This window comes from Eucalyptus grandis, chromosome 2, assembly GCF_016545825.1.
Source record: "Eucalyptus grandis isolate ANBG69807.140 chromosome 2, ASM1654582v1, whole genome shotgun sequence".
In the NCBI taxonomy this organism is placed as follows: Eukaryota; Viridiplantae; Streptophyta; class Magnoliopsida; order Myrtales; family Myrtaceae; genus Eucalyptus; species Eucalyptus grandis.
In genome coordinates, this window is record NC_052613.1 from 54,450,176 (window position 1) to 54,716,675 (window position 266,500).

The 266,500-nt window shown below is 39.7% G+C and overlaps 26 protein-coding genes, 1 long non-coding RNA gene, 1 other non-coding gene and 1 pseudogene across 36 annotated transcripts in view; 23 read left to right on the plus strand and 6 right to left on the minus strand.

Moving 5' to 3' along the window:
• The window catches only part of LOC104435680 (protein NRT1/ PTR FAMILY 7.1), a 4,907-nt gene extending 1,387 nt beyond the window's left edge, over positions 1-3,520 (minus strand). The window contains exons 1-5 of the mRNA XM_018869182.2: positions 3,468-3,520; positions 1,571-1,638; positions 951-1,032; positions 540-757; positions 1-444 (exon numbers count right to left, since the gene is read on the minus strand). The exon at positions 1-444 is cut by the window's left edge and continues 116 nt beyond it. Of these exons, the coding sequence (XP_018724727.1) occupies positions 1-444; positions 540-757; positions 951-1,032; positions 1,571-1,606 (780 nt within the window). The 5' untranslated portion in view covers positions 1,607-1,638; positions 3,468-3,520. The remainder of the gene's footprint in view (positions 445-539; positions 758-950; positions 1,033-1,570; positions 1,639-3,467) is intronic.
• A 2,119-nt stretch (positions 3,521-5,639) lies between these two features.
• Positions 5,640-6,680, plus strand: LOC104435681 (AP2/ERF and B3 domain-containing transcription factor At1g51120-like). Its single transcript, XM_010048391.1, has one exon. It carries the CDS (start codon positions 5,640-5,642, stop codon positions 6,678-6,680), a length of 1,041 nt encoding a protein of 346 aa, XP_010046693.1.
• A 3,928-nt stretch (positions 6,681-10,608) lies between these two features.
• Positions 10,609-15,017, plus strand: LOC104435682 (toll/interleukin-1 receptor-like protein). The gene is made up of 2 exons (XM_039307224.1): positions 10,609-11,132; positions 14,885-15,017. The coding sequence occupies exons 1-2, from the start codon at positions 10,609-10,611 to the stop codon at positions 15,015-15,017; spliced, it is 657 nt and encodes a 218-aa protein (XP_039163158.1).
• Positions 15,018-22,670: 7,653 nt separating this feature from the next.
• On the plus strand, positions 22,671-23,234 carry LOC120290799 (AP2/ERF and B3 domain-containing transcription factor At1g51120-like). The gene has a single exon (XM_039307225.1). The coding sequence runs from the start codon at positions 22,671-22,673 to the stop codon at positions 23,232-23,234; it is 564 nt and encodes a 187-aa protein (XP_039163159.1).
• A 16,438-nt stretch (positions 23,235-39,672) lies between these two features.
• On the plus strand, positions 39,673-42,380 carry LOC104433807. The gene is made up of 2 exons (XM_010046677.3): positions 39,673-40,160; positions 41,884-42,380. The coding sequence occupies exons 1-2, from the start codon at positions 39,797-39,799 to the stop codon at positions 42,204-42,206; spliced, it is 687 nt and encodes a 228-aa protein (XP_010044979.1). The 5' UTR covers positions 39,673-39,796; the 3' UTR covers positions 42,207-42,380.
• Positions 42,381-42,503: 123 nt separating this feature from the next.
• LOC104433808 lies at positions 42,504-47,518 on the minus strand. The gene is made up of 11 exons (XR_005548529.1): positions 47,077-47,518; positions 46,810-47,002; positions 45,315-45,517; positions 45,122-45,231; positions 44,784-45,018; positions 44,512-44,676; positions 44,370-44,438; positions 43,485-43,729; positions 43,334-43,402; positions 43,184-43,247; positions 42,504-42,792 (listed from the first exon to the last, which is right to left on the minus strand). It is a non-coding gene; the product is annotated as a protein EMSY-LIKE 3 (transcript).
• A 12,333-nt stretch (positions 47,519-59,851) lies between these two features.
• Positions 59,852-62,882, plus strand: LOC104433809 (G-type lectin S-receptor-like serine/threonine-protein kinase LECRK2). The gene has a single exon (XM_010046680.3). The coding sequence runs from the start codon at positions 59,875-59,877 to the stop codon at positions 62,464-62,466; it is 2,592 nt and encodes an 863-aa protein (XP_010044982.3). The 5' UTR covers positions 59,852-59,874; the 3' UTR covers positions 62,467-62,882.
• Positions 62,883-64,272: 1,390 nt separating this feature from the next.
• Positions 64,273-66,889, plus strand: LOC104435683 (G-type lectin S-receptor-like serine/threonine-protein kinase LECRK3). The gene has a single exon (XM_039306482.1). It carries the CDS (start codon positions 64,370-64,372, stop codon positions 66,752-66,754), a length of 2,385 nt encoding a protein of 794 aa, XP_039162416.1. The 5' UTR covers positions 64,273-64,369; the 3' UTR covers positions 66,755-66,889.
• Positions 66,890-70,954: 4,065 nt separating this feature from the next.
• LOC104433812 (pentatricopeptide repeat-containing protein At5g59600) lies at positions 70,955-76,318 on the plus strand. The gene is made up of 3 exons (XM_018869187.2): positions 70,955-74,500; positions 74,630-74,682; positions 75,522-76,318. Exon 1 carries the CDS (start codon positions 71,203-71,205, stop codon positions 72,817-72,819), a length of 1,617 nt encoding a protein of 538 aa, XP_018724732.2. The 5' UTR covers positions 70,955-71,202; the 3' UTR covers positions 72,820-74,500; positions 74,630-74,682; positions 75,522-76,318.
• Positions 75,568-75,981, plus strand: LOC120285901. The gene has a single exon (XM_039307227.1). The coding sequence runs from the start codon at positions 75,568-75,570 to the stop codon at positions 75,979-75,981; it is 414 nt and encodes a 137-aa protein (XP_039163161.1).
• Positions 76,319-81,723: 5,405 nt separating the features above from the next.
• Positions 81,724-86,500, plus strand: LOC104433813 (beta-glucosidase 12). The gene is made up of 13 exons (XM_010046682.3): positions 81,724-81,948; positions 82,070-82,139; positions 83,846-83,904; positions 84,059-84,134; positions 84,255-84,332; positions 84,468-84,555; positions 84,663-84,918; positions 85,025-85,140; positions 85,254-85,468; positions 85,557-85,588; positions 85,718-85,820; positions 85,912-86,020; positions 86,161-86,500. Exons 1-13 carry the CDS (start codon positions 81,766-81,768, stop codon positions 86,330-86,332), a joined length of 1,557 nt encoding a protein of 518 aa, XP_010044984.2. The 5' UTR covers positions 81,724-81,765; the 3' UTR covers positions 86,333-86,500.
• A 2,080-nt stretch (positions 86,501-88,580) lies between these two features.
• On the plus strand, positions 88,581-92,542 carry LOC104433814 (beta-glucosidase 13). Its single transcript, XM_010046684.3, has 13 exons — positions 88,581-88,764; positions 88,941-89,010; positions 89,789-89,847; positions 89,960-90,035; positions 90,148-90,225; positions 90,326-90,413; positions 90,495-90,750; positions 90,991-91,106; positions 91,241-91,458; positions 91,545-91,576; positions 91,775-91,877; positions 91,981-92,089; positions 92,208-92,542. Exons 1-13 carry the CDS (start codon positions 88,588-88,590, stop codon positions 92,377-92,379), a joined length of 1,554 nt encoding a protein of 517 aa, XP_010044986.2. The 5' UTR covers positions 88,581-88,587; the 3' UTR covers positions 92,380-92,542.
• Positions 92,543-97,699: 5,157 nt separating this feature from the next.
• Positions 97,700-102,157, plus strand: LOC108955976 (annotated as a pseudogene).
• Positions 102,158-105,074: 2,917 nt separating this feature from the next.
• On the plus strand, positions 105,075-108,481 carry LOC104435685 (beta-glucosidase 12). The gene is made up of 11 exons (XM_018869186.2): positions 105,075-105,110; positions 105,239-105,314; positions 105,419-105,496; positions 105,639-105,726; positions 105,829-106,084; positions 106,183-106,298; positions 106,394-106,614; positions 106,739-106,770; positions 106,875-106,977; positions 107,638-107,746; positions 107,852-108,481. The coding sequence occupies exons 2-11, from the start codon at positions 105,254-105,256 to the stop codon at positions 108,021-108,023; spliced, it is 1,236 nt and encodes a 411-aa protein (XP_018724731.2). The 5' UTR covers positions 105,075-105,110; positions 105,239-105,253; the 3' UTR covers positions 108,024-108,481.
• A 26,009-nt stretch (positions 108,482-134,490) lies between these two features.
• On the plus strand, positions 134,491-141,412 carry LOC104433816 (beta-glucosidase 12). Its single transcript, XM_010046686.3, has 13 exons — positions 134,491-134,695; positions 134,795-134,864; positions 137,731-137,789; positions 137,919-137,994; positions 138,098-138,175; positions 138,316-138,403; positions 138,512-138,767; positions 138,882-138,997; positions 139,085-139,305; positions 139,433-139,464; positions 139,567-139,669; positions 140,954-141,062; positions 141,169-141,412. The coding sequence occupies exons 1-13, from the start codon at positions 134,531-134,533 to the stop codon at positions 141,338-141,340; spliced, it is 1,545 nt and encodes a 514-aa protein (XP_010044988.2). The 5' UTR covers positions 134,491-134,530; the 3' UTR covers positions 141,341-141,412.
• Positions 141,413-143,427: 2,015 nt separating this feature from the next.
• Positions 143,428-149,281, plus strand: LOC104433815 (beta-glucosidase 12). Its single transcript, XM_010046685.2, has 13 exons — positions 143,428-143,637; positions 143,761-143,830; positions 146,048-146,106; positions 146,236-146,311; positions 146,416-146,493; positions 146,634-146,721; positions 146,824-147,079; positions 147,195-147,310; positions 147,406-147,626; positions 147,749-147,780; positions 147,883-147,985; positions 148,670-148,778; positions 148,885-149,281. Exons 1-13 carry the CDS (start codon positions 143,473-143,475, stop codon positions 149,054-149,056), a joined length of 1,545 nt encoding a protein of 514 aa, XP_010044987.1. The 5' UTR covers positions 143,428-143,472; the 3' UTR covers positions 149,057-149,281.
• A 3,623-nt stretch (positions 149,282-152,904) lies between these two features.
• Positions 152,905-154,521, plus strand: LOC104433817 (DNA topoisomerase 6 subunit B). The gene is made up of 4 exons (XM_018864840.2): positions 152,905-153,037; positions 153,112-153,206; positions 153,284-153,458; positions 154,157-154,521. Exons 1-4 carry the CDS (start codon positions 152,924-152,926, stop codon positions 154,301-154,303), a joined length of 531 nt encoding a protein of 176 aa, XP_018720385.2. The 5' UTR covers positions 152,905-152,923; the 3' UTR covers positions 154,304-154,521.
• Positions 154,522-162,074: 7,553 nt separating this feature from the next.
• LOC104435686 (beta-glucosidase 12) lies at positions 162,075-164,782 on the plus strand. Its single transcript, XM_010048395.3, has 10 exons — positions 162,075-162,150; positions 162,662-162,739; positions 162,827-162,914; positions 162,996-163,251; positions 163,373-163,488; positions 163,622-163,839; positions 163,925-163,956; positions 164,158-164,260; positions 164,372-164,480; positions 164,603-164,782. The coding sequence occupies exons 1-10, from the start codon at positions 162,090-162,092 to the stop codon at positions 164,772-164,774; spliced, it is 1,233 nt and encodes a 410-aa protein (XP_010046697.2). The 5' UTR covers positions 162,075-162,089; the 3' UTR covers positions 164,775-164,782.
• A 2,796-nt stretch (positions 164,783-167,578) lies between these two features.
• On the plus strand, positions 167,579-182,253 carry LOC104433818 (DNA topoisomerase 6 subunit B). 4 transcript variants are annotated; one of them, XM_039307713.1, is made up of 21 exons: positions 167,579-168,040; positions 168,166-168,218; positions 168,332-168,429; positions 168,613-168,718; positions 168,969-169,106; positions 169,243-169,294; positions 169,433-169,497; positions 169,920-170,026; positions 175,791-175,893; positions 176,050-176,135; positions 176,262-176,458; positions 176,663-176,778; positions 177,054-177,139; positions 177,318-177,390; positions 177,949-178,040; positions 178,162-178,300; positions 178,375-178,469; positions 178,548-178,722; positions 179,424-179,566; positions 180,707-180,742; positions 181,323-182,253. In XM_039307713.1, the coding sequence occupies exons 1-21, from the start codon at positions 167,800-167,802 to the stop codon at positions 181,606-181,608; spliced, it is 2,487 nt and encodes an 828-aa protein (XP_039163647.1). In that variant the 5' UTR covers positions 167,579-167,799; the 3' UTR covers positions 181,609-182,253. The 4 variants fall into 4 exon arrangements, with proteins under 4 accessions (XP_039163647.1, XP_039163648.1, XP_039163650.1 ...); XM_039307714.1 differs by having other exon boundaries at positions 167,580-168,040; positions 168,319-168,429; XM_039307716.1 differs by having other exon boundaries at positions 167,580-168,040; positions 168,319-168,429; positions 168,618-168,718.
• An 843-nt stretch (positions 182,254-183,096) lies between these two features.
• LOC104433820 (FT-interacting protein 3) lies at positions 183,097-186,900 on the plus strand. Of its 2 annotated transcripts, none has more exons than XM_018869190.2 (3): positions 183,097-183,287; positions 183,903-183,974; positions 184,082-186,900. In XM_018869190.2, exon 3 carries the CDS (start codon positions 184,341-184,343, stop codon positions 186,666-186,668), a length of 2,328 nt encoding a protein of 775 aa, XP_018724735.1. In that variant the 5' UTR covers positions 183,097-183,287; positions 183,903-183,974; positions 184,082-184,340; the 3' UTR covers positions 186,669-186,900. The 2 variants fall into 2 exon arrangements, with proteins under 2 accessions (XP_018724735.1, XP_018724734.1); XM_018869189.2 differs by lacking the exon at positions 183,097-183,287 and adding an exon at positions 183,299-183,739.
• A 2,876-nt stretch (positions 186,901-189,776) lies between these two features.
• Positions 189,777-193,076, plus strand: LOC104433821 (ETHYLENE INSENSITIVE 3-like 3 protein). The gene is made up of 3 exons (XM_010046694.3): positions 189,777-190,108; positions 190,615-192,554; positions 192,655-193,076. Exon 2 carries the CDS (start codon positions 190,708-190,710, stop codon positions 192,520-192,522), a length of 1,815 nt encoding a protein of 604 aa, XP_010044996.2. The 5' UTR covers positions 189,777-190,108; positions 190,615-190,707; the 3' UTR covers positions 192,523-192,554; positions 192,655-193,076.
• Positions 193,077-197,179: 4,103 nt separating this feature from the next.
• On the plus strand, positions 197,180-198,055 carry LOC104433822 (histone H3.2). Its single transcript, XM_010046695.3, has one exon. It carries the CDS (start codon positions 197,274-197,276, stop codon positions 197,682-197,684), a length of 411 nt encoding a protein of 136 aa, XP_010044997.1. The 5' UTR covers positions 197,180-197,273; the 3' UTR covers positions 197,685-198,055.
• Positions 198,056-198,392: 337 nt separating this feature from the next.
• LOC104435688 lies at positions 198,393-209,131 on the minus strand. The gene is made up of 18 exons (XM_018869195.2): positions 209,019-209,131; positions 208,803-208,899; positions 208,646-208,702; positions 208,496-208,533; positions 207,400-207,433; positions 206,843-206,927; positions 206,174-206,265; positions 205,522-205,596; positions 205,068-205,159; positions 204,113-204,242; positions 202,806-202,895; positions 201,419-201,484; positions 201,042-201,133; positions 200,422-200,487; positions 200,264-200,330; positions 199,590-199,678; positions 199,387-199,513; positions 198,393-198,801 (listed from the first exon to the last, which is right to left on the minus strand). Exons 1-18 carry the CDS (start codon positions 209,078-209,080, stop codon positions 198,748-198,750), a joined length of 1,413 nt encoding a protein of 470 aa, XP_018724740.2. The 5' UTR covers positions 209,081-209,131; the 3' UTR covers positions 198,393-198,747.
• A 7,093-nt stretch (positions 209,132-216,224) lies between these two features.
• LOC104433823 lies at positions 216,225-219,670 on the minus strand. Of its 2 annotated transcripts, XM_039306188.1 has the most exons (7): positions 219,526-219,670; positions 219,102-219,494; positions 218,616-218,828; positions 218,078-218,221; positions 217,542-217,661; positions 217,371-217,457; positions 216,225-216,983 (listed from the first exon to the last, which is right to left on the minus strand). In XM_039306188.1, exons 2-7 carry the CDS (start codon positions 219,483-219,485, stop codon positions 216,528-216,530), a joined length of 1,404 nt encoding a protein of 467 aa, XP_039162122.1. In that variant the 5' UTR covers positions 219,486-219,494; positions 219,526-219,670; the 3' UTR covers positions 216,225-216,527. The 2 variants fall into 2 exon arrangements, with proteins under 2 accessions (XP_039162122.1, XP_010044999.2); XM_010046697.3 differs by having other exon boundaries at positions 219,102-219,663.
• On the plus strand, positions 216,940-217,381 carry LOC120290299. The gene is made up of 2 exons (XR_005548163.1): positions 216,940-217,028; positions 217,166-217,381. It is a non-coding gene; the product is annotated as an uncharacterized LOC120290299 (long non-coding RNA).
• A 5,136-nt stretch (positions 219,671-224,806) lies between the features above and the next one.
• LOC104433824 (transcription factor bHLH130) lies at positions 224,807-228,734 on the minus strand. Of its 2 annotated transcripts, XM_010046698.3 has the most exons (7): positions 228,299-228,729; positions 227,206-228,194; positions 226,368-226,708; positions 226,115-226,288; positions 225,881-225,946; positions 225,733-225,801; positions 224,807-225,580 (listed from the first exon to the last, which is right to left on the minus strand). In XM_010046698.3, the coding sequence occupies exons 2-7, from the start codon at positions 227,795-227,797 to the stop codon at positions 225,527-225,529; spliced, it is 1,296 nt and encodes a 431-aa protein (XP_010045000.2). In that variant the 5' UTR covers positions 227,798-228,194; positions 228,299-228,729; the 3' UTR covers positions 224,807-225,526. The 2 variants fall into 2 exon arrangements, with proteins under 2 accessions (XP_010045000.2, XP_018724742.2); XM_018869197.2 differs by lacking the exons at positions 224,807-225,580; positions 225,733-225,801 and having other exon boundaries at positions 225,890-226,032; positions 228,299-228,734.
• An 11,588-nt stretch (positions 228,735-240,322) lies between these two features.
• LOC104433825 (protein FAR1-RELATED SEQUENCE 4) lies at positions 240,323-245,909 on the plus strand. 3 transcript variants are annotated; one of them, XM_010046700.3, is made up of 5 exons: positions 240,323-240,477; positions 241,717-242,004; positions 242,786-244,987; positions 245,162-245,215; positions 245,634-245,909. In XM_010046700.3, exons 3-5 carry the CDS (start codon positions 242,981-242,983, stop codon positions 245,778-245,780), a joined length of 2,208 nt encoding a protein of 735 aa, XP_010045002.2. In that variant the 5' UTR covers positions 240,323-240,477; positions 241,717-242,004; positions 242,786-242,980; the 3' UTR covers positions 245,781-245,909. The 3 variants fall into 3 exon arrangements, with proteins under 3 accessions (XP_010045002.2, XP_010045003.2, XP_010045001.2); XM_010046701.3 differs by having other exon boundaries at positions 241,777-242,004; XM_010046699.3 differs by lacking the exon at positions 241,717-242,004.
• Positions 245,910-248,583: 2,674 nt separating this feature from the next.
• Positions 248,584-250,054, plus strand: LOC104433826 (DNA damage-repair/toleration protein DRT100). The gene has a single exon (XM_010046702.3). The coding sequence runs from the start codon at positions 248,694-248,696 to the stop codon at positions 249,777-249,779; it is 1,086 nt and encodes a 361-aa protein (XP_010045004.1). The 5' UTR covers positions 248,584-248,693; the 3' UTR covers positions 249,780-250,054.
• A 299-nt stretch (positions 250,055-250,353) lies between these two features.
• LOC104433827 lies at positions 250,354-257,319 on the minus strand. Its single transcript, XM_010046703.3, is given in 13 exon segments — positions 250,354-251,229; positions 251,342-251,431; positions 251,673-251,778; positions 252,187-252,260; positions 252,263-252,379; positions 252,570-252,780; positions 252,911-252,986; positions 253,119-253,198; positions 253,462-253,557; positions 253,847-253,918; positions 254,379-254,576; positions 254,677-254,879; positions 255,524-257,319. Coding segments are annotated over 13 exon segments (2,580 nt in total). The 5' UTR covers positions 256,035-257,319; the 3' UTR covers positions 250,354-250,483.
• Positions 257,320-266,500: the final 9,181 nt, after the last annotated feature.

Below are 266,500 nucleotides of genomic sequence, written 5' to 3' on the forward strand. Positions count from 1 at the left end.
AAGAAAGACCTGAGCGACGCGTGGTAAAGGATTTCCACATGGTTTGACCTGCCGATATCCACGAGTGCCGATAAAAAAAAGTACTAGAGCTATAACAGCAGAGGCGGTAGAGACAAGGAATCCAAGTGTCCATTGGCCAGAATCCTCGTAGCAGACTAAAATGGTATTGGATAGCAGAGATCCTGCATTTAAGGCAAAGTAAAAATAGGAGAAAAAGGCCAGTTTGGATTTGATCTCTTTTGGGTTTTTCTCGTCGAATTGGTCGGCTCCAAAGGTGGCAATAGTGGGTTGGTAGCCGCCATATCCAAAGGCTATCAGGTATATCGACAAGTAGAATAAGGCCACACCAGCTGAAGAAGGGGCCATGCACATCATATCTTCATTGCCACAACCCTCAGGTTTGATCAAGTAGACACTAGATGTCATGGACAAAAGCGTCAATCCCTAATATTTGTAGCAATTAATCAAATAGTTATGATCATGCTAACATGTAACCTCAAGAAATCCAAAAAAATTCACAGATCATAGTTCATGATTACCAGCACAAATATTAGCTGAAAGACTGCGCATGTTAAGTAGCGGCCCCAGTAGGAATCACTGAGGAAGGCGCCGATGAGCGAGCACAAGTAGACAGTTCCAGTCCACTTACTCACACTATTGGCAGCGGTGGCATTGTCGTGACCAAGAACTCTGGTTAAAAATAAAACCAAGTTCACACCAACACCAAAGAAAGCTAGAGTTGCTAGGCCCTGATTCACTGCACCATATTGATGAAGAAGAGGAGGTAAAAAACTCATGAACAATCCCGCAATCTGTATTCAACAATTTATTTGAAGTAAACAGAAAAAAATGTTATCCATTGATCATCTTAGTGGTTGATTCCTCCTGGACAGAGAAGTATGGATAAAGCAAAATGTTTGTTGGACTTGAGTCACTTGACTACTCATTACCTAGCAGAAAGCTTGCCCATTTCCATCCTCCTGTACTCTTAGGAGCTTTTGCTTGTTCAGTGCTTGCATTTTCATCTCTTCCCTGAACATCAGAAAGTAAAGTGGTGACTTAGGATAAAATCTTCTGTGGAATTACTACGATTACTATTCAATAGCCTGATCAAGCCAAGTTACTTTAATTGGTGTAATCCGACATTATCATCATCACCACATACTTCATTTGCTGGTCTTTCCTTATAAAGAAAGAGTAATGATTCTTGTGGATATTATTACAAATCTTACGCCATTAAGTTAACCACCTAGTTAACTTCTAGGGTCAAACTTGAATTTGAAAGTGAGGCAGAGAGTATCCATTTCGTGCTTCCTCATTTTGAACTGCGTTCCTCATAATCTAGTAGTGTAGGTCGGTAACAACACAACATCATCACCATTAGGCAAATTCAAGAAGAGGGTGGTCAAAGATGGGCAAACGCACTTCAAGAAACCCAAGAAGTTTCTATCTTTTTTCAGCTATGGAGCCGAATCACCATCAATCTTGCACCTTAACATTCTAACTCACCCGCATTCCTTAATCACAAAACACTACGACTATTTTTATTTGTATTAAAGTTTTGCCTGACCTTCACAGCCCCGTTGCGGAAGTTGAGCAAGTCCATGGCGGCAGCAGCGACAGAAGAAGCTCTTCCTCCTGCAAGAAAGAAAGAGCGAAACAAAGACAACAGAGTCACAATAAATTACTCAAATGCTCACGAAGTCAAGCACGTAAAGATATGTGTAGTGGGCCGACGTGACGAAGAGGACGAAGCAAAAAAGAAGAAGGGAAAAGGGAAGAGTTTCATGCATGATTTCCACCTCCTGGAGTGGTGGGGGAAAGCCCCAAAACAGGCATCGCGCTACGTGGCCATCGATTCATAGTTTCCGAGGACAAGTGCTTCTTTGGGTACGTCAGCCACGAAACTAATCCAGAAGGAAAAAGGGGAAACGCACCGACATGACGGACAGGGTTTCGGTTCTAATCTCGCAATATCCGAACGGTGACAGTGTTCTTGAATTTCGGAGCGCTGCGTGCCTACCGTCTCCATGTTTCTTTCAGCTGACGCGAAGTCCTGACCGGCTCTTGGATCACGTGACTCATCTGTTACTCGTCTTGAACGGGTTATGTGCGGCCCCGTCTCGGCTCGCGATTCTCTTACATCTTAGATTCCTAATTTCTTTACATCGCATTCTTCTTTTCGCGATGAAGGAATGAGTATTCGAACACTCGTCATCATCTTCTCAATAGGAAATTCCACCGAACGCGACTGCGAAAGCGTTTCCAGTGCATGCGAGAGCGTCGATGTACACGTATTACCGGCTTGAAGTGTTTTAGACTAGCGCTTTTGCCTCATTTGGTTTGCACCGCAAGCCTACTCTTTGAAATTTCTAAACTTGAATAGTAGCGTGGAGACAGAGATGAGACAACTCCAGCTATGGCGTGACGGAGCTGGAGATGAAACCCCAACACATCTGCCCTACCTGGCCCCGTCGCGTTGCCATCTCTACGTGGGCCTTTGAATTATCTCTTCTTGATTTGATCAATGATCGTGCATGTTTGGGAGGACATTAGTAGCCAGACATATATATAGAATTACCCATCTATGCGGAAATTCCATTTTCATATACTCATCCAATGAAGGTGAGGTAAGTGAGGAGGAATCCTTGTCATTCTATCGAATTGATTAGAAGCAATCACAAACGTTTAGATAGCAATTATAGTATACTCCAAGGAGGACATAACATACGTGGAATTCGACAAAACAAGATGCTTGAAGAAATTTGAACTCCTGGCGATTGCTATAAATATGAAATCTTGCACCATGGACTATCAACTTTTGGCATAAAACATAGACGCTGACCATTTGATCAGCTTCGTTCTTCCGAGTTATATCCCCACAATATTGTAAACATTCTTGACGTCTTATCTATATTCCTGATGTTATATTCCAAAACATTTTGCGGTTTTCAATTATTTGTGACTAAAACCACTCTTGTAAAGAGCCCATTTCGGTTTCTTCAAGAGTTCTTTACGTGCTTCCCTGTGCATCTTTGAGACCCTAGAAAATGGACAAGTTCTTTTTCTTTTTCAAGAAAAATGCATAATATTGGTCGCTAAACAACAATGATAAGCCCTAGACTACCCAGATGATTTCCTGATCTGGGACTTGCTTAATAAAGCAGTAGATGTCATAGACACTCTTACGCGGTTCCAGGGATTAGTTGAGGGTTGATGGATGTCTTAAGAAGGAAAGAAGTAACTTCTCTGACCCTAGAATATGGGGATGTCGCGAACATCGCCAGCTTCATCGGCATGGAACCAGAGCCAGTGTTCTAAATTGACCATTTTTCACTTTCAAAAGAGCTTGAGAATGGTTTTCCGGAGTTCCAAAACTCATGCATATGTCCATGAAAATGTGGTAAGATTGCTTATAAAGAAGAATCAATTGCCACGCAACAATGGAGAGGAATGAGTGTACTCACAGACTTGGCCTTGCCGAGGTGAAGTCGCGATGGAGATCAAGACGAGAAGCCACAACTGAGATGGCAAGCGAGGCTTGTATATATAGCCAAACCGGTGTTTTTGCAGCGCGTGGGAGCGTCGCTTTCCAATGCCAACTTGTGCATGCATAGTGCAATGGATCGAGACCTTCCTATGTCGATGACATTGGGTGCGGGATGGTTTTTAGTGGGATAGGAGGAGAGGTTGTGTTAGGGTTTTTCTGCGCCACAAATTTCTTCACCATAGGTTTCCTTCATCATGTTTTAGGTCTTTTTCAGTGGCATAGTGCGATGGCCTCGGACCTTAGGAAAACGATAAAAAAAATGTGCCATCTGTTTCAGGTTCTTTGGCTGCCAGTTGAGGACCGATCCACTGTCACTCCAACATGCGTAGGTTAATACACGCTCACAAGTTAAATTCCAAGAAAGTTTCGTCACAAAGCACAAGGAGCAGGAACCGCGGATGGCGCATTTCTAGAACACTTATAGCGTCACTCGCTCTCGAAGCGTCACATAGATATGGAGCATTCAATCAAGTGAGGATCAACACTTGCACGACTGGAAGGTTGGTTGTAGGTGCAGAAGTAAAAAGATTTGAGGGAATTAGTAGATTGATCGAGATGTCGTTACCTAGATTAAGTCCACACATTGTTTCTTAAAAGATATAATATATCAAATACAAACTAAGTTGGATACTTTGATTGGCCAATGGAGCCCTCATCGGCCATTGGGCGAGAGTAGCAAGCCCTCGCCAACCATTGGGCAAGGGCCTGTAGGTCCTCCTCTCTCGGGATTGGCAAGGACTTGTAGGCTTTCTCCTAGTGGCTGGCGGGGGTCGTTGGACCTTGGTTGGTGACTGGCAACTCCTGGCATTCTTTAAAAAAAAGAAAAAAGAAAAATAAAGTAAATAAGGAAAAATAAAGGAAAAAAATAAATAATTCGAAAAAAGATATTAAGATATTATTTAGAATTTTTCACGTTAACGCTGATTGTGCCATGTAGGATGTTTGGAGTTCATATCCGTGATTTTTGACTAATTATAGTCTGATGGACTTAATTAACAAAATGTGAAAATATTTAGGACTCAATTGATATAAATTGAAATAATTAGGATTGAATTGGGAAAAGTATAATAGGTTATTTAGGACTTTTTGGATAATTTTGCTCAATTTTAAACAAATCTAAGATCTAGAATATTAGTACCGTTGACAAGTGTCCTTTTAACGAGCGAGTGTACGGCAATAAAAAACAATTTCTCTTTTGCATCTGCCCAAAACATGGCTTCAGTGCCCTATCTACATGGTTAAGATATTCGATAAATCGAGGCAAGACTTGGAAAACATTACCAGATGCTGGTGTTTCTCAAAACTCAAATTACGCTCCAGACGTTGCCCAAAATTAGGAGACGATCGGTTGACATATCTTCTGTACTCTAACAAGAAAAGCCTAACGAAGCACCCTTACATTGGTTGAACTGCCTTCAGTTTGCAATATCATCACCTCTCGAAGGAGCCATGAATATCTTGGTTTTCCCATCGCAACCGAAAGTTGAAATGTCTGAAACCACCTGAATCGAAGAAATGAAATATCCAACTCGATTAGAAAATTCCTATATAACCTATGTGAAAGAGATGGAGCCTTCTAATTAGACCACTGTTTTAGTGGTTATTTGAATTCTAGAACTTCGAGGAGTCGTAGGAACAATAGCTATATTAAGGAAAGAGGCCTATTTCGTACGATTTCGAACGCCAGTTTCCGGCCTTCCGTTCAGCAAGTTGGTTCCAACCGACTCGTTAGGATTTAGTTTGAGATTTAAATTTGACGATCCTCCCTCTCGAAATAAAACCTAACCCTCGTCGTAGCATCAGATAATCATGATCATTACCTGATTGATACGCAGGGCGGCCTGTTCCCACGTAAGGTTTTTTGTCCTTTGGCTTTAATGGCGTTTTTAGCTGACGATACTCTCTCTCCCTGTTCCAAATCTCCTATGGGAAGTGACGAGTCCTAGTTACAAGTTGTACGAGTTCTCTTACTGAAGAAAGTGACGTCCATGTTACAGGGAAATCCATCTAGTTTTTACTCGCTGATTTAGTCCATTCTTGAAAATGTATTTGTTGTAAGCACGTCAGACATTTCGCGGAGTCTAGGATGATGGCGATGACAGCAGCCACCCTCGTCTTGCGTGATGATTGCGAAGCGTCCGACGTGCGGAAGAGGCCAAGGTCCTCTGAGAGGAGCGGTGGCGAAGATGACGCCGCCGCTCCATCCGCAAAGCTCGTAGGGGTGGTGCCGCTGCCAAATGGGAATTGGGGCGCGCAGATATATGCCGACCAACAGAGGATATGGCTCGGTACATTCCAGACCGAGAGGGAAGCAGCCATGGCTTATGACAGTGCTTCGATCAAGCTCAGAAGAGGGGACTCGCAGAGGAATCTCCCGTGGATCGACCTTTCGAAGCACGAACAGAAGTTCCAAGATAGTTTCGCCACAGAAGTAGTGCTGGACATGATTAGGGCCGGGACGTACCGGTCGAGATTGATGGAATTTCTCAGGAACCAGTCGGGAGATGAGGAAACGGTGGAAGTTGGCATCAATCCGAAGTTAAGATCGATGCCTACGGGTGGACAATACTTGTGTACGCAAATTTTTCAGAAGGAGCTAACGCCGAGCGACGTAGGGAAGCTCAATAGGCTCGTCATCCCCAAGAAGTACGCCATCAAATATTTCCCTTGCATCAACAGAAACGCCGAGGGAAATGCACTGCTTCATGGAGGGACCAACGATGTTCAGCTAGTTTTCTACGACAAGCTCATGAAGTCGTGGAAATTCCGGTATTGCTATTGGAAGAGTAGCCAAAGTTTCGTATTTACGAGGGGTTGGAACTGGTTCGTGAAGGAAAAAGAGCTGAAGGCGAAGGACATTGTCGTGTTTTATTCATATGAGTGCGATGAAACGCATGAAAACGGCGATACTTTTGGTCTAATTGATGTACAGTATCATGGTCGTCATGGTCGTCACAATAACACGGGGATCCACGATCTGAATGAAATTGGTCTGGAGGTAGAATTGCCATCGAACTTGGGAATAAGTTGCGGATTCACGAAAGCGGAGCATGAGGAAGAACTCGAGAAGGAGACAACAAAGAAGTTGAAGGGTAGTAGTTTTAAGTTATTCGGTGTACAAATGAACTGATTCACGGCGTGGAAAACCAACAATAACAAAGCAAATTGTACTTAAGGACTGACATCCAAAAGTCGGATTTGGAGGATTCAATAGCCGACAACTCTTTATCTATGTTTCGATGTGTATAAGAACGATAATAATTCGATATCGGAAAGTTCAACAGATCGCTCTTCTCCTATTCACAAACTGAATTCCCGAATCTTTATCTGCCATTTGCTGTATTCACTAATCTTCTGGACAAGCCGTCAAATTATGAGCGATCATATTGAGTGGACCTACAAGAGGAGAGCGACCGTGATAGGCACTTGGCAGTACGTTGCGCCCTACGACTGACTCATCCGACTTATCAAACTGAAAAAAGGGAAAGAAAGATGATCGCAAATGGCCTTATTCAAAAGATATCTTATCGGGGGTTGATGGACCTCTCTATGGCAAAACTGCGTCCACATCCGATATTCCGAAGCCTTTCCAATTTCCTGTGACCTCAGACTGTTGGACAGCTTATCGGTCTGGTCCGACAGCGGGGATAATCCGATGCACAAGCAAACAGAAATTCCACTTCTAATGATGCTGCGGCCAACAGGGAAAGGGAAAAAGGGATCGTGAGCGATGTTCATTTGATGGTGAATGCGTACGTGAATACAGGGATCGATCTTGTTTGATTAGACCAGTGAATAGGGCGATGACCATGGTCGATGAACGTGTGGCTCAAGCTCTTTCAGATGGAGAAATGGATGAGCCTCCTTTCGATAGTTAATGTCCACCAACTCTGATACAGTCTCCTCCTACATAACCGGCTTCATGCTTCTTTTTGTCTTTGCTCGTACAGAACAAAGGAATTGCGAAGATAAATAATGCATCAAGTTGTTTGTAAGGGCCAACTTGGTCTTCTTCCCCATAGAGCCGTTGGCTTCAACTATCATCCATATATGATTCATACTAGATCCGACCGACTGTCAATCCTATCTCTTCTATGTTCTTGACAGTCCATCTTTATCTCAATAGAGTCTTTCAGTGGTGTGTTTCAGTCCTCTTTCTCATTTCAAAAAGTGAACCATTGGTTTAAGTACAAGATGCTATCATTATTGCCTAGACAATTAGACATAACAAATTTACCCTAAACTGATATGGATTTTCTTGTAAACTTGCTATGTCAATTGAGTTATTATGGTTTAGAAATTTTATAATAAAATTTGACAGAAGTTAACGGAGAGTAAATATGTCATGAGTGTATCGGTTTGGAATTTTTGTCAACCAAAAATTAGGTTGTGGTAGATTTGTCACTTATGTATCTGTTTTAGATTTTTCGTTATACTAATCCTAAAAACAAAGAAAATATTGAATAAATTAAGGAAGGATCGGACAAATAGAGCGAAGAAAACATATCCATTATCAATAGCAATGAATTCGGGATGGATGATTTCTCCAAATTTTGTAACATCATCATTCGCTTCGAGACTAACCGCTTAAATATTGCAATTTGCCATTGGCAAGAGTAGTCTAAGAATTTTGATGCGTCACAAAGAATGTCTGTATGAAATGAGAAAAGCGTTGTTTCAAGTCAATCTCGTCCATTTAAGTGAAAAATGAGCTATCATGTTCACCTCATAAATACTAACATTATTACATCGCAAATTTATTACTATCTTCATCTTCATTTTCCTTTTTTGGGTTCCCTAACAAAAAAGGCAATTGATTGCTAAACTTATTTGCGTGAGGGAGCATGTCCGAGGGGGTCCGATGTTTATGGATCTAAAGTCATGGGCCTCATGGCCCATGGGCTTTTCAGATAACATGTCCAAGCGGTCCAAGAGAAAGTTATATCTTACGAGTCCTCCCGATTCTAACGACCGATCAAATACACCAATTAATTATAATTATTATAGGTTTTATCATGGGAATATCGTTTAAGAAAACTTTGTCATGGGAAGCGTAGACAGTATAACGTCAAATGATATAAGCGCGCCTTGGATATAAATGTCGGGTCGAATCGACGGATCCAATCGTTTTTTGATGGATGAGGTTAAAAACCATCTGACCTTTTTTTGATCCGATTGATCTTCATGTCATTACCCATTTGCATGCGATGCTAACTTATGGTAAATCAGACATTGACTTCCAAAGTCCCGTCATCTAAGCACTTTTTTTTACGGACTATCACTGCTTAATCATTGTAACAAATATTATCAGAGCATTATGTAAAGCGATGAATGCGTCAATTGAGTAAGCATTACGGACTATAAGCAGGCATGCAAAATGCTCCTCCACAGAAATCTTTCTCGAATTTTCTTGAGATGGGATTTTGCGTGCTGTAATTTTCGATTTCAAGTTGGATCCGTTCTAAAAATTATAATCCTTTTGTACACTTAATCATGTGAAATTCGAGACCTCGCTATGATAAATGACCGAAGCAAAGTTAGCTTAAATGGACAACTAAGAAAGTCTCGGTGTTCTTTTGGTGATTAAAGTGGTTTAGCTTTTATTTTTACAATTAGTCCTTAACGGGGCTAAACAAAGAAAAGTCAAGAAAGAAAAATTTTGGAAGTATTTTTTCAAGGTGTGTTTATTTCGTTAAAAATCAATGACTTAAAAAATATACTTCTTTCAAATGATTGTTCATAACATTTACAAAATTAGCCGATGGAAGGAATTTAAATCATCAATACTAATCCACACCTAAACAATTCTGATGTTGATAAAAATAATTTTTATTAATTCATTTTGAATAATGAGTTTTGATATATAAAGATATATATCCATTTATGATATGGAAATGACTTGTGATAAGTGGTATTGTATGCTAACTTAAGTGCGATTTTGATGTACAGCGTAACTATTGTCAAATTGCATCATGCATTGATCGGTCCATAGAAGTGGTGACTGTCACTTATTGAACCATGGTTTTGTACCCTCCCTTTACATTACTATTTGCGTTTCAAGAATGGAGGAGGGCGACAAATTTATGAAGAGGTTGTGATGATGGGGGTGGTTTCTTTATTTTGGCCTTTGAATGAAGCTTACCTGAGTTTAATGAATTTCTAGTTTGGTGCATTTATGGTATTTTGGACCTTAGGTTATTTCCATTTATGTAAGGAGAATCCAGTCCATACCTTTTCATGTCGACAGGTTGGATTATGTTCTATGGATATTGGATTAGTGTTTCACGGTTGACCAGACGTTTTGGGATATGAGTATATGTTCACAAGTCACAACCGATGTCATTTCTAGGATTTAATCGCAGCCTATGCGATTTTTAAGGCTTAACTACAGTTGTTGTAGTTTCTAGGCCTTATCACTTGGTGAAGCATAACCATCGTATTTTGACATGAGCAATGAGTTTAGTATCTATATCAAGAAATGAGATGTGATAAATGGTATTATATATTAGCTCAATCGTGATTTAATTATTGTAAAATTGCATCATTCATGCTCATTCCACAGAAATGGTGATTCTCACTTAGAGAGCCGTAATTTTGCTTGCTCAACTTTATATTTCAAGAGCGAAGGAGAGTAATGAATTCATGAAGAGCGCGTGATGGGGGTGGTTTCTTGATTTTGCTATTTGAACAGATTGAGTTCAAAGAATTTACAATTTAGTACATTTATGGTATTTTGGAGTTCATAGTTATCTCCATTAATGCAAAGTTTTGTCCATTTAATACCTTTTTGTACAGTGATTTATTTTGTTTAGATTGATACGCATGATGACTGTGGACTGCGCGGCTTTGGAGGATTTTTCATTGGCTTGACCGGTTAAAGTCGTCGCTTATCATTTTTACTCTCCGTGCCGAGAAAATACAGCGCAGGCGCATCGCACTTTCCTGTCTCCGGCGCTTCGCTAATTCCTAACGAGGAATCCCAGGATCAGATCCGGCAAGAAGGACTTCATATCTCCCTTCGATCAAATTCGATGATGATTTTGAGCCCCTGAAGGAGGATGAAGAGAAAGTGGGACTCATTTGACACAGCGACGACGTCCGCTTGTGTTGAAGAGGGCCGTTTGTCGTCGGGGGATGAATTCGATGTGTTCTTGAATTTCAGAGGCTGTGACACCCGCCTCAACTTCACCGATTGTCTCTATTACTTCCTGACTGGAGCTGGGATTCGTGTTTTTAGAGACGAAGAAGAGATCTCAAAGGGCGAAAAGATCAAAGGCGAGCTTCTCCATGCCATCGAATCCTCCAAAGTATATTTGCTGATCTTTTCTAGGAACTATGCATCCAGCACATGGTGTCTTCGCGAGCTTACCCACATAGTGCAGTGCTCAAACAAAGCGAATGACAAAGTGATCCTACCTGTTTTCTTTGACGTAAATTCTGATGACGTGAAGCTAAAAACTCGATTGTACCTCGACGATATAGAGAAGCACGAGGAGACGTTTGGCCGGGATGAAGTTCGGCAATGGATGGAGGCTCTGACCGAGGTCGCGAGAATCAAGGGATGGAGCTTGAAGGACAAAGGGTAAGAGTATAGGTTCGGAATCTGCTTTCTCTCTCCTTTTTGTTTTTTCGGGCAATTATAAGTGAGATGGATATAAGGATTAGAATTTTCTGCCATATTTCTCTTTTTAAGCGTGCTACCTTAGTTAATCGGCGGTTCTTTTTTTCTTGTAATTTATTGTCTTCCTTTCCCAAACCACTCATCCAAACATAGTGCTGATCCAATTATTTCATAAGTCGAGATTTCCTTTTACTTAATAAAGCGATATTCCATTTGACAAAATCTCATCCATTTAGAAATCTGACTAGATTCGTGTCTACGATATTTATGAATTCTGAAAATTTATCTGCTATCTGTTTCATGCTAAGATGCTTGTGTCATCATGCCAGCCATGGTGGAATCATCACCATTATTGTTGACGAGGTTTTGACCAAGCTGAAGAAAAGAAGGAGAAATCTGCCTAATCATTTAGTCCGGATTGCTAATCATATGGAGGGCATCATGAATTTTTAAATGAAGGATTTAGTGACATCCGTTGCTTGGTCATCGAAGGATTGGGCAGTATTGGTAAGATCACTCTTGCAAGTGTTGCCTTTAATTAAATCTCCAATCAATTTGGAGGCTGTAACTCTCTCTTGGACATTTGTGAATCTGTGAAGTGTTGTAGAACTATTGACCTACAAAAATAGTTGTCGTCATAACTTTGCCACTGCAAATCTCAAGAGATCTATGTTTTAGATGATGCAGGGATTAACATGGTACAAAAAAGTTCGGGTGATACTAAGTAGATTTTGACAAGATATGACTATTAATAGGTTGATAGAATAGGTGTAAAAAACACAGAGGCAACATGTTTATATGTGCATATTTATCAAATGGTGACTGGAAGATCACACTAGAAAAGAAAGTTGGTTGGTTAAACTTATATGTCAAAAATTGAGATATACACTGTTCAATTTGTGAAGGGAAAGGGCCCTTTGTCAATTGAAGCACTTAAAATAACAAAGGCCAGTGACAAGAAAAATTAAAAAGATGTGCGGGATAAGGAAAGAAAAAAGAAATAAGAGCACTTTCCCTGACATCAGAATAGTAAAGTCTCATAATTATCCATTCCAAAATTTATATAAGATCATAGATCTGTGCTTATGTCGGTCTATGTCTACTAATCCCATTGATGTTCCGGTTCTTTCTTTAGGATATAATGGTGTACCTGCTTTGGGATTGCCAGGACAGCTGCAAAATACCAACTTTGGAGATGCCATGGATGTCGATCTCGCTGCACATCAGCCCAAATCTGCAGACCCTTGAATGTTCTCAATTCTTCGGGAGATAATGGTATTACTACTATCAGATTGCCAAAACCGTCCCATTATATCAATCTACAAAAAGCTATGCCTAGCCAACCGATCGATTTTTTGAGCCAAATTGTTAACATAATATTTGGTGGAAATTGGACTTCTCTTCCTCAAAAGGCTGGTAACAATTATAGTATTTCAATTAAGAACGAGACGGAATTAGCAAGTATTAACCAAATTCTCATGCCAATCAAACAGATATCTCCTTGATATTGTCTCACTGAACATACTTATTTCTTTCAAGTAGTATTAGAACTAGATGCAAAAACAGTTTAGTCCTAGCTTTCTATGCACAGAACTTTCTTACTAGTTTGCTTCTCTTCATCGCGTGTGTTTTCTTTGATCTTCTGATTGAGTTTTCTACTTGTGGATCAGATCTCGAGAGATGTGGAAAGAGCTATGGGCTTAGATGGCCTAATCAATTCAAGCCCGACGTTAAGCTTGGTGAATTTTCCCATGAGGAAGACACAATTATTTGCACCCTCTATGTTACCATTGGGAGCAGGTATTCCGTTCTCGTCTTTTTCATCGATCGAGGACAAAATCCCCACACTGGGAAAAATCAGCTACTTACTAATCTGATGCTCATATGATGGAATTGTTAGCACATAAAATTTCGAAACGATCCAAGAGAAGAACAGCATAGGGTTAAACAAAAATGGGTGATGAGTGTATTAATCTTGGCATCTTTTCTTTCCAGAATTTGCATGTATCAGGAATGAATCTGCAACTGTGGACTCTATATCTGATCATCTCTTTTAGCATACATCTCTTAATGACAGTAGCCTCACAGTTTTGGCGCACCAAATTTTCGGTGGGCTCTAATAGCTTCTCAGCTACCGGGTAGAACCAACAAGGACGTCAGGAAGTACTGGAACACCAAGCTCAAAAAGAAAGAAGCTTCTCGGTACGACTCCTCAATTCAACCAGAGAAAAGTCCCTCCGCCATTCCCAGATTCGTACTCGAACTCCCCACTATCTTTATCTTGTCAGATGCTTCCACCATTGTCCCTGGACAGCAGCTCGCAGTATTCCACTTGCAGTCTAAACAAGCAATTCACAAGTCATGAATTGGCCTTATTGCCACAGTAACTTTAGACATATGACAACAATTTCCTCGGGAAACCCAAACAATTGTACCTCTTTTCAAGCCCAGAAGGTTATTATAGTCCACTTTCAAGAGAAGAACAACTTCATGTCTGGGGCCGAAGGACGTTGCCAAAACCGTCCCATAATTATTGATGGGTTCAGTTAGAGCCCACCACATGATGACACCCTCCTATCAACTCTTTTAGAAGATTTTTGGGGGGCTGATAGGTTCGGTCAGAGCCTACCACATGATGACACCCTGGGGGCTGATTGGTTCAGTCAACTTTTTTAGGGGATCTTTTGGATTTATAGGGGCCGACAGGTTCAGTCAAATCAGAGCCCACCACAATATGGCACGTTCTTTCACTGACCCCGCCATAAGATGACGGTTTTTTGTTAGAGGTACCAGCAAAGGTGTTAACGGCTGGCTCAAGATGAAGGCAGTGGTACTGATGGGGTTTCTTCACCAGGAAGAGAGGCTTCAGAAAGAAATCAGAATTGAGCAGTTAGATGAGCCATCGATTGAAGTCCTGGTCCAATTTGATAGTTCTTAATGTTGCATTGCGTATGACAATTCTCCGTTTTCCATTTGATAGAAGTGATGGTACTCTTTCCTTGAGAGGTTGTATTAGTAACTTACCTATATTCCACCATGGAATGATTGTAGTCATATTGGTACACAACAGCTTTGTTGAAGGCCTTCGTAAAAGTGACTAAGTTTTCATTTAAAAGTGTCCCTCTACTTCAATTTCAACATCTTTGTTTGATAATTCTCAAGTTTTTACCTAAGTATGTTATATAAAGAGTGTACCCTAATTATGTGCTTATTACACATTAGAATGACAATCTTGTCCATCAAGTCCTAAGCATCAAGTCTTCCTTATTGTTGCTATCCACGGGCAATAGAGCTAATGTTTGGAACACATGTATTATTAAATTATGATGTTATTTAGATTATTATAACGAATTTGTTTTGTGAAAAATGAATAATTGAAGTATATTTTTTAAAATGACCATTTGAATCATCTACAAAAGTAAATGAACGAAAAATATCATTGTTCAAGAAATTATTTGGACATGAAACGTTATGGATAATTTGGATTGATCTGCAGGGCCTCTTTCCACATAAGGATTTTTGTCCTTTGGTTTTAATGGTGTTATTGGCTGGTGGTACTCTCTCTCCCTGTTCCAAATCTCCTGTCGGAGGTGACGAGTCCTAGTTTCAAGGTGTCTTGAGTTCTCTTTCTGGAGAGTTACGTCCATGTTACAGGGAATTCCATCTAGTTTTACTCGCTGCTTTAGTCCACTCTTGAAATCTGTTTGTTGCAGGCATGTCGGACATTTCGCGGAGTCTGGGATGACGGCGACGACAGAAGCCGCCCTCGTCTTGCACGATGATCGTGAAGCGTCTGACGCGCGGAAGTGGACAAGATCCTCCGAAAGGAGCGACGACGACTGTTAGGAATAACGGATTCCCAAAAACAGGATTCGACACTAAATCGAACCCCTAAATCAATGCGGAAGACGAAGTCCGGGATAAACACATATCACCGATCGTAAAGCACACCACGGATTCGAGCGTACCTTGTTAGCCACAGATTAGACACCGACGCCGATAAGAGGAAGATATTTGGCCCTGTTCGATCCAATTAAGCCTTGATGGGAAGAAAAACGTGCCGTATGCTTTTTGTTTTTCTTTGGAGAGGGAGAGCGCGCGGGAGAGGAGAAGACGTACGTGAATTCTGATTTCCAACAGTTGTCTTCTCTCTCTCTCTCTCCACCCTTTTATACCTTCCCCCATCCACGGGCCATATTCCCGTGGGCCGGGCCTTTTGGGCCCAGCATGGGTGGACGGGCCTTAAGCCCATCTCATATAAAACCATCATCTCCCACTCGCACATGGTGGGCCGAACAGGATTCTCTTTACCTCTCTTCAACATTCATACCGTGAATAATCCGTGCGACCAGATACTTTGAGAGCTTGTTGCTATACATCTCGTTAGGAATATATAGCAGCTCATAATGGGTGTCACACTCCGAGTAGATTTAGTATGCGTACCTAGATCGATCGATCACATTTATATATCTCTTAATCTCTTTTAAACAATGATATATATATATATATATTGTATTCACAATTATGATTATCCCAAAGACAGTCATAATTGGTTAACTAGTGAATACAAAACCACAATGTGATTCTCCAAATTCGATATTCCTCTTCCCTTCAAACTCTCAATTTCAGTTTAGCTTGCTTTTCTAGAAATGCCCCATTAGATCGAATCAAACTCATGACCATTGGCAACATCCTAAGATAGCAAACACTAAATAGAAATCTTGAGAATAAGTAAAAGTCATGAGGGGACTAAAAAATTGAGGAACTCTTTTCCTCAAGAGTCTCACACGACATAAAAAGTTGAGATCAAACTTTTGTCACTCTTATTGGTCGTCTCATGCATACGTAGTATGAAATACGTATTACGGTAATAACTCCTTTCCCATGGAGCGTATGTCTACACCTTTCAATACCGTACAGATAATAGTTCAGACATACCCAATGTCTAACTTGAGTTCACGTATCTACTCATTCACAAAATTCATGAGAACTCACATCTGGCATCATAGACAGATAAAGTGAAATATGTGGGGTATTTTACTTTCGGATATAGTAAGTATTATGTCCTCATCTTAACACCCAGTTAAGGCGACATACGTATTTTAAGCTTGAGCTCTCGATTATCACCTAGATAATAAGCTTAAAAACAGTCTCATCTCTATTTATCACACAGTAAATAGAGGCGATTACTCGTGTGAGTGGGCTAATCTTATATCTGTCCGACATACTTCCTCAACTTAAAATAATGCACTGAGCATTAAGATGCATAAAGATCAAACTAAGATTCGTAGGCATTAATGATGAAAACACAAATTCATCAAATGTGAACTCTTAGGGAAATTACAATACTCAATACATCATCCTCTACGCAATCCTAGAGATTTCATATGGCCACAAAACACATCTCTAGGTATTGGCTTTGTCATAGGATCTGCTACCATTCTATGCGTAGTATGTACTCTAAGTTCACATATTTTCGTGCAATCATATCCTTGACAAAAGTATACTTGGTATCTATATGTTTGGTCTTGCCATGATATTTTGGATCTTTGGTGTACGTTTTTGCTGCTTGGTTATTACAATTAACCAACAATGAATCTGCAGCACTTCAAATAACACCTAAATGATCCAATAATCTCTTAAGCCAAACATCTTCTTATACTGCTGCTGATAATGCCACGAACTCAGTTTCCATCGTGGACAAGGCTATACACTTTTGTTTCTTACTGCCCCAACATATGGTGCCATTATTCGGTAAGAAAACAAACCCAGAGGTAGATTTTCTTTCATCTAAATCTCCTCCCCAATCAGCATCAGAATAGCCTTTGAGTTGCAGATCATTTCCTTAATAACTCAACGTATAATCAGCAGTTCCCTTTAGATACCTCAGTATTCTTTTAACGGCTTTCCAACGTGCTTGACCTGGATTGGATTGGTATATGCTCACCATTCCAACTGCATAACATATGTCAGGTCTTGTACACATCATAGCGTACATCAAGCTCCCAACAGCACTAGCATAAGGAACATGTTTCATTTGTTCCTTCTCTTGTGGAGTCCTTGGACACAGTCTATGGCTCAATCCTTCACATTTTGCAATAGGAGTGTCTATGGGTTTACAATCCCATATCCTTCAATTCAAAATTGGAAGACAACCAACTTTTGACAGTATTGACAAGCTCCATATTGCTTCCGGCAATTAGTATATCATCAACATATAATGATATGATCACAAATTGATCCTTGGATCTTTTGATATATATACAATGATCCTCATCTATCATTGTAAAGTCATATGCCATTATGGTATTATGAAAACGTATATACCATTGTCTTGACGACTGCTTAAGGCTATATATCGACCTCAAAAGTCGACATACCTTTTTTTCTTGGCCTTTCACTATGAAACCAGCAGGTTGTTCCATATATGTTCCTTCCTCTAATTCTCCATTAAGGAAAGCAGTCTTTACATCCATTTGATATAACTCAAGATCTAGACTAGCCACTATTGCCAGAATAATGCGAATCGAGGTAAATCTCATTACAGGAGAAAATGTATCTTCATAATCAATTCATTCCTGTTGATTATACCCCTTCACCACAAGGCGAACCTTATGCATTTCTATCGAGCCATCAGCCTTTCGCTTTATTTTGAGAACCCACTTGTTCCCAATAGCTCTGCGTCCCTTTTGGAAGATCAACCAGTTCCCAGACTTGGTTGATTTCATTGACTCCATTCCCTCTTTCATTGCATAAATCTATTTTTCCTTACTAGGGCAATTCAGAGCCTCATTAATATTTCTTGGCTCATCCTCATCTTGTGGAGCAACCATAAAAGTTTCCCCTTCAATGTCGAAACGTCGATGGGGAATACTTTGGCAACTTGTTCGCAATATGGGAGAATGTACACTTAGCACATCATTCCCCATTATGCTCCCACTCGGATTAGATAATGACGATATCATTTCATCATGTGGTTGTAATTGAGAATGAGTTGAATTCAATTCATCACTTCTCATATTACTCCCACTTGGACGAACTCCTCTAATATCATTATCTTGATCCAAGGTTTCAAATATGGAGTAATCTTCTCCTATTTTGCCCTTCTTAGGAAATTCATCCACTAAGAATGTGACATCATGTGATTCAAATTCAGTTATACTCCCACTTTCCTGCTCACCTATGAACACATACCCTTTCGAGTGTTCGGAGTATCTCATTAAAATACTCTTCTTTCCTTTGTGACCCAATTTCCCAAACTTGTGAGAGGACTCATGAGTATAGGCAGTGCAACCCCATGGCTTAAGAAAACTTAAGTCCGGTTTTCTACCTGTCCATAACTCATATGGAGTGGAACTAACTGATTAGGAAGGCACCCGGTTAAGTATATAGGCAGCAGTTAACAACGCATCACTCCAAAAAGTGATATGTAAGTTAGCATACGTCATCATGGACCTAACCATTTTCAGTAGGGTTCTGTTTCTTATCTCTGCAACACCATTTTGTTGAGGAGTATATGGAATAGACAACTGTATTTCTATTCCATTTCATCACATTATTTTCTAAACTCATCAGATAAATATTTTCGACCTCGATCGGATCTCAATACTTTTATTTTCTTGTCTAATTTATTTTCTTCCAAGTTCATAAACCTTTTGAAACAACATAATGCTTCAGATTTATGAGAAATCAAATAGATATATCCGAATCGAGTATAATCATCTATAAAAGTGATGAAGTAAACAGCCCCATGCCTTCCTCTCACATTCATTGAACCACAGACGTCAGAATGGATTAAATGCAGAGGAAATTCAGCTCTTTTACCTTTTCCAAATGGTTTCCTTGTCGTTTTCCTACTAGGCAATGCTCACATCTGGACAAATCGACTTTTCAATGTTGCCCAATAAGCCCTTTTTGGCTAGTCTATTTATAAGATGTTGGCCAATATGGCCAAGTCTAGCATGCCACATAATCACATCATTATCATATGAAATAGGAGACGTGAAACAAAGGGAATAACATATATTGACATCACCACAGTCAACATTTAGTACAATAAAACCATCTAGAAAGTGACCACAATCATAGTAGTTTGTATCCAAATACAAATCTACACCGCTATTACGGAAGTTCACACTAAAACCAAGCTTAACCAACATCAAAATAGACACTTAAATTTCGATGAATCTCCAGAGCATTTAGAACATCATGTAGGAACAAGGTGCGCCCACCACACATGTTCAGTTGGCAGGTACCAATCCCTTTAACTTCAACTCTGGAGTTGTTTCCCACATAGATCCACTTAGTTCCAGTTGGTATTCGTCAAAATTCCACGAAGGATCCTCTATCCTTTGCTACATCGTCTGTTGCTCATGAATCTACAGTCCACAAAGGATTGGATTCAATCTATAAAGCAGAACTTGACACAAAAGCAAAGTTCTCAAATGTACATGAGGTGTATACCTGCTTTGGCTCACGACAGTCGCGAGCATAGTGACCTTTATTGTCACAATTGTAACACCTCACCCTTGACATTTTCTTCATTTGAGGACGTTTTCCTCTCTTGTGTTGGTTAACTCTTGATCTCTTGCAATAAGACTTGATCCTTTGCTTTCCCACATATTGAACGAATCAATACGTTTGCGCTTAGAGCTCAAAGCCCTTTCTGAACTAGAACTAGCATTGCAAATATATATTTTTGGCTCACATGCCGTCAAGCGGTCCTCTACCAGCTCAAGGTGGCGCACAGCATCCTCAAGATCTTCCATAACATGGTCAAGAGCTTCTAGTGCTTCTTGCTTTTCCAGCACATATTGAATCTTCATATTCAATATTTCACAATTGTTCTTTGTTCACATCAGCAATTACGTTCTTAGTTGCTGAATCCATCAATCTGAACACATCGCATATATGCACGAATAATTAATGCCTATCATTTATGCATCCACTTTGCACAGACCCATCATATTAATGAACAATTTCAAGTAAGGTTTTAGAATCAAAAGGTCACTACGATTCCAATCATCCTCCAAAAATCTTAACTTAAAACTATCATTAATATGATTGTCATATGCAAAATCAATTCTATGAAGCTACAAAAACTTCTAAACTACCTACAGCTAATTACCTACAGTAATCAGCAATTAACAGAAAGCAACAGATAATTGACATCCAATGAAATAATAATGCTTTCAACTAATACAACAATTCATTACACTAAGTAATATATCCAAAAAGAAATATCAACATAGAAAGAGATATTCAACACTAAAAACATCTCAAACTAATCTAAGAAATAAATAGGAAAAGTCCTTATAATCTATCGACAAAGTATCTCGAGAAAACCGAAGGCACATTTGCCAACCATGGAAAAACTTTTGGAGAGCTCTCATGTCGCCACCAAGGCGCATTCACTTTACGCCATGTGGTGCTCAATCTAAGGGTTGAAGTTTTGGCCAACTCAATCCTATAGTACTCTCTTACAAAAAGCTTCCACTAGCCCCCCGTAATCCGGGACCACGTTGACCTCCCCATAGCCGATCTAACACCGCTTGCCATTCAGGTGGAAGAGTGTTCATCAAAGCCGGCACCTTCTCAAAGTCCGGCATAAGATAACCATTCCAGATGATTTCTCGTATCATCTGATTGACCTTGACCATGTGTGATACTAAATCACCATCAAGCTATTGATAATCAGCTAACTCTTTCATCAGTTTTTTCAGTCTAGCTCTTCCTTCGTCCGTTCTCGGGACTGTAGGTATCCGTGCATAACGCATCATAGTTCCTGCAACAAATGCGTAACTAAAATGGATCACTTTTAATTCACAATAAACAAAATGGAAAATACATAATTTTCCATGATTCATGCAACAAATGCAGAATAAAATGGATTACCTCTAACCCAAAAAACATTTTTGAAAAAAAGAAACAATTTTTTTTTTTTTTTTTTTTATTTTTTTTTTTTTTCGGGTCAACGGTCAAAGTCAACGGTCAACGGGTCAACGGTCAGGTCGTCGGACCGGTCGGACCGGTTGGCCGGTTCGGGCGAACGGACGGCACGTGCCGCGCGTGCGTGGGCCGACGCCACGCGACGCGTCATCCGCACGTGCCGCGCGCGTGCCGGCGTCCGCGGCCGGCCGGGTCGGGTCGCCGGGTGACCGCCGCCACTGGCGTCATTGCGACGTCATCGATGACATCACCCCCGGCGGTTCTTGACCATTGGGTGACGTCATGCGCGTCGACAAGCACGCACGGGTCCGCCGACCGGCGCGTGCCGGTTCGCCGGCCGCCGGCGCCCACGTGCTTTAGTTCGCCACCGGCGCGTAGAGAGGCGCACGCGCCGGCGAGCCAGCGCTGGACGCGTCGCGCCCATGCGCAGCGCCTTCTGGCCGCGCGTGTGGGTGCGTGCGGCGTCGCCCGGCGGCGCACGACATGTCGCCGGACTCGCCTCGACGACCTCTTTCACCCAGTGCATTCAGAATTCGATTTTGACTTACGAAAACTCAGAAAAATGGCCGAACAGCGCTCGGGTGTTGGGATTTCTCGCCCCGATCCGTACGGCCGAAATTTTTCGCGAAAAATCAATCAAAAAAGCATAAAACAGGTCGGGAAAACGTGAACTAGGGCTCTGATACCAATGTTGGGAATAACGGATCCCCGAAAACAGGATTCGACACTAAATCGAACCCCTAAATCAATGCGGAAGACGAAGCCCGGGATAAACACGTATCACCGATCGTAAAGCACACCACGGATTCGAGCGTACCTTGTTAGCCACAGATTAGACACCGACGCCGATAAGAGGAAGATATTTGGCCCTGTTCGATCCAATTAAGCCTTGATGGGAAGAAAAACGTGCCGTATGCTTTTTGTTTTTCTTTGGAGAGGGAGAGCGCGCGGGAGAGGAGAAGATGTACGTGAATTTTGATTTCCAACAGTTGTCTTCTCTCTCTCTCTCCTCCCTTTTATACCTTCCCCCATCCACGGGCCATATTCCCGTGGGCCGGGCTTTTTGGGCCTAGCATGGGCGGACGTGCCTTAAGCCCATCACCAATTAAAACCATCAACGACAACGACGACGCTGCTGCTCCGACTGCAAAGCTTGTAGGGGTGGTGCTGCTGCCGAATGGGAATTGGGCGCGCGGATTTATGCCGACCAACAGAGGATATGGCTCGGGACATTTCGGACTGAGAGGGAGCGGCCATGGCTTACGACAGCGCTTCGATCAAGCTCAGAAAAGGGAACTCGCAAAGGAATCTCGCATGGACCGACCTTCGAAGCACGAACACGAGTTCCAAAATACTCTCACCGCGGAAGTGGTGTTGGACATGATTAGGGCCGGGACGTCCCAGTCGAGATTGATGGAATTTCTTAGGAACCGGTCGGGTGATGAGGAAGCGGCGGAAGTAGGCATCAACCCGAAGTTAAGGTCGATGCCTACCGGCGGACAGTACTTAGTGTAGGCGACTTAGTGAAGGCGACTTTTTTAGAAGGAACTAATGCCAAGCGACGTAGGGAAGCTCAATAGGCTCGTCATCCCCAAGAAGTACGCCATTAGATATTTCCCCTGCATCAACGAAAACGCCGAAGGAAATGCACTGCTTCATGGAGGGACCAACGATGTTCAGCTAGTTTTCTACGACAAGTTCATGAAGTCGTGGAAATTCCGGTATTGCTATTGGAAGAGTAGCCAAAGTTTCGTGTTTACGAGGGGTTGGAACTGGTTTGTGAAGGAAAAAGCGCTGAAGGTGAGGGACATCGTCGTGTTTTATTCGTATGACTGTGATGAAACGCATGAAAACATCGATACTTTTGGTCTAATTGATGTAAAATATCATCGTCGTCATGGTTGCCGCAATAACATGGGGATCCACAGTCTGAATGAAGTTGGTCTGGAGGTAGAATTGCCATTGAACTTGGGAAGAAGTTGCGGATTCACAAAAGCCGAGCATGAGGAAGAACTTGAGAAGGAGACAGCAAAGAAGTTGGAGGGAAATAGTAGTTTTAATTTTTATTTTTTTGGTCAGAAAATAATAGTTTTAAATTATTCGGTGTACAAATGAACTGATTCGGGGCGTGGAAAACCAACGGTAACCAAGCAAATTGTACTCAAAGACTAACATCCAAAAGTCCAATTTTGGGGATTCAATAGTCGATGACTCTTTATCTATGTTTCAATGTCTATAACTATAAGAATGATAAAAATTAGATATTAGAAAGTTTTACAAATCGCTTGTCTCCTATTTGTGAACTGAATTTCCGAATCTTCATCTGCCATTTGCTGTATCCACTAATCTTCTGGACATGTTGTCAAATTATGGAGTTGTAAAAATACCCTTCAAAATGTTGGAAATTATATCCAGAGAAAACACACTATTTGTTGTAGTCAGAACATCAATGTAAAGAATACGATAACAGCTATATAATATTTTTATTTTTATGTAAACTTACAACTCTCGGAGAAGAATAAAAAAAGATATCATTGAAAAATAACATAAAATTGGAGGTGAGGTATGGATAACCGAATCTCCTTAAGGCGATTAGTTCCTGCCAATGGTGCTCTGCAGATTCATGAACTATGCCTCCCAAGATACAACACCTCGAACCTGTTTGGATTAACACTATGCAAACAGGACTCTGTCGAACCGTTCAATTGAACCAGCACACCCAAATAAAACAGAAGAGTAGAAAAGTATATCAAAGCCTTTTTGGAATCGAGTTGGAAAAACCAAAAAAAAAAAAAAAAAAAACCCCTTATGAAGCTCTATGCTCATATATATTTATAGAGCTTTTTAGTTCATGTACTAAAGAGATATATGAATTAAATAGACGCGTGTATCCACGAGATTCATGAATAGAGAAATACGTGAATCCAAGAGATTCATGTATCCAAAGATACGTGAATTCAAGAGATTCATGAACTCAATAAATACATGAACTAAACGATACATGAATCTAGGAAATTCATGAATTCAATAAATACGTGAACATAAAAGTATAGGAAATTCATGAATCCAAAAAGAGATACGTGAACAGAAAAAACGTATCTTAATTTATTGGCTTCCGTTGATCCATTAACCATAATTATAACCATAATTACAACAATCCCCACATTAATGGATCAACAAAACATTTTTGACTCGAAGGAATCTGAGCATGCCTGTTGAAATAAACCGCATCAAGATAGGTAGCTTTCGCTTTGAACCTTCTTTAGTGAAAGCTTATCTAGCGAAAGCTTATCGGACTTACTTAACTAGTTGATGGACTAAGCTTTGAATCGCCAGTTGTTTGTGTAAACCTAGACAATAAACCTCACACGGAGTATTTCCAATTCAAGATTGGTTCTCAGTTGTGTTCGTTCTTTCGGCCCTGAACCTCTCGGGATTCATGCGTGCTTTAGAAAATCTAGCATTTAAAGATTTTCATAGAGTCGGCCAGCTCCACGCATATAGGTGCATTCCTATTAAAGATATCCTACTATATCTCACTTGGCTGTTATATTCCAAGTTATAGGAATCATTAAACACATAGCGTACCCTTAATAACGCTGTAGGAGAGCATTGTTGTATCATAGGAATGGTAGACAGTGCTTACACTAGAGTTTCCAAAATTTGCGTTGTCCTATTGAACCTAGACCATGGGATCTCCAATCACATAGGTTAGGTTTCCACCCTGGAATCTCTTTATTGGGTTAAGGCTCTTAAACCCATTCCCCTCGATGCGCAGTTTATCTGCTCTTTTGACAAACCTTTTGTCAGCGGATCCGCAATATTTTCCTTTAACTTTACAAAGTCTAAAGAAATTATTCCATTTGAGAGCACCTGCCTTACGATGTTATGTCTACGACGAATATGTCTAGACTTACCGTTATAAATCACATTATGTGCCCTTGCAATTGCCGCTTGATTGTCACAGTGTATGCAAATTGCAGGCATAAGTTTTGGCCACATTGGAACATCTTCTAAAAAATGTCGAGGCCATTCTGCTTCTTCAGCAGCTTTATCCAAAGCAACAAACTCTGATTCCATTGTAGAGCGTGTTATTATAGTTTGTTTAGAGGATTTCCATGACACTGCAGCACCTCCTAGCGTGAACACATATCCACTAGTCGATTTCGATTCATCAGAATCTGAAATCCAGTTTGCATCACAATAACCTTCCAAAACAGCTGGATATTTGTCATATTGTAGAACATAGTCTTTTGTCCTTTTCAAATATCATAATACTCTCATCAAAGCATTCCAATGCTCGTGACCTGGGTTACTAGTATATCTACTCAGTTTGCTTACTGAGTACGCAATATCAGGTCTAGTGCAATTCATGATATACATGATGCTGCCGATTACTTGAGAGTATTCTAGCTGTCTAACACTATTTCCAGTGTTCTTTCTTAAAGTTAGGTGTGGAAGAAAAGGATTGTTTGTATCTTTAATGCCGAATCCTTTAAATCTCTCAAATACCTTTTCAATGTAATGAGATTGTGTTAAACCTAAGCCATCAGAATTCCTTAGAATTTTGATGCCGAGTATAACATCTGCAACACCTAAATCTTTCATCTCAAAGTTCTTCTTGAGAATGTTCTTGGTGATTTTGATGACCTCAACGTTATCTCCAAAATTAATAAGTCATCAACATATAGACAAATAAGTACATATCCAACTGTAGTGGATTTAGTGTACACATATTTGTCACACTCATTGATTCTATACCCATTTTAAATCATTACCCGGTCAAATTTCTCATGCCATTGCTTAGAGCTTGTTTAAGTCCATACAATGATTTGACAAGTCTACACACTTTGTGTTCTTGTCCTTTGACCTTGGACCCTTCAGGTTGTTCCATATAAATCTCCTCGTCGAGATCACCATTTAAGAATGCAATTTTCACATCCATTTGATGTATTTGCAAATTGTATAGCGAAGCTATAGCAATCAACATCCTTACTGATGTTATTCTTGTGACAGGTGAATAAGTATCAAAGTAGTCAAGACCCTCTTTTGTCTAAACCCTTTGGCTACAAGCCGAGCTTTGTACTTATCAATGGAATCATCAGCTTTTACTTTTTTCTTGAAAATCCATTTACATCCAATTGGTTTATTTCCAGGTGGAAGATCAACCAATTCTCAAGTATGGTTACTTAGGATAGAATGGATTTCATTGTCAACAACTTCTTTCCAGAAAGGAGCATCTGGAGATGACATTGCCTCTTTATATGTTTGGGGCTCACTTTCTAACACGTATGTTAGAAAATCAGGTCCGAAAGATTTTTCGATTCGAGACCTTTTACTCCTTCGAAGTTCGGTTTCTTTGGCCACAACTTCATCATTCTCAGATTCTGATTCTCTAAGCCTTTTCTGAGAAAGTTCTCCTTGATTTCTTTTTGCAGGATATATATCCTCAAAAAGTTCAGCATCCCTTGATTCTAGGATTGTATTGACATGAATTTCCGTATTTTCAGATTTATGAACCAAAAATCTATATGCACTACTATTTTGAGCATAACCGATGAATATGCAATCCACCGTTTTAGGTCCCAACCGAGTTTGTTTCGGAGGAGGAATCGCCACCTTGGCCAAGCACCCCCACACTTTTAGAAAATTGTAGGATGACAACTTTCCATTCCATAACTCGTATGGAGTTTTGCCTGTCTTTTTGTGGGGTATTTTATTAAGAATATAATTTGTAGTTAAAACTGCCTCCCCCCACAAGTTCTGAGGTAAACCTGAACTCAAAAGCATGGCATTAGCCATCTCCTTAAGTGTCATGTTCAATCGTTCAGCAACTCCATTTTGTTATGGAGTATAGGGTGCAGTCGTTTGGAGAATTATTCCAAAACTAGCACAAAACTCTTTCAAATTGATTGAACTGTATTCTCCTCCTCTATCGACCTAAGCACTTTGATTCGTTTATCAAGTTGATTTTCAACTTCAGTTTTATACTTGACAAACATGCTCATAGTCTCATCTTTGCTAGTTAGTAAATAAACATAGCAAAATCTAGTACATTCATCCACAAATGTGATGAAGTACTTCTTTCCACCTCTACTTTCTACAAACTTTAAATCACATAGATCACTATGAATTAATTGTAGAGGTTCACTTGTTCTTTCAATGGATTTGAAAGGTTTCTTGGCAAACTTGGCCTCAACACAAGTCTCACACTTGTAACGGGCATCCAACTCAAATCTTGGAATTAACCCCAAGTTTGCTATTATCTTCATTGTACCATAGTTTACATGTCCTAATCTACCATGCCATAGATAAGGATACATAACAGTGTAAATTGAAGACTTTTCTTTATTAATAGTCTTTGGGTACACATACTTTGAGTTTACATCAATGACAGCCACATTGGCCTTCAACAGGTCATTACACAAGTACCCTTTCCCCACATACATCCCTTCTTTTGAAAGTACAAACTTGTCAGATTCAAACACAACTTTGAAACCCTTCTTGACAAGTATAGGGCCAGAAATTAGATTTTTCCGAATCTTCGGTACATGCAGCATATTCAGCAGGGCGACCTCTTTGCCAGATGTAAACTTCAGGATCACCTTTCCTCTTCCGGCAATCTTTCTGATGCGAGTTAGCCATATAAAGCTTCTCATCTTCTTGAGCCTTCTCATAAGATGAGAACATGTGTTTATCTGCACGATGTGATTTGTGGCACCCGTGTCTAACCACCAGCCATTAGTGTTCGACACCGAGATGCTTAAGACATTACCACAGGCATAGTCTCTCAATATTGTCATGATCTCGTCAAATTCAGTTGCTGGGCTGCACCTTCGTTCTTGCCTTTTTTTCGGGCGCTTCTTGCAATCCTTAGCACGATGGCCGGGCTTGTTGCATATAAAACACGTCCCTTGGAATTTCTGAACTGCTCCTTTTGCTTGCCTTTTCCTTGAAAAGACATCTTCCTTTTTCTATCTTGCTTGGATTTGGAAGATTCCACAACGTTGGCTTTTGGCTCAGAAGAAGGATTCACACTCCTTCTATTGTCTTCCTCAATTCTGAGGCGCAGAATGAGATCTTCAAGGCTCATCTCCTTCCGTTTGTGTTTCAAATAATTTTTTAAGTCTGACTAGCCCGGAGGTAGTTTCTCAATCATGGCTGCCACTTGGAATGATTCACTAAGTATCATTCCCTCAGCCGAGATGTCACTCAGAATTAATTGCAATTCTTGAACCTGACTTATGATAGATTTAGAATCCACCATCTTGTAGTCCAAGAATTTGGCAACCACAAATTTCTTGGTGCCAGCATCCTCAGTTTTGTATTTTTTCTCTAAGGACTCCCATAATTGTTTAGCAGATTCAATATTACAATAAACATTATAAAGAGAATTCACTAAACAGTTAAGGATATAATTTCGGCATAAGAAGTCCCATGCTTCCAAGCCTCCAACGCACCGAGCGTCGTGACATCTTGCTCATTTGGACTAATTATCGGGCACACCTCCAATAAATATTTCGTCAGATTGAGCATGGTCAGATAGAAGTACATCTTCTGCTGCCATTGTTTAAAGCCCACTCCGGTGAATTTCTCCGGTTTCTCATTAGTTGTAACTGGAGGTGTTACCATCACGGTAGGCAAGGTTCGTTGAACCATCCTTCCAGAAACAGAGCCAAAAGCCATTTGGCCTACACTGTTCTGAAAAACAGTCCCGGGCATACCAGTCATATGACTTGTACCCGCACCACCAAAATTGGTGTTAGCCCAAGGGGCCATAGCATTGGCTGCTACAAATTCAGACCCTGAGGGTTGAACATCTTCCATAACATCGGTCGAATCGACCATAGGAACGTCTCCAGAAACATTCAGGACATTGAAGAGCACTTGGTTGTTTCCAGCCATCTCAATAATCTGACAAGAACAACAAACAGTGAGTGAATAATCGCCTTAAGATTGTTGGAAATTATATCCAGAGAAAACACACTATTTGTTGTAGTCAGAACATCAATGTAAAGAATACAATAACATCTATATAATATTCTTATTTTTATGTAAACTTACAACTCTTGGAGAAGAATAAAATAAGATATCATCGAAAAATAACATAAAATTGGAGGTGAGGTACGGATAACCGAATCTCCTTAAGGCGATTAGTTCCTGTCAATGGTGCTCCGCAAATTCATGAACTATGCTTCCCAAGATACAACACCTCGAACCTGTTTGGATTAGCACTATGCAAACAGGACTTTGTCGAACCGTTCAATTGAACCAGCACACCCAGATAAAACAGAAGAGTAGAAAAGTATATCAAAACCTTTTTGGAATGGAGTCGGAAAAACCAAAAAAAAAAAAAAAAAACCCTTATGAAGCTCTATGCTCATATCTATTTATAGAGCTTTTTAGTTCATGTACTAAAGAGATACATGAATTAAATAGACGCGTGTATCCACGAGATTCATGAATAAAGAAATACGTGAATCCAAGAGATTCATGTATCCAAAGATACGTGAATTCAAGAGATTCATGAACTCAATAAATACTCAACTAAACGATACATGAATCTAAAATTTATGAATTCAATAAATACGTGAACATAAAAGTATAGGAAATTCATGAATTCAATAAATACGTGAACATAAAAGTATAGGAAATTCATGAATCCAAAAAGAGATACGTGAACAGAAAAAACGTATCTTAATTTATTGGCTTCCATTGATCCATTAACCATAATTATAACCATAATTACAACACAAAACCCTATTGAAACTGGCTTTGATGTACATAGCTAGCATGAACGATCAAAGGAGCAATAAGACGAGAGCGATGGTGATAAGAACTTGGCAATACATTGCACCCTGCGACTCATCTGACTTATCAAATCGAAAAAGGGAATGAAAGAAAAGCACGAATGGCCATATACAAAAGATATCTATCTATGGCAAAACTGCGTCCTTGTCAAGAAGCCTTTCCAGTTTCCTGCAGCCTCGAATGGTTGGACGGCTTATCGGTCTGGTCTGATGCCCATTCAATGTGCAAGCAAACAGAAATTCCACTTCTAATGATGTTGCGGCCAACAGAGGAAACGAAAAAGGGATCACGATGTTCCTTTGATGGTGAATATACACGTGAATTCAGGGATAGATCTTGTTGGATTAGACCACTGAATAGTGCGTTGGCCATGGTCGATGAACGTGTGGCTCAAGCTCTTTTAGATGGAGAAATGGATGAGCCTCCTCTCGATAGTGAATGTCCACCAACTCTGATTAAGTCTCCTCCTGCAGAGCCGGCTTCTTGCTTCTTTTTGTCAGTGCTCGTTCAAACAAAAGAATTGACCGATATTGACAACCAAAATTGATACATGCGTAATTGATTTGCCATCAAATTAATTTTTTGATCATAAACTATTCCAAACTAATACACTTTTTTTTTCTTACCATATTTTGCTCAAAGGGTTAAAAGGAAATAGTGCATCAAGTTGTTCTTAAGGATTAATGTGATCCTCTTTCCTAGAGAGCCACTGGTTTCAACTACTGTTTATCTAGAATCCATACTAAATCTAACCAATTGTCTATCCTATCTCTTCTACACTGAGTTGAATCTTTCAGTAGCATGTTTTGGTCCTCTTTCTCATTTCTTAGAAGAAGTGAGCCATCGGTATAAGAACAAGATGCTATTATTATTGCCTAAATAATATATATATATATATTTTTTTTGTGATAGGAGGAACAGAACTGCAGACCGATAGTGCGTCGTAAACCCCCTGGTGACGCTAGCAGGGAAACCACCACCCCGACGCTATGTTTAAATCGCCTAATGATCTACCAGCCTCCCTGCAACTTGCGATGTAGGGGCTTGAACTCGACCTCCCCGTGGAGGTCTGGAGACTAGCGAGCCCACCGAGCCGGTGGTTTGCCTGAATAATTAGACGTCACAAATTTACCCCAAATTGATAAGGATTTTCATGTAGACTTGTTATGTCAATTGAGTTATTGCCACTCAACAATTTCACGGTAAAATTTGACGGAAGCTAACAAAGAGTAAATATGTCATAAGTGTATTGATTTTGAATTTTTGCTGACCCAAAAATTAATTTGGGATAAATTTATTACAGATGTATCTGTTTTAGATTTTTGTGATATTAAGCCTAAAAACAATGATAATATTGAATAAATTAGGGAGATATCAAATGAATGGAGCGAATAAAACATAACAATTATCAATAGTGATGAATTCGAAAATGATGATTTTATGCTTTCTTTCTCCAAATTTTGTAACATTGTCACTCGCTTCGAGATTAATTGTTTAAATATTGCAATTTGCCATGGCAAAAGCGTTTTAAATTTTGATGCGTCACGTAGAACATACATATGAGATGAGAAACGTGTTGCTTTAGGTCAATCTTGTCTAGTTAAGTGAAAAATGAGCTATCAAATTTGCCTCATACATACTAACATTTTTTTTTTTTTGGTCGAACTCATACATACTAACATTATTACATCACAATTTTTTTTTTTTAATTACCATCTTCATTTTCTTTTTCCTTTTTAGGGTTCCCGAACGAAAAGGCCGTTGATTGCTAAACTCATTTGCGTGAGGGACCACGTCCGAAAGGGATGTTGATGGATCTGAAATCATGGCCCATGGGCTTTTCAGATTAGGCGTCCAAGCGGCCCAAGATAAAGTTGCACCTTGCATCGATGTGATCGAGCTACGAGTCCACCCAATTCTATCGACCAATCGATGCAACAATTGATTATAATTGTTTTAGGTTTTATCATGGGATATGGTCTAAGAAAACCGTGTCATGGGAAGATAAATGTCAGGTTGAATCGAGGGATCTGATCCTTTCTTGATGGACGAGGTTAAAAGCGATCTAACCTTTTTATCAATTTGATTGATCTTCATGTTGTTATGCAATTGCACGTGATACTAACTTATGGTAAATCAGGCATCGACTTCCCAAAGTTCTGTCGTCTAAGCACCTCTTTTTTACGGACTATTACCACTTAATCATCGTTATGAATATTATCAGAGCATTATGTAAAACAATTAATGCGTGAATTGAGTAACCAGGCAACGCAAAAATGCTCCACCGCAGAAATCTTTTCTCGAATTCGCTTGAGACGGGATCTTGTGTTCTGTAGTTTTCGATTTTAAGATGTATCCATTTTAAAAATTGTAGTCCTTTTGTACACTTAATCTAAATCACTTGAAATTGGACTGTGGTCACCTCACTATAAGAAAAATTTGCTTAAGTGAACATTAAAGAAAGTGTCGGTGTCCTTTTGGTGACTAAAGTAACTTAGCTTTTATTTGTACAATTAATCCTTAACGGGGCTAAACAAAGAAAAATCAAGAAAGACAAATTTTCCGAAGTAATTTTTAAAGATGTGTTTGATTCATGAAAAATCAATGACTTGGAAAATATATTTCTTTCAAATGATTGTTTATACCATTTATAAAAATTAATCGGTGAAAGAATTTGAATCATTGATACTAATCCATGACTAAACATTTCCGATGTTGATAATAATATTTTTTATTACTTCATTTTTGAAAATGAGTTTGATATCTATATTCCTTTATGAAATGATGACTTGTGATAAGTGGTATTGCATGCTAACTTAAGTGCGATCTTGATGTACGGCATCACTGTTGTCAAATTGCATCTTGCATTTGATCGATCCCGTAGAAGCGGTGATTGTCACTAATTGAGCCACGGTTTTACTCACTTCCTTTATGGTGACAAATTTATGAAGAGGTTGTGATGGGGGTGGTTTCTTTATTTTGGTCCTTGAATAATGCTTATCTGAGTTTAATGAATTTCTAGTTCGGTAGATTTATGGTATTTCGACCTTAGGTTATTTCCATCATGTAAGGTATTATCCAGTTAATACCTTTTCCTATCAACATGTTAGATTATGTTATATGAATATTGGATTAATTCTAACTCTTCCTTGGAGGGCGTATGAGTCGAAACCTACAGCTAAAACTATATCGTCCCCACCTCCAACCTCTTTGAGAATGTGAGAATTCGAACCCCCTACCCTTCCCTTTCATGTTGAAAGGGTGGCTACAACCGTTATAGTTTTCAGGTCTTGTCACTTGGTAAAGCGTAACTATTGTATTTTGACATGAGCAATGAGTTTGATATCTATAGCAAGAAATGACTTGTGATAAATGGTATTACATATTAGCTGAAGTGTGATTTTGATAGACTACATAATTATTGTAAAATCACATCATTCATGCTTAATCCACACAAACGGTGATTGTCACTTATAGTTATAGAGCCATAGTTTTGCTCGCCCCCTTGTGTCACCAATCACCATTAAGTTTTCAAGAATGGAGGAGAGTAATGAATTAATGAGGGGGCGTGATGGGGGTGGTTTTATTTTGCTATTTGAATAAAGCTTATCAAACTGAGTTAAGAGAATTTACAGTTTGGTACGTTTATGGTATTTTGGACTTCATAGTTATCTCCATTAATGCAAAGATTTGTCCATTTATTTTGGGTTAAAGGCTTCATCCTTTATTTTAGGGATAATTTTAAATAAGGACAAAAAATGTTATCATTTTTTTTTTAAATAAGAGACTAAAGTACATATTGTTTCAAATAAGAATATGAAGTGTCCTTAATTCTACAAAGAAGGGTTTGGGGTTGACATTATTTCAAATAAAGGCTCGAAGAGGCCATATCGGGTTTAAAGAAGGGTTTGATCTCACGAGCTCGCTAAGGTCATTTTTTTTCTTTAATTTTTAATTTGTGTTATTTTTTCTTTTTTTTTTTTCTAAAAATAAAAATTGAAGAAAGGAAAAAAAGCAAATTTTTTTCAAATTCGGGCGAAGGGATGGCATCCTCACCCGCTTGTGGCCACTGCCTTGTTACTGGTGGGGCGGTGGCCACAGGTGAGAGGGCTAAGGCCAACCCTCCCACCTTTTATTTTTTATTTGTGTTTTTATTTGTTTTTATTTTTATTTTTATTTTTCGAATTCATTTTTATGGAAAAAATATAAAAAAGGAAAAAAATAAAGAAAATACAAATTAAATGACCGAAATGTCCTTGATTATCTAGTAAAGTAAGATTATTTTTTTAGATTGATATGCCACTTCATGTTCTTATTTGCAACAAGATTTACTTCATGCTGTTTTTAAAGAAAATAAGAACATTTCATACTCTTATTTAAAATAATATTCACTTTAAATTTTTATTTGAAAAAAATGAGGAGATTTCAAGTTTTTATTTGAAACTTTTTTCTTAGTTTGTGAAGGATGGCCAGTAAGCACATACACTACGCTAAAACGTATGTGCACTTAACGCGCGTGATGACGGTGGACCCCGCCACTTTGGAGGATTTTCATTGGCTTGACTTGTTGAAGTCGTCGCTTATCATTTTTACTCTCTCTCTGCCGAGAAAATACAGCGAAAGCGCGTTGCACCGTCTCCTGGATCCGGCGCTTCGCTAATTCCTCATGAGGAATCCCAAAGATCAGATCCAGCAAGAAGGACTCACATGCCCCGTCGATCAAATTCGATGGGGATTCAGAGATCCTGAAGGAGGATGAAGAGAGACTGGAACTCACCCGACGCAGCGACGACGTCCACTTGCGTCTATGAGGACCGTTCGTCGTCGGGGGTGGATTTCGAGGTGTTCTTGAATTTCAGATGCTCCGATACCCGCCTCAACTTCACCGATTGTCTATATCACTTCTGATTGAAGCAGGGATTTGTGTTTTCAAAGACGAGGAGATCTCAAAGGGTGAAAATATTGGAGGCGAGCTTCTCCGTGCCCTTAGATCCTCTAAAAGATACTTGTCGATCTTTTCTAGGAAGTAGGCATCCAGCGTGTAGTGTCTTTGCGAGCTCATCCACATAGTGGAATGCTCAAGCAAAGTGAAGATAAATTGATCTTACCCATTTTTTATGATGTGAATCATGATGATGTGAAGTTAAAAACTTGATTATACCTTGATGCTCTAGAGAAGCATGAGGGAAAGGTCGGCCAGGATGAAGTTTGGCAATGGAAGAAGGCTCTGATCGAGGTCACAACAATTAAGGGGTGGTCCTTAAAGGACAAAGGGTAAGATTGGAGTTCGGAATCTGCTTTCTCTCCTTTTTGTCTTTCGGGCAATTATTGGGGAGATGGTTTTAAATTATAAGGAATAGAATTTTGTTAATTTGTGGTTCATTATGTTTTCATTGTAATTTCCCTTGTAAATTAATATCCTTTTTTCCCGAACCACTCATCCTAACATAGCATTGATCTAATTCTTAGGACTGATCGGTTCCCGATCCGATCTGGTTTCGAGGTGGAACCGGGAACTGGACTGAGAGGACCAAATTATGGGATCAGGAATCGGACCCATTGGTCCTAGAATCGGGAATCGGACCGATCAACCGGTCTGATGGAACCAATAAATTTGTTGTTTTGGGCCAAAAATAAAATGAAAAATGAGAGACATTGGGAGGAATTATGGTTTGTTTATTAAGAAATTTTAAAAAATATTATATATATAAAATTAATTGATTTGGTCTAGTTGGTCCAGTTGGTCCGTTCGCCTTGGAATCGGGAACTGAACAAACCAGCCATCGGTTCCAAAAGCAGGAACTAGGAATCAGACTGCCCTCTTTGGGAACCGCCCAAAACTAGCTAGTCCAGTTTGGTCCGAGTGTTAGGGGTGTTAAAAACCGAATCGAACGGAAAAATTCAATTTTTTCGGTTCGATTTTCATTTGGTTCGGTTCTCATAAAAAATCAAAATTTTTTTTTTTTATTGGTTAACCAAACTGAACCGAACCAACAAATAGATGAGAGTTTATTTCTTAGTGCCATCCCATGGGGTAAGAGTTTATTTCTTGGTGCTGCTATTCGCTTGGGAAATTTTTTTGCCTACTTCCATTATGTAAGCACCAAAAATCGAAAAACTTAACTGAACTGCTGATACCCCTATGGGCGGTTCCCGGTTCATGTGGTTCCTGGTGCACATCCCGACTAATTCTTTCACGAGTCGATATTTCCTTTTACTGAAGATAGTGATTTTTCATTTGGTAAAACCTTACCCATTCAGAAATCCAACTAGTTTCGTGTCTAAAATATTCCTGAACTCAAGAATTTATATACCATATGTTTCACGCTAAGATACTTGTTTCATTATGCCACACAAGGTGAAATCATCAACGATATTGTGGATGAGATTTTGACCAAGCTAAAGAAAAGAAGGGGAAGTCTGCCTAATTTTTTAGTCGATTGCTGGTCATATAGAAGCCATCATGAAGTTTTTAACGAAGGATCTAGCAACATTAGTTACTTGGTCATTCATGGATTGGGCGGTATCGATAAGATCATTCTTACAAGTATCGCCTTTAATTGAATCTCCAACCAATTTGATTGTTGTAGCTTTCTCCTGACAAAGGTGAATCTGCGAAGCATGGTAGAACTATTGGCTTGCAACAACATTTGTTGTCCGAACTTCGTCTATGCAAATCCATAGAGATCTATGTTTCTATTGATATGGGGATTAAAATAATTGAAAAAAAAAAGGTTTCGTGATGCTAAGGGCATCTTGACGAGATATTGTGCTATCAACAAGTAGCTAGAATATAAATGATAAGCACATGGGCAATGTGTTTATGTGTGCATTTTTAACAAATAGAGACTAGAAAGATTATGCTAAAAAAGAAGGTTGGTTGATTAAATTTATATGTCGGAAATTAAGATTTAAAAATGTTCAATTTGTAAAGTGAAAGGGCCCCTTCAATTGAACCACTTAAAAGAAAACAAAGACCGGTGACAAGAAAAATTAAAGAGATGTCCAGGATAAGGAAAAAATAAATTATTAGCACTTCCACTGACATCAGAATAGCAAAAGGCTCATAACTACTCATTCCAAATTTTTTATAAGCTTGTAGATATGCGCTCCCGTCAGCCTATGTTACTAATCACATTGATGTTCCAGCTCTTTCTCCAGGAGATAATGGTGCACCTGATTTGGCATTGCCAGTACAGTTGCAAAATACCGATTTCCGAAATGCCATGGATGTCGGCCTCATCGCACATCGGCCCATATCTGCAGACCTTTTGAATGTTCCCATTTCTTCAGGAGATGGTGGTGTCACTACAATCGGATTGCCAATACCGTCCTGTGACGTCGATCTACAAAATGCCATGCGCGGCTAAACGATGGATTCATTGAGCCAATTGGGCTGTACAGTACATGAGAATGTTCTCCCCTCAGAACCACCCCGTGGCTTAATACCAAGCATCCTATCTGGTGCTACTCTTCCTCTTCCCGAAGGCAATCGCGTGATGGAAGATCACTCGTTGGACGACTGAATAATCAGGAAGAACTGGTAACAGCAAAGGCGTCACCAAGATAAAGGCGGTGAATTCACCAGGAAGAGAAGTGCCGGAACTGTGCAGTTAGATGACCCGCTGATTGAAGTCATGGTTTGATTTGATTAGTTCTTAATGTTACATTGCGTAAGATGATTCTCCGTTCACCATTTGATAGGAGTGATGGTGTCTTAGACGAGGTCACATCGGTTACCCGTATTCGACCGTGGTCATCATGGATGATGTTATTCTTTCCGGTATATAGAACAGTTCCTTTGAAAGCCCGCTCAAGCGACGAATTTCTCATCCAAAGGTGTCTCATCTCTCTGTTTCAGTTCTATTTAACATCTTTCTTTGAAAGTTATCTCGAGTTTTTAAATGCGATGAACGCAAGGCATGTTGTTCAAAGAGTCGCACAAGGATCACGTGCTTATTATACATCAAAATTGCGATCCATCGAGTCCTATGCATTGAGTCTTCCCCAGACAATAGAGCTATCATTCGGAACGTATACACCGTTAAATCACGATGTCATTCAAACTGTGAGTCGAATAATGATGTCGGGTTACAAATGATAGCTAGTGGATTTTACAAGACTCCACAACGGCCATAAATAGAGGGTTTAGCCGAAGGTGTTCTGTCAGACAGACACGAATAAACTTCTACCGTTTCCCGGGCCTCCTCTCCTTGTTTTCTCAATCTTGAAATTTGTTTTCTGTAATTTCTTGGAAACGAGCTTTGCGAATAGGTTTTTTTTTTTTTGGGTAAAGTAGCAATGCCCCTTTCTAAATGGACACCTATCCACTTCTTTTTGGGCCTTTTCTTTCTCTTTTTGGAGTTTGTTCGACTCCTATAGAAATTATAAATAATGATTTGAAGTGTTATTATTTTTTTAAATAATAGTCTAAAGTAAATTTTATTTTAAATAAAAATATGGAGTGACTATATTAGTTTTAAAGAATGGCCTAAAATGATTATGATTATTTCAAATAAGGCCTAACTTCGTGTAAATTATTCTAACCAATTAAGGATATTTTCTTCAAAACACAAATTAAAATTAAATTAAATTATATTAAATTTTTTATAAAATAAAACTTAGAAAAAATGAGAACACATGTGGCTGTTGCCCCATCGTTGGTGGGGTCGGCGAAGGTTGGCCGGGTTGCCAACGCTTGGGTGAGGGCTAGTGAATCTCACCAATTAGAGGGGAGGGCCACGTGGAAGAGGGCGGCAATGCTCGCCCATGATTCTGTATGCTTTTTGTTGACATTAACATATTATGGATAAGGGTTAAATGTCCAATTGAATTGAAGAATCGTATGGGCTCCAAATGGATGACCTAAAAAACAATCCAAACACTTTTAATCGATTGATGTTCACGATCTTATGCATTTACACGTGACATTTACATATGGTAATTCAACATCGACTTCTAAAGGTCTATCCCCTAGACCATCATCAGAGCATTTTATGTAAGCAATGAATGCGTCGATTAAGCATTGGATGACAACGCAAATACTACGCTATAGAAATCGGGTGCTGTAATTTTCGATCATAATATGGATCGATCCATTCTTGAAAGTTTTGCTCGTTTTGTACACTTAACTTTAGATCACATAAAATTCAAGTGGGGTCACGTCACTACACGATAATTGACCGAAGCAGAGTTTAGCTTAAACGAACATTAAAGAAAAGTCTCAATGTTCTTTTGGTGATTAAAGTGGTTTAGCTTTTAATTTTGCAATTAATCCGTGATGGGGCTAAATCAAGGAAAATCAAGAAAGACAATATTCGAAGGCTTGTTCGTTCCATGGAAACTCAATAATTTGATTTTTTTTCTTTTATTAAAATGGAAGGTTATCTCACTCAAAAAAATTAGTCAATGTACAGAATTTAAATCCTCGACAATAATTCACGCCTAAACATCTTCGACGATTATGACCATATCTTTCTCATTATTTATTTACAAGCACTACGAGCAATCATCAACATCAGTTATTATCGTTCCTGGATACAAAACGCATTATAAGTTATATTTATGTTGAGTTTCCATAGGTGGCCGCAATAATTTTGCGCGTAATATATATAGTGGGCAGATTCATCTAAAAGGAATTAATTGTACGTAGCTTTCTGGCCCAAAAAAAAAAAGAAAAGAAGAGAGAGAGAAAAAAAGACAGTAACATATTTTAATTCGGACCACCATCGTCGTCGAGCCTTTCACTTCTCTCTCCATCGTGGGTGGGGAAACTGGGGGAAACTGAGTACAGAGGTTGGTTTACTCCAACCATCGCCAACCCACCAACATTCTCTCTCTTTCTCTCTCTCTCTATACCCTCGGAAATGTCGAATTACACGGTCGAGTCTTGCAAGGTCGAGTCCGCCGACCGGGTCGTCCTCCACACGCGGCTGTTCAAGCCGAGGGAGGACGCCGGGAGGGCCGACGACGGCGGCGGCGGCCTGGGGGTCGTCCTGGTGCATCCCTACACGGTGCTCGGCGGGTGCCAGGCCCTGCTGAGGGGCATCGCCTCCGAGCTCGCCGGGAGGGGCCTGCCGGCGGTGACGTTCGACATGCGCGGGGCCGGGAAGTCCACCGGGCGGCCCTCGCTCACCGGGTTCGCCGAGGTCAAGGACGTGATCGCCGTCTGCAAGTGGGCCTGCGACAACCTCTCGCTCCGCAGGATCCTGCTCGTGGGTTCTTCTGCTGGTGAGGTTTCTTTGAAGGATTTGTGGTTTGATTTGGGTGATGTTATGAGGTTCTCGGGAAGTGTTTGATGGTGGCGCGGCTTGGTTTTCTTGAGTTAGATTAGGGTGAGCTAGGATTGGTCGTCTTCTTTTTAGATGGTCTGGTTGAGCATTTCGTTTTGCAGATCTACCGAATGGGGCTTTGTGTTTCACTGCTCTGCTTGTTAGATAGATATGTGAATCGTCTTTAGCCATGCCTTTTGATGTGGAAGGTGATGAATTTGTCGTCGAAACGGTAGAAATAGGGGGTTTGGACTACTGTTTTTGCGGATGTTACCTTGCTGATTGAGTCGTCTCTAGTCTGTCCACTGTGATCCTTTGCATTCTTGAGCTGTCTGCTTGTTTCCGATCCTTTGGCTATGATGCAAATCTTGGTTGACGAAGGTCTTCTATCACTCTATAATCTGAAAGTTGCTTTCTGGTGGTGTTGCCGGTAGCTGCTTTAATTGTGGCAAGTCTTGGCCGACAGAGTCTATCTGATTTTCAGTCCGAGAGTGCTCGCAATTTATTATTTTGAACTCGAGCTTTAGAATGATGGTTTGTGCACGGCTGTCTCAGAATCTAATAGATTGCATGTGGGTACTAGCTTGTGAGTGTGAACCGGAAAGTTTACTCAATCCCTCAACTGTCCATCTTACAGCAGCTACTGCGTTGGATGACAATACCAGCATAGTGTCCTCCCATATTAGTTTCAAGTCTTTGGACTTTGTTTTTAGTCGTTATAACAATCACATTAAGCTTCCTGCCAAACTGGCACTGCAACAGAGTTTTCTATTTCTGTGCATATACAATAGCAATGAAGGGGCAATGTTTGCACCTATGTAGATGTAAGTGTAATAATAATAACTGGCATAATATATTCTCAATGTGGTTAAAAACTCGATGAAGTTGTCATAAAAGGACTGGGATCGTTTCCATTTGTTTACTCAATTTGGGTGCCCAAACATTGTGCTACATCACCTTGAAGGAAACATTAGTGGTTGAGAATGAGATGTCATTATAAGTCATATGTCATGATCTTCAAAAAATAAATCCTTTACCAGAGAAAGGATTGCAATGCTCTTCAAAATTAAGCATCTAATGTGCATTGCTCATTTGCTTGTGTCAAGACTACTGTCGCCCCCCGCCCCTGGGGGTGGGGAAGAGTTGTTTCATGTACTGTGCAAAGGCAGCATTGAGTCTCTTTAAATGTAGATATTAGGTTTGCAAACTGTGTGCATCTGTCTTCTACCTCATTAACTAAGATTAGGTTCTTTAAACCTGACACGAACGGTTGCTTGTGACGAAGGAGAAGGCTGTGATGGTTATTCTTATGAATCATCATCTTAGCATGAGAGGTGGGACAGAAGAAGGCGGGAGAGTGCTCTATTTGCAACTCTTATTTTTTCCAGCATCTAGAGAATACAGACATTGGAGGTGCAAAGTAATAATTACAGACTTTAGTATGAAGAAGATGGGGATAGGAGTTAAAATTGTGAAATCTAGTACATCTGGAGGCTGATTGATCTGATTTGTCCGCTTGCAGTTCCTTTTTCCATATTGAATGACCAAGTATGGAAGTTACTGAAACTGCCACCTTATCTAAACGTTGGAAATTTCACTAAGTTGCTTGTGATTATGCAACACTTTGTACCCTGATTTCACTAACATATGGAGGTTTATTTCTTTTTCTAATTCTCTTACAGGGGCGCCAATTGCTGGCTCAGCTGTGGATCAGATAGAACAAGTCGTGGGTTATGTTAGCATAGGCTATCCTTTTGGAATGATTTCTTCAATTCTCTTTGGGCGGCACCATAAATCTATCTTGCAATCCCCAAAACCGAAGTTCTTCATCATGGGAACTCGCGATGGCTTTACGAGTGTGAAGCAGTTAGAGAACAAGCTGAGCGGAGCAGCAGGTCGAGTAGAAAAGCATCTGATTGAAGGAGCAGGGCACTTTCAAATGGAAGGCCCTGCTTTTGATGCGCAGATGGTGAGTATTATTCTTGAGTTCATTGCGTCTTTGTAATATTATTGGCTTGTTACTATGCAACAGCTGTTTATAAGGAGTAGAGGCTTGAGTGCATGCCTTCAGTTCTGGGGCCTTGTGCCCGTATGCTCGCTTGCCTTCTTGGTGGATGATGTTGAATCCTAGTATTGGCAATTTGGCAGTAGGAACTGTACCTAAGGTTCCATTTTCTAATCCTGTCTCATGAAAGCAATCTGCAACAGCATGCATCCCACACACACAAGTGCGCACATGTGTGCACAGACAGAGATCACTTAGAACTTGGAGAATCATTGTGTAGAAATGATATACAGTTCATTTGATTATCAAAGAAGCTGTACATAGTAACTGAGTTAGGAATCGGTTTGAGATTCAATTACAATGACAGGTCAGTAGTCAATCCTAACTCTAGTAAAGGTTACAGGCTCAGACATAGTTAGAACTGGCCGGGACTTGAAATGCAATTGCACTCTCATCGAAATATGTGATGTTGAGAAAACCACCGTCTCTCCGGTTCTCTCCATCAGATCCAGAACTTGGTCTGCTCAAAGTCTCAAACTGCCCCTCCCCTCGATTGCCTTTTTGGAAGGCTACAATCCCTTTTCATCTGTTGTAAAGATAAAAGGAAAGCACAAAGAATTGAAAATTGCACTTTGGACAATGGTGAACCGACGCATTATACCCATATAAGTTTGCTCCTCATGGGCATCATTGAACTATGATATTTTTATTGGTCATTCAATCCGAAGAGCCACTCTATGGATTGATGAATGAAATACAATGTACAAGGCGGGAAGAAAGTGAAAAATTTAAAAAAGAAGGAAAAAGAGAGAAATGAAGAACTTAAGGACCTCCGAACCTGACTGTGTATACTTTGATTCTGACAAGTTTTACAGAGCTAGCGATGTCTACAATGGCAACGCGCGATCTGTGTCTGAGTCGTCTCGGTCTAACTTCATATGCTAGGTTATTGGGTAAAAGTAATCAGTAATAATTACCACTTTCACCATCGGATGCATCTTGAAGCATGGAGATCGCACCAAGCAGGGCCTGCTCCTGCTCCTGCATTTGGACACGCATATTAGGGTAAAGGCCATGCGAGACGGAATATGATTCGACCGTAGACGGAATATGTTTCGTATCATTACCTTAAGAGCCCTCTTCGCTTCTGCAATCTCTGCCACGTCGGGCGGGCTCGCACTTAACACTTTCTCCACCTGTATAGAAGTCAACCTTAGATTAGTCAGATTAAATGGCATGACTCTTAACCAGTTAGTCTATACGAAGACAACAGCCCACCTCCTTGACTAGAGAATCTGTGTTGAGCAATTCAATGTCGCCCAAATCCTTCCGGCCTACGCCACTCTGCATTGAAGGGAGATTCTTTGAGTCTGTCCCTTCGTCGTCCCTTTACCTTTTCCAGGTCCAGTAATAGCACCACCTTTCGGAGTGGACTTCTTGACTCCCCGGCTGACACCAGGATGGCCCCCTCTATTAGAAATTCCATGGTCATGGCCTTCCCACCGGATGTCTGAGGGAGGTATCTACCATTAAGACAAAAAGGAAATTGTGAGAATTTTATTTGAGACAAAAGGGAAGAGTATCAATTTTTGTAATGCAGTATGTCACTATCATGATGATCTTACGGCTGGAATATGCTATGGTCTCATGACTGGTAATAACTAGGACCACGAGACTCCTCTACCAGTCTATTCCCCAACATGAGTCCTCAGTATTTGAGCAGCCTATCCGTGTGCTTGCATTTTGAAGACATATTATTGAGGGTCCAAAAATGTTAGAGAACTCGCCCTATTGACCAGGTTACAGCAGGATGAGGATGAGATTTCCCACGTTAAATTCGAAAGCCACGCTCCTTTTTCTGACCATTCTGACTACTAAGTATATGAAACATGTAAGTCTTGACTAAAATCAACCATTCACCTTTGCTGGCTACTTTCATGAAGCTAATAAGTTAGCAAGCTTTGACTATGTCTGGCTAAAAGGTTGAGACAACTTAAAGTGGCTTACCCTTCTCTAACCAACTGCTAAAACCAGCCAGTCTGGGCCCAATTTGAGTACAAGTGGCTTCGGTTAAGTCACGGTAGTCATGATTCATTGCGACACTTGGCAAGATTTTTTCTACTAAAGTTCAATTATGTAATGAGGTTGAGTAGACATTCTTACCTCTCTGAGGTCAACCCATTCCCATGTTTCATTTGCTGTCTCAATATCGTAGACCAATGCATGGTGCCCCTATTAAAACACAAAAAGGAAGCTCAATGGAGGTGCATTTGCAGTGTGGTCTCATTAGCAATAAGTTACTTACCTCAGCTGAATTATAATCTGTTATGACAGCCTCATAGAAGTTGTTATCATCAGGCCATCTAGTCCAAACTTTCTTGCCTATCAGTGAATCAGAGTTTGCTCGAAAGGCCCCAGAGAAACCACGAATGGCACCTTGAGGCCTTCCACCAGCACCTGCCGTAGAGTTCTGCATGGAATTTATAGATGATCCAGTGAGTAGAACATAATAAATCAAGCAAAGAGGAAAGATCCATCTGAATTCGCCATTACTTCTATATCAAATATAGAACTCACTGATTTTGGCTTCTTACTCCTGCCTCCAGGATGAGGCCCTTGTCTAAATGTTGATGGAGATGGTTGTAATGACGGTATTGCTGGAGATGGTGTAAATGCAGACAAAGAAGCAACAGACTGTGGGGTCTTCATTTTCTTTTCAGATGCCAAAAGATTGCGACTAGGTGCAGGGTCTTGGATGTGCCTAGAAGTTCCAGGCCTGCCTGGTTGAAAACCATTTGCCTTTCTCCACTCTCTGCTCCATGATTGATTGCAGTAGTCAAAACACAGGGCTTACAGGCAACTATATAACATAGAATCAGCAATTAGAAAATGTACATGATGTCGAGCTATCGCACCTTATCCGCTGAAGAATGTCTTCCGAATTGACCTTGGAAAGAAGCTCTCTATGTTGCTCATCTGACACTCTCAGCTCTTTCCTAAGTTCGGTAATCAAACTCTCCTTATCCTGCAAAAACACCATATGTGGAAGCTGCTTAAGATAAAGCATGGAAGACGGATCGACTGAAATGACAAGTCGAGTAAAGATACCCAAGTAATGGCGTCAGATTGAGCCTTAAAGGCTCGAAGTATTGAACAATAAGCTTCTTGCTCAATATGGTAGATCTGATTTTCCACGTTGTTGTGTATCTTGAGTAACGGTGCAGTTCCTAAAACTGCAGATCTTCCATTTCCAGCAGCCTGTCCTCTCTGATATCTGCTCCGTTGCGGAGGAGGGAGGCCGTCATCTGTACCTGCAGTAGTTTAGTTGGCAAAAATTTGTCTTGAGATTTACCACATGTGACTGCACTGGTTATAATTCTTTCATTCTTCATCAGTACCCAAAAAATTAAAATATAAAACGCTTGCAAGTGTATGTAAAGCTAGGTACTTAAGTGATCATGGTTAAGTTCCAACAAACTCCTAACCACTGCATGTTGCAGTTTTCATAAACAAAGAGAGCTACCAATCTTTAACACTATAACTTGGCCAACGATCTAGAGGAAATCAGATCATTGGTCAAGCATGCAAGTAGGGGCAGCAATTTCTGACATGACAAAGGAATGCACCTTGAAGACAACGTGACACAGGAAAAAATCATAAACAAAATCCGAATATGTCATAAAATGAACACGGTAAACAATTATTTAATCCAGTTCAAAAACCAGATCATACTAGAGAAAATTTAAACTATTTAGCAATAACATGGTTTGATACAACTGATTGACAGAACCACAATGATTGGACACAATTGACAGCCCTGTGTACAACTAGATCAAACCCATAGCGAGTAAAACTCCCACAAATTCAATATGTATGACAAAGAAACACGTATGTCCTGATGAGAACTTACTCCCATAAGCTTCCCCACACATTCCAACAGCATAGTTTGAAGAGCACCAAGAGAAGTCAGAATTCTCACAACCTATCTCAATGTCTAAAGGTTTTACCACCACCTTGGCAGTTTATATACCAAGGGGTGAAACCACAAAAGGATGAAACCCGATCCTTATTAACATGGTACATCTAATCACAGTTATCACCAACATTAGAATCGGAAGCGCTACTAAATCTTTTCAAGCCAATTCTCAGATGAAACAACAGCAGCAGCCCCAAACACTTTCTCAGCACCCTCAGTATCTTGAACTATCTCTCTCCACTCCCCTCAAAACTTTAGCAGGAAACAACCATCAAAACCACACAATTCTACAAGAGCTTTCATAACCAAACCAAAATTGTAGTTCTTAAACCCTTTCAAAGCCAAGTCCATAAACCCTTCCAAAACTTAATCCATCCAGTTCCACGTACAACTCTGCACTAAAAGCACAAAAAAATTCGTACTTTCCTGCCGAGCAAGAACCATAAAACACAACGGATTGCTTTAATTGCCATGGAAACAAACTGCTATGACTTCACTCTCATCTCAAAATTTAACTAATTGGTTAACATAATAAATTCCACTAATAAATTCCAAAAACGACATTAGACACCAACACAACCTCGAAAACAACAGAATCAGTCAAAAAAAAGAAAGTGAAAATCTCACCGCTGCTGCTATCAGGCATATCATGATCCATCCCCGTTGCTTCAAACCAAGAAATTTCGCCAATGAAAAACCCCGAATTCGCTTCAGCCACACTCCTAAGCCCCACGAACCCGGAAGAACACCTCAAGGAAAGAATCGACGAGTCTCGATACCGAACCCGAACCAGTCATTTCTAAGTACTCATCGAATCCGCCTGAAAGAACTCAATTTGATGCATAAATACACGAAGAAACCGAGAGCAATCAACAAAATCACAACAGGGCGTACCTACAGTCGTTCGCCATGGAACATTCCCAAGAAGAGCCGATTTACGTGCGATTATCGCAAAATTTGTGGAGAAACACCGGCAATCCGAACAATCGAACTTCGGGATCACGAAATAAGGAAAATCGAACTCAGATGCGAAGGGAATTGGAGTTGAGAAGAAGAATTTTGAGCGAGATTACAATGAAAATTAGGGTTTGAGCAGGAGCGAGGGCGAGAAGGAGAGTCGCGAGGGGGGAACTGGGAATTTTTCGGTCCCCGGACCGGCGAGAGGAGAGAACCGGTCAGAACTGGAAACCGCTCCCGACTCGGCCGGTCGAACGTCCGGTCCGACCCCGGTCTAGAAAAACCAACCAGATAGACTTGCAAAAGAGCACTTCCGAGGCCGGAGAGATTTATGATATGGATCAATGGCGTCTAGAGAGGAAAAGACAGTCCCCTCGAGACACACTGAAAGAAGGGCCGTATTAGGGGTGTTATATACACGGCACAGATTTAGTTGCCGGTTTAACTTTGCCTTCTTGCAGAAATAATCTATGCCCTGATGCATCCAATGTCAATCCACAACATTAAAACTTTCGGCCTATCTTGGTAGACTATCTAGTGATGAAGAGGCTCAGATTATTTAGCTTGTATGAAACATGCTAAACGCGGGTTAGGTTACGATATATGTCAATGCCATCGTTGGATTTCCGTTAACGGAAATGTCTCCGGCTTCGTTTAAGGTATTTTTACATTTTTCGGCATGTTAGGTTTCGATGTAATCATCAATTACTTACTTAACAATCCGAAACATAATATTATCCTAGCTAATCTTGGCCTATCTTAGTTGGGTAGGTTATCCAATGACGAAGAGGCTAAGGTGGATATGTTTCTGAAAAATGAATGATTTGAAATATATTTTTTAAAAAATGATTACTCTTATCGTTTGAAATAATTAGTTAATGAAAAATATTTTATTAATCCATCACAATTCATGTCTAAACTTTTTTGTGAATTAGAAAAATATTTTTTGTTTATTCATTTTTGTAAGCGATATAAACAATTATTTTTAGTAAGATTTTTTTACATCATTTGTTTTCCCCAAAACAAACACACCATGATATTACCTTGATAATAATGTTTTCACATTTTCAAAGTAAACTTTTAATTTGATAAATAAACTAATTAGCCATGGTATATTGTTGCCTAGTGCTTCTTCAATGCACTTTTTAAGACATGCCCCTGTGGCTCTGACCAATTGTATGATGGTCAAGAATGAGTTTGGTTTAGAGGTTTTGAGGTTCACGTTGTCATGTCCGATCTCTCTGATCTGTTGTGTTGAGTCTCTCACTGAATCCTTTTGCTGGGCTTCATATTCACATGGACTAAATTTGACATAATCCTTTCACTTTGGCAATACATCATGCCCCATGCATAAATTTGTCTAGAACTTAACTGACTATAGTGTAATTTTTTCACGAGAAGAAACCTATTATTTACTAACTTGGACCGTTTGTGGTTGCATAGTGAGGAAGATGAGAAGGCCACAAGATCTTGTATCTGATTGATTTAGGGATTGTTTGGTAATCATCCAAACAGTACCCGATTTTAATTTTTTGTTCACGAGAATAGTTTTGGAACAAAGTCGTGTTTAGTAAAGTTTTTGTTCCCGGGAATAAATTTATATTTTTTTTTTTGTTTTTGTTTCCGGAAGTAGATTTGGAATAGAATCAAGAATACAAAAAAAGTTGATTTTTGTTATCAAAACCAACTCTTCTTCTTCTTCTTCATCGACTGCCATCTTGTGGTTGCCGTCCACTGTCGGTTGCCTGCAATTGGTTTGGTGAGCTCGCTAGGCTAGGGGGAGGTCCAATGAGCTTGTCGGAGGCAAGCCCAGCCATCGGCAAGGCTCAGCCTTGCTGGGGTTGGGTGAGGCCCGCCTAGCCCTGGTGAGGCCTATTTGGCCACCGGCAAGGCTGGGCAAGCCTCGTAATATGGCTTGATCGAGCCTCACCGGTGGCCAAGCGGGCCTCGCCCGGCCTCGCCGGTATCCTTGCCCAACCGCCGGCGAGGCTCGGGCGACGAGGGCCGGCCTCGTCGAGGGCCGGCTACTTCGGTGAGGTCGTTGATCCTACGCGGCGACCGGCCACAAGAAGAAGAAGAAGAATAGGAGAAAAAGAAAAAAAAAGAAAAGAAAAAAAGGAAAAAAAGTAAAAAAAATTATTTAAAAATTAAAAGAAATTGATTTGAAACAAAATTAATGAGTACAAGTACCAAATGCAATTCTATTCCAGAATCAGAATTTTTAGATAGTTACCAAATGGCTTAGTGCCTGTTTGGTAACTATTTTAACAGTGACTGATTCTGATATTTTGTTCTTGAGAGTAGTTTGGGAATAGAATTGCGTTTGGTAAAATTTTTGTTCTCGGAACAAATTTCTATTTTTATGTTCCTGGAAGTAGATTTGGAACAGAATCAAGAATAAAAAAAAAAAATTTGATTCTTGTTCCGGAACAAATCTAAGAATCAAAATCAACTATTCTTCTTTCATTTTTCTTATTTTTTTCTTTTCTTCTTCTTCATCAACCACCATCCTGCGATTGCCGTATGCCGTCGTCGCTGCCACCGACGGCGGTTGCCGGCAACCGGTCCGATGATGGTTCGGTGAGCTCGCTGGAGGCAAGCCTAACCATTGGCGAGGCTCAGCCTGGCCGGTGGCTAGGTGGGCCTCACCGGGGTTGGGCGAGGCCGAGCCTCGGTGGGGCTGGGAAAGCCTCACCGGTGGCTAGGCGGACCTCGTCCCAGCCACGGCGAGGCCCACCTCGCCACCGGCGAGGCTCGGTGGATAAGGGCCGACGACGCTTTGGTGAGGTTGCCGACTCTCGTCTGGCCAGTTGCTAGTCTTGCGACTGGCCTGAAGAAGAAGAAGAATAGGAGAAAAAAGAAAAAAAAAAAGAAAAGAAAAAAAGGAAAAAAATATAAAAAATATTTAAAAATTAAAAGAAATTGATTTGGAACAGAATCAATGAGTATGGTACCAAACACAATTTTATTTCAAAATCAGAAATTTTGAATAGTTACTAAACGGTTTAAAATGCTTAGAATTTGTTCCCTGCTCTTATTCTATTTCTATATTCTTTCGAAATTCAAGGACTAACTACTGAATCACATATAAAAAACAGGGAATAGATTAATAGGTCCGTTGAAATGAAAAATAAAGGATTTCAAATCCATCTTCTTATCCTATAACTAATATAAACTAATTCGATTGAAAAAGAGAGGATAGAGAGTCCGTTGATGAGTCTACCTATCTCCGAGGTATCTATTCTTTTCTTACTAGAATACCTTGTTTTGACTATATTAGTGGTGGTATACAATTGTTTTACGTACTAATGAAGATCTTATACGAGAGCCATTTTTCTATTATTTCTTTCTGCCATATCCTTAATAGCAGGTTGGTTACACCTACAACCGAAAAAATCTGCTCCCGGGAATAGAAACGTTATCAAATGCGCCTTTAAAATGCTTAGAAATTGTTTTTGAGAACAAAATAAAAAAGAATAATTTATAATCAGAATCTGTTCCCGAAAACAGAATTGTTACCAAATGCGAACTTAAAGACTATTGTTAGTGGGGTATTTTGAATCTTGTGTTTCGAATTTGCATAGTGGTTGGTAGAGTTTTGGTCTTCCGAGTTCCAACTGGTATGTATGAACGTTGTGAGGAGATTTAAGCTTTTACTTCGATCTACCCTGTTATACTCCAAAACCATTAAGAATGGGGATGACACAGCCGTCCTTTCAACCGAAAGACACAGTCTCAAACCAAATCCAAAGTCCACTTCCAAAAATCCACATTGACAACGCTCTTGCTTTATTAGTTGCTAAGCAAATATCTTGAAAAAGTTGGGAAATAGAGAGATGATCAACCACAACTTAGTGAGTGGTGCCATCTCTTTTATAGGTTTATAAATTCATGTCTTGAAAGAGATTAAAAATTTCAATATTATACGAGTAATTAAAACATGTTTGTTGGATAGAGGTCTGGATTGGGCAATTACTACTTTTTAATATTTGAGAATGATTTGAGAATGGTTTCATGAAAGGTATCGTGAAATGATATATCGCTTTGTGAATTGGTTTATGGAATGAGTTCTAAGATGATTTGAGAAACCTTTTATGAAAAATGCTACAAAAGATTATATATATATATTGATTTGTGAATCTATTGGATGAATTGAGTTATAAAAGGTTATATAGTTGGTTTATGAAATGTATTATGGATTATGTTATTGCTTATAAATTGAATTTTTGGTATTGGAGAATGGTTATTTATGCTCAATAGGATTGCGAATCTAATGAGGTATGTATACCGGGTTTAGGATATCTTTTTGGGTTGAGCCATCGGTTTTGCAGATGGAGACCCTACCAAGGAGGAATTTTGGTTGCCTTGTCACCATGCGTTGTGTCGTGACCATGATTAGGTATTGAGCAAAAGATTGATTGATGGATGGACCATCGACATGCGTTTTGATATAAGATAGATCAATGGATGGACCATTGATATGATAGAGATTAATTAGCAGACTTGACCATTGATATTTGAATCGTGATGGTGAATTTAAATGTGTATTTCTGACTTATAATGAATGACTTGTGATATGTATATTTAAAGAATTGGATTATGAGTTTTTAGTAGTACAAAGCTCTATACTTATAGATATGCATAGTGGTGTTCAATGTGCTTATAAGAGATATGTACTACTCACTAAATTTGTGACTGCTCACCTCTCTATTTCCCAATTCTTTTAGGTTCTTTAGTTAACAGCTAATAGAGTGAGAGCGTTGTCAATGTGGATTTTTGGAAGTGGGAAAAAGTGGGTTGTAAAATTTAAAAAGTAGAAGGAAGGGGGGCTTGGTTAAATAGAAGTCGAGAGCTCCCTTGAGCAAAAAGAAAGGAAAGAAAGAGAAAAGAAGAAGACGAAGGTGGAGGAGGAGGAGGAGGAGAAGAAGAAAGGGGAAGAAAGGAAAGGGGATTTGGCATGTGCACGCTGTGGATGCCTCGCCAAGCTGACTTGACTCCGTAACACAATGCTCCGTAAGAGATTAAGCCACTCTCTTTTGTCCAATCTAAGTATTTTCTAGGTTTATGGCTCAAATTCGGAATTTTGGGAAAATTGAGCGGCGAAGTCCGATTTTTGAGTTGTTGAGCTATGTACTTTTATAGGAAGAATATTTTATGGTGTTGTGAAGCTATAACATTTTACGAATCACAATTTGAGTTTACAGTTTGCCCAAAATAAATTTCAAAATTTCCCACCCATGATGAATAGTGCGCATCCAATAGCTTCGGGCTAGCATATTGTCATTTTTCAGCTTGATTTTGGGACGGTCAAGTTAGAATTTTTGTAGTATGTTTGAAGGGTTTTCCATTGACTATAAGTATGTTTGGAACGGAGTTCGGAGGAAAAAGTTTTGGCCTAATCAATTGTGTGCCAAAAGGCCAAAACTCCACATTGCAAACAACATGAATAATCGCTTTGGGTATGCAATTTATGAGTGCATAGGAGTCGTTTTGTTAGCGTTAAGATGTAATTTAGTTGTTTTGTAGTTGAGGTGGAGTTTTATTTGGGTAAAAGAGCGCTTCAAGTGCCAAAACTTGGCACAAATAGACACTTAAGTGTCAAAATTTACGAAAGTGACACTTAAGTGTTATTTTTTTTTTTTAATGAAAAATGGCACACTTGAATGCCACATCCGGCAAACCTCGCCGGAAATCTTACGTGGCGTTTTTTTAAATTAATTTTCTCGCTTATATAGCTTGCCGGAAGACTGACTTAGCAAAACACACACAAAAATGACGTAGTTTTGGTATAATTTGAATTTTAATATAAAAATTAATTAAATTAAATTTAAAACAAAATATTAATAATTTATAATTAAAAAAAAAGTTGGAGGAGGAGGAGGAAGGCAGCTGATAGCTGAGGGCTCAACCCTTGCTGCCCCTAGCTCGGCTCAACGGCCCCGGCCGACCCTCCCCACCTTCTAGCGGCGGCGGTGAGGGCTGAGCCCTTAGCCGCCGGCGGCGTTCTTCCTCCTCCTCCTCCAACTTTTTTTTTAATTATAAATTATTATTATTTTGTTTTAAATTTACTTTAATTAATTTTTATCTTAATTATTTACCACGTCGGTACTAAAAATGACATTGTTTTACACTAAGCTTGCCGAAAAATTGGCATGTCGACGTTTAGGTCGGATTTTCACCGTTGGCACTTAATTAATCCATTTTGGTCCGATTTTGGCACTTAAGTGTCACTTTTGTAAGTTTTGGCATTTAAATGTCATTTTGTGCCAAGTTTTGGCACTCCCGATGTTTGCGTGTCGTTTTCTTTGATTTTAACATTTTTTTCTCGGTTGTTTGATAGGACCGTGAGTTTGACGATATGAGTATCGTTTGTTATTTGGTCGTAAGTAACGAGGTGATTGGTACTATATCTTTTTTGGTTTTGTAAAACCATACCTTGAAGTATATGTGCATATATAATGGATTGAGAAGATCGTTTTTATTGTATAAAAGTTGGATCGAGCATTTACTACTCTTTGATTGATTATGAATGTTTCAAAAACGTGTTATACAAAGTTTGTGGAGTAACATATATGAAAATTGCTTTGTGACTAGTTTATGGAAAAATTTATAATGATTGGAGAAATGAATAGGGAATGGCGGATGGCCTTGTTGTGAAAATTTATTTGCTTGGTTTGTGATATGAATTTCTAGATTGGATTTTTGGTATTGAATGATGGTTGTTTATGCTCAATAGGACTATGAACCCAATGAAGGATTATGAGGTATGCATACCAAGTTTATAATATTCTTTTGGGCCAAGCCATCGGCTTTGTAAGTGGAGACCTTTTCAAGGGGAAATCTTGATTGCCTTGTCATCAGGCATTGTATCGTGATCATGGTAGAGTATTGAACAATAAATTAGTCAATGGATGGACCATTTGATATGTGATATTTGATGGATATTATTCAATGGACTTGACCATTGATACTTGAGTTGTGATGGTGATTTAAATGTGTTTTTCATATTAGTATAAAGCTTTGATAATAAGGAATAACTCTTATGTGATTCAATATATATTTTATATATTGAGTTTGAGATATGAAATTTAGTATTGCTTTGTATACATGCATAATGCTTGATTGATATGCTTAGAAGATATATATTACTCATTGAGCTGTGGTTGCTCATTCCACTCATCCTTTAATTTTTTAGGTTTCTTAGTGAGCGATGAATAAAGCGAGAGCGCCGTTGCTGGGAAACTTTTGAGAGTACTGTTTTTGGGTATGGCTTAAGGAAGTGGCGTACATAGTTGTTGCTGATTGTTGAGTTGAGTTGGTTGAGTTCTAGTTGTATATGTTCTTTTTGGTGGATTATAGAAACTCTGATATTGTAACCAACTTATTAATTTATCCGATATGTATATATGGTTTGAGTTATATATGTTGATATCAGGTTATTTATGTCTGAGGCTGCATTCTTCGTGTGGAAGGATGGCTGTGTCATTTCCATTTTTGTAGTTTTGGGGTGTGACATACCCAAGGTCGATATGGGGGAAATGTGTCGGCTGCTTTGCTAGAGCCTTTGGACGTGAACTGCTGCAGAGTAATTCTGCAGCATCCTTGTATGTGGATTGAGTGTCTTTTAACTCTTTTCTCTACTCCTGCAATGCCATGTTGGCGAAGCTATGAGCTTGTCCTTCCCATTATACAGACTCACCTCAACGGTCGTTCAATTTGATTTGGAGGTGATTTGACTTTTATAGAAGTCTTTGGTGCAGACAGTTGCTCCTCCGAGAGGTTGCTCAGTTCTGCTTTGCTTGATGACACCTGGTCCCACGTTTGAATCTGATTCCAGTGCTTAGAAACTTCCTCGATGCAATTGACCCCGCACTGCTCAAATCTTGGCTAAAGGTATCGGTTACTGTTGCTTCCTGATCGAACGAGTTGTCCTTCAGTTTTGTCTTCGCTGGAGCTGCGTTCTGACTGCTGATTCACCATTTCCTACCAGGCCCTTTATGGCCACCAGCACAGCCAAACAAGTCATACAGTTTCTTCTGAATCCATGTTATATTCAGTTGAACTGCTTCTTCAAAGCAACGATAAAGTCGAGCTTCACATTACCGGTTTGACTTTGAGAGGGCATTCTGTTAGGTACTGGAGGCTTTATTCCTACTCAAGTCACTATTAGGACGACGCTACTGGGACAGGAACCTTTTGATTGTGATGTTCAAGGCTAGAGAATTTCGGATTTCTCGTGGGTTGTACTAGTGTTCTTGCATACTCATATGGACAGGAAATGTTTGGCGAAAGAACATTGGATGAACCATAAAAGGTGGAGCCCAAGAAATGAATTGTTCGGTCGCTGAAGACAGGATGATCCTGAGTGAACAATGGGAAGTTCTAGTTTTTACTGCAACATGCTCTGTCAATCAGAGCGGCAGTTGCGGCACCTGATTTAAGTTTTCGACGTCTCATGAGTTCATGCTTCATAAGAACATGCTTGTTCATTCAAAGAAAGGTGGTTGAAAGTCAGACCTCAGATCCAACCATCTCGAATACTAGTAGGGGTAGCGGCAGAGGCTGCATGTTGTCGATGCAGAGGGAATCTTCCAATCCACATGCGCGATTGCATTAAATCATTTTCCATTTGCATGAGGAGATGATCTTTGGGTACATAAACTCAAACAAGTGAACGGCTGACGCAAACAATATGAACGAGTAGATCTAGTCCCGCTGCTGCTTAGGATATTGATTTGTTTTATCCTTGAAGACTGATTGAAGTTTGTGAAGGAGAGAAGCCCGTTTCAAAATGTTGACCGCCGCGAGATCTATTAGGAAAACAAGAAAGTATAGAACTAAGATAAAAACTTTTCTTTATGCGAATCCCAAGGGGCTCCGTCGTGACAGACGAGCCAGCGACGTTGCACAGAACATTCTTATATGCACACTTACGCATGAATAATATCTTAATAAGAGTGCCTATCTAAAGAAGATCAAATAGCAATAACATATTCAAAGAGGAGAATAAGAAAACAGCCGAAAGGTAATTATGATTTGATATGATACGAAATTGGGAACAATTTACATTAACCATTGCAAATATTAAGTCTACGCTCTGATCCGAGACTGGAACATTTAATTAATCATTAGAGACCTTGAATGTGTGTCTCTGCAACTGTAATGCGTGCATTCAAGAAGCTTTTGAATGTGGCTACGACTATGCTTAAAGGCCGAATCTTAAAATACCGAAAAAATCATGAAGCATAGAAAAATGAAGTCCTAAACAGGGAAACAGTCTCACGTATGAGGTTGAGCCGAACCCATACTGTGCATTACAGACGACCTAATCTTTTAATAGTTAATGGGCGATCAGTACCTCAAACCCTGTAATTACATGATGGGCGAGAAACTAATGGCGCGTTTCCAGGAAGCTGACGCAGCAGTATTATCAAGTAAATCAGGCAAAAAACTAAAACCCAGCTAAGTTAAGCTGTGTTTTGTCAAGCTTATTAGAGGGTACACCCTTTATTTAATTGGTTTAGAAGGACAGAAATGAGGCCACTGACATGTGATAAGTCACATGAGACATGTTGCTTAAATATCCAAAGATTTCAGAGATTTCAGAGACGTTCAGGAAGATACAATACTCAATTCATAATCACATGATCAGCTGCTTCCAAGCTCCAACCAGCTAAAAGAAACACAGAGGAAGCATTAGTAAAATGAAGCATCTTTCAAGGAAAATATATCGGTAATGCTTGTATTTGGTTTTGGCCTTCATAGGTGAATGCTCATTGTGAAGAAGAAATTCTGAGAAGCATTCTGATTCCTGACATTATTATATGCCTCCATGACCAAACTACCATGTCCTTTTTATAGCCCAAAATGCGTTTCTTTTCACCTGCTCATCTTCTGTTGCCATTTTTTAAGCTTAAAGATGGGATTGAGCCAAAGACCATAGCAGTGGGCTACAGTGAGGACATTTGACTAGCATCCAAAGTGTGCCAAAATGAAAATCGGTCTCTTTTAGCTGTCTAAATTCCTCATAAACATGGCGTATCATTTCAATTTTTTTTTCCCATCTATCTCCACAGATCCTTTTTTTTTTTTTCTTTTTTTTCTTTTTTCACGTAAATCTGAAAATCAAGCATCTTGGCGAGAATTTACTTACATGGTATGGAATTGGACTTATACTTAATTGTTTCGATTCCTAATCATCCAACTGACCGTACATGCTTGAGAATCGTTGATCTCAAATCTCCTACAATCACGTTCCTTCATCAAATAGTCATCCTGGGCTTTTTCCTCCTTTTCTAGTTGGTGAAACGGAAGTTAAGTCATTGTATTTTACAAATCACCCGGGACCAAAAATTGGATCCTGCAAAAGAATACGTCGACTTCACATGATTTCAAAACAACTATAATTTTTTTTACCATGTCAACAGTTCAATCTTATATCTGTATATCATCAGTTAAGTGATAAAATGCAATTTGTCAAGTACTATATTGGGTTATTAAAAAGGAAAGAGAAAGAGAAACGGAGCATTTGACTGTTGTTATTGTGGGTCAGATCTATATAACACCCTTTGTCAAGCTTTAAGCACAAGATCAATATAGCAACCTCAGCCTCCCATCATCATTCCAAAGAAATCCTCAACCTCCATCCTTCTTCAGATCAACACCCCACCATGAGATACAGCTGCAGAGCCTTTGTTGCTGTGTTCTCATTGATTCTGTTGCATTGTATCGTGCTGTCACTGCTCACTCTCCATCAAGAGACACAAGCCCAATACTCAAGAGATAGAAGCTATCCCAGAAGAATGCTGGTTCCCTCAAACTCGTTCTCGGCTCACTTGAACAAGCTGAGTGAAGCTGCTAAAGATCTTCAGGAATCTGTTGAAGCCAGCCTGAAGAGAGCGCCTGGGAGCAAGTCGAATCCGACCCAGAACAGATAGCTCTGGAAGATTCTGTTTTAGGCTATAGAGATCTCAACTCAGACTAAGAAAGAGAGAAATCAACTTTTTCTCTCTTTCTACATTTTTGCAATTTCTTTATTTTTCTTTTCCTTTTTCTGGTTTTCTGATTAGGTAGGAGAACTGGATGTATTAGCAGTTGCTTGACCGTATATGTGGAACATTATTTCCCTGGAATTTGCTCTGTATGTATCAAATGGTGTCTCAATAATACATCTGTAGCATTCTTGAGGCCTCTACCTTTCTGACTATCAGCGTGAAGAATTTGTAACAGATTAGAGATGATTCCCACTTTCTTGTCTTGGCCATTCGATTCAGCAGCATGTGAACGAGCTATGTAATGAGGAATCATCCGAGATAATCCGTGCAGAATCAAAGGCGAGATGGTGAGATTATCATACAAATGCACATAATTCCAGATCTAACTGAAACTTCACATCTGACATCCCTTATTCTATTTTGGCTAAAATTCACAAGTGCCCAAACACCATATTCCCGGTTAACAATATCACAAAAGTAAATGAAAGATCTTTTTCCTTCTAAGGCCCCGTTTGGTTTCTGGACATTTCTCAAAATTTCTGTTTGCTTCGACTTCATTTCAAAAACAGGGAGTTTGAGAATTCAAGTCAGAAACTTTAATTGGAATCTTGATTATCTTCGTGAAAATGAGGAGGGTTTGGAAATTTTCATTAGAAAAATACGACCCTTTTTTTCTTTTGATAATATATGATCATACTTTGGTACCCAGATCTCTAAACAGGTTCCTCCTAGTTCGACTGACGTCCAAGGAAGACGAGCAAGCCGGACCATATCGCGAACCTCGTTTCCAAGTCTTGGTTTTTTCCAGGCCTAAATGGCCTGTGGGCTCTTACCGGACAAAGTGATTTTGCCAATGATCATGGCTCTTTCTTTCTTTCCCAAAACAATGTCACCCTCTTGTGGAATTATCTCACATCTTAAAATTTGTCACAAGCAAAAGTACAATCAGGCCTTTCTATTAACTTCATTTAATTCAGCTTACGAAAAATACTATTTTTTTTTTTTTCTCTTTTCTTTTCTTCTTTTCTTCTTATTCCTAGTCAGTCATCGACCATTATCGGTTGCCGTTGCCACCGGTGATCGACCGGGCGAGGTTTGGCAAGCTTGCCGGAGGCTCACTTGGCAATCGTGAGGCTCGATCTCACCCAGCCTCACCTTGGCTTGGTGAGGCTCCAGTAAGCTCGTTAGACCTCGCCTAGCCGGTCGCCAACCATCACTTGTGGCCTGTGACTAGCCATAAAGAAGAAGGAAGAAGAAGAGAAAAGGAAAAAGGAAAAAAAAGAGAAAAAGAAGAAACATATGATTAAGGTATTAAAAATTAAAAGAAACAAAAAAAATTAAAGAGTCCTGAAAATTTTGGGTAATTACCAAATGCGTTCAAATACTCAAATATTATTTTGTTAAAATATTATTTTTGAATGAAAATTATTTTCGAAAATAGAATGGTTATGTTGACTTATCCCTCAACCTGGCTTCAACGTTAAGGAAGTGAATTGAAAATGGCACAAAAATCTTAAAGCGATAACAGAACTTGAATTGACATTTTTTTTGAGAAAAGCCAATACTACGCATGAAGGCGTTTCAACTACGCATCCTGTGCTGCAAAAAAAAAAAAAAAAAAAAAAAACTACGCATCCTGAGCTGAGTGGACAACGTCTCTGGCGAAAGACAAAAGTAAGTTTGAAACGTTCAAAATAATGTACGGATGCATGAAACTCTCGGCTTCGTTTCATTTTCAAGGATGCAGAGTATTTTCCAAGCTCTTGCTGGTCGAAGAAGGTGGAAGGAAACGACGGAAAGAACGCGTTTTTGCATATTTCAGTTGGACTTTTACCCATTCTTTTGTCCCGGTTCACTCCCTTCCTCATGTATAAACCTGCCAATTCATCGTTTCGTTATTCAACCTGAAAGCAACAGAGCAACAATGGCTTCTCCTGCTTCTATTAGCCATCTGCTCCTGCTGTTCCTTCTTCTTCTTCTTCTTCTGCCATATCTTGCCATTTCACAGTCCAATATAACCCCGGGCAAGTCTCTGGTTGCGGGGGATAAGGAGTCTCTTCCGTGGCTCTCTCCTTCCGGAGATTTCGCCTTGGGGTTCAGCCAACCCGACGATAAGAGCGACAGCTTCGTAGTCTCCATATGGTATGCCAAGATTCCTGAGAAAACCATAGTCTGGTGTGCCAGTGATACTAGCAAACGACCTGTCATCGCACCCCGAGGATCAAAACTGGTGGTAACTGCTGATCGCGGGCTCCTTCTGAATGATCCAGGAGGCGGAATTCCATGGAAGTCCGATCCCATAGTTAGTGCGGTCGCTTATGGATACATGAACGATACTGGAAATTTTGTTCTCAAGAACAGAGACTCTGAGACTCTTTGGGAGAGCTTCGACTACCCCACCGACACCATCCTGCCCGAACAGATCTTACCGAATAATGGGATTCTGTCTTCAAGACAATCGGCAACCAACTTCTCTCAGGGAAGGTTTCAGCTCCGTTTGCAGAATGGGAACCTCCTGTTTACGACAATAAACTTGCCTTCCAGTCACGTCAATGAACCGTACTTCACGTTCACTCTGCCTTCTGTTTCTGTTACGGGGATTAGTTTTGATGACTCCGGCTTCTTGAATTCCCTTCATGACAACGGCCAAACGTCGCCTCTCAAGACAGTTTCGCGGGGATCGCCCAGGGACAACTATTTGAGAGCCACTTTGGAGTCAGATGGGGTCTTCATCCAGTACTCTCGCCCCAAGACTGGGGGAAATTGGATGGTTGACTGGCTGATGCCGGAAAATATATGCAAAACTGGTCAGAATATAGGGAGTGGCATTTGTGGTTTCAACAGGATATGCAGGCTCGACGTGAATGACCGGCCAGTCTGCGAGTGCCCTCTGGGATTTTCTGTGCTTGACGAGAAAGATGAGTATAGAGGTTGTGTGCAAAATTATTCACAAAGTTGTGGAGAAGCGCAGAGTTCAGGACCGGATGCGTTTGTACTTGAAGAAATTACTAGTATCGATTGGCCAACTTCTGATTACAATCTCTTGCAACCTTTCACAGAGGCCGAGTGTAAAGATTCCTGCCTCCGGGACTGCATGTGTGCTGTCGCCATCTTTAGAGATAATGACATGTGTTGGAAGAAGAAGCTGCCTCTCTCCAATGGCAGGATCGACACAAGCCTCAATGCAAAGGCCTTCATCAAGAGAAGAAAGGATGGCTTTCCTCCTCAGACCCCTAATCCTCCAGGACCAAATGATGATAAGAAGGATCTTTTGATTCTTGCCGGGTCAGTTCTTTTAGGCAGCTCAGTGTTTGTCAACTTCATACTGATTGCTGCATCATGCCTCGGCGTTTTCATGATATACCAAAACAAATTAAAGAAGTTCTTCGAAGATGAAAGTGGCATGGACATAAATATACGCAGCTTCACATACAAAGAGCTTGAAGACGCCACCGGTGGCTTCAAGGAGGAACTTGGGAGGGGGTCGTTTGGCATAGTTTACAAAGGGGTCATTGCAATTGGAGACTCCAGAAATGTTGTAGCAGTTAAGAAGTTGGATAGGTCTTTTCAAGAGAGTGAGAAGGAATTCAAAACTGAAGTTATAGTGATTGGACAAACCCATCACAAGAATCTGGTTAGGTTGATCGGGTACTGCAAAGAAGGGCCAAATCGCTTGCTGGTTTACGAGTTCTTGAGCAATGGATCGTTAGCGAGCCTCCTGTTTGAGGATCTGAAACCCAGTTGGGAACAGAGGGCCCAAATTGCCTTGGGAATCGGAAGAGGACTCCTCTACTTGCATGAAGAATGCAAAACCCAGATCATCCATTGCGACATAAAGCCTCAAAACATCCTTCTCGACGAATATTACAATGCCAGGATTTCAGATTTCGGACTAGCCAAGCTCTTGATCAGCCAAACCCACACTCACACTGCAATAAGGGGAACGAGAGGATATGTTGCCCCCGAATGGTTCCGGAACATGCCGATCACTGTGAAGGTCGATGTGTACAGTTTCGGTGTCCTGCTGCTAGAGACCATTTGCTGTAGGAGAAGCATTGACATAGAAGCCGGCAATGAAGAGAGAGTGATCTTAGCTGATTGGGCTTATGACTGTTATCGAGAAGGTGCGCTAGAAGCACTTGTTGAAAAAGACGAGGCAGCCCTGAATGACATGAAAAAGCTCGAGCGATTTGTGAGGGTTGCCATCTGGTGCATCCAGGAAGATCCAGCCTTAAGACCAACCATGAAGAAGGTAATGCTAATGCTTGAAGGGATAATTCAGGTGTCTGCACCACCGTCCCCCTTCGCATTTAGTACCATAAGTACAGTGTAAACTCAGAGACGTTCTAGCATTTCCGTAGAGCCATCTCAGCCCTTGTGTTTGTGGTACATAGGTTATCATATTTAGTAGATAATTTCTTGCGAACAAAGTCCTGCATCGTGAACCAATCTAGGATGATTCTAAGGAAGAAAAATATGCAGCGAAGAGAAGCCATCAAGCAAAGGTAGTAGTCTTGTTGATTGAAGGAAACCACCTTACTCCCGTTGAAGGGAAGAACTTCATCAGCTCTGTTCTTCTGTTTCTTTTTTGGTACTGATGAGCTCTGTTTTACTATCCGGTCTTCTTTGTGCTTACCTTAGCCACATGATTTGCTCTTAATATCGTCTTTTGTGATGTCTTCTGACTTCAATGAGAAGACATCTGATGTACTCTTTCCAAATAAAAGCAGCACGGTTGCAAATTACATTTCCTAAGGAGCATCGGTTCGTATTCTAGTTTTCACCTTTTCTTCTTACTTCTTGGAAGAAGCATAAGATGATTTTTGCACAAAGCCCATTTTCTTGATAATTGAATGCCTGATCCTGATGCTGTCGGATGGATGGATAAGCAAAATGGGATGTAGAAGTGCATAAATCAATCTGCGCCATCTAAGTAATGTTTCAACCTTGAGAAGGGTTTTCTCAGAATGATAATCTCTGCCTTGTCCAATATTAACATCTCAAACCCGTAGAGCTGACTCTCAATTTATAACCACAAAACATCGATCCAATATTGGTCTCACTAGGCCAAGCCTTTGCAGGGTTAGCTTCATCTTAGATAACTCATTTTCTGGTCAGAACCTTAGGTAGAAGGACAAAGTTACGCGATTGGTGAGTCTTTAGAACTATTTAGGTCGATAAGTTTAGACTTCAGAACAGTGAAATAACAGCGAGCTTATCCTAATCATAAAAGATGTAACAATATCCGCATTTTCTGCTGGACAGTTCTTTTGAAGTTCAGATACTGAGAGACCCCTGCTACGAAAACAATATAAATATATCATCTTTGTCAGTGAACAAGAACAATCAGAGGACATACTCTTCGCACAGCTGCTTGTAGACCGTGGTTCTATTTGCCATCTTTTCCTGTCATGACCTGACAACTCTGTTATCTGATCATATAACCGTCTCATGGAATCAAGACTTGCATCCTGTTGTGCTCATCATGGGGACTTTCAGAGTAGAAGAGACTACAAACAGCTGCATCGGTGATGCATTCACAAAGTGCGTACATACTTAATAAACGATGTAGGCATGGACATCCAAAGCCTCATAGACTGGCAAAGTTCATCAGTGGATTTGGTTCAACTAGCTTGGTAAGCTCTAGAAAAAGGAGCGATCACTACAACAGAGAACGTAAAGTCACCTTCCCTGAATGGCGGGAGACTGAAAATAAACTAGAAGATTCAGTCTAGAACAGAGCTTATTGACATTACGATAGTGAAAAACTCTAGTCTTGCATCTTACGTTTATACTGTACCATGGGATGGATGTCTTCGTTATCAATGAGGGGAAAATTCAATAATTTTCTGTTGCCATAAAAATATTCTGAAGTTGGCTGCCGTTAGGTTATAGTAAACTCAAGTAGAAGTTTCAAACTTGGGTGGCGAATAAACGAGTAGAAGTTTAAAACTCGGGTGGCGAATAAACGAGTCTTTTGCAAGCCTTCTCTTTGACGAAGCTTGCTAAACCTTTTACGAGGACTAGACAAAGTCCTTGAGAAAAATACTAATCTATATAGCGTGCGGATGGGAGCTCCATCTAAGGTGAGAGAGACTTTCCATCGAAGGCAAAAGGAAAAGGACAAAAGAATAGTCGCCTCCCCTACAATTATATGTTTTAATGACTCACCCCCGAAAATCTTGTTTCATCCTTAAGTAGCTTAACTCAAGAACCAGAAGAGAAGTTCATCTATCATGGCTTATTCCGTAGTGCTTGCGATCCTTCTACTTCTTCCATTTCCACTTTCCACAAAAGCTCAGACATACGGCAACCAAACCTCGGGTTCCTCATTAACAACAAATGATCAAAACTCCTGGTTATCACCGTCAGGTGAATTCGCTTTCGGATTTCAGAAAATTGGAACCACAGAGTATTTGTTAGCTGTATGGTTCGACAAAATAGACGAGAAAACTATAATCTGGTCTGCAAATGGCGACAATTTAGCAGCCGAAGGCTCCAAAGTTCAGCTGAGTGCTGACGGCCGCCTGGTGCTCACTGATCCGAAAGGAGAAGAGTTATGGGCTCCTAGCCCAACTGTTAGCGGCGTCACATACGCAGCCATGCTTGACACAGGGAACTTCATCCTAGCGAACCAGGATCACGCCAACTTGTGGGAGACATTCAGCCAACCAACTGATACAATACTGCCCACGCAAATGTTAAATCAAGGTATTGTGGTTAATGCTCGCTATTCGGCAACAAATTACTCCACTGGGAGGTTCCACTTCATATTACAAGCCGATGGAGATCTTGTGTTCTATCCCACTCCAACTCCACTGGCCTCCTCAGATGCATACTGGTCCTCCAATACCAAAGGTAGCGGCTTTCAATTGGTATTCAATCAAAGTGGCCAGGTCTGCGTCACAGCAAAGAATGGAAAGGTACTTAATCTCCTCACCTCAGGCACAGTCCCAACCAGCGGATTTTACCAAAGAGCAATCCTTGAATATGACGGTGTCTTCAGGCAATATGTCCACCCAAAGCCGGCAAATTCAAGCTCTGGCTGGCCATTGGGCTGGTCAATGGTCTCTTCCCCTGTCCCTCCAAACATATGCACGAGCATCCGGCGAGATACTGGGATTGGAGCTTGTGGCTTCAACAGCTACTGTACTCTTGGAGACGACCAGAGACCGCGGTGTCAGTGCCCACCAGGATATACTTTGTTAGATCCAACAAATGATATGAACGGATGCAAACAGGACTTTGTTCCACCGAGTTGTGAAGGAGGTAATCCTGAAACAGACCTATTCACAATACGTGACATGCTCAATACAGACTGGCCACTGTCTGATTATGAATATAATCAGCCACAAACTGAGGATTGGTGCAGACAGGATTGCTTGGCTGATTGCTTCTGCGCAGTAGCTATTTTCAGAAACGGGAATTGCTGGAAAAAGAGGATTCCACTCTCAAATGGTCAGATGGATCTCAGCGTGGGTGGGAAAGCTCTGATCAAGGTCAGGATAGATAATTCAACTTCGAAATTCCCAGGTGATGGCCAGAAGAAGCACAAGAACTCGACTTTGATAATCATTGGATCAGTGCTGTTGAGTAGCTCGGTATGCGTGAACTTGCTTTTACTTCTCATTACCTATCTACTTTGTGGAAGCTTCCGACATAGGGATGTCAAGTGGATACGACCGTTCCAGATTAACCAAGTCAAAGGTATGCAAAGTTTCACTTATCAGGAGCTTAAAGAAGCAACAGATGGATTCAAAGAAGAACTGGGTAGGGGTGCTTTTGGAGCAGTATACAAAGGTGTTCTTGGATCAAACGACACAAACTTTTTCGCAGTAAAAGTGTTGGAAAAAAAGACCGGAGATGCCGAAAATGAGTTTGAACGAGAAGTGAGTGCAATTGGCCAGACTAACCACAAGAACTTAGTGCAGCTGCTTGGATTCTGCAACGAGGGTCAACACCGACTGCTGGTGTATGAATTCATGAGCAATGGAACTTTGGCGGATTTCCTTTTCAGCGCTTCAAGGCCCAGCTGGTACAAAAGAATAGAAATTGCCTGTGGTGTTGCAAGGGGGCTCGCTTACCTGCATGATGATTGCACCAGGCAAATAATCCATTGCGACATCAAGCCACAAAACATTCTTCTGGATGACTTTCTTAGTCCGAAAATATCGGACTTTGGATTAGCTAAGCTCTTGATGGCAGACCAGACACGAACAACCACCGGAGTCAGAGGAACCAGAGGTTATTTAGCACCAGAATGGTTTAGGAATATGCCTATTTCTGGCAAGGTAGACATTTACAGCTTTGGCATTGTGTTGCTGGAGCTCATCTGCTGCAGAAAGCACTATGAGCTGGAAGTGGAAAATGAAGCTCAAAGAGTACTGGTTGACTGGGTGTACGATTGCTATGCTGAAGGGAAGGTCCATCTACTTGTGGAGAGTGACGAGGAGGCAATGAGTGACAGAAAGAGGGTGGAAAGATTCGTGATGACAGCAATGTGGTGCATCCAGGAAGATCCGGCTTTCAGGCCTTCCATGAAGAAAATCACTCAGATGTTAGAAGGAGCAGTTGAAGTCTCAGTCCCTCCAGATCCAGACTCTTTCATTAGTTCAATATGATTTTGCTTAGTTAGACAGCTAGTGTGTGCAAAGCCTTCTGTGTGGTCTGTAAGTTCTGCTAAGCTGGAATAAACATTTTGTCATATCTTCGCATGGATGCAGCTTAAATGAGTTAAGTTTTATTAAGATTTAACATTCTTTACACGTATTCAAGAGAGGGTCGACTATTGTTGGCAAAAAGGGTTTTGTGTGCGAACCTGCATGCTGTTGATTGATCAAGTAACTATCCCGAGACCAGAACGTTTTAGTTAATACTGATATGGTATCAGAACATGAAAATATACATTTAGAGGCAGTCTCGTTTTGAATTTTTCCAAGAACTCTGGATAATCGTTTCCCCATACACCGCGGAAAGACTAACGAGGCTCCACCGAAGCATTTTAATCACCAAGTTTGCTTCAGCAAAATACCCCCTGACCCCGTCACATTGTATCTTGGCCCGATCTAACCAATACACATTCTGCAACTCATTCCTTCCGGTCAACTGAAAAGTCTGAATGGCCGCCTAATGAGACACCTGTATTTTTTCTGTTTCTTGAGTGAATATCTCCTAATGCTCTCTTCCTATCGGTCATTGGCTAAACTAGACAATGAGAACCATACAAAACTTTCCAGTCCTTAAGTTGTTGGACGGCGCCTGAAAACCCCAATTTCAACATTCGAATAAAATTATTCATGCAGAAGCGGACTTTCACTTCCTCCAGCTGGCCAACTCCCCAATATTCCAATGAAATCACACAGTCTGCAAATCGCATTTTCTATAGCATAATGAAACAACTTTCTTCGTAACAAATCACGGACAGCAACACAAGGCAGATGATATTCTAATCATATGCATACTTTTCCTGCGATGATTGAAAAGCTTGACTAAAAACACTCAGCCAGCCCCGGTCAATGCCATTCGACGATAACCGGGCTCAAAACAGGACGAAACTGCATACCGAGGCACGGCAATAGAAGGATCCATGGAGCATTGACAAGCGATCTCATAAGTTGCACTTGGACAGCTAACTTTGGAGTCATCTTCGATAGATTAATGAACGCGCACATCCAATTAAAGCGAGCTGGTCTCTCATCATTGATTTCGTCAACGTCTAGAAACCAACCGCCTCAGATGGAATGAAAACCACGTACTGCTTCACCGCATCTAAATCACAGAAACCCAAAAAGAATCATCATTTCACCAAAAACAGCGGACTTCAATGTGTCAGAAGAATAGTCGAAGTCCTCCAACGCTTTCGCAATAGACAGGAAGTTTCGCGCCATTACAAGCAATGAAAAAGGAGATACCCTCCTTTCTAAATTAACTCCACGCAGGTGCAGACGTCACTACGGAGAGAGATGGCTGGAAAAAATTAACTCTTTTCATTTGTGACAAAGGAATCAAAAGAGTATTTTCTTTATTTAGTCTCTTTCTTGTTTGATCTCTGAATGCCGGCAAAGTCTCTATCGCTCTGAGAAATCAGAATCCAACCCGGACCTTCGTGTAATTTAAGGTGGAAGACCAGTTCTTTGGACAGCTTCAACGGAGGAAGTGAACAGATGGGAAAATGCTTCGAATCTCGTTTGCGCGTTGCGTACGGTAATCGACGAGCTGCTGCCCATCACTGATGGCGAGATAATCTTTGCATGACGAACTTAGAAAAGAGACGAATCACGATTTAAGAGTGCCCAAAAATTTCTTCTATTATACAGGTGAAAGCAAGAGAAATTATCTACATGACAGAACTGATTTCTTGACTGTCTACCTGAGTTCTCTTTCATCTAGGCGACATACTAAGAACAAGTACCAGAAAATCAGTTAAATTAGCTCGCATATTGAATGGAGATGATATCGTAAAGTAAAAACATGGAGTTCGTAAATTAAGTTAATGTCACACCCTCAAAACCATCAAGAATAAGGGATAACATGGCCATCCTTTCACCCGGAGGATGCGGTCTCAAACCATCAAAATTCAACTCCCAAAAGTCTCCCTATTAATAGCTAAGCTCATAGTGATATTAAGCGTCAACACCAATCCACAACAACCTCTAAAATTCACAGAATCAAACCAAAATATATATATCATAAATTGATTTCACAAATCAAAACGCGTCATCTTTCTGCAACCTGACTCATTTACTTGAAATACATTTCGTAAATCATTTCTCAAATTATTTAAGACTCATTCCTTAAATTAGAATAAACTTCACATACCATTTCACAACACATTCCATAAACCACGTTCACAAATATGTATGTATGTGTTCACAATATGTGTATACACACACACACACACACACACAAAACATAATGTTTGTACGATCTAGATTTTTTTATGTAACAAACATACTTTTCTTGGTTCAACATATATATCGAATCATTATCACTTTAAGATATGAGTTTACAAATTCTTAGAAGGGATAATACTGCTCACTTGGAAGAGCTGAAAATCAATACACGGTAGTTACTTGAGGCAACGTATTCGAATTTCTAACAACTAATTGAAAATGATATCAAAATCTGAGTAAAACCATTGTCCCAATGAACGATCGATTGAACCACGTTTAATTGTCAGTAAAACAACATTTATGTGCAACTGAGAAACCCCGTTTAAAATAGGTGTTCAAATTTTCTCCTTATCTGTACTACCAATTACATGTAACTCAAAATTTCATTCCAATTAAGCTGTACTTCAGATCTGATTTTCATCAAACTCCATAGCTCTACAACATCTTAAACTATCATTTCCACAAAATCACAACCTAATAACTCCTTAATTAAACCTTGTACTTCATAATCGACATAAGTTTGAATTTGTGCCCTAAATTAGAACAGTACTCTAGTTAGACAAACGATGAGGTTGAATCTCACAAAGCATTACAATTAGTAATTGATTTGGCTAATCGGGGCATCCGGATTGTGTACGACGTACGTGCCAAAATTTCTCTCTTTCCTTCCTTTCCTCCTTCCCTTCTTCACGATCGCTTCTTTTCTTTTTTTCTTTCTTTTTTTCCCCCTTGCTTTTGGCGTCGCTGCCTTCTTCTTTCCATTTCTGCTTACGCTCAATTGCCCTAATTGAGGGGGGAAAGGAAATGAGATGGTTGGGCTTTGGCTATTAAAAATAATGGGCTGGATTTTATGGCCCATATATTACAGTTAAACCGATCGGGAACGAGATTATCGAACTCTTTGGGTCAGCAAAACAGACCATTTTAACTTGATGCGCTGAATCTTGACTTGGTGCGTTTGTTTTGACTTTTTAGGATCACCTTTTTTTTTAACCGTAAAACGTAAAATTTGAAAAATGTTTTTTAAGAAGTCATTCTTTAGATAATATTTTCTAGTATTTAATTGAAATATGAAAATGAACTAGAATTGATATGGAAAATTTGATTTGATTTTTCTAAATAGACATACACTATTCGGATGTTAATAATTTATATATAATTAGCTAGGGAACTGGATATGGGCACCATTATTTCAGATTTGGCCTTGATGGACCTTGATCAGAGCATGGATTGGGCCACAAGCCCTTGGTTTTGGGACCATTGTTGATGGATAGGGGAGCAAGTGTCGGGTTTGGCCTTGATAGACTCAAGGGTAGGCACTCAAGTCCTAGACTTGGCCTCAACCGACTCGGGGATCGACACTGAGGTTCCAAGCCTCAGCTTTGATAGACCCTTGCTCGGGCACGAAGGACTCAAGCTTGAGCATCATGGACCCGACCTTGAGTGTCATTGATTAAAGTTCAAGCATGTTAGGTACCGAAATCCCATGCTTGGCCTTTACTTGAGCCTAAGTGCTAGGGCATTCGAGATGTGCACCGAAGCTTTGGGTTTGACCTTGATGGACCTTGGCATGGGCATTAGGGTCCCAGGCTCGACCTCAATGGACTTAGGCATAGGTGTCAAGGACGTAGGCCTAAGTGTGGGAAACCTAGTCTTTGACATAAGGGAATTGGAAATGAGCTTGGGGGATTCCATGCCCGAGTTTAAAGTTTTGGATTCAATGCTAAAATCTAGTTATATTTTGAAAAATTATTTTTAATTTTTTGAAGAAAAATTATTTTCATAAATTTGAGCATGTGTTTTCAATTGATTAGAAAAAATATTTTCCATTCACTCATTATCTCAAGCGAATCAAGTGTAATATTTTCTGGGAACAAATGGGGCCTTATTTTAGGAAAAAGTTCAAGCCCTTTGTTAATCACGATTTCAATAAAAATTATTTGCTTTTCTTCCACGGGCATGCGAAAGTATCTCTACCATCGGAAGCAAAATTGCTTCAGATGTTGTAAGAGATAGGTCGCTACCGTTGCTCCCAGAATCGAATCCCATCTCCCCTTCAAATGCTCCGGAGCGGGAGCGCAACGCGTGCGCAATTCTCGACTCGTTCGTGCTGAAGCAAGCCGCTCTAGATTCGTGCTCCTCGATCATCCGGGCGCTTTCATGACGGACTTCACGCGATGAGCTCCTCTAGACTCGCTTCGAAAACCTCGTCTTTGGACGACCTCAATTTGCTGCTGCAAAGATGCATGAAAGCCAAGTCCCTGTCGCTGTCCAGGCAAGCCCATGCCGTGTTGGTCACCACCGGGGCCGGCCGCTCTTCCCCGTCCTTGAGTTCGACCCTCGTCGGCTCGTACGGGGGGTGCGGCGACTCGAGCTCCGCGAAGCTCGTGTTCGACGCGATTCGGCACCCCAGCGTCTTCGCGCTGAATTGGATGGTCTCGATCTCGGCGTTCAATGGGGATCACGAGGGGGCATTTGGGTACTTCGCTTCGATGCAGAAACTGGGCAGGACGTGCAATAAGTTCACGTTCTCCATCCTGCTCAAAGCTTGCATTGCCGTGATGGATGTGTTTAAGGGGAGAGAAATTCACGGGGCTGTGTACAGAATGTATTTACAGGATGACGTGTCTGTAGCGAATTCTTTGATAGATATGTATGGTAAATGTGGGCGGTTGGATCTTGCACATAAGGTGTTTGGCAAGATGCTTACAAGAGATGTAGTTTCTTGGACGTCGATGATTTGTGGGTATTGCCATGCGGGTAAGATGGAAGAAGCTGTCCAGCTGTTCGAGCAAATGAGAAGGGAAGGGCTAAAACCAAATGACTTTACATGGAACGCCATGATAGCTGGTTACGCTAGGACCGGAGATAGAAATGGGACGATGGCACTCTTGAATGGGATGAAAAATGAGGGGCTGATTCCCGATCTGGTCACTTGGAATGCGTTAATTTCTGGTTTTGTTCAGGGCAACCAAGTCCAAGAAGCTTTGAAACTTTTTCAGGAAATGTTGGTGTCAGGGGTTAAACCAAATCAAGTCACGGTCACGGGTCTTCTCCCAGGATGTGGATCTACGGTTACAATAAACAGAGGGAGAGAAATTCATGGTTTGATTTACAGAATGGGACTTGATATGAATGTATACGTGGCTAGTGCTCTTATTGACATGTATTCAAAATGTGGGTGTGTCAAGGATGCCTCCAATGTTTTTGACATGGTAACTGTCAAGAATGTGGCTTCTTGGAATGCAATGATCGGGTGTTATGGCAAGCATGGCATGGTTGATCGGGCTCTTCTGCTGTTTGAGGAAATGAACGACAGAAATATCCAGCCAAATGAAGTGACTCTGGTTTCTGTTCTTTCTGCTTGCAGCCATGGTGGCTTACTGGAGAAAGGTTTACAAATTTTTAGATCCATTAAAGAGGATTATGGTGTTAGTCCTCGAAAAGAACACTTCGCATGTGTGGTTGATCTTTTGTGCCGTTGTGGTAGGATGGCAGAAGCTTACAATTTGTTGAAGGAGATGCCAGTAGATGTCACCGATTCAATGCTTGGAGCCTTTTTTAACGGGTGCTCAATTCATAGAAGAAATGATTTGGCTCAACTAGTCGCTGATGATATTGCGAACAAGAGGTTGAAAAGACCTGGGGGTCTTGTGACACTGTCGAATATTCTTGCAGCCGGTGGAGGATGGGAGGGGGTTGAGAATGTTCGAGATGTGATGAGGGAGGAAAGGATCCATAAGGAACCTGGCTACAGTTGGATTTGGAAGGGGGACTCTGTGCTGGAGCTGTGATAGAACACAGTATACTGGAGCAGGAACGAGATGTTACAAGATGGCGGTCTGCTCTTGTCAACTCCTACCACGAAGAACCTTGAGTAATGGATGGAATGTGCACAACTCATCCTAAAGCATCAGAACGGCAGAAAATTGAAGATACATATCCCCTGTTCTGGATTGCGGCCGTCGCCGCTCCTTTTAATTTGTTGTTCCTCACAACTTGTTTGTCAGGAGGTGAAGTATGTGACCCATTGCAGGAACAAACTGCAAGCAAAAGAACTTGCAAAAACTCTTCTGTGATGGGTAATACTCATGGCATCTACAGACTACAAAATTCCGGTGGAGCTGTTTGTGGTTCAAGTGCCGAAGAGAGGTTTTGTCAGGTAACCATTGTCTCGATTGGGACCGCATCAGAACAAGAAATATATTGGTCGTATATATTTCTGGATCACAATCACAATGGTCCTCCCTTAAATCAATTGCTATTCTCAATCGCTTTATTACATTAATATTCAAAACTCCAAATCTTAAATTTTTAAGATTAATAAAAGAATATGGTTGTCTGTTATCTCTAAACTGGTTATTTTATTTACTTTGAGTGGCTTTCTGTTGTCGATGAAAAGTAGATTTATTAAACAAGACTAGCGCAGTGGTCCCCATATCACTCGTTTTTTATACACGAAAGAGATTTAGAATCTTATTAGTCATAATATTTGGGTAATATAATTTTGCTTTCTTTAACTTAGATGTTATTCAAATTTATCTATATTACGGCCTAAAGGACAAGTGTCCAGATCCAACTTCAAATTCAAATTGTTATAAGGAAAGACATGAATACACGTAAAATCACTTTAAATATATTTAACTTGTTTGATCAAATTCAAATATTTTTATACTGACCCGAAACAATCAAAAGCGAAAGCAAAATTGAAACTGACCTCTATCAAACTTGTTTGATATCCAAGAGGACTCAAGGTCACCAGTGACCGAACCGATCTTCATTTGCATTTATAAAGTAAATAATTCGAAACGGACCAAATTGGGATGATTCAAGCCGGCCATCTTGAACTTAAAATTTTATAAAACGAAATGACCCATATGTTCAAGTATAATCCATAATTGAAGTCATCCTAATCGAAACGATCCAATTATACTCTTTTCATATAACAATTTCGTATTGTTAGTCATAATGGCTATAGAATTTGTCAAATCTTATCTTTTTACATCCAATCAAGAAGAGATCGGCTTACATAATAAAAATAAAAAAAAAGGAATAGCTTATCGCATTATTTTAGTAGTAAATTTCATGAAAAGGTCTTGGTACCTCATTATTCAGAACTTGGATGATTTCTCGGGGAAAAAAATTCAAACGAAGCAATAAGCAAGGAAAAGGACACGAGGGAGCCATTCACATTTCACAAATGATAGCAGCATGTTACTCCAAAGTCTTCGTCAGCCTACATATCCAATCAGTGAATATCCTGTCACCCTCTCTCTTCTCTCTCTCTCTCGTTGGCTTCGAGTGTCGAGTCCTTTGTATTCCGTTTCTCTCACTTCGGTCACTTCTCTTTGGAGGATTCACCAGTTTTGCGGATACTGAAGTACTTGACCTGCCGATCCTCGGCATCTTCGAGGCCTGAAGTTTCTTCATCTGGGCATGCAATCTTTCCTCCTGTGACCCGCTCCCTCTTGCCAAGTACAAATAAAAATCTCTCCTTTTTCCATTCGTTTCCCCTGCTTTCGTTTCGCTTCAATAATTTAAAAAATAAAATAAGATGCATCTCTGACTTTGCTCTTGTTCTTCTTCTTCTCCCTGCTCTGCCAGAATCAAGCCGATGGATGTGTCATGATGCGATGCGATTGAAGCTCGTGTGTGGGGTTGGTTCTTTCTCTCTCTCTCTCTCTCTCTCTCTCTCTCTCTCTGCATGTTCTGTTTGAAAAGAGTTGTTTGGTTTGTAGCAAAGCTTGGTTTTGTCGTCTAGATGTTGAAGTTTATAGCTGCTGGTGCTTTCTTTTAGTTTCATTGAACTCATTGGAGGGCTATTTTTAGTTTTATGCACCGGAATAAATCTTGGTTGTTTGATTTTCTGTGGGTATTTCCTGTTGTTTGTGAAGGTTTCATTTTTTTAGAATTGGACTTTGAATCGCTATCCGGGAAATAGCATCAGAGTACTCTACTGATTGGTGCTTTTAGGAAATTGCAGAGTGTACGAGTATAATCTCATTTCTTAGGATCGGATGATTGGAACTTTTCTTTTCAATGCATATTCAGCGCTGTCTTGTGTCGTATTATCTGTCCATGTGCTTCTCTGTGTTGTTTCTCTGACTAATACACGGAGGAAGTCAGTCACTGCCTTCTGTAGTATTTAACCTCTGTAGCAGACTATCCAGCTATTAATCTGTTGAATTTTATAGGATGAACACTGGCAATGTTTTCGCCTTCTCGTGTCTAGTCTTTCCTTTATTCCTTTTCCCAATTTATGGGGTTGGAACGGCTAAAATGATGGTGGTTTGTCCAATTTGTAGTTCGCTTATTATCTGTCTGCATTATAAAGGAAAAAAGTTTGAAACTTTTTCTTACCCACGGACAGAGAATGAATGAACTTGCTTAACTTTGTTACACTGCGATTCATCAAACGATTAAGTCTTTATCTGATTGCTGTTAGGTGTTTGCATTTGCTTTGATGTTTGACTTGCTTTGCCTTTTGGTATTGCAGGTGTATCAGATGCCTGTTTAGACATCGGTGTTGTCACTCTTGAATGATGCGTAAGGGAAGAGGAAAGGCGAAGAAGGTAACTTCCAGCAACCATGAAGATCCAGGAAGTGGCAAGGAAGAAAAACCACCGGCTCAGAAGAGGAGAGGGAGACCACAGAAGGTCTTGAGGGATGAATTGGACAAGGGAGAAGTAGAAAAGATAGAAGAGGAAGATGGTGGTGATGCAAAGCTGAGTATCTCTAGCAAAGAAAAGGAAGACCGAACTTCATCGGAGAATGGGAAGAAGAGGAAACGTAACTCACAGGTAAGAGGGAAACTGGATTTGGTGAAAGAGGAGAAAGGCATTAGTACAAGATCAAGTGGCGATGATATGACCAAGTTGAATGGATTCCGGCATAATGGAAGCAGGCGTAAAAGCAAACCTCGCCGAGCTGCTGAAGTAGGGGTGGAATGCAAGTGAGATACTGGGGGCTAGATTGAAGTTGTTCAGGATGTCTTCTGTTTGCCTTTGGCGGATAAAGCTTTTCGCTTTTGCCTGGTGAATACTGATGAAGCTCTCTATTTCCATGTTTTCGGGGTTATTATTATCCTTTTTTAGGCTAATTCCCTTACTTGATCTCTCCTTGGTCTGGTAGAGCTTTCATAGCATTTACAGCTCTGTAGTTAGTGATAGCTTTTTCCGGTTGAGTACTTCATCAGCTTTGTTAATATGTCATTTGCAAGCATGTTTATCCAGTCACTGTTACATTTGCCCAAGTAATATTCTGGTGATCCTTTTCATCATATTTTCTTGTTTCCATTGGTATTTCTTCTGGTTTCTTATGAAATTATCCCTTTCTGGTGGAAACTGGATGCTCGGCTTGATAAAGGACCTAAATAGATTGCATCATGGCTACTTCAGCGACAATCAGACAGCTTCATTTGTTCCAATATTAGATGGTTTGGATGGTCAAGATTGTCGTTCTAATGCTTTACTCTGATGATGTCTCATTGTGTTTGTGAGTTTTAGATTTGTCTTGCCAAAGTGCAGGTTATCCACAAGCCTTTAAGTCACTGTAAAGGTTTACTGTGTTTAACTCATTTCTTGGATTGCAAGAGCAGAGCTTATTGTGGAGTTCACATCTCATTCTTTCTTGTCCTGTTGGATCTCATTTCTACTCAAAGATTGAGAGAAACATAAACTTGTGCTGCAACCAGATAATGCAATTTATATGTGTGGCCGCTTGAATATCACAGCATCGACGCGTGCAGATTTCAAACCTTGAATCTCTCACGATGCATCTACTTATTTATCTCCAACTCTGGTGGCTGAAGCAAGTTGGGTAATGCAAATTCTGTTTGCACTTCAGCTAGATGTTATTGACGCGTCTTCTGCAAGTGCCCTCCATCTTCTTTGGCAGAGGTGGCAATAGCCTCTGTGTTCTTTGGCAGAGGTCGTCGATCACCGTAGCTGGATTCAAAGAATTGTGCAATGTATGTCTATTACTCGTTTTGTTCTTTGATTTCATAATCTGATGGTTTGTATGATCCATTATGCATTTACACTCTGTAACATAGTACAATGGGCATCAGTAGTTCATGGCATCATGCATGGATAGAATGAGCTGTGGGTCCATGCAGAGTCTTATCGATTGGAGGTGAATCATAGCCTTCGCGTGCAGGTTTGCCTCTAGAGCTAATATATGGTGAAGACCTGAAAGTGCAGTTGAAATAAAAAGGCTGGGAGTTTGCCAGTTTTGAGTGTCATGATTAACCCACGAGCCGATACAAAGAGTTGACAGACGTTTTGACTCCAATCCCAAAGGAATCCTTAGATTATCTGTACTCATTTAGCTTCAAAACTTCTGGTGATCTCTTCCTGCAATTTTGTCATCTTGATATCCTTGATAAGTCAGGATGAATCACAAGACTGGGAACTGCCCTACAATTGATGGTCAAATGTGATTCTTAGATGTACCAGGAGCACGACATTTTCGTTCATCTAAACAAATCATCTCCAATATATTCCGCATGTGACGATGAATAGTTTGGGAGGATGAGATCTCGTACTTTGGGAGTACGTAAAAGTCTCTCTCTCTCTGCCGGACTCTTCTGATGCTTTTCTTCTCTTTGTTTTAGATCATCTATTTTTATCTTTGCTGTAGCACCACATCCGCTGTCAAATTTTCGACTTAGTCGGAGAAATGATATAATTTAAGGGGTTGGATTGCATGAAAAAAAGTTTGAAAGACAAAATCACACAAAATTTGTAAGTCAGAGGACAGAAGTTGCATTTTACTCAATTGGCTGACGTGAATCCAAAAGGGTGCTCTCCCTCCTGCCATACCATCATCTTGAAGTCCTGAAAAAGAAGTAGCAACCGATGTTTGATTCGTTCTTCGGGCCAGATTCGGTCTTCGGCCTGATTAGCTGCTCAAGGGTCGTGCATCATTCGTGATATTCGGGGTCAAACTGCGTGATCATCTGAAGTGAAACAGAGTTGTCTTCTTGCGATCTCAGTCTCTGCTGGGCTCCAAGCATCAATGCTTTGCCTGCACTTTCCCATTTGTATTTGGTTGCCGCAAGGACAGGAGGTTGGATTGCCAACTTAGGTGAGCGTCACGTGGTCGACTTTTATTCCCTCGTAGATAAGGATTGAAGTTGAGATCACTTGATAATAAGCGTCGACTAGAGCACGCGAGGAAAGCAAGAGATCTAATATTTTTATAGTCGTGGCCCGAGAAAATCTCCGAAACTCCCAATCGAGCGACATATGTCCGCACAACAAGCGGGAATCCTCCAATCAGTGCCATGTGCATACATTGAATAGTTGTATAAGTAAGACGGTAAGCACGGAGACACCTAGAAGATGGGCAATATTTCCCTCCATTCTTAGAGTAGAGGGGAAAAAATATACAGAAAAGAGTCATTGTGTGTATTTCAATACATCATTACGAAAATTATATTAGCCTATTTATAGATTTTATGAAATGACTAAATAAGGTAACATATTAATCAAGATACACACAATCATAAATAATATTCACACAATCTTGAGAGATACAGAAAACTATTAGAATTATCCTAAATATCTTCAATACTTAACTTGAAGGAAGCAATTCCTCTTATTTGCAAGTTACTAGTCATGGACGGTTGCAACGAAAGCTTAATGGAAGAGGAAATTTAGGCGATATTTGTATTTACAAACCATTAATTAGAAGACAAATTGTAACACAATATCTCCGATCAGGAATGGAGGAAGCGCAATTCTTGTATGAACAGTTGGCAGCGGATGCACTCGTAACATTATGATTGCTAGCCTTCTCCAAAATCATGAGCAACTACCAATGAATGAGCGTGTGCAATAGAAGTCCAATACTTTCAATTAAAAGATTGCCTACATTGAGCCTACTTGGACCCACATTCACTCATTTGGATGAACATTGGCCACCACGACTTCAAGGACATGTTGAGGATTGATTGCACAAAGAGGCCAGCAAGGCAAGGCCAATGGATGTAGGGCCAAATACTGTGCGAGTTATTGAATGTAATTGGGGGCTGGGAAATACTAAAATGTTTGAGTGACTCGAGTGCAATTATAATTATTATTCTATCAATTGATCTATAATAGAATTCTTTACTCTCGTCGATGTCAATCCTAAATTCAAGCTCAATTGGACAAGGACATGCCAAGGATCACAATCACATGAAGAGGTCCACAGGGCAAGCCTGATAGATGTAGAGCTAAACACATTGTGAATTATTGAGCATAATTGGGGTTGTGAAATACTAAAAGTGCTTCACAATCGCAAGAAGAGGCTAGGAGGCAAGACCGACGGATATAGGGCTGAACATTGCATGAGTTATTGAGTGTAAAAGGAGGGTGGGAAATACTTTGAGTGACTCTAGTGTGGTTATAATTTTTGTTGTATTACTTGATTTATAGTATAATTTTCTAGTGCTCTCCCCATAAATGTAGATTTTAAATTTGATCTCAATTGGACCCATCTTTACTCAAATGATTAAGCCAATAAATTTGGGTCAATTATGATATATTAATTATTTCAAATTTACATTGGTGACCAACTTCCTTTCTCGAGATATTCATGAACTTGGAAGTAGTCCACCCATCAATTATCGGCTTGATTATCTTTCACCTGGGAGATTGTTAAAAGGGAGCATGTAAGACCCAATCAAACCCCTCGAAAAAATAGGGTTTTGCACATTAGACACTTGCTCACGTTCGCCGAAGAAATTGTACGATAATGAGACCTCGGGAGATGGACATACACGAGTTGTGGAACGCCAAGATGGAATTTTGTTTAGGCCTGACTTGCAGATGGCAAACTCAGTCTTCCTGTAGCGCCACGTGAGCTGAAGAAGCCCGAAACTTTCTGATTTTTCAAGATGAAGAAGGACACGGTGATTAATCAGTTTCGAGGTTTAGATGAGACTGCAACCTTTGATTTTTTATGCTGGTCGGTGCGGGTACTTTTCTTTGATGGGCAAGATTTTACCTTCCGTAGGGTACGATGATTCGTCCATTTTAAAATTGAGTCAAGACGAGCTTTCGTTTCCATCTTGAAGTGATTTTACATTTCCATTGCTTGCTACGTACACGCAAAAAGTAGTCGATCTGGCCCTAGCAAGACCTCAATTCTTGGATGCACCGAGCGTATTTGAGTCAAGTGCATCCCTAATTCGTAAATCATGTGGATATTATAAAGGACTTGACAATGTCAAAAACTTAGATATGTGAAGTTCACATGCACCGAGATCATCTAAGGATAATTATTTCAACAGCTAGAGCATCATTTTTTCAAGAACTAAAGAGCCTAGTCGTCATCATCATATCACTGTCATTATTTTCATTCTTAGTACGGTCATTATCACAATTATCATAATTCTTCGCCAGCTCTAAAAGATAAGACGCATGGTTCCATAAGATAGCTAATTGCATTCCCATGCTCACAAGTTAAAGATATGCAACTTGAAATTCGATGACATATTTATCTACGTGGAGCCTCCAACTGGGTAGCCTCCAGGTTAAGCTTTTGATCAACTGCAATTTCACTTCCGTGCGGCGATCAACGTGTCTTTCGCACTTTGATTGGTGAATCATTTCGATAAACTGTTCTTTATAATTGAATCAGCAAAGTAATGTACCGATCCAATAAAGAAGATCGACTTGTTTGTATATGTATTGTTTCATGCTGCGATTGATTTTTCGTGGGTACTACGTCAAGTACAGCACCGATCCGTCCATTTCTTCTCTAACCGTGGCTTAAAAAGTCAATGAGAGGCATTGCCTTCTCTTGCCACCGAAGAAAGATGGACCAGCTTCATACTTCATTTGGCATGGGCGATTAGAAAGTCCATTAACAGAGCAAAAGATGCGTCATTGTCTTAAACTAATCTTGGTTTGTGAATTGAATTTTCCAAGCTAGCTATCTGTGCAAGAAATAGAAAGTCCAGATGGGAGGCTCCTAACTAGTCCACCAAGATAAACCAAACGATTTAAATACTCAAGACGTTTGCCCCTCTTTTGGTTTATTCACCTACCCGATTTTTGTTGCCGCACGTGAACTGCACGTCAGATCTCACTGATGGCTTGCTTACCGTAAACAATCTGCAAAGACCGTAGACCTAAACTTAAACGTTGTGGGGGTAATAATATGTGTATTTAGATAACCAGATCTCTGAGTGTAGATCTCTCAAACGGACTTTAATTACTTGGCGGCGCTCGGTCGCAAGTTTTACTAAGTAGGAGGTACGAAACTTTTAACATGTGGAGGGCCTCGTGAATGGTGGAAGCAAAAAATAGTAATTTAGCACAACTAAATCAGATTTCACCGGACTAATATTTGATGAGAAAGTGAAATCATCGAATTAGTCGTGTACCTCAACGTGACTTCCATATCTATATAGCTAGACGAAATTTGAATTTGAAAATGCATTGTTAACTTGATGATACCGTAGCAGCAATGTATATATATTTTCATCGATTTATAAGATATACTTTTTTGAGAGGGCGGGAGGAGATGTAGGAAACTTCTCTTTTCTAGAGGCTAGGACGGTGAGTTTATGAATTGACGCATCAATGCAGCGCACCACATAATCATCTGTCCTTGTCGAGTCTCGTTTTCTTTCATGAATGAAAGTGCGCTGAAGATTATCCTTGAGGGCATCTGCCTGTTTGGTGAGACCTTTATAAATATAGCAAAGAAGAAAGCTAGCCTCTGGAAGTGAATATGTGATATTAGTCATGGCGTTTCCTGTTCATCGTGATCTGCTTTTAGGGTTTCTTGTTATTGTGGGTTCACTGAGTCACTGTTTAGCTGCCGGTGATAATAATACGCATAATCCGAGCAGCTACGACACTGTTTCACTCAACCGGAGCAGTTTCCCACCCGGTTTTCTTTTTGGAGCCTCGTCGGCTGCTTATCAGGTGGTTACTCTCAACCTGGCCCTCATCTTTTCTTCAATTTATTCTTTGAGAGAATATCAAGTATTTTGTAGTTTTCCTTTATCGGTTGATATCAGTCACTCGACGTCCGAAACTTTTTCAGTATGAAGGTGCAGCAAATGCAGGTGGTAAAGGGCCAAGTATCTGGGATTATTTCACTCACAAATATCCAGGTCTCTCTCTCTCTCTCTCTCTCTCTCTCTCTAGAAAAGCTTCACTTGAAACATTAGTTAGTGTTCGTATGATAGTCATATCAATCAACCTTCTAATGATAAAGAGATCAAATTTCTCTAAATTGAAGACAGATGAATGCAGTATTCGAATTTGTGACAAACAAAAAAGTGCAATGAAAGAGTAGAATATGCCGTTGCTTAATACAAAGAGAAACAAAAGAGATGCTGCCGTCGTGGTGTTGCATGATGTAGGTGTCGAATAGGTTGGAAACTGCATCTGCACCTGTAAAAATTGGATAGGGAAAGAGAACTTAGTTCAAATATGTACAGAAAGATGGTAAGTAACCTTGTGCAAAAGCCGGCAGCGGTGATGAAGACATCCAAACTTTCTAATTTGAAATAGATAAATTTTATACTAATTCCATTTAGCCCATATTCAGGCAACTTACAAGCTATATATGAGAAAGTTATTGTGTACAGCCGATATAGTTTGTCATATAGTTTGTCCCGCACAAAGTGAACTATTAGGTTTTGTGGGATCCATGAGGCCCATGAGATCCAATAGATTAGATGTACCGATACTTATGATTCAGATCACCTTGTAAGCTTCTCTCTATATATACACACCATAGTGAGGCTCGCAATGATATTCCTTGTTGCGGGCCGTTGTGAGACTACCTACCGATGGTACTAAAATGGAAAGTAGAAGCTAGGCTAAGATAAGCAAATGTCCTTATTTAAATTTATTGACAAGGCAGTATTGACAAGAAGATGCTTGAAGCCACTTTTCAGAATTTCACAGTAAAAAAGTGACTGTTGTGTTTGTCTAAGATTTGTGCCATTTCGGATTATTAGATGATTGATCAAGTAGATAATAGTTAAATATAAGTAAAAGCAAAAGAAAATAATGCCTTAGTAGAAAGGCGAGATATCAATTTGCTTGGGAAGTTCATCTTCCACATTTTTAGGGAAAAAGATATTCTAAGCATGTCAATGGGGATGGAGAAATACTTTTCAGACGGTATTAACTTGATGTGGAAAATCTAAATAACATAATTTGAGGCAGACACAACTAAATCACAATTTTGTGTAGACCCTTTTGAAGTCACCTTTTTATTCATTATTTATTAATAAATTCACCATCGTTAATCTTATGACATGCTCGAACTTTTTAATTTAATTTTTCTAAGTAAAAGGTTGAGAATGACTTTAAAAGGGTTGAGAATGACTTTCAGCTTTACTTTATATCAAAGATGGATATCCTAAGCATCTTTGCCAAGTAGAGTTTCTGCGCTGTAATCATCAGCACGGCTAATCAAAAGGTTGAGCAGGATAAGATAAAAAAAGAGGGCTTTTGTCGGGGCTTGAAATGGTCAAGACGCGGAACCACGTGACTGAAAATTCATGGTCGCAAGTAATAAGATTAAATAATCAAATGTTTCTGAATAAAACAATGTTTCAATTGCGTCGGGGCTCGTTAAAAAGAAAATAAGCAAGCGACGTCTGACGACCGCTGTTGTATCCGAAAGGGCTGAAAGGAAGAAAAGATCCTCTCCTTTTTTAACTTCCCGCCATCTAAGGCTTTGAGTTTAGACCGTGATTCCACTCATTTAAACCATTATTTAAAGAATACATATTTAATTAAGGCATTGATTAGTTCAATTGCACCGTTACCTTTTTTGAAAAATTTGTTTGGTAAATGACAGAAAAAATATCTGATGGGAGTAATGGAGACGTGGCCATTGATCAGTACCACCGATACAAGGTAATCATATTTGTAAAAATAAGACAATAAATATATTGGAGCTTTCTCGAGCCCTTAGTCTTTAGAATTTTGGGGTTAATTACTATGGACATCATCGTTATTATAATTGGTATTAGTATATATTTTTTTTTATTTATCAATTGGCTGTTTACAGGAAGATGTGGGGATAATGAAGGAAATGGGGTTAGATGCCTACAGATTCTCAATCTCATGGCCTCGAATTCTACCTAGTAAGTTCGTGTCGTTCTCATGGCCGAAAAAGAAAATCCTGTGCAGTCTTTGTTTTATCCTAAGTAGCAACATCGTTAATCTTTTTGCTCCGAATTTTCTTGACCTGGGAAATGTTCAAGAGGGAAAGCTAAAAGGAGGTATCAACGAGGAAGGAGTGCGATATTACAACAACCTCATCAACGAGCTCCTAGCCCACGGTCTCGCTCACTGCACTTCAATTCAAATTTTCCCGAGTGTCTGGTTTTCTTAGCGTATGTTTAGTCACAAAGTTGATCTAAGTATGTCAATTTGAATATTTTTGATATGTTGTTGTGGGCCTATGTGAGATGCAGGTATTCAACCTTTCGTGACATTATTCCACTTCGATCTTCCTCAAACTTTAGAGGAGGAGTATGGCGGTTTCTTGAGTCCCCATGTCGTGTGAGTCACCATAGGATTTAATCCAGTCACGAAGTAGTGCCTAAGATTTCATAGTAATTTTTTACTTGGATAACCCGGATGATTGTTTAATTAATGTTGTCTCGTAGGGATGATTTCCGCGATTACGTAGGCGTTTGTTTCGAGGAGTTTGGGGATCGGGTGAAGCACTGGGTAACCTTGAACGAGCCGTGGAGTTTCTGCTATTTTGGCTATACGACTGGGGTAGAGGCACCCGGGCGGTGTTCGGAATGGCAAATGCTGAACTGCACGGGCGGTGATTCCGGCACGGAACCGTATATAGTCGCGCACCATCAGATTCTTGCTCATGCTGCCGCCGTGAAATTGTACAGAAAGAAGTACCAGGTGGTCCAATAATTGATCAAGCACTCAATTTAATTACTACTTCGGCTTAAAAGCAATTATACAAGACGTCGATGTGATTATTAGCATTTCAAGATGAATTTTGCAGGCTTCTCAAAAGGGGATAATAGGAATAACGTTGGTGTCTGGTTGGTTTGTGCCTTACTCCAATGCAAAGCATAACAGAGATGCAGCATTAAGAGCTTTGGATTTCTATCTCGGATGGTAATTAGTTGTTCCTTGAACTATAACTGAATCTCATTGATCCCACACCCCATCATGTGATTATCATGTGATTAGTCATACATAATCATTCTCGTGATTTTCATGTGTCGTAGGTTTATGGAACCGATCACACACGGTGACTACCCACGTAGCATGCGTGCTCTCGTTGGAAGCAGACTCCCCAATTTCACGAAGGAGGAGTCTTTGGTCGTAAAAGGGTCGTTCGACTTTCTCGGATTGAACTATTACACCTCTTCCTACGCGAAAAATGCACGTCGTTCTAATTCGCCTCCAAGCTACGTGACCGACGCACTCGTAAATCAAACGGGTAAGAGATACGGTCTTGATTTGCAATAATCAATGATGATAACGGGTGATTAAGTTCATTCTAATTGAATCTTATGTTTCTTGTGTAGCCAAGCGCCATGGAGTCCTAATTGGTCCGCAGGTTTGTTCACCTATGCATTTTAATCGTCCTAGAATTTGTCATTGTACTAATTGTTTTCTAGTGTTGAGTTTAACTGAACATGAATAGCATAATTGGTATCGTTAATCAATTTAAATATTGTTGCTACAGGCTGCTTCCAGTTGGCTATATGTGTATCCCAGCGGAATTCGCAGTCTTTTGCTCTATATAAAGCAAAAGTACAATAATCCACTCATTTACATTACCGAGAATGGTAAGCAATCAAGTTCGTGTAATAATCACTATTATGATGAGAAGTTAAAACACTTTTCGGGTTGTTAATGCCACTCTTGGTCAACATTTAGGGATCGATGAATTCAACAACTCGACACTACCGCTAGAGAAACAGCTGTCCGACTACACAAGAATCGATTATCACTATCGCCATCTCTTATATCTCCGAGATGCGATTAAGTAAGTTTGTCATTTAATGATACTCCTTTCGCTAAAATCATGGAAAGAAGTATTGAGAGTGCTTCGAAATGCTAGTTTCGCTATTTCAAAAGCTGGCTTTAACTTTTGGCTGATGCGGGGGTCGTCGCATTTTGTCGTAGGGATGGCGTGAAGGTGAAGGGCTACTTCGCGTGGTCACTGTTGGACAACTTCGAGTGGGCTAGCGGCTTCACTGTTCGATTTGGCATCAACTATGTCGATTACCAGAATGGGTTGAGGAGAATCCCCAAAGGCTCAGCATATTGGTTCAAGAACTTTCTCAAGAAGTATTGAAGATGAGGATATACATTGCATACATTGGAAACTGTACTAATGTACTTATCAATTCAACCGAAGAAATCCATTAATATAGAATTGTAATTTCCTCGAATAAAACAATGTACAGATTTGATTCAGAAAGCGATTCAAATTTGACCATATCAATGAACAAGCGTCGGAAAACCGGAGAAACATAAAGTTCCTAAAACATCCTCTTTATTAATATATATCATCTAAAGGTGATTTGTATTTTTCTGCAGTTACAGTGAGCTTCACTGTTGCATTTTCTTTAAAACCTCACAGCATAAAATAACAGTTTTCGCACGACGGGACAAACCGTCCCGAGAAGTACAAAACCCTCATGAACACCGGCCGATCGTTCCCCTCGTCCGGTTTGGCCCATATGCTTTGCCCCTAAAGAGAGCTGGGGATGGCTTTTCGAGGCCCCATGGCTGCCGTTTCCACGGACGGCGACAGCTCTCTGTACCGTCGTTGAAGGTAGGCCGCCCACAAGGGACGGCTTATTTGACCCTAAAAGCCCTTGACAGACGGCTTCCATTGTCGAGGACGGACTGGCCGTCCCTCAAGTATGACCGCAGAGCGTGATGGTCCCTCATTGCGGCGCTCACGTAATGATTCTGATCCTTCTTATTAGACCTTCCTTATTGTTTCATGGCCGACAGATTATCTTCATAGATAAGTGCGATCGACTCTGTTGACCGATACAAGAAAGACGGACCGTAGGAAAATTCTTACTGACATTAAAGTCCAAAGCACGAGGTGGGACTCTCCGGATATGTATTTGCGACGTCGTGATCCATGCTCGTGGATGACTAAGAAACCGTCGTTAGAAAAGTATAAGGCTGACTGGCTCTAAACTGGCGGTGACTCCAGCCTTTATTTATATTCTATCCTGTATTAATCATTGAACAAAACCAGAATCGAAAAAGAAAACGTTTCGAGGGATACGCAGATTTGTCAGATTGCGACGTTCTTTATTGGAGCAACTGAAGCCGCATCACGACAGGAACTGGCTTGATAGCTCTTCTCGAATTTTTAACTTTCTTGTCTTCTATCTCTCTCGTTATATCAAACGGTGGATTATTCAACTGGTGTTTCCTTAAAACGTTTAGCGGACTTGATCAACCCGAAGACTAATCCGATGCAGACACCTTATCCATCAAGCTTTATTTTCTTCGTAAGATAAGAACGACGCGTTCAGCATGTAATTAATGCTCTCCCGTCTCTATCATTTTCCAACTTTCGAAGTCTCTGGGCAGACGAGATTTCGATGTCATAAGCAGTTCCGCTATTCGACATTGGCACTTGTAAGTTCCTGGAGATTTGCCTTAAAAATTCCGCGTAAAGTACGTCGCTGGTTCAATTGAGTATTCTTGTAAAGTTCTCCTCCTCGTTTCAAACAGAAAAGACGACATATAATTAAGCCTTCCATTCAGAGTTGGAATGGAAGACATCAGCCTCCTTTTTATTAACCTTTGGAGTGCCTGTACTCAATATCACAAAAAATTAACGGTTTTGGAAGTCACCGACCTCATTTTGACATATGTATAGAGGGTCCTACTAATATATAGATAGTCGTCTCATAACAGCCCAAATTTTCGTTATGTGCCATTCGGGCGTAAGGACGGGTCACTGTGGGGTTTACATCAAACGGAAGATCACATTGTAGAATGATTGGCATTTCCATTGTACCATGACTACACCAGCGAGAATAGAAATGATGCCACAATGAGACCGAGTGATATTGTAGCAAAAATCCAGACAGTAGTTGCTGGAAACTAGCCCATTAAGATTAGTCTTTGGACATTTTGATTTTTTAGAAGCTTAGAGGAGAAGTTAATGGAGATTGGCTATTTAGTCTTTGAGCAATACTGGTGATATTAATCTTTTTCTTTTTTTCGAAAAGGAGAACTTCTTTGGAAACGATATGACATGACATATGTTGAAGATTTTCTACTTGAGCTCCAATGTCGTTTTCTTTACTACATTATTTTCACTCCATTGAAATTAAGTAAAGAAAAATTCTTAAAAAAGAAAAAGAAAAAGGTCACTAAGAGATTATTCATAATAGTATCTTTATATCTCCGCACGATCTAAAACACGGCCACCCCATTTGTCTTAATCCCAGCTCGTTTTCCACGTGAAAATGTGAACAGGCTGTCATTGCATTTGTCATCTTTTCAGTCTCTCCCTCTATAAATACAGCCAAAACCAAAGCCACGGTATGTCCTAAATAAAGTGCGTCAGTCATGACTTTTCGTGTTCATGAACTGGTGCTCGTATGCATTCTAGTCCTCGTGAGCTCAGCGAGTCTTTGCAAGGCTGAGTATGGTTCCTTTAAGCCATCCGATTATGACACCATCTTGCTCAACCGAAGCAGCTTCCCAGCTGGCTTCCTCTTCGGAACCGCGTCTGCCGCATATCAGGTAGATTAGATTCCATTGTCGCCACTCTCTTTTCATCCCCATCGTTTTAACTCGGCGAAACTGAGTCCATATATGCATGCCGCGTGATTATTTGTTCAATTGAACATGACAAGAATGCTCATGTTGTTAGTTTGTTTGTTTATTTGTTTGGTTTTTTTGTTCTTTTTGTGGTTCAGTATGAAGGAGCAGCTAATGAAGATGGCAGAGGGCCAAGCATCTGGGATTATTTCACTCACAAGTATCCAGGTCTCTCTCTCTCTTTAATATTTCCCTAATTAGACTTGTCCATCCTTTCATTACTTGTGTGAATTGTCTTGTTGCTACTGAGTCTCAATTGATCTGACCAATAGGTCGTGATTATGTGTAATCAAAGACTTGCAAGGACTTAAGGATTTTGGTTAATTGAGTGTCCTGAGATAAGGGTACCACAAGTGTTATATTTTTCATACGGCTCTTACTTGAGTGCCATGGCTTTTTCTTTTTAATTACTTGACCGCCATAACTTTTATACAACGTCGGTTTGAGTGCCATAACTTTTTTTTTTCATTCACTTGAGCACCATATAACTTTTTAATCAATTATTAGAGTGCCACAACTTTTAAAAAACAATTTTAATAAGTGCTATGTGAATTTTTTTTTAAAAAATTTGGCATTTAATTGATCGATTGAAAGTTATGAATTTAAGTGAATGTTTTTAGAAGTTATGGCATTTTAATTGTTGAAAAAAAAGTTATGATACTCAAATGAACGCTCTATGGAAATTATAGTATTTGTGGTATCCTTATCGCAAGTGTCCCTAGAACACTTGCTATATGAGTAATTATGAAAAGTTGTTTTCTTTCAATATACTTGTTTCTTGTGTCACGCACGTTTACTATCTTGAGACTTGAAATATTCTGGATGAAATACGCTCAATAAATATTATAGATATACTCTCTTTTTTTTTTTTTTGGGAGCAAAATAGATATACTCTTTAACAAAACCTATTTTTAACGATGATCGGTTTTTGTGCCGTAAATGACAGGCAAAATAGCCGATGGTAGCAACGGGGATGTGGCTATTGATTCGTACCACCGGTACAAGGTATGTGATCAGCATCTAGTACCACTAATTAAATTTGATGTTGGCAAAAGAAATTAGAACAGAAAATGTTCGACTCCTAATGATTAATTTGTTTTCTTCTTTCTCTTTCCAGGAAGATGTGGGGATAATGAAAGAAATGGGCTTAGATGCCTACAGATTCTCAATCTCGTGGTCTCGAATTTTACCAAGTAAGACCAATAAACATTATTAATTAAGTCTAATTGCATGAGGTTAGAAAAGCCTGTGCTTAATCATGGAAAAAAAAAAGTTGACTTTCCATTATGTGGTGGAAATTTTCAGAGGGAAAGCTAGAGGGAGGCATCAACAAGGAAGGAGTGCAGTACTACAACAACCTCATCAATGAGCTCCTTGCCCACGGTCTTGGCTTCATTTCATTTCATTTCTTTTACTTGTTATTTTTTGTTTTTTCAAATCATTTATATATTATCACTCCCTAATAAGCAGAGGATTTTTATAGGCATTCAACCTTTTGTGACACTATTTCACTGGGACCTTCCCCAAGCCCTAGATGAGGAGTACGGTGGTTTCTTGAGTTCCCATGTTGTGTAAGTCAAAAGAGATTTGTTCTTTAACCTTAGTTATGGATACTTTTGCTGAGATTTATATTCTGTTGTTACCTTAATTAGGGATGATTTTCGGGACTATGTGGAGGTGTGCTTCAAGGAATTTGGGGATAGAGTCAAACATTGGATAACTCTAAACGAGCCATGGTCATATGCTGTTAGTGGGTATGCCAACGGACAGTTGGCACCGGGTCGATGCTCCGACTGGCAGATGCTCAACTGCACAGGCGGCGATTCAGGCACCGAGCCGTACATCGTCACACACAACCAGCTTCTTGCTCATGCCACTGCTGTTAAATTATACAGAGACAAGTACAAGGTCTTTAATCTCCTAAAACTTGACGAGGACTCATGTTTAAGTGCAATAGAATTAATCTTTCACTTCTCAATCAATTGTTGTTGAGATGGACCAAAATAAGCCAAAAAAAAAAAAAAATGGACTCAATCTACCAACAAGAAAAAAATGCTTATGAATTTCAAATTGATGCAGAAATAGAACATCTAATGGGAGTTTAAACTGACTCGTGCAATTTCACCTAGAAAAAAGTGATTTTTGCAGGCATCTCAGAAAGGAGTAATAGGAATAACATTGGTTTCTCATTGGATGGTGCCTTACTCGGATGCAGAGCATAATCAAAATTCAGCGATAAGAGCCCTTGACTGGATGTTGGGATGGTGAGTGTGCTTCTCCAACTACCAAACTCACACATAATGTGCACCCAAAATACGTAGTTTGAATTTCAAAAAGGAAGTACATGGCAACATGATTAAATGGTGAATCATTAGGAAAACGTGCGGTTCCTTTTCAGGTTCTTGGACCCGATAACGTATGGTACCTATCCCCGTAGCATGCGCTCACTCGTTGGGAAAAGGCTTCCCAAGTTCACGAAGGAGCAATCACTGTTGGTGAAAGGATCGTTTGATTTTCTCGGGTTGAACTACTACACTGCGAACTACGCAAGATACATGCATTACTCGAATGCTTTAAATTCAAGCTACCTAACCGACGCTCGCACCAACCTCTCAAGTAAGAAAAGCGATCACTCTTTGGATGACATTAATCACGGTCTCTATGAAATTCTTTTCTAATAATTTCCTGATGGCATCTTGCAGCTGAACGCAACGGGATTCCAATTGGTCCAGAGGTACGTTTGAATTTTCGTGCAACCCTGTTTTGTTACTTTGTAGATTTGCTACTTTTGTGTGATCTTCTTAGAGTTCATTCCTTAATCGAGTATGCATACACCAAATAGTAGTAACTAAAACTAGAAAGAATTAGGTAAATTTTTCGAGTTATTATCTTCCCTGTCATGTGCATGATCCTATTATAAATGTTATTGCAGGCTGCTTCAAGTTGGCTATTTGTTTATCCCAGTGGAATACAAAGTCTTTTGTTGTACGTAAAGACTAAGTACCAAAATCCACTTATTTACATAACTGAGAATGGTGAGAAATATTATTTCCAATGATTAATTAACTAACTAAAATTGCGAGTTAATTGTTTCTTATGATTCATTACTCTTCCCATGTCTTGGTTTTGGGTCACCAGGAATCGATGAGTTCAATAACTCTACATTACCACTGGAGCAACAATTGGCTGACTATATGAGGATCGATTATTATTATCGCCATTTATCGTACCTTCATAAAGCGATCAAGTAAGAAATTCTATTTTCCTAATTTTTATACAATTTTCACTTGTGCAATCACCTTTTCTTTTCTAGTTTTTCTCATCATGCATGACATGAAATGTGATGTGTGGAAAATTTGTCATAGGGACGGTGTCAACGTGAAGGGCTATTTTGCATGGTCGTTGCTAGACAATTTTGAATGGTCCTCGGGATACACTGTCCGATTTGGGATCAACTATGTCGACTACAAGAACGGCTTGAAGAGATACCCGAAGCAGTCGGCGCTTTGGTTCAAGAGCTTTCTGGACAAGTTCTAATTCGATAATACATCGTACACATATGACATATGTTGCGATGATCTCAATAAATAAGGATGTGATCGCTTCTTGTGTAGTAAATAATTCTGAACAAGCCATTACTTATGTTGGTGAGTTTCGTCAGAATAAATTATGCCAATGTATTCGCTATTTCAGAGGATTTCGCTAACAAATTGTCGAATGCCGCGATTTATTTCTTAAGCATCTCAAAGGGAAAGCCATAGGAGTAATTGGAATTTTTTTTTTTTTTTTAATACAGCTATTCAAAACTGAAATGTCTACCCGCCGAAAATTTAATGAAGATAATCTCAGGAGTTAGATGTGGAATGGTTGGTATCGTATTTATAATTTAGAAGGAAGTAGGGAATTATATTAGATAAATGAGAAAATATGGACATATTCTAATTAACAGTACAGAATGGAGGATTCTATGAATTTTCAACAGAGACACCAAATCTACCAAAGCTTTCAAATAAGAACCACACGTTGAGCATGTAATTATCCTGCCCCCCTTCTCGCGTCCTTATGACTTTGAAACGTTCAAATTCTTGGACAGTATGGATTTTGATATTCTAAGTAGTTCCGGTATTCAACACTTGCATTTGTAAGTATTGACACCTAAATTTTGATGATTTATTTAATCATTTATTGACTGCATAAAAAATGAGGGATTAAATTTTGAACCTTAGCAAAAATAATTTCCATTGAATTGCATGGCATATAGATATTAGGAGCATTTGCATTAGTAGAAATAGAGCCTTTTCGTTAAAAAAAAAAAAAGAAAATTAATTAAAAGAATTATTGTTGAAAAAAGAAAAGAAGAAAAAAAAAGCAAGTGAGACCGGGCTGGGGCCAAGCTGGCCCAGCTTTCTTTCCCTTTTTCTTTCTTCTTCTTTTCTTCCTTGGCCCTCTTCTTTTCTAGGCCCAGTCTGCACGCGTCTTCTTCTTCTTCCCTTCATGCCGCTCCCGCCTTCTGCAAAAGGAAGAGCAACAGAGGTGCAAAGATAGGGGAGCAACAGATCGCAGCGTGATCCCAGGGTCGGGGATCAGGCCGGTCGCGACAGGCTAGCGGTGGCAGAAGCCATGCGCACTTGTCGCTGGCCAAGCTCAAAAGGAAGAAAGCAAAGGGTTTTCGGGGGGCCGAGGGAGAAAAGACAGAGAGGGCGAGTTCGAGAGGGATCGGAGGGCGAGCCTCGGCCGAAAGAGAGAGAGGACAGAGATGGTGAGCTCGAGAGAGATCGGAGGGCGAGCTAGGAGGAGGGAGAGGGACGCTAGAGAGCTTGTGTGAGTGAGAGGGAATGACCTAGAGAGAGAGATCCACCATTGGTTGAGGTCCACTCGTTGCTCGCCGTTTGGAACCAAGTAGGCCTCCCCTTCTCCTGTTGGTTCTCCGTTTTTGGGGCGCGTCGGGCTGGAGCTCGTGGCTGACCAAATCGCACGAGCTCCGATCCCTCCGACCCCCGTAAGTCTTTAGCCAAGTCTCTGTGTGTTTTCTGGTCGTTTTTTGAGGACCCTAGTCCCATTTTGAGGCTAGGTTGAGTCGGAAATCTTAAGATTTGGTAATGCACGCGAACTGTTTGTATAAATGCCTCGATAAACCTTGAAATATATTTTATCTGATCGACGTTTGAAGCTCAGTTTAATGTTCGATTCTTCATATATTGTTGAACTTTGTCTAATTCCTTCATGTTTTGATGTGCTTTCACGTGACTTTGCACCGTCCAAGCCGGTCTTGCATACGCCCCGTCGCCAGAGCTAGCCTTCCCACGCTACGGTTCAAGGCCGTTCGAGTCAGCGTCTATACTCATTGTTTAGTGCCTTTGTTTGTCTGATTTCTGGAATTTCTATGTTCAGACCTTAGCTTAGATGAGGGTTTTTTGTGAAATTTCGCGGTCGCTGGAGTGGGCGGCCGGCGTCGGTCGTCGCCGGTCGGGACGACGGGTGGGTGCAGCGGTGTAAGTGCCGATGTCCACAGAGGATGGTTCGGTGTTTAGTCATATGGGTTTGAAAAATAAAAGAGAAGAAAATTAAGTTGCTAAGAAGGAAAGCTTCGGGCGCTGAGGGTGGCTGAAGGAAGAAGAAGGCGTAAGGAATAGGACAAAATAGCGAAAAGACAAAAAGAGGAAAAGAAAGAAAAAATTTAAAATTTAAAAAAAATTGGAAAGATTCCCTTTTTTTTTTTTTTTTTTAATTTGATTGGGTCGGATCCGTGTTTGGGTCGGGTAAGCGAGTTGGATTGGGTAAATCTAATCCGAACCCATTCCCTGAGTATAATAACAATAAATCAATTCAAAAAATTCAAAATTTATTTTTAAAAATTCAGAAAATGATAAAAATCTGAGGAAATAATAAAAATTAGAAAATTCGAAAATGAATGAAAAATTATAAATTTGAGAAAATCATTAAAAAATAATAAAATTCGGAAAAGCATTAAAATTTTGAAAAAACCAGAAAATCCATAAAAATCTTCTTTTAGAAAATTCATAAAATATTAAAAATATTTATAAATTCCTAAAAATTCAAGAAAATTTTCAATTTTTTAATTTCTTAGAAATAGCTTAAAAAGTCTTTTTAGGGGAGTCTTCTCATTAAATGTGTGAAAATCCTTGGTGAAAATCATGCTCAAAATTAAACAAGCCTCTAGCACTCTACCTAAGGTTTTAATTATCCTTAAAAATGAATGTCTTTGATTGTGCACTTTCATTATATTGACTGTGGCGTCCTGTAGCTTAGTTAAAGATTTGCTCTCCCATGTAATTCATTTAATGCTTTCCTTGGTTGCTGATTGTTACGTTAATAAATGGTGCACTTGTATAATGGCTTTACTTGTTAGTGGATAGGTACAAATTCAATCTAGACTGCCTAACAATTTTTTTCTTTTAAAAAAACAAGATTAGATCAACAGTGACCTTTACCACCCGTCACGGTAGCTCAGCTGGGTAGGCGCTAGACTTCCATCAAAGAGGTCTAGTGTTTGAAGTTCCTGCAATGCAAGTTACACGAAGGCTAGCTTTGAGTCTCTTGGCGACTTACCCGGTGGCACGTGTGTGGTAGTTAGCACGTGTCGCCCTCAGTAGTTTACCTCCGGCTGCCGTCTGTGCATGATTCCCTAGGTCACCAAAAAAAAAAAAAAAGATTAGGTACCGAAATGGTATTAATTGGTTAAGTAATATAATCAAGTCTACGGCCTTAGATTAAATTATGTACGACGTGAGGTATACTCTTATGTCTCACTTGATTTCTAGCTGACTTAAATAGATTAGTGGCAACTCCTTAGTTCATAATTCTTATGAACTCCCAATGTCGCGAGAGGCATGAGCTTGAGAAAGCTTGTGCCTAATCATGGGCTGTAGGCCCACTATTTAGACAATACCCCTAAACCTACTCACTCCTCCGAGGGATATGGGATAGGTTGCTATAATAAGTACCTGGAGACTTATCAAGAAGCACATGAAAACCATTCTATTTCCGACTAAATCTTCACAAGAACATATTTGAAGCAAAATAATTTTGGTAATGCAAAATTATTTTTCTATTTCTGGACAAATTTTTAATACATAAATAGGTTTAAAATAAAATGAGAAATAAAAAAATTGTACTTCTTTATTTTTGGAATAGAAATAATAAATAAAAACTCTTCCTATTACTTACTCTCGTTACTAGCTGGTCACCCACCTACCAACCGGCTCCCACCATTTTTTTTTTTTTTTTTTTTTTAGAGGAACCGCCACTGGCCGAACCGAACCGCCTCACCATTGTTTTTTTTTTTTTTTTTTTTTTTTTTTTTTTTTTTTTCTTTTTTGGACTAACAGCCGAGAAATGCCCGCTAAAACCCCTACAACGTAAACCCTGGCTTTGAACCACCATCCCACCATTGTTCGCTGCCATTTAGGAGGGAAAAAGTTTGTATCATTATCAAATGCATATTTTTGTTCATAAACTCGCTAAGGGAATAAAAACAGAAAAATCTGTTTCTATTAAAATAATTGTGTTCGTCTGACATACGTCTTAAGGTTAGTTAATCAACTATTTCTATATATCGTCCCTCTCATTTCGATCGGAGAAGGCGATGTACCATGAAGTCTTTCCGTCCCAAACTTGAATTTCGGAAGACGCCAACCCTCCTTTGTGTTAATCTTCGACGTACATATACTAAATATTACAATTCCAGAAAAGCTACCAACCTCAATTTCTATCTATGAAGACACGTGTCAGAGTTTTGTGTGGATGGTCCTAACTGATAAATGGATGGTCCCAATATCATTCGACTATCTTTCACATCGAATCAGATTCCGTGACTCCACCTGCGAGGATGAAAATGATATCGCAATGTGACTCGAGTGATATGGGAGCAAGAAAACAGACAATGGTTTCTAAAAGTTTAGCCCATTAAGATCAGTCTTTAGATCACTTTAATTATTGGATACCTAGAGGAGAAGGGAATGGACATTGGCTATTTTGTCTTTGAGCGATACTACTGGTATCAATTTTTTTTTCCTTACCAAATTGTATCGCAATACGTATGTACGACGTGTATTCGATTAATTTTTCCTTTGAGACCTTCTATTGAAGCTCATTTCATTTTCTAATCTTTACTCGTCTCTTCATTTTGTGAATATATAATTTTTATGAGTACATGGATGTTTTCTCTGTCTTTGGGCAATTAATATTCACTTACTTTGTTTTTTTTTTTTTTTTGTACCCAAGAAACCTCCGTGCGTTACTTCACGCGGCGGAGTAAACCTTAGGAGGAGCAGTAGAGTTACCACCACCCTTTCTACCCCGGGCAAGTCGCGGGTTCCTCTCCAACGAGGCAGATGTCGCTGCGAGTCGAACACAAACCTCTCCCGGAAGGAACCGGTGCTCAACCAACGACACCGCCACCACAAGTGGTTCACTGACTTTGTTTGTTTGGCACAAAATGAATAATTTAGAAGGTATTTTCTTGAAAATGATGACATGTATCGTTTGCAATAACTAATCAATAAAAAATATTTTCTTTATTGATAACAATTTATGCCTAAATATTTTCGTGGACGATAAAACTATTTTTCGTTCATTCATTCTATAAGCGATATCAATGATTGTATATAAAAAGATATTTTTTAGATCATTCATTTTTTCACGAAACAAATGCAATTTAAATCATCAAAAAATGTTATGCTTGTAAGATGCAGCTAGGGGAAAAGACCTTTCTTGAAAGCCTTGAAATTAGCTAATAAATGAGAAAACTCATTAGGAAAAAGCCAGCTAACTTTCTTGTTCTCCGAAAGCAAAAAGAAAAAAAAATCCTTATAAAAGGAAGAAAATTTGATACATCATGAGGTACGTTAGTTTATATATTACGAGCCTGATATTAATCTACTTAAACTTTAGCTTCCAATTTTTTGTTAACTTTAGTTTCATCGCATTGAAAATGAGTGCAGAAGAATTCATTCCACAAATATTAAAAACAAAGATGAGATCACAAAGAGATGCGTATAGTAGTATCTTCATATCTCTACACGATCTAAAACACGCCCACCACTCGTATTATTCACGGCTCGTTTTCTGCATGAAAATGCGAATGGGGGATATCCCAAGGATTTATCATCCTTTTGAAAGTGATCTTTCAATTCATTTTATAAAACTTCCATAGTCCCTTCCTGAACCAAACATCCTTTCTCATCCCCTTTCCTGCGCCAGAAAGGCTATTTGTCCTCGTCAACAAAATAGGACACTATAAATACGGCCAAAACAAAAGCCACGGTCTGTGCTAAAGGAAGCGTGTCAATAATGGCAGTTCGTGCTCATGAACCAATGCTTTTATGCGTTCTAATCCTGGTGAGCTCAGAGAGTCATTGCAAAGCCGATTATGGTGCCTTTGAGCCCTGCGATTACAACACTGCCGCTTTCAACCGAGCAGCTTCCCGGCCGGCTTCCTGTTCGGAATGGCTACTTCTGCATACCAGGTAAGATTAGATTTCCTTTTTGCATCTCCCTTTTCATCACCGTTGTTAGACCTCAGGGAAACAGAGCCTACATATGCATTTCGCATGGTCATTTTCCCATTAACCGCTTACATAAATGCTCGTGTTGGAAATTTGTTTGTTTATTCATTTGGTTTTTTCTTCTTGGCTTTCAGTGTGAAGGTGCGGCTAATGAAGAAGGTAGAGGGCCAAGTTTCTGGGATTTTTTCACTCATAAGTATCCAGGTCTCTCTCTCTCTCTCTCTCTCTCTCTCTCTCTCTCTCTCTCTCACACACACACACACACACACACACACACACACACCCACCTACACACTCTCCCAGAACTAATGACAGTTGCAAACCGTGAGCTTCCCTCTCCTTGCATGTAGCAAAAGGTAGATGATGTGTTCCCGTCTGACGTGATTAACAGAGATAACCACGTTGTTCATGTAGATGCAAGTGTAAGCGGGCTTGAAATAGTTAGCCATGTTAGTAATATCGTCATCTATAGAAGATGACCATGTCGTCAGCAGTAATATTCGAACAACGATGATCGTTTTTTGAAGTCCGTGATTAAGCGGATCAGCTGGGAAAGTGTGTAAAGGCGCCGGATTCTGTCCTTGCCTCGTATGGTGCACTCAGCTTTTGCCGAGTAAAACGTGTTTTTGTCTTTTGTTTTCTCTTGAAGTCTAGACATGGTAAGACTTCTACTAAAATTGATTCATAACGTGATGCAGCAGATTGTTAGTAGATTGGAATTCGCTTTTAAGACTCCATTTATTTTGTAAAAACTAAACGATTGATTTTTTTTAATATATCACTTATATGGCTTGATATAATTAATTAATTGAAAATAATTTATTATTGATAATATTTTATGTCTAAATATTTTTATGAATCATGAATATAGCTTTTCATTATTTATTTTTGTAAATGATATAAGCGATAATTTTTAGGAAGTTTTATTCAAATTATTCATTTTTTGCAAAAAAAAAAAAAAGAAAAGAAAAAAGAATCTAAATCAGTTACAGCATACTAGAATTGCCCTTTCATGTACAGCAACCTGGTTTTCTATGTCTCGCTAAGCATGAGATTTTATTTGATTCCAAGATGAACAAAAAGAAAGTCATTGCAATAATCTATAGAATTTGAGAGTCCCAAATTCTGATTCAGCAAATTTTGCAATTATATCATTCTCCTTTAGATTGTCGTGGTATAAAGAATTGATAAAATTGGTTTGGCTACAACCGATGCTTTTCCACATTGTTAAGAAATACATTCTATGTTAATGCACTTGGTAATAATTTCGTGATTAAAAAACAGGTTTATTTAACATAATCAACTTTGAAAATAGTAAAACAAAAATTTAGTTGTCGACCTGAAAATTTTGGATTACAAGTCTGGTGTAATAGACACCCCCTCAATCGAGCCTTGAAAATGAGAGGAGACTTGCCTATCGTTGTTTGTGTTTTGTCTTCTTTTTTATTTATCATGAATTATGAAAACTTTAGAACTTTCAATGGATTATATGTATTAATGAAAAGCTTCGACAATAATATAAAGGTCTTGTTAATGAGTGTCTCCGACATGCAAATTAAGTTAACCCAAAATAGAAATAAGATTTTTGAAAATATTTTGAAAAAAAAATGATTACACATTTTAATAAAGTTACGTGTTTCTAAGTTTTAAAAAGCATATATAATGCGGATTAGCAAGTCAAGGGGGGCAATCTTTAATCTTTTCCCAATTAAAATTGTCCATTCTATATTTAATTAGGCGGTTATCTTATTGCTGTCAAGTCCAATAGCTGATTTGACCAATAGACCACAATTCTTTGTCATCAATGACATAATGACTCAAGGATTTTGCCGGGTGAATGGCAAGTCAAGGGGGGCAATCTTTAATCTTTACCACCGGTACAAGGTACATAATCAGCATTGAGTACTACTAATTGATTTTGATGTTGGCAGAAAAAAAATTGAAATAGAAAATGTCTCCTAATGATTGATTATTTTCTTTTTCTTGCAGGAAGATGTGGGGATGATGAAGAAATGGAGTTACATGCCTACAGGTTCTCAATTTCATGGTCTCGAATGTTACCTAGTCAGACCATCACTTTCCTATCTCATTGCATAAACAAATCTTTTTGTCTAAAAAATTTCTTAACTTATTATATAATGATCAATTCAATCCTTTTTTTTTATCAATTTAGTCATTTCCGACTTATTTTTTTTGGAAATCACAGATGTTCGGTCAAAATTGGTGGTAATGACTAAATTGACAAAATGAAAAGCTTTATGATTAAATTGATCATCATACAAAAAGTCTAGGATTTTTTTTTGACAATATTTTCGATAAAAATACAAATGCTTAATCGTGCCATTTTTTTATTTTATTTTTATGGTAGTTAATCACGAGCGTGTTAACTTTCCATTGTGTCTTTGTGTGGAAATTATTAGAGGGAAAGCTACGGGAGGCATCAACAAGTAAGGAGGGCAACACTACAACGACCTCATCAATGAGCTCCTTGCCTACGGTCTTGGCTTCATTCCATTTCTATTACTTGTTCCTTTTTTCTTTTTCTTTTTCTTTTTCTTTTTTTGCTTTTCCAAATCATTTATATATTATCACTCCCTAGTAAGTGGATTTTTACAGGTATTCAGCCTTTTGTGACACTATTTCATTGGGACCTTCCCCAAGCCCTAGAGGAGGAATATGATGGTTTTTAAGTGCCCATGTCATGTAAGTCAAAAGAGATTTATTCCTTAACCTTAGTTGTGAATAGTCAGGTTGAGATTTATTTTTTGCTAATGCCTGAATTAGGGATGATTTTCGAGACTATGTGGAGGTATGCTTCAAGGAATTTGAGAATAGAGTCAAAGGTTGGATAACTTTGAACAAACCGGTGACGTACTGTAGAAATGGGTATGCCAATGGACAGATAGCATCGAGTCGATGCTCTAATCGGCAGATTCTTAACTGCATGAGTGGCGATTCGGACATTGAGTCATACATCGTCAGACACAACTAGTTTCTTGCTCATGCCGTCGCTGTTAAATTGTACAAAGACAAGTATCGAGTCTTTGATCTCTTAAAACTTTTCAATAACTCACAATTAAGGGCAATCAAATTAATTTTCCTCCTCTTAATCAATTGACCCATTGAGATGGATCAAAATGAAAAAAAAAAAAAACAATTCGGACTCGGTTAACAACATTATGGACTCAATCTACCAACAAGAAAAACTGCTTATAAAGTTCGAATTGATGCAAGAAATAGAACATCTAATGGGAGTGTAAATTCACTTGTGCAATGTGACTGAAAAAAAAAAAAGTGACTTTTGCAGGCATCTCAAAATGGAGTTATAGGAATAACATTGGTTTCCCATTGGATAGTGCCTTACTCAGATGCAAAGCCTAATCAAATTGCAGCGCCAAGAGCCCTCGACTGGATGTTGGGATGCTGAGTGTGCTTCCCCAACGACCAAACTCACACGTTATATATATATATATATATATATATATATCCAAAATACAAATTTTGAATTTCATGAATTAAATACTTAGCAGTTTGATTAAATGGTGAATCATTAGATGAACGTATGATTCATTTTCAGGTTCTTGGACCCTATAACATACTGCGACTATCCGCACAGCATGCGCTCGTTCGTTGGGAAAAGGCTTCCCAAGTTCACGAAGGAGCAATTGCTGTTGGTGAAAGGTTCGTTTGATTTTCTACTACACTGCAAACTACGCAAAGGACACCTTTATTCGAATGCTTTGAATTCAAGCTACCTAACTGACGCTAGCACAAACGTCTTTAGATGATACTAGTCACGATCTCGATGAAGTTCTTTTCTAATAAGTTTGTGATGATTTCTTGCAGCTGAACGCCACAGCATTCCAATTGGTCATTGGGCACGTTTGATTCTTTTTGCAACCCCATTTTGTTATATGTATATATATATATATATATATATTGTGTTGTCTTCTTATGGTTCATACCTTAATTCAATATCCACAAACACCAAATAGTATTATGAATAAAAATATAGCAAACGGCCATTTCGTAATTCATCTCTCTACTCTAAATATATGTACAGAATGGTGGATTTTTAGGCAGCTGAGTAGAAGCATAAATCAGCCATGGCGTTTCTTGTTTACGATAAGCTTGTGCTCTTCGCCTTCGTGCTTCTTCTCGGTAACATGGCTTACACTTCTAATGCTCGGGCCAACTACGACACCGGATTGTTCAACCGGAGTAGCTTCCCCTCCGGTTTCCTCTTCGGGACGGCCTCTGCGGCGTATCAGGTATCCTCATATCGTCCTTTTTCTTTTTTGGCTTCCTTCAATTTGATTTTTCATGGCCTGTGAGATGGTGAGTTTGAGTTTGATGCATGTGTTCTTGTCTTATTGTTGTCACCTTTTTTCAAGTACGAAGGTGCGGCCAAAGTAGATGGCAGAGGTCCAAGCATTTGGGATACTTTCACCCATAAATATCCAGGTACACATCCAGCAATGTAAGCTAGTTTAGCTATTCTTCTTTTTTTAAATGAAGTCAGCACATCTTGAGATTTGAAACTCTCTAGACTCTACAATGCAACTGTTGTTGGGTGCTTGGGGCTTTCAAAAACTAGCTCAAAGGGTAATATTTTTTCTCTTCTTAAAAGCTAGCTCAAAGGTTAATATTTTTCCTCTCATGAATCGACCACCAGCCCTTATATAACCAACTTGAGACAACTTCAACAATCAACAATCTCACGTTCACATATCTAGCTTTAACATTAGTGTTGGGTGATCTTTCACCTCTCTCAACCCAAAAGCCAGTTCAAAATAAGATTCTTTCACTCACACTTGTAAACCGATCACCAACCTCATTCACAACTGATGCAAGACAATCTCAACACATAAAGCGTAAAATGAAGTGTGGCTGCTTTTATTGGAAAAGAGTATCAATTCATAAGAACTTGTCATGTGAACACTTGACATTTTGAAGATCTGTGTTAATTTTTTACCTACAAAAAGCCCATCTTAAGTAGATAAGTTCCTTTGACCAAAAAAAAAAAAAAAAAGTAGATAAGTTCCGAGCATTTCAAATATTTTTGATTTCGAGTAACCTTATGGACTATATTATAAGGCAAAACGTGAGGTCGAGTATGCGTGTGTGGACCATATACGAGCTATGATATAGTAGGAAATCAAACATATATCATTTAATTAAACCATGCATATGCGTCTCTTTGCTCACTAGGTAAACCCTAGTTGTTCTTCAATACAAATTATCATTGCTATCCATTAGTCCTTAAAATACAACCTACGGAAAAAAAAGAAAAAGAAGGGATTTATTCGCTTGGACAGGGGTATCTCAAAAGTATGGACAATGTCGATAATTTTTTAAGGTAAATTTCACTTCTTTATAATCCCATTTAATAAATCGAATGGTCTTAGAGCACTTTATATTAAGTATGATCGCGATGAAAATAAAAGATCAATTTAAACCTACATTTACAACAGCTTGTGCGAAAGTTTTACACTCTTCTGTTAGTAAAAGTATGTTAGTAATTCGAATATTAGTAGAGATAAAAATAAAATAAAATAAAGCTGAGTGCACAAATCAAGAAGGGGAAGGTAAGGATGAAGTGGAACTTCGAGAAGTCGTGGAAAATGATAAAATGGTCAATTAAAAGAGAGACCACTCCCCAAGTCTCTGCCTTGGTCCAGCTTGGCACGCTTCATGTGGTGTTAAATGCCGCAATCTCCAAGGTCTTTTGCAATTATTAAGTCAAAGATATAATTATGAAGAATACATCATGAGGACTTGAAAAGGCTTATCGGATCCATGGTCGACAATTATATATAAGGTGATCGTGGACTCCAATCTGTGGCAGTATCATTTAGATATCAAATGATGATTTTTCACGATAATTTCAAATGAATTCGGTTCGATCATTTATTTTATTTTTTAAAAGATTTTAGTTTGATCTTGTCGTCTATGCTTAAGGTCAAAGCACCCCAGCTGGATTCCGTTGAAATTCAAGTTTCCTGTTCTAAGGAATATAATAGTACTCAAAATAAAAGGACAAATAAATTGATTATTTTCGAGTTGTCTCTTCCTCATTTTATATTAAACAGTTTTCAGATTGATAATGCCAAAGAGGTAAAATTCGTTATATAAAATTGATTTCTAACCACTTGTTTCAATATATAAAAAAAACTTGGAAATTGATTTCTTAAATAATTTCAGCTTATGCAAAATCAGTCAGTACTTTTAGAAGTTGTTGCCTCAAGGCATTTTCGATTTCTTAAAGCTAACAAAAGAATGCCATTGTTTAATTTGTTTTGTCTCGCGATTGGTTGTTAGAATTGATATATAGGCCTCCGGATTCTATATCAAAATGGGAAAAAGCAATGAGCGGATTGAAAATAAAAAAAAAAAAAGGCGTGTGTTTATCGATTAAAACAATTATCCGCGATCGTTGTGGTATCATTGAGGGTACTGGTTTTAAAATTTTTGAACAGCATTTGAGTGGCATCCAAGTCAACTTTCACGCACCCCGATTATCAATCTACCTTTCTGGCCATGATCCTAAAGGTCGTGGATTGAAGTACAATCTCTTTAATAAGTGCACGCTAGCTTGTTATTTCATTTTCTCTTTCAATCTTCTCTGCATGTGTATCTTTATGATGGGCCTTGTGTGTTTTTGTACGGCGAACTATACTAGAAAAAATAGTGGATGGTAGCAACGGAGATGTGGCTACAGATCAATACCACAAATACAAGGTATGTCATTCATTGGTCATGAGCACGTAATCTTTTTTCATTTCGTCACTCCATCTATACAAAATTATTTGTAAATAATCTACTTTATGCTATCCAAATCTTATCTTTCCGAACATTACGTGGTACAGGAAGATGTTGGGATAATGAAGGAGATGGGTTTGGATGCTTACAGATTGTCAATCTCGTGGCCTAGGATATTACCCAGTAAGTTGTTCTTCTCGTCCAGTCTTGTCTTCTTGGACCCCCAAAATTTTGTCTATTTTGCATTAGATCATACTTAAAATTCTTTGCTATATTGATGATTTCAGAAGGAACGGTTGAGGGAGGAATCAACAGAGCAGGCATTGCATACTACAACCACCTCATTGATGACCTCCTAGCTCATGGTATCAACGTCATTTCACTCTCTCTTCAAGTGCCAAATCCAGCAAATATGTGTCAAATAATTTCTTGTTCTTGCTTAATAATTATGACTATGCTTTCTTCTTCTTCTTCCTCTTCTTTTACATTCGTCTTCATTCGATGTAGGAATCAAGCCATTTGTAACAATTTTCCACTGGGATCTTCCCCAAGCATTAGAAGACGAGTATGGTGGTTTCTTGAGCTCCAAGATTGTGTAAGTGATTGTCACCTCAGCGTCCCATAGACTCCACTGAAGTTGGACTTTTTTTTCCTCCTTCGACATTACGAAGATCGATCTTTGTTTTTGCTCGCACAGGGGCCATTTTCGGGACTTCGCCAATGTATGTTTCAAGGAGTTCGGCGACCGGGTCAAGCATTGGATAACCCTAAATGAGCCATGGACTTTCTGTGATGGGGGCTATGTGTACGGGGCTATGGCTCCCGGCCGATGTTCAGCTTGGCAGCAGCGGAACTGCAACGGTGGCGATTCTGCCATGGAACCGTACATAGTCGGCCCCAATCTACTTTTGGCTCACGCAGCTGCTGTGAAATTGTACAGGGATAAGTATAAGGTGATCCAAAGTCTTTTGAATCGTGGAATTTATATATTAACAATCTCGCTTCCCTCTAGTTTTGGTCAATCCTAATGGCGATATATGCATGCATGCAGGCATCTCAAAAGGGGGTGATCGGAATTACATTGGTATCTCATTGGTTCGTGCCCTACTCAGACGCTAAGCACAACCTCAATGCAGCCCAAAGAGCCTTGGACTTCACGCTTGGATGGTGATTGAATCGTTTTCTTCTCTCTATTCTCGGTTAATTGGCTATCGACATATTCTGGCCGCGCTTAATACTCGCTCGATCGATTGCCTTTCCAGGTACTTGGACCCGATAACCTATGGCGACTACCCCCACAGCATGCGATCTCTGATTAGAAACAGGTTGCCGAATTTTACAGAGGAGCAGTCGCTCTCGTTGAAAGGGTCATACGATTTCCTCGGGTTGAACTACTACACTGCCTTCTACACGGCGTATGCGCCTTACTCCGTGAACACTCAAAACATGAGCTACGTAACAGATGCTCTCACCAATCTCATGAGTGAGGAATCGAATCGTTGTAGTTGATATTCGGTGATGATAATGATAGCACGATCTTGACTTAAGTAAATTTTAATGATAACGCTTCTTTTCCTTCTTCTTTTTTTCCCCTTTTTTTCTTGTAGGTGACCGTAACGGGATACCAATTGGCCCAGTGGTATATATATATACTCTTTTGTCCAATCTATTCTTCTTTAATTTGCTTATAATCTTTCATTTTTTGTCGCACTCGTCAAATAAAAGGTAAATTAAATTTTGCAGGCTGCTTCAAGTTGGCTATCAGTTTATCCAAGTGGGATACGAAGTCTGCTACTGTATGTTAAGAATAAGTATAAAAACCCGGTCATCTACATCACTGAGAACGGTACGTACGACTTTCTCATGATAACTCGTTTATGAAAAATAAGTAAAGATAGTTCATTCTAGAACATTATTTTTTCCATGCTGATAAATTTCTAAAAGAGTTGGTAAGTGTCAAAAAAGTGTGAGTAAAGAAAGTTGCCGTTTACTTAATTTTTCAGTAATTTATTAGTAACTTATCCTAGCTCCTCTTTAAAGTTTGTGGACGAGCAGCTTTTATCATCCTTTACTAACTTTTATTTATTTTCCTTTTTACCAAGGCTTCAAATATATCAACTCCTGTATGAATTTATCAATCTTTAATTATCACTAGTTATTATTATTTTTATTTTTTTAACTTTGTTTTAATACTTATCGACACTTATCGAATTCTATTTAGCTAAAGAAATCGAAGAAAATCCTACAAACTCTAGAAAATCTTCATTGGTTTAACTAGGTGGGCCATAACATAGTTTTGAAAGCCACAATGTGAAGGAATACATGATAAAACCGGTATTTCGTAGCTTAAGATTATTAAAGAAGATATCTAACCAAGTTTTCACTGCTTCATGCATATCGGTTAACTACATCTTGGAATTTGAGATCCTAAATCAAATGAATCCTAGCCAATATCATTTTGCAAGTAATAACAATCTCTCTCAACCACTCTCAATCAACTGTATAGGAATCGACGAATTCAACAACTCTACACTACCGTTGGAGCAGCAACTAGTTGATCCTATGAGGATAGATTATCACTATCGCCATCTCCGGTACCTTCTGAAGGCAATCAAGTAAGCAATTTTCAAGCAAGATTTTTCTCATAATTGGGCACAAAGTCTCAAATTTCATAAGTTTGTACTACATGCAAATAACGGTTGGGCTTGAGGTGTGCTTAGGGATGGAGTGAACGTGAAGGGTTACTTCGCATGGTCATTGTTGGACAATTTCGAGTGGGCCTCGGGCTACACCGTTCGTTTCGGCTTCAACTATGTGGATTACAAAAACAGATCAAAGAGACATCCTAAGCACTCATCGATTTGGTTTAAGAGCTTTCTTAGCAAACATTGAAGACCCATGTTTAATTCTCATCGTGGAGTCTTGTGAGATTTGCATCGACCGAATAAGCATACTTAAGTGTCCCATTGTGCAAAGTTTTGGCACATAGAGTGCTCTTTTGCCAACTTTCTTGTGATGCAATCGTGATATTATGGGCCCAACTTAACAGTTGGGCTCAATCTTGACATCGTGGGCCCAATTAGGCTGTTGGTGATGCCATGCTAAGAGGCCCAGTCTAGGTCAGCCCTTTTTGCGCGCTTAATGGTGGGAACATGTCATCTCGACCTTGACCTGCTCCACTCGTGAGCACCGCAGAGCCCCGAGCTCCCTCAAACCGTCGCTTCTTGTGATGACTTGACATCATCGCCTTCATTATGATCTTCATACTCCTCCTTAACTCGGTTATTACAGCGAATGCCAAACCGCCGTTGCCATGGCAAGCGCTAGATACTAGCCCTAGCTTAGCTTTGTACGCCTCGCTCCTCTTGAACTCTGTTTTCTCCCGCTCAAATCTCGAAAGAACCTCGTGGTTCACTAGTTTCGTTCGCACTAGTTGAAGAATCACACCCCTTCGGATTAGCTTAGAAGGTCTCGATTTTGATGCAAGTGGGGAGGCAGCAATGAAAGGCTTGCCGACCAACCGAAGAGAGGCAAATCGAAGACCTTGAGGAAGGCCAAGGACAGCGTTCTCAAGCAGGGTTCGATCTCTTGTTTCTTCTTTTCCTCGCTAATATGGTGGTTTCATGACCAACGAATGACTCATAATGACTCAAACAATTTTGTCATCTGGGTGTAGTTTCAATGCACTTTCTTGTCATATCATGAAAATTTCCTATCTTGAAAATTGAAAGAGAAATGCTTGTGTGATTGTAATTGTCTTTAATCTACTATGAAAATAATAGCATGTTTTTTACCATAAAAAAATAAATAACAAATAATTATAAATCGTTGTGGGATCCACTATTTTCAAAAATTGTGGCTTACAACATACTGTGAGAATAACAACCCGTTTTGGATCACAAAAAAAAAAAAACAAACTGATGGTTTTATATGAGATGGGCTTAAGGCCCGTCCGCCCATGTTGGGCCTAAAAGCCCGGCCCACAAGAGTAGGGCCCATGGATGAAGAGGCACGATTATTTGTTTTTGGAGGGACATATATAAGGGAGGAGAGAGAGGGAGAACGTACCTCTTGGCATAATAATGCACGTATGTTTTCCTCTCCCTCTCTTTTCTTCCAAACGCTTAAGGCGATGCCGTTTTCCCTTCAAGGCGAATTGACATCATCGGATCAGAATTTCTTCCTCGATCTTCAGCATTGGTGTCTAATCTGTGGCTAACAAGGTACGCTCGAATCCATGGTGTGCTTTACGATCGGTGATACGTGTTTTTCCCGGGCTTCGTCTTCCGCATTGCTTTAGGGGTTCGATTTAGTGTCGAATCTGGTTTTCGGGGATCCGTTATTCCCAACATTAGTATCAGAGCCCTATTTCACGTTTTCCCGACCTGTTTGATGTTTTTTGATTGATTTTTCGTGAAAGTAATTCGGCCGTACGGATCGGGGCGAGAAATCCCGACACCCGAGCGCTGTTCGCCCATTTTTCCGAGTTTTCGTAAGTCAAAATCAAATTCTGATGGCATAGGGAGAAAGGGGTCGTCGAGACGAGTCTGGCGATATGTCGCATGCCGCCGGGAGACGCCGCACGCGCCCACACGCGCGGCCAGAAGCCGCTGCGCGTGGGCGCGACGCGCCCGGAAGCGTTGGCTCGCCCAGCGCGTGCAACACACGCGCCGATCGGCGAACCAGCACGTGCTCGCCGCCGGCCGGCGAACACGTGCCCGGCATTGCTTTAGGGGTTCGATTTAGTGTCGAATCTGGTTTTCGGGGATCCGTTATTCCCAACATTGGTATCGAGCCCTAGTTCACGTTTTCCCGACCTGTTTGATGTTTTTTTATTGATATTTCGTGAAAGTAATTCGGCCGTACGGATCGGGGCGAGAAATCCCGACACCCGAGCGCTGTTCGCCCATTTTTCCGAGTTTTCGTAAGTCAAAATCAAATTCTGATGGCATAGGGAGAAAGGGATCGTCGAGACGAGTCTGGCGGTATGTCGCATGCCGTCGGGAGACGCCGCACGCGCCCACACGCGGCCGGAAGCCGCGCGCATGGGCGCGATGCGCCGGAAGCGCCGGCTCGCCCAGCGCGTGCAACACACGCACCGATCGGCGAACCGGCACGTGCTCGCCGCCGGCCAGCGAACCGGCACGCGCCAATCGGGCGAGCGACGCGTCTTGCGACGCGCATGACGTCACCCAATGGTCGGTAACCGCCGGGTGACGTCATTGATGACGCCGGCACGACAACGGATGGCCGGGCGGTCACCGGCCGGCGACCCGACCGGCGACTCGACCCAACCCGAACTGCAGACGCCCGACACGTGCCGGCTGACGTCTGCGTGACGTTAGCCTGCGCACGCGCGCGGCACGTGCCGTCGGTTCGCCCGAACCGGCCCGACCGGTCCGACGAGTCCGACGACCTGACCGTTGACCGTTGACCGTTGAACGACGACCGTTGACCGTTAACCAAAAAAAAAAAGGGAAAAGAATGTGTTTCTTTTTCAATTAAGTCTATGTGGATTATTTGTGATCCCTTATTTGTTCTGCATTTGTTGCAGGAACAGTTCTGCATTTGTTGCACGAACAATGCCTCCCCTGAGGTTGCGCACACCTATTCACGCGATTCTGGATGAACAATAGGATAGGTGTCTAAGTTGATAGCCGAGGCTGATCGATCATCGATGGGAGAGTGGTGACTTAATTGATCACGTCCTTGAAGTCAACGGGAAAATTCAACAAATCATATGGAATGGTCGTCCTATGCCATAGTCAGAGATGGTGCGATTTTTCATAAACACTCTTCCACCTAAATAGCAAGATGTGTTGAATCGCATATGGGATGTCAACGGAGCTGCTTCATACAAGAAAATTGTGATGGATTTTGTAAATGAATATTACTGCATTGTTACAAGGGAAAAGATCAAGAAATTGAACAAAATAGGATCTTTCCCGGTTAAATGTCTTTGGCTTGGTATTAGATGTATTGGCTATTTTCTTAGTTAAGTGTGCTTTGTGGACATCTTATGTAATGCTTACTACCTGATTGTTGTTGATGTAGCAACCTATATGTTAGTTGTATTATATGAAAGCATTATTATATTGTATGTCAATTATCTTTGCTTTCTATTATTGCTGGTTCTTTGTGGGTAGTTAGTCAGGGTAGTTATAGAAGTTTTTGTAACTTCATAGAATTTATTTTGTATAAGACAATTATATTAATGATAGTTTTAAGTTAGGATTTTGGAGGATGATTGGAAACATAGTGACCTTTTGATTCTGAAGCCTTACCTAAAATTATTCATTAATATGATGGGTCTATGCAAATAGGGATGCATAAATGATAGGCATTAATAATTCGTGCATATATGTCTGATGTGTTCAGATTGATGGATTCAGCAACTAAGAACGTAATTACTGATGTGAACGGCAACAATTGTGAAATATTGAATATGAAGATTCAATATGTGCTAGAAAAGCAAGAAGCACTAGAAGCTCTTGACCATGTTATGGAAGATCTTGAGGATGTTGTGCGCCACCTTGAGCTAGTAGAGGACCGCTTGACGGCATGTGAGCCGAAAATAGATATTTGCAATGCTGGTTCTAGCTCAGAAATGACTTTGAGCTCTAAGCGCAAACGTATTGATTCGTTCAATATGTGGGAATGCAAATGATCAAGTCCTTATTGCAAGAGATCAAGAGTTAACCAACACAAGAGAGGAAAACGTCCTCAAGTAAAGAAAATGTCAAGGGTGAGGTGTTACAATTGTGACAAGAAGGGTCACTATGCTCGCGACTGTTGTGAGCCAAAGAAGGTAAATACCTCTTGTACATTTGAGAACTTTGCTTATGTGTCAAGTTCTGTATTATTTGCTGAATCCAATCCTTTGTGGACTGTAGATTCAGGAGCGACAGATCATATAGCGAAGGATAGAGGATCCTTCGTGGAATTCCGACGAGTACCAACTGGAACTAAGTGGATCTATGTAGGAAATAACTCCAGAGATGAAGTTAAAGGGATTGGCACTTGCCAATTGAACATGCGTGGTGGACGCACCTTGTTCCTACATGATGTTCTATATGCTCTGGAAATTCGTCGAAATTTAAGTGTCTGTTTTGATGTTGGTTAAGCTTGGTTTTAGTGTGAACTTCCGTAATAACGGTGTAGATTTGTATTTGGATACAAACTATTATGATTGTGGTCACTTTCTGGATGGTTTTATTGTACTAAATGTTGACTGTGGTGATGTCAATATTTGTTATTCCCTTGTTTCACGTCTTCTACTTTATATGATAATGATGTGATTATGTGGCATGCTAAACTTGGCCATATTGGCCAACATCGTATGAATAGACTAGCCAAAGAGGGCTTGTTGGGCAACATTGAAAATGTCGATTTGCCCATATATGAGCATTGCCCAGTAGGGAAAACGACAAGGAAATCATTTGGAAAATGTAAAAGAGCTGAATTTCATCTGCATTTAATCCATTCTGACATCTGTGGTGCAATGAATGTGAAAGGAAGGCATGGGACTGTTTATTTCATCACTTTTATAGATGATTATACTCGATTCGGATATGTCTATTTGATTTCTCATAAATCTGAAGCATTAAGTTATTTCAAAAGGTTTATGAACTTGGAAGAAAATCAATTAGACAAGAAAATAAAAGTATTGAGATCCGATCGAGGTCGAAAATATTTATCTGATGAGTTCAGAAAATAATGTGATGAAAAGGAATAGAAATACAGTTGTCTATTCCATATACTCCTCAACAAAATGGTGTTGCAGAGAAAAGAAACAGAACCCTACTGGAAATGGTTGGGTCCATGATGGTGCATGCTAACTTACATATCACTTTTTGGAGTGATGCGTTGTTAATTGCTACATATATACTTAACCGGGTGCCTTCCAAATCAGTTAGTTCCACTCCATATGAGTTATGGACAGGTAGAAAATCGGACTTAAGTTTTCTTAAGCCATGGGGTTGTGCTGCCTATACTCATGAGTTCTCTCACAAGTTTGGGAAATTGGGTCCCAAAGGAAATAAGAATATTTTAATGAGATACTCCGAACACTCGAAAGGGTATGTGTTCATAGGTGAGCAGGAAAGTGGGAATATAACTGAATTTAAATCACGGGATGTCACATCCTTTGTGGATGAATTTCCTAAGAGGGGCGAAATAGGAGAAGATTACTTCCTATTTGAAACCTTGGATCAAGATAATGATATTAGTGGAGTTCGTCCAAGTGGGAGTAATATGAGAAGTGATGAATTGAATTCAACTCATTCTCAATTACAACCACATGATGAAATGATATCGTCATTATCTAATCCGAGTGGGAGCATTATGGGGAATGATGTGCTAAGTGTACAATCTCCCATATGGCGAACAAGTCGCCAGAGTATTCCCTATCTAAGTTTTGACATTGAAGGGGAAACTTTTATGATTGCTCCACAAGATGAGGATGAGCCAAGAAATATTAATGAGACTCTGAATTGCCCTAGTAAGAAAATGGATTCATGCAATGGAAGAGGAAATGGAGTCAATGAAATCAAACTAAGTCTGGGAACTGGTTGATCTTCCAAAAGGACGCAGAGCTATTGGGAACAAGTGGGTTCTCAAAATAAAGCGAAAGGTTGATGGCTCGATAGAAAGGCATAAGGCTCGCCTTGTGGCGAAAGGGTATAATCAACAGGAATATATTGATTATGAAGATACATTTTCTCCTGTAGTGAGATTTAACTTGATTCGCATAATTCTGGCAATAGTGTTTAGTATGGATCTTGAGTTACATTAAATGGATGTAAAGACTGCTTTCCTCAATAGAGAATTAGAGGAAGAAATATATATGGAACAACCTGCTGGTTTCATAGTGAAAGGCCAAGAAGAAAAGGTATGTCGACTTTTGAGGTCGATATATGGTCTTAAGCAGTCATCAAGACAATGGTATATACGATTTCATAATACCATAATGGCATATGATTTTACAATGATAGATGAGGATCATTGTATATATATCAAAAGATCCAAGGATCAATTTGTGATCATATCATTATATGTTGATGATATACTAATTGCCAGAAATAATATAGAGTTTGTTAATAATGTCAAGAGTTGGTTGTCTTCCAACTTTGAATTGAAGGATATGGGATTGTAAACCCATAGACACTCCTATTGCAAAAGGTGAAGGATTGAGCCATAGATTGTGTCCAAGGACTCCACAAGAGAAGGAACAAACGAAATATGTTCCTTATGCTAATACTGTTGGGAGCTTGATGTACGCTATGATGTGTACAAGACTTGACATATGTTATGCAGTTGGAATGGTGAGTAGATACAAATCCAACCCAGGTCAAGCACGTTGGAAAGCCGTTAAGAGAATACTAAGGTATCTAAAAGGGAACTGCTGATTATACGTTGAGTTATTATGGAAATGATCTGCAACTCAAAGGCTATTCTGATGCTGATTGGAGATGAGTTTTAGATGAAAGAAAATCTACCTCTGGGTTTGTTTTCTTACCGAATAATGGCACTATATGTTGGAACAGTAAGAAACAAAAGTGTATAGCCTTGTCCACGATGGAAACTGAGTTCGTGGCATTATCAGCAGCAATATAAGAAGATGTTTGGCTTAAGAGATTATTGGATCATTTAGGTGTTATTGGAAGTGCTGCAGATTCATTGCTGGTTAACTGTGATAGCCAAGCAGCAAAAGTGTACACCAAATATCCAAAATATCATGGCAAGACCAAACCTATAGATATCAAGTATAACTTTTGTCAAGGATATGATTGCACGAAAAGATGTGAACTTAGAGTACATACTACGCATAGAATGGTAGCAGATCCTATGACAAAGCCAATACCTAGAGATGTGTTTTGTGGCCATGTGAAATCTCTAGGATTGCATAAAGTCTGATGTACTGGATTGTAATTTCCTTGAAGCGTTCACATTTGATGAATTTGTGTTTTTCATCATTAATGCCTATGAATCTTTGTTTGATCTTTATGCATCTTAATACTCAGTGCATTATTTTAAGTTGAGAAAGTATGTCGGACAGATATAAGATTAGCCCACTCACACGGGTAATCGCCTCTATTTACTGTGTGATAAATAGAGATGAGACTGTTTTTAAGCTTATTATCTAGGTGATAATCGAGAGCTCAAGCTTAAAATACGTATGTCGCTTAACTGGGTGTTAAGATGAGGACATAATACTTACTATGTCCGAAAGTAAAATACCCCACATATTTTACTTTATCTGTCTATGATGCCAGATGTGAGTTCTGATGAATTTTGTGAATTAGTAGATACGTGAACTCAAGTTAGACATTGGGTATGTCTGAATTATCATATGTACGGTATTGAAAGGTGTAGACATACGCTCCATGGGAAAGGAGTTAATACTGTAATACGTATTTCATACTACGTATGCATGAAACAACCAATAAGAGTGGCAAAAGTTTGATCTCAACTTTTATGTCGTGTGAGACTCTTGAGGAAAAGAGTCCCTCAATTTTTTAGTCCCCTCATGACTCTTACTTATTCTCAAGATTTCTATTTAGTGTTTGCTATCTTAGGATGTTGCCAATGGTCATGAGTTGATTCGATCTAATTGGACATTTCTAGAAAAGTAAGCTGAACTGAAATTGAGAGTTTGAAGGGAAGAGGAAGATGAATTTGGAGAATCACATTGTAGTTTTTGTATTCACCGGTTAACCAATTATGACTGTCTTTGTGATAATCATAATTGTGAATACAATATATACATCATTGTTTAAAAGAGATCAAAAGATATATAAATATAATCGATCGATCTAGGGTACTGCATACTAATCTACTCAGGATGTGATGCCCATTATGAGCTGCTATATATTCCTAACATATGTATGGCAACGAGCTCTCAAAGTATACTGGTCGCACGGATTATTCACCGGTATGAATGTTGAAGAGAGGTAAAGAGAATCCTGTTTCGGCCCACCATGTGCGAGTGGGAGATGATGGTTTTATATGAGATGGGCTTAAGACTCGTCCGCCCATGTTGGGCCTAAAAGCCCGACCCACAAGAGTAGGGCCCATGGATGAAGATGCACGATTATTTGTTTTTGGAGGGACATATATAAGGGAGGAGAGAGAGGGAGAACGTACCTCTTGGCATAATAACGCACGTACGTTTTCCTCTCCCTCTCTTTTCTTCCAAACGCTTAAGGCGACGCCGTTTTCCCTTCAAGGCGAATTGACATCATCGGATCAGAATTTCTTCCTCGATCTTCAGCATTTGTGTCTAATCTGTGGCTAACAAGGTACGCTCGAATCCGTGGTGTGCTTTACAATCGGTGATACGTGTTTTTTCCGGGCTTCGTCTTCCGCATTGCTTTAGGGATTCGATTTAGTGTCGAATCCGGTTTTTGGGGATCCGTTACTCCCAACACAAACAAACAAACAAACAAACAAACAAACAAAACAAATAACTAAAAATCGTTATGGGGTCCACTCTTCAAGAATTTGTGACTTACAACATGCAGTTAATTTAATAGTAGCCAAAAGATTGTTATCCTAGCAAAACCCATTTTCCTACATTATAAATCTAATTATTCATACCCAACACATACACGATCCGACTCATTACTAAAACACTTTTATATTTAACTCAATTTAGACACTTGTGTTAGCTAGGTTCACTCCCATGTGAAAGAAGTCAAATGAATAGCTAGCCCAAAAAGGCTCAAGTCCATATGATAAATCATATGGAAAAATAGGATTTCTCATTATCTTTTAAGTAATGATCACAAAGAAATTAGTAGAGATGCAGTAATAAGAGAAAAAGAGAAAGCATAAAATCTGATGTTTGATGATTAGTCTAATTTATATCAAGCTGGCATTAGAGGTTAAAATTCGTGGTCCAATTAAGCTAAAACTTTGTCAACATGTTCATGTCGCACTCTTCTCGAATTTGGATGGTTTGATTCTCGTTTGAAGCTCCCTATACCAGGTTTTTCATGGGTTGATCAAAACTTGCATTTTTTGTCAAATTTATTCGAGATCTCTTAGGAAATTTATGCGTATTGCCAACAATGATATTCTTAAAGTTTTTGCTACTATGTACCTCCAGTATTTATAAAGAAGGACTTTGATCACCCGATTTTGTTAATAGTGAAGATTTTTGGGTGGATTCTGGTCTCGTGATTTTTTTATCTTCTCACACCGAGAAGGTTTTCCATGTCAAAAATCATCTTCTATTTTCGTGTTTGATATTTATTTTGCTATGCTATATCGATTTCTATTAGGTTTACACAAGAATGGAGATTATTCTATTTCGTTGCGTTAATTCGATATTGCCCGAGTTAAAATTGTTGTCCCATCAAAGTCATATTAGAGCTTTGGTTATTGCTTGAGTTTTTTTTTCTTGTGTTTAAATAATGGGCATGAATACAAGTAGAATGTTTACATTAAATAGTTCAAATTACCATATTTGGAAAGGAAAGATGGAAGACCTTTTTATATGTGAAGAATTATTATCTGCCCGTATTTGCTGAAGAGAAACCAAAGAATAAAATTGATGTTGAATGGTCTATATTTCATCGTCAAGTGTGTAGTTATATTAGGTAGTGGGTGGATGATAATGTTTTGAACCATATCATTGAGGAAATGTATGCACATAATTTGTGAAATAAGCTTGAATAATTATATGCTTTAAAAACTGGGAATAATAAGTTATTTATGATAAAATAGATGAGGGCTTTAAGATATTAAGATGTTACTCATTGAACTGGTCATTTAAATTCTTTTCAAAAAATTATCAATCAGTTAGCCGTGATGGGAATCAAGTTTGATGATGAGATACAAGCGATATGGTTGCTCGGTATTGTGCCACTCATGGGAGACATTTCGAATGTTTTTGTCTAATTATATCCCAGATGATACGATTACTATAAATTTAGCCAAGAATAGTGTTTTGAATGAATAAATGAAAAGAAAGACACAAAGATCATCATCTTCACATTCCAATGCCATGGTTGTTGAGAAAAAGGAAGACATGAGTCTTGAGACCCAAGAAATAGAGATAAAAGCCAAAGGCAAATATAGTAGATTGGCTATGTTGAGTGCCATTATTGTCATCAAAAAGGGCATATTGAGAGGTTTTGCCATTAGTTCAAAAAGAAGAAATAGAAAAAGACAGATAAAGAGAAAAAAAGTGATAATGACAGCGATAACAATCGTGTCGCTACATTTAAAAAAGACTTTCTCATTGTCTTTAATTGTAATGCGGTGAATCTTGTATGTCATAAAACCAATTGAGTAATTGATAGTTGTGTATCTATTTGTGCTACATCTGGTATGGATTTATTTACATCATACAAGTTAGGTGATTTTAGATATGTGAAGATGGGAAAAGGGGCTAGCTGAAGTTGTAGGCATTGGTGATATGTGCCTAAAGACCAATAATGGCACGAGGTTAGTATTGACTAATGTTTAGTATAAACCCGATATTCGTTTGAATTTGATTTCCTTAGGCAAGATAGATGATGAGGAGTATTGCAGCACCTTCAGTGATGGTCGATGGAAACTCACCAAAGGTTCTTTAGTTGTAGTTAGAGGTGAAAAATATTCTTTGTAGTACATTATGTAGGTAAAGTTGTCCACAAACAAAATCAATGAAGTAGATAGCAAATAGAAAGCTGAGTTATGGCACAAGAGGCCTAATCACATCAATGAGAAGGGTTTGTTAATAATGGCTAAGAAGAAGCTTCTTTTAGGTATGAAAAGTTTAGTGCCGAAGAAGTGTACTAATTGTTTAGTAGGAAAACAAAAGAGTTGCATTCAAAAGCTTCCCCCATTTAAAAAGTCAGGTATACTTGATATAGTACATTCTAATGTTTGTAGTCCTATGAAGATAAAATCACTCGATGGCTCTCTTTATTTTATTACTTTCATAGATGATTACTCAAGGAAAATATGGGTTTATACTTTGAAAATTAAAGATAAGTTTTAGATGCTTTTAAGCAGTTTTAGGTTTCAGTTGAGAGATAAACTGAAAAAAAGTTGAAATGCATTAGAACTAATAATTGGGGAGAGTATATTGGATCTTTTGATGAATATTGCAAATAATAGAACATTCGATATCAAAAGACACCTTTTAAGACGCCTCAGTAAAATGGTTTGGCTGAGAGAAAGAACAAGATACTATTTTATTTTTTTTGTCAGAACAAGATACTAGTTGAAAGGGTAAAAATGTTCATTTTTATAGTCAAATGTCACGGGCCGATCGATTGGGATCGTGACCGCGCGGCGACTTGGGCACTTTAGGATCAGATTGGATCACCAAAGCACCTAAGCCAAGCCTTGCTCCACACGAACGCTCACTCGCTCGCCTTACCCGGATCGTAGAGAGAGAAAGGATCTAGAGAGAAGAGCTTTGGAAAGAAGTTTTGCTTTGTATTGCGGAAGTACTGGATGCTTACAAATGAAGGAGGACGCCCCTTCTTATAGTCGAGGGCCTCAGATTACAACCATTGATCTAGAATTCTATTGGCGGACGAGATCGCACTGCCTCAACCACCGACATAAATATTCAACTACCAGCTACCGACATAAATGAAGCTAGAGTCTTCTAGAAATTTTGGGGAGGAGGCTTGTTGGGAATCTGAGTGAGCACAGGAGGTCTACCACGGACGAATCATGGTCGACTCCGGGGAACCTCTCGGGTCGACCTTCTTTCGGCCCGTGACATTCTCCCCCACTCAATTGAGCGACGTCCTCGTCGCTCACAACTTGGCGGGCAGCCTTCTTGGTACGAGCACGGGCTTTGGCACGGGCTCTCTTGTTCTTGTTTCGCTTCGCTCGGACACTCACGAACGAAGGACCACACCCTTCAATGATGAACTCGGACTTGGCACGTGGCTCCATCTTCGGCTTGGACGGAGCATGCGGCGCGCACTCAACCTCAGGGAAGAGCACTTGGATGGGCATGGCGTGTGTTGGAGTAGGATCCAACTCTACCTTCGGCTTCACCTCGGCTAGCTTGTTTAGTCGCTTCATGGACCTCAAATTCTTGTCGAGGCATCGGATTGTGGCGATGGTCTTGGTGTCGACCACCCCTTTGATCATGGGGATCGTCGTTGGGTATTGCGGGTCGAGGATCACGAGGCACTTGGTCCTCATGTCGATCATGGATCTCACATTATGGAAGAATTGAATACCAAGGATGAGATCATAATCATCGAGTGGGATTACCTCGAAATCCATCTTGCCCTTCCATTCGCCAATCTTAACAGCTACATTCGAAGTCAACCCTACGCCATGGACGCCTTCCGAGTTGATCGGCTTGAATGTCTTCTCAGTTGGCTCCACGCGAAGCTTCAAGGCCTTTGCAACCTCGGTCGACATGAACATGTTCAACGCGCCGGTGTCAACCAAAGCGTAAAGCGTTTGGCCACACACTTCGACTTCCACGAAGAACATGTCTGTGTTCGGTGTGATTCCTTTTTCGGATGGTGATCGAGCTCGAACGGAGTTGATTGTCTTCACGCCTCCGAGTCAGATTTGCCGTCTTTCTTCTTTGGGCTCCACCTCCACCTCATCGATGGTTAGGAGTGCGTTGATTCGTCCCCTCTTCGGGCACCTTTGGGTCCAGTGTGGGCCTTTGCAAATAAAGCAATGAGAGGGTGGAGGTTGATCGAACTTACTCACGTAGTCCGTTTGCGGTCGACCCCTTTGGAAAGACGGCTTAGAAGTTCCTTCTCCCCATGTTTTGGCTTCGCCGCCTTGATCATGCGCGCCTTAGGGAGTGCTTCTTACGCCGTTTTCGGGTCGATCCGACCTCCAATCTCTTGCTCGGTTGTTCCTCGGCTCAACCTTGGTGAGATCAACAAGAGACTCGGCCATGCTTAATGCTCTCACAAGGCTACTCATGTCTCGTCGCTTCAGCTCAAGTTGTGTCCATGGCTTCAATCCATTCATGAACGCTCCGAAAGCCTCCTCTTCGCTTAGGTTGCAAATTTGGAGTTTGAGTTCCACGAACTCCTTCACGTACTCTTGGATCGTGCCTCTTTGCTCAAGGCGATGGAGCAAGCTACGATCTTCTTGTTGAGCGAACTCGGGGAAAAAGTAGTCGCGGAACTCCCTCACGAAGTCGTCCCACGTGCTCACGGGATCGGCATCGCGACTAATTTCATCGCGCCTATTGTGCCACCACAGCATTGCCATATCAATAAGGAACATGGAAGCCGTTCTAACCTTGATCGACTCATCTCGGATGTTGACGACACCAAAGTATTGCTCCATGCTCCACACGAAGTTGTCCACCTCTTGGCCGAATCGGTTGCCTTTGAACTCCTTTGGCTTCGGCACCTCAATTTTGGGCACCACTTGAGTAGGCACCGCACCGTTCATGATGCTTAGCTTGCATAGGGCGAGCTCGGTCTTGAGCTCTTGGATCTTCGCCTTCATGGCTTCAACTTCTTCCCTACACGGGCTTACCTCTTCGATCACTTGGACGCGCTCGTTCAAACCATCAATCGATACTTCGAGAGCTTCATCCTTGTCGAACAATGGAGCCGTAGCTTGGTTGATGACGGTCGTGAAGTCTTCACAAAGCGAGCCCTCAACTTCCATGATCCGGTCTCGCACATCGTCAAGACCTTCCATGAGTTCGAGCACAGCATTCCGAACGTTCCCGATCTTCTCATCAAACGTAGCCGCAGCATCCACCGAGGTATCTCTTTTTCTTTGCTTTGCTGCGAGTCTCCTTGACTTGCACAGCCTCTCCAACTATAGCCGCTTCTTGGCTTGACATTCTCTTGAACAGTTGGCGCTCTTCAATCTCTTGGAAACGGATCTCTTTTTGGCTCTGATACCACTTGTCACGGGCCGATCGATTGGGATCGTGACCGCGCGGCAACTCGAGCACTTTAGGATCGGATTGGATCGCCAAAGCACCTAAGCCAAGCCTTGCTCCACACGAACGCTCACTCGCTCGCCTTACCCGGATCGTAGAGAGAGAAAGGATCTAGAGAGAAGAGCTCTAAAAAGAAGTTTTGCTTTGTATTACGGAAGTAGTGGATGCTTACAAATAAAGGAGGACGCCCCTTCTTATAGTCGAGGGCCTTGGATTACAACCATTGATATAGAATTCTATCGGCGGACGAGATCACACCGCCTCAACCACCGACATAAATGAAGCTAGAGTTTTCTAAAAACTTCGGGGAGAAGGCTCGTTGGGAATCCGAGCAAGCACAGGAGGTCTACCACAGACAAGTCATGGTCGACTCCGGGGAACCTCTCAAGTCGACCTTCTTTCGGCCCGTGACACAAAGTTGCTAGGATCCTTTTGGGGTGAGACTTTAAGTATAGTTGTACATGTATTAAATCTTACTCTATCCGTTCTTCTACATTTTGATGTTCCTAATAGAGTTTGGATAGGTAAAGATGTTTCTTATGATTATTTGCATGTCTTGGGGTGCAAGGCATTTGTGCATATTCCCAAAGATAAGCTATCTAAACTTGATGTAAAAACACAATAATGCATACTTATTGACTATGGACAAGATACATTTGGTTACAAGTTCTACGATCCAGTTGAGACGAAAATTGTAAGAAGTAGAGATGTTGTATTTATAAAAGATTAGATAATAGAGGATATTGAGAAATCAGATATGATTTCAATGCCACAAATTAGTGATGAGTTGTTTGACTTGAATCCAGTTCCTCACACATATTCCTACACAGGTTGATGAGAAGCAATAGGAAGTAAATGTTCCAAATGATGAACATGTCCCCAAACATGTTGAAACAGATGAGGGCTCTTAGCCAAAGCTTGGCCAAGCACTCTATCTCTCTCTTATCTCACATGTGTGTCTCTATGTATTGCGAGATTCAATATGCGCGGCCCCCCTCTTCATGTCCATGTGTGCTCCTCAAATAGCTTATATCCTCTGCTTCTCTTGGAAACTTGATCTTCAAAATATATTCTTTGTATCATGCAAATATTCAATGAAGCCCAGCTTGCCAAGGTGGATATCTTTTCCCTTTTTCACGAAAATTCATACAAAAATCCCCACAAGATATCATCACCATTTGCTGCCTCTCTCCCACCTACAACTCAGTGTCTAATATCTCGCCAATCTCGCCTTGATCCTCCTTCATATTTTCTTCCCCAAATAGCTGGACATGTATAAATATATAGGGAATCCACGCCAATTGTTTTCTTTTCCTTGTTGACCTAAGTTGATCTGCCTGAATATAAGATAATCCGCCTATCTCATATGTCACGCCCCGAACCTCGGGCACGCCAACATCCCACCATGGTCATTCAAATACAACGTTCCTAGGTTAAGTCACCGACCCAATCAGTTCTTTAATGCACATGCGGAAGCATATTATAAAACTCCTAATAATAAAATATGGGATAGAAAAGCGGGAGGTAATTTCACAACAATACACTTTCATAAATCAACGGAGTTACAAACGAAGGCCTACAGCCAAAAGTCTACAAAAGACTAGCTCTTAAAAAGGGATTGTCTTATGACCTACAAGTCAAACACGTTCGCCAATCCTCCTGACTTCACCTCTGCAACTCCTCAAGACCAACCAAAGCGATCTGGCCGCTCCGTCCACAAGGGACCTAAAAATGTTGGCCCATAACGGGGTAAGACATTGTCTCAGCAAGTTCAACCCCCTAAACCCCTATTAGAAAGAAAATACGCCCAAGGATGGCCTAGCCACACCACATAGAGGACTTACATCGCCTCAGTTCCTTCCTGCAGGTTAGCACAATTCATATCACTCAATCACATGTTCATATTAACCAAACACATACAGTAATAGGAACTTAAACAACCAGAATGCATTCATTTTCATATAACCGGCAACCACGGGAGTCCTAATTATAAGACTAAATCGTTATGACACGTCCCGTTCCATGTCACAATTCCGTCCCATAATCCGACACATCAACAACACTCAACATGCATTCTAATTGTTATTCACTGTCACACAGGGGTATAGCCTACTCGCAGTTCGGCTATCTACTGACATTAATGCTAGGCATCGCCTCCCCCCATGGAGCGCGGCTTCGTCAATACGTCAACGGCATTCCTGAATGAGCATGGGTCCAGTTGGCCTAGCCTCTACTGCGACTCGAGCCTCGTCACTATGTTGACGGTGTTTCTAAAGGAATAAAGGTCAAGTTAGCCTAGCCACTACTGCGACCGAGTCTTTCAACCAGCACACGAAAATTCAATACTGATTCCTGGATACTTTACATTACACTCAAATACTCCAATTAAAATAGTAATCTTTAAAAATCCAATTTTGGTGCCAAACTCGACACTTGGGATTTTCTAAATAAATTCCATATTTTCACAATCAACACTCAATTTGCATTATCCAATTATCAGATTTAAATTCTAAATACACAGCAACGATCAGCACGAAATTCTGAGCAATTGAGGTCAAAAATAATTTTTCGAATTTTTTTTATTTTTATAATAATATTTTAATAATTTTCGGAATCTAATATATTATTAAATAATCCAATAATTTGGAAACATTTATTTAAATCAGAAATAAATTTCTTTAAGTCACATCAAGGCTTATATTAAAATAAACCTACTTAGCTTTAAACTAAACACATTTTTAACTTAATTAAACACCTTAATCTAATCCACAACTAAATAAACTAATATAACCACCTAATCTCAATCAACCTAAGCTAAACACACTTAAGGCATCATTAACCCTCTAATCAAGATTTAGTGAGCTAAACTCACCGAAATCGCTTTCTGATGAGTCTCCGGCGAAGAGCACGACGAGGCCGACAACAAATCTACATAGAACAACACCAAATGAGGACCGAAAGGCGTCCAAAACAAGCCTTGAAGAACCGGATCTCGCTAGAACTTCCATCTACTGACCTCGGCTAGAAGGAGGCTGTGCGGTCGCTAGTAGCGCACGAAACGGGCGGAAGGAGGCGGCGGCGGCTCGGGCAAGTCGAGGCGGAGGCTCACGGCGGCGTTGGTGACGGCTGGTAGTGGCTGAGGTATCGAGCGACAGTCTGGACGCTTGGCTGCAGCGGACGACGACCAGAGAGCTCAGGCAGAGGCGGAGTAGCGAGTGGCGAGCGGGATAGTGTGTGCGAACGGGCGGCGATGGCCCGACCTCTGGTGAACGGCGAGCGGCGAAGGACGCGGACGAAGGGCGGTCGACGAAGGCTTGCTGCAACCGGTCGGTTTCTCCCTCTCCCTCCTCCAATTTCATATTCCAAGAAGCTAGAGGTTGAAGATGATGTTGATAGGTGCCTTTTTGAGATTCAATCTCCACCCTCCACTTGTCAAGCTCCCATCACTTGGCTCCAACAACCATGACATAAGATGATGTCATCTTCCACTATCTCCAATCTCCCATAACCTTATTCCAATAGGTTCAATTTCTTTTTCCGCCGTGGCATAAAAAACTTGTGCACTAATTTCTTCAATTCTCTTCTAATTGAACCAAATTGAAGTCTATAAAATTAATCCAATGTCACCACACTTCAATTCATATCTTCACATGTCCATAGAACCAAATTAAATCTCAAAAAAAAAAGAATGACCAAAGGCGGCCTACTAATTTCTCGAACCAAATTAACCATATTTTGATTATTTTGCTAAAAAACTCGGCTTGCATGAAAAATCTTCCGAAGATGAGTCAATAATCCTAAAATGATTTGTGACACACCATAACTTCCAAATTTCTGAATTCGATTTCAATTTCATGGTTAATTTCACTTCGGCACGATACTAGCACGTCCTAATCTACCGGGCAGCTTTTAGAAATTTTCATGCATTTGACCTGTGGTTAATCAATTCAAACCACAATGTACATCTTTGACACATTGGCGACTTTCGGTTGTCGAGATAACCTCAAGGTTTTAAATACGGACATAAGGTACCCAATCGACAAAAAAGTCAGTCCAACGCCGATCGACAAGAATTGTGCGATCTGGTGGAATCACCCACACTTGATCACATGCCTCTGTCGAGTCGACCTACCTCCGGTCTCTAATCAATTTTTAATTGTACTGTAATGACCATTGTAGATTAGTTCGGTCGAAATGTCGCTTTCTGGTCAAATTCTCAAGTCTGATGCATTAGAATCTCTTAACAGCTTCACATGATAGATTAGTTTTCACATAAGTGGCCGACTCAAGGAAAAGAACTATATGCGTGCCAACGAAATGCCTGTCTCAATTTATTGAAAATAGAATTGGAAAATCGGGATGTCACATCATAAGTATGAATATTTCGAAATATTTTGCCATCAGAGGACAAATAATAGCCTAATTGATGCAATTTTCAGCTACGGTGTTTGTTCAAATTTTTATCATTGCAGGCTTAGTCCAATCAATCCAATTCATAATCATTTACTCGAGTCCTCCGCCGCCGATCCAATGCAAACGCATAATGCAATTTTGATTTTTTTTTAGTGGTTAAAAATTAATCCATAATTTTTTATGCAATGAATAAACGATTGGGTCGCCAAAATTTAAGTATCAACAAGATTCTTCAAAAAATTTACATGGATAAGTGTCGCGGCCAATTTTTTCCGGTGCGAACCACCTAGGGTTTGGCTAATGGATTGTTAAGCCTAAACTTAACTCAGACTCTCCCAAGCCCATACCAATTCGCGACTTAGATTCAAGTTCTTAACATGCAATTGATTTTCAATTAGAAGTCGCCACTAATCTATTTTTGGTGGGTTGATTAAAAACCCAAGTAAAGTACCTATGAACCAGAGATTATGGGTACGGGGACTTGGTTACACTAGATTTCTCTAATGCCCTTTCGGTACCAATTTTTTTAATTTCAAAAATGTTTTTGTAGGCAATTTGGATTGATTTTAAGTCTATTTTCCTAATATGTAAGGTGATCATGCGGGTACACAAACCACCAATTTAACACCCAGATAAACAATAAATAAATTACAAAAACTTACCTCAAAACAACGAAAGCATCTGCAATGTTAAATTAAAATCCACATCAACAACCTTAGATATGGTTTCTAATTAACACGCAATTTTTTATTTTTTTTCGCTTAATTAATGAAAATCATGCAATATGTAATGCAATGTTAATTGAATGACCTAATTCTAATTACATGTAATTTTTAATTAAATGGGCCTAGCAAAAATACTAAATGACATGCATCTCAATAAATCTAACCCTAATGACGTGCGTATGACAATTTTTTCCTAAAAGAATGCATTTTATCCTAAATAATAAAAACTAATTTAACCTATGACATTTTTTGTATTTTTCAAGAAATTCGAAATTCAGTGAAATGTGAAAATTACATAATTAGATTAAGATCCTATTTAATTTATATTAGGAATTAGGTTGAGCCACATCCTAATTTAAACTAAAATATTATCTTAACCAAAATAATCCTAAAATGCAATATATCTAAAAAAGTACCTAAACTTATAGTAAATTAAAAAATTATCTAAATTAAACTAAGTGTAATTTTTATCCTAATATGCAATGACGTGCAAAATGTACCCTAACTCTACATGATATATGCATGATGATTTTTTTGTGTTTTTGTTTTCTTTCTTTTTTTCTAAATTTCGAAATTAATAATTGCCAAATAATTAAACATGCAATCCAAGTTAAAAAATGAACTAGCAACCTAAATTAATTGATTTGATTTTTTTTTTTATTTTTGAAAATTCGAAATAAAATTCCTATTATGAGCATGTAAACCCTAAAACTACATTTTTTTTTTTTTTTTAAAGAAAACTAATCTAAGTAACACCATAGCAAATCAAGCAATATTGATACCCAAATTGATGAACTATATCTCACGCATGAGATTGGGTTGGTCAATTACACATAAATCACGAATCGAATCTCGGGCGGGAGATCGGGTTGGCAATTTTTTTAAGTAATTGCGAGTCGGATTTCGGTCGCGAAAATCGACCGACAATCACTAATTTCAAGGCAATTTCATATCATGGAATTTCAATTTCACATTAAAGGAATAATTACACTAAAAAGATAAAATAAAATAGCAAAAATAATAAAAATAAAATAAGATAAAGAAAATACCTAAATTTTCTTTTGCTTTTCTCTTTTTTCTTTTCTTTTTTCTAAAAAAGAAAAATAAAAACAAAGCTGGTGGCCGGTCCGGCGAGGGGAGATCGCCGGCTAGGGTTCCGGCGAGGGCACCGGGAGCGGCGCGACGGTGGCACAGCAACAGGGGCTTCGGGGATCGACGCGGCGACGTCGCGGCACCCAGGGCTTCGGGATCAGCACAGGACGACGTCAGCTATGAGGGCGCGTCGCAGGCAGGGGACCCTGGGCACCGGCAGAGGCGAGGCGGAAGCGGCGATGGAGCGGCGCGGCAAGATCGGCGGACGGCGTCAGCGTCGCTCGGAGGGGCAGCTCGAGCGGCGTGCAGAGACGGCGGCCAGCGATCACGGGCCTACTGGCGTCGGGTCGCTGGTCGGAGCGGCACGGGTGGAGGGCTGCAGACGGCGGCTCATGGAGGCTCCGGGGGCTCGGAGTCGGGGCGGCGCAGATCGACGGCAACAGGGCCGGCGAAGGCCCCCCTGCGGGGAAGATGAACAGTCGCGCGAAAGGGGGACCTTTTTGACCTTTTCTTTTACCTTCTTTTTTTACTTTTTCTCTCTTTCACTTACTTTTTCACTTTTTGCTCTTTTCGGCGCCCTTTTTTGACGGAAAAGAACCCCCAATTTACCGTACGTGACCCCTTTTTATAAGCCAAAAAATTATATCTTAAAAGTATATTTCATTTCTAATTTTGCTTGAAGCACGATACCCATAAATATATCATTGAAATATTTTTCGCATATTCCATCAAGAAAATTCCCCTTTTGTACAAAAGTGCATCTCCCAGTGTATATTGCCTAAATATGTGAAAAAATCTAAACGGAATATAACAAAAAATAAAATTTTCCTAAACTATATGCCATGTGATTATGATTTTTTATTTTTTTTATTTAGCAAAAATTAACCCCCAAAATTTAGGTGTCAACAATAAAGCTAAAGTGGTTAATATTCCACCTGCTGTCCACTTTAAAAGCAAAGTCCTATGATTGAAAAAGAGAAGAAAGACATGGAAAGTGTTCCATATGCTTTAACTGTAAGAAAGTTGATGTATGCGATAGTATGTACATGTCCAGATTTGGCACATGCAATTGGCATTGGTAGTTGTTATTGTCAAATCTAGGTAGACAGCATTGTCATGTAGTAAAGTGGATCATGAAGTATCTTCATGGAATTTCTAGTATGAAACTTAGTTTTAGGACCGGGAAACTTGAATTAGTTTGATACATAGATTTCGACTTGACAGGAGATATTCATACTCGTAAATCTACTTTTGGTTATTTGATTTCTTTTGTCGGAAAGGATATGTCATGGAAGTCAATATTGCATATGTGTGTTGCACTTTCTATGATAGAAGCTGAATTTATTGTGGCGACTGAAGAAGTTCTTGGAAGAATTCAGGTTCAAGCAAAAGAGGTATGCATTATTTTGTGACAGTCAAAGCATGATCCATCTTAATAAAAATTCATCTTTTCATTCTAGATCGAAACACATTGATGTTAGATATGATTGGATAAGAAGTGTTCTATATGAGAAGCTATTGGAACTTGAGAAAATTCATACGGACCATAATGATTTCAATATGATGATGCAGACTCTACCAAGGGAGAAGCTTGAACATTGCTGATTGATAGCAGAGATGATGAATCCTTCACATCATCGTAAGGGTGAGATTTGTTAGCTGGGTTTTACTCCCATGTTGAGAAAATCCAATGAATAGCATGCCAAAAAGGGTTTGAGCCCATATGATAAGTCATATAGAGAAATAGAGTTTCTAATTATCTTTTAAGTGGTAGCTACAAAGAAGTTAGTAGAGACACAGTAATAAGAGACATAGATAAAGCAGAAAATCTAGGAATTAAGGATCAATCCGATTTATATCAAGCTAGCATTGAAAGTTGATTCGTAATATGATTGAGCTGAAATTTTGTTAGTCTGTTTGTGGCGCACTCTTCTTAAATTTGAACGGTTTGATTTTCTTTTGAAGTTCTCGAAACTAGGTTTTTCATGTATTGATTAAAACTTGTGTTTTTTATCAGATTTATTCGTAATCTCTTGTAAAATTTATGTATATTGCCAAGAATGATATTTTTGAGATTTTTGCTACTATCTACCGCTAGTACTTACTAAAGAAGAATTTTGTTAATCCGATTTTGTTAATAGTGAAGATTTTTGGGTAAACTACATTCCTGTGATTTTTTTTTTTATCTCCTTACATTGAGGGAGTTTTCCACGTAAAAAATTGTGTTGTTTTTGCGTGCTTGATATTTATTTTGCTATATCATATTGGTTCATGTTAGGTTTACATAAGAAATGAGATTATTTTATTATGTTAGGTTAATCCAATATTGCTCGAGTTATTACCGTTCTCCCATCAACTTGTACCCAAACTGAGGTGAGAATGCAGAGTGAGCAAGTATGAGATCAAGTGAGGATGAGAGAGAGTGAAGAAAGAGTTATATAAGTGGATTGAGTTTAAGTAAAATGCGACTTATTTAACACCCATATTATTTTGAGTTTTACTATTCTAAATTCATGTATGATCCATTTATTGAATATGATTGACCCATATAATAACTCAACCCATCAAATATAGGTTAACAAATGGGTATATGACCTATTTTGACAAGTCTACCGACAAGCGATGCACTTTTCAACTGGACCACATAAACATGTGATATTAATAACATTTTATCCCGGTTGCCCACATATCTTATAAACTGCAATAAAGGCCTTGGGATTGGGAGTGTCAAATCGCAAATTTTATAGTCGAGCCATAATTTTTTTAGTATTTTGCTTCGTGATAGTTCGAACCCGAAAGCATATGTTACCTACCTACGATAAGTATGTTGGTTTTATTATTAAAAAAGAAAGTATTATCCCATCGCTATGCTAAATCGAACTGCTCGCAGGACTTCACTCTCGATTTAATCTTACATCCCATTTGTTCTGAAGTTTCTAATTTTTCTCTTTTCAAATTGGCTAACATTATGAAAAAGCAGCCCCGATGCGCAACGATCATCTTCGCAGAGAAAACAAAAGAAAAGAACCCTCCTATCGACAAAAGGACTGTCAAATTATGCTGGATGCAATAAACTTACTCTAGTTTTATCAAAGCCTTTTCTCATTGAGCAGCTAAGTAACACATTGAATGACTTTTCATTCAAATCAATCATCGAACAAGCACCCAATGTGTTTATCGGATAGACCCTGAGATTTTTGGGTCCCCCACCGTGGGAATAAAGAAAAACTTCAGTATCTTTTCCAAGAACAAATCATGTAGCATGTCGGATGCTTTTGATGATCTGACCTGTGGATAGACTCTGAAAAAGGCAGATGATTTGACCTGTGGATAGACTCTGAAAAAGGCATATAATAATAATAATAATAATAATAATATCCAACTTTTTTTCTTCCATCAAACTTCTTAATACAGCCATAGTTACAAACACCACTTCATTATGCAAGTATAAGCTCCAAATCAACTCTAAATTTTAATGCCTAGTGAAAATAAAACAGAAACTTAAATATCTTGAAATTTAAGTTTAATGTGAGAAAAAAGAAATTACTAGAATAATCAAGGAAGAACATTTAGGATACTAGATATTTACATAATTTGATCCGAGAAGAGAGATAATTGCCAAGAGATCTACTATTATTTTTTAAATGAAAATTCGCTGGATGTTCAAGTGTTTACCGATTCAAGATTACATTCAAAGCAAACCAATAAGTGTTATCTGACAATCTTTTTTGGAAAACTACCCAGAAAGCTCAGAGAGAGCACTGTGAGACTTCTCTGATTTGCTCTTGTTTAATAATCGAGTAGAAGTACTTTTCTTATATTGACAACTTGCTTAGGAAACTTATTTCAATTGAGAAAAAAAAAAACCCACTCAAATTGAGAAACCACTTAGTATAAAAAATACCCCCAAAAAAAAAAAAACAAACATTCAAACCAGGAAACCTACTTGACCAAAAAAAAAAAAAAAACTAGAAACCTACTCAAATTGAAAAACTAATTGGATCGGATTTTCTTTATGAGCTCAAATAAAAGCCATGCTAAAGAAAATGTGTCGGTCATGGCATTTCAAGTTCACGAACCGATGCTAGAATTCCATTTGAGTTTGGCAGAAATTAATATTGATCACTCCTTCACTCATGCTTTTCCATCGTTTGAAACAATGGATTGCAATCTTCAAAAGAAACCGCAACTAACCAGCTCTTTAGATTAGAAAAATCTAAGCTGAACATCGAAATACAAGATCTGCCCTTGAGTCAACAAGCCAAACCAGGTTTTATTGGATATTATATAGTACGGTTCTATAAAATTAGCTCCGTCTTAATTCTCTGGCGTGTATAAAGCGAGAATCATGGACCGACCAAACCAAAAATATGGAAAAATATCGTCACTAGTCCGTAGCAACCCGACATCGCACGTCTTTCCAACTCATTTTGTCGCCTACTTTAATATATAGCTGAGTGTTTAGATAAATTTACTTAAGACCGATCCAAGCGGGGTAAAATTAAGCCCAGCAGCCGCTCTCTTGTCCTATATATGTGTGCATTGAGCCCACAAATCTTTCTAGATTTGTCCAACTGATTTATATGGAAGGGGCACATGCCAAAATCTGTCCAGCCTATTAAAGTCCTTTCCAACAGGAGTGGCTGATAAGCGATGACCCACATGTCGACCGCAACAAGATGGGACATCAATAATACCCTTCAATCAGAATTGCCTGCACTTCTGAAGATGAAATCGTCGTTTTTAAGTGGTATAGTTAATCACTGTGCTAATTCGGACTTGCAGCACCATTCAACGTTCGCGTCTCATCATTTGAATTTTCCTAATGCGTCTGTTACTCAAGCTGGCCAACATTATAAGCAATAATCCACGATGCACGATGATTACTTTCACAAGGAAAACGAAAGGAAAGGACTTATCTGTTTTGCAAAAAGATTGTCAAACTAAGCGGGGCGTAATCCAACTTGTCCTGATTTTCGATAAATATTTTCTCATTGGACAAGCTAAGTAACCATTTTCTAATTGAACACATTGAATGATTTTTCAGTTTGATCAATCATTGAATAATGCACTGGATTTGCCCATTCAATAGACCCTAAAATTTTTGGGACCCCCCTAGGTGCGAATACGACAAATTTCAAAAGTTGTCCCTCGTCCAAGTAGGTTAGCTCGCTGAGGTCCTTCCCAGAGACTTGACTTGTGGTTAGACTCTGGCAAGATACACGCGGTTGTCCTGCGTGTGCGGGACCCCGTGATCAAAATATTACAACAATTAACTAGTACAATCATTGGATGGTCTTAAATATGTCCCACCTAAAAATTAATTTAAAAAGTGAGGTTTTCCACCATACTTATAAATCAATCATCCTCATGCATTAAATCGGGATCTAAGCTCCAATAACCTGTGACTATCCCATAAAATTTTCCCTCACACTTCTAAACCACTAGCTCTTTTCACAATCGATATGGAACAATTTTAGCAACCTTCTCCTCACACATCAAGCTTGGGTTGGAGTTGCCAAATTCTTCCACAATTGAAATGAGATAATTTCAATAATCTCTCCCCCACACATCAATCTTGGATCGGAACTATAGCAACTTGTAACTCTCCTGTCCTAAGTCAAAGTTGCAATGATCCGTAATAACTTTTCCTCATGCTTTATAAACCGACTGCTAGCCCATTCCATAATCAATGTGAGATAATCTTAACAATCTCTCATTCACACATCAAATCCAGGTCGGATGCAACAATTGGTAACTTTCCCATAAACCAGGCCTAGGTTGGAGTTACAACAACCTGTAACTCTTTCGTATAAGTTTTCACACTTATAAACCAACCATCAGTCCCCTCTATTAGTGATGTGGGATGATCTCAACAATCCTTCCCTCTCACATCAGGCCTAAGTCGAAGTTATAGCAACCCGTAACTCTCCCGCATAACTATTGGGTCTAGGTTTGTTCATAACTTGAGTTTTGATATAAGTGTTAGATTGTTTGGGATCTCTTTCGTTCCCGAAGTTAGCTCAAATGGTGAGATTTTCTTTTACACTTATAAACCGACTATCACCAGTTTCTTTTACAACCAATGTGGGACAATCTCAACAAAAGTCATAATCGTAATGTGACGTGGCTATTTGATCCCACATTTTGCGTTTTTCACGTGCATGTGCAATGGATAAAAATGGTAACATGACCATTTAGTAATTCCTTTCTCTGCTATATATATGTACAGAATGGTGGGTTGCTAGGCAGCTGAGTACAAGCATAAATCAGCCATGGCGTTTCTGGTTTACAGTAGGCTTATGCTCTTGGCCTTCATGCTTCTTCTCTGTAACACGGCTTACACTTCTAAAGGTCATGCCAAGTACGACACCGCATTGTTCAATCGGAGTAGCTTCCCCCCGAGTTTCATCTTCGGGACGGCCTCTTCAGCATACCAGGTATCCTCATATTGTTCTCGACTATTCATGGCCTGCGAGAAGGTGAGTTTGAGCTTGATGTGTTGTGGTCTTGTTCTATTGTTATCATCTTTCTTCAAGTATGAAGGTGCAGCCAAAGCAGATGGCAGGGGCCCAAGCATTTGGGATACTTACACTCACAAATATCCAGGTGCACATCCAGCAGTCCTGACCGTGTCATAGCCATATAAGTTAATTTACACATTCTTCTTTTTCTAAATGAAGTTGAGCATTATGAGATTTGAAACCCTCTAAACCCTATCCAACTTAAAATATAGTTAGTACATTGTGAGATTTAAAAGTCCCTGGACCATGCAACGTAAAATGGAGTGTGGTTGCTTTTACTAGAAAAAGAGTAACAATTCATGAGAGCTCGTCATCGGAACACTTGACAAATTGAAGAAGATGTGTGTGAATTTATTTTTCACTTACAAAAAGCCTATCTTAAGCGGATAAGGTCCGAGCATTTCGAATATTTCTATTTTTCTAGTAACCTTATGGACTATATTATAAGGCAAAATGTAAGTTCGAGTATACGTGCGTGGACCAAATATGAGTTATGATACAATAGGAAATCGAATATACATCATTTAATTAAACTATGCATATGCATCTCTTTGCTCACTAAGTAAACCCTAGTTGTTCTTCAATACGAGTTATCATCGCTATCTATTGGTTCATACGATACGTGTCTCTGTGCTCACAAGTATTGACAATGTCAATAATTTATTTATTTTTTGGACGGTTTCAAGTGCAGTAAGGCATTGGAGATGGATTTCACTTCTTTATTGTCCCATTCAATAATTCAAATGGTCTTAGAACACTTTGTATGAAGTACAATCGCGATTAAAATAAAAGATCAATTTACACCTACATTTACAACAGTTTGTGCGATTGTTTTACACTCTGGTGTTAGTTAAAGTATGTTAGTTATTGGAATATTAGTAGATATATAAAAGTAAAGCTGAGTGCACAAATCAGAATGGGGAAGGTAAGGATGAAGTGGAACTTAGAGAAGTTATGGAGAATGATAAAATGGTCAATTAAAAGAGAGACCACTCCCCAAATCTCTGCCTTCGTCCTGCTTGGCGTGCTTCATGTGGCATTAAATGTCGCAATCTTTAAGGTCTTTTGCGAATATTCGCAAACTAATCAAAGAAATAATTATGGGGGATCGTGTACTCCATGGCCGACAACTATGTATAATGTGATCGTGTACTCCATTCTATCACAGTATCATTAGATATCAAATGATGATCTTTCACGATAACTTCATATGAATATCCAGTTCAATCGTTTACTAAGAAAAAAAAAAAAAAAAACTCATGGGTGGGGCAAGCTCTTCTATTCTGGTTCATGGTTTCTCTTGGCTATATGGTTCATCCAGGGAGAGAAAGATTTCAGTTTGGTCCTTCTTTTTTTTTTTTGGTAAAAGATTTCAGTTTGGTCTTGTCGTCTATGCTCGAGGATAAAGCACCCTAGTTGGATTCCTTTAAAATTCAAGTTGCTTATTCTAAGGGATATAATATTGCCAAAAATGAAAGGACAAATGAATTGATTACTCTCGAGTCGTCTCTTCCTCATTTTATATTTTATAGTTTTCAGATTAAATAATGCAGAGAGGTAAAAAGTCGGTATATAAAATTGATTTCCAACCTCTCGTTTCAATATAAAAAATTGGAAACTCATTTCCCAAATAATTTCAGCTTATGCAAAATCAACCAGCACTTTTAGAAGTTGTTGCCTCAAAAGGCATTTTCGATTTTCTTAAGGCTAACTAACGAAAACACAGTTTTTGCTAATGTCGTGTCTCACGATCGGTTGTTTGAATTGATATATAGGCCTTTGAATTATGTATTAAGATGGAAAAAGAAAAAAAGCGATGAGTGGATTGGAAATAAAATGTTAATACCACAAAAAATCCCAAATTAATACATCTATAACAAATTTATCTCAAATTAATTTTTTGATAATAAAAAATCTTCAACCGGTACATCTATAATAAATTTACTTTAAATTAATTTATTAACAAAAAATTTCAAACCAATAAATTTATGGAAAATTTATCCTCCGTTAGTTTTTAGTAAATTGGCTTAATACCATGAAAAGTTACAAATTAGTATATACGTAAAAAGTAGGGATAAAATGCCGAACTAGTATACCCGTTAACTGCCATGCATTACCTAAATAGAGTATTTGAGTCTATTGTCCATTGAGTAGGAGTATGAATTCATTTACCTTTGCTTTGGAGATAGACCTTTCACCCTTTTATAGAGGCTTGGTGCTAAGAGAGGGAGCCATCTTGAGAGAAAGGATTAGAGATAGAGAAAGGAGTCAATTGATCAGCCAGGTACAACTCCCTTTTCAGAGATAGGGGACCATTCGACTATTGAAAAGTCCTCCCCTCTAAAGAGAGCAAGTGACTAGTGAACGGAGATAAAAGATACCAATCTATGACACAATCAACAAAGAAATTAATTTGTCACAAGTGTACTAATTTGTGATTTTTTATGGTCAAAACAATAGTTTAAGGTAAATTTATAATAAGTGTGCAGTTTTGGGTTTTTAGTGCTATTAACTCAATATAAAAAGGGCATTTGGGTGGTAATCAATTTGTCACATGTGTTTATTGTTTAATAAAATTATTCACAGTTATTGTAATTTAATTGATAGCTTTGGCCATTCGTCAGATATAGATAGTTTGAGGGTCGTGGTTTTTTAATTTTTTGGATAGCATTTGGGTGGTTTTCGAGTCAATTTTCACCCACCCCAACTACTAATCCACCTTCTAGGCCGGAATCCTGAGGTCATGTTTTGAAGTACAATCTATTTAGAACTCTATAGTATGATGTCAGTTGGTCTCATCGATAAAACCACACTTAATAAGTGTACGCTAACTTCGTATTTCATTTTCTCTTTCAATCTTCTTCTTTCTTTTCTTTTTTTTTTTTTTTTTTTTTTCATGTGTACCTTTTATGACGGGCCTTGTGTGGTTTTTGTATGGTGAACTGCACTAGATAAAATAATGGATGGAAGCAACGGAGACGTGGCTATTGATCAGTACCACAAATACAAGGTATGCCATTCATCGGTCACCACCACGTAACTCTTGATCATTCCATCGGTCCATCTACACAAAACTATTTGAAAATAAGCTACTTTTTGTTATCCAATTTTTATCTTTCCGAGCATTAATGTGGTACAGGAAGATGTTGAAATGATGAAGGAGATGGGTTGGGATGCTTACAGATTGTCAATCTCGTGGCCTAGGATATTACCCAGTAAGTCATTCTTCTCGTCCAATCTTGTCATCTTGGACCCCCAAAACTTGTCTATTTTGCATCAGATCATACTCAAAATTCTTTGCTACATTGATGATTTCAGAAGGAACGGTTGAAGGAGGAATCAACAGAGCAGGCATTGCATACTACAACCATCTCATTGATGAACTCCTAGCCCATGGTATCAATCTTATTTCACTCTCTCTCCAAGTGCTAAATCCATCAAATATGTGTCAAATAATTCCTCCTTCTTGCTTATTAATTATGACCTATGCTTCCTTCTTCTTTCTTTTCTTTTAAATTCATCTCCATTCGACGTAGGAATCAAGCCATTCGTAACGATTTTCCACTGGGACGTTCCCCAAACATTAGAAGACGAGTATGGTGGTTTCTTGAGCTCCAAGATTGTGTGAGTGATTTATCTACCTCAGTGTCTCTCACTCCACTGAAGGTGGGCTGTGTTGTCCTCCTTTGAGGCAACGAGGATCAATCTTTGTTTTCGCTTGTGTGTACACAGGGGCCATTTTCGGGACTTTGCTGATGTATGTTTCAAGGAGTTCGGCGACCGGGTCAAGCATTGGTTAACTCTAAACGAGCCGTGGACTTTCTGCGACGGGGGCTATGTGCTAGGGAGTCTGGCCCCAGGCCGATGTTCGGCTTGGCAGCAGCTGAACTGCACTGGTGGCGATTCTGCCACGGAACCTTACATGGTCGGCCACAATCTACTTCTCGCTCATGCAGCCGCCGTGAAACTGTACAGAAATAAGTATCAGGTGATCCAAACTCCTTTGAATCGTGGAATTTATACATTAATCGTCTCACTTTGCTTTGGTTTTGGTTGGTTCGATTCATTTCTCAATCTAACGGTGATATATGCATACATGCAGGCATCTCAAAAGGGGGTGATCGGAATTACATTGATATCTCATTGGTTCGTGCCCTATTCAGACGCCAAGCACCACCTCAATGCAGTCCAAAGAGCCTTGGACTTCATGCTCGGATGGTGATTGAATCGTTCCTTCTCTCTATTTGTGGTTAATCGGCGACTACCCTTGTGCGTATTAACTAGGCCGATCGATTGCCTTTCCAGGTTCTTGGACCCGATAGTCTACGGTGACTACCCGCACAACATGCGATCTCTCGTCGGAAACAGGCTGCCAAAGTTCACGGAGGAGCAATCACTCTTGTTGAAAGGGTCGTACGATTTCCTCGGGTTGAACTACTACACTGCCTTCTACGCGGCGTATGCGCATTACTCCGTGAATGCTCAAAACATGAGCTATGTAACGGATGCGCTCACCAGTCTCGCGAGTGAGGAACCGAATCATTGTAGTTGATATTCGGTGACGATGATGATAGCGCAATCTTGATTTAAGTAAATACTTATGACAATGCTTCTTTTTTTCTTTTTTCTTTTTATTTGTCCTTTTTCTTGTAGGCGACCGCAACCGGATACCAATTGGCCCATCGGTATACATACACTCTTTTGCCCCATCTATTCTTCTTTAATTTGCTTGTAATCTTTCATTTTATGTTGCACTCGTTGATTAAAATGTAAATTAAATTTTGTAGGCTGCTTCGAGTTGGCTATCAGTTTATCCAAGTGGAATACAAAGTCTGCTGCTACATGTTAAGAATAAGTATAAGAATCCGCTCATCTACATCACTGAGAACGGTACGTGTGACTTTCTCACGATAACTCGTTCATGAAAAATAAATAAATATAGCTCATTCTGGGGGAAAAAAAAAAGATTCCATGCTGGTAAATTCCTAAAAGAGTTGTTAAGTATAAAAAAAACTAGGGGTAAAGAAGCTGCCGATCACCTAAACTTATCCTAACTCTTTTTTAAAGTGTACGGATTATAAGCTTTTAGGTTGCATTTGGTCGTTTGGATTTCTAAACATAATAGAACTGGATAGAATAGATAAGAAATTCATAAATTTCTTCATATCCCATCCACAATTTGGTGAATTACGGATTTAAAGTTGAATATCTTCATATCTTATCCGATCTACCATTTGGTAAACTACGGATTTAAAGTCGGATATTTTAAAAATAATAATAGTAGGCAAGTACAAATTTGCAGGTTTAATTTTCACAAAATCGTCCACAATAATATATCTTTTTTCAAATTAATAGATTCTTATCAAATTTCATGATTATGCATTGTAATAATCTTTTTCATAAAATTTCAATGTGAACCAGTTTTGAGGAGAAGGCTTCAATGTTGATACTTTGGAAACAAAGGAGTTGGAGTCATCTGTGGGTGAACGACGGAGAAAGAAAAAAAAACGTAGGGTTTTATGTTTCGGATAAAAGAAATCCTATCCGACCTTATAACACCCTCTCCCTCGGATTTTATTATCCGGGTTATATCTCCTCTATATCCGACCTTATCCTATCTTAGACAGTTACTAAACACAAAATAGGATAAAATATATCCTATCCTAGTTTTTATCCGATCAACCAAACACCTTTAACTAACCTTGATTTGTTTTCTAAGGCTTTTAATATATCAACTCCTACATGAATTTATCAATCTTTATCTGTCACTAGTTTTTTTTTAATTTTTTTTAATACTTACTGATACTTATCGAATTCGTATTTAGTTAAAGAAATCGAAGAAAAAGTCCTACAAACTTCAGAAAATCTTCATTTGCCTAGAAAATCACAAAAGTACATTGCATAATTAAGTTAGGTCGGCCATAATATAGTTTTGAAAGCCACAAATAAATATGATTTGGTAAGGCATACATGATATAGTAGGTATACATTATAATACCGTCTCTCATGGCTTAAAATATTTAAAGAAGCGACATATTTGACCAAGTTTTAACAACTCTATGCATAATGGTGAGAGAACATCTTAGAATTTGTGATCCTAAATCAAATGAATCCTTTCCAATGTCATTCTTCATGTAATCACAATCTTTCTCTGTCACTCTCGATCAAGCGCAGGAATTGACGAGTTTAACAACTCTACACTTCCCTTAGAGCAGCAACTAGTTGATCCTATCAGAATAGATTACTACTATTGCCATCTCCAATACCTTCTGAAGGCAATCAAGTAAGCAATTTTCAAGCAAGATTTTCCTCATAATTCCATGCGAAGTATTAAAATTTCACAAGTTTGTATTCCACATAAGTAATGGTTGGCTCTAACATACGTGTAGGGAGGGAGTGAACGTGAAGGGTTACTTTGCATGGTCATTGTTGGACAACTTCGAGTGGGGCTCGGGCTACACCGTGCGTTTTGGCATCAATTACGTGGATTACAAGAACGGATCGAAGAGATACCCCAAGCACTCGTCAATTTGGTTCAAGAGCTTTCTCACTAAGCATTGAAGCCTCATGTTGGATTTTCATCGCAGGGTCTTATGCAATTTGCATTAATCAAATAAGCGGATTTGATCGAAATCCCATCTTCATTTGATTGTTTCCGAAGGCTATTTGCTTGAGAGTGCTGTCTGAAATACAGCGATCAGGTCGTCACCGCCGCCCCACCGACAATGGGGCGGTGGCCACAAGCAGGAGGGAGCTCCCCCACGCTTCCTCCCCTATTTTTTTTTTTTTTAGTTTTTTTATGAAAAGAAGAAAATAAAAAGAAAGAAAGCAAGAAAAAATTGAAAATTCAAAAAGAAGATATTATCCTTCACGGATCATGAGTTTAGGCCCTTCTTTGATATTGATATGAGCACTTTAAACATTTATTTGAAATAATGTTCACTCCAGGCCCTCATTTGAGAAAATGAGAACATTTTAGGCCCTTTATTTGAAAGAGTGTCCGATTCATGCCCTTATTTGAGAAAACGAGGACATTTCAAACTCTTATTTAAAATTTTCCCTAGAGATAATCTCAGCAGTTAGATGTGAAATGGTTGGTATCGCCTTGATAATGTAGAAGTAGAAATTATATCAGATAGATAAGGGTTGGATTGATATTATATGCCACGGTTCTATATTATTAGCTGAGTCTTCATTTTCAAAAGCATCGAAAGCGATAATGACGGACCAACCAAACCAAAAAAAACATTAAAAAGTATCGTCACTAATTCTTAGCACTATGGCAATAGAGATATTAAAAAGGTGTCACTATCGTCTACTCTACATATGTAGCTAGCATATAGTTGGATAAGCAATCCGGCAACAGAGGTCAACTTAGACCTTTTCAACAGCCATTATCATGTCGCATTCAGGTTAGCATCGAAACCAACCGGTTGTTTCAAATTGCCGAACTGCTTAGACTTAAGGGCGTGTGCCAAAAATTAGAAAAATCCAAGTTGAGCATTGAAATATAAGGTTTGCGCTTGAGTCAACAAGCCAAATTAGGGTTTATTTGATATCATATAGCACGGTTCCATAATATTAGCTTCGTCTTAATTTTCTGGCCCGTCGAGAGCGAGAATCAAGGACCAAGCACACCAAGAATATGGAAATAATATTGTCATTAGTCCGAAGCGGCACGGCAGCCCACGTTTTTTCCAACTCATTTTGGTCGTGTATATAATACATTGCTGCGTGGATAAAAAAACTGTGCTTAAGACCGATCCAGGTGAGGTCGACTCAAGCCCAGCAGCCGCTGTGCTGTTCCATCTATGTTAGCATTGAACCCGTCAATCCTCTAAATTTGCTCAACTGCTTATATCGTAGGGCACATGCCAAAATTTGTCTAGCGTATTGAAGTCCGTCCTACCGCATAAGCAGCCGATGAACAATGAGCCCCATGTCGGTTGGCACGAACGTGTGATATCAATACCCCTTAATCAGAATTCCCTGCAAATCATAAGAGAAAGTTGTCAATTCTAAGAAGTAGAACAATTGATCACCGTGCTAATTCAGACTTCATGCATCATCCCTCTCTTGATTCAACATTGGCGTCTCATCTTTTTGACTTCCCTAGTGTCTGGTACTCAACGTGGCCAACGTTATAAACAATAATCCATGCGATGCACGATGATCATCTTCATAGGGAAAACAAAAGGAAAAAGACCTATTTATTTTATAAAAAGATTGTCAAACTAAGCAGGGCGTGATCAGCTCGTCCTAATTTCGCGATATATATTTTCTCATGGAATAAATCTAAGTAACCATTTTCTAATCTTCAATTTGCTTAGTTTTTGGGGCCCCTACGTGCGAATCCGACAAAATTTCAGAAGTTGTCCGAATGCCAAAATACGTTAGTTCGCTAGGCCCTTTCAGAGATCTGATCTGCGGATGGACTCTGGCAGGATACATGTGATCGGCCTGCGCGTGCAGCATCACGAGATCACGATAATACGGGAATTAACAAGTACAATCATTGAAAGTCCAAACTGTAATGTGGCGTGGCTTTTCAATCCCACATTTTGCGTTTCACACGTGCACGAGCGATGGATAAAAAATATAGCAAACGACCAATTGGTAATTCATCTCTCTATTCTATATATATGTACAGAATGGTGGGTTGCTAGGCAGCTGAGTACAAGCATAAATCAGCCATGGCGTTTCTGGTTTACAATAAGCTTGTGCTCTTCGCCTCTGTGCTTCTTCTCGGTAACACGGCTTACGCTTCTTATGCTCGGTCCAAGTACGACACTGCATTGTTCAACCGGAGTAGCTTCCCCTCTGGTTTCCTCTTTGGGACGGCCTCTTCGGCATACCAGGTATCCTTATATCATCCTCTTTCTTTTTCTGCTTCCTTCAACTTGATTATTCATGGCCTGTGAGAAGGAGAGTTTGAGTTTGATGCATGTGTTCTTGTTTTATTGTTGTCATCTTTTCTCAAGTATGAAGGTGCAGCCAAAGTAGATGGCAGGGGTCCAAGCATTTGGGATACTTTCACCCACAAATATCCAGGTACACATCCAGCAATATAAGCTAGTCTAGCTATTCTTCTTTTTTCTAAATGAAGTTAGTACATCATGAGATTTGAAACTCTCTTTGATTCTGCTACATATCATGAAGTCAGTACATCATGAGATTTGAAACTTTATAGACTATGTTGTTGAGTGGTCTGGAGTCTCTCTCATCCTAAAAATTAACTCAAAAGGTAAAACTTTTTCTCATACTTATAAATCGACCACCAACCCCTTACATAACCAACATGAGACAACTTCAACAATCAACAATCTCCCCTTCACATTCAGACTTGATATTAGCGTTGGTGGTTTTTAACCTCTCTTATCTCAAAAGCTAGCTCAAAATGTGAAACATTCACTTACACTTATAAACCAATCACCAACCCATTTTATTACAGATGTATGACAACCTCAACACATACGGCGTAAAATGAAGTGTGGTTGCTTTTATTGGAAAAGGAGTATCAATTCATAAGAACAAGTCATGTGAACACTTGACAAATTGAAGATGTGTGTATTGATTTTTTACCTACAAAAAGCCCATCTTAAGTAGATGAGCTCCGAGCATTTCGAATATTTATCTTTTTGAGTAACCTTAAAACGTGAGGTCAAATATGCATGTGGGGACCAGGTATGAGCTATGATATAGTAAGAAATCAAACATATATCATTTAATTAAACCATGCATATGCGTCTCTTTGCTCAATAGGTAAACCCTAGTTGTTATTCAATACAAATTATCGTCGCTATCCATTAGTCCTTATAATACAACCTATGGAAAAAAAAAAAGGATTTATGCGCAGGGACAAGGGGTATCTCAAAAGTATGGACAATGTCAATATTTTATTTTTTTAGGTAAATTTCACTTCTTTGCAATCCCATTTACTAAATCGAATGGTCTTAGAGCACTTTATATGAAGTATGATCACGATTAAATAAAAGATCAATTTAATCCTACATTTACAGCAGCTTGTGCGAAAGTTTTACGCTCTTGTGTTAGTAAAAGTATGTTAGTAATTGGATTATTAGTAGAGATAATATATTATTTTATTTTTAAAAGCTGAGTGCACAAATCAAAATGGGGAAGGTAAGGATGAAGTGGAAGTTAGAGAAGTCGTGGAGAATGATAAAATGGTCAATTAAAAGAGAGACCACTCCCCAAATATCTGCCTCGGTCCAGCTTGGCATGCTTCATGTGGTATTAAATGTCGCAATCTCCAAGGTCTTTTGCGAATATTCGCAAATAAAGTTAAAGATATAATTATGAAGGATACGTCATGAGGACTTGAAATGGCTTATTGGGTCCATGGTCGACGATTATATATAATGTGATCGTGGATTCCAATCTGTTGCAGTATTATTTAGATATCAAATGATGATTTTTCACGGTAATTTCAAATGAATTCGGTTTGATCTTCTTCTTCTTTTTCTTTTTTCTTAAAGATTTTTGTTTGATGTTGTCGTCTATGCTTGAGGTCAAAGCACCCCAGTTCGATTCCGTTGAAATTCAAGTTTCCTACTCTAAGGAATATGATATTACCCTAAACAAAAAGACAAATGAATTGATTACTTTTGAGTCGCCTCTTCCTTGTTTTATATTAAACAGTTTACAGATTGATAATGCTAGAAAGGTAAAATTCGGTATATAAAATTGATTTCCAACCACTTGTTTCAATATAATAAAAATTGGAAATTGATTTCCTAAATAATTTTACCTTATGCAAAATCAACCAGCACTTTTAGAAGTTGTTGCCTCAAGGCATTTTCGGTTTTCTTAAAGCTAACAAAAGAATGCTATCGTTTTGGGTCACGATCGGTTGTTAGAATCAATATATAGGCCTCCGGAGTCTGTATCAAAATGGAAAAAGCAATGAGCAGATTGAAAATAAAAAGGGCGTGTGTTTATCGATTAAAATAATTATCCGTGATCATTGTAATTTAATCGACAACTTTGGCCCTTCGTTGCATATAGATAGTTTGATTGAGGGAACTGGTTTTTCAATTTTTGGAATAGCATTTGGGTGGTATCCGAGTCACCTTTCACGCACCCCGATTACTAATCTACCTTCCTTGCCGCGATCCTATGGATCGTGTATTGGAGTACAATCTCTTTATTAAGTGTACGCTAGCTTGTTATTTCCTTTTCTCTTTCATTTTCTCTTCATCTGTACCTTATGATGGGCCTTGTGTGGTTTTGTATGGCGAACTATAATAGAAAAAATAGCGGATGGTAGCAACGGAGATGTGGCTATAGACCAATACCACAAATACAAGGTATGTCATTCATCGGTCACGGCCACGTAATCTTTTTTTCATTTCGTCGGTCCATCTATGCAAAATTATTTGTAAATAATCTACTTCATGCTATCCAAATCTTATTTTTCCGAGCATTACATGGTACAGGAAGATGTTGGGATAATGAAGGAGATGGGTTTGGATGCTTACAGATTGTCAATCTCGTGGCCTAGGATATTACCCAGTAAGTTGTTGTTCTCGTCCAATCTTGTCATCTTGGACCCCCAAAATTTTGTCTATTTTGCATTAGATCATACTTAAAATTCTTTGCCATATTGATGATTTCAGAAGGAACGGTCGAGGGAGGAATCAACAGAGCAGGCATTGCATACTACAACCACCTCATTGATGAACTCCTAGCCCATGGTATCAGCCTCATTTCACTCTCTCTTCAAGTGCTAAATCCATCAAATATGTGTCAAATAATTTCTCGTTCTTGCTTATTAATTATGACCTATGCTTTCTTCTTCTTTCTCTTCTTTTAAATTTGTCTCCATTCGATGTAGGAATCAAGCCATTCGTAACGATTTTTCACTGGGACGTTCCCCAAACATTAGAAGACGAGTATGGTGGTTTCTTGAGCTCCAAGATTGTGTAAGTGATTGTCACCTCAGCGTCCCTTAGACTCCACTGAAGTTGGGCTTTGTTGTCCTCCTTCGAGGTTACGAAGATCGATCTTTGTTTTTGCTCGCGCAGGGGCCATTTTCAGGACTTCGCTGATGTATGTTTCAAGGAGTTTGGTGACCGGGTCAAGCATTGGATAACCCTAAACGAGCCATGGACTTTCTGTGATGGAGGCTATGTGCTTGGGAGTCTAGCTCCCGGCCGATGTTCGGCTTGGCAGCAGCTAAACTGCACCGGCGGCAATTCTGCCACGGAACCGTACATAGTCGGCCACAATCTACTTTTGGCTCATGCGGCTGCCGTGAAATTGTATAGGGATAAGTATAAGGTGATCCAAAGTCTTTCGAATCATGGAATTTATATATTGACAATCTCACTTCACTCTAATTTTGGTCAGTTCGATTCATTTCTCAATCCTAATGGTGATACATGCATGCATGCAGGCATCTCAAAAGGGGGTGATCGGAATTACATTGGTAACTCACTGGTTCGTGCCCTACTCAGACGCCAAGCACAACCTCAATGCAGCCCAAAGAGCCTTGGACTTCATGCTCGGATGGTGAGTGAATCGTTTTCTTCTCTCTATTTGTGGTTAATCAACTATCGACATATTTCAACCGTGCTTAATAATCACTCGATCGATTGCCTTTCCAGGTCCTTGGACCCGATAACCTACGGTGACTACCCGCACAGCATGCGATCTCTCGTCGGAAATAGGCTGCCGAAGTTTACTGAGGAGCAGTCGCTCTCGTTGAAAGGGTCGTACGATTTCCTCGGGTTGAACTACTACACCGCCTTCTACGCGGCATACGCGCCTTACTCCGTGAACGCTCAAAACATGAGCTACGTAACAGATGCTCTCACCAATCTCACGAGTGAGGAATCGAATTGTTGTAGTTGATATTCGATGACGACAATAATAGCGCAATCTTGATTTAAGTAAATTCTAATAATAATGCTTCTTTTTTCTTCTTCTTTTTTGCCCTTTTTCTTGCAGGCGACCGTAACGGGATACCAATTGGCCCAGTGGTATATATACACTCTTTTGTCCAATCTATTCTTCTTTAATTTGCTTATAATCTTTCATTTTTTGTTGCACTCGTCAAATAAAATGTAAATTAAATTTTGCAGGCTGCTTCAAGTTGGTTATCGGTTTATCCAAGTGGGATACGAAGTTTGCTACTATATGTTAAGAATAAGTACAAAAACCCACTCATCTACATCACTGAGAACGGTAAGTAGGACTTTCTCATAATGACTCGTTCAAGAAAAATAAGTAAAGATAGTTCATTCCAGAATATATTTTTGTCCATGCTGATAAATTTCTAAAAAGGTTGGTAAGTGTCAAAAAAGTGTGAGTAAAGAAAGCTGCCGTTTACCTAATCTTTCGGTAATTTTTTAGTAACTTATCCTAGCGCTTTTTTAAAGTTTTTGGATTAGCGGCTTTTGTCATCTTTTACTTTCTTTTCTTTTCTTTTTTACCAAGGCTTCAAATATATCAACTCCTACATGAATTTATCAACCTTTATTTATTACTGGTTTTTTTTTTACTTGTTTTAATACTTACCAATACTTATCGAATTCGTATTTGGCTAAAGAATCGAAGAAAATCATGCAAACTCTAGAAAATCTACATTTGCTTAGACAATCACAAAAGTACATTGCATGGTTTAATTCGGTGGGCCATAACATAGTTTTGAAAGCCACAAATAAATATGATTTGTGAAGGAATACATGATAAAACCGGTCTTTCGTGGTTTAAGATTATTAAAGAAGATATCTAACCAAGTTTTCACAACTTCATGCATATCGGTGAGCTACATCTTGGAATTTGAGATCCTAAACCAAATGAATCCTTGCCAATATCATTTTGCAAGTAATAACAATCACTCTCAACCACTCTCGATCAACTGCGTAGGAATTGATGAATTCAACAACTCTACACTACCCTTGGAGCAGCAACTAGCTGATCCTATGAGAATAGATTATTACTATCGCCATCTCCAGTACCTTCTGAAGGCAATCAAGTAAGCAATTTTCAAGCAAGATTCTTCTCATAATCCGGCGCAAAGTCTCAAATTTTCTTAAGTTTGTACTACATGCAAATAATGGTCATGGTCGATGTATGCTTAGGGACGGAGTGAACGTGAAGGGTTACTTCGCATGGTCGTTGTTGGACAACTTCGAGTGGGGCTCGGGCTACACTGTTCGTTTTGGGATCAACTACGTGGATTACAAAAACGGATTGAAGAGATATCCCAAGCACTCGTCAATTTGGTTCAAGAGCTTTCTCAAAAAGCATTAAAGACCCGTGTTCAATTCTCATCGCCAGGTCCTGTGGGAATTGCATCCATTGAATAAGCGGATTTGCTCTAAATCCCATCTTCATTTGATTGCTTCCTAAGGCTATTTGCTTGAGAGTGCCGTCTGAAATACGGTGATCAAGTCGATTGAATAAAGAAAGGAAAAATCGTTTTGCGCATGATGCTAGATATCTTATTAAAGTTGTAGAATGAACTTTCTCGTGACACGGTCTTGAAATTGTGGGCCCAACTAACCCGTTGGGCTCAGTCGTCATGCCATGCTAAGAGGCCTATTCTAGGGTCGGCCCTTTTTGCGTGCTTAATTTCATTTTCCGGGAAAACGGGAGAAAATAACACACCCTTGAAAGAAAATGGCGGGAACATGTCATCTCGACCTTGACCTGCTCCTCCCATGAACACCGCAGAGCCTCGAGCTCCCTCAAGCCGTCGCTTCTAGTGTTGACTTCACATCATCGCCTTCATTATCGTCTTCATCCTCCTCCTTAACTCAGTTATTACGGTAAATGTAAACCCGCCATTGCCTATGGGAACCGACAAATATTAGCCCTAGCTTAGCTCTGTACACCTCCCTCGCTCCGTTTGAACTCTATTTTCCCCCCGCTCGGATCTCGAAAGAACCTCGTGGTTTGGCTCAGAGGGGTCTCGCGTTTGATGGTAGTGGGAGGCCGCAGTGAAACCCTGCCAACCGACCGAAGAGAGGCAAATCGAAGACCTCGGGGAAGGGCAAGGACAGCGTTGTCAAGCAGAAGTCGATCTCTGCTTTCTTCTTTTCCTCGCTAATATGGTGGTTTCATGACCAATAAATGACTCATAATGACTTCAACTATTTTATCATCTGTCCATAGCTGATAAGACCTTTGAAAAAAAGGGAAAAAAAGCCTTTTCAAATGCACTTTCTTATCATGTTACGCAGATTTCCTATCTTAAAAATTGAAAGAGAAATATTTGTGTGATTGTAACTATCTTTAATCCACTATAAGAATAACAGCTTATTTTAAGTAAAAAAATAAAAATAATTATCCTTTAAGAATTTGTGATTCATAATACGTTATTATTCTAACAATAGCCCAAAAATTGTTATGCTAACAAAATTTATTCTCCTGTAATGTAAATTTAATTACTCATACTCAACTCATGCACAATTCAACACATATTACTAAAACACTTTCACATTTAACTCAATTTAGAAACTTGTACCCAAACTAAGGTGAGAAAGTAGAGCGAGCGAGCGCGAGATCGAGTGAAGGCGAGAGAGGGTGAAGAGAAAGTTATAGAAGTGGATTAGATTTAAGTAAATTCCGAACCTATTTAACACCCATATTATTTTAAGTTTTGCCATTCTAAACTCATTTATGATTTGTTGAATATGATTAACTCATATAACAACTCAACCCATCAAAGAAGGGTTAAGAAATGAGTATATAACCTATTTTGACCGGTCTGCCAACAAGTGATGACCCACTTTTTAACTGAACCACATGAACACGTGATATTAATACCATTTTATCCAAGTTGTTTGCATATCTTATAAACCAAGCAACAAAGTACAATAAAGGCCTTGGGATTGGGACCGTCAAATCGCACATTTTATATACGAGCTATAAATATGAGTATTTTGCTTTGATATAGTTCGAACCCGAAAGCATATGTGACCCGCATAAGATAAAGTTGTTGGTTTTAACAAAAATATTATAACCCCATCACTAAGCTAAATTGAACTGCTCGCATGATTCCACTCTCAATTTAATCTTCACATCCCATTGTTTTGAAGTTCCTAATGTTACTCTTTTTCAAATTGGCCAGCATTATGAAAATGCAGCCACGATGCGCAACGATCATCTTCATAGACAAAACAAAAGAAAAGCACCCTCCTTTTGACAAACGGATTGTCACACTATAGTGGGTGTAATCAACTCACTCTAGTTTAATCAAAGTATTTTTTTCATTGAGCTAGCTAAATAACCATTTCTTTATTGAACACATTAAATTATTTTTCATCCAAATCAATTATTGAAGAATGCATTCAATGTGGTTATTGAATAGACCCTCAGATTTTTGGGTCCCCCACTGTGGGAATGAAGCAAGACTTCAGTAGCTTTTCCAAGAACAAATCATGTTAGCTTGTCAGGCGCTTTTGATGATCTCACTTGTGGATAGCCTCTAAAAAAAGGCAATTAATAATTAGAGAGAGAGATATATATATTGATGTGATGCACTTGCAACATCTCGAGATCACACTTCAGGGCATAAAATTCATAACTGCGCATATTTCACGTGCATGGAGCATGCCCGAAAATACAACAACGTGATCATTTCATAAAAAACTCTCTACTACATTCACGCATATATAGAGAGACAGAGAGTGGGAAGCAAGAGCGAGACAAGGGAAGCAAGAGCGAGACAATCTTGATTTACTAGGCTATTGACCCAAAGTTATTCCTTCCATCTAACTTTTGAATACAATCGTAATTACAAACATGTCTTCATTAGACAAGTAAAAGCTCCAAATCAATTCTGAATCTTAATGCCTAGTGAATATAAAATGCAGCGAAAAGATCTTGCAATTTAAGTTTAATGCGAGAAAAGGAAATTACCAAAAAAATTCAGGAAGAACATATAGGATATCAGAGATTCGCGTGATTCAATCCAATTGTGATACATATTCTATGAAGAGAGATAATTGCCAACATATCTACTATGAATTCGGATTGTAAAATCATTTGACGTTCAAGTTTTTACCAACTTAAGGTTACATTCGAATCGAATCAACAAGTGTTATTTGACAATTTTTTCCGAAGAGCAACTCAGAAAACTCAAAGAGAGAGAAACCTGAGACTTCTCTTAATTACTCTTGGGTTTAATAATTGAGTAGAAGTGCTTCTCTTATATTCAGAACCCGCTTGGGAAACTTACTCAAATTAGAAAAATCACTCAAATCAAGAAAACTACTCAATATTGGAAATCACTCAAAAAAAATCATACTAGGTAACCTACTTGACCAAAGAAAAAATTAGGAAAATTGGGAAAACTAATTGGATCAGGTTTTTTTAACGAGCTCAAACTAGAGACGTATTATTACTCTATAATAACACAGCCAAAAGAAAAGCCACGCTAAAGAAAATGTGTCAGTCCCGGCATTTCCTGTTCATGAACTAGTGCTAGAATTTCATTTGAATTTGACAGAAATTAATATTGATCACTCCGTTCACTCATGCTTTCCATCGTTTGAGACAATGGATTGCCATCTTCAAAAGAAACCGCAACTAACCAGCTCTTTAGATTAGAAAAATTCAAGCTGAGCATCGAAATATAAGATTTGCCCTTGAGTCAACAAGCCAAACTAGGTTTTATTTGATATTATACAGTACGGTTCTATATTATTAGCTTCATCTTAATTTTCTGGCGCGTATAAAGCGAGTATCATGGACCGACCAAACCAAAAATATGGAAAAATATCGTCACTAGTCCGTAGCAACTCGAAATCGCACGTTCTTTCCAACTCATTTTATCACCTACTTTAATATATTGCTTAGTCTATAAGTAACTGTGCTTAAGACCGACCCAAGTGAGTTAAAACTCAAGCCCAGCAGCCACTGTCATGTCCTATTTATGTGTCCATTGAAACCACAAATCTTTCTAAATTTGCGCATACACAAATGCCAAAATTTGTCCAGCCTATTAAAGTCCTTCCCAACACATTAAGTGAGAATATTATCAAGATCCCAATCTTTTCGTCTGTTTTATTTATAGGGTGACATTAATTTATATGCCATTGAACCTTTTGAGTCCATCAAGGGAAACTCTCATTGAAAAAATTTCACGGCTGGACTAGTTACAAGATAAACCAGATGCAAGATAAAATTGGAGTCTTTGTGAGCATTGTCAGCACAAAAATCCCCTTCAAGGGGACAGGGAAGGAATATATTGGAGATGATATAACCGAAATTGCTACTGCTGTTAAGGTGAGTAGGATTTGTCCTTGCAAGAATCGTTATTTGGACTCTGAACAGATTGTCTAATTATTTTAATCCTCCAGTATGCCATTCAGCAATGCTGCATCCAGCTTAAAAGTAAAATAGTAAAGAAAATGCAGGCGCGTGAGCAACAAGAGAGAAAAAGAAACTTGAGCAAGTAAGCCTACTAATTATTCGGAACTCTAGAATTTTTGCCACAATGCCCAGCACGAAAACTGAAAAAAAAAATGGCAGGTACGTCCCTAATGCTGCTGGAGCGGTGTATGATGTTCTGAAAGAGATGGCACAATCTCATGCTTTAAAGAAGAAACGCTACGAGGATGAGGATGCCGATTTGCTGGACAAAGTATCAGCTCGTTTAATTACAAAAGATATGCTTACGGAAAAACTATCTCAACATGTTGAAAAGGTAATCCATTTCAATTTGCTTGTCAAATATTTTTGAGGTTGATGACAGTAATGTGGAAGTGATCTGATTGAGAGGACAGCTAATGGATGCAGAATGTGGATGTATTATGCGATAGGATCAGCATCAATGCTTGTGTTTTTCTGTCATACCAACAAGTCCACAAGTGGAGGCCTGAGGCCTCCTATAAATTTGGGCTTTAAATGTTCTTTTACATTCTTTGCGTCATGCACAAATGCAAAATAGAAGTTTCACAAGACAAAACTGTTAGGGATGTGTGGTAAAACAGCTCTTTTTTTATGGCATTTCTCTGTCGACCATCTATAACTAATCTAGCATCCAAAATCTTGCCAGGCAACGTTTGAAATCTAAGGAAAGCCTTTACGCCCTTGATACCCTGTATCTAGGAAGACATAGATGTGGAACCATTGCTTACTTTAATCTGATCAGGCCTCTTTCCAATTGAAATTTGGTCTTCCGAAGTAACCAGCTGTTGATTCAGCACAATTCTTTTAATCTAGCTTAGCCAGTCTAGCCATAGTACCCAGAAGGCTATGCTTTAAATGAAGGGAAAGGCTTTGATGATTAAAAGATTCTCAAATATCCACCTTTTGAGAAACTTGTATTTCATTGTTCTTAGTTTTGATGTGAGACCCTTGTAATAGCGGCAGACATATGAACCCGAGTTACCCTATGTGCAGGTGGATTATGAAATGGCTTTGGAGTTTGCCACACAGAGAGGAGTTAGTGAGGAGCCCAGAGAAGCTATCTATATACAATCTTTAGACGCCAAAAGTGACTTCATTGAGTTCAGCAATTCAATCTTCTGCTTCAGGCTGATCCGGTAAAATTCTATTATTCCTGCCATTTGTTGGATAAATACAAGATTTGGCCATGATGTTTGTTGTGTCTCTCAGCGTAAGCCTAGATATTTAATCTGCATTTGTGCTTAAAGTACATTCTGAACAGGCAGCTCTTCAAGCTTACACTATATTTCTGAGGTGCTTGGTCAACAGACCTCTTCTTTTAGTTCAATTGGCATCGTCCTTTACGTTTTCTTTGCAAATAATGATTTTCTGGCTTGTATTTGATGTAATCAATGAACGTTTTAGCCATAGAAAATGCACCTTAAAGGAAAAAGAGAGGGAAGAGAAGGTAAATCTATTGCTGGTGTAATGGTTATTCAGTCTGTTAAATTATGTCTCGAGTTTTTCTGGAAAAGAGGAAATATAAAAATAAATGAAAATAAAGTTTCCTCTTTGCCGCACGGAAGCTTGCGGAATCCGAATTGAAGAAAAACAAAGAAGCAGCGTCCCACTCACTCGGCTTTGTAGAATTAAAAGGGAAAGTCAAATCTTTCTCTTTTGTTGACCAAATCTTGGATTATGCGATTTCTTCACGCATGCAATTCTCTGGCGGTGGAATAAATAATTCTTTTGCAGGTCTTTTATTATTTAGTAAGTGGCCGCTTGAAACCCTACGTAAAGGAGGAGCCGCCGAAGGATTCACGTGGTGAAGCAGGCCGCCGAGAGGGAGGAAAGCCACGCCGTTTTACTCTGAGTGCTGTGGGTGTTCTGTTCGTGAGAGACATTCATGGGTGCTGGGTGCTTGGCTTTGGGTCTTCGTATTTCTCGCGGCAAAACTTATTCGTGATTTACATCCAAGTAAGATTGATGTATTTGGTGTAATTGGGGTTTGGGAAACACCGAGAGAGTGTTTGAGTGACTTGAGTGTGTAATCTCATTGTATCGCTTAATCTATAGTGAAATTCGCTGCTGCTCTCCCCGTGGACGTAGGTGTTTACGACTGAACCACGTAAATCCGGTGTCCAATTTATTTTATTCTTTTGTCTATATTTTGTTCGATCGCTCGCCCCATCGCAACACAATCTACTAAATGAATTTGAAGAAAATGATTGCTGGAGTAACACATTAAAAGGTGAGTAGATTTAAAACGCCAAAGACTGCTGTCTTGTCAAAGAAAAAGAGAGTATGTCATAAAGATATCTATTGCCATTCATTGTTTGGGCTTTTTATTCCAGTCAAAGTGGTGATATAGCAAAACAAAACCGGACACTGAGACGCATGAATATTTCTGTTAAAAATGAATGATCAAGTAACTTGAAGAAACTGGCCGTCTTTTTTGTTAAATTGTGTGAAAACTAAAGAAGACCGCAAACGATTGTTCAACTTGCAAAATGCTGTTGTGACAGTGAGAGAACTATTAATGGCACATGCTAGACCATTTCAAGATTGGTCCCTGCATAAGCTTGGGGGACAACGCCTCTGATGTGTGTGTGTGTGTGTGTGCGTGTCCTTCCTCAACAAGTTTGAAGAATGACAGCTACTTTATATAAATGCTTAAGAATGCTTTGTTTTTTTTTTTTTTTTTCTTTTTTTGAAATTAAGCAAGTTTATGGAAAAGTCTTGCTTTTTTATTAAGTACTACACCAAATGCACGATGCAATTGTCAAGTTAAATTCTAGATGCATTTTCGGTTAAAAAAGATACAAGAGTGGTTGCACTCATGATATTCCCAGATTGTACTAATTCGCTTCATACATCTGATCTGCCATACATTGCAGCAGAAAGTTTCAAACAACGTTAATAGAACATAGGTTGTTTTCTTTGAGAAGAAATTGAATATAGAACAAGATCTGTATATGAAAGAGATTTAGATCTTGAACAATCAATGAAAAATACCTCAGCTCAAATGTATTTCTTCTTCAGAACTTCTAGTTCATGCTTTACAGGACTTCACCATTCTCGGAATACAGAGGTGAAAGAAAAAGCTCAAGATGAATCAAGAACAACCAGAGATGGAAAAGATGAAGGTAACACTCTCGCTCACCCTTCTCTCATTCTCTTATCCTTTTATACTAGTTTAGCTATTTCTGTTACAGACTTGTTACAACAGAATAACCAATATAGAAGCATATGAGTAGTTCTTCTATCTGTGCAGCTCCTTTAATTTGCTTGATCAACTTCTATGTTTTATGTTTTGCTGTCATGGATCGCCAGCTCATCAATTCACCTGGATCGCCAGCTCACGACCTTCCTTTGCTCCAGCTTCCTCTGTTCCAGCCTCCTCTGCCTCAGTTACTTCATTAGGTTTAGCTCTTCTACTATCACCAATTTCTGTATTCAACTGTTCTTTTAATATCTGTTTAATTCCTCTAACATTCTTAACCTTCCCCAAGTCAGCTGCAGACCCATATATTCCTTTTTGCTTTTAGGATGATGTGGTCAAAGACCCATCAAGACGTGTCTAGGTAAACTTTTACTTTTTGCTTTTTGCTTAATCTAAATTGTGTGATGGACACTTTCTTACCATTTTCCTAATCCGAAACTTTCGCAATTTATTAATATTGAAACATAAATTCGCATATAGTATTTTGATAATTGTTTGAAATTTGGTAATATAGGAAATTTTGATGGGAAAGTAAATAGTTGTCCACTGATAAAAAGCTTAACTAAAATTTTCTATGATCAGAAGCATTCTTGCTTTTCATAGTGTGGTAGCAGCTGTCTTGCTGCAAACCTATAGGCAGTAATTTTCCTCATTACTAATTTGTGTTGTAATTTACATTGCTTTAGGATTTACTTAAGTTCTTCATTTTCCGCTCTAGCTTGCAATTTGTCTTATCCTCGTCTGAATCGCACAAGAGAGTTCAATATTCATACGAATCGGTGCTGTACGCTGTACTCCATTCATTTTGCGTTTTGATGTCAACATGCCACCAAAGGAACGGCTATGCTCAACTGCAATAGAAATATCTTCTTGATATTTCTTCTTGGCGTAGAAATTAGGAGTCCCGGCAGCTTTTAAGCTTTTCACTCTAACATCACAAGTTAGGTTGGGTGATGACTTAGGGCGTGTTTGGTAAGGATTCTGTTCCCGGGAGTAGATTCCGATCAAACCGATTCTTTTTATTCTCGTTCCTAAACTATTCTAAGCATTTTAAGCCATTTGGTAACTGTCCAAAATTTCCGATTCGGAATAGAATTGCATTTGGTACCGTGTTCATTAATTCTGCTTCCAAATCAATTTCTTTTAATTTTTAAATATTTTTTTTTACTTTTTTTCCTTTTTTTTTTTCTTTTCTTTTTTTTTTTCATTTTTTCATTTTTTCTTTTCATTTTCCTTTTTTTTTTTTTTTTTTCTTTTTTTCCTTTTTCTTTTCTTTTTCTCATCTTCTTCTTCTTCTTCGGTCCGCGACCGCACAAGGGCTAGTCGACCTCACCGGGCGAGGCCGCCCCGCCTTGGCGAGCCTCACCTAGCCCCGCCGAGGCTGAGGCTCGCCGATCTAGTGAGGCCGAGCCCCGCCGATGGCCGGGTCGGCCTCATCGGGGTTGGGTGAGGCTCGCTGCCACCGCCTGCGGCCGGGCGAGCCTCGCCCGGCCATCGATGGGGCCGGGCATCGCGAGGCTTGCCCCCTCCCGCCTAGCCCCGCGAGGCTGCGGCCATCGGCGGTGGCTTGGCCTCGCCCGGATCTAGGAGGCCGAGCCTCGCCCGGCGAGGCTTGCCTCCGATGAGCTCGACCTTGCCCCGGTCTAGCGAGACTCCGGCGAGCTCACCTGCGGTGGACGACGGCGGCCGGGCAGACGGCGGACGATGGCGGCGGTGGTGGATGGCGGTCGCGAGATTGGCCGAAGGGAATAAGAAAATTTCTTGATTTTAATTCTCAAATTCGTTTCCCTAACAAGAATCAATTTTTTTTTTTTGTTCTTGATTCTATTCTCAACTGCTCCTAAAACAAAAATTTTACCAAACGCGATTATAGGCCGAAACCGATTCCAGAACAAAGAATCGAATTTAGCCCCGTTTGGATGGTTGCCAAACAAGGCCTTACAAAATGCGGCCACGAAATTCATTCTGCGATTTGATATCATGCTTTTTTGTTTCATGCCGGTTTTATCAATGCCTCATCTTTTCTTCTTCGTGTCTTGTTGGGGATTCTAGATGTGGGTTTAGTTGGTGAGATGGTGCCACGCTAAGCGGCCCAGTCTAAAGCACGTTTTATGGTTAATTACCTTTTTTGTATTCCGTCATTTTCGTTCCATTCCAAATTTCGGTGGAAGAAACCGACCCTCCTTATTTCTAGCCTTGGACGTACGTATACCAATTATTACAATTCCCAAAGCCACCAACCTCAATTTTCTATATATAGACACGTGTCAAATTCTGCATGTACGGTCTTATTGATAAGTGGATGGTCCCCATCTCTTTGTACTATCCGTTGCGTGTATGTACAGCATTCCGGGGGGAAAAATGGATCGCAGTTGGGATTACATCCAAAGCAAAAAATGATGTAGCAATGTGACTTGACTGATATGAGGGCAAGAAAACAGACGATAGTTTCCATAAAATAGCCCTCTTTGGACCACTTTTATTACTGGATGCTCAGAAGAGAAGTGAGTCGAGATTGGCTATTTTGTGTTTCGATATTAGTGGTATTAAATTTTTTAAACTAAACTATATGGCAATACGTATGTATGATATATTTTCGATTAATTATTCTTTGAGACCTTATATTCAAGTTCATTCCAATTACTAATTTTTATTTATCTGGTCATTTTTAATAAATCATTTTTCTGAGTTCATGGACGTTTTCTCTTTGTTTTTGGGCAACTATTGTTCGCCGACTAAATCATCGAAAGGTTTTCTATTCATATGATCCAGCTAGGGGAAAAGACCTTTCTTAAAAACCATTGAAATTAGCCAACAAATGAGAAAACTCATTAGGGAAAAGCCAGCTAACTTTCTTTTTCTCCGAAAAAAAAAAATCCTTATAAAAAGAAGATATATTACGAGCCCGAGATTTACCCACTTGACCTCCAGCTTCCAATCTTTTACTAACTTATTTTTCATGGCATTGAAAATGAGTACAGAAAAATCCGTTCCACAAATATATGTTACCAAAAAAAAAAAAAAAAAAAAAAAAATCAGTAAAAGATGCGTATAATAGTGTCTTCCTAGCTTCACACGATTTAAAACACGCCCACCACTTGTCTTATTCACGGCTCGTTTTCCGCATGAAAATGTGAACGGGGCAATTTCATAATATTTGAGTCACTCTCTCTATAAATACCGCCAAAGAAACAGCCACAGTCCGTGCTTAGAAAAGTGTATCGGTCATGGCGTTTCGTGCTCATGACCTGATGATGCTTTCATGCATTCTAGTCCTTGTGAGCTCGGCGAGTCATTGCAAAGCTGATTGTGGTGCCTTCAAGCCCGGCGATTATGACACCGCCTCGCTCAACCGGAGCAGCTTCCCGGCTGGCTTCCTGTTCGGAACGGCTTCTTCCGCATACCAGGTAGATCAGATTTCATTTCCGCAACTTCCTTCTCATCCTCATTGTCATACCTCGGAGAAACAGAGTCTATATGTGCATCCTGCATGGTCATATTAGAGATTTGTTTGGTTTTTTCTTCTTGGCTTTCAGTGTGAAGGTGCAGCTAATGAAGATGGTAGAGGGCCTAGTATCTGGGATCATTTCACTCACAAGTATCCAGGTCTCTCTCTCTCTCTCTTCCACCCACTTGCACACCCTCACAGAGCTAATGACAGTTGCAAACCGTGAGCTTCCCTCTCTTTGCATGTGGCAAAAGGTCGAAGACGTGTTCCGATCTCATGTAATCAACAGAGAAAACCACGTTGTTCATATCGATGGACCGCGAGTGTGTTTGAAATAAAATTAACCACATTAGTTATATCGTCATCTGTAGATAACCATGCTGCCAGATGCTTCGACAGCAGTGACATTAGTATAATGATGATTGTTTTTTGAAGCCAGTGAATTGAGCAGAGCAGCTGGGGCAGTGTGTAAAGATGACATAACTTTGCGTCCTTGCCTCCAACGGCGCACTCACTTTTTTTCCCCCAAGACAAATGTGTTTTGTCTTTTCTTTTGTCGTCTCTTGAAGAATAACTCAAGATATGGTAAAACTTATACCAAAAAATTCAAGATATGGTAAAACTTATACCAAAAAATTGTTTTATAACGTGATAGAGCAGATTGTAAGTAAATTGGAACCGGCTTCATGTGTCAATTTTAGCCTACTAGCATCGTCCTTTCTTGTACAGCGACATGGAATTTTATTTCACGCAAATTAAAAGCATGAGATTTTATTTTATTCCAAGATGAATAAAAAAACGACTTTGCGATAAAATTTAGAATTTGAGAATCCCAAATTCTGATTCAACGGATTTCGTGATCGTATCATTCTTCTCTGGATTGTCATGATATAGAGAACTAATAAATTGGCTTGTACTTGTACTCTTTTGCTACATGACATTTTCTAAGTAGGTTTGTGACTATTATAATCAATTATTTGTCAACTATTGCAAGAGTATCATCATACTACGTAAGATTCAACATTTCATCATATGGGCTTTTGAATTGAGAATTGGTCGGATTTTTTTTATTTCTCTCCATAAAAAATGGTTCACTACGCCCTTTTAAAATGGAATAATGCATTTTCTTTTTCCATTAGAAAATAATGATTTTGCTTTACATGAATTGGCAATAGAATCTAATACATTGGTGTGTTTGTTTCATGGAAATTAAATAATTTAAAAGATATTTTTCTAAAATTGATAATTCATAATTACTATCGGTAATTAAAATATTTTTTATTTACTAATTTTTTCAAGCGATGCAAGTGATTATTTTTAAGGAGTTATTATTTAAATCATTCATCTTTCAAAAACAAACAGAGGTTTCAAAAGTTGGAAATTATATTTAATATGTTTATATGATTGATGAATTAAAGAAAAAAATATTTGAAAGGACTTTACCCTTACCTATTTCTGCTACCTAAGATGATCTGCTTTATTAGAAAATACCTTACATGTTAATCCATTTGGTAATGATTTCTTGATTAAAAAACGGTTTATCTAACGTAATCAACTTTGAAAAGGTAAAAGAAAAATCTAGTTCTGGACAGCCTTTTGAGCCCAGAAAATCAGAAGCGACCTTAGTCTAACATTGTTGTGTTTTTTCTTCTTTCTTATTTAATCTGAATTTTAAAAACTTTAAAACCTTACAAGGATTATAGGTATTGATGAAAAGTTTTGGCAATAATAATAAGGGTCCTTGAAGTGCCAGGTGACTCAAAATAGAAATAAAATTTTCGAAAATCCTTTAAAAACGTAATGATTATGCATTTTTTTCGTAAAGTTACTTATTTCAAATAGTAGACTTTTAAAGTACCAAAGCATATTTAATATGGCTTGGCATGGTTGATATTTTCCTAATTAGAGTTGTCCATTCTGTAATTAATTACGTTGTTATCTTATTGCCGTCCAGTCTTAGCTTATTTGACCAACAAGCCATAATTCTTTGTCATTTATGACATGTAATGACTTAAGGATTTCCTTAAGCCAGAATTTGGGAAAGTTCTCTGGCTTCAAATGCAGTCTTTAACTTAAATTGTATTTTGTGGGGTGAACGGCAGTTAAAATAGCTGATGGTAGCAATGGGGATGTGGCTATCGATTCCTACCACCAGTACAAGGTACGTAATTTAGTGCAACTATTTAATTTTGCCATTGGCAAAGGAAATTGGGATAGAAAATGCTCGACTCCTTACGATTAATTGGACTTTTTTTTCCCAGGAAGATGTGGGGATAATGGCAGAAATGGGGTTAAATGCCTACAGATTCTCAATCTCATGGTCTCGAATTATACCTAGTGAGACCATCACTTTGACGTTGCATTGCATGAGGGTAGAAACAGGAATAATTATCCAAAAAGTCCTAAATTTATTGCACAATGGCCAATTCAATCTTAAATTTTTAAATTTTATCAATTTAATTCAAAACATTTTAACAATTACCAATTTAGTCCTTAATCTTTTGACAATTTGCTAATGTGGTCCTTCCAACTAATTTTGATTGGAAATTACTAACATCGCGATTATACCATATGGGATAGCCATATGGGATAGCCAATGTCCACGTCAACAATTTTCAACTAATAATGATTGTAATGATTATATTGGTAAATCTTCACAAGGTTTAAGACTAAATTGACAAATTTAAAAGTTTAAAACTGATGTTGTCATTGTACAGTAAGTTTATGATTTTGTTGATAATTTTTCTAATACAAATGAGTTTGCTTAATCATGCCAATTTTTCTTTAGGGTAGTTAATCACGAGATTTGTTGACTTTCAATTATGTCTTTATGTGGGAAAATTATCAGAGGGAAAGGTAAAGGGAGGCATCAACAAGGAAGGAGTGCAATACTACAACAACCTCATCAATGAACTCCTTGCCCACGGTCTTGGCTTTCTTTTAATTCTTATTTATTTATGTGTATATATGTGTGTGTATATTCACTCCCTGATAAGTAGAGATTTTATTGCAGGTATTCAACCTTTCGTGACACTATTCCATTGGGACCTTCCCCGAGCCCTAGAGGAGGAGTATGGTGGTTTCTTGAGTCCTTGGATTGTGTAAGTCAAAAGATGTTTTTTCTTTAACCTTGGTCATGAGTACTAAGGTTCATATTAAAATTTTGCTATTGCATTAATTAGAGATGATTTCCGGGACTATGCGGAGGTTTGCTTCAAGGAATTTGGTGACAGAGTCAAACATTGGATAACTCTGAATGAGCCATGGACATATAGTGTCGGTGGATATGCCAATGGACAATTGGCACCAGGTCGATGCTCCGATTGGCAAATGCTCAACTGCACAAGTGGTGATTCAGGCACTGAGCCATATATCGTCGGACACAACCAGCTTCTTGCTCATGCCAACGTTTCTAAGTTGTACAAAGACAAGTATCAGGTCTCCTATCTCTTAAAACTTTTCGACGACTCACAATTGCAGGCAATCAAATCAACTTTTCGATGACTCACGTGTAAATTGGCTTGTGTAATGTGACTGAAAAAGAAGATAACTTTTGCAGGCATCTCAAAAAGGAGTTATAGGAATAACATTGGTTTCTCATTGGATGGTGCCTTACTCAGATGAAAAGCATAATCAAAATGCAAGGCGAAGAGCCCTCGACTGGATGTTGGGATGGTGAGTGCGCTTCCCCAACGACCAAACTCACACATCATATGAACCCAAAATAGATATTTTGAATTTCATGAATTAAGTACTTAGCAGCTTGATTAATGGTGAATCATTAGATAAATATATGGTTCATTTTCAGGTTCTTGGACCCGATAACGTACGGCAACTATCCACACAGCATGCGCTTGCTCGTAGGAAAAAGGCTTCCCAAGTTCACGAAGGAGCAATCACTGTTGGTGAAAGGTTCGTTTGATTTTCTCGGGTTGAACTACTACACCTCGAACTACGCAAAGTACATGCCTTACTCGAATGCTTTGAATTCAAGCTACCTGACCGATGCTCGCACAAACCTCTCGAGTAAGAAAAACGATCTCTATTGGATGATACTAATCACGATCTCAATGAAGTTGTTTTCTGATAAATTTGTTATGATTTCCTGTAGCTGAACGCAACGGGATTCCAATTGGTCCTAGGGTACGTTTGATGCTTTCTACAACCCCATTTTGTTATATTTTCGATTTGGTATTTTTTGTGTTGTCTTCTTGGGGTTCAAACCTTAATTCAACATCCGCAAACACCAAATAGTAGTAATTAAAACTTGAGGGAATAAGGTAAATTTTCAAAATTATCTCTTTCCCCATCATGCTCATGATCCTATTATGAATGTTATTGCAGGCTGCTTCAAGATGGCTATTTGTTTATCCCAGTGGATTACATAGTCTTTTGATGTACGTAAAGACTAAATACCAAAATCCACTCATTTACATAACTGAGAACGGTGAGAAAACATTATCTCTAATGGTTAATTAATTAAAATTGCTGATTTAATAGTTTTCTTATGATTAATTACTCTCTTTTTCACACCCTATTTCTTGGTTTGGACCATCAGGAATCGATGAGTTCAACAACTCAACATTACCATTGGAGCATCAATTGGCTGACTGCATGAGGATCAATTATTATTATCGCCATCTCTTGTACCTTTATAAAGCAATCAAGTAAATTTTCCTAATTTTCATGCAATTTCAGATGTGGAATCACCTTTTTCCTTCATGCTCTTTCACATGTTTTTTTACACCACACGTGACATCTAATGCAACATTTGGAAAATTTGTGGTAGGGATGGTGTCAATGTGAGGGGCTACTTTGCATGGTCATTGCTAGACAATTTCGAATGGAGCTGGGGATACACTGTCCGATTTGGGATCAATTATGTCGATTACAAGAATGGATTGAAGAGATATCCAAAACAATCGGCAATTTGGTTCAAGAGTTTTCTCAATGAGTTTTGAGTCAATAATACCTCATATGCATATGGTATATGTTACAATGATCTTAATAAATAAGCATGTGATCAATGGGACTTTCGCAAGAATAAATTATGCCATTACATTTCACTATTTCAAAAGGATTTCGCAAACAAATTGTTCTACTTTCCTTAGTACTCATCAAAGTTTGTGCATGCAATGATTTACATTTTACGCTTTTTAAAGGGAAAGCCTTTGGAGTAATATGTTGGGAGTGCACAGCAGAAGTCCGTCTGATACCTTCGACTAGAGAGATCATCTTGAACCCACCTATGTGGGACTTCGTGCATCCTAACAACGTCCCCCCTAATGTGTGAGCTCGGTATTGGGCCCACTCCCCCCTAATCTGTTGCTACACCACAACAACCATCTACCCAGAAACTGTAACTATCGGTTTTAATACCATTTGTTAGGAGCGCATAACAGAAATTCGATACTTTTACCTAGGAAGATTGCCAAGAAAGAGCCCAAGTCTAAGCACGTCAATATATCCAGTTGAACACACCTTCACTCAAAAGAGCATCCATAGAGTAGCTTTTGCATGGACAATTTATGGGGGAATTAGATCAATGTAGTTGATACTCGATGAGAACAATGATTGCGTGATCTTGATTTAAGTAAATTTTAATGAGACCGTTTTAATTTTTTCTTTCCCCTTTTTTGGTGGAGGAGCGTGACGGGATAAGAATTGGCCCAGTGGTATTTATGCCCTCTTTTGTCAAAACTTTTTGTTTCTTAGTTTCTTCCAATCTTTTATTTTGTTGCATTCGATAAATTTGCTAATTAAAATGTGAATTAACTTTTGCAGGCTCGTTCGAGTTGGCTATCGATTTATCCAAGTAGAATACGAAGTCTATTGATATATATTAAGGATAAATACGAGATTTCGCTCATCTACATCAACTGAGAACGGTATGTAGGCCTTTCTCATGAGACTGGTAAAGAAAATTACCGTTCACTTGATTTTCCGGCAATTTATTAGTAACTTATTGGCACTTTTATGAAATTCCTAACTTTTTTTTTAAGCTACAAATTATTGGCTTTTGTTATCTTTTACCCTTTTTATTTGTCTTTCTTATCAATGCTTTAAATTTATTAACTCCTATATGAATTTACTAACCTTTGTTTGAGTAAGTTACCAACTTTTTTCCGATTAAAATTATTGAAAATTTTTGGGTTATCAACTTTAGTTTAATTTACTCAGCAATCTTTATTTTTTCAGTTTATCCAAATTCTTTTTCATAGTTTACCAACCATTATTTGTCTCCGGTACAAATGCATTAGATTCATCATCTCTTATATAAATATACTAACCTTCATTTGAGTTACAAAATTCTCCAATTAAGTTGCCCACTAGTTTTGAGTTACAAAATTCTCATTTGAGATGTATTTGGTTTTTTCTTAAATTTACCAACTTTTTAATGAGTTGTCAACTTTTATTTACTGCTTACCACCCCGTCAAATGTACTAATTATTTTTAAATAGTTTGAACCTTAATTTGAGTGATTGCCAACTTTTCCCCAATTAAATTACCAACATGGTTTTCGTTGCTAGCTCTTATTTGAGTTATAGCTACTGATGTTTACTTGTTTCTTGTATTTTTAAATTACCAACTTATCTTATACAAACTCTTATTTAAACTTTTTGAACTTAGGAACTATCATATGAAATTTCTAATCTTTATTTGAGTGATATATTACTTTCCAGTTATCAACTCAAGAAGTATATATAATATAGTAAAAATACATGTCTTTTAATAGAAACAACAATGTAACATAGTTTTTACAACTCTATGCATAATGGTAAGCTAAAAGCTTAGAACTTGTGATCACAAACCGAAGCAGATCCTTGCCAATGTCGTTTTCCAAGTAATAACAGCGCCTCAATCGTTCTCAATCAACCGTGTAGGAGTCGATGAGTCCAACAACTCTACCATTTTTTAGTAGCCGATCCCATGAGGATATACTACTACTATCACCATTTTTTAGTACCTTCTGAAGGCAATAAGTAAGCAATTTTCAAGCAAGATCTTCCTCATAATTTAAATTCGATCTTAAAAATTTAACGAGTTTGTGTTGCTTGCAAATAAAGATTGGGGCTGACCTATGTGGAGGGATGGAGTGAACATGGAGGGTTACTTTGCATGGTCATTTTTGGACAACTTCGAATGGGAGGATGGCTATACTGTCCATTTTGGCATCAACTACATGGATTGCGATAATAGATTGAAGAGATATCCCAAGCACTCATCAATTTGATTCAAGGGCTTTCTCAACAAGCCTTGAAGTCTCGTGTTCAATTGTCATCACAGGGTCCATAAAATTCATATCGATCAAATAAGTGGATCCAAGTCCTATTTTCATTTGATTGTTTCCTAAGGCCATTTGCTTCAAAGTGTGCTGTCTGAAATATAGTGTTGAAAGACAAAAACTAAACTGAATACTTGATTAAGTTAATGTGACCCCTAACTATCTATATATAATGCCGCAAAAGACCACAATTACAATATTACCCTTGTTGTTCCTATACATAAAATAGTGTAAATGGACAAATATACCCTTATCTACCAAATGCTCCAAATTGATCAAATAAGGAAAGGAAAAATCGTTTTGTCGCATGACGCCAGACGTCCTACTACAGGCGTAGAACAAACTTTCTTCGTGGCGCGGTCGTTATGTCGTGGGCCCAAATGGAAGGTTGGGCTCGGTCGTCACGCCACGCTAAGAGGCCCAGTCTAGGGTCGTCGGCCCTTTCGGCGCGCTGAGCTTCCTTTTCCGGGAAACCGCGAGAAAATCACGTCCCCGAGAGAAGGAAAATGGCGGGAAACGTGTCTTCTCGACCTTGACCTTCTCGTTCCCCAGCTGAGCTAACGCCGTGGAGCCCCGAGTTCGCTCGCTCGCTCGCTCGCTCGAGCCGTCGCCTTCTTGTGTGGACTTGGCATCGTCGCCTCCTTCTCTCGCTCCGTCGTTACAGCGGATGCGAACCCGCCATTGCCAATGGCAACCGGCGGATGCCAAGCCCTAGCTTAGCTCTGCACGCCTCGCGCGCTCCGTTTGGACTCCGGTTCTCTCCCGCTCGGATCTCGAAAGGACCTCGTCGCGGTTCGCTAGTCCTGCTCGCGCCGATTGAAGAATTCGTCTTCGGATCGGTTCCGATGGAGGCGCGAGGCAGCAGCGAGAGCCCCCCCGACCAACCGAAGAGAGGCAAATCGAAGACCCCGAGGAAGGCCAAGGACAGCGTTCTCAAGCAGAGTTCGTTCTCTCCTTCCTTCTTTTTCCTCGCTCGCATTATCTGTGGTTGCTTGGGCGTTCGGCGCGCCGGAGATCGGGTTGTTGTGGATGATGTGTTTTGAGAGGCTTTTGTGTCGATTTTGCAGAATCTCCGGCGGAGTTTTTTGCGGAGAATAAGAACATCGCTGGTTTTGATAACGTGAGTTTTGTTCGCCCAGCTTCCTGGTTTGGGTTTCTTCGCCTCCTACCTGTTTGATGTATTTATCAGCTGAAACTCCTCCGGCCTCTAACGAGTGCAGAACTTACCTGCAGCCTGGGAAATGCCTCTACACTACTGTGAGAGAGCTTGTCGAGAATTCACTTGATTCCGCGGAGTCCATCTCCGAGCTTCCTGCCGTGGAGATAACAATGTAAGCGCTGCGTTTCTGTGCCTATTGCATTGACGGGTAATTTGGTAATCTCATCTATTGTATCAGCTTACTGTAAAATTATGAAACGACCGCTGGATCTTCCACCTTTTGCGCATTGATACTTGTTCATTTTTCTGGTGTTTGTATATCGATGCTCTGTTTCTGAACTATGGGTTGTTTAAGTGAAGAGATAGGGAAAGTCAAGTTTAACTCTATGATTGGTCTTGTTGATCGAGAACGTGTTGACGAGGAACTTTATGATGACTATGAGACTGCCAAGGCTCGTGAGGTGGGTATGCTTCTATCATGTTTGCTTTGACTACCATTAGCATACCTTGAACTTAGTACTGATTTTATTTGACATCTGAGTTTGAGCTGTTTCTGTGAATTTCAGTTTGGATGGTTCTTTTCCCAGAAAACCTTCCTGACTGCATTTATTTGTGTGAATAAACATTTAGGATCAAAGTTGGAAACATCAAACGACTAATTTTCATTCCTTTTCTATTGATTGAATCTTTCAAATTCTTCATGTCATTCAGAAACGATTAGCTAAGGCAGCTAGAAATCAGGAAATTCAAGCAAAGAATGCTGCCCTCAGGAAGAAAGTCAAGGAGCCTACACCAACAAAAGGAATGAAGGGCCGAGGAGAGGCTTCATTTTACAGGGTGACATGCAAGGTCTGAGATAATTCTCATCTAAAGCTTCGTCACCTTGAAGCCATTTCAATTTGCATTATCTGTTACTTTTGATCTATTTTATCTGAAGGTGACATTTACTGAAACGGCGTTTCTTGCTTATCAATATCTCTTGTAGGACAATGGAAGAGGAATGCCACATGATGACATCCCAAATATGTTTGGACGAGGTTTTAAAACTTCTGCTAGCTTTATTCTCATTTTGAAAGACACTTGTGTATGTCTGTCCATCTGTGTCTCTAGGTGTGGTTTTGTGTGTGATTCACGCACTCCCTCACACTTTCTGTAAGCTGTTCTTATCTATGCAGTTCTGTCTGGAACAAAGTACGGCTTGAGGCAGACACGTGGAAAGTTTGGTCTTGGGGCAAAGATGGTAATATCGTAATTTTGTTAATAGATTGGATGTGAAAACTGACATAGCCAATCTTCATCTGCCTAGTAATCTAGCTATGTTGTGCGCTGATCTGACATAAACTGAGTTATTTACCTGAAATTCTGGAGTTTAAAATTGGGGACCATCTTTTACATAGATTAGCATTAGTTTAAACTTAATGACTGCATAAAGATTGCTGCCTACTCTCTGTAAGCTGAATGTAAGCTGAATGCCAATTTGTCTAATCTATAAAAACACAATTTATAATGATGAAATTGCAGATATTGTTTCATGGTGGGGTAGTATAGAAATGAATGGAAAATATGAAGAAGCTAGTAATGTTAAGGGATGTTTCAGTTGTATCTGCATGTAAATCATGTTCATAGAATTTCATTGACAAGTTACATGCGTTGGTCTTGCAGGCGCTGATTTGGTCCAAAATGAGTACAGGACTTCCTATAGATATCTCCTCGTCAATGAGAGGCCAAAATTATGTGTCATTCTGCAGGCTGGATATTGATATTCACCGGTATGACTTGTGTTTGGGCAAAAATGGAAGTTTCATTGGAAAAGCATGTTATGAAATATGTCTTCACACAAGTTGTAATTTTCTGGTGAACATGGCTTACACATTTATGCAATTGGGGTTTATGGATGCATTGCAAGGTCTATTCACCAAAAATATCTACTAAGACCATGATATTTGCTTAAAAGATAGGAGGTTTGTTAAAGATTCAAAAGGGTATAGGAATATTGCAATTTCTACTTGATTTATCATTAATGGCATGCCTCCTTTGTAGATTTCGAGTGGTTAAAAATTCTGTAGGTTCTTCTGAAGAATTTAGAGAAAAGAATTGTGATAATTCTCAATAAATTTTGTACCAAGATTACAGAGCTATTTATAGGACTTCTAAAAGTACTAATTAGAAAAAAAAAAAAACAAATCTGTAAAATACAGCTATAATCCCACAAATAAAGGGATACTAATAAATCATTTCCAAACTAATTATTTACAGCTATTTCCTAATAATTAGGACCCAAAAAATCAGGATTGAATATTCCTAATAATCGTAGATCCTAAAATCAGGATAATTCAACACTCCCCCTCAAGCTGAGGAATAGATGTCTTCCATTCCTAGCTTGGAGATTATTTCATGAAAGATCCCACCATTAAGTCCTTTGGTTAGCACATCAGCTAGTTGATCTCCGGAAGGTATGTAGGACATGCAGATCAACCCATCTTCTATCTTTTCTTTGATGAAATGCCTGTCAATTTCAATATGCTTCGTCCTATCATGCTGCACAGGATTATGAGCAATATTAATTGCTGATTTATTGTCACAATACAGCTTCATAGGACCCTTCCACTTGATTTTCAAGTCTTCTAGGATGATTTTAAGCCATAATAGCTCACATATTCCTTAGGCCATTGCTCGAAATTCTGATTCAGCACTTGATCTTGCAACTACATTATGTTTTTTACTCCGCCAAGTCACTAAATTTCCGCAAGAAATGTGCAATAACCAGATGTTGACCTTCTGTCCACCATGGATCCTGCATAGTCAGCATCGGTATAAGCTTGCAGCATCGGTTTTTGATTTCTTCTGAATAGGACTCCTTTTCCATGACTTCCTTTTAAATAATGTAGCACTCTATTGACAGCTTGTAAGTGTGATTCTCTTGGGTCATGCATAAATTGACTAATCACACTTACTGAATAGGCAATATCAGGTCTAGTATGAGCCAAATAGATAACTTTCCCAACCAATTTTTGATACATTTCTCAATCTACAGCAGGTTCTTCCTTTGCATCTCCTAGCTTTTTATTAGGCTTAATAGGTGTGGCTATTGGTTTACAACCAAGTTTTCCAGTTTCCTTCAAGAGATCAGTCACATACTTCTGTTGTAAGACAAAAATTCCCTGTCTAGAGTAAGAAATTTCAATGCCAAGAAAGTATTTGAGTCTTCCTAGCTCTTTTATTTCAAACTCTTTTATCAAACACTGCTTTAGCTGCTGTTTCTCCTCATCATTGTCACCTGTGACAATAATATCATTGACGTACACTAGAAGTGTTGTCACTCTACCTCTTGCCGAATGTTTAATGAAGAGAGTATGATCACCTTGGCTTTGTTTGTAGCCTGAAGCTTTCATAACTCAGGAAAATCTCCCAAACTAGGCTCTAGGTGATTGCTTGAGCCCATATAGTGCTTTCCGTAATCTACATGCTTTGTTTGTTGTTTTTTCTCCTTCAAATCCCGGTGGAATACTCATGTAGATCTCTTCTTCTAGGTCTCCATGTAAGAATGCATTCTTCACATCATACTGCTGAAGTTGCCAATTAAAATGAGCCGCCAAAGAGAGTAGAATTCTCACGGTGTTCATCTTTGCCACCGGAGCGAATGTCTCCTGATAATCTACTCCATAAGTCTGAGTATAACCTTTTGCCACCAAACGTGCTTTATATCTCTCAAGAGAACCATCAGCTTTGTATTTCAAGGTAAAAACCCATTTGCAGCCCACAAGATTCTTTCCTTTAGGTTTTTCGACAATCTCCCAAGTCTGGTTTTTTTCTAGTGCATCCATTTCTTCTCTCATTGCATTTCTCCATTCTTCTTTAGACAATGCCTCAAATAAAGTATTTGGAATAGAAAAGTGTTTAGACTCACAAGAAATTTTTATGAGATGGTGATAGACGGTCAAGTGACACATAGTGAGATAGTGGATATAAGGGTCGCTTTGTGCATTCTCTAGTACCTTTTCTAATAGCAATGGGAAGATGCGAGTCATTTTCAGGCATATCAATTGACTATTTATGCAAAGAAGAGTCAGAACTTATCGGAAATTCATTTGCAAAACTCGGATGAGAATCTTGAACTTGTGTTTGGTCTGGAATAGCTGTCTTTCTTGAGTATACCTGAGGAAATCTCATAGAGTTATAAATACGATGAGATATGGGAGTGGACTCTTGTTCTGGAATAAGCTCAATTGTAGAGAGTGAGTCCGGGATTAAAGTAACACGAATGGATTCATCAAAAACTGATTCATGAGGAGCCCCGTTGATCAGAGTTGGAGGCTAATTGGTCAGGAGTTGATTGATTAAGGATTGGTTGATCAAAAGTGAGAGCTCGGATTGGAAGATTATTAGGAGGTAAGTTAAGATTAAGGACCTCAAAGTCTTTATCTTCAACTAATGACTTCTCCCCCTGAAGATAAGATTGTGAAAAGTAAGGTTTGTTTTCTACAAATGTAACATCAATTGAAATATAGGTTTTTCGAGAAGGAGGATAATAACATTTATACCCCTTTTGTGTAGCGGAGTAACCAAGAAAGACACACTTGATTGCTCTAGGATCTAGTTTTCCCCTTTGTTGATTATGAACATGTACAAAAGAGGTGCAACCGAAGACTCTAGGTATGAGATTATTTGTTGTCCTGAAATGTGGATAAAAGCTAGAAAGAACTGCCATAGGTGTTTTGAAATCCGATACTCTTGATGGCAATCTATTAATCATGTATGTAGATGTAAGGACAGCTTCCCCCCAATAAGACTTAGGGACATTTCCATGAAACAACAATGCTTGAGTAGTGTTGAGCAAATGACCATTTTTCCTTTCAGCCACCCCCATTTTGTTGTGGTGTGTTTACATAAGATGACTCATGGATTATTCCTTCCTTTTGGAAATAAGTTGACAAGATGTGATTAAAGTAGTTTCTAGCATTATCTGATCTAAAGTTCTTAATTTTAACTCCAAATTGATTTTGAACCATAGAATTAAAATTATGAACAATACTACTTACATCAGATTTGTGTTTGAGTAAGAATATCCATGTGACCCTAGTGCAATCATCAATTAGAGAAACAAACCATCGAGCCCCTGAGATATTTGGAATTGTGGAAGGTCCCCAAATGTCACTGTGAATCAAATCAAAAGGATGAAACTTCTTTTGTTGTTTATAGGAAAAGAAACACGAGTGTGCTTAGCAAATTAACAAGTATCACATTGGAATTGACTCATATCTAATCCTTTAAACAAAGAAGGAAACATGATATTTAAGACACAAAAGATGGATGACCAAAACGAAAATGGTAAAGCCAAATGACATCCTTATTTGAAGCACTAAGAAATGACAAGGGTGAATTATTCATGACTCTTTTTGAAATCCTTGGCGTCTCAAGATAGTACAACCCATTATTTTCCTTAGCAAGTCCAATCTTCCTCCCCGAATCCTGCTCCTGAAAAACACAGTAAGTAGGGTAAAAAATTGCATAACATTTGAGGTCATTGGTGAGCCTTTGTATGGAGACTAGGTTGGCTGATAATTTTGGCACATGGAGGACATCTTTTAGAGTGAGAATAGGCATAACATAGATATCACCAACTCCTGCAATAGTGGCCAAAGAACCATCTGCCACCCCTATTTTTCTATTACTTGGACAAGGGGTGTAGGTACTAAAAAAATGTGAAGTGAGCGTCATGTGATCAGTGGCACCTGAGTCTATTATCCAAGCTTCACTTGAAAGTTTTTCTGAGGCATTTAAACTAAAAGAGAATGGAGACTTACCTAAGAGTGCTAAGGAACATGCACTAGAGGGTTTATCAAGAGACCCTAAAAGCTCTTTAATTCTTTCTATTTCCTCACTGCTGAAGGATTCTTTCACCTGTCCTTCGCCGTGACTAATTTGCTGGTTGGTCTGTTCAATTAGATGAGCCTGGGCCTTGGCTGTCCTCCTTTGTTTCCCCACTCTCGGCTTGAGGTTGCTGGTTTGCCATTCTGTTTCCAGCAACGTTCCTTTGTATGCCTTGGCTTCTTACAGTAGGTACACCACAAGCTGTCTCGATTATACCTCCATGTAGACCTCAAAGCATCCTCTTTCTTGTGTTGACACATTTCGAGTTACTAATGCTGAGCCTTCCATAGCTTGAGGCTCTAGCATTATTCCCCTTCGACTTTCTTCTGCCCGGATTAGAGAGATTGTCTCTTCCAAAGAAGGGATTTCTTCTTTTCCAAGTATTTGAATTCTGACTTGGTCAAATTCAGAATTAAGACCTGCCAAGAAATCATATACTCGATCCTTTTCAATGAAGGTTTTTAGAGTTGCAGCATCATCTGCACACTTCATCTCAAATACTCGATAATGATCGAGTTCTTGCCATAGATTTTGAAGGGAATTGGCATTCTGTCACTGTTTTGCTCCCTTGTTTTGTTGCACTTGTCTTTATCTTGATTTCATATACTTGTGCTGCATCTCGAGCCTTCGAATAAGTCTTGCGAATAGAATCCCAAATCTCCTTTGCAGTTTTGAGAAACATACATGAATCACTTATGGCCGGATCCATTGAATCCCAAAGCCATGACATGATCATTGAATCCGCCTCATCCCATGCGTTGAACGTGGGATCTTCTGGTGTTGGACCTGTTCCGAGAAGATGGCTGAGTCTTCCTTTACCCTTCAAATAGGTCTTGATGAATTGTGACCATTTGAGATAATTCTTTTCATTCAGCCTATAAGTTGCTCTCACATTTTGTAGATCTCTGGTCATATGGTTGGTGTTGGCCTCCTCATTTTGACCCAAAGTATCTCCAATCAATTTTCTCTCAGACATGGATAATTCCAAGCACAAAGAAAGTACTTGGAAAGGAAGAGCAAAGAAAACAGAAGCGAAAGACTGCTGCAAGTGAATGAGGTTTTAGGGTAAAAGAAAAATTGGGACAAGTTTAGAAGCAAAGAGGGAAAAATATAGCTAAAGGGATCACAACAATGACAGCTTGCGATCGAGTGTTAAGGGCAAAGACAAATCCAGCAATGAAGGCTGTGATTGGAAGATTATTGCATCAATGAAGGATGCGCTGCAACATTATCCCAGAAAAATGAGCCTAATGCTCTGATACCATGAAGAATTTAGAGAAAAGAATTGTGATAATTCTCAATAAATTTTGTACCAGGATTACAGAGCTATTTATAGGACTTCTACAAGTACTAACTAGAAAAAAAAAAAAAAAAAAAAAAAAAAAAAATCTGTAAAATACAGCTATAATCCCACAAATAAAGGGATACTAATAAATCATTTCCTAACTAATTATTTACAGCTATTTCCTAATAATTATGACCCAAAAAATCAGGATTGAATATTCCTAATAATCAGATCCTAAAATCAGGATAATTCAACATCTTCAAATCAAGTGACCTTTTCAATCATCCATGGTGGCATATGCCTATAAGCATAGTCCAAAATATTATTTCAACTGATTGTGCAAAAGTACTGAGCAATGTTGTCTCTTTGCATGCCAGGAACTTACCTCACATTCATATACATGAAAAACAGGAGAAAAAGGAAGAGTGGCATGGGGCTGAAATTCAAGTTGTGATTGAGGGAAATTGGACAACCTATCGTGTACGTTCTTATGTTGTTGATCTGTGTCGATGTCAAAATTCAGTTTAGTTCTCTCTTGGCAATCATTATTTGTGCTTGTTCAGTATACTTATTTCATCAGCTTACAAGTCTACAGATCGAAAGGGGTAAAATAACACTATTGCTGACCCCTTGCAGTCAAAGATTTTGCATTATATGCGACAAATGGCTGTGATTACCCCGTATGCTCAATTCGTTTTCAAATTTGTATCGGATACATCAGAGTAACTCTCTCTCTCTCTCTCTCATGCTCTGCTCTGTTGCACAGACTCGACAAGCACACACATGCACAGGTACACACACTCAACTACCCATTAATCTAGATATGTGACTTTCTTCCGTTTCCACAGTAAAAGCATGACTATAAAATTTGCCCGGAGGACTGATGTTATGCCCCCTGTTCCACTGGAGACGAAGCATCATCCATCATCTGTTGATTTGCTCCTTATTAAACGACTTATTACAGAAACTTCAAAACAGAACCTTCTGCAGTTTCTTCAGCATGAATTTGTAAATATCAGCAAAGCACATGCTGAACGTTTGATCGGTAAGAGTAAAAGCAAGCTAGTGATTAGTTTATGGGAAAAAACACCATTTTCACTTCGTCTGTTAATGATTCCCTGTTGTTCTAAATGCAAGTATCTCCAGTCTTCACTTTTTTCCTGGAACTGACTTCCTTTCTTCCTTAAAGTATCAGGGTGTTTATTTGAGCCAGTTGTTTCTTACAAAACATAAATTAATAAATTTCCAGGCGAAATGGGCCCTGAATTCCAGCCCAAAATGTTGATTAAGTCTCTAACAGACCAGCAAATTGTCCGCATCCATCAACTGTTTCGGCAAGCGAAGTTTGAAGATCCTGTTGGTGATGTAAGCTTTCGATGATGTAAATTGCTTTAAACTACTTCTAAAGATCAGTGTCTACGTGCTCCAAATTTAACCAGTGAACTTGTGCTCCTGTTTGCCCATGGAAATTTGGCTAGTGACCTAACCGCGTAACTTCCTATACTGCTCTTTTCCTTATCGATTTTCAATTTTTTTGCACCGCAAGCTTTTGGATAACAGCTTCACCTTTCCTGAACCTCTCTCTGCACGTTCATTATTGTAATGGTAGATGCTTTTTGTCTGACCCAAACCACCTTCAGTGTCTTAGTCCTGCAGGCGAGTATAATCTTCGCCTTGGAATTATTAAGGAACTGCATCCAGACATGGTAGCAACTTATTCCGGCAGGTTGTTTTTGAGCTAAGTCTGTAGTTCTTTGGATCAGTACCTTTTTTTTTTTTTTGAAACTGATGAATGTGAAATGGCAAAAGTAAATTGCATCAAAGAAGTACAAATATGAGTTAGTAGTAGTGGTGATGTTCAGCTTGGATTTATCACCAGTTTGACTTCTCTGCTGATGAAACAGTGCCCAGGTTTTTGAAGGTCACCCGTTTATTGTAGAAGCTGGTGTCAGTTTAGGTGGAAAAGATGTCAAACAAGTAAGTGTTTGTATATTCATTTTGGTTATCGTCCGATTGCTTATTTAAATCTCATAGGATTGTTAGAGGCATTCGAAAAGGTAAAATGCTACTTGATATAGCCAAGTCCATGTTATTTTGATCATCAAGTAAATTTTCAGATGGTTCAGATGGATGCTCATCCTGATCTGTAATTATGCAATGCTTTTTCACAATGTTCTCGACTGCTGTTCATAATAATCAAAATAGTATTTGCTAGCCAAAAGTTGTTTTTGACTGATACGACATTTACAAATCTTTTCAGTTTTCATTACCTTTTTTGGTTCAAGTACCAGTAACAGACATATGTCTATTGAGTTTCCATTTTACTTGTACTTGGGAAAAAGAATGCAGTGGTCATTTACCTGTGTCGTCACTTTGCTCTAAAACTGTTGACTTCTCCTTTTCTCTTTCCCTTGCTAAGACTTTGCTGGTAAATCTTGTCACGGACTTGATATTGAATTATTCTGCCTGAAGATATGTTAGTTGATGCATGATTCCTCATTCTTTTTCTTCACTTTTGTCTGACTGCTAATTTAGGGGTTGAACGTATTTCGATTTGCAAACCGGATCCCACTTCTTTTTGAACAAGGTGCTGATGTAGTGACCAGAACAGCTCTCAAGAGAATCAAGTGAGAATATTATCAAGATCCCAATCTTTTCGTCTGTTTTATTTATAGGGTGACATAAATTTATATGCATTTGAACCTTTTGAGTCCATCAAGGGAAACTCTCATCGAAAAAATCTCACAGCTGGACTAGTTACAAGATAAACCAGATGCAAGATAAAATTGGAGTCTTTGTGAGCATTGTCAGCACAAAAATCCCCTTCAAGGGGACAGGGAAGGAATATATTGGAGATGATATAACCGAAATTGCTACTGCTGTTAAGGTGAGTAGGATTTGTTCTTGCAAGAATCGTTATTTGGAATCTGCACAGATTGTCTAATTATTTTGATCCTCCAGTATGCCATTCAGCAATGCTGCATCCAGCTTAAAAGTAAAATAGTAAAGAAAATGCAGGCACGTGAGCAACAAGAGAGAAAAAGAAACTTGAGCAAGTAAGCCTACTAATTATTCAGAACTCTAAAATTTTTGCCACAATGCCCAGCACGAAAACTGAAAAAAAAAAATGGCAGGTACGTCCCTAATGCTGCTGGAGCAGTGTATGATGTTCTGAAAGAAATGGCACAATCTCATGCTTTAAAGAGGAAACGCTACGAGGATGAGGATGCCGATTTGCTGGACAAAGTATCAGCTCGTTTAATTACAAAAGATATGCTTACGGAAAAACTATCTCAACATGTTGAAAAGGTAATCCATTTCAATTTGCTTGTCAAATATTTTTGAGGTTGATGACAGTAATGTGGAAGTGATCTGATTGAGAGGACAGCTAATGGATGCAGAATGTGGATGTATTATGCGATAGGATCAGCATCAATGCTTGTGTTTTTCTGTCATACCAACAAGTCCACAAGTGGAGGCCTGAGGCCTCCTATAAATTTGGGCTTTAAATGTTCTTTTACATTCTTTGCGTCATGCACAAATGCAAAATTGAAGTTTCACAAGACAAAACTGTTAGGGATGTGTGGTAAAACAGCTCTTTTTTTATGGCATTTCTCTGTCGACCATCTATAACTAATCTAGCATCCAAAATCTTGCCAGGCAACATTTGAAATCTAAGGAGGCCTTTACGCCCTTGATACCCTGTATCTAGGAAGACATAGATGTGGAACCATTGCTTACTTTAATCTGATCAGGCCTCTTTCAAATTGAAATTTGGTCTTCTGAAGTAACCAGCTGTTGATTCAGCACAATTCTATTAATCTAGCTTAGCCAGTCTAGCCATAGTACCCAGAAGGCTATGCTTTAAATGAAGGGAAGGAAAGGCTTTGATGATTAAAAGATTCTCAAATATCCACCTTTTGAGAAACTTGTCTTTCATTGTTCTTAGTTTTGATGTGAGACCCTTGTAATAGCGGCAGACATATGAACCCGAGTTACCCTATGTGCAGGTGGATTATGAAATGGCTTTGGAGTTTGCCACGCAGAGAGGAGTTAGTGAGGAGCCCAGAGAAGCTATCTATATACAATCTTTAGACGCCAAAAGTGACTTCATTGAGTTCAGCAATTCAATCTTCTGCTTCAGGCTGATCCGGTAAATTTCTATTATTCCTGCCATTTGTTGGATATATACAGGATTTGGCCATGATGTTTGTTGTGTCTCTCAGCATAAGCCTAGATATTTAATCTGCATTTGTGCTTAAAGTACATTCTGAACAGGCAGCTCTTCAAGCTTACACTATATTTCTGAGGTGCTTGGTCAGCAGACCTCTTCTTTTAGTTCAATTGGCATCGTCCTTTATGTTTTCTTTGCAAATAATGATTTTCTGGCTTGTATTTGATGTAATCGATGAACGATATAGCCATAGAAAATGCACCTTAAAGGAAAAAGAGAGGGAAGAGAAGGTAAATCTATTGCTGGTGTAATGGTTATTCAGTCTGCTAAATGAATTTGAAGAAAATGATTGCTGGAGTAACACATTAAAAGGTGAGTAGATTTAAAACGCCAAAGACTGCTGTCTTATTTGTCAAAGAAAAAGAGAGTATGTCATAAAGATATCTATTGCCATCCATTGTTTGGGTTTTATATTCCAGTCAAAGTGGTGATATAGCAAAACAAAACTGGACACTGAGACACATGAATTTTTCTGTTAAAAATGAATGATCAAGTAACTTGAAGAAACTGGCTGTCTTTTTTGTTAAATTGTGTGAAAACTAAAGAAGACCGCATACGATTGTTCAACTTGCAAAATGCTGTTGTGACAGTGAGAGAACTATTAATGGCACATGCTAGACCATTTCAAGATTGGTCCCTGCATAAGCTTGGGGGACAACGCCTCTAATGCGTGTGTGTGTGTGTGTGTGTGTGTGTGTGTGTCCTTCCTCACCAAGTTTGAAGAATGACAGCTACTTTATATAAATGCTTCAGAATGCTTTTTTTTTTTTTTCTTTTTTATGAAATTAAGCAAGTTTATGAAAAAGTCTTGCTTTTTTATTAAGTACTACACCAAATGCACGATGCAATTGTCAAGTTAAATTCTAGATGCATTTTCGGTTAAAAAATATACAAGAGTGGTTGCACTCATGATATTCCCAGATTGTATTAATTCGCTTCATACATCTGATCTGCCATACATTGCAGCGGAAAGTTTCAAACAACGTTAATAGAACATAGGTTGTTGTCTTAAACTTCCCCAAGTCAGCTGCAGACCAATATATTTCTTTTTGCTTTTAGGATGATGTGGTCAAAGACCCATCAAGACATGTCTAGGTAAACTTTTACTTTTTGCTTTTTGCTTAATCTAAATTGTGTGATGGATGCTTTCTTACCATTTTCCTAATCCGAAACTTTCGCAATTTATTAATATTGAAACATAAATTCACATATAGTATTTTGATAATTGTTTGAAATTTGGTAATATATGAAATTTTGATGGGAAAGTAAATAGTTGTCCATTGATGAAAAGCTTAACTAGAATTTTCTATCATCAGAAGGCATTCTTGCTTTTCATAGTGTGGCAGCAGCTGTCTTGCTGCAAAACTATAGGCAGTAATTTTCCTCATTACTAATTTGTGTTGTAATTTACATTGCTTTAGGATTTACTTAAGTTCTTCATTTTCTGCTCTAGCTTGCAATTTGTCTGATCGTTGTCTGAATCGCACAAGAGAGTTCAATATTCATACGAATCGGTGCTGTATGCTGTACTCCATTCATTTTGCGTTTTGATGTCGACATGCCACCAAAGGAACGGCTATGCTCAACTGCAAGGGAAATATCTTCTTGATATTTCTTCTTGGTGTAGAAATTCGGAGTCCCGGCAGCTTTTAAGCTTTTCACTCTAACATCGTAGGTTAGGTTGGGTGATGACTTACAAGATGCGGCCACGAAATTCATTCTGCGATTTGATATCATGCTTTTCGTTTCATGCCAGTTTTATCAATGCCTCATCTTTTCTTCTTCGTGTCTTGTTGGGGATTCTAGATGTGGGTTTAGTTGGTGAGATGGTGCCTGAGATTTCAACTTTGCCTTGGCAATCAGTCGCGATAGAAATTTTGCATATGATGCTGGAAATAGTTCGATTTTTTGTTACGCTTCATTATGAATTAGCGAAAGCAACATCTGCTTGCCTGTTCTAGATGTGAATGAGTCGAATTATACTTATTTATCCCTCGGCCTATGAGTGAACTCTCTCTAGGGATTGCAAAAGATGTTCCACTCAAAAGATTCTTGCGACTGCTTTGACTCATTTTCCCCAAAAAAATGGATCACGCTGTAATAGCTCCGTTTACTGAGAGAATGATTGATGATGTGTGGATTGGAGAGAAAGTAGAGAGGAAAGAGGGTGAGCTCCTGAACAACTATTCACCTAACGCCTATAACTCCCCATTACTTCGTCAACTGCCCATTTTGTTTGAAAGCAGGAGCACAATTTGCATGTTCCCATCGAACTCCCCACCTATCCCTGATTTCATGAACACAGCCCACGTCACACGTTACTTTCAGCATTTGTGCCCAGAAAGCAATTGATCTCTAAAAAGTGATCTATTTCGGTGGAGAAGGAGATTGAAATAAAGGCCGTGGGGGGAAAAAGTGCCAGCGTTCGCCATCTTTGTCGACACCGTTGCCCGGCGGTCTTCGTCCGATCAGGTCTCAAGCGCCAAAACAGTCTTAGCTGTGGCTAGTTATTGTCCAAGTTGTCTCATTGGGCTTGAGAATGACGCCTACTATAAAGAAAACTCGAAAGTGATCTTGACCGGTTTAATTATGTACATTTGATCTCATCCCGTAACCTATCCTATGATCCTTTGAGGGTTTCTGCCTTCACTCACTCGCTCACCCGAAAAGTATTAATTTCCATTGCTCGTCCTCCTAAACGTGAGCATGGTTGCCCTTATCAAAGGGATGAACTGCGCCTTGCATCAGTATGACAGTGCAGTATATTAGATTTCTTATATCACAAAATAGAATGGAGGGGTGATGTGTTGTTGTTCAAGTAGTTAGCCGGGCGATCAGTTAATTAGGTTATTATTTCTATTTCTTTGAAGTCGGATAAAATAATATCACGCGTGCCAGTGTCGTTGGCCTAAATCCGCTGTAGCTGTTTCATCATTGTGAGGAATAATTTTACAAGCGTTGATTGATAGCGAAATAATAACAAACTCCAACTAGAAAAGAAACGGGCACTAAAGAAATTAATCTGATATATCCTGTATATATACAGATAATATTTCATTAACTATTGATTTTCCCCAAAAATATAAATTGCCTGACAGCCAGCCATATCATTTTTCGACCATCTATCTAACAAAAGAGCAATGAAAAGCAAAATTATCGAGATCGGGAAGAGAGAGAATCGAGAACAGAGGAGCTAGCAAATCGAAAAACGGGGTGTCTGTTTTCTCTTCTCACCATCCGAGGAAAATGTAATGAAGCCTTGACCGGTTCCGTAACAAAACACCGCCGCCCTGCACGTGCCGAAGACCGACCGAAGGGCGAGCCCGCACGTGTGGCTCGGATTCCCATTTCCTCCTTCCCCTCTCTTTCTGTGCATATCCACCCCCCCAAGAGCCAACGCAAAAAAAAAAAAAAAAAAAAGATGCAGAAACAGAGAATATAGTTGGCGACTCTGTTTCTGTCTCCTCCCTTCTCGTACACGTTTCACTCCTTCCCTCGCTCAGGCGATATATATAAAACCCATTCTCGAGTATGGACCCCGTTCTTTTCCGTCTGCTCCATTCCCCGTTGCTAAAAAGCCCCCCATCTTTTTCCCCGTCCTGACATCCTCAAGAGCTCGTCTCCTTGCTCTGCGCCAAACGTTAGCTCCCTCTCTCCCTCTCTCTCTGTCTTTCTCTTTCTCACGCATGCCGCTAGAACGTACACTGTTTTTCGTGGACTCTTCACGAGTTAGCTCGAGTGGTTGTTGAAATACGGGCAGAACGTTGTTTCTTTCGGAAACGTAGCGTTTCTTTTTTCTCTGTTTTGTTATGTGGTTTGAACGTTGAGCTTGCTTTGGCCACCCTACTTCCTCGTTCTAGTTGGCTTTACGTGGGTTTCTTCGCCCGGCCTCTTCCTTTCCTTTTGGGTTTTCGACTTGTCTTTCAAAAAGTAAGCTGAATGTAGTGTAGCTACTAATTACTAGTCATAGTGATATCTCCATTCGTGAGTCAATGCGGTTTCGTGATGAAGCTAAAGGTTGTTTATTCACTCCAAAACCTTGATCGTTGCGGGGTCTTCATGGCCTTTCGAAAATAATATCAGCTGAAACAGGTAATAGTTTACGTCTTTACCCATGTAGTATTCGGGAATAAAGCTCGAAACTTCGGTGTCCTTGTTTCTAATAGCTCCCCAACTCTTCTGCGAAGAAGAAAGGGGATGGCGTATTAGGCTGGTGGTCGCTTTAACTTTAATGTTCCTCTGTTTCCTTTTGCAGGGTTTTGATTGTTCTTGCCTGAAACTATTTACGAAGAGCGGATTAGTTTTTCCTACGTCAGTGAGTCATAAGGTTCTCATCGTCTCTGGCTTCTTTTTGGTCTCTTAAAGCTGATTCTAGATCAATCATTCAAATCTGAGGTTGGTGATGCTATGTGTGGCTCCTTACTTTTGTCTCAGAGACATTGAAAAACCTATTTGCCTTTCTTGCTTACACATAGTGCGAAGCTGGAATCGCTTAAACTGCGGTTTAAAGGACCAAACCGACGGAACAGCATCAAGTTGTCCTGTCGAAAGCTCTTGAAGCATTGTCGGCAGCCAAAATACTGATTCCTTCTCCGTTTTTTCTTGAGCTCAGATCCTCAGCTTTTGTCTTTATCTTTTTCCTGAACCAATTCATAACCAAACTCTTTGGGCTTCTATACCATAAATCAGAAAAATGCAGAAACCTCCTCAACCCCAAGATTTTGCTCTGAGAGAGACTTCACCGAACATTGGTGCCGGACAAGTCACACCTGCTGACAAGCTCGCCTGCACCTATGACCTTGTTGAGCAAATGCAGTACCTATATGTGCGTGTTGTCAAAGCTAAGGAATTACCGGGGAAGGACGTAACTGGTACTTGTGACCCCTATGTTGAGGTAAAACTCGGAAACTATAAGGGAGTCACCCGGCACTTCGAGAAGAAGTCGAACCCAGAGTGGAACCAGGTGTTTGCTTTCTCAAAAGAGAGGATTCAAGCATCGAGCTTGGAGGTGGTGGTGAAAGATAAGGACGTCGTGCTTGATGATTTCATGGGAAGGTCAATGTTCGACATCAATGAAATTCCTAAACGTGCTCCACCTGACAGCCCATTGGCTCCTCAGTGGTATAGATTGGAAGACCAAAAAGGGGAGAAGGTGAAAGGAGAACTAATGCTTGCCATTTGGATGGGAACACAAGCCGATGAGGCATTTCCGGATGCTTGGCACTCAGATGCAGCAGCTGTCGCAGGTGAAGCAGTTTCGCGCATTCGGTCTAAGGTTTATTTGTCCCCAAAACTCTGGTATGTAAGGGTCAATGTCATAGAGGCTCAGGATTTGGTACCTAGTGACAAAAGTAGGTATCCTGAAGTTTTTGTGAAGGCGATCCTCGGAAACCAGGCTTTAAGAACTAGAATATCTCAAAGCAAGTCTGTAAACCCAATGTGGAACGAAGATTTGATGTTCGTGGTTGCCGAACCATTTGAGGAACCCTTGATTCTTTCTGTAGAAGATAGACTGGCGGGAAACAAAGATGAAGTACTTGGGAGATGCATGATCCCGCTGCAAAACTTGCAGAGGAGGCTGGATCATAAGCCTGTTAACACAAGGTGGTATAATCTTGAGAAGCACATAGGAGAGGGAGAACAGAAGAAGGTGATTAAGTTTGCGAGCAGGATCCATTTGAGGGTATGTTTGGATGGTGGATATCATGTTTTGGATGAATCAACACACCACAGCAGCGATCTTAGGCCAACAGCAAAACAGTTGTGGAAGTCCAGCATTGGGATTTTTGAACTAGGGATTTTAAGTGCTCAGGGGCTCATCCCGGCGAAGTCAAGAGATGGAAGAGGGAGTACGGATGCTTATTGTGTGGCTAAATACGGGCAGAAATGGGTGAGGACACGAACAATTGTCGACAGTTTTAGTCCTAGGTGGAATGAGCAATACACTTGGGAGGTTTTCGATATATGCAGCGTGATCACCATAGGGGTTTTTGATAATGGCCATATCCATGGGGGAGGAGATAAAGGTGGAGGTGGAAAAGATTCAAGAATTGGCAAGGTAAGGATTCGACTGTCCACGCTCGAAGCTGATAGAATTTACACACACTCCTACCCCCTTCTGGTTCTACATCCTTCGGGGGTGAAGAAAATGGGCGAGGTTCAATTGGCCGTGAGGTTCACATGTTCTTCGTTAATAAATATGTTGCACAAGTACTCACATCCATTATTACCAAAAATGCACTATGTTCACCCTTTATCTGTCATTCAGCTGGATAGTTTGAGACACCAGGCAATGCAGATTGTGTCAATGAGGCTGAGCCGGGCTGAGCCACCACTGAGAAGAGAGGTGGTGGAGTTTATGCTCGATGTAGACTCACACATGTGGAATATGAGGAGGAGCAAGGCCAATTTCTTCAGAATCATGGGCGTCCTGAGAAGTTTGATTGTGGTTGGGAAGTGGTTCGATCAGATCTGCCATTGGAAGAACCCGCTCACTTCTATCTTAATCCACATTTTGTTTATCATCTTGATGCTTTACCCAGAATTGATACTTCCCACGATTTTTCTCTACCTATTCATCATTGGGATTTGGAATTACCGGTGGCGGCCACGACACCCTCCTCACATGGATATTCGACTGTCTCATGCGGATGCAGTTCATCCCGACGAGCTCGACGAAGAGTTCGATACGTTCCCCACATCCAAACCATCAGATATTGTTAGGATGAGGTATGATCGCCTCAGAAGCATAGCGGGAAGGGTTCAAACGGTGGTAGGTGACTTGGCAACTCAAGGCGAAAGGTTTCAGTCTCTTCTGAGCTGGAGAGACCCGAGAGCAACTACTATTTTCGTCACCTTCTGTTTAATTGCTGCGGTCGTTCTGTACGTCACCCCTTTCCAGGTTGTGGCGCTTCTTACTGGATTCTACGTGTTGAGGCATCCCAGATTCCGGCACAAGTTGCCTTCAGTCCCCCTCAATTTCTTCCGGAGGTTGCCTGCAAGATCAGACAGCATGCTGTGAGACGTCGATTTCTTCGGCTTCCCTCCATGACACGGATTGTTTCCAAGAAAAGCAAATGAATGCATGAGCTGTTCAGCACAGAAATAGGTGCATACCTGTTAAATAAGTCCCTGCGTTGTATTATTCCTTGAAACTTCTTGCGCTATAGTTGCTTAACTATATTAAGCTATATCTTTGTTTAGTATGTTCCATGCAATTCCACTAGTATATCTCCCTCAATTGCAGAAATTCGTTTGCGCATCTGCATCTCACAACATAAATTAAGCCAGATCACGCGAAACCATTGCATCTCCTCTCTTCTTTTGTCCACCTTCTGGAAAAGTGGCGTGGTTATAATTTCTCTAGATGGGGGAAAATATGCTGCTTTCGCAAAGGTCTTTCTGTCGTCGTCATAATTTGCTTCATCATTTGCGCGTAATCTTATTTTATGATATGATGCCGGTGCCTAACATCGTAAAAGAACTTCTGAGCAGAATTAGTAGTCCCAAATTAGTAAGGATTCAGGAGCTGGACCTGGTCGGATTGGACCCTTTGCAAATCGTACATGATCGCACTTCTTGTGTTCGGAGAAATTAACTACGATTGGACCAATCTTAATACTTTGCAGATTATTGAACAACGTTTCCATCCTTTCATTTAGAGACACTGGCTTTCAAGCTGCTGTGCATCTCTCTCCTTTGAAACCATAATAATGTATATGAAATATTTTGGATGGGTCCATTTGGTAACGCTTCTATTTTAGGGAATAATTTCTTTTCAAAAATAGTCTTTTTTATTTATATTCCTTGAAACAATTTCTAATTAAAATAACTCATTTGATAACTATACAAAATTTATATTCTCGAAATAGAAAAATAACAATAATAAGTTTAGTACAATCCACAAATTTTTTTGTAACACGGAATTTTTAAATTTTTGATCATTTTTAATTTTTTTCTTTTTTTTCTTTTCTTTTTCTTCCTTGCCGACGCACAGCCACCGCCCATCGCCCAGCGAGGAAGAAGAAAAGAAAAAATGACTTATTTATAGGAATTGCTCCTGGTAATAAGAATTTTTTTTTGTTTTTACTTTTTATTTCTGTTCCAAGTTAATTTTCCAGCCACTTTTCTATTTCAAAGAATAAAAAAAAAAAAAATAGTTTAAGTTATCAAACGAATTTCTATTATTTTTTGTTCTTGGAACAAAAACAAAAATTAAGAAAATAAAAACGGTACCAAACGGAGCCGTTATAGCCCCATCACACCCTTCTTTAAGCAAGTCTAATTTGCCACTAGCACGAAGCTACTAGCATTCAATATCTTATTGGGGAAGCACTGACCAAATGCATTTCAAATTCTATAGTGGATCCTAATTGCTATTCTATGGCTGGGGCTGGACTAGAGAGGGAGAGAGAGAGAGAACCTGATGCTTTTGGGGAAAGGAAAGGTAGAGAGCAAGGAAAAGAGAGAGGAATTGAAATCATAAAGCACTAGTCAACCTGATCCTGATCGATACTTTTATGCCGTTACTAATCGTATGCCAAGTAACATTTGAAGTTTCAGCAAAAATCAAACTTTCAATATGACATGTGATGATGCAATTGCATACGAAGCCAGAACGATAAGGTGTGCATAATGAATTCCAGCCACATGTTTTTTTTTAACGAGAGTGAGAGTTCAAATTGGATGCTACAAACCATTATATAAGCCATCAATCTGGATTAATTATATTGATCATGTTGCTAAAGTCAACGTACGCAAAGAAACGACACAGCACTTCTGAGCGGCGGCTCTTTCATAGGAAGGGTGTCGCAACAGTGAGCTATGAAGGGAAACGTGACCCAAGAATGACCATCAAATTTCTATTCCTCAGCCTAGGGCAACAGATGAGGGCACTTTGGTGGTGACTATTTTGACCATTATTCGAACAAATAAAATATATTGACATTGCAAGTATGGGACTAGGGTTTACTCATATTCTCCCAAAATACTGGATCCCACTCTAATAGTTTCGAATAAATTAAATGCATGCATTAATATATGAAGGCTTCTCTTTTATTAGACGGCATTAGGTAAAACGATCCATTAGATATGAAAAGTTTGGTGCTGGTATCAACCGCACCGTAATAAGTGTGGTTGTGCAATTGAAGAGCCTATTTCAAGAAGTGCCCGATATTTTGATCGGAACATGTGCTATCCATAAATTCTTGTATGGATCCTAACCCATTACAATTGTTGACTGTGTGAGTTCAAAACAAAACTCCAACTGTGGAGCATGTGTAATCAATGTCTGGATTAAAATAGACTCGATTCGATTTGGGGCAAGTGTTTCCCTGAAAGAGCTACAAAGATTATTGCGAATGAAGGCTATTGACGGCAACCATGTGACTCATTTAGCAACTCATCAAAGAATTTCTTGTGTTATTGGTGTCGTGTGTTGTACCTTCAAAGAGGAGGAATTCTTTCTATCTCGTGAATTGAAGAAATGGAAAGTCATGATATAGAGGCAAACTTAGGAGGGCCAACCCACTGATGACAATGTTTCCTTCATTAGTATGGATTTCTTTGCCAAAATAGGTCATTTTAAATTACCTATGCTATTTCCACTCGTTATTAATTCCTAACACTTCCCTATCATATTGAATTAATTATATAATCCATACGGGTCCCACTCTTGAATTAATATTATTTTTTTTACATCTTCTCTTCTTACTTTTTCAATTTTACTAAAAGAAAATAAAAACTTGCCAATGTCTCTTCTCAACTCAACAATTTTTTCACGCTAGCGCCTTTTTTCACGCCAATTACATTTTAATGTAACTTTCGTGTTTATTTTAAATCAAAAGTGCTAGGGGTCTACAGCGGAATCGAAATAGAAGAAAAGGAAGAGGAAATAGATAACGAATAATCTTTGATGTAGCCAATTGTATCATGAGCTAATAAGGAAGTGGAAAAGGAGGAACGGACAGGCACGGTTACCATGCGACCTAAAAACTGAATCACAGGCAAATTTTTGTCCCGCAAAAGAGGAACAGGACAAGCATGGTACCTAGTACACCTCACCGCATGAGGCGTGGACGCGACGACAGGATACAAAAACCCAGCGAACGGCGACTCCTGCCGAGGCTGAGAAGTTCATCTTGTCCACTTGCAAAAAGCCTTTGGCGACCTCTCATTGAATTCTCTCTCTCTCTCTCTCTCTCTCGAATTTCCACCTGTTTTCTTTCAAATCTTCTTTCTCTCTCTTCCCCAAAAACCCCATTATTTTGTGTGAGTGGGTTCATCTCCCTTTGCCCAGGTTCATCTCCATCCCCCTGGCGTCGTCGTCGTCTCTCCAGTTTCCCAAGCGAACGCAACAACGATCAATCTCTTCGCGGGGGATTCTTTCTCTCTTTTTTTCTTTTTTTACGGCAGATTTGGCGCGGATTCGTATCGGGGCGATTCAGATTGGCCTGAAATCCGGTAAAAGTTCGGAACTTTTCTCTCTCCGCAGTTTCTTTCATCTTTGCCGGGATTGGAATTCCGGTTCTGGGTGTTCGTGTCGTCGAGTTGGGAAATTCGAATTGTCTTTCGATCGCGGGTTTGGATGGTTTGTGCGTGTTTTTGTCCCCGCGGGGTCTCGTTGGCATTTGGGATTGTGGGTGTTGTTAGGATGCTTCTTTTAAGTCGATGATGATCGCGGTGACGTATTCGGCGTCTTAGAAATTTGGAGGATTGGATTTGGGTCGGAGGGTCGCTGTTTGTGTTGGCCTGGAAAAGTATTATAGAGGAAATTCGGTAGGGGGGACTGAGAAGTTAGTCGTTGTCTATTGCTTTTTCAGCTTGTGGTCGAGGTTAGAGACTGTTGGTTATAAAGAATGGAAGAGAGTTTTTGGGGTAATGAGGTTTTCCTTTCTTCGTGCTTGGTTTTTATGAGTTTTGGCAGAATAGGCTTTCAATCTTGACAGTTCTTATCGTTCTGGATCCAGGCTGTTAAATGTGGATCAGCGAGCCTCTCGCAGTGGAAGAAAGATTCTGAGTCTCATTTTAGTGTGAGCTGCTGCGGCGGTGATTGAGTTTGAATGGACAATCTTCTGATTGCTGCTGATGCGATGGATGAAGGCTCGGACATTGAAGTCGATGATATAAGGTGCGATAACATTGCCGAGAAGGATGTTAGTGACGAAGAAATTGATGCCGAGGAACTCGAAAGACGAATGTGGAAGGACCGTATCAAACTCAAAAGGATTAAGGAAAGACAAAAGATTGCAGCGCAACAAGCAGCAGAGAGGCAAAAATCCAAGCAAACATCCGATCAGGCTCGGAGGAAGAAAATGTCTAGAGCTCAAGATGGTATTCTCAAGTACATGCTGAAGCTGATGGAAGTGTGCAAAGCACGGGGTTTCGTCTATGGGATTATTCCAGAGAAGGGTAAAGCGGTGAGTGGTGCTTCTGATAATATAAGGGCTTGGTGGAAAGAAAAGGTAAAGTTTGATAAGAATGGGCCAGCGGCCATAACCAAATATGAAGCGGAGTGTTTAGCCATGGGAGCAGCAGATTCTGGTCGTAAGGGTAGTTCTCAGAGCACCCTTCAGGATCTGCAAGATGCAACTTTGGGTTCTTTATTGTCTTCTCTGATGCAGCATTGCGATCCCCCTCAGAGGAAGTATCCTCTAGAGAAGGGAACTCCGCCGCCTTGGTGGCCAACGAGTAATGAGGATTGGTGGATAAAGTTAGGGCTACCACAGGGTCAGAGTCCTCCATACAAGAAACCACATGACCTAAAGAAGATGTGGAAAGTTGGCGTGTTGACTGCCGTCATAAAGCACATGTCACCTGATATTGCAAAGATAAGAAGGCATGTTCGCCAGTCCAAGTGCTTGCAGGACAAGATGACAGCAAAAGAGAGTGCTATTTGGTTGGCTGTTCTGGGTCGGGAGGAGTCTCTTATTGAGCAACCTAGTAGTGATAATGGGACATCAGGAATAACTAAGTCTCCACCAAGCGCTCGTAATGGGAAGAAGCAACCCGCAGCAAGCAGTGATAGTGACTATGACGTTGATGATGCTGATGGTAGTGGCGGTTGTGTCTCATCTAAAGAAACTCGGAAAAATGTGACGGTAAATACCGTGGAGATTGGTCACCATGAGAATAACACTCAAACAAATGGCCAAGTTAAAGAGCATCGAGAAAAGACGCGCAAAAGGAAAAGACTGCGTACTAAATCGAGTTCTGCGGACCAACCTCCTCCACCCATCAATGACCATCCGGCATACGAGCAGAGGGACAGTTTTCCTGATATGAATCACAGCCACATTGATGTGCAGCCTCCTGGATATCAAGTTCATGGCATGCAACAGGAAAATGCTGCAATTACGGATGTGAGGCCCTCAGAGAATGATCTCAATCTCGAGGGACAATCACAGTTAGAACCACTGGAGTTTAATCCTTTCTCTTCCCTCCCTTCGACAGATGTAATGTCAACACAGAACATGCTGGTGGGTGGAAAGCCCTTGCTTCATCCCTTGATGCAAAATGCTTCACATGCAACAGGAGCTTATAATTACTATGACACAACACCATCATATGGGCCTGGTTCAAGCGAGCAGCAGACTCGGATAGATACAATTGAACCTCAAATTAGACCAGAGGATGTTGGAACTCATTTACCAGCACTCTATAAAACTGGAAATGACATCTCTAGAGTGGACTTGCCTCATTTGGGGAAAGAAGCCTTTCCAACTGAAAAAGATGTTCCCTTTGACTGTAACTTTGGCTCCCCGCTTGCATTGGATTTCGGCATACAAAACAGCCCTTTCCCTTCATTTGAGGACATGTCATCCTGGGACAACAATCTGGAGTTTGAAGATGATCTTATCAAATACTTTGCGGCATAGATTGTGGATATCATTACAATTGACAGTAGATTGTAAGTGATGTCACCTTTGTTCTGTTCTCCAGTTCCACCACCTTTTGCTTATTAATCTGTACATGTTTAATGTCCTTTAATATTTTTTGATGTGTTACAGGAACTGCAGAAAGCTGCATTATTTATTGACTCGGGAAGGCCATGTCTTGCTAATCATTGGAGGTTCTGATAATCATTAGCGCAGGTTCCGTAATTTGTATAGTGTTAGGTTTTTAGTTGAAAACACAAATTCAAGTCAGTTGCTCCAAAATAAAAGGAAAATGTGGGCTTTTTTGTTCGTTCCGACTCTATTGAGGAGTTGATGCAGATGACTCAAAATTACGGACCGGCTACATGACATATCCGATGACTAAGGATTAGCTTGTTCATCCTCATGTTGCCTGTGTGTGAATACCTGATGCACATTTCTCTTGCTTCTGTTACTCAAAATGAACCCTTGGGGTTCTTCAAACTTTGTAACTGCGCAACTCTTGTGTTCAGGAACATAGGAAGGATGAGAATAAAGTGATCAATTGTGCTCGATATTGCATTGGCATTGAAAAACGTAGATGTTCACTTTGCAATCTCCCGCCTGCCAGTGCATCATAGGCAGGATGTAGATGGGAAGAGAAACGAGCCCCGATCTATGAAAGTTAGATTCGTCCTTGCTCCCATCTGGAATCTTTAGCTAGGAAGTTGGTAGAGAGGTGAAGGTTCCTAATCATTCTTTTCCTAAAATGTGCACGAAGGAAGGTGCTGAAGCCGTGGTATCCTCTGAATGCATACTTTCGTTGGGCATCATGGCTGTAAATATACCAGCATCTGTTCTCTGTTCATTGGGAACTCTTGGTCCCAATTATGGTTCAAGTTGCACTTTTAAGGAGGTTCTTTGGTTCTCATGTCTTCGCTACTTGCACATCTTGGGATTGCTTCTGGTAGTCGTCTTTCTTCGTAGGGTGGGTCCAGAACCGGGATGTGCAATTTGATGTGGCCCGACATAATTTCGGGCATCAAGGTTTATGCTTATGTTGCACCTTGTCCTTTCTAGCACAGGCGAACTTTTGACTTGGTCATTTGGAAGTACCTGCAACATGTGCGATCGACACCAGAGAACTGTTGTGCCTTGGTTTCCGGAGGATACCACAGAGAAGTTTCAACCTTCTTTCTTGCAATTTCTTCCTACCTACTAGATGGCGGTAGATGTCTTGTTGCAATGACAGTTAATTAGTTGAAGGAATGCGCCTATAATGGGATATGGACAAGAAAGATAGGTGGGTCTTTATGGTGAAATAGATCGAGCAAATTGCGACTGCTAAACGAATTGAAAGTGTCCCTTTTCCTCTAACGTCAGCTGTCCATGCTTGTCGGAGCATACTTGACTTATCCCCCATCGCTTAAAGGCAGTCCTTTTGCCCTCTGTAACCAGATGATTAGCAAAGACGTGGCCCCTAGAGGTGTCCCTGAAAAGGTTGTCTTTATTTGACTCGAATACGTGATCGTGTTTCTCGGGACATGATTGGGATGTCATATTAGCTCATGTTTTGTAATATTCTCTTCCCTAAATGGAACTCTGCTAGCAAATGGTGTTGTAGCAGCAGAGCTCAGGCTCAACATGCAAAACGCTCTGCCCACGCCTATGATAAGAATCTTCGTAATTACTTCGAGTGGTAGCAAGCCGTAATTCAAACATGAGATTATTTCATCAAAATATAGTATGAAAGTTCAGTTTTTTTTTTTAAATAAAAAAATGGATTTGCTATTTATGATATTATTCCATATTACTCAGTCATTTCGTTAAGTAACAAAAAAGCGATCTTTTTTCTCTTGTTGGTCCTAACCCAATATTGTTGATGGTGTCGTGATAATTGATCTTAAAATGTTGCCATTTCTAATGATTTTGTATGCATTTGAATTATAGAACCACTCTATCTAATTGATCAAATAATTGAGATAGGAGGATGTATGCTATACTTACTCATGCCTTGGTATTTGGCAAGGAAAATATCACTTAGCACCAAAAGGCCTATAAACTAAGTAACATCTATGAGCTCACATTAAATTAATGGATCTGAATAGGTCCTTAAACTGCTCCTGTTATCGGAATCAATCTCAACAGTAAAATGGGGTAATGATAATCATGGGGTCCGGACCACCCTTAATTCGGTTCCCCCAGCTTTGATTCCCGTAAAATCTTTGTCCTAGCATACCAGGCTGGATTCAGAAAAATGATAAGCTGGTCCGGTCCGGTAAAGCTGGGCCCATTTTGATCCTCTGTCTCTGTCTCTCTCTCTCTGCATATTCTACGACTGCCAAGTGTACGTCTTTAGTCGTCTTCATCATCTCTCTCTCTCCCCCCGTCGCAGGAGCAGCGCCGGGATCACTGCGATCGGTACCACGGAAATAGGGTACGAGAGTCTGCTGTCACGTCACGACGAAAACATTCTTAAAACGGCTGTCTCTCCTCCTTCTCCTCCTCCATCCTTGCCGCCTCTCCTCTTTCATTCTCTCTACTCTCTCTCTATCTCTCTCTCTCTATGCAGACGATGGTGGTCGGAAGAACATGCCTTGCTGTTAGCCCTAGGCTTTCCATCTCCATCCTCATTCTTGTGCTGCTCCTCCTTCTATTCCCTCCTTCCGCTTCGCGTAAGTTCATCATCATCTCCTCTCTCTCTCTCTCTGTGGGTGGGCATGTGAGTGGCGAAGTTGGTGTTTTGACGATGATATTATTCTTGTCGCAGATGGAACTTCATGGAGGACAGGAGAAAGCACAGACACGGCTCCTCACTCTTCCGAGGTAACCAAGAACCAACGAATAACACGATACCTCACTCGTTTACTCTACTCTCGCCTCCCATTCCACTTTTTTTATGTCACAGTACCAGCCCTTCACTCCCTCCTCTCGTAACTCATTCTTGTCTTTTTTTCCTTTCTCTCTGTTACATGTACGTGCTCGAGAAGATCGCAGGAGGGAACGGAAATACGAAGATGGCAAGAGATCCGGTCGGAGGAGGAGGCTATCCGTCGGCGCTTGTCGACGTCGAAGGCTCTGCAAGGCAAGTCCCCACCGGGCCCGACCCTCTCCACCATCGTCGCAAGCCCGTTTCTCCTTAAACCAAAACGAGCACAGAAAAGAAAAAAAAAAAGGGCTCACCTTTTCCGGCATATAGCGAGCTGTGATCAACTAAATCCTCACCACCCCACATTTTCCTTTCCTTTCCATTTCTTCTCTTTTTTCTCTTTTGGGTCCTCTCCTCTCCTGGTCTGTGGATAGAAAATATGTAAGCTTTGTGCAGTTCTTCTTCTGACACGCTTCGGCATCTGCACACTGGCCGAAGCTTTGCGGATGCATGAGCGATGATGATGATGATGGTGATGATCGTGGTTGCTGTTCTTGTAAATGCATCGTCTGTCTGTGCGTGTGTGGTGTGAATCGAGAATGAATTTAGAAGTCCATTTGCATCAGAAAGAAAAATCTCCATTGACTGCCAGTGTCAACTTTTTGATTACATCGAAGAATGTTATGGTGCATATTTTGCCTAGCTGATCTGAAAATTTTCTTGGATTATGCTTCAGAAATGGAAGTGCTAATATGCTGAAAATGAAAAAAACCGAAGTTCCCTTTTTCCTTTAGTGCAAGCTTTTTCGACGATCGAGGTATATACGATTGTATTTTGCTGTTCCAAGATAAGTAGTGATGGTTGTGAAACTGGGGGCCTTTTTCGCCAAATGTCTATGATTTTTACCCTTTTTTAATTAAATCTTGATGGAGTGTTTATTGAAAACTATTTTCAAATTTTAGATGAAAAAAAAAGAAAAAAGAAAGTGAGGACGCCTAAGTAGTTGTAATTTGAGTCTAAATAGGATAACAAATTATTCTCTCCGATATTTGACAATAACCTTCGGACCACATTTGTTCACCGATGATTTGCTAATCCTTTAATTTGACAAAATATTGAAGCGTCCAAAAGAAGTTGCGTGAATATTAATGGCCATGCGCATCATAGTCATACATAAAAAAAAAAAAAATTTGTTTATGACACGTGCTAATCACAAAATCATTGTAAACATGCTTGTCACTACTGTCTTTTAACTGTAACAAGGCTAAAGTAGATGACGGTTTCGAACAGGCCAAGTGTGCTCGCATTTGCCCAAAAAAGCAAAGAGTTTGATTAAGATTAGTATTAACTACATTGGACTTGTGTTTTAGCGATTTAATTACTGTGTTCATGCTTTTTATTTTAAAACAATATTGGATTAAAATTAGTATTAAGTACGTTACAATTTCGCGATTTTATCGAGATTAGGTACCATGGTTCAGTAATTCGTAAAATTCAAGCGCAGAGGTTTTCCGAAGTCTACAGCTCAAGCGCAAAAAGATTTGACCGTCCGCGCGTCCTCGGAAAATATAAAGAATTTCAAAAAAGTTTTCGCTTTCCCACGTCTCAAAAAAAAAAAAAAGCCCATTGGCCAACGACTTCCAACGCAGATCGCGATCCGCGTGAACTCGATCCGACGAATCCTGGCCGTTCCCAAATCAACTCCACCAACGGCCACGATCGACGCCCAAGGAGCCATCCGAGGCATCCCCGAAATTTCAAACCTCCCGCCTGTCTGTCTTTATATAGCTCTTCGAACCTCCTCGCCTTCCATCACAAGCGAGTTTTCTCTCACTTTCTCGAGAAACTCACATTTTCCCTCGCTTTCTCTCGCTTTCCCTCCGATTCTCTCCGCCGATTCCCGATGGCCCGCACGAAGCAGACCGCCCGCAAGTCCACCGGAGGCAAGGCCCCGAGGAAGCAGCTCGCCACCAAGGCCGCCCGCAAGTCCGCCCCGGCCACCGGCGGCGTCAAGAAGCCCCACCGCTTCAGGCCCGGGACGGTGGCGCTGCGGGAGATCCGCAAGTACCAGAAGAGCACGGAGCTGCTGATCCGGAAGCTGCCGTTCCAGCGGCTGGTTCGGGAGATCGCCCAGGACTTCAAGACCGACCTGCGGTTCCAGAGCAGCGCCGTCGCGGCCCTCCAGGAGGCCGCCGAGGCCTACCTGGTCGGGCTGTTCGAGGACACCAACCTGTGTGCCATCCACGCCAAGAGGGTCACCATCATGCCCAAGGACATCCAGCTCGCCCGCAGGATCAGGGGGGAGAGGGCTTAAAGGGATCTCCGCGAGCCGAGCCGCGTGAAGGGGGAGGGGTGGATCGCGATTAGATTTAAAGATTTAGGTGTTGATTTTGTCTCTCTTCTGCTGCTGCTAGAAAAGCTCTGGCCTTTCCGGTGTCTGCGCATGTCGCTTAGCTTTTAGAGATCTGTGTTGTGTAAATCTATGGGAGCTCACTGATGAAACAAGTTCTTCACTTTAAACTTTCGTTCCTTCTTCTGCTTTGTCTTTTGTTTTGCTGGGGAGATGTCTCGTCTTCTTGGTCATGCTGGGTCTGCATTTCCCAGAAAATTGTAATGGTTCAATCGAGAAACAAATGCGCTCGACTCTGAGCTTCGAAAGGACAGTTCTTGAAATGCTTCGGGCCATCTTATTTTCCCTCCACTTCCATGGAAAACCGTGGTCTTGTTTAAGTCGCTATGTATGGTTCATAAACATCTATGCTTTGGTATTGCCATTTCTCATCCATGGAGTCTTGTCTATGGTCTCTCGCTATTTTAGTGAACAGGAATTCGTGCGATCGAAATTCCCATTTCTCCTAGAGATGCTCTGTAAAACCGAGTCGAGCTGCCTCAGTAGTCTAAAAAGTTTTGCTGTGAATACAGCCTACCATCTCCGGCTGGATTCAAATTTTCTTGGATTCTAGTTGGTAGGTAAAGTTTCGGCTAACCCGCATTTATTATTGTAAGAAGCATCGAGTAGAAATAATTCCAATGACCCTGAGTCCACTATTCAAGCTGACTGCGCAGTATGGCAAATTACATAAAGGAGTTATCACAAAGGCCAACAAAGAAACTGACTCCCGGAGTCTTGACATTTTTACAGTTGTACCTAATTACTGCTTATTCTATAATGCTCATCACTTGTGTGTGCTTTCCGTTTCTTCAGTATGTACCAAGAAAGTCAAATCCTATTGCAGCCTTCTCCTCTTCAGCAGGGGCCTCGGAGCCGCTTGATTCTCTGTTTTGTAGGGTCACGATGTGAGAGTATAATGCAGGTTTTGTTTCTTGAGCCGCCACTGGATCACGGAGCCCATCTCCCTAGTGGCTTCAGCAAACGGTTACTCACCGGAGAGCCTCTTGTGTTTTTGAGATATCACCAGCAATGAAGCAAGCTGAAATTAGACATTCGCCATCTGTAAGATTTCTTTCACAGGAAACTGGAATGCAAGACAAAGCAGACATTCGAACGAATCAAGTGCGAGCTAAGTCCTCTTATGTAATTAATTCTGAAGAAAATTGTTCTGGCCCGCATTCTGATTATCTGATAGCTTCTAGTCTTTTGGTAATTATGTTCCCCGTTACCTTGTAGTCTTGGTTGATACCGCCATACTAGTGCATACGGGTCAAACACACCAGTGGAATTTATGAAGCGTGTAGAAAAGCGGCAGTAAACCTCATACTGAGGACACCCCAATAGATAATGATACCTAACAGGCGATACTTTATAGTCAATTTAAATCAACTCTGCCATTCTCCACCGCTTGATACCAAAATGGGAGGGCAGGAAGAACGGACAAGGGAAAAAGAACAAGTAAACCGTTTACACATGATAGGCAATATGCAGATCTAAAAAGTAAAGTAGAAAAGCAAATCAGACAAAGGTGCTATGACCAAAACAATGCAGCTAGATTTGGAGTTGATGCATAACGAATGGCTAGTCACTAGTAAAGCAAATAACAAGTGGATCAGTCCCAAACCTCTGTTCCAGCAATTATGCTGCCATTGACCGGATGAGCAGTGCATGCCGTGACACCTTCCGACAGAGGAATAGACCTATTTCGCCTAGTTTGGTTACTGACTTCAGCAGACTCGCCTGTATCTCCACTGGAAATTAAGACGACAAATTTAGTGCTATGAATTTCATGCAGGAAAAAGAAAATGCTATCTAGAGATTCCTTACAAGTAGTCCACATGACTGGGGGAACTGACATCTGGAAAGAAATCCAGAAGATGAATTCCATTTTCAGGAACCGAAGGAACCACATAGACCTGCATAACATAGTGCAGAATAGTTAAACAAACTGAAGGCTTCTCATGGTGATATCCGATCAATTTTCCAACAACCAAGATTCCTGCATTTGATTCGCATCGGTAAGAAATTCAAGTGGGATCATGTGACACGTTAAGAATGCATGTGCCTAGTTAAGACAAAAGGCATACTAATAATTCTTACTGGCTCACATCCCAAAAGACGTAACTTCATGGGCCCTTTTGCTTTTTGCTACGCTGTATTGTGCATTGCATGTCAATTTTGTATTATGTTGCACGACAATTCAGTTTGGTGTTTGCTTTTTCAGGTCACTCTGAACCTTGAGTTTTGGCTCATATCTCTAGCCAGAGCTAAACTCTTGCAATCTCATCCATACCGATATCGCTACTGCTTATCGCCATCACCAGATATGAAATGAAAAAGCCTTGAGACAATGTTATAATTGCACTACTTTAGGAAGTGAAAGAATGAAAGCCTCACGACAATTCTTCCAACAAAGATGTGATGAAACAGGCACCGTTATTGAACTAAAAAAAAACATTTGATGGTAAAAATTCTCTGTAGAAATGAAGTGGAAAACTTACTGAATATGTTGGAAGCCATGCTGGTTTCCTCAAGTAGAATAAATTGCTTGACAGATCAGCGCCCCTCCTAAATGAATCATCATGGATGCAGTACGGTTATAACAATACAATTAATATATTCACCTCCATTAAGCTAAAATTCATTCAAGTTCACTCACAGCCATGCTGGGGGAGGGCAGTGAATATGAGTCACACAGTGATTGTGGAGATCCAAAACTCCAGACCTACATCAAGTGAAAAATTAAATTTTGAATTAGTAAAACATGCATAAACGAGCAAAAACTTCATTTTATATTGACACCTTGCATCTTGCAAATGCTCACACCATTTGTGATGCACGGAATCTCTTCTGATAAAGATAAAAAGTTCCACTACTAATATCATTTTCAGTCAATAAATTAAAGTCATACTGCTTGGAGATTTAATTAGGATAACCGACTAAAAGTGCAGGACAAACAAATGGAGCTACCAAGAATCGTGTGAGAATGGTGGTTCACCAAATACCAGTTGACAAAGAGCATTTTAGCAAACCATTACAATAAACTGTGATTTTCGAGTAGTTAAGAGTTCAGAGTACTTTCTGAGGGATACAAGAAATTACAAACAATCTGTTAACCAAGCTAGCATGATAATCAGTATATACCTACAATATAAAAAGCAACGCAAAATATAGTTGAGTGCTTTTAGCATCCATAGATACTCAAACTAACAAAAAACCAGTCAATCAAGTGAAGGCAGAAAACACTAGGCAAAGTAAATGCACATATCACCAACCTACCAGCCATCGTCAAGATGAAATCCCAATTGATATGGGCAAGAAGGATCAAGATCAATCGAATGTACTTCCCTGGTAACAACGTCTGATTGTTCCTGTAAAAGAACACGCAAGTGCATTTATTACCACTTAAAGAAAGGATCATATTTACGCTGCAGAGTCAAATGATCAATAGTTAACCTCAATTTTGTTTTCTGAGTCACAGTTGAGCAGAAGTTCATAAACAGAATGAGCAAGCATCACAGGATGTCAGTGAATTAAATGCATGGGTCATAAGCTCAACAGCCAACACTTTGAGTTTGAATTGATTCCACACACTTCAATAAGGATTTTAACTGACATTACATGTTGCATATGAGAACATTGCAACATGTGTATACCTTTAAAGTCTCGATTTTGTCCAGCATTGCAGCCACCTTGAATGACTTAAGAGGAGAATTTTGCACCTGGATGTGAGAGAATAGGAAATATTGCATTAAAAGATAAGATTCAGTTGACAGTATAGCTGTGAAGATTCTATTTCCTACATGTTCTACATGTCATACTGTCAAGGTTGGCGCCCTGTTGAATCCAGCAATTTAAAGTGATTCTCTTGTGCACTTAAATATTAAGAAATTTCTTTCTTCTACTCCTAACTTTTGGGTTTTGATTCCCCTAAGCTTTTAACTTAATTGAAATTATTAAAAAAGAAAAAAGAGATCCAAGCCCAATCCCAAATGCACCATCAATACACTGTCAGAGAAGGAGCCAGAGGAAAGGAAAGGACAATCACAAGAAAGAATAAAGGCACCGGAGGTCCTCAAACTATTGTAAAAATTCCATTAGATCCCTCAACTCTTTTTTTTTTTTTTTTTGTGCAATTGGGACCTTGAAATATATACCTTTTTGATTGAATTGGCCCTTCCATAACAAAAATAAACAGAGGCACTGACATGGCATTTAATTGCCGTTAAATGCTGACAGGTAATCCCACAAGGCATAAAAAATCCAAAGAATGTTCTTCAAGGGGAAAATAAAAATCTGAAAAAATAGAATAACGAAGAAAGAAAAAGTGTTTGGCCAGCCAAAGGAAAAGAAAGGAAGAAGGGAGGGAGAGCTACAGCAGCAGTGGCAAGGCATGCTGCCCAAGCACCAATGAGGGCCAGCGTCCCTCACCGGGTTCAAGCAAACCTCTAAAGTGGTACAAATTTGAGAGCTTCAGATCAATTCAAACAATCAATGTGGTCAAGAAGAAGATTGATTTATCAATCACCTACACCAGTGCCGCCTTCATTAATGACAAGGGCACAGAACCTTTCCCCTCTGGGTTCACCTGAGCTAGCAAGGGCCGCCAGCCCTAACTGGTGCTTGGGCGGCACCGCCTTTGCCGCCGCTGCCATAGCTCTTCCTTCCTTCATCTGTTTTCTTTTGGCCAACCAAAACCTTCTTTCTTCCTCTGTTTTTCTATTTTTTTGGATTTTTATTTTCCAAGATATTGAGAAACATTCTCTAGAATTCTAATACCACATACGATAACACATGGAATGACAAGTTGGCATCTACGGCAATTAAACGCCACATCAGCAACCTATTATTTCTTTAACCAAAGGACCAACTAGAACAAAAAGGTATACAGATTAAGAATCTAATTACACAAATAAGAAAGAGTTGAATGACCTGATTGAGCATTTTTCAATAGTTCAAGGGCCTCCAGTGCCTGTATTCCTTACAAAAACTACCACTAACTCTTTTCCTGCAACACTTTAAGCAGCAAAGTAACTATTTTACCTCTCTAGGATTTTGAAAAACACCAGCTGTCGTTCCTCCACGAAGATCCCACACATAAATCTTGCCATGCTTTCCAGCCCCGTAGATGATCTACAAAAGTTTATGACATGTATACTATAAGCACTCGTTAAGCCACTTTTTTCGAAGAACAAATGTTACATAAAAAACCCTGCCAGTAGGGAAAACAATGTGATTTCATATATGGCAGTGAAAGTCACAAGCAAAACATTAAAGGTCAGACATTTAATAAATTCTTTGCCAAGGGAGCGACAGATGCTATCTGATCTCTCCGAAGTTGAACTATTTCCTGTCGGAGAACAGACTCTTTTCTCCGTCTGTTGAGGAACAAATATTGCATGAATACCCGGCAAGAAGAGAAAAATAAGGTGGTTTCCACAAATGGTGAAAGTAAATGGCATAAATAACATTAAAATCTTGCTACTTTTAAATGCTCAAGAGAGCATCTTGAAATCGCAAATTCTCTCATAGCTGCTGTTTCTTCTAAAGATGCATACAGAAATTCTCACGATTATCTTCAAGGCATGCTTCTTCAAGTAATAGAATTTGTCAGAATCTTACTTTAGTCCATAAATCATGCAAAGTTTTGTCAGCATTTTCGCATTTGAAAAAGTGGATTAATTACACTGTATAACTTTTGTATAACTGCAGGAAAACAGGTTGATGACTGCCTTAAGTTATTGAATTAAATCATGGCAAGGAGGCATTCTGACAATAACTTACACTGGTTTGGTCCTTACCTCACGCCAACTCAGCATCTAGGCATCAGAAATAAATTGAGAGATTTATTCTGCTACTTTTGTCCAAGTTAACTTGAAAGGAATAGGTAGACGATTTCCTTCTTCATCAAATTAAACCTCAGGTGGTAACTTAAATTCTAACCCAGACGTCTGCACAGACACTACTTTATACGGTAGTTACCATATCACCCCAGAAGATTAGATGCATCAGGATTCCATAATTGAACAAGAATAACATAGAATAGACTTCCAGTACTAGCCTATCTTAACTGCAGAGTACGTATCATACAGTAACAAGATCAAAGAAATTAATCAATCCAGGCAGAATTGTAATTCAATATAAGGGCTCTCAACAATATAGACTGCTGATATGAAAAAAAAGTGCGGTCCTTTTGTTTCTTCTATTAAACTAAGAGCCAAAACCTCCTAATAAGTAAACTCGAGTTCTACATAGAAAGCACTTAATTATTTCAAAAAGATAAAGGTCCATTGTAACGAAGCACCAATCTACATAACAATAAGGAATTCCAGAATTGGTTTAGTAATAACCTGATTTTCAATGTTTAATTGGAGACTGTTAAGTGAATCATGTGAACCAGTAGTGAGCTCCAGATATGGAAGGGGACCCACTCTTCTATCCCATAAATTAATTGCACCATGTGTATTGGAAGCAAATAGCCTATTGAAAAAGGCAATCAGGATTAGGATGTTAATGGATAAATAACAGAACTGCAAGACGTAAACCAAAGAGAAGTGAACCAAATCGAGTGCATGCAAAAACCAAGCCTAAACCATTAATGGTTAAGTACATTAGCATAGGGGAGACCATTTCTAGCAGCAAGTATATTAATAGTACCCTCAAAAGTTCAACGCACCTCCAAGAATCTCTGACAGCAGGACATCCTAAAGATACTATAATTGCATTATCAGACAAAGCTTTTTAGTACAGAAAATGCTAAGGATTATCATCTTCCAGAAGATGATTTATTATCAGTCGCTACACTACTCGTGCAATATCCGTGAATACAGAAAGGATGTATGTCAACCCTTTAAAAATTTAAGCCTGTGCTAGTTAAGGAGGCCAGTTTGCACCAGCCACAAAAGAATTGACTAGCAGAAAAAGAGGACAGGGATCTAGTTAAAGGTGTTCCTCCCAGCCTTCCCAGGATATAAGGCTACCATAATATATGAAGTAAAGGGATAGGCATGTGCTGAAAGTCCTCCAAAAAATACATGCTGTAATCGATGTTATTACTGCCCCTGTACTTTGAATTGAAGGCTCTCAAGCACACTCCATGCAAAATTATCTTCGCTTCTAACATCTAATAACTATGCAATTCAACAAAGAATTCTAGAGAAGTATCAGTTCCCATGATAGCAACAAGAGAAATAAGAACGGCCATAAATAAATATCTCATCATCATGCAATTTCTTTTGGTCAGTTGAGTCCTTTATATGATATGAAAATTAGAGTCCTCCTTTTTATTTCACTTAAACAACTTACCTTGTGGCATCTGTAGGAGAGAAAGCAATGTCAGAGAAACCTTTCAGTACTCCGCACCCACGAGCGTTGACAGACTGCCTTGTTCTTAACATCTGCACGGGATAAAAAAAAAATTTACTTGTGGAAATGAACTCATTTTTCCTCCAGGATTCAGCCTATAAGTAAAAGTTGTAGAAGATATTAAGGATAAGACAGCAGTTTGTTTTAGATTTCATGCACTTAATATGTAGAAATAGGGAGCATTTTTTAGCTCCCAAGGCTTCTGTGCTAGAGAGAGCTCAATTATTGATATTAAGAATACTGCCTCTGCCTCTTCATCATTCCCTCTCTCAAACATGGGAGCTCTATACACCACGCTGTCATGTATTTATGTATAGAACACACAAGCCATCACCAGATCTACCATTAGTTATTGTTCACTATAACTTTAAATGAATAATAAGCAAAAACTTACTTCAACTGGCTCGGAGGAAACATAGCCAATATCAAACAAAGATATTTCATTACTCTTCAAAGATGAACAAACAACCTGCACCAGTGCAAAGTTTCCAATAAGACAACCATAGACTCAGGAGGAAACAGATGGAACCGCAAATAACAGAATTAGCATCAGAGTAAAGAGATGCATGACTTACAATTCAAAGATACAAGATAAGAAACCTATTACAAAAAGCAATACCATGAAAATTCTAAGAGACATCTGCACCGTCACAGATTGCATATTGCAAAGGCAGGAAGATGATACACATACAGACATGAAGTTAAGGATACATAAGTCAAAGGATTCATAAAATGTTGAGATTAAGATGTAACCATACTCATGTCCAAAAATTATATCTTAAGAAATACATCCGCAACGTAGCAGCTCATAAGAAAGCTCTTTGTATCCATCACAACTTCCATATTGTAAAGTCAGGAATATACATAAACAGACATAATGTAGGGAGCACATTAATCATCTATCTGGCCCAACCTGTGCCAGCATATGCTATGCAATAGAAAAGTCATATTTAGTCTCAATCTATGAATGTTGGCATGCAGAGGCAACATTCCAAGCCACAACAGAAAATGTAAAAAGCGACTCGCAGAGTATACAAGCTCCAAACCTCGTTTTGGTAAGCAACATTCCAACGAACAACATCAAATTGTTCTGGTGAGGAAATATGCATCACGTGTTTGGCTTCAACCTCTGTCGAACCTAACAAATCATGCACACTCTGGGAATGTCAACTAAAGATAAACTCAACAATATCATGACGCAAAAGAAAAATGGAGTAGCACACATGAATCTAAAGGGATTCAAGAAGCAGCATCTTCCCAGTAAATAGCTTAGAAGGCACTGCAATTATCACAGTAAACATGTTATAGCTCAATAGTAGTACATTTTTCAATTTGCTAGTGAAGAAACTGGACAGTAATATCAGAAAGTTAAAGATAGTCGTGTGCAATGGTACTGCATTACATATGCAAAGAACATCTACTGGTTCTCATCTCGGTATGAAACCATGATATAAGCCAGGGAGTAGAGGCAGACGGGTAAGTAAGGTCAGTCTGTGGTATGAAATATGAACCACGCAAACAGGGTAAATTTCGTCTACAACTGTACTTTTGCTAATACTTGAGTATGTCAGCTTCCTGTGGTTTCAGTATTAGTTGGAAAAGAAGTTAATTACAATTCCCTAACAAGAAACTGCTCTGAATCTTAAAAAGCATTTATTTATGTCGAATTAATGATAGCAAAAAATGGTAAAGCTTCTACAAAAAAAAAAACTTACATGGTTGATTACTCTGACAGTAAAGGGTTTCAAAATCATTAATTGTTAGGCAGCCTGATTTTGTTACAGATGCCAAGTAGTAACCCTGCAAAAATAAACACGAGAGAGGACATGAGCACAAGTGAGAATTAAACAAGTATAATTTCATGACAAATCTTCAATATTTATATTATCAGAGTGCGTGCAAATAAGCCTCTGCAAGGTACTAACACCTGCAGCTGTCATGCTCATGCATGCGAGTAGATAGATGTGTCAGAGAGAGAGGGAGAGAGAGAGAGACTTCTACATGTTCAGGGAAAATGGCCTGTTAACACAAGCATTCCAGTATTGACTGCTAAATTATTTGCTTCCCACGTATGTTCAGTTCAAGGTTGACCGTGTTTTAGACAGATATACATACATGCACAAGCGCAAGGACACAGTCAAGGCAGAATGCATGAGAAAAGTCTGATGTGGCCTACTTATGATACTCTTAATTATGGTAAAAGAGCCAAAAAAATATCCAACTTCATAATAAAGGCTGTAAATTGGAAATTCAGACTCATCCTATTATTTACCTTATTGTCGAATTCCAGACAAGAGATGCCTTGCCTACAACGGAACAAAAACCAGTTAACTTTTGGGCATCTTGATGTAATGAAATCAATCACTACTCTTCGCATGGGCTTAGGAAGAAAGGAGCAAAAAAATAATAAAAGAATGCATTAAAACCATACTTAATTGAATGGCTCATGTTGCTTATGTTCCATTATGCTATGCAAAGAGACACAAGTTCATTAGATAAACTATTATTATCTGGCATATTTTTTTCAATCATCTTTGGCAAGACGACAGGAAATTCTACCAACATATGAAAATTCATCAGACATGTATTAAAGTTCACATTAAGGTGTATCAAATGGAGCAGAAAGAGACCTAATAAAAAGACGCGTATATCTAGTACTTGCCGATATAAATGACCATTATAGAAGGCAATTTAGTAACGAAGGTGCTTGTACCGACAGCCAAGTGCCCTTAAACCACGTCAAGTAATAAATGCTTAAGACAACTCCATCGTATGACATGTAGAAGTGTTGTAGCACTATTACAGGCAACTCATATATTCTAGATGCAACAATTTTCTGCAAAAGCTCTTGCTATCCAATGGTCAAACAAAATAACTGATTTTTGGCGTGCCAGGTTATAGTTCTCCACTAAGTTCTGCATCTTATCTTTCATGTTTATTGTAGACACTTGAGAGGAAGGGGCATTAAGCTCCTCAAGCAAACCTAAATAAGTTGTTTCGGTCCAACATTGGGAGGATCATCATCGATCAACAGGCACATGATATTTAGCCATGAAAATCATGAGGCGAATATAGACATAAGAGGTGCAGACAGTCCCATCAACCTCTATCCAGAGTTCATTGAGCTCTTTCTCGTGAGACATTGCAAAACCTACAGTCAAAGTTATTCGCCAGACCCTCCCGGATTCCTAATACCTGTTGAGTTAACTTAGTTTCACCCCCCTCCTACACTTTTTCCATCCATTTCAGCGTCGCGTACCCTCCAAGAGTTCGCGATCGTATGCACACAAGGTAAGAATTAAAATCAAAAATATCGGCGAAAAGCAGATTAAGTAAAAGGGAAAAAGGAGAGTTCTCGATGAATCTACCGAGGACACATAAATGAGCCGTATTCGATCTGACTCAGCTGCCAAAAAAAAAGATTGCACGATCACGTTAGCCACAAACACCGAATAATTAAGGACATATGAACTCGCAACAAGAAGACACAACGATATGCGCATAACGACATTCCTTACATAGTTAGTCGCGCACGGAGCTCCATCAACGCGATACCGATGCGGAAACGCCCCGACCTTCCACATGAGATCAGCAATGAGAAAATAAAAGGAAAAATTTTGGAAACCGAGAGAGCAACAAGCAAAGCAAGAGGTTGGAGATCAAACGAGTTCTCACCTCAGAAAACGACTGCACCAGTAGACTGGACAGGTAGTGGCGGTACTTGGGCTCGAACCTGCCGTTCAATTCGACGGCGCTCCTCTTCCAGGGGCGCCTGCGACATCATTTCGACGAGAGCAAACGGAAAGGCGCGGCGCGATCAGAGTTTCCGCTTGGGCAGAAAACGAAATCGGAGGGGAATGCGCGAATTTGGGTAAAGCGAAAGGCGGTTACCATTTGAGAGTGTTCTTCGAAGCGCGAGCTGAAGGTTCCGCCGGGACGAGGAACTTGTCCATTGGAGGATGGTGACGGAGGAGCGAAACTGCAGTTTGGACAAAACGAAAGTGTGCTTTGGAGAGAGAGAGAGAGAGAGATAGAGAGAAGGAGGATTTTGTTTTCCCGCGTGGTGCGACTGGCTCTGGGGCCGGGGCAGGGGTTCGGGCCGGGAGATTTGCTCCGGTTCAGATTTGGAAAAAGTGGATTTTGTTTTCCCCAATAAGTCATTTCGTGGAAAGAGGTAGGTACATTAAAAGTCTTGAAATTTATAAAGAAATTACAATCGAGTCTTAAATTAAATTTTTTAAATGATTGCAATCAAGTCGTAAATATTACCAAATTAGGGTAATAAAGTCATTATGTTAACTTCCTTCAACTTAAGTGCCGGTGTGACTCTTTTTTTTATTAGTTTCTCTCTCGTTTATGGCAAAAATTTGACTAAAATATACGTCATTAAGGTTCAAATCTGATTTTTTTAATCCAGATTTTATTTATATCGAATCCAAAATAAGCTAAATTTAAAAATTAAAAAGATAAATTTTTCTTTGTTTTTTTCACTTTTTTCTTTTATTGTGATTTAAAAAGTTAGCTTATTTTTAATATAATTTAAATAAAAAATAACACTACAGGTTTTGGCGCTCACTTTGGTACTAAAATTTTTGTTAGATCATTTATGTATCATATTAGAGAAAAAAACAATCACTTAAGTATTTTCGGCGATAAATTCGACCAAGAGTTCTACGAGTCATTTACAATTTAATGTTAATTGCAATGTGACTTTTTAATTAATCATGTCATGATCCAAATTTCCAGAAAATTTGAAGCTCGAATAAATACATGATTTAACTTCACTTCAATTCTCCAATAAATAACTAATTTATCCACAATTGTACAAATAATTCAACCTCCACTAATATAAACCCAGACTCCTATACAGAAACATGTCTCCACTATCGCTACACACTTTGATCCAATCTTTATGAGTGATATTCAGAAGCCATAATCTAAAAGCTAATGTAAAAGCTCTTGACTCTTGAACTATTGAACTACGAATTGACTGCCTTGGCCATTGACATGCCATTGTCATTGAAAACGGGCGGAATTTTGAAGCCCGTCAATGGTCCATTGACTTACCATCAATGTTAAACTACCAAGCAACAAATTGATGGGAGCCCACTCTATCAACCCCATGACGACTCATATGATAAACTACACTTAGTGGATGTTGCCTACAATTCAAGTTCAAGCATGCTTTGATATTCACAATCAAATTGGGAATGCATCCTACATATCAAAATATAGGTGTGACCTCAAGGCCAATAAATGAAATCTCTAAGTCTAAATTAAATAAATCACCTTACCACTCAACCTTATACCAACAAATAACATGAATTCAAGACAAGTTCAAAATAAAAATACACGACAAATGCAAAAGTAAATGCATTATCACGTACAAGTAAATTTCTAACTTCTACTTATCACTGGATATTGACTAATGAGGCATTGTCACCATCAAGTCATAAGGAACGGAATCATACATATACCCATTTGCGACGCCTCTTAACCCTTCCATAAGGGTGTTTTCTACATCGACAAGGATAAATACATCACTATACATGTGCATAATGATGGTTATTTCTTAAATTATACCATGGCTACACAAAGCATGTCATGATCTCAACCCTGTAGAGAATCATTTCATATGGTTGAACATCTAGCTAACTCAAAAGTTTCATCTACATACTCATACAAGGAAATTCACTCCATGGCATGTAAGTTGTAGCAAAGTTGGACAAAAATCACGTTGTTAGCACCGTATAGGATAAAGAAAATAGAAAAAAAAAATCATATAGTTATTTTCCTTGCCAAGTTCGATGAGATTAATAAAATGGACTTGATTGCGCCAATTTGATAAATTTTATATGACTAATTTTACTTTCTAATGTGTATGACTCTATTATACTTATTCTCAATGAAAAAACAGCAAACGGATCTAATATTTGTATATTCAAAGAGATTCCAGGGTTTCAAATTGAATACAGCAAATTGAAGCCCCCAAAGAAGTACAGCATTTATTTTTCGTGTTCACTACACTTTGCGCCTGTAGTTTGTTACATATTTTATTTGAGAAAAAAAAAAAGTTTTGTTTTCTGGAAAATGACAAAAGATTAAGTAATGAAAAACAGCGAGCGAATATGATATTTGTACATTTAGAGAGATTTCGAGTGTTTTAAATTGAATATCGCAAGATTTAAGCCTCATAAGAAGAAATACCTAAAAAATAAAAAGGGGTCCGAGAGAGAGCAAGCATATGTTTTCCACATTTATTACACTCACTTTGACCGGACAGGATTTGAGTAGTGTAATTTGTTACGGTTTTGATTTGAAAAATAAGATTTGCTTTTTAAAAACGCCATAAGATCAAGTAATGAAAAGCAGCAAACAAATCCGATATATGTACGTTTGAAGAGATTCCGAGCGTTTCCTATTGAATACCACCAGACGTAAGCCTCCAAAAAGTACTTAACAAAAAATGCATTAAAGAGAGAGAAGGAGAGCATCTTTTTTAAAAAGGTTCATTGCACTCACTTTGAGTCAAAGAGGATTTGGGTTGTGTAGTTTGTTCGGGTTTTGATTTTTAAATGGAGATTTTCTTTTCAGAAAACGTCAAAAGATCAATGAAAAACAACAAGCGAGTACCATATTTGTACATTTGGAGAGATTCCGAGTGTTTTAAATTGAATACCGCAAGATTTAAGCCTTCTAAGAAGAAATACCTAACAAAAAAAAAAATCGTTGGAGAGAGAGCAAGCATAAGTTTTCCGCATTTATTACACTCACTTGGACGGATAGGATTTGAGTAGGGGAGAAGTACATTACTAGTGCCATAAGTTGTATATAGCACTTACTTTGGTTAGTTCTATATAGCGCTTCATTTGGTGTCCAAAGTTTCCGTTGAATCACTTAATGCCAAAAAGTTTAAAAAACAATCATTTTAGGGCAAACTCCGATCAAATTAAATAGAAATCCAACATGACATTTTTTTATTAATTTTTTATGCTGATGTGACTCGCCGGAAAGCACAATCAGTATGTAAACCACAAAACCACGTCGTTTGGTGTCTCTCCCCCAATTGAAAACTCTAAACCCTAAATTTGTTGGATAATCTCGACCACCGCCGCCCTCTTCATCCTCTTCTCCTCCCTTGCCGTCCTCTTCGATGTTGCCCATGGCGCCACCAACCACCACCACCACCTTGTCCACTACCTCGACAAGTTCAACGAACCACGGCGAGCAAGTCGTCGTCGATCCCTCCGCCTTCTTGGAGAACCCGCGCCTCCACAACGCCTACGTCGCCCTCCAGGCCTTGAAGTAAGCCATCCTCTCCAACCCCAACAGCTTCACCGCCAACTGGGTCGGCCCCAACGTCTACGGCTACTCCAATGTCTTCTGCTCCCCCGCCCCCAACGACCCCAGCATTTGCATTGTCGTTGGCGTCAACCTCAACCACGACGACATCACCGGGTACCTCCCCAAGGAGCTCGGCTTGCTCGCCGACCTCACGCTCTTCCACCTCAACTCCAACCACTTCTGTGGTAGCGTGCCGCAAAAGTTCCGGAACTTGAAGCAACTCTTCGAGCTGGATCTAAGCAACAATTGGTTCTTCGGGAAGTTTCTGAGGGTCGTGCTGGAGCTCCCGGCACTCAAGTTCTTGGACCTCCAATTCAACGAGCTCGATGGGTCGATCCCGTGGGAGCTCTTCAACAAGGATCTAAATGCCATTTTCATCAACGACAATCAGTTTCGATTTGAGCTACCGGATAATCTCGGCCACTCCTCGCTGTTGTTTTAAAAATTACAATGGTTTTCCCTCCTCCTCCCCCTTCAACCGCCCACATCCCTTGCCTCCGCCTCCGCCGATGATGGGCTAGTCGCCATCCATGACGGCCCCTGCACTTGGTGGCCGTGGCTTCGGCCTCGACCCCGACCTCAACTTGGCCACTCAGTGGCCAAGTCGAAGGCTGTGATCTCGCTCAAGTGCGAACCTCACGCCGCCGAGCGACAACGGCCGAGTGAGCTAGGTCGGCGGCCGACGATGATCGGAACCCTAATTAAATCAATCTCGTTTTTGTGAGGCCATCCACTTAGGACAGCAAAACTACGTCGTTTTCTTAAGGAGGACGGAAAACGATGTCGTTTCTCAAGCCATATCAATTTTTTTTTTAATATAAAAGTCACGTAATTATTTTAGCCGGAATCTCTTACCGGTGGCACCAAAGTGATTGTTTTTTCTCCGATTGAAACTTTTGGCACCAAAGTGAGCGTTGTACACAACTTATGGCACTGATAGTATACTTCTCCCATTTAAGTAGTGTAATTTGTTACTGATTTGTGTTGAAAAATAAAATTTGCTTTTTGAAAACGTCATAAGACCAAGTAATGAAAAATAGCAAGCTAATCCGATATTTGTACGTTTGAAGAGATTCTGAACGTTTCCTATTGAATACCGCCGGACATAAGCCTCCAGAAAAGTACATAACAAGAAATGCGTTAAAGTGAGAGAGTGAGTATCTTTCTTCAATAGGTTCATTGCACTCACTTTAGGTCGGAGAGGATTTGGTCGTGTAGCTTATTTTGGTTTTGATTTAAAAATGAAGATTTTCTTTTCAGAAAATGTCCAAAGATCAATTAATGAAAAACAACAAGCGAATCGGATATTTGTACATTTTGAGAGATTTTAAGTGTTTCATATTGAATACCGCAAGATTTAAGCCCTCAAGGAGTACTTAGAGAGAGTAACATCCGTTTTCCCATGTCTACCACACTCATTTTGGGCCAAACAGACTTTGGGCCATGTAATTTGTTTCGCTTTTGATTTGAAAAAGAAGATTTTGTTATTTGAAAACGTAAAAAGATCAAGTAATAACAAATAGCAAAACGAATATGATATTTATACATTTACAGAGATTTCGCAAGATTTAAGTTTCTCAAGAAGAAGTACATAAGAAAAAAAGCCTTCCAGAGATAAAAATTTTTCGCATGTTCACTACACTCACTATGGGCCAAATAGGATTTGGATCGTGTTGTTTGTTTCCGTTTTGATTAAAAAAAAGGAGATTTTGTTTTCACAAAACGTCAAAAGATCAAGTAGTGAAAAATGACAAATAAATCAAGTATTTGTACATTTAGAGAAATTCCGAATGTTTCATATTAAATTCCGCAAGGTTTAAGTCCCCAAAGAAAAGTACTCGACCAAAATTGCGTTTGAAGGAGAGTGAGCATATTCCGTTCACTACACTCACTTTGGGTTGGACAAAAATCTATGTAGTTTGTTCCGGTTTGATTTGAGAAAAAAAAAAAAAAAAGAGAGATTTTATTTTCAGAAAACGTTAAAAGATCAAGTAAAGAAAAACAAGCAAATCACTTTTTTTGTACAATTGGAGAAATTTGGAGTGTTTTATATTGACTATGCAAGATTTAGGGTGCGTTTGATTTAGTATTTTGAAAGCGCATTGGAAAAATGTAAAGCAGTTTAGCCTAAAGAATTTTAGACAAATGCAAATAAAACTATGTTTTGAGAAGCAACTTTGAGAGAAATGTTGTTTGGTAGAAAACACATTTGAAAAGCTCTTTAAGTGATTAATATTAGTTTTTTAATTTTATTTGTTTAAAACTGAAAGAAAAAAATATATATATATATGCAACTTTTTAAATATAAATTTGACAATAATACTAAAAAAAAATTGAATACATATATAATTTTTTTTTTTAAAAAGACCAAACCCTTCATCGGAATTTTAAATTTTTATTTGCTTAAAATTGGAAAAAAAAATGATTTATGCAACTTTTTAAATATAAATTTTCACAATAATGCTAAAAAAAAGCAAATGCGTATATATAATTAAAAAAAAAACCAAATCCTTTGTGGAAATTTATTAATTTTTATTAGTTTAAAATTGAAAAAATAATGTATGCAACTTTTTAAATATAAATTTGAAAATAATGCTAAAAAAATCAAATACATATATATAATTTTTATTTTAAAAACCAAACCCTTCATCAGAATTTTTAAATTTTTAATTGTTTAAAATTGAAAAAAAAAAATGTATGTAACTTTTCAAATATAAATTTTGACAATAATACTAAAAAAATCAAAAATAAATATATATATATATATATATATATATTTTTAAAAAGACCAAATTCTTCATTGAAATTTTTATTTTTTTAAATTGAAAAAATAATGTATGCGATTTTTTAATATAAAATTGGAAATAATACTAAGAAATCAAATACATATATATAATTTTTTTAAAAGACCAAACCCTTCATTGGAATTTTTTAATTTCTATTTTTTAAAATTGAAAAAAATATTGTATGCAACTTTTTAAATATAAATTTTGACAATAATGCTAAAAAAATCAAATATATAAATATTTTTTTAAAAGACCAAAATATATTTAATTTTTTAGCATTTATATATATTTGATTTTTTTAGCATTATTTTGGCATTTAAAAAATAATAATGAGGGCAAAATTAAAAATTTGAAGAATGAAAAATGATAGTTTTGGAAGAAAAACTAAGTTTCAGCATTTGGTCAAATACTAAAAATTAAAGCTAATCTTTACTAGCATTGGGCTTTCGGCTTTACAATGCTAACTTTCACTTTAAAGCTACTTCAAAATTGTTGCCAAGCAATCAAGTATTTCCCAAGAAGGCTTTGGAGGCTAAAAACCTCTTGGGAATATTGAACCAAATGCACCCTTAAGCCCCTAAAAAGAAGTGCTTACCCAAAAATGCGGTAGAGAGAGAGCAAGCATTTGTTCTCCCGTGTTTACTACGCTCAGTTTGGACCAAATAGAACTCAAGCAGTGTAGTTTGTTCCGATTACGATTTGAAAAGGAGCATTTTTTTTAATAAAAAAAAAAGGTAGAAAGATTAAATAATGAAAGAAAAACAAGCGAATATGATATTTGTATATTTGGAGAGATTCTGATTGTTTGATATTGAATGCTGCAAGAATTAAACAACCAAAAAAGAACTTATCAAAAGATGACTTCCCAAACATGTAATGAAATGCTGAGGCTTCTGATTCTGTTCTTATGCTGCTGGCTTCGATTGGCCTTATGAAAGCATATATGATTCGATCAACGCATCTACAGTTCGAGAATAACTTATCCATCTAGATGTTCATATGACAGTGTCCTCGATGACAAATCTGATGTAAGCCACATCTGGTGATCCTTACATGAGGCAGCATTACAAAATTCGGAAGAGGAAGTCCTTCAAGATTGCAGAGATTGTAACTGGTTCACAACTTGCCATTTAGAATTTGCAGATAAAGAAATATCTCTTGCTTTGAATAATTTATAATGTCGATTGATCCAGCAAGACGCTTGACTAGATTCTTCAACTAGTTTTTAGCGGCACTTAAAAACAAATCGGTCGAAGTTTTACAACTTCTACTAAGACCATCGCTTCCTAGCGATTGCATCCTTCAATCCAGTATTAGTTTGCTTCCGATTCCTCTTAAAATCTCCTCCAGCCGACAACAGCTGCCTTTGCCGCTCTGAAGAGATCTTATTTGATTTCTCATTTGTAGTAATCTCCTTAAGAGGACTTACTGATCTAGACTTGGTTTGCCCTCCAACTGATTTCATCGAGAAACTTGAGGTCTTTTCCGCTACCGAATTATAAGTTTTCCTCAAAGTATTTCTGCATTTTTCTGCTGGTGTCTCCTGCTGTTTGGCAATGGACGCTTGCGGTCTGGATTTAGGAGAGCTATCCGAATCAGAAGAGGAAGGGCTAGTTGAACTGTCCATGTCATAAAGGAGATTATCTGCCATGACAGGGAATTGTCTGGTGGTGGCATTGGTTTCTATTTGCGAAGAGGGTCTTTGCAGTCTTGTGAGTTGAACAACCTGCAGATGACAGAACTCAGGCAATTCAAATAACATCACACAAAGGTAACCCTTGAATATAAATTTCTATGTTATACTTCTTCGGCTTTTGCAAAAGAGTCATTTCAGTTGTTCACCGCCTTGAATCAATTCCTGTCTAACATTGAGCTGTGACACATGTATTGGTTCATTTTTTTACTTAGTTGTGGAGACCAAGAAATTACAACACAAGATCTCATTCATGCTGTGAAGAAAAGGCTCAGCGGACAGAGCAGTCAGCTGTTTCCTTATTCTCAACTCCTAAGAAAAATACAACGAAATAAAATGTAAAGGTTCCAGCAGCATATCTTTATTTTCTTGCTTAGTTTTCCCAACAAATAACATAGCATTTGAGCACTAGTATCTCACCTTTTGTTCGAGAATTATCATGTCCTTCTTGAGCTTTGTAATTGTCACATTCTTCCTGCGCATGATGTCTTCAAGTTCTGCAATCCTCTGGTATCATGAAAAATCTTAACAATCACAAAAAGGAACCCTAAGAGAGAAGACAGAAGCAGTAAGTTAAAAAAGAGAATTTGCCTTGGAGCCAGCAGCATCGCATGATTGCAGAAAGCTAGTGAGCTCTTTTATTGTTGCGTCCTTTTCTTCACAGTCTCTCTTGAGATTGTATACGTCTTGTTCTAAAGCTATGGCATTTGTCTGTAGGAAAACCCGCATCAGATTCATTCTCATAAAAGTCAGCCATTTCATTGCCACACCTAGAAGGCTAGAGACACATGAGTTCAAACAGATCATGTTTATATTACTTCTGCCTGCAAGGATGCTCAAATGCACAAATTTCAATATTTTTTAATCCACCGCCTTGAATAGATCATGCTAGGAAAATCCTTTATAAATCAAGGAGGATGAGAATTGTATGACAATTAAAGCATATTTTCAGAAAACTCCATTTGCAGCTTTGCATAGGACAAAGCTTTCAGATCAAACTAAGAGTCAAACTAAAATGGCTATGATTACACAGGCTCTAAATAACAAGAATCAATCCAATAAGCAGTTACAATATAAAAGCATAAGCGACTAAACCAAAGAAAAGAAACTGCATGTATGTTCAACACCTGAATTTCAGCTGCAGATGTCACACTTGAAGCCCAATCCGACAAGTCAGACATGCGTCGTTCCTCTGGTTCCGCTTCTTCTGTGAAGGTCATCTTTGACTGGTGGATATCATTCCCGTTGGAAACTCTCATAATAGAATTACCCTATGCCCCAAACCACAAAAAGGGAAAAAAGTTATAAAAGAAAACCACAGGAACATCATGCGTGCAGACTGCTTTAACAAAGTGAATAAGGAACTGAAAAATGTGACTTCAGGGAAAAATTAAGCTTTTGTATGAAATCTGCTTCCTGAGCAACAGTGATGATTGTTAAAATTATATCGCATCACGACACCAAGATGCCACAGGTGCTGTTTGGTCATTCTGGAATGGCACGACTGACCATACATTCACAACGAACGATTAGTTCTTTGGACATAATGTGTGTGTTGCACAACTTGTAATCCACACTAACACTAGGCTAGATGATAAACTTTCCCAAACCGAACTCCACACCCGCCCTGAAAAATAAAAAGTGCATCTTCAAGTTTTGCCTTACCATCTGTCCCCCGAACTGTTTGTGGTGCTGATCGCATAACCAACAACCACAATCGACAAATTCAATTCCGTTCGATTCGAAGGTTGCATCGAACGGGAACCCAAGGTTCTTGACATTGGATGCTTCCATGCCATTTCCCTCTCGGTCCTTGACATTATGGACTTGCTGGCACAATTTGTCAAGCTTCTGCTGCATGCTTGACAGAATCTGATCCTGAAAGATTGGTCATCGAAGTAAAAAACAAGTGAGTTCTCATGTCAGGCTCAGAAAAAGCGCATCGAGCCTAAACGAAAATGAATTCATCAAGCAGATCAAAAGGAGAAGATTAGGGATTGTTAAAAGGTCTTTGGAAATGCCCTAAAAGTAGAGCTTTGCCGCAATCAATCAGAACTCGCTTAATCCCAACCAGCATAACGTATCTTAACTCGCACTTCAAGCAGCTAACACACAAATGATCTATTTAAATTCCATGACAAATCAACAAACCCTAAGTTCCACGGAGTTTCTGAGCTGCGAAATCATCCAGTTCTTCCTCGACTCGGCGACGGCCGCGCCGATGACGGCGACGAGGAGCACCCTCTGGACGGGACCGAACAGCTCCCAGGCCACCGCCTCCTCCCGGCTCAGGCCGCCGCCGATCGCCCGGGCGGAGGTCGCCTCCTCCGCGTTCACGAGGCGGCCCTGGAGGGAGACGTACGCCAGCTTGCGCGCCGAGGGGACGGGGCGGGCCGGCTCGGCGAACTGGCTCGAGAGCCGGCGCGGCGCGGGGGAGGGCGCGGCCGCGAACGGGGCGAGGGACACGAGGGCCGGGGAGGCCCATCCGGAGCCGGAGCCGAACCCGAGATCGGGGTCGGACTCCGCTTCCTCCATGGCGGCGGCCGGAGGAGCGACTGATTGCGGCGGCGGCGGCGGCGGCGGCGGAGGGAGCGCGATTGCCCGGAACCGGGGATTCGAATGGGGAGAACTTGTGGGGGAAAAAATTGAATTTTTATTTCGAATTTCGGCGATCGCCGTTGGAATTGAATGAGGACAAGTTTCCTGCGGAGGTAACGGATGAATCGGGAATTCAAATCGATTTCGGTTTTGGGAGGGAAAGTTCGAAACAGGAATGGAACGTTAGGTTCTTCCCCGGCGCTTCCGCGCGCCACGTGTTGTCGGAACGTACCGTGTTCCTTTTTTCTTTTTCTTTTTTTCTTTTATAGGAAAAAGGCAGAGACATTTATGGTAATTTTCCTGCTTACCGAAATTACTGAGATATATGGCTAATAAATGTGGAGGAAAGGGGTAATGTAAATCCATTGCGCTTGCCTAAAAGTCAGGTTTTTTTCAGAAATGGGAAGGCGATTCCCATATGCAAATCAGATAGCGACTTTAATTAAGTTGCCTTCTTTAGATTTTGGTAAAAGTTAATTACCCTTTTTAAGCGAATTGACTAAATCGCCTTCGTTTTTTAAGATTTGGCTCAAAAGTTACCGATGTCTCTCTCTCTCTCTCTCTCTTTCTCCATTTCCTTCTCACTCTTTGGCACGCCCCCTTTACCTAAGTTTAAAAAATAATTAATTAATTTATCTCTAATATCTTTTTTACCGAGTCACTACACTAGTTAAAAATTTTCGGATGATTGTTTTTCCTTGTATTTATATCGACAATTTTTCTTTCTTCGAGCCGTGGATGAACAATGCATTTTATCAACACAACCATTATTTTCGAAATTGAAGAATAATTTCTCTTTCTTCGATCACATATTCATTAATCTGACAACATGATATTGTTATTTGAGTTATTAAGACATTGTCCATTTATGGCTTTGTCTAAATTTTACGTAATCATAATGGAGAGCCAAGCCTAGTTACTGTTCCTCATTTTATTTTTGGTCAAATACTCAAATTACTTCACAATTGACATTTTGATTACAATTTGACAAATATAGTTTGCAATTTTAGAAAATTGTTTTAACTTAAAGTCCTTTACATTTTGTCAAATACTATCTCAAAAGTCTAACCATACGCAGGCAGAGTAGTAACTCGTGAAACATAAATGCCGAAAATTATGCAATTAAATATCAATACATGCCTAACCGAATTTGAAGGATAGTTTCACCTTTTAATTAGAAATACGAATAATAAGAAAAAAAGTGGAAATAGCTCCACCCATTCGCAAGCGCTTGCCGTATTGTCCGGTCTCCTTGGCATTACTCCTTTTCCGTATACAAGGCAAGTGATTATTGATACACATGACCCTAAAAGAGCTATGACTAGCAAGTTCCATCTACAATGTGTGATTTAATTTCATTCTCATTTCGTTGGCGACTTGATGGAAATTCTCAAAAGAATAGAGACACGTAGACACAGAAAATGGGCCTGGCCCAAGGCGCAATAGGGCAAGCAAGACGCAACATGACACGGCACGTCACAGTAGACCCGGTCCATTAATAGGATGGGGTAGGTCAAAGCACGATTTGGGCCGGCCAATTCGCTATCGCCGGAGGGCGTGCCTGTATAGTTCAGCCCACAAAACATGTTTGAGCTTGGGCTCAAGTTGAATCACTGCTGGGCTAGTCGACAGAATTAGCTAATAGAAAATGATGGGCGAGATTCTATCTGCACCCTTTTCATTTTTCAACTAAAATGCAACATTTTAAATTAATTGATCGGATTACCCTATATTTACTATATAAATCAAGCATTTATTATCCATATCCCTAATACATTTAACCATCTCCTTCATCAATCCACGCTGAATACCCATTATCATGTTATTTACTCTTTTAGGCTCTGTTTATTTCATCGAAAATGAATGATTTGAAAAAAAAAAAATCCTGAAAATGACCGCTTGTTTCCCCTAAATCTTGAGTAATTGTTGGATCTCTGAAGGTGCTACCATCTCTTTAAGATTTTAAATAATGAACGAGTTGCATATTGAATTCTCACTAAATATTCTTCTTTTAAGTGAGTTTGTCTTGCTTTTGGTAGAATAAATAGAATTCCCTTTTGTTGTAGGTTCAGCATATATTCAAGGAAAATTTTCAAACTAAACCAAGATAAGAGAGTCAAATTCAATCATTTTTGGATTTAAACTATAAAAAATTCACTATAAAAGTAGTAATCCCTGCTCGATTGAATTGGTATTTAAATGGCAGTTTGGTCAGTCAACTAAAAACGGCTTATTATAATTTTAGAAAAAGGTGTGGGAATTGGGCTGTCCCGAAAAAATAAGATGCATAAACCATGTTAATTTCATGCTGCCTAGAGCTAGAAGGCGAAAAAGCCGATTGAACAGAAAAATGCATGGTTTCGCCATGGAAAGAGTTTTGTGGTTAATTCCATTGGAGTTTTGCGTCTATTGATTTTTCACTTTTTACATTTTTGCTAATTTCGGTCATGCTCCGAATTATCAAAGCAAAAAATCGGCGGCTCGTACACTTTGATCTTTTCATAATCCGAATAGCAACACATGGACATCGGCACGTATATTCATATTTCAAGATCTGGCATTTGATGAGAAAACGAGTGGATTCGATTACAGCCTTGTTGCAATTGAAAGAAGGGACTTAAGATAACATGCCATGCGAGTGTATGGGTCGACAGTTCCATGGCCGCGGAACAACTTGTGTGGTGCCTAGGGAATGAAATACACTAGATTAGCCTTTCCTCTTTAGTTGTTTTGGAAAATTATATGGCGAACAGCTTCCTTATATGAGGTGGTATCATGCCCAACTTAATTCATCAAGCGAGACAGTAGATCACCTTAGGCTCAACAACTGATTTTGGCTTGTTATGACCTCATCAGAAGAACGGCATCAACTCCCGACTAATTTGTGCATAAAAAGCCAAATCTGCTTTGAGAACTCTTAAAAGATATATTTATTTTATCTTAGAACTTCTAATATCAACCACCCTAATGTCATTCCAACACACCAATTATATTTATCTCATCCGCATTACTCACTCTTCATTTGATAATCCCAACCTCCTCTCACAATGATTACAAATACGAGAGAAGTACGGACTGCGATGCAAACATCTCGGTGAAGAAAATTCGGTAGTAAAAGAGTCATAAAAATATTTGATTTAGGTAGTTGTCTCTTGATTAAAAGGAGATTGATGGTTCGAAACTTTTAGGCCTATTATAAGGCTTGACAAAAAAAAATGGGATGATTATTGTGAAAAGAGAGAGAGAGCTTTATTCGATAATGTAGGATTATTTGGAGGCGGAGAAACCTCAAGTAAATATGCTCATGTAAGAGTATGTATTCTATTCACTTGATCTTCTCTTTCAGATACATGTTTGTAGAATGGATTTATGTGACGGATCACGCAGTGCAATTGATCAATTAAAAGTGAGATGCATACCCACATGGCATTAAATAAGACAAGACTTATAGCACATGGCAATAATGATTAGTCGATTACACCATCCATGAGATGTGCAGAGTCTAAGGTAAGCCCCACGACTCGTTTAGTCTCACTAAGCTTGACTTATCTTATCACCTCAGTGGAGGATACACTTGTCAATTGGGTGATTCGGTCAAGTTTGAGTCGAGTTGAGAATAATTCGATTCAAATTAATTCATTTAACTCGTTTTGACTCATTTCCATATAATACAAATTTAGTAACTCATATTTAATCCAACCCATTTTGCCAAAACACTTCTATATTTAATCAAACATGGGAAAACTCATATCCAAACTAAGATAAGGCCATGAAGTGAGTGAACGTGAGAGAGTTGAATTGGGTCGAATCTAAATAAGTTGTAATTACATTTAATATTGATATTATTTGAACTTATAATTATAAACCCATTTATGATATATTTACTGAACATAATTATCATATAATAATTCAATGCATCAAATATGAATTAAGAAATAGGTTAATAACTCATTTCAACAACGCTAATGGAGGCTAACGTAAGCCTTACGACTTGGTCTGTCTGGACCTGCTTCTACCCGAGGGCGTTACGGCGGCTGAACTCACAATATCAAGACATGATGCGAGACGCAACTCAGGATGCCACCATGGAAGCACCTATTTCCGTCCCGACCAAATCACAGCGCAGCGAGACCAGAGTTGGATCCAACGGTCCCACCTACTTTCACCCCTCGAAGGTCGTGCGCATCGCAATGACTGACTCCCCAGTAAGTCGGTCACCCTCTCCGTCTCTCTCTCACGCTGATTATGGAAAGCTTCGTGTCCTTTCTGAAGCGATAAGGAAACAAAGCATATTTTTCCCTTTCACAAGAGACGGGGAAAGTGAGATCATCACTTACGTGGGAGTCACTTCCACGGATCCTCTTTATCGTGGAATATTATTGTTCGTACAAGATTGCGAAAGATGCGCGAGCATCCTCGATTATACTATTATAGATACGCAATGTCACCGATGATGAAATTTATCTAATATTTTTCCTCGGTCTTGTGTAGAGAAGAAAATTTTCTTTATGATGAGTGAAAAAGTCGGAAATAGATGATTTGCAATAGCAACCCCCTCTTCGTGTTACTGTGAACCATAACTTCACTAAATCTTTAGAGCAGCTAAAAAATCTCTCAACACGAGATATGCAAACTAAACATTGCAACACAAGCTGTTTAGGAATTGGCTCCCGACAAAAATCAAAGTCTGCGTGAAAAAAAAAAAAAAGAAGGTGTCTTCCCAGAATCACAAAGAAGTGGTGCTTCCTTCCCCTTTTTCACTCTAGGCCTGTTCTTACTACGGAAAAGTCGCCTGAAATGGACTAAGATCAGTATAATCTCACAATATTACTGGGCACATCACATGTCGAGACGGGAGAGCAATATCTTTACATCCCCATGGCAAAGCTGTGAATCCGATTAATAAAATTCCTTTCCCGTCAATTTCACACTGACCCCATCTTTCTCTGCTTCCTTCGACGTGAAGGCTTCAAATGCTTAGCTCATTCGTAAAAACAGTAAAAATAAAAGAAGGGACCTATAGGAAAATGATAAAATTCCTGCAGAAGTGGACAGAACCATCAATGCCAACACAAGCGCATTACACTGACGCGTCTCCATCAGGTATCGTCTCTGGTTTAACTAAAAAACATTTTCTCTTTTTGGGGGTCAAGTGAAAGATTTTCCTCTTTTTACCGACCATGATCTGGTAGCTCCTCGTTTTTTTGCTTCTATTTTTCGCAACCATCTGGTTCTGGTTAACCTTAAATACGGGGGAATAATACAAGACAAAATCCATAATTTTTAACGATCGAGCATCGCATGACAGCGCTGGGACACGCAGACCATGGAATGCAGATACACTAACAAGAGTCGCCAATTGAGGAAGGGACAACAGAGACACATCAGAGGCTCCCCTTAGGTCCGGCATCTAACCTCGACTTTGGCCATTTGGGGGGGTGGTCATTAATACCGGTCCCCTTCAACAGCGACGGTCGAGGGACGAACGTGAGTGGCCCCCGCATCGCTCTCTTTTCCAATTCAATGCTTTTCGCCAACCATCGATCGCATCTCTCTCTTTATTGTCGTTGGCCACGCTAGCAACGAAACCTTATCTTCCCCCCCTTATTGCTTTCTCCTCCCTCTTTTAATAAATACAGAGATCTATCCGCAATTTAGGTGAACGTCCCGACCTAATCTTTACAACACGAAAAGACATTTACTATCTGACACGCCCTTTACACCATAGAGGCTTTTCTTCAGGTCCTCTCTTGCTTTCCATACGGGGGTACCCAGCGAGTTTCTGTTTCGGTTTGGCTTTTCAGAGCCTTCTTTTCTATCTTTGTAACTTCTCGTCTCCACGCCTGACCATACCTATCATCTTCTTTTTCGCTTGCACAGAGAAGCCCAAATTTGCCTTCTGAGAGTGCTGTCTTTCCTGCAAACTCCTATAGCTCTGTACAGTGCACACGAGTCTCCCTTCCTGGGATCTGGTGTGATTATTGCTGCTGCCTATTCAGGCACGTACATCTGGCACGATTCGCAGACAGGCCCTGCCAAAAATATGTGATAATTAAAGAATCATGAGGAATCCAGTCCATCATATTAAAAATCTTCGACACAACAGCGTCCATGATCATCATATTTGGAAGGTCACGAGGCGCGTACGAACTTGATAGGAACTAGGAAGGGTTGATGGGTTTACCTTAACCTGTGTCTGGAGATCTTTTATGTAATCAACAGCCAAATCCAACATGTCTGCAGTGTTGGTTTGCTGCCAAGACAGAGTGCAAATGAGTACACTCAATAAATCAGTTTTCCCGGGCATCGGCAAGAGCAGATGAAAAATTTACCTTGTCCATGTTTGGCACGAGATCTTGTAGTTTCCTCATTCTTTCGCTGATTTTGGTTCTCCTAACCTGATCACAAGCAGAAGAAACACTCCCAGGTTCACAAAAACTGCCCAGTTCTATAACTGGAATAGGTGATACCGTCTTACGGTCACCTGTTCACATATTGGAAACCGAACCTAAGCTTTGTGGCAATTCTTACGAAGTTCATGAAGAAATATTGAGCATGGATCTTACCCTCTCAGCGATGCTACGAGGATGAGTGGCACAACCTCGCTTAGCACGAATTTTACATGGCACAGAATCTTGCAACTGCAAAAACTTTTCAATGGACGAAATCTCTGCCGAAGTTTTTGGCAGACTTAAGTGATGCGTCAAACCCATGGGAGGACGGCTCCTAACCTCCTCGTTCTGAGCATAAAAAGGCAATTCAGTCGGTACACTAGATGCACATCAAAGTTGGGAAATCACACTTGAGAAAAAATAGTACCACCAAATCTGATGCATTTAGGCCTGAAAACTTCTTATCATCATCTCTGCTTCTTTTCAGAGCATTAAAATTTTCAGACATGCTGGCCGAATCCTCCCAAGAGCTCATAGGATAACCCGCAACATAATCGTTAGCGTTACCTTCACCAAAAGCTGCACCTTCATCAATGGAGGCTTCCATGCGTTTATCCCCGAGCTCGGAAATCGGACTCATATGTCCCACAGCGGACCTGGATGAGTAGCTCATGTGATTGGTCAACCTATTCGCATTAGCAAAAGATGCCTCGGCATTTGCTCCGCCGCAAGCGACAAAATTCCTCATGCTCTCCATAGAAGCAAAGCCTGCAATTTGCAGGCCAGTTATTGCCATTTCTCTGTGAGATTGTGCACTTTCAAGCAACTTATCTCTGAGCATACCCAATACGATCCCAGAAAAAACTTCCTAGTACCTAGCATTTACAGGCACTGAATTTCCTATTGTGATTGTGCCTATTCCAAGTCAATTCTAGGTTCAAGCTCGCTTGCTTTGTGCTTCTATTGACGAATCCGCAAGTTCCACAGAACTAGTAGAAAACCAGGTACTAAACGAGGAAAAACTTGCTAATAATTTATTTCAACTTGCATGAGAGAAGACAAACGGCAACTTGTTCCATCAACATCCTAAAAGTAAGAATTAAAAATCAAATGAAATCCCAGAATTGTGGCAGAAAATTAGTCAAAGATTGCGAGTCACAGCTTCATGAGTGGTCGAATCAATTCTGTAAAATCATTGCTAAACAGTGAAAACCACAAATCAATCTCAACGGAAAGCAACATGGAAAAAAACAGCACTCCAATACCGTTATCAATGTTGATGTTGGCGAATAGCCCTGCAGGTGAGCTGCTATGGCGAACGAGATTCGGATTCGAACCGCCAACTTTCGGCGGCGGCGGCAACCGATCCGAACCAGCGGCCCCGTAGGTCGAGCTTGGATTCGGCCGAGGCGGTTGAGGCTGTTGAGATGAACTTTGATAGTAAGAACCAGACGAGTAGTTACTCTGCTGCTGAGGAATAACATTCGCTTCGCTCTTCACCGCCTCCATGAGCTGCGGTTGGGGATTGGTCACTTCGTTCTGCGGCGGACTCCGCTGAAATCCACCGAGATTCTGCGCCGCCGCCGCCGCCGCCGCCGGCGATTCGTCCTGGCCGCCGGAGATCAACCGCGCGAGGAACCGCTCCGTCTCCGGACTCGGAGGCCGGCCGAGCAACTCGTTGCAGAAATCCCTCTCGAACAAGCTCGCGAAGGAGCTCGGCGCGGATCGGTAACGCGACAGGCCCGAGCTCATCTGTTGCTGCTGGTGATGCTGAGGCAGCGGAGGGTCGTGACCGTGATCCAGAAAGGCATGATGATGGTGCTGCTGCTGCTGCTGCTGCTGAAGATCCGATTCCATCTCGAGAAAAAAAGAAGAAGAAAAAACCGCCGAAAGAAAATAAATGAATAAAATCCGAATTCTCCCTTCTCGGAGCTCGGAAAACCACCGCGGACCGCCTAGTTTCCCGAAGAGACGCGATCGATTCGCAGGAATCTGCAGAACAGCTGGAAAAAAGCAGGAGAGCTCGCCGGAGGAGTAATTCTAAAGAGAAGCATTCGTGGTGACGAAGCTTCCTCCTCGCTCCGCTTCAATCGCTGTCCGGATCTAAAGCCGGAGATTTGATCGGCCGTAGATATTTTCACATCGCTTCAGCGAAAAGCACCGTGCGGTCGAAGCTGGGAGTAGCTTCGGGAACGGAGAAAGAAAGCGAGACGGAGACGCGAGGAGCCGAATCCGGAGCTCCGAATTTCCTTCGCTGCAGAGAGCAATGGAGCGACGATTAGAGATCCGAGCTTCCTCTTTTCAAGTGATCAAAACAACAGCAGAAGAAGCAGAAGAAGCAGAAGAAGATTGGAGCACCTGCGACGGAGCGACGGAGAAGCATGCGAGCTCGAGCGAAGCACGCGGCGCTGCTGGAGCGGCGACGGAAGAAGACGGCCGGAGCGTCGCTGTACGAAATGAAAGCCTTGCTCCTCTTCCTCCACCTCCTTCTTCCCCCACCACAAGGTTTTTTTTTTTATTATTTTTTTCTTTTTTTCTTTTTCGGGTATCGCCGGTGCGGCTATAGGAGGTGGTGGTGGTGGTGGTGGTGGTGGTGGTGGTGCGTGGTGGTGGGGCTACTGATTGATGCTTGAGAGTGAACTTTGGAGAGAGAGAGAGGAGAGAGAGCGAGCTAAAAAGGGGAGTAAAAGAAAAATTCTAACAAGAAAAAAAGGAGGAGATAAATGAGGAGGGGCGATGTTGCCGCACCAGCGAGGGCACCGGCACACGTGTGAACCCGCTTGTCAACATTAGCTTGACGAGACGCTGGTCCTCTTTCTCGCTCGGCATCAGCGACTCCCGTCTCGCCTTATTTATGCTCCCAAAAAAGTCTTGTTTTGCTCCGCGAAAAATATTTTTAGACAAATATCTTCTTCATTTTCTAATGTTTAAATCACTTCAAAAAATGAGTCAACAAAAAAATAAATGCTTAAATTTAAAAAATCGGAGTTTATTTTTCAGAATATAATTAAATATCGATACTTGCATTAAAAACCTTTTGTTTAGATAATGAAACCTCAATAAGCATTTTTAAGTCCTTGGCAACAAACCTAAATTTAGAGATTAGGGTTGTGTCCACCAGGGTCCATTGAGGCCAACCCAAGTCTAAAATAGCTGGTCCCAAATCCACGAGGGTGCGCTCGGGACACCAACACCCATGCCTAGGATCTCAGCCCCTGTGCTTGGTTCCTCGACACGAGTCTGAGTCCATAGAGGTCGGGCCTAGGAACTAGCTATCTTTGTGCGGCTCCACAACACCCTAGCATAGGTCTATAAAAGGTTGGCCCTAAGACTTTGGTGCTTTTGCCCTAGTCCTTGACACTTGCACTTGAGTTCATTGAGGCTGCACCTAGGACCCCACTATCCATGCCTAGGTCTCTAATGCCCGTGCTTGGATTTATCGAAGCCAAACCTGAGCTCCTGGCACTTGAGCCCCCTACACCTTGTGCCTGAGCTTAGGTTCATCGAGGCTGAGCCTGGGACCCTAGTGCCTATTTATGAGGCACCAGTGCCGTCAAGGCTGAACTCAGAGACCTCGACGTTTGGGATTGGCACGTCCGCGTCGAGCTCAAGTCTATCAAAGGCAGGGATTGTGAGGGAGAGAGGGAAGGAGGAGGGGTCATTTGTGATTGGAGTTGGTGCGCTCGGGTTAGTTGCGATGCTCGCCATTTGCTGTGGTGATTGTAAGCGGATCGACGGCCGTTGGGGTGGGCCCTCGGGGGACATAGGTAAAGAAGAGTCGGGGGAGCGCTAAAAAACTCTATCGAAGAAAAAAAAAATTGGTGTGATGACGACTAACGCTAAGTGGACATGGAAATGTCATTGGCCACAATAAAATTTATACAAGGTGCGCTAAAATTCCTAGATAATCTAGTGTAATACATGTCAACTATAGTTTAGTTTTACTTCAATTTGGAGATGCCACGGCATGACAGTTTTCATGACAAACCATTGATCGCACGATTTTCAATTGACACGTTTTTTTTTTTTTTTTTTTGCTTTTGAATTTGGATATTCATGTTTGGATTGGAGGCAAATAGTTTTGTATTTTCTAAGATACTGCTTTTTTTCCCCTTAATTATTGACCACACTCAATAAAAAGTAATTTTCAGAATTGATAACCACAGCAAGATGCTATCTTGAAATGGGAAAAGAAAAGGAATCATCATCTACAAAAATCGCGTGCCGATTCGGAAAAAGAAAATAAAATCTAAGTCTAATCGTGTCATGGAGCGCGTATCCAATGAGCTAGGGTTCTTAGATTCTCTCTGTCCAATTTCCCAACAGATCTAGTCAAGCCGTAGATGCTCCTGTCTTAATGATACTACGTTGCTCAATCGGGTTTATTTTCACTTTATTTTGTTTCATTTCTACGAGGAATGTATTCGATTATGTTTCCGTCGCGCAATATTAACGTGCGATTGGCATGATCAAGCGCGGAAGTTGTAACATTCCTCTAGGCGATCGGGCTTCTACCCTCATGCCTTTAGATGATGAAAGAGAAGTCGGGAAATGGACACGCGGTGAAAAGACGGATTTTATCGGTAGTCAAGTGCACCGATTGGCAAAGATCCCAAAAGGAAAGATGACATAATTTTTTATTTTATTTTATATTAATACCATAAAAAACTGCAGATCAATACGCTAGTGACAAATTTACCTATAAATTAATTTTTTGGCCATCAAATATCCCAAATTGATACATCTGTAACAAATTTATTCTCATTAATTACTGTTCAATTTGTTAAGTTAAATAACACGTGTTTACCAATCTTGTAATTTTTTTATGATATTAATCCAATTTAACAAATATCTCAAAAAATAAGTATAGGGTAAATTTATTACAGGTTTTTTATACAAACGTAATCAAATTCCGAATCTTTCTGAAATCGGTGCAACCAAGTTCTGACTAATGAAACGTCCAAGGTAGCCGGCCTCCTTCAATTGCGGTGGTGAGTTTGCCAAGCTAGTTCGCCTCCCAGGTACCCGACTAATCACGGCGCTGCTGCCCCCTGATTGTGAAAAATAGAGCAAAAAGGACCGACAAGGACGATGTCAATCAGCAACGAAGCACGGTGCATTTAGGGAGTGGGGGTGGCGAGAGCATCGTGTGAAAAAGGGAAAGCGTAAGGCGACGGGAGACTTTTTCCGCCGTACAAACGCAAAGCCGACGACGGTGGTGGGGACGGACGACGGAGGTCGGCATCATGCCGTGGGCGGGGGACGGAAGAGTCATTTCCGCTTCCCATCCGCAGCCGTCGCCCCGAAACGGAAAACAGAACGGTGTCCTCCGCTAATGTTGGGGGGAGGTAGGCGCGACAAATCAACGTACATAAGATTTCGACCCCTCTTAATCCCAGGAATATTGCCATTGACTTTCACGGTATAAACTCGAGCGCTGCTTTAGCCGATTTATAATATCTCTTATCCCCTTTGGAGAGACGGAGGGAGGGGGGGACCACCGGTTTTACCCGCGGAGCTCCTGCACCGCATAAACGTGGCGGTGTTTTTAGCCCTTTCTTCATCCTTAGGGTTAGTCAAAATCATTTTTCCTTTAATTATTCATTTTTATGGTTATACTTTTCTTCTACCCAAAAGTTCTTTTCTTTTTTCCTTTTTTATAATTCTTCTCAAAAGTTTAAACAGTGCAACGGGTTGAGAATGCATTTATGTAAATAGTTTGTAAGAAATATCATAAGTGATTATTGTGTAATGTTATTCATAAGCTTTTATTCTATTCGATGTGATCCCTCACTTCAACTCAGCGTATAATGAAGTTATTGAATCCCTAATATTTTGGTAAATGTTCAATTTAATTTTTGAACTATATGAAAATATTTAATTGATGGAAAAATGATGTTGGATATTTTTATATAATTTATGGATTAGATCGAATATTTACCTAAAGTTTAGAAATCACATTGAATAGATTTAAAGTTCAAAAATAACATCGTACCTTGAGCTAAAATTTCGACTTTTTTAATAAATTAAATGTTTAAGGACAATATTACACATTTAATTAGAGTTCAAAAATCATTTATTTTATTGTTATAATATTTTTTTTTCACCAATTAAGTTGATATTTCGCTCGTTTATTTGATCCCCAAACTAGCTGGTCATGTCATTATTCGGGTTACATCATAGTTGCTTGTCATGTAGAAACGACAAGGGATGAACGTACTCGTTTGACTTCTACAAACAAACGTCAAGATAATCACACCCTCCTTCTTCGTTCGCTTTACTTTCGCCCACACATATGCGGCGACAGCTTAATTTTTTTCTAACAACAAGGTCTAGGGTGCATTAGTTTAGGAGTTCAGCGAAAGTTTAAATGATCGTCAATATGAATTTTCCCCCGAGAGATTGTGAGATGATCATGAAATGGACTCGAGCCATTTATAATTTGTGATCAAGTATGAGTAAAAACCCAAAGCCCTCGGATTAGAAAGGCACTTTTACAGGTAATATATCTTAGAGTTTTGCTGATAAGCGGCCCCGAGACACTAATTAGCTTAATCTCAGAAAGAAGAAAAAAAAAGGTGCTTTTCGAGACCCTTCGGGCAATTGACAAACGAGTACACAAATTTTTTAAAAAGAAGGCCAATTACATCAAGCACATAATTTTATTTCCCTACAAAGCCTTTTTTAAAGGAGGCTTGACAAGGATACTCTTTGTTAATTAAAGTTTTGTCATATGTATACCGGTCTCATTATTTTTCATACTATTAATTTAATTTAATGAAAAGTAATGAAATGTAAATTTATTACAAGAGTACAAATTTCAGATTTTTTGTCAAAAAATTAGTTTGAAGTAAATTAGTTATAGGTGTTTTATATAAACGCAATCAAACTCTGAATCTTTTTGAAATTGGCGAAATCAATTCTTAACTGACAAGACATCCAAGGTAGCCAGCCTCCTTCGATTGCAGCAATGAGTTTGCCATGCCAGTTCGCCTCCAAATACTCGACTAATTAGGGCGGTGCGGCCCGCCGGGTTGTAAAAAATCGACCGAACGGGCTGACAAGGATGATGTTGATCAGCAGCCAAGCATGGTGCATTCAGGGAGGGGCTGGCGATAAGATCGTGTGAATAAAGGAAAGCGTAAAGCGAGGGGAGACTTTTTTCCACGGTGGTGGGGACGGACGGAGGTCGGCATCGCGTCGTGTGGAGAGGCGGAAGAGCCATTTCCGCTTCCGATCCGCGGCCGTCAGCCCGGAAAGTAAAGCAAAAGATCGTCCCTCCGCTAATGTTGGGGGGAAAGACCGCCGTTGACTTTCATGATTTAAACTCGAGTGCTACTTTATCCTTTCGACGGCGTTGCTAGCCCCGTCTTCATTCATTCTTTCCTAGGGTTAGTCAAAAATCGTTTTTCCTTATAATGATTCATTTTCGATGGTTATATTTTTCTTATTTCTCAAAAGTTTAAGTAGTGCAACGGGTTGAGAATAAATTTATATAAATATTTTATAGGAAATGATATAAATGGTCATTAAAGTTTAATTTAATGTATAATGCCGTCATTGAATTTTAATTTATTTGATGTGATTCATAAATTTGTTGTTCCATATCCAATCTGATTCATAAATTATATGAAAATATTCAATACTGTCTTTAAACTAAATTAATTGAAGGATAATGTTTGAGGGATTAGATTGAATAATTACTAAAAGTTCAAGGATCACATTAAACAAATTAAAAGTTCAAGGATGACATTGTATACTGAGCGGAAATTTCGAGACTACATCGAGTAAATTAAATATTTAAGGAAGATATAAAGCCCATATTTATACCGATATTCTTTAATAATTAGGTTGAAATATTGCACGTTTTTTTTTTCAATCCCAAACTAGCGGGTCATGTCATTATATGGGTTACATCATAGTTGCTTGTCGTATAGAAATGACAAGCGATAAGCATACTGGCTTGACTTATAAAGCCCTAACTCTAAATCACATAAAGTTTCTCCGTTGGCTTTACTCTCGCCTACATGTCCACGGCAACATTTTCTTTCCTTACGGCAGTGTCAAGGGTGCATTCATCTAGGAATTCGGCGAAAGTTTAATTGACCGATTTCCCCCGAGAAATTGTGAGATGATCATGGAATGGACCCGAACCGTATTTAATTTGTGGTCAGGTATGATTAACAATTAAAAGCCCTCGGATTAAAGAGGCACTTTTAGAAGCAACATATCTCAGGGTTTTACTGATATGCGGCCCCGAGATACTAATTAACTTAATCTCGAAAAGAAGAAAAAAAAAAGGCGCTTTTCGAGACCCTTCGGGCAATTGACAAGTACACAAATTTTAAAAAAAGAAGGCCGATTACATCAAGCACATAATTTTATTTCCTTCCAAAGTATTTTTTAAAGGGGGGGTCGACAAGGATACTCCTTTGTTAAATATATCTTAAGCGGTGCTGAAGGTGGGCAGGGGGGCACGTGTGCTCTCATGAAAGCGATCGCCTTTCTCGCGGCACGGGAAAGATTTATGCCAGCCCGATCATCACGCCGTTTGATAACGAAGCTCGCGACCAATCGCGGCGCCGTAACGTGATCACAAGATTCACAACCCCCTTCTTAATGCGCAGATCAGTAGGCATTTAGCGGTGTGCAGATCGAACGCTTGCTCGATCGATATGTTTAATGAATAATTAATCAGTCACCTTTTTTTTTCTTTATTAATGAAATCTGCAGTCGCGTGTGATGTGGTCTGCCTACCCGTCTTTCGTCATCTCGGGGGGCCTGCCGTTTCTCGGCTGAGGAAACGACCCGTCGTTGCTGGCCGCCGTTTCGGATTTCGAGAACCGAGATTACCTTCGGGAGAGGGCATGTGGTAATCGCCCGTCGCGAACCGTGATTTAAACATGTCGGGTCTCTTTTGTGAGATGTCTTGAATCATGTAGTGGAGTTCAAGGAAAATGAAAGGAAAAAAGAAGAGGGAGAAAGTAATCATAAACAAAAGGCGGAGTAGGTCGACTTGATCCCAACCCTCCTTTCAATCCCTTTTCAATCGATGGATCGCTTTCGGTCACGCACTCATGCCCATCATCCGCTTTAGACGGGTTCTTGTTAACGGGATGAGATGTCTCATTTTCGGACCCTCCATGCATGCCGGCTTGCTCAGTCGACAATATTGAATTCGAAGTACTGTCACACTTAGACCAGAAAACGACCAAAAAACTTAAACCGCTAAATGCAGGGAGATTACATAAATACAAATAAGCATGATCCGTTGTCGAGTGATGCGGGAAAATATTTCAATAGTCACATTATACAGAGGCTTCATTAGTTTCATGAAAAATAACTTTCAGAAAAATATTTTTGAATTTTTTGGCGTTCGTTTCATGTAAAATAAACTAGTCAAGGAAAATATTTTTTGCTAATGAAAAAACACCATCAAAACTTGGGGAAAATATTTTTCACATTCTAAAAAGTAGATAATATTTTCCATACTCTTTCTTTCGCCACTCATTTTGATTGTTTTTATTCTCTTTTTTAAATTCGAATTTATAATTATTTTTTATTTTCCTTTTTCTTCTTTCTTCTTTTTTGGCCCACCACAATAAAGGCCGATGACAGCACTGTTGATCTCAAGCTCACCAAACCGGCGATGCTCAAGTGTTGCTAGAGGGGTAGGAGGCTCAAGCCTCATAGATCAAAAGTGCTTGTGCATCGCTAGAGGATGAGAGGCTTGAGCCTCGCCAAATCAGCAATGCCTGAGTGTTGCCAGAGGCCGACAAGCTCGTTCCTTGGCTCATCGGTCATCGCCATGGTTGGCAACTAGTCAAGGAAGAGAAAAAAAAAAGAATATAAAATAAAAAAAATTAAAGATTCAAAACTCTAAACATAAAATAAATAAAAAAGAACAAAAAAATGAAAATAAAAAATGATCAAAGAGAGTGCAGGGAGGAAAGTCAAATCAGACACATGGTACAAAATATTTTGCACTTCAATTTCAGGTTTAAGCGGAACTTCGAGGAAAAAGTTATAATTTTAGAAAAATGATTTTTTAAATAATGATTTTTTTAAAAAGCCATATTCTCCGTAAAATGAAGGAAAAGTGAACCGTACAGGAGCTTTATAGGAGTCAAAGTCGAGATGATCGATTAGATGGACAAATCTCTGATTATGGTAACCTCTCGCTAAAAGAGGAGACGGGCTATATCTTACCTACCAACCGGATCTTCCCCCCCGCCAAAAGCCTAAATGCCGAGATTATTTTGTGATTGGATTATGCTTAATGGATGCTGATACGGAAATATCTGTCGATTCACGATGAGTGCTCAGCAGCTATTTTTAAAGCGTGCCTAACTTTCGGAATTATGAAAGCTAAGCACCTACCAATACTATTACTAATATCTCCGCTAGGCATCAAAGGGTTCGTAATTTGACGGTTTGTTCACGCTGTGCCTCTGAAAAGATGATGTTTCTAGACTTTGTCTGTTTAGGTGTTTTTCTTTTCGAACTTTTCATTGAATTTTAGAAAAAAGCAACAAAAAATTCATATTTGTCCCAAATTATTTTTATAATAAATGTGTTACATGAATACAAGTTTTGGATTTAAAATGTTTGTAGTAAATATGTCATAATGGACGTAATTTAGAGTTTTTCTGTGGGTTTTCCCTTCAAATTTATTATATGCAGGTCTTTGTAAATTCCAAAAGTTTTTATAGAAAATTCCAAATAAGAATTCAAAATGCTCTCATTTTCTTAAATAAAGATTTGAAGTGATTATGATTATTTCAAATAAAAGCTTAGCCTCATTGGTTGGCAAAATATTTTAGCCAATTAGGAATACTTTCATCCAAATACAAGTTAAATTTAAATTAAGTTAGGTTAAAAAAAAAAAAACAAAACTTAAAAAAGAAAGGAAAAATATAGGCTTGTGGTCGTTGGTCCATCTCTAGCTGGGGTGACAATGAAGGGCCTAGGCGAGGGTTGGCAACCCTCACTAGAAGTGGGAGAGGGTGACGACCCTTTCCCAAATTTGGGTGAGGGCCTCTAGACCTCGCCCTAGGTTAGTGGGCATTGGGTGAGGGCCGGCAATGCTCACATAAATCTAGGAGAGGATCACCACTCTCTTTTGCTTTTGGCGAGGTTTGTTGGTGACCTTGTTGGCTTTCATTGCTGCACCACCAGCAATGGGGTGACGACCACCCTCCCACCTTTTTTTTTTTTTTTTTTTAATTTATTTATTTTGAAAGAGTTTTTTTTTAATGAAAAAGAACAATAGGAAAAGAAAAAAAAAATAGAATTTTGAAAGACGAAACTGCCATTCATAGTCGGTGGATTCAAGCATTCTTTGAGATTGATATGGGCATTTCAGGCTCTTATTTGAGAAAATAAGAGTATTTTGAGCTTTTATTTGGAATTTTCCCAAGTTTTTAAGGCGTTTCAACATTAAATACTAATCGAATCCGCAATACTCTCGAGCATCAAAAAATGTCACAGAAAGAAAAGGACAAAAAGGAAAGGAAAGGAAGGAACACCCAAAACAGGCCCCATATTCACCCGACCCGAGTAGGCAAGAGAAGCATTATTTTGGGATGTCTTAGGGCATCTAATCTAATTAAACAGAGGCGCACGAGCAATCGTGCTTTCAATTCAATCATCTTTTGCGGCGCATCCCATCAAAAGCGGACTGCCTATCCTACGCGGGGGAATCGGATGCCAAAACCGGGCACCGGAAAGGAGAATATGCAAAAGATGGCAACCTCTCTCTCTCTCTCAATCATCCAAAAAATTTTGGGGTGGCTCAACTCAATTAAAGTGACCTAGGGCTGCTAATGCAAAAGCATTTGAAGCCTCCAAGTTCCCCTTTTTCTCTCCCCTGTGGAGAAAGTGGAAAACAAAAGGTTGTTGGGTCTTGATGTGGAAGTGCTGGTCGAACCCTTTCTAGAACTTCAAGTGAAGATTTTAACTTTTCCCAATCTGACCAGGCTTTGACACTATATGTATTTAAGAAGAGGATATAATGGATATTTATTGTGATCGAGACGGGTGAAAGAAATAGATTAGCAAATTGGTTGGCACACGACAGAGTATAGGATCGAAAGCAACTAGCATAGTAAATGGTTGTTATTAGCAGTGGAATAAGAAGGCAAGGCACATGACTGACTGATTCGTCCAATGGGCCATGCTTCCAGCCTTCGATTTGGTTGGCACCGATTTGATGACTAATATATGAAAACATATTATGTACAATCAAAGTTTAAGTTGGTCACGATAAATCGATATAAATTTTAGTTTATAGATTTGCTGATGAGTCATGCAAATATATGGATAAAATCAAGCGAGTAGCTCAAGGTGGTGGTGGCGGCATTGATTGTTTGGCAATGTGTTTAACCTAACTCCTCTCTTCCCATCTCAAACTTCCAAACCACTTGGGATTATATTATAGAGAGACAAACAGGCAACATCATCTGGTCAATGCGGTCTCTAGACCCAAGAAGGGGTAGAGGTAGGCAAACCAACACCTGCTCAAAAGATCAATCTATACCTTGTGTCATTGTCCATTTGATCCAATCGATTTTAAAGTGTGGACAATTTGAGCACTCAAGGGTGATGAGTGATCAATATGTCTTTAGTGACGAGTGTGAAAGTTAAATTGTGGGACAGCATGCTGACATTCTTTATGAAGCATCTATAGTTTGTACACGGCATGCAGTTGTTTACCTAAACGAGGGGCACATATTTAGATTATACATCACTGAATATCAATTTAAAAAGTACTGAGATTTTCTTAAGATCGGGAAAGCGTGCCATTGGTGGCACAAGGCCTGATCTATTGTCATATCATGTGCCGTGAATGAGAACGAATGTTATATGTTTGTACATCAACGTTCCCAAATAAGGAAGCATACCAGCTGTAATATCTAAAAATACGATACCACGTACAGGTGCGATGTCTTGTAATGCAGAAAAGCCCCTCCATGCATGAGACTTTCAGAAATCCGACAAGCAATCGTCTCATCTGGTCAAAATGCAGTCAATGCGAGCCTGCCTTCACTGCGACGGACGACGGCTTCGATTCAAAATCTACTGATGCTCTACACTTGATAGAGATGTACTTTAGGGGTCGCTCTGAGACTTGTACGAACTTTGAAAGACTGCACGGATCTTGTTGTAAAACTCATGTCGACATACAAATCAATGTCGTCAAGAGGGTTAATAATTTTTGTTGGCTAGTTATAATCATATTTGTAATCCGTGCATGCCTAATACACGTCAGTTTTGATTTCACGTACTAAATAATTGAATTACGATGAGAATATGTTAATTCGTGTCGACATATAAAGTTGGACTGTCGTGTTGTGTCGTATCCGAATTTTCTTTATGTAATTCGCGTTCTATTTCGTGCTCCCCACGTTGGTTTCTAAGTGCTTTCACTTACTGACGCTCGCGAAACGAAGTCCTCAAATTCACCATGCAAAAACACAAGAACCCAAAAAGCCCAAATGACATAGACCAAGTTGTCCGATCCTGGGCCTCGTGAAAGCTCGAAGGCTTTAAACCCATGCATTTTATAGAAAAGGGCCTTTCTCATTTGCCGTCCGATGCGACTACCGTTGCCCAAATCATATTTGCAACGATGGACTCCTTGTCATTGTGCTAGTCATTTACACAACTGGTACCGAATTGAGAATTTGGAGGGGGTCGGAACCCATCCGCTTGGAATATTAGGTGTAAGGCGCTATTAACGGAACTCCGTCCGCCCACTGGGCAAGTTTGGTTTCCACCCATCACGGACTAAACCAATGTTTCCTTGGGTCGAAGATAGATCGGGAAATTGATTCCATGACCTTCGGCTTGCAAATAAAGTGTTTTGACCCCTTAATCAATCGTCCGATTGTTGCATCGCTCATGCTAAAGAAAATGTTAATTTTCACCGAGTGATATCAATACACATTTTGTCAAAGTCATGTTACCCTTATACATAAGGTATAATTATTAGAGATATGACAAGTAATTTCGAGATGGAGATAATTTATTGCGGTATAAAATAAGTTGGATAAATTTTGTGATAAGTATTGTATATGTTTAATCACATTGATAAGACGTTAAATATTTGGCTCTTTACGCTTAGTCCCTCGATCACCATATGAGTGCGTTTGGGAACTGCTTTGGAAAGGGTTTTGGGGCTAAAGATCTTTAGGCCAAAATATGTCGTGTCACTTGGCTTTTCGCCAAATCTCCTCTTAAACAAATCAACAAGCTAAAATTACCAAAGCGCCACTCAATCGGGTGCCCCGTACGACCCATTCGGAGCCCCGATTCTTCCCCTCCGCAGCCAGGAAGACCCCAAAAATAATATTCGGATATCCGAGCCCGACTCCACCTGCATCACCATCACCATCATCATCATCATCATCATCTCGCGTCACTTGAGGAAGAACCAGGAAAAATCTCTTCTTTCAAGAATCTCTCGCCTTCCCTCGCGTCTCTCCCTGTTTCGTTTCCGGGGGAAATCGCTCGTTCCCAGCTCAAGGAAGAGATCGGTGAGTTCTCGAGAACGCTGAATACCTCGTGCTCGTCTGCTCGTTCGAGCTCGCTCGTTTTCCCCGCAGTTCTGGTACGGTCCTCGCTAGTGCTGCGGAGGAAGAGCGATTTGCTTTCGGCTGGTTTCGGGGGATGTCGAAAGTCTTTTGCGTTCTTGAATTGGGTGCATTCGCGGTAGAATTTTCGTTCTGCGACTCTGATGTTCGTGCTGTGTTGTATAGCGAGCTCGTCGTTGTGAGGAGCGTGAGTTCTCGATGACTAGCCTGCGCGGTTTGATTGGGCTCGTTGGTAATGTTGTTAGGGAGTGCAAGTTCTGGACAGGCTACTTTGAAAGTGGTGATTGCGCTTGTTGGTGTGTGCTCAGGATATAGATTTTTGCTTGAGAGGAAAATTCGCTACGTTGTGAGCGAAACCTAGGTGGATCGAGCATCTGCACGATGTTAGTATCGAGTGAATGAACTTGTAATCCTTCCATCTACGGACGTCAACCAGATGAATCTTGTACATTTCTTTATCTTGCAATCCTAGGGTTGGTCAAATGTAAAAATGAGGGATACAAAGTTTTTCGCCTGATCGGTAAAAGTTTGGCGACACAAGAACTAGTACCTGGTTCATTCAGGATTCGAGCTTAAAACGGCTTGCTTTTGTTAGCAAGGAACCAGAGGCCCAATAAAACAGCACATTATATCATTAACGATACCACATTCCTCTTGTCGCTATATGTGCATGCAATAGGCAATGACAATGGCTGTGTCAGCTCAATGACTTAAGATGTTAATTTTGAACATTCTGAGGTTAAGATGTTCTTCTCCATTTGGGAAATGTCCATATTTTCTGGGTATTAGGTCGAACCCTTATCACTGCATGTTAACAGCTCCACCTGACGTGGACAGGACAAATCTGCTGTTGTTTTAGTGTTAGAAGTTTAACGCGATAGATGAATGTTGGAAGGGTCTTGGCAACGAGAGCCCCTGGCTCTCTTTTTGACCAAACCCATGGCACTTGTTAACCGTACTTAATATGAAATATTTTCATTTTTAATGTACTGATTATGCATAGCACAAGAAAATTAGTACTTGGGAAATGCAAATATTCTTTTATTTGGATATTTAAGAAAATCCATTTTGGAATTGGGATCTTACTGCTAGACACACAGAACGGTGATAGCATATCTTCCGCTCATCATTCAACTATTTCAATGCACGAGCATTTATTTACAACTTTAGTTGTTAATGTAGGAGGTGAGGCTTGAAGTACCTGGAGTTATTGTTTGACTCAATGAAAGCTTCCCATTGTAGTGAGAACCTTTTGTAACTAGAAGACTCCATAAGGAGGAAGCTAAGGAGTCTCTTCAAAATGCTGCAAAGCAAATCGAAAGAAAACTGGTGAAGTTGCTCTGCAATCAGAGCAGATATCTGATGAGCTGAGTCCTTTGAAGTCTTACCCTATGATAAGGATAAAAGAAAAAGCCTGATCTCTTCTCATAGTTGTACTCAAAAATGTGAGTTTGTGGGCATTGAGTGAATGTAAGGCTACCTCCCTCTGGTATCGTCTACGAATGCCAACTTAATACTCTGTGGACCATGATTGATCCCAAATCTTTAGTTTCTTAATTGACTGAGATATCCTAATGAATTACTAGGAAGAAGGTTGTGGTTCTTTTGTCTACAGCTTAAAAGCATTATGTATTTTCTTGTTATTGCATTCATATAAACTGGTTATTAATTTTCAAACCCTATTGTTGATTAGAAGATTGATTTGGTTTGCCAGTTGTTTAACATGTGTTAGGTTTATTCTCCTAACTTAATGCCTAATGATTGAAGCTGGATATCTTGATGATCGAGCATGTGCAACATTTTTATTGTCAAATACTAGTCTTGAAGCACACAGCTACATGCATGCAAGTGAGAGGGAAGAGAGAATTTGTTTGTTTCTGTGTGAATGGAGAGAAAGGGTGTTGGGTTTTGCATGAACGGATAGAGAAAAGTGCAGCTTGCGGATAATGGGAGAGTGGGAAGGATTGTCATTTATTTATTTTTGATAGCTATCGATGAATATGCTCTACTAAACGAACTACTTACTTTCTCAAAGGTAGTTGATATGTTTGATGTATAAAATCCATCTGAGGATTCTTTTTGGGTCAACAATAGATTTTCTTAGACAAGAAGAAATAAAGTCAGCATGCTATGCAACCATAGATAGCTTGTAGCAGTCATTTCCTCATTTTGACAATTGTACATCGTGCTTTGTGCATAATCTCAATTGTGTTGAAGGAAGAATTGTTTATTCATTTTTTTGCGTGGCCAGAGTGTTAGATGGAAAAAGCTCCAAAGTGGACAAATACAAGTGTTGAGAAAGAGCATTGCACAACAAATTCTCTCTCTTGGAAGATCCAACAGTTTCTGGAGATTGTCTGAGAAGTTAGAGACTGAATGTGATCATTGAGTAGAGTATGGTAGATTTGAATGTGTGAAGAGGATTTATAGTATAGGGGATGTGGAAATGGAACCTGATAAGGTCACAGCCAATGCAATTGCAGAACCTCGTGATGACATGGAATTCGAGTCACATGAAGATGCATATGCATTCTATAAAGAGTATGCACGAGCAGCAGGTTTTGGTACTGCCAAATTGAGTAGTCGCCGGTCTAGAGCATCAAAAGAATTTATTGATGCCAAGTTTTCATGCATACGGTATGGGAATAAGCAGCAGTCAGATGATGCCATTAACCCAAGACCTTCTCCTAAAATAGGTTGTAAGGCAAGCATGCATGTGAAGAGAAGGCAGGATGGCAAATGGTTTGTTTATAGTTTTGTGAAGGAGCATAATCATGAGCTTTTGCCTGCCCAAGTGCATTTTTTCCGGAGCCATAGAGATGCTGATCTAGTGAAGAATGATGTCCGCCTGCGAAAGCGGAAAAATCTATCTTCAATGTCCAAAATGTTCAGTTCATACCAAAATTTGGATAACTTAGATAACTACTTGAGAAACCCACACGATAAAGGGAGGAGCTTGGTTTTAGAGGCTGGTGATGCTCAACTGCTGCTTGAATTTTTTATGCATATGCAGGAACAGAACCCAAAATTTTTCTATGCAATTGATCTGAACGAAGAGCATAGACTGAGAAATGTTTTTTGGGTTGATGCCAAAGGCATAGAAGATTATTCCAAGTTCGGGGACGTGGTTTCTTTTGATACTACCTATTTTGCGAATAAGTATAAAATGCCCCTGGTACTTTTTACTGGAGTGAACCATCATGGTCAACCCACGTTGTTTGGTTCTGCATTGATTGCGGATGATACTGTTTATACATTTGCTTGGTTGATGCAAACATGGTTAGTGGCAATGGGAGAACAGGCGCCACAAGTGATACTTACTGATCAAAACAATGCCATAAAATTGGCTACTGCAGCTATCTTTCCGCATACTCGTCACTTTTTTTGTTTGTGGCATATATTAGACAGAATTCCTAGAGAGCTTGAGTACTTAGGTGTTTGGCAAGACACAATTGTGGCAAAATTTAACAAATGTATTTTTGGATCATGGAGTGAAGCAGAATTTGATAAGAGATGGTGGAAGTTACTTGACAGGTTTAACCTTAGGGAGGTTGAATGGGTCCAACTGTTGTATCAGGACCGCATGCAATGGGCTCCTACTTTCATGAGAGATATATCTTTTGCTGGATTGTCTGCATTTTCGCGTGCTGAAAGTCTGAACTCCTGGTTTGACAAATATGTGAATGGGGAAACTTCATTACGAGAATTCATTGAAAAATACAAGGTTATTCTTGAAGATAGGTATGAGGAGGAAGCAAAAGCAGATTTTGACGCATGGCATGAGGCACCTGAGTTGAAGTCTCCTTCACCTTTTGAGAAGCAAATGTCATTAGTTTATACTCATGAAATCTTTAGAAAATTTCAGATCGAGGTCTTGGGAGCGGCTGCTTGTCATCTGAAGAAAGAAAGTGAAGATGAGAGAGCGACAATATACGCTGTTAAAGAATTTGAAGATGATCGGAATTACGTTGTGGAATGGAATGAGTCGAAATCAAGTATATATTGTTCATGCCATTCATTTGAATACAAAGGGTACCTGTGCAGGCATGCTATGATTGTTCTCCAAATGTCTGGTGTTTTTAGCATTCCGTCAAGATATATTCTGCAGCGCTGGACTAATGCTGCTCTAAGCAGGCATCCCATTGGTGAAAAATCTGAGGATATGCAGTCCAAAGTGCGTCGTTACAACGATTTGTGTCGACGAGCTATAATATTGGGTGAAGAAGGGTCTCTTTCTCAAGAGAGTTATGATATTGCATTATGTGCCATCATGGCAGCTCTTAAGCAATGCTCAAGTGTAAATACTCCAGCCGAGAATGAAGCACGTCCTAATAACTCAACAGTCCATGCAACCTGCAACGCTGAAGAAGAGAACCAATGCAATACATCCAAAGAGCAGGTACCTGATCCTAAAGTCAGCAACAGAAGTAAGAATACAAGCAGAAAAGGAAAGGTTAGTGATTCAATTTCTGTACAATTATTTAGAAGTCATTTGTGCGATGAGCATGTGTACAGCATTCATTCAATAAAATGTGCCCATGCTTATTCGTATGTCTAACTGCAAATCACATCGCCATTGGATTCTTCAACCATTTGTGATTTCAGAAATGGCTTTCTGATGTAACAGGTAACGGAGCCTGATCTTCTTGGAGCAATGGCGCAAGACGGTCTTCATCAAATGGTTAGTTGCTCTTCCTTTTAGGCTATCACTAACTATTGTGGGCTTTCCCTTGTTAAGTTACTTTGAACAGGAATGTAGCTCGAGTCTAGTGTGCTCACATTGTGAGATTTCTGCTGGCAGTTTAATTCCTTTTACAAAGACATGTGACCTTTAATATTGAAAAACCTCTCGACTGTGATCAATGTTAAGATGCTATGCTGATACTAGGTCAGATAATGGGCCAATCAAGTTGATAGGCTGGTATTTTAGGGCTGCAGTGCTGTGCAATCGTGTTGTCCTTGGTTGCTAGATATTGCTAGGAGTGCATTTGTTTGATAAGGCTGATGTCAAGCGGTAGCCTGCTAGGATAACCAGGAGGTATGCACCTCCTATCAATCTATACATGCATGATTAATTTTTTTTCTTATCTGGGTTGCAGGAAGTTCCCCAGGTGAGAACCACGCACCTACACGGCATGGTGCCGATGCAACTGCATAATTTGGTGCCAACAATGTTTCATAATGTTCCACCTACTCCGTTCCAAAACGTAGCTTCAATGCAGTTGCACGACAATCATTTGCCTTGACAGCTTAATGTTTTACTGTGCTCTGTAAATTTTTGGAAATATAGGAAAGGGCCCTTTTTCTTTTTTCCTTTGCCTCCTTGTAATCTGTTCAGATGAGTTAAATAATTGATTCTTTGTTGCCTTCATTTATTTGTGTTTCTTTCTTTCTCAGTCTTCTGCTTCTGCATTTCACCTGTGTTACGGGGATAGCTCAGGTGCATAGCGGTGGGTTAGGTGGAGGTCGTAAATTTGTAATTAACTGTCAGATGTACTCCAAATGAGATGAAACTAATCAGCATAAGGTGTTAAGCTTCTCTACTTAACAGAACATCTATTATAATCCGGCACTCGAATAGTTTATATGAAATCATCAGCATACCATTTTCCTGTAATCGCAGTAAGAGAGATCACATGACACCTTAAAATCTTCCATTGATTATGCCCACGATTTTGTTAGACGGGTTAACATGGTTCGGCGTCCGACCTCATCATACCTTAAACAAGAACGAGGCATAGGTTACTTTGTTTTGGCCACATGATGACTGGTCACGTTAGATGCCATGTTTTGCGGACAGCCACGTGAACTCCCTCAACATTTTCTGCTGAAATTGTTGAAGTCCAGAGTTTCGGTTGTTGACTCAACCAGTAAGCACCTGAACTAGACGGAGCTGCAAAACCCTTCAATCTAGAGAGAGAGAGAGAGAGAGAGAGAGAGAGAGAGAGAGAGAGAGAGATCAAATGATATTTGTGCAGGGGAAATTGGCGGCATCGCACCGCAGAAATTGGAGCTAACTCGTTACTTAGAATAGAGGACTATTGAGGGATGGAGTGTGCGCATGGATGTTTTGACGGGAACAAAAATGCCTACTTAGCTAGTAATAAATCATTGTTAAGAAGAAGAATGTTGCTGATTGCTGAGCTGAATGGGTAGCGGCTTAGCTAATCTTCCAATAAGTAAATATACAATCATACACAACAAATTGGTCACGATCTTCATGACCGACCGAGTGAAAGACGTGTGAGAGTTAATACAGCCGCTTCCATGGTCCAGCTTTCGCCATCGGCATTTTAGTTCCTCTGCTTCAGTGAGTAAAAGCTGTCACTTGATCCAGTGATCTAGCCACTCGGTATTGGAAAGGGGACTTGGCCGTGCTACTCCGTTCTTGAGTGTCGGTCTTGCCTTCACTCACTCAAGGGAAGAAGGATGTTCATATCCTTGTTACATTCTAGTTCACGATCTATGATTAATCCTATTTGTCCCGGTTAAGTTCTTCATGGATAATTGCCGTTACATCCTGTCACACAGAACATGAATGGCGAATTCAACAAAATGCTCTACGCAAAAAAAAAAAAAAAAAAATTCAACAAAATGCAATATCTCCTCCTGGGAATTGTAAACATTGTCATTATTCGGTGTTTTCTCAGGACCAGGCAATCGAAATTCCTGCTACCCGGCATCCTCAGTGGAAAGCAGAGAAATGCTGCTAAAAGTCCAATTCATACAGGTTCCATTTATTATCGGTGGATGCCAGAAAATGAAAGTTAATGCTGGTAAAGAAGAAAATCCCGATTCCCAAGCGACAGCGAGATTACTGCAACTATTGTTTTTATATATCCAGAGCGACGGAGGAACCATTAATTATCTCTGGCACCAGCTGGGTCAATCAGATTTCTATGCGAAATCCGAGGAAAAACGAAACCTTGTCAGCTTGCTCGCACCCGGCGGGTCTTTCCTGTTTCTTTAACAATTTTCATGGAGGGGTTTCGGGAGAAAGATGAGGAAATCATTCCAAGAAAACAACCGCGCCTCAGATCATGGCAAATAGATGGGTTCCAAATTCAGCATGTCCCATTTTTCTCTGCAACTTGTTGGATTTTTTTCTCATTACCTGACAAAAGAGAAGATGGGAGTGTCCTTGAAGGAAATGCAATCCATAAATCTCTCTCTTTCTCTCTCTCTCTCTAGGGGTCCATCTTTAGCTTGCCAAACAGTGTCGAGCGTAGAAACAAAGTACCAGTTTCGAATATCTCATTGAAATCAGCTCCCTTTGCACCGACACTTTTGCATATGGGCAGGGACAATTATTACACCGGCAATGGAAAAATGATATGGTAAAGACTCTGTATTCTCTTGGAAGTGATTGGCTTCCGGTTCTCACCGATTCCACATTTGAACCAAGGATTAGACCGATTCTCAAAATTATGAATTAAGGACTGGATTGATCTAATAGAACCAATCACTTTTATTTTTTTCACTATTTGAAGAAATATTTAAAAAATAATAATATATGTAATTGGTCCAATCTAATTGGACTGTCCAAATATTAGTAAGAACCAAAAATCGAATGGATACTCCCGAGGATCGTATTGAACGGATCAATTTTGGTTCGGGCAATTCATTTTGCGCGACCTTAATATTCCAGCTGCTGAACAGACATTCATGTACAACCCACGGGTTTTCCTGTCTGAAAGTTGCAGAACGTGCATGTTCATCGGACCTACAAGCTCTTGCATTATTTTCTGAACACAGTTCTGGACCACTGGACCACAAGATCGGCAACTGGAATCGTACACGTGATACGACAGACCCCCCCTTGATGAAACGTTAAATCACGTAATTTACTGTATCCACTTCTGCATATCGATCTCTGTAAAGATAGATCCTCTGGTACTGAGCCATACCTTGCCAATAGTTCTTTATTACCCTGGTACTCTAAAGCACATAATCCTACCACACGTGCTCCGTCCGGGGGCAAAACCGTCAGGAAAGACATGATATATATTATATATATATATATATCTCTCTCTCTCTCTCTCTCTCTCTATATATAGTAAACCTATGTTATCTTCCCTCCATCGACCTCTGTACTCTAGAACAGAAGAAGCGTCGCCATAGATAGCTAGAGAAACGAAAGAATCCTATTGCAGGAAAGGATGAGCCTTCGAGTGATTTTCGTTACGTCGTTACTTCTTGGACTCGCGGCCGCCTGCCCGCCGTCGGACCGGGCGGCGCTGCTCTCCTTCCGGGCGGCGCTCCACGAGCCATACCTAGGCATCTTCAACTCCTGGACCGGCGCCGACTGCTGCCGCAACTGGTACGGCGTCAGCTGCGACCCCGAATCCCGCCGCGTCGCCGACATCAACCTCCGGGGGGAGTCCGAGGACCCCATCTTCCAGAGGGCCAAGCGGACCGGCTACATGACCGGCACGATATCTTCCGCGATATGCAGGCTCGAGCGCCTCTCCAGCCTCACCGTCGCCGACTGGAAGGGCATCTCCGGCGAGATACCCGCCTGCCTTGCCTCCCTGCCGTACCTTCGGATCCTGGACCTCATTGGGAACCGCCTGTCGGGCGAGATACCGGCGGACATCGGGAGGCTGAAGCGGCTGACGGTGCTCAACGTGGCGGACAACATGATAACGGGTCGGATCCCCAGCTCCCTGACGGGCCTGTCGAGCTTGATGCACCTCGACTTGAGGAATAACCGGATCTCGGGTCCGCTGCCCCAGGATTTCGGAATGCTGAGGATGTTGAGCCGGGCCCTTTTGAGCGGGAACCAAATAACCGGGTCGATCCCGGCGTCGATATCCCAAATATACCGGCTAGCGGATCTCGACCTTTCCTCGAACCGTCTCTCCGGCCAAATCCCGCCTTCGCTCGGTAAAATGCCGGTCCTCGCCACGCTGAACCTGGATTTCAACCAAATCTCAGGGGCGATCCCGGCGAGCCTGATCAACTCGGCGGTGAGCAACTTGAACTTGAGCAGGAACTCCATCCAGGGCACCATACCCGACGTGTTCGGGCCGAGGTCGTACTTCACGGTGCTGGACCTCTCGTACAACAACCTGCGGGGGCCGATCCCAAAGTCGATATCGGCCGCGACGTACATCGGGCACATGGACTTGAGCCACAACCACCTGTGCGGGCGGATCCCGGCGGGCTCGCCGTTCGACCACCTCGAAGCCTCGTCGTTCGGCTACAACGACTGCCTCTGCGGGAAGCCACTGAAAGCTTGTTAGCTCAATAATGAGAAGCTGGGCTGCTATCTGGTGGGAACAGGGAGAAGATGGAGCGAGCAGAAGATGTCGGTGAGATGATATGATGATGCTTGTATGATTTCGTGTTAAATTACGTTGTTAATGGGGAAATGAAGATCTTCATGCACGTAAATGCTGCATGAAACTAATAATAGCAACGATGCTTTTAGCGGAGGTTGTCGTGTAACTCGTGGACGCCACTGCAATTTGCTTGATAATGCAATGGACAACTCACGGCGTAGTCACTTTGACAGGGACATGTTTCGTACCGATGGGACGGCATGTGTCGGTTTTAAATTCGATGTCGGGTGTTGCCGGTTCGTTAGTCTCGCGTTCGGATCGGTTCGATCGTTGTAGGACCAGAGAACTCGAGAAAGTCTTTACCTCATTTGGAATAATTCGATTTCGACGCACTTATTGTGATCAATATGAGGAATATCGATGAATCATAAACCTAAAGTTTTCTTTCTTAATCGGGTCCTTCAACAAGTGCACTCGACTCGAATCGCACTGGCATAGTCACGGCTTAGGCTCGGATCGCAAAGGAAAAGAAGCAGACTCGAATGCCGAAGAGAGCGGCCTTTTCGAGTTTCCGACTGGAAATTTGCAGTGACTGAGTGCAACTACATCGACCTAACCGAGCATTCTTATTTTGATATCGATGTACTTCTATACAAACCAATCTTTCAAGACTGGATGTCGAAATAAACAGTGTACGATTCATCTCTCAAGCTCATCAACGGCACCAAGAGGAAGTTCCTGCTTGCACCCTTCGCCACGAAGCTGATAGGATGATAATGGCTTGTGGCGTCTTCCCATGCAAAGCTGCTCGCTTTTTTGAACTTACTGTTCGAGTGATCCGAGACGCACCCCAGCTTCACGCCGGAACCCTCGTCGTGATTCAACCCCGTGTATATGTAGCAACCTTTGTGGCTTTCCGACTCGAAGGACACGGCTTTGGCCTTCCCGTCCAGTCCTGCGACCACACGGAAGAGGGACGAGCTGCCCTTGCTTGATCCCTCGACTACGAGGTGCTTTTCTTTCCCTTTTTCCACTACCACCATTCCGGGAAGGTCGAATGGTTCGAGCATGACCGATTTCCCGATCACGCCCTCTCTTGACCTGATTCCTAAAGTGGTGGGGTCTTTGGAGACAAGTCTGAAGGTGGCATGGACAGCCGAATCAGTGCCCGGCTCAGGGGACTTCTCTATTGTAATGGAGTGGTTCGTGTTGGTCAGGAAATATGACGAATTGCCCGATGCTTGCGAAAGAGAGAGCAACTGAGAACCGTAAGAAGCCGGAACGGGAGTGATCCAATTGGATAGAGGAGCATCTGGGTCGGCTTTTAGTTCCCAGTCTCTGCTGGTCAGCCCCGCGAGAAGATAAGGCCCGTAAAGTATTGCGTGAAGGGAAGCATACTTGGGTCGGTCATCTGGACATTAGTTCAATGCAAACTGTTCAGCTTCACAGGAAACTATTGCTTAGGGAACGCTCCTGAATGCAGAAGCATATGCCCTGGGGGCAATGGGGAGCTGTGACAGTACCTTTGATAGCCTCTGTCCGCAAGCCAAGGGGAAACTGAAGGGTCAGCTTGTCGCTGGGGCTCCATTTCCCCTCCAAGACGAGAAATTTACCTGCACCAACAAACTATATGTTAAACAAGATTGTGTTAAATTTTAGGCTGTAGCAGCAGTGGACAAATCAGATCAATTTTGCGGAACTCTTCATCTCCATTTACCAGAATCTCTTGAGTTGAAGCTTTCACTTGACCGATCGCAATTTCAAAAGGAAAATGCCATGTAGAGCGATCAAAAACTAAGAAACGAATTTTGGATCAAATGGGTGCTGCACAAGCACGAAGAATGCTAAACGCACCTGGAGATGGTAGATTTAAACGTTGTCCATTTAGTTCTGCTTTGGCGCCAGCTGAAGAGACCCAACTCGGTATTCGGAAATTCAGGGTAGAGAACTGTGCCGCTGCCTGAAATGAGTAGAAGTGGAAGAGAAAAAATAAGACACCAAACACTGCCGAAAGAACACCAGAATCCAAAATAATGTATGCACACTAATTTCCGGAGATGCTATACATGATTTGAGGAAGATTTTGATATCAGGACTTCACCCAGCTAGGTAAGCATGATGCAATCACTCTTTTATTTGTCTACTTTCGGCATCATCAATATGTATATGGGAAAATAAGAGGAGGTCAAATCTATGTGGCCATTAGCCAATGCGGATCTTTGCAGTGAAGAGTGACACAACAGATTTAAAGCCATTGCAGCATAAGCACAAGACACAGCAACTGAGTTGATTATATCTGAAGGAGAAAGACAATGGAAAGGCCAGTAAAATTCTGCCTGCTCGTTGTGCATTGGCCAGAGAGAAGTACCTCTGACGAGAAAGTAATTGTTGCTTGAAGATAAGGATCCCATGACGACAGAGGACCGATGTGCTGACCGATCACAGTCCCCCTGCTTTCCAGTTGAGGGAACTCGATACATATTGAGTTACGTAAAGACCAGGAACTTCTCCTTGTTCTTCAAAATATATAGAATCTCCCAATTTCGAAAACGACTCAATTCCTACGAACACAAAGGAAGAAAAGGATCATGTCATGGACAAATTCCACGATACAACACATTGTATCGAGCCTATAATACTTGTTAGTGGGAAAACCACACAGTAAAATGTGATATTCAACAAATCATTATGATATCAGCAGACTCCATATTACAGAGAAAATGAGTATTGGAGGGGTATTCAATCTTAGACCTGTCCCATAGCAGCACCAGAAGGAGTCGAACTGAGTTCCCCATTGATGAAAGCTTCTGGCCTTGGACACCCCACGTCCCAAAGGAAGCATGTAGATCATGATGCCTGGCTCTGTCCCTCTCTGAATACCTAGCACGCCGTTCGTCAACGCTCGCTCATAATAATCTGCATATGCAACTTCTTTGGTCCATCTAAACAAGTTGCGGCTCACCTGTGGACCAAGCTCAGCAGATGCAAAAGAGTTGGTCAACACATAAAGTTGCATGACTAAGCGAATGGTACCATCACTCAGGATGGACTAAAGGTTTAAGACAAACAGATAGACGTAATCTAAGTCTTACCTTCAGCATGTTATAGGTGGCGCATGATTCCTCATTTTCTGTTTCAAGAGTCGTTGCTAAACGCTTTGGGTCCTCCCTGTCAGACCAACAGATAAAGAGGATTACAATCAATGATGACAGGCACACACATATGCACGTGTGCAGATATACCTCTGTGTGTGTGTGTGTGTAACTTAAATATAATTCTCCTTCAGAATTCAATCTATACCAGAATTCCCTGACTGTTGTGCCACCTGTTGCATAGATGTAAGAGGAGTTCACAATGTCCATGAAGAATGTCCCTATGGTCTGGTGCAAAGAGTCACCAAAAAGCCATTAGACAAACATTGGAAACCTCAAAGAATGAAACGTATAACCATTGAAAGCTTGGAAAGATATCCAGGTTAAACATGTAGTTATATCACAAAGTAAATCTCGAAGAAAGCCAGCCTTATCTGAGAAAACAAGAAGGCCGCTGAGATCTGGAAGACACGATGTTCTTTTACTGTTCTTCTCATAAATAAATATTCCATTTCATGCTATCCTCAGATTTGAAAAGCAAAATATGTTACCTTGTATAGCAGGTCACCAGTAACTTCATAACGCATCTGGGCTCCGACAACAACTGGGATATGAGTATTCGCATGAAAACCAGCTATGTCGTCAGCCTGCAGGTCAAACAAGATAACTTCTCTGAAGCTTTTACATATTGTACTGAACATGGAACCAAATTGTCAAGAGCATAGAAAAAGAAATGTCCTCAAAATGACTTATGTAATATAGCAATTCCTTGCAGGCTTGCACCATCTTTACAAATCTGACTTAGAGGACTCATCCAACTTTAAATGTTCCTCTCTGAACCTCAAAAATCATTGAAGCACTCGACAAAACAACACATGTTCTCTGAAGACTCGAGCAACATGAGGAGAACACTAAAGAAACAAAATTGGGTTTTACCTGCACAGCAAGCAATCCTAGAAAGCAAGGTTTGTCAAAGAGATGAGCCAACAACAAATGCTTGGGATCGTTCTGCAACAAAAAAGAACAAGCACAAAGTCAGGTTCAGAATCTACAATTCAAGCTAGGTGACGTTCTACAGTACAATGAAAAGGGTTCACTGCGCAAAACCTTTCTGATTTAAAAACATGCGGGAACCTCACGATAAATGTTACCATTTGATATCCATTTCCTCTTTAAATGCAGAGAAAGAACACTTCTCTACTCACTCACCTTAGCTATTGCAAAAAAATAATTTCCTCCCAAAGACTTATTGAAAACTCAGGTAATTTGGCAAGAAAGAGCATGACTTTCTCTGACAACTAAAGGCAACCGATATTGCAAACTCTGAGAAGGGCATTGGATTGATCTATGACATCTAGTGTATCACCAGAGAAATTGTTTGATGCAGCTATGTCTCGAATCAATCGAGAGACAATAGCCCAGATCAAGTTCACATGCAGTTTCACAGAATAACTTGTAGTTCATATACCGTTACGGTGAATAACTGGTAAAGGACATCATTCATGCCACCAGTCTCTTCATTGAGTGACAGCCAGTGTCTTTCTAAAGAGTATGTTCTGATCACATTCTGCACACGATTGTAGAAGTAATCAGCCATCCATGTAACCATTTTCAAAGCTTGCTTGTTGCCAGCAAGTTTATATTGATCCAGAAGACCTGCCATGATCTGTCCAAATAGATAGCCAAGACGTTACTTCAAGCTTACCAAACTACAATCGAAACAGGGAGTGCTGCATTCAAACCCTCCAAACACTTGAGAACTGTACCTTGTGAATGGTGTAATATGGAGCCCAGACTGGTTTGATAGCTTCGAAACGATCAAATTGCTCGGATGGGAAAGCTGAAAGATATCCCGTGCCCATTTTCTCTTGACAGGCCGCAAGAGCAGTCACTAATGCAGACATTTTCTCTCCAATACTATGATTGTGAGTGCTTGCCCACATTTGTGCCGTCGCACTCAAATAATGCCCTTCAAAACAGGAAGCAAGATGCTCAACAATAGTGACAGAAAGAGAGCAAGGGAAATTCAATTTCATCATCATCCTGCTTGGATCCTTGTAATTAATATAGAAGTCCAGTCCAGTAATGCTCGATGACCAGATGGTCCTAAACGGCAAACTTCTCTAACCTTGCACTTCATGAATAAACGACACCACATCATGAGAATATCTTATTCCAAGCAAGATCCTCGGCCTAAGTAGGGCTCTCTAGATTATATGAGGGGCACAAACCAGAGCAAACACCAAAATTTCAGTGATCCAATAAAACATTCATCTATTATGCTGCCTTCTCCACCTATTCTTACTGAAACAAACCCTCTTCCTTTTGAGATTAACATGAAAATCATCACAAAAAAAAGAAAAAAAAGAAAAAAAAAGCAGTAATTGTTGCTAAGTTACGACATAGAGATGGCATCCTGCCAAAACATAATTCAGCAAGGAACAGGAACCCTTCATGCTGGAGAGGGAAGAGATCATCCGTTCATGTTGTATGATGTGTTCCAGATCAAGCGCATCACGGGACTATGGTGAGACAATGACTAACCAGTTCGAAGACAAATGGGAATGAAAATAAATATCAGAAGAGCTCAAGTAAATAAGGGACCAAACTAACCCACAAAGTGACCCCGGAGCTCGCAAGCCGGGCGCTCCCAACCACCATATGGCTTTCCTGGTGTTGGCAAACCTGCTGTTTTCCTAAAGCTCCACACCAAACTATCCACATCCAACAACAGTAAGTATTCTAGGTTTGTCTGCTGTGCCCGCCATTGAACTGAACTCGGATCCAATCTCACATCATGCAATGATACTTCCTTAAGGAACTCCCCCGGTGGGTTGGACCCAGCAGAGTTCTTCAGTTTCCGGTACATCATGATCCAGTCAAATTCCTCTTCTTCTTTCAATATCTTTCTTGGTGACAAGTTGGACCAAGCCGTCTCGTCCGTTGGAGTCAAATGGTAGTGTGAGAACATCTCCTCTCTCCATGACTCGTTGTTTGATGCTAAGAGCTCGTATCTAAGAGTGTGTGACGAAAGCTCAGTAGGAATGTTGGTACACTCCTTACACAAAGCACCATTAATTAAAGCAAGCAAGATTGACAACCGAAACAAACAAAAAGCCTTCATTCTTTAAGCACTGCACTGGATTGTAATGTGCAAAGTTAAGCTCTGAAGAACCACACAGAGCAGATAAATCTGGTAGTCATATAGCATCGGCAGTGAAAGATAGGACAGACAAGAACGGAGGTTTTGGCGACAAAAATAGGGTTAAAGCACAATTGGTTATAAAACCCCAAAACTACCCGCGATAGAAAAGGCCAAAATGGTAGTCATATAGCATTGGCAGTGAGATAAGGACGGATAAGAACGGAGGTTTTGGAAACAAAAATAGGGCTAAAGCACAATTGGTTATAAAAATCCAAACCACCCAAGATAGAAAAGGCCAAAATGTTATCTGGGGTGCAATTTCTGCATGAAAGTCTGGCATTACCCGGATTGGAACAGGATAAACATTGGACAGTCCGAAGTGGATAGATTTCATCGACCAAAATAAGGAAAAAGAGGGAAACTCTGGGTAGAATTGGATAAAGAGGCAATAGAAAGGACGCGCTTTTGTGAGCTGGGCTTGAGCAAAGCTCAATACACGACAGGAATGAACATCATTGACCAAAATAAGAAAAAGAGAGGGAAACTCTGGGTAGAATTGGATAAGGCAATAGAAAGGACGCGCTTTTCTGACCTGGACTTGAGCAAAGCTCAATATATGACAGGAATGAACATCATTGGAAGCTCTACGTATGTCAGGAGATTCCAAAAAGGAAAGCGAGGAGAGACTTTAACTGGAGCAATCAAGATGGGCAAAACCCACCTCGCGACATCATCGAAGTTAGTGACTAACTGCTGCAGGCCCTTTCTCTCAACTCGGTTTGAGTTTGTCTCTATCCCTCCAGGTGATAGCTGCTCTCTTTTCAACAAATCCCCAAATCACCAAACCCTAAATCTGTATACCCATGACAGATTTCAGGCATCCTCCCCCCGATTAAGCTTTCCAAATCCAGATCTTCCTTCTTCACGGCGTCCCATGGCAGAATCCTTGCAGGTCCACTGGGTCCCATGGCAGAATGCTCGCAAATCCTCCTCCTTTCAGGCGATCCATGGTAAAATCATCGCGCCTCATTGTCTTTTCTGCCTATAAGCTTCAAGCGGCTGGAAGATATTGGGTCCCTGGGTTTTGCGCCTCTGATTGTTTGCTCTAGCTTCTTGAAGAGAATCCCCTCTTTTCTGTTCTCAATAAAACCTCCTTTGAGCACCTATCATCTCTAGACCTCCCTCACTCCATAACAAACCAGCCATAGCTTCTCAGCTCTATCGGTAAAGGGACAGGGAATGGAAGGCAGAGGGGACCTAAGAAGCGTCCATATTCTCCAAAAGCCTGTCGTATTTGTCCGGTCCGTTCCGACACATTTCGACACGTAGTCAATAAGTATTCTCTTTCATGTGAGTCCAAAATTTCGATATGCAATTTTAATACACACGGAATCTATTTTAAAAATTTTCAATAGTTGAGGGATCTAAATATAAATATATGAAAAAAAATAATGAAAATAACAAAAATAAAGGCAGAAAGAAGAAAATTCTTACTTTCAAGTTCTCACTTAAAACTCATAATCTTCCCATGAGTGACGATGGAATGCGCTTCCTCTCATTGGCCCCACATACTTAAAGTTAACTTTTTTTTTCTTATTTCTGCCTCTCGCAAGCATCATCAAGTTATCTCTTTTGGATTATGTTATTGGCTTGTGAGTTATCGCTCACATTTTCCATGGCGAATCTAGTGATTTCCTTTTCTTTTGGTCATATTTCAAGAGTTCTTGTCCTGGATTTTCATTTTTTGTGAACCTTGTTTTGCAGAAGAGTTCCAAGCTAGTCTATATCATGAATTCTGAACTTTGTTTAGGATTATAAAAATCTCACTAATCTCCGATAAGTATAAGAAAACAGGGCATATTCCTTCAAGTTTACTCTTTCATGTTTGCAATTTTTGAATTTCTCGTTCAATCTCTGTCCGTTAAAACAATGAATGATATTAACAAATGTTTGATTAATATTTTTAGTATAAATTAATTCTATGATCTTTTTATTATTATTATTTTTGTTTTTATATATAAAAATATATATTTAATATATAACGTGTCGGAACGTATCGGAATTCTTTATTTTTTGAGAAATGACGTGTCAGCGTGTCGTGTCGTGTCATATCACGTGTCGCGTGTCCGCGTTGGTGTTACATAAGAGATGGCAATCATCTTCGAATGGTAGCACCATGTCAAAGAATGGGAGACTTGTGGTCCGACGAGGATATCACGGACCTAGGGGATGCCATTCCAAAGGAATAGAAGCAAGAAAGTGAGTTAACGCAAGCTATTTTCGAAGCCAAATGTTAATTTCCAGGCTTTTATCAACACTATAAAAAGAGCATGGAAAACGGATTCAATCAAATGTGAGCTAATTGAACAAGGTTATTTGTTGTTTCTATTCCAATCAAGTGAAGAAAAAATGAGGGTGTTAGAATCGAGACCATAGTCTTTTGTGAGTAACCTATTAGTCCTTAGAGAAGGAGACCCAAACATACCTGAACATTGTTACGAGTTCATGCATTATGCATTTTGGGTGCATTTTATAGGCCTTCCTCGTGCTAGAGTCACTGAAGATGCCATACGCTTGTTAGTTTCTTGTTTGGGGCAAGTTGAGGAGGTTAAAATCGAGGCTAGAAACAACAATTCACACAAAAATGGAAAGGCTAGAATGCTGTTGAATAATTGTGGGGAAAAGAAATGGTGGATGGATTTCAAGTATGAAAGGCTCCCTCACTTTTGCTATTCTTGTGGTCGCATTGGGCATTATGCAAACTTTTGCATTGAAATACCCTATGAAGAAACTGGATTTGCTCAGGATTAACCAGGTCGGTATGGCTTGTGGCTAAAGACAAAAGTCTGAGAAGTTAGCACCTATTGAAAGACATTTTATGGCAAACTAGAAATCTCTGCTATAAATGAAAAGGTTGTAATGGAAACTTCCAAAGTGGTGACCGAAATACCCCTGAGATCAGAAGTAGATGAACCAAATGAATTGGTAATTGTTCCTGTCTAACATAATGCATAGAAGGTTATGGAAGAGTCAGGAAAGTCAGAGCAAACTAATATAATCAGTGGGCAAAAAACAAAACAAAACACATTGCTACTCCCTTCTCTAGTAGGTAATGAGATACTTTCACTAATTGTTGAAACCTAAATCTTTTGCATAAGAAAATGGGTCAGTTTTTACTCCCAAATATAATACTAAAAATAAATTGCACGACATATAGTTTAGAAACATTTTATTTTTGTTCTATTTTTATTTTATTCATTTTTTTTTTTTTTTTGCATTGGATCGATGGCGAGCATATTGAAGTAGGATTTTTCACATATTCAGGTAATATACATTGAGGGGTATATTCTTGGGTAGAAAGGAAATTTTTGGATGGAATATTCAAAAAATACAAAAGAGAATATCGCGCGGGGTGCAACGATATGTTCTGGGGTATTATGCATAAGCGAAATTGGAAACAAAATATGCCACAAAGATTTAAATTTTTCCCTTATAAAAGGTGTGGTGCATGTATGGAGATTGAGGACGAAAAAAAATTGAAAGAATTGAGAGAAAATTCATGTAAAAGAGTCTTCGTCCGTCTTGGTCCAAAGAGAAAATCACTTTCTCAAAAAAAAAAAAAAAACCCTAGCGGGTATTGTTCATCTTCTTCGTGGAGGCAGCCTTGCCCACATCAATGCCGTGCTTGCATCGGCCACTGCGCCAGCAGCCCTTGATTGCGCTAGCACCACCCATTCTAGCAACCCATGAGCCCTCTTTGCTCCATCGCCGCTCTGTCGGTCTCACTCGCTGCTCGTCGAGCTTGCACGCCTCCATCGCCCGCAACTTCTAGATCTAGCGCCTCTGCCTGCGCCTTCGCTTTGCCTGTAGCCACGTCGACCAGCGATGACTTGACGCTTTTATCGCCTTGCTGCATCGATCCTTGCCGTCACGATCCTCCTCTGCCCTATGCCCAGTAGATTTGCTCCGATGCCCAGCAGATCTGCCTCTGCCTACAAAGCCACCGTTGCTGCCGAGTCGCTCCACCAGCCTGACGCCCCGACACCCTCGCTTGCTTGTTGTGCCCTACTGTCGCCACCCGCGAGCTCCACTTGGCGCTACTTGCCACCGCGCCAGAATCCCCCTCACCTGCGACTACATTAGTGCCTGACGTTCGCTCCGCCTCTGCTCTGACGCCGTTGCTTCCCCCCGACACCCCTCACCAGTGCCCTGCCTCGCCGGCATCTACCCTCGCTGCTTGCGTTGGACATGCTACTCACCGTTGATCCCTTCTTGGGAGCTCCTCGTTGCCGATTCCCCCTGCCAGAGCTTCGAACCAGCGGCCAAGATTTCCTTTTTAGGCAAGTTTATCTTTTTATTTTTTTTTTTTTTTTCTTGTTTTCTTATTTGAAATACTTCCCTATGCCTAATTGGAAATTCTAACATACCATCGATTTGCAACCACGCTTGGATTTTTTATTCCATCTATAAGGCTTTAGATGAAATAATTAATTAAGAGGGAATAAAATTGATATTTTGATCTTTAAGGCTTAAGATCAATTTATCGATTTTATTAACGAGATATTATCCCTTGATCTAAATAATGTATGCTATTTTTGATTATTTTGAATGGTCTGTCTTGTATTGATTGCTTTATTTATTTTGAAATATGTTTGAGTTAGAATATTGCATGCTTTAAGGTTATTTGCATATTTAGACTAAGCATTTTATTTATCATGAATTTTTGAAATATTAAAAAACATAAATTTAGGATGTTAGATTTTTGTTTCATTAGCTTAAATTGCATGTTTAATTATTTGATTTTTAATTTCGAAATTAATAAAAAAAATAACAAAAATCATCATGCATATGTCATGTAAAATGAAGGCATCATTTGTACGTCATTGCATATTTCATTTTAAGTTTAGATTGATATTTTAGATAGATTGCATCTTAGGTTAGAAATTGCTAAATTAAGATAATATCTTAGTTTAAATTAGGATTTGACTTAACCTAATTCCTAATACAAATTGAATAGAATCTTAATTTAGTTAGATAATTTTCAAATTTTTCAAATTTCGAATTTCATAAAAAAAATACAAAAAATGTCTTAGGATAAATTAGTTTCAATTCCTAAGATAGATTGCATCTTTTTAAAAAAAATAAAAAATGTCATTGCATGTCATATAGAATTAGATTCATGAAATGCATGTCATTTAATGATTGTTGCTAGGTCCATTTAATTAGAAATTGCCTATTATTGGAATTAGGTCATTTAGTTATATTGCATTGCATAAAGCATGATTCTCATTAATTAAATGAAAATAAAAAGAAATTGCGTGTTAATTAGAAATCATATATAGGGTTGATGATGTGAATTTTGATCTAACAACGTAGATGCTTTCGTTGCTACGAGGTAAGTCTCGTAATTTATTCATTACTTTTTTGGGTGTTAAATTGGTGGTTTGCGCACCCGTATGATCACTTCACATGTTAAGGAAATAGATTTAAAATTAATCCAAACTGCTTACAAAAACATTTTTTTGAAAAGAAATGGTACCGAAAGGGAATTAGGGAAGTTTAGTGTAACCAAGTCCCCGTACCGAAAGTCTCTGGTTTATAAGAGTAAAATAATCTTCCCATTATTTTATTTAGGTGTTTAATCGATCTACCATAAACTGATTAGTGATGACTTCTAGATAAAATTCATTTGCATGTTAAAAAATTTGAAACTAAGTCGCGAATTGGTATGGGCTTGGGAGAGCCTGAGCTAAGTCTAGGCTTAGTAATCCATTAGCCAAACTCTAGGTGGTACATTCAAAAATTTGGTCACGACAGCTTGCGACTTTACTAGGGACTTGAGTTAAAACTCATAGTGGATTTAGGCCAATTTTTCTTTTCTTTTGAAAAATGTTTTTGTTTGGTAGCGAGGATTCTAAGTACGTCCCTAACATTTAAGGTGTTAAATGTTCTTGCAGATTGGGAGGTATAAGGGGAGTAGTGATTGTTAACTCTTGTCTTGCAGGTTGGAGTTGGGAATGTATGGTTTATTTTCATGTTGAAGTGTTACTTGATATAAACTGTTTGCATGCTTTGTATTTACACTACACTCTTGCATACACAACTTGTCGCCGGACCTAGGTCGCACTAGGACACTTAGGATGGTATTAAGTTGGATACAACTTCGACCGCGAGGCCGCGTAATAGAGGTTGCCTAACTCAATCCTAAAAGCTTTTCTTGGTGTCAAGAATGCTTACCTCTGCCCATGTGGCCGTGCCGCATTGGGGTATCATCCTTGACTAAGCCGGAGTTAGGAGGACTTGACTTAGTATGCGAGGTTGCAATTAAGTTATCCCACCCTTTTAACTCCACCTTGCTCATTGCATTGGGGTATCATCATTGACTAAGCCGGAGTTAGGAGGACTTGATTTAGTATGCGAGGCTATAACTAAGTCATCCCACCCTTTTAACTCCACCTTGCTTAGCCTTCCTAGTTAGAAATCGAACCCCACATTTTATGTGCTTGTCTATGTGGTTGCCTTAATCGTCTAGTAAAGTAAGCTCTCTACCTTTTACTTTTGCAATTTCTTACTTTATTATATCTTTGGTTGGTCCATGACATTAGGCCGGTCGAGTCTTGGTCTATAAACAATGGGAAGATCTGACATTCAATTCGTGCTTGCACCGAAGGCTGAACTCAAATCATAGTGGGACCGTCTAGGCCACGATGGTCAAAGCTATGTGGAAAGCAGACTTGGTTGCCTTATTCCTCTCCTTGACATCAATGTCCAAAACGGCGTCATGCAAGCACTCGCTCATTTCTAGTGTCTCCAAACATCCATGTTCATATTTGTTAAGCATGAGTTGACTCCGACTTAGGAAGAATACAACATTGCCATAGGAAAACCTTTGGAATTGGAATTAATAAACTCACCCCTTGGATTAGAACCTGAATCGATTTTGTCTGACTTTCTTAGGATGTATAAGAATTAGATTAAAAGAGTATTGAAGAATAATTATCATGCATGTCCTTTCTCATTCCTAGATCAAAGTTTTGCTGATGCAAACACTCTTTCAAAAAGTAAGATCTTCCTTCTAGCCTTCTCGGATTTATTATTTTTCCTCTTCGTAAAGGCGCCATTAATCCTTCGTCGCATGAGTGGTCAAATAAGTGTGTGCTAAAATTATGTTTGTCAACACCATCTTAGCTGAAACATTCTTGTCACTCACCCAATTTAAGGAAGATCAAGATAAAATCTTTCGTACACCAATCGAGCTCTTACAAATCTATTTCTTTTCTCATATGAGTAGGAGCGATATTCGCATGAATATTATTAATGTCACTGATTCCCATCATCCCATTGAGGTATTCACAAATCATCATGATCGAATTCCAAATCTTTCTTACTCAAAATGGGTCAAATTGTTGAAAAATCCAAATACCAAGATTTTCCTATGGCATGCTAAATGGTTCCAAGTCTCCAAGGAACATCTCTCTCATGGTGATAATGAGCCAATCCCGCTATTGGGGATCATTGGAGCCACTTCCTAATACCCACTCCGAGTAGCCTGTCAATATCGAGTTGTGCGGGATCTATTGCCCTCTCTCAAGCTAGGCTTGTTCCAAGTCCGATTCGCTGCCAAGGATGGTGATCACAAAAAGGAGCTTCGCTGTATCGAACAAGCTTGGCTCACATGTCACGAACAAAATTTGAGTTTGCTTGAAGATGGGCTTGAAAGGAAGGAAAAGACTTACTATGCCACGGCTCGATACATCCGTCAGCACAAGATTCCGATTGAGTATCTCCTAAAGGTGCTAGATGTGACTGAAAAGCCCACTTGGTAAGCAGAGCTTAATTGTCACAAGAAGAAGATTGAAGAACTTGAGAAGCAAGCCAAGAAGGACGCCAAGGAGAAGAGGCAACTACGTCGAGCGTTGGCTTCCTATTTGTTTATAGATCAGGCCAAATAAAGTGGCTTGAATCAATGTGGTTTTTACTTTAGCTTAATGTTTAGGAAGTTGAGTCATTTACTTGATTAGTTTATTTGTTTAAGGCCTTTCAAGCTTTTTACATTGTTGATGTCAAACAATTCCATTAATGAATAAAAGCGATTAGACTTTCATCATGGACCAGCATGTTTTATATGAAGTACTTATGTGTATTCATTTCTTCAAATTAGGTGATAACATATTCGCCACGTTCGCCCATCATCCTCGATCAAGAGCTAAAATGGCTGACCAAATCGGTGCGTGATTGTATCTCCACTATGGAAGAATGACTCTAACAGCTAGTCACCTCTATTTAGCTATTGACAACTCAAATCTAATCCCTTCGAGCGAATTCGGCTCTTGCACCTACTCTCCCTGAGATAGTTGTCCCGAGGCAGGCAAATGAGGCATAAATGGGTGATGACGACATGCTTGAGCTGGAAGAAGACCCATTGCCAATCAATATGCGAAAGGCTAAGCTTGACAACGTCCCTAAGGCGGAGCAGGATGAACACTTCGCAAAGCTTGAAGAGAAAGTGAAGCAACTGCAAGAGTCACAAAGTTCACTCCCGTTTCTCAAGCAGATGTACCACGTATGCATGGCCCAATATGTCAAGAACGAGCCCCTCATGATCCAATCATTCCATGCAAGTTTGACTGGGCCTGCCTTGAACTGGTATGTCATGAAGAATGTGAACCTTCTCGACACCTAGAATGAAGTGGCCGATGCGTTTCTCAAGCAATACAAGTTCAACATGAACATTGCACCTTCCCAAGAGGATCTTGAGAGGATGGAGAAGAAGAGGAGCGAATCGTTCAAGGAGTATGCTGTGAGATGGTGAAATCTGGCAACTCAAACCACTCTTGAACCTATTGACAAGGAATTGATGAAGTTGTTTGTCAAGACTCTCCCGTTTGAATTCTGTAACCGAATGGTCAGCACGTATGTCGAGAGCTTCAATCAGCTTATTCCTGTGGGAGAACAAATCGAGATGGGGATAAGGGAATGATGGTTTACTGAACCATCGAGTAAAAGATTCTTTGCCAAGAATGAGAAAGAAGCTACCGTAAATGTGAATGTGGCTTATAGCCAGGAAAGTGTCAATCATGCCTTGGCTATCCAGATGAATCCAAAGCAACAACAAACTGCCGGCCATCAATCATTTGCCCAAGCAAGAAGGCAGTTCTCTCCTCTCCTTGGATCTCCATCCCAAGTGTTGGCAATCCTAAGGAAGAAATGTTTGCTTACTAGCGAACCGAAGCGCCCTAATTGCGAAAGCATTTGTGGTTACGACTTGATGAAAAAGTGTGACTACCATAGCGGTGAATTGGGGCATTCAACTGATGAATGTTTCACCCTCAAGCACTGGATCCAAAACCTCTTGGACACGAAGGCCTTTTCGTTTCAAACTACTCGGCCAAATGTTCAGAAAAATCCGCTATCGGAGCATGAGGGCACGGTTAATGCTTTCTTGGAACTTGAAGTTGGTTGAACCAAGAACTTGAAGGTGCATGTGGCAGATGCTTACAACGGCCTAGTGAGAGCTGTGTATTATCCAAATCATGAGAATATTCCCCTATCATTGATGAGGGAAAGAGTTGCTAGAATGGTGAATGACGGCATCATCGTGTATGCTGACCATAAATGCATAGTTTCCATTATTTCCCATATCATTATCAATTGGGAGGAGGAGCAGGTTGCACTCAATACTAATAAGGAAGAAGTTGATTCTTCACTCATGGACATGCTCCAGCTAGAAGATGCATTCGATGAGGAGATAGTGATTGAAATGCTTCAGCCGTATGAGTATGTCAATAATAAGGCAGTGCCTTGCTCCTATGATGAAGATGTTGACTTCGTTACAAGGTTTGGTTGGACTTATGCTCAAGCTAACATTTAACCTGCAAAGCCTGTTACTAATGAAGAGGCTAAGAAATTTTTGGATGCAATTAAAGCAAGTGAGTATAGTGTGGTTAACCAGTTGCGGAAGATGCTTGCTCAGATCTCCTTACTCGAACTCTTGCTAACATCCCCCGTGCATCAAAAGTCGCTGATGAAGGTGCTGAGTGAAATTTGTGTGCCAGAGACGATTGATGCGGACAAGCTGGAGGAATTTGTGGGATCAATCATTCTCAAGGACTTAATTGCTTTTTATGATGAGGAATTCCCTCTTGAGGGTAGGAGGCATAACAAGACACTCTACATATCTGTTAAGCACAAGTCTTCTCATGTGTCATGAGTGCTCATTGATAATGGGTTCGCCCTAAACATATGTCCATTGGCTACCCTTTATCGCCTCAAGATAGACCCAATGGGGATACATGCTGCGAAGACTTCGGTACAAGCTTTTGATGGGACAAAAAAAGAGGTGATCGGGGAAATCCACCTCGATGTACAAATAGGATTGGTCGTCTGTTCAAGTGTTGAACATCCTTACCGCATTTAATTTCCTGCTAGGTTGTCTCTGGATACAT

Coding starts and splice junctions, on each gene's coding strand:
- LOC104435681 (XM_010048391.1), top strand. CDS start 5,640: ATGGCGATGACAGCAGCCACCCTCGTCTTGCGTGATGATTGCGAAGCG.
- LOC104435682 (XM_039307224.1), top strand. CDS start 10,609: ATGAAGAGAAAGTGGGACTCATTTGACACAGCGACGACGTCCGCTTGT. Junction 11,133..14,884: donor TGGAGCTTGAAGGACAAAGG/GTAAGAGTATAG, acceptor TGTTTGTTGCAG/GCATGTCGGACATTTCGCGG.
- LOC120290799 (XM_039307225.1), top strand. CDS start 22,671: ATGCCAAGCGACGTAGGGAAGCTCAATAGGCTCGTCATCCCCAAGAAG.
- LOC104433807 (XM_010046677.3), top strand. CDS start 39,797: ATGTCGAATTACACGGTCGAGTCTTGCAAGGTCGAGTCCGCCGACCGG. Junction 40,161..41,883: donor GCTCGTGGGTTCTTCTGCTG/GTGAGGTTTCTT, acceptor ATTCTCTTACAG/GGGCGCCAATTGCTGGCTCA.
- LOC104433809 (XM_010046680.3), top strand. CDS start 59,875: ATGCAGAGTATTTTCCAAGCTCTTGCTGGTCGAAGAAGGTGGAAGGAA.
- LOC104435683 (XM_039306482.1), top strand. CDS start 64,370: ATGGCTTATTCCGTAGTGCTTGCGATCCTTCTACTTCTTCCATTTCCA.
- LOC104433812 (XM_018869187.2), top strand. CDS start 71,203: ATGAGCTCCTCTAGACTCGCTTCGAAAACCTCGTCTTTGGACGACCTC.
- LOC120285901 (XM_039307227.1), top strand. CDS start 75,568: ATGCGTAAGGGAAGAGGAAAGGCGAAGAAGGTAACTTCCAGCAACCAT.
- LOC104433813 (XM_010046682.3), top strand. CDS start 81,766: ATGGCGTTTCCTGTTCATCGTGATCTGCTTTTAGGGTTTCTTGTTATT. Junction 84,135..84,254: donor ATGGCCTCGAATTCTACCTA/GTAAGTTCGTGT, acceptor GAAATGTTCAAG/AGGGAAAGCTAAAAGGAGGT. Junction 84,919..85,024: donor TGTACAGAAAGAAGTACCAG/GTGGTCCAATAA, acceptor TGAATTTTGCAG/GCTTCTCAAAAGGGGATAAT.
- LOC104433814 (XM_010046684.3), top strand. CDS start 88,588: ATGACTTTTCGTGTTCATGAACTGGTGCTCGTATGCATTCTAGTCCTC. Junction 91,878..91,980: donor TATTTACATAACTGAGAATG/GTGAGAAATATT, acceptor TTGGGTCACCAG/GAATCGATGAGTTCAATAAC. Junction 92,090..92,207: donor TACCTTCATAAAGCGATCAA/GTAAGAAATTCT, acceptor AATTTGTCATAG/GGACGGTGTCAACGTGAAGG.
- LOC104435685 (XM_018869186.2), top strand. CDS start 105,254: ATGAAGGAGATGGGTTTGGATGCTTACAGATTGTCAATCTCGTGGCCT. Junction 105,315..105,418: donor GTGGCCTAGGATATTACCCA/GTAAGTTGTTCT, acceptor TGATGATTTCAG/AAGGAACGGTTGAGGGAGGA. Junction 106,771..106,874: donor GGATACCAATTGGCCCAGTG/GTATATATATAT, acceptor TAAATTTTGCAG/GCTGCTTCAAGTTGGCTATC.
- LOC104433816 (XM_010046686.3), top strand. CDS start 134,531: ATGGCGTTTCTGGTTTACAGTAGGCTTATGCTCTTGGCCTTCATGCTT. Junction 139,306..139,432: donor TGCGCTCACCAGTCTCGCGA/GTGAGGAACCGA, acceptor TTTTTCTTGTAG/GCGACCGCAACCGGATACCA. Junction 139,670..140,953: donor CATCTACATCACTGAGAACG/GTACGTGTGACT, acceptor GATCAAGCGCAG/GAATTGACGAGTTTAACAAC.
- LOC104433815 (XM_010046685.2), top strand. CDS start 143,473: ATGGCGTTTCTGGTTTACAATAAGCTTGTGCTCTTCGCCTCTGTGCTT. Junction 143,831..146,047: donor TTTCACCCACAAATATCCAG/GTACACATCCAG, acceptor GAACTATAATAG/AAAAAATAGCGGATGGTAGC. Junction 146,107..146,235: donor ACCAATACCACAAATACAAG/GTATGTCATTCA, acceptor TACATGGTACAG/GAAGATGTTGGGATAATGAA.
- LOC104433817 (XM_018864840.2), top strand. CDS start 152,924: ATGCAAGATAAAATTGGAGTCTTTGTGAGCATTGTCAGCACAAAAATC. Junction 153,207..153,283: donor AGAAAAAGAAACTTGAGCAA/GTAAGCCTACTA, acceptor AAAAAATGGCAG/GTACGTCCCTAATGCTGCTG. Junction 153,459..154,156: donor TATCTCAACATGTTGAAAAG/GTAATCCATTTC, acceptor CCCTATGTGCAG/GTGGATTATGAAATGGCTTT.
- LOC104435686 (XM_010048395.3), top strand. CDS start 162,090: ATGGCAGAAATGGGGTTAAATGCCTACAGATTCTCAATCTCATGGTCT. Junction 163,840..163,924: donor TGCTCGCACAAACCTCTCGA/GTAAGAAAAACG, acceptor GATTTCCTGTAG/CTGAACGCAACGGGATTCCA. Junction 164,481..164,602: donor TACCTTTATAAAGCAATCAA/GTAAATTTTCCT, acceptor AATTTGTGGTAG/GGATGGTGTCAATGTGAGGG.
- LOC104433818 (XM_039307713.1), top strand. CDS start 167,800: ATGCCAAGCCCTAGCTTAGCTCTGCACGCCTCGCGCGCTCCGTTTGGA. Junction 176,779..177,053: donor TTGAAGATCCTGTTGGTGAT/GTAAGCTTTCGA, acceptor AACCACCTTCAG/TGTCTTAGTCCTGCAGGCGA. Junction 177,391..177,948: donor GTGGAAAAGATGTCAAACAA/GTAAGTGTTTGT, acceptor CTGCTAATTTAG/GGGTTGAACGTATTTCGATT.
- LOC104433820 (XM_018869190.2), top strand. CDS start 184,341: ATGCAGAAACCTCCTCAACCCCAAGATTTTGCTCTGAGAGAGACTTCA.
- LOC104433821 (XM_010046694.3), top strand. CDS start 190,708: ATGGACAATCTTCTGATTGCTGCTGATGCGATGGATGAAGGCTCGGAC.
- LOC104433822 (XM_010046695.3), top strand. CDS start 197,274: ATGGCCCGCACGAAGCAGACCGCCCGCAAGTCCACCGGAGGCAAGGCC.
- LOC104435688 (XM_018869195.2), bottom strand. CDS start 209,080: ATGGACAAGTTCCTCGTCCCGGCGGAACCTTCAGCTCGCGCTTCGAAG. Junction 208,900..209,018: donor TCGAAGAACACTCTCAAATG/GTAACCGCCTTT, acceptor ATGATGTCGCAG/GCGCCCCTGGAAGAGGAGCG. Junction 202,896..204,112: donor AATTAAACATTGAAAATCAG/GTTATTACTAAA, acceptor AAACTTTTGTAG/ATCATCTACGGGGCTGGAAA.
- LOC104433823 (XM_039306188.1), bottom strand. CDS start 219,485: ATGGAGGAAGCGGAGTCCGACCCCGATCTCGGGTTCGGCTCCGGCTCC. Junction 217,662..218,077: donor CATCTGCAGCTGAAATTCAG/GTGTTGAACATA, acceptor GTTTTCCTACAG/ACAAATGCCATAGCTTTAGA. Junction 217,458..217,541: donor GCGATGCTGCTGGCTCCAAG/GCAAATTCTCTT, acceptor TCATGATACCAG/AGGATTGCAGAACTTGAAGA.
- LOC104433824 (XM_010046698.3), bottom strand. CDS start 227,797: ATGGAATCGGATCTTCAGCAGCAGCAGCAGCAGCAGCACCATCATCAT. Junction 225,947..226,114: donor CTCGTAGCATCGCTGAGAGG/GTAAGATCCATG, acceptor GCTTGTGATCAG/GTTAGGAGAACCAAAATCAG. Junction 225,802..225,880: donor TCGTGCCAAACATGGACAAG/GTAAATTTTTCA, acceptor CTGTCTTGGCAG/CAAACCAACACTGCAGACAT.
- LOC104433825 (XM_010046700.3), top strand. CDS start 242,981: ATGGAACCTGATAAGGTCACAGCCAATGCAATTGCAGAACCTCGTGAT. Junction 244,988..245,161: donor ATACAAGCAGAAAAGGAAAG/GTTAGTGATTCA, acceptor CTGATGTAACAG/GTAACGGAGCCTGATCTTCT. Junction 245,216..245,633: donor AAGACGGTCTTCATCAAATG/GTTAGTTGCTCT, acceptor TCTGGGTTGCAG/GAAGTTCCCCAGGTGAGAAC.
- LOC104433826 (XM_010046702.3), top strand. CDS start 248,694: ATGAGCCTTCGAGTGATTTTCGTTACGTCGTTACTTCTTGGACTCGCG.